Here is a 270,055-nt window from a genome sequence, read left to right on the forward strand (position 1 = left end):
TGGAGGGGGGGGGGGGGGGGGGCTAAACCCCCTTTGATGCTATGTGCCTAATGTTAGGTCTAACTTCGCAAAAAAGTCCCCCCTCGCGCCCCCCCCCCCCCCGTTTCGACGCCTATGCCTATAGTTTATGAGATAAAAGTATCATAACAAACAATTCGAGATAAATGTACATCGATTTACTACCGGGTAACAAAAAAAAAAAAAAAAGAAAATGTTAGTGACAGAATGGCAAAATAGAAGAAATTCTTAGAAAATATCTCCAACTAAATTCAAACGCTTTGTCCCACTGGCGTCGGAAGCAAATTGAAAGTGAGGGGGGCTAGACTAATCCTCAGAAGTCCTAAAAAACCTATTTCCCAAAATCATGAAATTCCTAATCCCCTGGGGGGGGGGGGGTTGGCCTATTACTCTTTCTCAATCTTTCAAGGTTAATTTAGGAACAACTATATTTCCGGCGATAAAAAGATGGGGGGCTAAACCCTCTATGATGCTATGTGCCTAATGGTTAGGTCTACATTTGCAAAAAAAGCACCCCCCCCCCCCCCCGGTTCCGACGCCTATGTGTCCTATAATGGAATTTAAACGTTGCACTTTCGCTCCTTCGCCTTCGTGAAAGAAATGAAACCATAAAAATTCTTATGGCACCCTGGATCAACTATTGGTGCTCTTTGATTTGATAGTATATGCCCAGCAGGCATACAACGTTGTACCAACGTTGAAAATACGTTGATTATGGTTGACGACGTTGAACAACCAAAAAACAACGTTACAAGACGTTGAAAAAAAGACGTTGAAAACCTAACTAATTTTCAACGTCAGTATGCCGTCTTGTACTCTGAGTTATATCGACTAAAACATGACATAAAAAATATTATCTGATTGTATCGTTTTTGTTATAAATATAAGCATTTTTCTAGTTTAAGACTGTACACGCGATAATTGACCATTGTACAGGGGTGCGTACGTATATATATTGCTTTCATACTTTTATCACAAATCGTAAAATACCGGTATTTTTTCTTGAGGGGGAAAAATTAACCAATAGATATCTATTTATACTTATAGTATGACACTTATGTTCATTGGCTTGGGGTTTATTGATTTATTCTAACAATGAAATGCCAACTTCGGCGTCTTATGCGTGTATGTTGCAGAAACAAATGCGGGTAATGTATGAACGCTACCTTCATAGCCCGAATGAAACACAAAAGAAATCATTTCCAGTTATATTTCTTCAATAAACCATTTAAAGTATTTGAAAAAAACGTAAACCAACGGGGTTATTTTTCCCGATCAACACGTTGATCAACCAATTATTTCAGATACACGTATGTAAAGGTTACCATAGTTACTACAACTAGTTAGAGGCCTGAGGTCAGCTTGTGCAAGTCCGTAGAGTTTTTGCTCGTACTGTATCTAAAGTTTCGATCGATCAAAAAAAGTTATACACATTTTTAGCGTAAATTAAAAACAAACGTTGCAATATTCGCTTTTTTTCGATTTACAACATATAAAGTTTTAGTTGTATTCGTTAATGTTCCTATACGTATTTAGTAAATTTGTGTTGTATATAATAAGATCTAACCAATGATACCATTCGTAATTAAAGAAAAATAAACAATTCTTAAGACACAATACAAATGAGTTAATCAATACAAATAGAATTTTCAACTTATGAATAAAAATTACTATTCCCTTCAAACGAAAAATTATACAATACAAATGAAAAATTAAACAGTGTCTAAAGAAAATTACGAAATTACAAATGACAATTATTAAATACAAATAAAACATTTTAAATACAAACGGTAAAGATCAAATATTGCAACAATGAATGAATGGTTTTTTTTCTCTCAAACCATGTCAATGGTACATGAGGTACAAAAAACAAAAATATTTACAAATGTACAAATGCAGGGTCAAGTTAGGAAGAGTACAGAGTTGTATGAAACGAGCTAATATTTTTTTTAACAAATTTGGACAATTTTTTAATGAATCAATGTCATTGGTATTCATAAGGTTCCCAAATTTATAAGTGTTAACATTTTTGGAATATTTTTCTTCAATTAATTTGTTGCGGAGTAAAGAAAATGCCTGGCATTCCATAACATAGTTACGAAAGCCGAATAGGGCCACATAAAAAAATATTTTTATCTCGTAATTACGAGAAAAGATCTCGTTATTACGAGTTAGTTATCTCGTTATTACAAGAAAAGATCTCGTAATTACGAGAAAAGATCTCGTTATTACGAGATAATTTTCTCGTTATTACGAGAAAAGATCTCGTTATTACGAGATAATTTTCTCGTTATTACGAGAAAAGATCTCGTTATTACGAGAAAAGATCTATATTAAATGGTGCGTTTCTGAAAAAGAATTCGACTGGATCACGCTTTAAGTCTATCTTTTTTATTCCAGAAACGTTGATTCAATTTTGATCAATATTTAAAAATAACAACGATCATTATTCATTAATTTCTACACATCAAAATGATTGGTTTCGACATTTTATCTGGTATTAATTAAAGGAAAGAACTTTATGTAATTTTTCTATTCAACTTATATATATTATAATCCCACTCCGAAGTAAATACCAGGTAGTCCTATAGTCGTAAAAACACAGTTTTATTAGTTACAGATAACTTTAATGACTATATAGTTTTAGTCATGGATATGGATACAAAGGATTTACCCGAATTTGTGTTTTATATGTTCATACACAACCAACATGTATATTGAAAATAATTGATTTTATATAAACATTTTGGAGTCTGAAGAAAAATAACACGTATCCTTCTTAATTATTGACATATAGTTCAATGAATTTTTTAATCAATTTGCTTTGCTAATTCTTCTGAAATTTCTTTAAAACTGCTTGGTACGATTTTATATCAAATTATGCGTTTAAACGATGATCATGCTAAGTAAGTGTATATTAATAGCCATTGCAGTAGTTCATACACCATTTCAAAAATAGATCTTTTCTCGTAATTACGAGATAATTAACTCGTAATAACGAGATCTTTTCTCGTAATAACGAGATCTTTTCTCGTAATTACGAGATCTTTTCTCGTAATTACGAGATAATTAACTCATAATAACGAGATCTTTTCTCGTAATTACGAGATCTTTTCTCGTAATAACGAGATAATTAACTCGTAATAACAAGATCTTTTCTCGTTATTACGAGATAAAAATATTTTTTTTTAGTGGCCCTATTCGTCTTTCGTACATAGTGGTATTCGTCATCCAAAGTGTTTTTATTACATAATGAACAAATTCTCTGACATCTTTCTAGGTTATTCCATCTTCCAGTTTCAATAGGTAATTTATTATTACAGGTTCTAAATTTTCTAAATATGAATCTTAAATCATTTGGAAGTTTTTTAAGATAAGTTTCCTGTCCAAAGCTTTTCTTAAAGATTCTGCAATTCAAGCATTTGGGTGCATTTTCGACATTCCTGAACCAGTCTTGTAAAAACTTATTTATGAGCGTCTCTTTAACAATAGATTTTAGCCAGTTGATACTAGAAATGAGATTAGATTCTCTAATATGAATATTCTTCAAGAAAAGCGAAGTGTAAAGGTTTCAATGGGATCAAAACGCCCGAGCGAAAAAAAGTTGATTTTAAAAAATGGTGAATTATACTATCTTTTTTGGGGGATGGGGGTGAGTCATTCCCTCGATAACGCTAAAAAAAAAAATTATTGTTCAACGTCATTTTTTTTCACTTGTTGAAACTGATATGATGTGTACACGTGTGCAATATGATCACAGTTATAAACACACCTGCATCTTATTCATCTTTCAAATAACGAATATGGAGGAATCACGTTCCTACGCATAGGTTTTAACTGAACATAAAAGGTCATAATTTACGTTATTACACAATGATAATTAAAAGAATGCTCACATACATGTGCATGCATTTTTGATAACGGTAATTGATATCATTAGAAAAGAGGACGGGGAATTATTGTCGTGTTGTGAATTTTGAATTTACTGGATGGTGTAAAATGACAACTTGCCTGCAAAAATCTTACAATAGTGCTCTTTTTTAGAACTTTGAAAAAGGTTTTTTTTTAATTATATAGAGAGGGTCTGTACTAAAGACAAATAGGGCCACAAAAATATTTTTATCTTGTATAATTACGAGAAAAGATCTCTTTATTACGAGAGATATTACATTATTTTAAAAGTAGACTTAAAAAAAATTAAAAAAAATTAAATTGTATTTTACGAATATAACAATGGATATTGGCGCCATCTTATTTACCCATCCTCTTTGAGCTTATATTTATGCTAATGGCTATTGATTTAATAAAGTTTGAAGTCCGTCAGAAGTGAAGCTTTATTGTCATTTAGGAAGGAGGCAAGCTGCAATGATGTCTCCATTTATTTTAACGACGGGGGTGGGGTGGGGGGGGGGGGTGGGGGGGGGGCAGGAGGACTACATAACTGTAGTTATAGATTAAGAGTTGACGGTTTCACAACAATTATTCAGAATTGCGGGGAAATAGTATACAACAAGTAAATATATGATGTATCGTTCTTCGACAAAATAAAATAATGAATAAATTGGAAATAGACATCGAGGAGCAAGTCTTCTCTCCAGTCTAACTTATCTTACTATTTATCATTATTCTTCACGTACTAAACACCAAACTCTGTATCGTGACACCTGCAGATCATCGACTTTTTCAAACACCTTTATTTTTTTTCTTCACTTATGCCTATTGGCACTTGCATGGGTGTCGGAACAGCCCCCCCCCCCCCCCCCCCACCACACACACTTTTTCTCGCAGCAAAGATAATTGTACCTAAATCTACCTTGAAAAGATCGAAATATTGAGAAGTTGGAGTCATAGGTATACAAGCCCCCCCCCCCCCTCCCCCCCCCCCAGCACGGATTAAGAATGTCATGATTTTGGGGGGGGGGGGGAAATTTGGTTAGGTAAGACTTTTTTGGGGGAACTATTGGTATACTCCCCCTCCCCCCCCCCCCTCCCCCACGTGCACTGATTAGGATTTTCATGATTTTGGGAATTAGGTTGTTTTTTTTTTGACAAGATTTCTGAGGATTAGTCTAGCCCCCCCCCCCCCTTTCAATTTGCTTCCGACGCCAGTGCACTTGTATAATTATGCTTGAAACGAAAGTCGGAATCAAAATCATATTCCCTTCTCATACTAGAGTACTACTTCCTGTTTCTAGATCCCCAAGTATCACGTGACTTAGGGTATATAAGGAGAGTTTCTGAGCTCTCAGTCGAACTTCTGAACAGACAGCCGAGGTGAGAAGAAGCTGTAAAGGAAGCAGTAATTAGGGTGAAACCTAGAACACAAATAAATACCTTACGTGCCTGCATAAGGCTTTCGAGGTTTTATTGTATGTGTTGTGTCGGCTGATAACAGAATAAGTTCTGTTGAGGAAGCGCGTGCGCTCTAGTAGAAAGTGAATTGTATATATTACTGATTTAAAGCTTTGATTGAGAAATTTGATTTGTATTATAATTGCTCAGGCAGAGCAACCGAATCTTCGAACCCGGAAAACGTTACATAAATTTGGTGGCAGCGTCGGGATTCGGTTATAGATAATCATTTATTTATTTCTTTATAATCAGCTGTGATCAATTAATATGGATGAGATGATAGATGAAGAAATATCATTTTTAGAGCAGAGCTGCGATCGATTGCGCAAAGAAATAGAGTGGTTTTCTACACCTAGGGAAAGAAGAACGCAAGCGCGTGATTCTGGAATCGCTACACTGAATGGAGCGAGCGGAGGTCAGTATTACGACCCTGAGAATACAGTTGTATTGCAGGCTAATGAAGAAAGGGATGGTATTGATGATATTGAGCGCACAAGCCATGTTACAGTGCGCCGGGCAAAGGCACACAGTGAAGGTAATACTAGTGAGGCTTTGCTTGCGGATGTGCTGGGTGATCACATATTAGGCACTGAAACAGCGAGCGCGCCGCCAGCCGCGGGAGCGCGAATACTGTCGAGTGCGACATTGACGCGTGCGCCATTAGAGCGTAGAAATGCTGATGCGATGAGGAGAAATAGAATCAATTACGCACCAATTCGTGAGCTACAAACTGAAAGTAGACAGTTAGCGGTTCCGAGAGGAGATATTGAAGCATGCACAGATCCAGGAAGTAAGGGCACTAGATGCAACATCAAACCAGCAACATTTGATGGCTCTCATTCATGGCTGGACTACATATCTCATTTTGACGCCTGCGCTGCCCTTAACAATTGGTCAGAAAAGGAGAAAGGATTATACTTAGCTGTTTCGCTGCGTGGGGCAGCTCAAGGTATACTTGGGAATGTTTCTAATGAAATGGGACAACGGTATGATGTGCTGGTAAAAGCTCTAGAGGAACGTTTTGCGCCGCCAAACCAGACGGAACTCTATCGAGCGCAATTAAAGGAAAGAAGACAGAAAGCGTCTGAGACCCTGTCGGAATTAGGTCAGGCTATTCATAGGTTGACTTGTTTAGCTTATCCGACGGCACCGTCTGAGGTTAGGGAGACGCTAGGTAAAGATGCGTTTATCGATGCATTAGTCAACTCGGATATGAGACTGCGCATCAAACAGAGCAGACCTGGAAATCTAAATGACGCAATTCGCCTTGCTGTGGAGCTAGATGCGTATTTCAAAACAGAAAAGCGAGGAGACTTGCGCATGATTGAGAGTGATGAAAGCGCACAACCTCAGACAACGCAGCTAATGGATTTAATGAAGGCAATGCAGACTAAATTAGATGAATTAGAAAAACAGGTTCAAAATGGGGCACGACAAAGACGACCTATACAGACTTCAGGCGGAAACCTCAGCAATGGCGTGGTTTGCTACTACTGTAAGGAAAAGGGCCATATTCGGAGAAATTGTCCCAGTTTGAAGAGTAGAGGGGCGGATAAGAAAAGTGAGCCTTCTAGAAAAAGTCCGGGTGAGGGGAAAACTCGACGAATTCGTAGCAATCGCAGGAAAAACAAGTGTATGAACGCAAACATAGGCGCAAACACTTCAAACCATGAAGCTGGTATCTTTCTACAAACTAAGGTCAATGAAGTCCAAGCAAAGATGTTGATCGACACAGGCGCTTCGTTGACATTAATATCAAAGAAGATATACGATTTGATGCCACAACACACGCGGCCGATTCTAGAAGTAAGTTCGCAAAGAGTATTAAATGCAAGCGGAGATGCGCTCCCTCAGTATGGAAGAGCAATATTTGGTATCGCGGTTTGTCAATCTGAAACACATATTCCAGCTATAGTGACGGATATCACTGTCGATGGAATACTCGGCCTTGATTTCCTAAAAATGGGAAATGGTATTATAAATCTCGGAACTAATACTTTGCGGCTAAATGATGAGGAATGCACAGTCTCTTGTGAAGGAGCTATGGGCTGTTATCGTATCACTGCTGCCGACGATGTTCATATTCCTCCACGAAGTGAATTAGTCATAAAGGGTAAAATTTCTGGAGAAAATAAATGCGGTACCATAGATTACATTGTCGAGCCAGAAGAAAAGTTTCTGGAAAGGGGTCGTGCGCTAGTTGGGCGAACGTTAGTTAAAGGTGGAGAGAATATACCTGTTCGACTTATGAATATTACAGATGTACTGCAAACGATATATAAGGACACAACCATAGCTAAGATGACGGCTATTGATGCAGAGAAGAGCACGGCTAGATTTGAAAAGCAGTCATCTGGCGAGCTGCGAGAGGATTTGCGCGATCTCCTAGATCGAGGTAAAGATAACCTTACGCACTCCCAAGCCAAAGACGCTGAAAAATTCTTACGCAAATATCAACATCTGTTTGCAAGTTCAAATTTTGACCTTGGACGAACAGCAGTAGTTAAGCATAAGATAAATACTGGAACAGTTGAGAAACCAATTAAGCAAGGCGTGCGCCGGATTCCTTTGCATTTGTCACATGAAGTCGACAAACAAGTCAATGAAATGCTAGAAAGAGATGTTATAGAACCTTCCAATAGCCCTTGGGCATCGCCTGTTGTTCTAGTGCGCAAAAAGGACGGGACAATGCGATTCTGTATTGATTATCGCCGCTTGAATGAAGTAACTATCAAAGATGCATATCCCCTCCCAAATATTGACGAAGCATTTGACCATCTCTCGGGTCATGCTATGTTCTCCACATTAGACCTTAACAGTGGGTATTGGCAGGTTGGCATGGAAGAAAAGGATAAAGCTAAGACAGCGTTTGTAACGCGGAAAGGCTTATTTCAATTTAAGGTTATGCCTTTTGGTCTAACCTGTGCGCCTGCGACGTTTGAACGTCTGATGGAGACTGTTCTGGCGGGTCTCCAGTGGGACATTTGCCTAGTGTATCTTGACGACATAATAGTTATCGGAAATTCCTTTGAGAACATACTAGACAACTTGGGAAAGGTATTTGATAGACTTCAGCAAGCTGGACTGAAATTAAAGGCAAAGAAGTGCAACCTTTTTGCAACTAAAGTGAAATACCTGGGACACATAATATCTCACGAGGGCATTGCTACAGACCCGGAAAAGATTGCAGCAGTTGCCCAGTGGCCAACTCCTTCCAATGTGTCTGACATTCGCTCATTTTTAGGGTTGTGTAGTTATTATAGACGCTTTATTCGAGATTTTGCCTCGGAGGCAAAACCATTGCATCGTCTTACAGAAAAGGGGCGAAAGTTTCAGTGGACGCAAGAAGCACAGAGCGCTTTTGAAAATCTTCGAAACAGGTTAATATCTGCACCAATACTGGCGTTACCTGATGTGTCCAAACGATTCATTCTTGATACAGACGCAAGTAACTGCTCAATAGGCGCTGTGCTTTCGCAGGAAATCAACGGAAACGAGCGGGTGATAGCGTATGCCAGTCGTGCACTATCTAAAACAGAGAGAAGGTATTGTGTGACGAGAAAAGAATTGCTCGCTGTTGTCCATTTCATAAAGCACTTTAGGCACTATCTTTATGGAAAGCAATTTTTGTTAAGGACAGACCATGGGTCACTGAAATGGCTTCTTAGGTTCAAAAACCCGGAAGGACAATTAGCGCGATGGCTAGAAGTCATCAGCACTTATGATATGGAGATAGAGCATCGCCCGGGCAGAAAACACGGGAACGCGGATGCTCTTAGTAGAATTCCATGCACTCAGTGTGGATTTGATTCAAATTGGGAGACAAAAGATTCAAAACCTTTAGTAAGGGTATTGCACTCATCTACTGAGGTCGAGGAGAACAAAAATGAGTTGGTGAGCGCTAGTCTAAGAGGATCTCAAGATGAGAGCAAAGACATTCAATTAGTTCGCAAATGGATTGACCACGGTAAAAGACCCTCATTTTCTGATGTTTCGCAGCATGGGTACGTGATCAAATCGTTGTGGAACCAATTTGAAAGACTAAGCATCCAGGATGGTTTGCTTGTGCGTCGATGGGTATTGCTTCCGTCAAATCGAGAGATTTATCAAGCGATAGTGCCAGACTGTGAGAGGAGAAATGTCTTGGAGATGTGTCACGACAATAAGACGTCAGGTCACCTAGGAGTGACAAAGACGCTGGCAAAAATAAGACAACGATACTATTGGCCAGGTCTACAGAGAGATGTACATCAGTACATAGCGGGATGTGTCACGTGTACTAAGCGGAAAAATCCTATTCCGAAACGCCGCGCTCCTATGCAAATCACAACATCTGGTGTGCCTATGGAGAGAATAGCAACTGACATTTTGTGTGAGTTGCCCGAGACGGACCGAGGAAATCGTCACATTCTCGTCGTTTCGGACTACTTTACAAAATGGACAGAGGCATTTGCTCTTCCAGATATGGAAGCGGAGACCATTGCTCGAACCATTATGGAACAAGTTATCGTTAGGTTTGGTGTTCCATCCATCATTCATTCTGATCAAGGCCGACAGTATGAGAGTAAGCTGTTCACAGAAATGTGCAAATTGCTGGGCATTACAAAAACACGGACAACGCCCTACCATCCTAAATCCGATGGAATGGTTGAGCGATTCAACCGCACCTTGCTTTCAATGCTGAGCGCCTATGTCAGAGACAACCAACGGGATTGGGACTTGTGTCTTCCTTATATCCTCATGGCTTATCGATCAACGATGCATGAGACAACGAATTTCTCTCCTAATATGCTTATGTTAGGTCGAGAGGCAACGACGCCTTTAGATATAATGTACGAGATGCCGACAGAAATTAAAGAAATACCAGCTCATCAATGGGTTTGGATATTGCGCGAACGTTTGGAGAAGGCGCATGCCATTGTCAGAGACAATGTAAAGGGAGAGATGCTTCGTCAGAAGAAGTACCATGATGTTAAAGTATCTTGGTCGTCATTTAAACCAGGCGATATGGTATATGTATACTTCCCAGTAAGGAAAAGCGGATGCTCTCCCAAGCTAACTTCATTTTGGAGGGGTCCTTATAAAGTAGAGAATAAGCTGTCAGATGTATTGTACACAGTTGCATGTGGTTTTCGAGAAAAGAGCACTGTCATTCATTGTGACCGAATGAGAAAGAGCCATGCTCAGACATTAAGGGGAGAGGACAATTCTGACCACGAGCCTGAAAACAAAGGTGACTTACAGATAGGCGACAGTTCACCTCATGACGATGTTCACATTGAAGAAACGGAGCCATTCAGTTCCGTTGCGGAAACTGGCGCGAGCGGAAACTGCCGACCGAGACGCGATAGAAATGCGCCAAAGTGGTTACAAGACTATGAAGTCGACTATAGCGGCTAGATACTAAACTTGAATATTTGTTCAGAGTGCAAGCGATATCTTGACTTTTGTTTGTACGGGAACAGGTTAGATATAGTTGACCTGTTGTAAATCATAGCCGATTTATGGTCGCAGCTAGGAGGAAGACCACTGGCACATCGCGTGAAGACGAGAGTTGGTTTTAGATAAATTTAAGTTGATGTGTTTTTCTTTGATTAAGGCAGATTCCTTATTGGCTAATTTTTCATTATTTGTAAGGCATGCGGACTGCTCCTAGATCATTTGCTGATTGCATATTTTTACTCATACTAATAGATCTTTTCACTGATTTTTGTAATGAGCGCACTGTCTTTGAATTATTTTTGTTGATCATGACCCTCTATTGAATCAAGTTGTTTTATTGTTAGTTTTATATGTTCCACGCGCATTACCAGATCATATTGTTATTTTAAATGCGGGACGCATTCCTGGAGGCGTGGGTAATGAAACGAAAGTCGGAATCAAAATCATATTCCCTTCTCATACTAGAGTACTACTTCCTGTTTCTAGATCCCCAAGTATCACGTGACTTAGGGTATATAAGGAGAGTTTCTGAGCTCTCAGTCGAACTTCTGAACAGACAGCCGAGGTGAGAAGAAGCTGTAAAGGAAGCAGTAATTAGGGTGAAACCTAGAACACAAATAAATACCTTACGTGCCTGCATAAGGCTTTCGAGGTTTTATTGTATGTGTTGTGTCGGCTGATAACAGAATAAGTTCTGTTGAGGAAGCGCGTGCGCTCTAGTAGAAAGTGAATTGTATATATTACTGATTTAAAGCTTTGATTGAGAAATTTGATTTGTATTATAATTGCTCAGGCAGAGCAACCGAATCTTCGAACCCGGAAAACGTTACATGCTGTATTATCATATCATGTGCACCATTGTATTTACATGGTTGAGCAGACATGTCATGTTTACAAAAGTGTAATCTTATCGATCAAATTCCCAGCGATTTATCACAAACATTACTGGACATGCACATATATAATCATATTTACTTATAAATCATTCTGTATATTTTACTTTAAAATTCAGACAAGATTTTCCCATTTTTTTTATCGAACTAACGTTACTGTTTTGATCAGAAGGCGGAAAACAATTAGGAAATTCCGTCGCTTACATAAAATGAGTCCCCGTGTTTCTTTCACGTGTTTTCGTCATCAAAGTAACCCCACAAAGGCTATACGCTCTTCTTCGCAGCCATATTCTTTATTTATGGAGCCCGGCGGTTGGTGTTACATGTGTGAAACAGTTTATATAAACAAGTTATATAAATCTAAATTAGTTTTTGGAGATGACAAACTGTTTGAATCAGAGAGGTATAAAGAAAAATTAGTTATAGGTGCATGGTGAAAATGCTGTGGCGGATCAAAGTCAGTGGTACTTTGTATCAAAATATACTTGAAATTAATTATTAGTTCATTCCATTATTAATTTAATAATGAATGACTACATGTATGTAAAGAATGAATACTTTCACCGAGAATTGATAAAGGGAATAGAAGACACGAATTGGGTCATTTTATTTATTCAACATAGAAATTTAAATTTGACAAATGTTGAAAAAATGAAATGAGACAATTCATTTCTTGAATTTTGATAAAAAGAATTTTCCAGGACGGATACATTTTCATTACCACCGACAGATTGATAGTGACCCTTTATACACACATACATACATACATACACACATACATACATACATACATACATACATACATACATACATACATACATACATACATACATACATACATACATACATACATACATACATACACACATACATACATACATACATACATACATACATGCATACATACATACATACATACATACATACATACATACATACATACATACATACATGTAACTATTAATTTGTGAACCAAGAACAGGTTGTGTTGACAAACTTTATGTCTTTATGCAAAATACCGGAACGTTGCATCAAAGGGGGGGGGGGTGCTAAAGCCCTCTCTTACCCGTCAAATAATATTACATATATAGAAACTTATTTGGGTAAAAAAAATACGAGCGAAGTTTGACATTACAAACAACATTTCTAAAAGATATCCGTCGCACCCCCCTTTTCCGTTTTGAAAAATCCTCATGATTGTGTACATTTTTGTGTATACAATTGCGGGTTGACATTTTATACAAATATATGTTGAAAAATGATATTTTTCTAGATGCAGCAATAAAACAGAACAAACGGCCGAAAGCCGAAGACTGCGAATTTATTATAATATCCACAAAACTAATTTTTTTAATATCTAAAACATTGTATATTTAACATAACATCGGTTTTCAACCCATAAAAATGTTCCACACTTTGAAAATGTTGATTTAAACTGGCCTTTGCGTACCAAAATCTCCAAATAGTTTCAATTTTAGCTCACCTGAGCTGAAAGCTAAAGTGGGCTTTTCTTATCACATTTTGTCTGTCGTCTGTCCGTCTGTTTGTTAACTTTTCAGCATCTTCTACAAAACCACTGGGCAAAATTCAACCAAACTTTGCACAAAACACCCTTAAGCACCCTTAGGCAAAGGGGATTCAAAGTGGTGAAAATTAAGGACCCCACACCCTTTTCTGTATAGTTAATCAGGAATTATTGAATTTGAAAAAAAAAAAACAACTTTAACAAATCTTCTTTCCAAGAATCATTTGGCCAAATAATTTGAAGCTTGATTGGAAGCATCCTCAAGTAGTGTAGATTTAAAGTTGTGAAAACCATGACCCCGGGGGTAGGGGGATCCACAATGGGAGGGGGGGGTCGAAGTATAGGAAAACAAATCTTTTTCTCAGAATGAAATCAGCCAGGAAAGCTGAAACTTGTTAGGAAGCATCCTAAGGTATTGCAGATTCAAAGCTTTAAAGATCTTCTTCCTAAAATCTAACCAGCCATGAAAACTGAAACTTGATGAAGAATTCTCAGATAGTGTAGATTTAAAATTGTGAAAATCATGCCCCAAGGGGTAGGGTGGGGCAACAACGGGGGCTGATTTTTTACATAGGAATATAAGAGTAAATCTTTAAAAATCTGTTCATCATAAACCAATAAGCCAGGAAAGCTGAAACTTGTGTGTAATTTACAGCAAACTACATTGAAGCGTTTAATTTACTCCAGAAAAGTTGTTACGTAATGTTTTGACTGACCTTTGTCCAATCAGATCGTAGAAGGCGGAGTTGAGACAATAACGCTCGTGACTTAATTTGAGAGAAAAAGAGAGAGAGTGTTAACTGGTTAATGGAGTAATAGCGGACGCAGATGAGCGAACTATCTATCAACAAAAGTTATCCTAAAAAGTGACAAATCACGGTCTAGGATATCTTATAAATTTATGAAAATTTGAAGTGTTTTTAAATTCTTTAACCAGGGAACAACGATGTCTATATATAGATCAGCAATAGGATGAAGTAATGTCGAACATCGAAGACTGTACGAATATATAAGAAACTGTTTTTATTACAAGTGTTACCGTTAATATTCAAATCAAAGTTTGCCGAATCTTTCTGGAATTAAACATAGGTTGTAAATTTACTTTGTATAAAAACTTTCTTCATGGTTACTCAGTGTGAAACATTCTCTACCTTAGGACGAATTTGTCCGCCATTGTTTTACTTTTCCACTAAGCATCCACCTGCGTTGCCTTTCCTTTACACTACATCTAAATTCATCATGTTCATAAGTGATCATTCATTCGCATTTCAAAATATTTAATGTCCGTATTCTCGGACTCCATGCTAGGAAATTTAGTTGGTTAGCTACGTCATTTTATCCATGTACATGTTGTCGACGGCGCGCAGCCAAAGAAATATTCACAATCGTTCTTTAAAACGCTTTAAAGTTATACCAATATAGGATATACATGTACATGTAATTTTTTATGTACAGACCTTATCTAATTTGTTTGTAAGTTTATAACTAATGATTATTCTTTCATCGGCACCACTCAATTCACTTTCTCGCTCTCTCTCTCTTCTCTCTCTCTCATTCAAGTCACGAGCGGCAATGTCTTATCTCCGCCCAGTTACGATCTGATTGGACAGAGGTAAGTTAAAACATTACGTAGAAACTTTTCTGGAGTAAACCCCTATTAAACGCTTCAACGTACTTCGCTGTATCTAATTTATCATGTCTATTGTTCTCAGGAGAGCGATGTGGCCCATGGGCCTCCTGTTAGAACACTCACTTTTATTTATGGAGTGGTTCTTTGCTTTAGTCATAGTCAAAATTAGGTATAACGGAAAACAACCCGATTTTAATCAACAAAAGCATTTGAGATGACCCACTATTCATGTACATTAAAAATATAATTTCGTATCCCAACAATTTGACGTTTTAGAAAAATGATACAAGTCCGTAAATTCGTGGCCAAAGTCACATACATATTTAACAACACACATTTGTTTTGAATGAAATGGCTCGGTGGTTATACATGTACATGTAGTACGTACATAGCCTTTTTAGGTTGTGGGTTCGACACCAACACTATTTAAGACAATAATATTTTTCTTATCGTTTGTTTGAATATCTAAAACTGAATATCGTTAGAAAATATGCATTTATAAACCTGTATTGTAGATAACATTTTCAAATAAATAGATCTAGTTGAAACAAAACTTGACATACGACTGAAATGGGCAAATGTGCTACTTACCCCCCCCCCCCCCCATCTTTTTGCAAGTTGTAATTTTTCCTTTCAGCTGCAACATAAAGGAATTTAGGCCACACACGTGTATAACCAATAATTCAGTTTAGTTTTCATTCATGCCCGCTCTTCTATCGGGCAAGATGCTTTTTGATTTCAGTTTTTAAAAATTCGGACACAGTATAAAAAATTAAGCTGCAGAACTGTAGCTCCACGGGAGATTCGGGTTGACGTCGTTGAGATATTGAATGACTTGGAATAGAATATTCCTCTACCGAAGGCACTTTCTTAAACATAAATTTCTGTACACGCGTATTTGTATCTAAAAATGTTGATGTTAGGTAAACAAAAAAATGCTTTCTTTGGTGATTCATGCGAGATATGAAAAATGCAAAGCTTGCGTGAGCAGGTCCTGTGTAATGATCGGATCTCCTGCAATGGTAGTGGCTTTCGACACCTTTACACGTGTTATGTTTTCCATTTACATGCGTAGTTGATTCGCATCTTTCACCAAAAACGAATTCGATAAGATTAAGAACGTTCCATTTATCCAGCTTAAAGTTTTTTTAATGTCATTTTTGTCCAGAAATACTTTCCGTGGAGGGGGCGACGAGGGATAATTTTATTTTCCGAAGGGGGGGGGGGGGGGGGGGGTTACGGCTTATTTTCGGGGATTTTACCATTTTAATAAATTTGAATTTTCAGGGAGGAGGTGCGGAACTCCCTCATCCAATCTAGATCCGCGCATGCAGTCAACTAGATAGAATGTTCTATCGTTAAAATGACAGATGCCCTACGGACCTGATAGTAGCCTGGTAACGGTAAGATTATTCTTTCTAGCAGTCAACTGCAATAGATGAATGGTATAGAGGTATAGATACGGAAATCAAATACTTGGTATCGGATGTGAATGTTTTCAGTCAGTCTTTTAGATAGGTGTTTGTAAAAAAGAGGGTTTTAAATGCATCTTAAAATATATCTAGTCTCGATGTGATGTAAAAAAATTGTTGATCATATTGTTACCATATTACACAATGGCTGCTTTTTTGTTTCAATAACAATAATTAAAGGTAACATTTGTAAAGTATGTTCAAACTTTAGAGTGACATTTGAATATTACAATACTTATTAGGTTTGTTACTGACTGTTTACAGAAATTGGTGGGGTCGGTAAAGTCCATAGAAGGCGAGGCGGAGTTGAGCCTTCTATGGACTTTATCGACACCACTAATTTCTGTAAACAGTCAGTAACAAACCTAATAAGTGTTTTGTTTTGTCGAGGACCTACAGTTTGATATAAAACAAACAAAAGATAATATATAACAATTAAATTCATAGCTTAATTCTAAATTATTTTACCTTCCTCGTCAGTCGTTTGTGCAAACATGGATGCTATTGTAGGATCATAATATTACGTCACGGGCAAAGGGGGTCACTCTAAATATTTTGGGGCTTAAAAATTGGTATTGTTGAACGTTTGTTTAAAAAATCAGCTCAAATAACGAACAAATGAACCATATGCACACAATATATAAATAGTGCCTGTTTGGGAGGGTAACAGTTGAAATTGACACCCTGAGAAAACCATTGTCAACCGACGCAAAGCGGAGGTTGACAATGGTTTTCGAGGGGTGTCAATTTCAACTGTTATCCTCCCAAACAGGCACTATTTATTTTCTTATTCTGAATGTCTTAATTTTAAAGAAACTTTACTGCTTTTATATAGGAATAACGTGAATTCTACAGCGAACCGTACGCGCATAATTTTCGCGCATGTAACAATTTGTAATGTTACCCGTTGCTAAGTACGTTGCTAAAGCTGAGGGTAATAGAACGGATTATGAACTGCGTCTTAACCAATCAGATTTCAGTATTTAACATGAAAGTATAACAATCTTATATAATGTATATATAGGTTTTATATTACAGTAAAAACAAACATGATTAAATAATATTTTTATTAATGTCATCAATACCATTAACACTTAGAACTTGAAGTTCTTCATTACATCATATCGATTTTCTCGACAAATGACAAGTACGCTATATGTCTAGCAGTTTTAGCAGATAACCAAAAGAAAAAAAAAAACAACAAATAAGTAACATTTATTTACATTATGATGGAATAAGGGTTAAAGTTTCCCCTCACGTCAATGCAGTAATACTGAAAAAAAAACCCCAAAGGGGCCACTCAAATATTAAAAAAAACAAGACTCTAAAACAACATGTATTATGGCTAAGTCTCCCCACGACCTAATATATAAGGCACTTGTATAATTAAATAAAGCAGCTAAAGAAAATAAGGCTCTTTTTAAAAAACGGTCTTGTCATAAAATTGACATATAACGGAAGATACTAGTAAACAATGCCGGGCGATGAATAGTGTATAACGGTCTCCATGAAAACCAACGCCACATTTCGTGCTTGTCACGGTATGTGTTAAGTAACCTGTACGTAATCAGAATGAAGTTGGTCTCAGTTACAGATCTGATGTCGGCCACTGTATACTTGTACTTATTTTTCATAAATGGTAATCAAGCGTAATAGGTGTTTTCAATTTTTAGGATGGGTTTTGTTGATTTGCTCTAGTTGTTTTTTAAATGGGAGTTGGGAAAATCCAAATCCTAGCAAAAACAATCTATTGGATAACTATATTCTTTACACTATATTTTTCTAATTACCCAAACAAACGCGTGCAAGAACCTATAGACGGTCTTGACTTACAAGACATCAAAATACTCCAACCAGGTGAAAAATAGTAAGATCATTGCTCTTAGCAAACTTCAGAACATAAATATATTCTGCGTTTCCAAGTAAAACTAAACAAAACAACCGAAAATCGATGCTAACGTTTGGCAATGTATAGAACTCTTCATCTATCAACCAATTTTACTCAAAAGCAAACTTTTGTCAATGGTTAAAAATTTTTGGGAGTAAAATTATCGAAAATACAAATGCATAATTTTTTTTTTTAGACTTTCAGATGAAACACTTGGCATTATTTCAATCTCGCACCACCATTAGCTGATCCATTAGTCCACTCGATGGTGGGGTATACTGGACGGCCAATCGGGATGCATTAGGAAGTCTCCACGTGACGGCTTGGCAACGTACCGCGTTCTTTGCACGGCCTCGATGTCGTCACGACGTCGCATTTCCGTGGATCCAATGCCGTTTCTGGAATAGCGCATCATGTTTGGCATTTGCCCTCTGTTTCTAATGGCTTCCAGTGCTCGGTGTAGTTCCATGTTTTCTGTAATTAGAAAAACAGAACTTGTTTATATCGAAAGTAAACATTATACGTAACTCTACAGCAATGAAATCTCATTTTAATGTGTATTAGTACGAGCCACAAGAATACAGTTAATTATACATTACATGCACCCGAGCATTTTCTGCTTTATTTATTAGAACCATTATAACAAGACCTTGGACTTTCGGTTGGACGTAGCTGTCTATTTCTTGCGTCAAAACAAGTTAAAAATGACGCGGTATTAAGCGAAATATGCACGGTATGCGTAGTCTTGGCTCAAAAGCCAGACAAATCTTGGTGATTTCAAAGAGATAGGCTGAGTGGCCAGCAATGAAAATGACAGGCCTACGTCACATTGCTGTTTGACACAACTACCCAAAGTCCAAGCTCTTCTTAAAATAGTTCTTACATAAACCAAATAATAATCAAATAGTTAGTAACACAGCTGAATCCCGATCTAACCAGTTTAAAATAAATTTCTCGTGATGCTTAGATTTTTAAAAGAATGTATGGAATATTTGTATTGTGTATTGTAACATACATTTACTTTCTTCCGAATAAACTAAACTAGAACTACAGTTTTTTGTTTTGTTTATTTATTATTTACATGTTTTTTTTTCTTTTACTGCTCATGATCTACTTGCCATTTGGTCGAAACCGGCAAGGGCTTTTATCTTATAACTAATTTTATTTTGTTTGTCTTTCTTGAAATTATAAAAACTGCAATTAGAACATGGCCATATACAACGTACTGTACAATTTAAACGTTTTCAAAACGTTTGGTTACATTGATATATCAAATTTTCAAACACCACCTTAAACATGTCTTCAAACAGACGTGTTCAGTTCATACTGTGCTAAACTAGTTCTTTTATTCAAATACCTATCATAAATAATGTAAAATTCTGTATGTGTTCATTGTGCTTTATGAATGTTTGTACGATCTTCCTGTTGCTTCTTGAGGACCCTTTGTCAATAAAAAAAATTGTTCAATGCATGGTGTCTTATTCTATACATTTAAGCCCGCACGTCGACCTACGCCAAGAATCTTCAGTAAACTTCCTTCTTTTGTGTTTTCAAACTGATTTTGAAGGTAGCGTTGATTGCAGAGAAAAAATGTTTTCAATCTGCAATGCTCGCTACATTTGTAATACCCTCATTAACCTCCTAAAGAATTTTATCCTTTGAATAAATTTTGTGAATAAATCAAGTAAGCATTGGTTATCTGTTTGAAGGCACTGAGTTTGACGTTGGCAAATTTATTGGAATTGGTTAGATTGGTGTTCGGTTGTCAATAGGTGTAAGGTAATTTATCGAGAAATACCGAAATAAAAAACCTCAGTTGATGTGAATATTTTATACATGTATATAACTTCGCAACACAATATATATTATGACGTTAACGTTAGGAAATGACAAATCGCTTGTATAAAATGTAATTAAATTGTGTTTACAGGTGTTTATAGAAATATACAGCAATTTAAATATTTTAATGGGATATGAACTTGGTTGGTCACGTGATCAAATCCTTTGGAGCCTGAATGGCTTCTCAGAAGATTTGATCACGTACCAACCAAGTTCATATCCCGGTAAACTTTTTAACATTGTTTTTTACTTATATTTATATTTGAGAGTGGCAAATTGTTCATAATCATTGATATAATTGTGGTTTTAAGTTTACATTATTGCAACCGGCAAGCGATATGCGTGTGGTTATCATTAATTAGCAAGTCACGAAAAAGTTCACACAGAATTAAACTTTTTCGCTATTCTATAGGTTCATAAAATGAAGCATATTTGCAAATGTGAATATATTAAATTTAAATTAATTCGCTCGAAAAAAAAAATGAGTTGTGGTGTTTTGCATACCAGAAGCCCCTGCGTATTTCATCCATCGGTAAGTTGAAGCCATTGCTGTTTTGGGCCTCTGTGGTTCTTGCAAGGGTATCCCATGCTAAAATGAAATACACAAAAGTTCAAAATCTGGACAGTGTCTCTAATTTTGGTAAACTGTATTAATTAATATATGTGCTCTGTAACCGCTATATCATTGCCAGGGGTGGGTGGATGGTTTTTCTAAATCAGAACTTACCTCAACGTTGGGTTCAGTGATGTGTTTCCCTTTCTGTTCATCGAAGACGTTTGGCAGTTGGTAGAGATCTGGAACAAATTTTTTGGAAGGATAAATAAATACTAGCTATTTTCACATCGAATATATTGATCATTTGAAAAAGTGGACATCATAAAAAATGACTTGAACCTTTGTCGTCTGCTAGTTTGGTCCATGCCTCTGCAGCTTGTGCTTCTACGGGGTCAAAATACTCTCGATATCCCTATAAGGTGAAATGTTATATACAATTATAACCCTTTAATGAGGTCAGTATGTTCGGGTGACCTGAAGAAAGTATGAGGTCGATACACCAGCTCTTATCAGGTCTACTGATTAATACACACATTGACAATATCGGAAAGACTTACCACAATAGAATACCTGGAGAAAATTAATCAAATTATAATCAATGTTTTGGATCCAAAACTTTAATTTAAAATAACTTGGGTGAAAAGAAACAACAATATTGAACAAGAATTTTGTGCTTAAATTAGTTGTGTTTTTTTTTAAATAACTGGTAAATACATGTAAATACATAAAGGGCATACATTAATACACGTATTTAAAAAGGTCCAATACTGCCCCCATTTTATAAACATAATCCAATCATACAGACATCTTAAAAATTTACACTACAAAATATTTCTACCCAGTAATTTAGATATGATTAAATATTGCTCAATACTTACTTATCTATCATGATAGCAATTAAATCAATCATTTTTCCCAAATTTGCAAAATCAAAGAAGAATTTTCTCTTCCTATTTTGCATTAGAAATAATTGTTTGCTCTGCTCCCACATTCACATATATTGTGTAAATCATTTTAAACATTTTAATTTTAAAAATGTGTTGACCATATGTTTTCCACAAAATAATTTAAATCATTTTTATGAGAAATACCTGCTTCCAAAACATTTGTTTTTTTTTTAAATTTCATCATGATTATACATGTATTCTATTTTCAGGAATAACAATTACCTACTTATTTGTACAAACTAAAACTTAAGTTGAACTTGATTTTACTATTTTCTATCATATTTCAATGTTCTACTCATAGAAATACATGTACATGAAATCTTTTTTATCTTTCTACAAATGAATCATCATGTTCACTCATATGCAAAAAATTGTTTTATCAGTTGGCATTGGACTTACATATTTATCAGTATATTGGTTGATGGCTTTTGCACTGGGTTTCCCAATATATTTATCCCTCAATGCCCATCTCTGTGCTTGCTCTTCATATGGAACACTAGCATCAACTTAGTGAAAAAACAATTCATCTTAAACACATGTAATATGCATAATTGCAAGAACAGCATCATGCATATCTGTCTGAGGTATACATTTCCAACCATGCAATGGATACACATACAATTTATCAAAAATAAGTCATCTTAAACACATGTAATATGCATATGCATCATGCATATCTGTCTGAGGAATATATTTTCAACCATGCGATGGATACACATACAAACATAATAAATTTGACTACAAAGTGTGACAACTTTGATGCATTGTAAAAGACCATATGCTGATTATATCTTATCCTTATGATGCATGTAATTCCACATAATGTACTACATGTTGTATGCAGACCCAGTGGATATCTGAATCATTATTTAAGAAGTTTTAATTGATGTTGCATATACATGCAGCTATATGGATGGATTTACCTAATAAGTAAGTGTTGTTTACCTTGGTAGACTGGTCTGTTGATAGTTGTATCAGCATTGTGATATCCAGGCACATAATGAAGGCGATTAGTTAGGAAGACTCTGCAAAGACAACAATGAAACACTTAATGAATGAACAAGTAAATGTTTGACAGTGTGTATGTATATATATATATACCGTGTGTGTATATATATATATATATATATATATATATATATATATATATATATATATATATATATATATATATATATATATATATATATATATATATATATATATATATATATATATAATAAATTTGTACTTCCATATACAGTTGACCTGTTCATGCATACATGATTTTTCACTGTTCGATTACATCTGTGTTTTATCTGCTGAGAAAATACACACACACTTACAGCGGTGGATGGGGTTTGTTTTTTCTGGTTGGAGAGGTAGGTCTCGACTGAGTTGGTTGATCTAGATTTCTGTACTTAAACTGGAAATCGTAAGTAGTTGCTGCTCTATCTAAGCCCAACCATTGGTCCCTGGCCTGACTTTTTATGCGAAGTAGTTCGTTTCTCTCGGGGGCGGGGACATTTTGCGCTGCGTATTCTTTAATCTTAGACTTGTCTAATGGATAGGCTGACTTGGCTCTTCTGAGATAAGTCACGGGCTGCCCATACCCGGGAAGTACATGACCCGTTGGCATATTTCAAGAGTTCTGTCTATATACTTGCCATAGTATGTCACTTCAGTGAAAGATAATTGTAAACAAAGATGGACAAGCACCTGTTCTCCTTTTTGTTTACGTGCGCTAAGCAACAGTCTCCGACCGGAAGTAAGGTGCTCTGTAAAACTGAAAATACATTTCAAAACGAGGCCTTTAAATTTCCGGTGGTAAGTTTCCTCCTACCCTATTTAAGAAATCAAAATAATTAGGAAGTTGTCGTTAATCTATTTATTAAGGATGTATTTCCAATTATGTATTATTTTAAACTTTTCAAATAAAGAAATATTTTGTGCATGCGACTCACAAGTATTCTTTGTATTGGAACTTTTATCATGTGATAACAGAGAATATTCGAACGACCCTTTTAATTTTATGCTACTGTCATCAACTGTGACAACAGTATGCATAAGGCTATCTTTTTGTGGCTGATAATTAGTACTTCAATGATTATTATACATATATTCATTTAATGATATATCTGTCCATTCTCTAAAGAGAATTACAGGCCTCTTAATTTCTATCATAATATTAACTAATAAGCCCTGAACTTGACTGAGTCTAATTATTTCTTCTCTAGATATTTGCGGGACGTATATACTTAGTATATACGCTTAGTATATACGTCCCTGATATTTGAATGATAGTTGAATGCTAGGTCAATCATTTTAAGATCCAAATATGATTTATTTATCACCCCAATTTCTTAGGGGATCGTCTCTACCTCATGGTTTATAATATCAAAGTTGATTAAAAAAAAGCCATATTGTTGGGGTAGATTGGTTTATAAAAATTAATTATTAATGAAATTACACTTTTCAAATGCTAAATGTTTCTCCTAATGCTTTTAATGTCAATAATTTTTTTTTTTTAAATTCATTTCCACCTTGAATGAAAAGCTAATAATACTTTTTTATTTGGCTTTATGCAAAGTTTGAAATATCTGGAAACAATGACACATAAGCGCTGTTTTAGCATTTTATCAAATCAAATTCACATTACCATAACTTTTCAACAAATATACATTTAAGGAAAGTTAAAACTTTGTACTTTTGGCTGCATGAAAATAAAAAGATGCGCACAGTCATGTGCTTTTGAACCGTACCCGGTGTCGTTAAATGTATGGGAGAGAGATTGACCCTATCCTATCCTAACCTAGCTATATATAAATACACCTGATGTATTTATATAAACATGTATCTAGAGTATATGTAATCTTTCTTCTCATACAGTTTACGGCTTATTGATAGAAATTAATCTGTTTGGATGCTTTCAATCTTATCTATGTGTTAATGTACCGGACTGATATGAAAATATCATGTTTATAAGCATTTCAATCCACTATTGATGCTATCAAATAGAGTACACTAACTAATCCCCTAGTGCAATTTGTTTTAAAATTATACTTTAGTCTTCCTAAGGTTATAAAACTTTTTAGAATTTCACATTTAGATATGAATTTCATCATATGAAAAATATTTATTGCAAAAGTTAAAAATTCTTGATCTTTATACATTGATGATCCTGGCAATATTTGGTTCTTTGGGCAATCCCAGTCATGACCCATTGTATGGCATATATTTTTATATAATAGAGAGATGATACATGTAGTAAGATTGGAAAAAAATTGCTATGAATGTATGATGATATTGTGTTTTATATCTGGTGTCAAAGTCTGAGATTATGGAATCAGCAGAGAATGGATACAGTCAAACTTAATTGTATAAACAGAAAAGATTCCCTATGATTTTTATTTTGCAGCAATTAAATGCCAGAAGGTTCGGCTAGTCATGGTAATTTGAAAAATACCTAGAGATTCTCCAGGTGCAAGTGGGAGTAGTGGCACTAAACCATGACTGCCATTAAACATACCCTTAACAGAGATGTATTTCTACCGAATGATGAACGCTTGATTGGATTTGTTCATGTTACAAAAGTTGGACGAAAGAAGAAAACTAGCTTTCTCTGTGCAGCATGTAAGTTTTTTTTTCTATTAAAAAGTCAAAGTTTTGAATTTAATATTTAGAACAAACAATTCAAATTTGAAATGGAATTGATACAAAAAATACATAAAAATAGAAAATTATTTTAGTAAGTACAGAGACTCCAGTGCAAGCGCGCGTTTACCAGGTTAAAAAGGCTGACAAAACAGAGGCCTACAAAAAGAAAGTAACATGGCTGCTGAGAGAATTGAAAGTAGTGGATGGAAAAAGTTCCAGTAAGGTAGGCTAGAGAATATTCAATGTGTATCTTTTTATACATCAGTTTTTTTTTATTATTTAAGTTTTTTTAAACTTTTTTGATTACAATGAGTTGATATTTTTGAGGGTGGGTAGGATGGAGGGGATGGCAGCTAGTGAAGAGGGAATGGAATTATAGACATCCAGTGTGAAAAATTGTTCTTAATAATCTCTGATCCTTAGCAATGTTTGATAACTCTGAATTATCCAGATTTTTTTATTCATACCATAAATCTGCCTTTTAAATAGACCAATTTAATAAGTCTTGTAGTGTTAATATTACACTCAGCTATTCAACAAACTGCTTAACTTTGTGGCTCTATGGAGACCTGCTCCCTAAAAGTAAAGAGGTCTAAGCCGCCATTGCACCAGTACAACCTTTTTTTTCTAATTTGATCTCAACTTGTATGTGTCGTTTATTCCATTATATCCATCGTGGCCAAAATTTCAATAACTTCGTTAAATACATGGATACTATCAAAGTTTTCTTTTTATTTTATTTCATTTTATATAAAGTTTGAAGAATAAATACCATTTTTACAATGAACAAAATGCTTTGAGGCTGAGGATTGGAGAACCTTAATTGCTTCTCTGATTTTATCAAACTATTTGTGCAAAGATAGTTAAAAGGAAAAAACATTCTATCTTTTCATAAAATACAACCAAAGGTTTATGTATATGGCTATTTTTATGTGTACATAGTACTATTACAGAACACATCTGGGTTGTGTTTTTATAGCACTAGAAATCTAATTACTTCCCTCTCCACACATAAATTCAGTCCATAAAACCTCCCAAATGTGTGAAGGGAAGCAGAAGGAATTATTTCATGCTCGGAGAATCGCCAAATATTGATTTTATTTCTTCTACATGTATTTGAGATTCTGAAAAGTAGTCTTCTTCTATTTTTGTACAGGAAACAGCAGAATTTGATCTCCATTTTGAAAAAGTCTACAAATGGGTAGCTAGCAGTGTACATGATAAAGAGACATTTATTTCATGTCTCTGGAAGGTATGATTTGTTTTATATTGCAAAAAGTAACTTATTCTCTAATGTATAATGCAGCTAAAAAAATTCATTATTAATAAGTCATAGATTATTAATTACAGTATATGATATAAATTATGGTAACAGATTTAGATATAATTAAATTTAGAGGTATGCATCTCACAGGCAAGTAGAGAAACACTGGATTTAAAAAAATTGCTTTCTTTGGTGATTCATTCAGGATGTCAAGGTAGCGACATTGCAGAAAAAATACATAACCCGCGTTAGCGTGTAAATTTCAGTCTGGCTGTTTCTATAGAGATATGAATTAACTATAAGTTTCCGTAAGAAATAGAGGGAATAATACTTGGTAGATGTAAATATTTTCTTTTTAATACACTTAGCTAATTCATGCACCATGAGCACAAATATATATGTTGTCACAAATTTGAGTTTACTTATTATTGTAAGATTAAATGGAACATTCAAACTTACATAACTAATTTAATATGTACTAATGGAAAAGAATCGTTAAATCTATTTGTTAACAAAAAAGATTTTTTTGACAAAGTTTTTGGCACAATATTCTTAGTCGTGAAAGCTAACTAAATAACATGTTAATTTGGCTGTTCCATATATGTTTCATACCCTTGACTAAGAGCATATATAATGGCTTTACAGTAATGATACACATATATTTCATACAAATAGACATCAGTATTAATATAAATATAAGCATTGAATGCTTATTTTTGGATGTCGACAGTCCTTTAACACACCAAGCGGTGCAGACAAATTATTATACTGCGCTAATGCATGGTATTCAATTTGTCTGCACCACTTGGTGTGTTATAGGACTGACGACATCCAAAAATAAGCTTTCAATGTTTAATTATCTTGTTTGTTAACAGTTTAGAATGAACTGTTTTGTAGCTAAGCCAGAGATACCTGATCCAAAAGCCAGATTTCCTAAATGTTCCCAGACATTTGTTGGAAGGTATGATTCTGACATCTACTCAAAAGATATTTAACAAATTTTCCTTTGTATGAAATTTTGAGGGAGGGCGTAGAATTTTAAGTCTGCTGCAGATGGTGTTAAGAGTAAATTTTAACCTGAATTTCATTGTAGTTAGAATTATACAAATTCTTGTAAGGTCAGCAAATGATGTAAATTATGAATGGGGGAATGGCTTTGACAGCTCTCCCCGCTCACTTTCGCACCTTATCACTAAAATCGTAGGACTTAGTAAATTTTGTTCCAATTAAATTTTAGATTATAAACGAGGCTAGGCAATTTCAAATAACTCTTGTTTTGACTTTTAATTACCTCCATTCCGTCCATGAAAATACCGTATATGGGGTAATTTTCGTGATGATCTAATTTTCGCTTTTTTCGCAATGTCTTTTAAATTGCAAATTTTTTAATACGCAGAAATTATATTCTGATTTATTTTCTTTAAGAAACTTTTTAAATGGCAAAAAATGACTGGCGTAAATTAAAAATGCTACACGTTTCCCCCATTTTCACAAATTTTGTGACACATGAAAAAACCCGGATATACGGTATGACATTTTATTTCTGTTTAAAAGATATTGTATGAGAAAAGATCTATTGTGAAGTTTTTTTGTTATTTTCTATCGTACATATTTGTAAATTTTTTGAATGTGCATTTTGAACCTATCATATTGCTCTTGCAATTTTATTATTAATCTTTAAAGTTGGGTAATACAGCATTCTCTTAATAAAATGGTTTATTTCTGCATAGTTTTTGGCCTAGATATCCTTCTGGACCTCCAAAAAATCTCAGATATTTTGATTAATTTTGTTCAAAGGAATAAATTAAGATAGAATTTTTTTAGGGGTTGAATTTTGCAAAAAAACGACAAAAATTTCAGAAACTGATTTATATAATAGTGGTCTCTATTTACATCACTATGAGTAACTTCTGGATAGCTCAGTAGGTTAAACCGCTGGCTATGTTACACAGGATGTTTTTTGTGCCCAGATTTGATTCCATATGTAGGCATACTTTTGTATAAACACAGGATCGTGTATTTTGTATTTTACTCAGATTTCTTCTTTTAATGCACGTTTGCAGAAATTTATGACAAAGTATGTACTGAACTGAAAGCACTCAACCGTAACTATACCTTAGGGTAAGCAAGCTTGAGGACAAGAATCATTCACTCTGTGTTACTCGAAACAGTTGCCACTTAAAAAAATCATGCCCATCAAAGATTTTGCGTTTGCCTTTCCAGAAAGAACATCTATAGGAAATGATAGAATTGTGGGAGAAGTACTGCAAAGTACATGTAGATGCAGTTCGTTCATTGCAAAGAATGTGTGCATTGGTGACATCTTATGCCAAAATGCAGTAGGAAGGTTTATAGATTAGAAAAAAATGTGGATTGGGCAGTTAGACAATTGACAACAAGCATTGCTAATTTTTTAATAATTAACTGACAATATTCTATAATCTGATCCTGTTTAAACTGTAGGGCTACATTTCAGTATTGACACAACTTCTTAAATTTCTTTTTTTTTTTATAATTTGCATTTCTTACACCAATGACATTTTTCGAAATAAAATGTATCATCTTCAAAGAAATTAGTTGTAAAAGGATGTAGGTACCGTACACTAACGGGGTTAGCTTCTTCTTTTCTGCCATGTTTACATTTTAACTTTTAAAAAATATCATGCTTGTTTTGAAAATTTTGCCTTATCCTCCCACGTTAAGGACCACGTCGCGTAAAGCATCCGTACCAACCAGAGACATTAAAATAAGAACTTACTTCTCAGTTGTTGTGGAACAAATAAGTTCAAATACAAAAAAATCTTGTAAAAACATTGCTACGGATTAAAGCAAATTAATGTGTTCTTCTTGCTGATACGGATCTGTTTCATAAATATTGAATTATCATGTTCAAAACTGAATGATATTTATGGAAAATATATACCTTATTTTACTGTCATTGTGGACACGAAATATGTTAGAATAATGTCATCGTAATTATGATCCTACACAGGAATGAAGTAAAAAAAATGTTCTTTATTTTTTAAAGGATATTTTGTTAATGTTTCAATAGAATAAGAAAAAATTGATGCATAAAACAATCTTTAAAATCGCGTCACGTGAGACTTTCGATAGTTGCTAATATGTCCCTGGTTGTAAATAAAAGCATATAGAGTACATATATGGCTAGCTGGATTATAGAAAGTAAACTGAAAATAAAATATAAAGATAATAAAGTAAAAAAAGCGTTCATTTCTCATACTGCTCAGACAACGACTGTGAAACTTTTTTTTGATCACTAGACATTGCTGGTATATACATACTGTGTACGGCCTAAAATCAAGAAGAGGAACGGAAATCGTTATGCTTTTTGTAAAAACAAAAACCAATATCAGCCCTATAGGTCATTTCAGTTGTAATAAACAATTGATCCTTTAGTCAGTCTTTGTTCAACCTTGCGTTGATACACTCATGGAATAAACTGGCATGAAATCATTAGATTGTGTTCATTTTTTGCGTGTTACAGCTGGCAACACATACATGTATTTAAAAAATTCAATAAATTGATGTTATTTTGTGTTTGCCCTGTAGAGGTGAGCAGACCGACAGGATCTGTACAGACCACTCAACAGGAGGATGATATTGTCACCATGGAGGACGATTACCAGGCCTTGACCTCCAAGGAAGAGACTGACCTTGACCAGCTGATGTCCGAGTGTAAGATCGCCATCAGTAATGCAGAGTTGTTCGCCGAGCAGCTCTCCAAACAGCTCTCTGTTCTGGATGGGGTGGGTTTAGTTTCTGAAAATCTGTTTCCTTATTGTATAGTATGATTTAGAGTTGAGTTTTCAAGTAAATGAATATTTATTTTTGCAAATGTCTTTCCTTATATGAACCGTCAAAAGAGCAAAAAAGTTTATTTCTGTGTGAACTGTTTCATGTGTCAAGAGGTCATACAATATTGGTATTTAGAATGTCAACAATAATTATCTCACTAGGGTAATTGTTTGACTATTGCATTATGAACTCAAAAACATGGTTAAAACATGGTTTTGTATATAATTCTAAATGGCTTGACTTTCTCAAATGTAAATGTAAGGAATGATAAAATATGGTAGATTAGCTTGACTTGTAAATGATCAAGTCTTTTGAGAAATAAGCCCTTTGGGTGGCACAGAATTTGATTGCCTGACCAACCAAGTTTGTATTCCTTTGAACTTATTCATTGTCCAGCTTTAGTAACCCATTGAAGTTTTTATTCTTTGTATTATAGACATACATATATCCCTATAAAGACTTGTATGTTGATATAGTACTGCACTAGGGTGCTAGTGAGCATAAACAATAATACTAGGTATTTATTTTGGTATTTTCAGGCCAATATTCATTCCATTATGGGATCTGAGGATCAAGTTCTGAACCTTATGAGACTTTTGGATGATGGGATTCGATCTGCAGAGACAATTGAGGATAAACTAGACTTTTATGATAGCATTTTGCAGGTATGCAATATTTTTACAGATCATTTCTTTTAGAGCCTATTTTTGTTGACAAGTTTTTCCTGTCTTAAGCAATTTTGAGAATTTTTGACACAAATTCTCAAATAAGTTATGGGAATCTAATCCTATTGAAGTGTCAGAACCTATGGGTTTTTTTCATTCTTTTCCAAAAGATCTACAATTTTACACCTAATGTTAAGCGCTCATCTAAGATTGTTAACAAAGGAAACTGTTTACTCTGTATTGTAGAATGTCAAAGATCAGATGGAGGTGATGAAAGAGAAGGACGCTCTGATTAACACCAGGAACAAGAATCACCAGCTTCTGCTGGAGGAACTGGACAACTTAGTGGTCAGTATCAATCAACAGTAACAGTCAACTTAGTGGTCAGTATCAGCCAACAGTAACAGTCAACTTAGTGGTCAGTATCAACCAACAGTAACAGTCAATTCAACCGAAAGTAACGGTTGATTCATACAGGTATATAACAGAGTGACCACCAGGTATAGACAGACATGGAATGAGTGGAGACGGAAAAGATCAACAAGCTTTTTAAAAAATAAAAATCTTTATTGGATATCACAGACATCAACATGATTTAAGTACAGATACTGCACTGTGTGCTTATGTGGAGTTGTGTATTTAATCAAATTTATTTGTAAATTGATGTAGCATGTCATTTTAATAGAGTGCAAGTAAGGGGAGAGAAGTTTTCATACTGACCTGATAACTTTAACATGCGGGCTTGGAACACAAATATTTTTGCCTCTTATAGATAGTTTTTGATAAACCCAATATAATATGGGGTAATTTTCCATTGCCTGCTATGTTAGAGGTCAAGATGCCTAGATTCTTTCATTTTTTAACAAATTTTAACAAGATATGCTGGTAATTTTTATATGTAATGGATATATGCTGAAAACAGTTTTGTAAGAAAAAATATCGGACAGTTTCAATGTCGTTAGGGCCGAAAACTGGTTTTTTTTTTATACAGAAGTGTTTGAGGCATATATAGTACTTAAAACACAGCCATTGAATTTCATTGCTGATTTACTTGAGACAGTCTGATTTTCAAGGATATTAGTACTTTAACCATTGGTTACGGTCTGATATTAAAAACAGTCACAGGTAAATATTTAGACTGCTGGAACAAAGGAATGACATCACAGCAGTGTTTTAAGTGATTTTCTCACAAATATTTTCCCAAACTCTTTTTAAAATAAAATTAAATATTTTCAGCTTGATTAATCAGGAAAATTCACTTGCCTCAAGACGGAATTAAAGGGAAATAACTTTTATGGGGAAATACATCATTCATAAACAAATTTGCTTTTTCAAATCTTTTCAATTTTAAAATTATGATGATAAAACTAGATTTTATTTCTTGGAGTAGAAATACTTGCTTGTTCAATGAGTGAGGGATAAAAAAAAGTGATATGTGACCAAATGTTATGGGCAGATTTCTGTTGATGTGACATTTTTACAATTGTTTACAGAAACAGCTGGATATAGACACAAGGCACCTGAAGGCCCTAACAGACGGGGATCTGTCCACCCCTGGGGGGATCTGTGAGTGTACTACAGCGGCCCATATCTTACAGCGTTGTCTTAACGCGGATATTCATCCAGGTTAGCTCTATTCTTTATTTACTATGTTAGGAGTTGGTATTTACTAAATGATTGTTTTGATACTTAATACTGTGTACAAGGAAATATTTGCCCCCATTTTATTTTCTCCTTTTTTTGCCCTGGTTGTCATCTGGCGAATTTAAAACTGAGCGAATTCCAATGCCTTCAATTATTCTTTTTAAACACAGCTGTGTCTGGGCGAATTCAATATGGGGCGAAACTGTTTTCAAGTGAATAAGGGCAAAAATTACATGGGGCGAAAATAACCCTGTATACAGAAGTTAAACATATTAAGCAACTTTTTTTCATTAATGACACATGGTGATAAAATAATATTGGAGCAACCTTGATTTTGGAATAGTTTGTTCATTTGTGTATGTTTTACTGTTTCCTTCATTCTGCTTTTAGCACTGAATCAAATGGCTGCTGTTGAGGAACAACAGAGAAAATTCACAAGGTTCTCGGATAAATTCGGCAAGAGATTAGCCTATCACTTAAATAATCTTTTCATTCAGCAGGTAATCTAGATAGAATATTCATTTGTGTATTCAGATCAATTTATATCTGCATGTACTTAATAAGAATACATACATGTAAGCATAAAAAACATTGCTTTAATTCCATTGATTGTTCATACATACAATTCTCTAGATATACAAGCTGTATTAGAATCTTAACTTTTCCAGGGTAATGTGCTAGGGGAAACTCTCAGTCGTCAGGTACCAGAATTCAAACTTCCACCGCACCACTCGGCACACCGCGACCTGACGCCGTATGCTGACCTTATGCTTTGGCTAAAGAACTCGGACTTTGATTGCTTCACTCAGCTCTCAAAGGTAAAAAAATTTTCATTGAATATTGCTTATTGCTGAAAATTTTATGCAGATGTCATGCAATTCTTTATGATGAAAAAAAAAATGAATTTCTGGTAAAAGGGCTGGATGCTGACATTTTAGACTTTTCAAATAAGAATTTTAAAGTCAGGACTTTTGATTTAAACAAAATTAGTTTATGAATAGAAAAACAATATTCAAAGAACTATATATGATAAGAGTTAAATTGTGCCCCCATAATTCGCCATTTTTTAAGTGTTTCGGGTACAATAAAATGTTATCTAATTTTTAGAAGAGTTGAAATAAGATATATTTTTCATCTATTTATTTGATTTATTTGCACTCACTGGCAGTATATAGAAGTGACGCCATTTCTATAATTCAATCAAACTCAGTCAAAAATTGACATTTTTCTTATCTATTTACGAATGGGAAATATAGAGTGCATGCTTGAACAAGGACAATTTTTTTCTCACTTATTAGTCTTGGCTAGATACATCTCTGATTAAAATATTTTATTTGTTCAAGAATGCGCTCTATGTTTTCAGAAGGAAAAACTGCTTGAAAACAAGCTTTTTTACGCTAAAAATGCAAAAATGGCGAGAAAAGGTTGTCTTTACAATGTCATATTTCTAAATTGTGGGCACTTGAACCAAAATGAATATTATGTAAACACATCACATACATATCTGTACTAAGAAAACAAAGAATGATAGTAAATTGATGATGTTCATTTTAGGGGGCCATTTTAGGCCCTTATCATATATAGTCCTTTGTTGATGAATCTGATGTGTAATATGATGACTTCTCAGTTGTCTTACATTATAATGGCTATCTCTCAGTGTCCTATAGCTGGTGGACTTAATATTCTCAAGTATCTCAAGAATCTCAAGTATACAGTTGTATTTAGAGATAAATTCATAACATGCATGTGCAATAATTAAATCTTGGATCTTTAAATGGATTTTGACAGGTTTATACCCAGAATTTAAGTAAGCTCTACAATAAAGAAATACAAGATTTTTTGGAGATGGCCAAGCAGAAATTAGGAACCAAACCGGACAAGAATAAATTAGGTAGGATGCTGGATGTGTACTTCCCTTAGTTAACCATAGAACAGCAAACTGTTATTCAAGTTTTAATCACAGTGCCTTGATTTTGCATTTATTAAGTTATATTAGACTTGGTCTTGGCAACTATTATTTGCAGCCAATTCTTTTTTGTTATTGTCAAACAATTTCAGGATACATTAATTTTCTCACACAGAAATAAAAGTTTCTCTACAGCATTTAATAATCCTAATAGTTCTTAAAGAGTATGTGTAAATTCTACCTCTGATCCATCATTTCATTGTCCAGGTGTTGGACTGAGTGCACAGGCTCGAGCTCTTTCTGGCTCTTCCTCCAGTCTGAACCGGAAAATGTCAGGCTCGGTTCAGAGTTTGAATTCGGACAGTATCTCGATGCATGGATCCAGCCATGATCTTGCCATGAGACATCTATTTGACCAGGTAAACATTACTTTAAATCATAAGAATTTGTTGTGGCTCAATTTTCATGCATTTTGTGGGAACCTCTTACCCATGAATTGACGTTTCCAAAATATTTTAAAATCTCAGTCTTTATTCTATTAACATACAAGTAAATCACATCTGCCACATCTTTAAAAATCTAACGATCAGTGAAAATTAACCCCCAAAATTTAAATGATTCCATAGTGTTTGTATTTTGTTTGTTTGATTTTATGCTGGGTATGGTTCAGTTACATGTTTCTTGAATAAATCATTACAAATTTGAAGAAAACGCTAACTGAAATGCATAGATAATTAGTAATTGGAAAATATAAGTATTGCAAAATATTTCATATTTAATGTCATTGAACTTGAGGGATCTATTCATCGTATGCTTTGTGTTTACAGATCATTGATAAAATCCTCAGTGAACTTGAGCCTGTTTGTCTGGCAGAACAGGATTTCTGTGTCCGATTCTTCCATCTGGCAGGGGACATCTCTGTTAACAAGGAGGCTAAACAGGTCAAGTTGTAAACATTAATTCGAAATTGTGTTTTTTTTCCCAGTATTAAAGTCAGTTTTTTTACGACTTTTTGGTAATATTTGAATGGCATGATTAGATGTATATGTACTAATTATGGTTGTGTGAAATTTCTTTCTATATGAAGTGACACAATGACTACTCTATATAGTCTAAATATGTTTATGTTTATATTTTTACCTCTCAGAAAATTATCTTTTGATGCCAATTTTGATTCCTTGTAATTTGATTGGTCGGTGATTAACTCTAACACTGGAATGTTCTACCTCAAACTACTAGACAATAAATATAAACAAATTTAGTAAATTTATACTGGCAGCTTACGTTATATATTAAATAATTGACGAAGAGGCTCGCAAAATAAATTAATTCCAAATGAGTTTTAATAAAAAATTCCACCGGATGTGATAATTTGAAATCAATCCAAGATGGTGGCAATGGGTATCTTGATTATTATAAGGAGAGGGTATATATTTTTTATGATGAGAAAAATGTAAAATGTCAGGTGCTTGTGTACATGTATTATAAATCACCAATCCATGAGGTGACGTAAGTTAGGTAACTCTTTCATCAGACTTCTGTCATGGACATAATAAAAGAGTTATACCTCTTTTAGCAATTGAATAAGTATCTGCCTCAATAAATTTTCAAAATACATTGCCATGATGTTGCAACTGTAATGCAAAATAAAATTAAAATAATGTTATTATATATCAGTGTCCAAAAGCCTCTAAAATAAATAGTTTCACATATTGGGTAAAAACATGATGAAACAGACAGATAGATATTGTGGGGGTGGGGATGGAGTAGAGTAGAGGGGGGCCACAATGGGGATGGGGGTAAAATTTTAGGTAAGAAATCTTTAAAAATCTTCTACTCAAATACCTTTGGCTTATTATTTTTTTTACTTTGGAATTTGTAAGAGTAATTTTTCTTCTCAAAAAACCATTTGGTAAGAAAAGTTGAAACCTACCGTTGGTGTAATCATATTCAGGTATTCAAGATTCAAGTTTGTTCAAATCGTGATCCTTGGTGGTAGGGTTACGCCACAATGGGAGGGGGTGGTGTCAAATCTTTACATCAAAACATGTTAAATTTTTAAAAATCTTCTTCTCAAATACCTTTGACTAGTAAAGTTGGGTTTTATAAGGAAACTTCCCCTGGGTGTAGGGTGGGGCCACAATGGGGGGGGGGGGGTGTCAAATACATATGAATACCAGAAATGTTATATTTTAAAAATTGTCTCAAAAACCATTTGGCTAGTAATTTGAATTTTATATGGAAACTTCCACAGGTATTGAAGGGGGTAGAGTCTGCCACAATTGAGAGGGAGATGTAGGATATCTAATTTTTGCATAGAAACATATTTTTTAAAATCTTCTCAAAAACCATTTTGCCAATTTTAAAACATGTGGAAGTATCCCCTGATAGTGTAGATTCATGTTTATTCAAATCATGATCCCTAAGGTATGGTGGGGCCACAATAGGGGGAAGGGGCAAATATTAGCGTAGGAATATTGGGGGAAAATCTTTAAAAATCTCCATTCTTTATCTGGGGCTCAATGTTAAAAAATGTGCCAAAAATTAAAATTAAAAAAAATGCAAAATTGTAAAGACATTTTTATATTATTTTGATATACTGGTATATGAAAGCTGTAATTTTGGTCTTGTTGCACACATATCAAATTATTTTTTTGACCCTCATTCTAAATCACTAATTATTTTATTGAGAAGCTTCATTTTCTGCTCATGATTTACAGGAGGAAGAATCTGATGATGTATGGAAGCCACTTCAACCTTCTGCACCTGAAGTTGTGTAAGTATTCAGAGTACAAGATAAATGTAGTAAAGCAGAAAGAAGGGATGTTGAAATTAGATGGATATGGTATTTTTCAGAAAGAATTAATACACATTTTAATATTTTCTTGTGAATTCATTAAAGATGCAATCTTTTTCATTTTCTGTAGAGGTTTCTTATGTTTCCAAGAACAAGGATATATTTTTCTACCTTTATTGGTATACATACACATGTGTTTGTAGGGCCTTGTTCTTAAAGATATTGATTCTGTCAACGTTTCTATGGCTACTGACTATTTTAGGGAGTTCTATGAGGAGAATTTAGGTGGTGGTCTTAAGATTCAGAGGCGTCGTACCAAGTCCAAGCTGTAAGTGGGCCCAACCCAGCCCTGCCCTGCCTGCCTCTCCGCTTCATATCACCCACACACCACTGTACTGATTTATGCTGCCTTGCCTTGTCTTAAGTTTGTTGATGTTTTTTTAAATTTAAGCAGGATTGCAGAATTTAGTGATTGTCTCAACAGAGCATGTACCACCAAAAGTTTCTTATGTTTCAGATGATTACAAATTATGAAGAATCACAATTGGAATGTAATTTTTCAGTGTTGAGACAATTTCATTTGAGCATCTCCATGTTGTTGCCATGACGATATGAGTTTATTTATGTTGTTTATTGGAGAATGCCCAGTTCTATGAAATACTCATTATACTTGCAATAAGTAGTGTATATTGTTGTCATGTCAACACGCAGGCATTGATTGGAAGCTTGATTTTTGAGATGGAAAATTCTCTACCAATGCAATCATTTGAAATTGTGTTATGAACAATAGCGGTTTTTGATAATGATTATCTATGACAGAACTTGAATGCCTTTCAGGAGAATTGACACATTTGATTTGTGTTGTAAATTAGAGGATTTTGTTCATTTAGGCTTTGATCCTCTATTTTGAGGCACAATTTGCTTGTTACTACAGTATTAAGGATGTTGTAACTGTACCACATTTAAGATGTATGAGGCATGCAAGTTTACTAAAATATAAATTCAAATGGTTGATGTGACTAACAAGAAAAGGTTATTGTGAAAATTAATACAATTAAATTAATTATGAAAATAATATATCTACCGTACATATGTTTATGCAAGTTGCATCACTGATGATGTTATGTGCAAATATATTATGACAATGTTAGTTGAGGGTAGTAATCGGCAAGATCAGAAAATGATCCATTAAATGATATCTACATTGTACTAGGTAATTTGAATCAGACATAACTTACACAATACAATGCTTTCTTTGGGTATAAAGGTAGCAAACATTATAGAAAATGCATAAGCCGATCACGTGTTATATAATTTTTTCTGCAATGATGGGTACTTTCAGAGCCAGCATGAAACAACAAAGGAAGCATTTCACCGTTAACATTTAGTATATGTATATCAATTAAACAAATTTTTGTTTTATACATATAAAGTTTGCAGAAGTACATATATCAGTAGCAGAGGTTTTCTGAATGATAAATTATTAGAGCAAACTTGTTGGTCTGATGTCTTTGCAGTCTCTATACTAGCTACCATTGAAGGGAAAGTTTTGATCATGATCATGAAATAACTCTAGTATAGGTAATTACCTAATTTAAAGTCATTATGTTTAAAAAATTCAAAGAATCCATATGTTTATATAAAAAGAATTGTTTAAACTTCCCAATTAGGGGTTTCTCATTGTCTACGGTATAATTAAGATCAGATTTCTTTTAAAAGATACAAGGGCGAATTTACTCAGTAGAGGTAAAATTATATCAACAAACCTACCATGCACATATGAACAATACACATGTATATTATTTATCCCTCAACAAACCCTTCCTTGTCCTAAAAAATCAATCTCTATTTTATCCAATTTTTGGAATGAATTTACCATTAGCTAGATGTTTACCATTACTGGTCCTATTTAAGAACCAACCAGTCAAGTATAACAATAGTTCTATAGGTTAAACCAAATCTTTGACTGCATGACACAAATACTATAAAAGCAAACATGTCTAAAAATATACTATTAGCAATTTTTTGCAATTTTTTGAAGTTACGTTTTACAAAAAAGATCTACTAAAGATTTAAAAATTAAGGTGTACATTTACAAACAATGAAAAAATGTCCCCAAAATATTTCTTTTTCTCATACTTAATAATAGCAATTTAAAAAGAAATTGGTTTGATTGAATGTTTAAACCATAAAGGAAAGGTTACCGGTAATAAGGTAATGCTGGAATGGGGTAGCATTGAGAAGGGGGGAGGGTTCATTAGGTCTCTATGATATTCTACTATATATTTTATTACATGAACAACTAAGAGAAGCATCAAAGAGAAAACAAATGCCTTATATCTGACGATGTGGGCTGAAAAAACAAACATAATTTAACATTAATTATGTTTCATTCTTCTATGTTTAAGCATCAGCTTATATTACTCATGATTAAATAAAGAAAAAAAAAGTTTGAATAAATATTTATTTAACTTTTGAACTCTGATTTTTGGTAGGAGACATATGAATGAGGAAGTCAGAAGGATGATGGGAGAATTGTTTCCAAATCTGGAATCAGAGCTTGAAGCATTTGTGTCATATGCAGATAGATTGGATGGTTTGTAAGTAAATACAAGTTGTAATTAACAATTGGTTAATATTATACATTTTTTAATTTTAATTTTGATAAAAGCAGGCCTTTTGTAGTATATTTTCAGAAGGAGAAATAACTCTGACTAGCAAATAATCAGCATGCTTGTACAGATATGGAGACCTGTACTATGGTTTTTGATTCATAAAATTATCCAGAGAAATATTTTGCTATTCAATTTCAGGATCAAACATTGAGAATTGATGGTGTTTAGATATTGAAACATGAGGGAATTTAACAAATGTTAACTTTTTACTCTCAAGGAACGGCAGAAATTCTGAGTATGAAAGATACTGGCAGCAAGATAACAATATGTAATGACACAATGGATGAGAACTTTTATATTAAGGGCATAATTTATATAATGTTGTGTCATGTATATAAGCTAAAATTTGTAATGACCTTCCCACCCCAAATCTCTCACTCTGTCTCTATACTTTATATATACATCTTATATCATATCTTTTTTAGTCAAAATTACTATTTAACAGTGTTGAATTACTTACAGAGGTTAATGATGGATGCTGTATGAATGTTAAAAAAAAGTTATGACATGATTTCCTTGTAGCTCTGGCTTGATTGTAAAATGTAATATATCCCCCTTCTGTTATAAGACTGTTAAAATTCATATGAGGTTGAACAACCCCAGATTAACAATCAGTTAATACTGCACTAAACAATAGACTCAATGTTTATGATACATACAGTAAAACATGGTTACAGCAAACTCCCTTTTTCAGACAGTTTTGAGCTATATGAAATCAAAACAAAAAATTTGTGCTCGCGATTTTATATTTTCGAGATTTGATGCAAAACAGTGGAATTGTGGAATTAAGTACTAGCGTACAATAAGGAATTTACATTAAAATTTCAGATTGACTTGTCCCTGGCAATTTGCTATACTCATGTTTTACTGTTTTCCAATGTTACACTACATAACACAACAAATATACTGTCAGTGTACATTATGAATATCAATTATCACTAGATACATGTAGTACCTATCTATGTAAAAAAAGAAAGCTAGTAAACGGTAGAAGTGACCATGAAGTAAAAGGATTTTGTTTTATATCTTTGAAATAAAACAAATTTGATGTTAAAGTTAAAACTCATACTTTCATATTGAAATATTACACATCTTACAAATTATTCAAAAATTTAATCATTGAGCAATGTAATTTGAGAACTGTAACACCTGTGTCCATGTTGTGTTCTATAACTTTGGTACTGAGGTTCTACTGTATGTTGATTGTGACATGCCGCCTTTCTGTCTGCAGTAACTCCATGTACATGTTGGTACGGATGAGTCAGCATGTGAACAATGCCCAGGACACCGGTTCCTTCCTCAGCCTTATGTTTGCCAGCTGCCTCGTCAAAATCAAACGCAACTTTGACAAGTTCATCGTAAGTAAAAGATACACCTCGTCAAAATCAAGCGCAACTTTGACAAGTTCATCGTAAGTAAACAATACACCTCGTCAAAATCAAATGCAACTTTGACAAGTTCATCGTAAGTAAACAATACACCTCGTCAAAATCAAACGCAACTTTGACAAGTTTATTGTAAGTAAACGATACACCTCGTCAAAATCAAATGCAACTTTGACATGTTCATCGTAAGTAAACGATACACCTCATCAAAATCAAGCGCAACTTTGACAAGTTCATCATAAGTAAACGATACACCTCGTCAAAATCAAACGCAACTTTGACAAATTCATTGTAAGTAAACGATACACCTCGTCAAAATCAAACGCAACTTTGACAAGTTCATTGTAAGTAAACGATACACCTCATCAAAATCAAATGCAACTTTGACAAGTTCATCGTAAGTAAACGATACACCTCGTCAAAATCAAACGCAACTTTGACAAGTTCATCGTCAGTAAACGATACACCTCATCAAAATCAAACGCAACTTTGACAAGTTCATTGTAAGTAAATGATACACCTCGTCAAAATCAAACGCAACTTTGACAAGTTCATTGTAAGTAAATGATACACCTCGTCAAAATCAAATGCACTTTGACAAGTTCATTGTAAGTAAACGATACACCTCGTCAAAATCAAACACATTTCTGACAACTTTACTCTGAGTATACCTTAATCAGGCGCATGCTTTGACAAGTTCATTGTAAGTTAACGATACACCTCGTTAAAATCAAACGCAACTTTGACAAGTTCATCGTAAGTAAACGATACACCTCGTCAAAATCAAATGCAACTTTGACAATTTCATGGTAAGTAAACGATACACCTCGTCAAAATCAAACACATTTCTGACAACTTTACTCTGAGTATACTCAAATCAGATGCATCTTTGACAAGTTCATTGTGAGTATACCAAACATCTCATTAAAATTTAACACGTCAACTTTGATTCTTATTGCTTTTAATTTAGAATAAAAGATTAAACAGTTTCTGTCCTTTTTCCAAAAATTTGCTACTTTTAAAATACCCTTTCCTCGGAAAAAAATTGTTTTGTGCATACATTGTATTTCATCTATGATGTATCTTTCAAAGACTTGATACCCTATTGAAAAATTTTGCTTTTTTAAAGCTACAATGTTTAATGAATACTTAGAGCCAAAATATTGTATTAAATTGTTGATTGTTCATGTACTGAAAGAAAATATGTTGTGTAGGCATTGTATAATATATTTAAGATTTTGTACAAAGTCCTGTTTAAAGAATAAGAAATTTTCTGTGATTTTAGGCAAACCAGATAAAAGCCATTCAAGATTTTAAAGTTTCCAAGAAGAGTCGATGTGGAATTATAGCCTTTGTCCATAACTTTGAGGTAATTGGTCAGAACACGATTTACTCTGATTGTTAGGATAGAATGTAACCCTCTTAGAAGTAAAAGCTGAACACCATTCGTAAATAGGCATTGTCAACCAGACCAGGTACCGGTATACAAAGCCCTTTGATTTCATTACACCCAATTGCACACCTGAAACTCGTGGCTGACGTGTAGTATTCCTTTCGTGGTCTTTGGATTTTATGCATTTATTTCTTATTCACGTGCATATTCTGTTTGTAAATAATGCATTGACCAATTTGTTTGATGTTAGTATTCTCCTGGTTTGAAAAAAGTGCATGAATTTCATAATTTCATTGCGACCGAGTAGCGCGGCGAGGCCAAGTATTTTGAACTGTTTAGAGGTCTGCACCTTATATACGGGTTGTAGGGACAGCAATGATGAAAGAGAAATATGGCAGACATTGCATATTTACGAGCAATGCAGTGTCACAATGTTATTTAACCAGTACCAGCTTGTTAAGCTATGAATGAAACCTTTTTATTGAAGATTATTTTCAAATCTGTAACAGGAATTTGCCAACCAAGCAGAGAGTATATTTAAGGGCTCAGACAGACACACACATCTGGATAAGTCCTACAAAGCTTTGGTGGTGGTCATCTATGAACAAATTGTCCGTGTAGCCAGCGAGAGCCAGAAGACACCAAAAGATGTTGTCATGATGGGTATTTACCTACTTATTCACCTTCCCCCTCCCCTGTGTAATATGTTTGTGTGTAAGTTATCTTACTTCCAAACAATAATCAGCCACACAAAATAACACTTGGATAAGATTCATTTAATGTTGAATCATTTTAATTCATGGGGCCATGCTAGCTAGGTTTCATTTATTGCTTTTTCATAAGAAAATTTTATGGATTTGTATGAAAATTCAATGAAAAAAGATTGTTTCATCGATAGTTTGTTGGGAACTGAATGTACTGTATATATATGAGATGTACCACAAAAACCAACAAAGACAAAGCTACAATGAATTCTGTAAATCTACTGTATAATCTTGTTAACATTCTCTAATATCTTACCACATTTTCCTTTTTCAGAGAATTTCCACCATATGTATTGTAAGTAAACTATTCTAATGACTATCAAAAAATCAATACATGCATGGTTTCAAATTCTACCTTAAATTGACAAATTCCATTAACATTCCCCCCAGATTTTCAGATTTAAATTCTAAAGTATCAAATAGAAAACAAAGAGAATAGAAAATTTAAAGAATATAGGAAAGTCTTTTTTGTCATTAATTTCCCTAATGGATTCTTTTGAAACTGCACCTGTAATTGAACACATGATTAATTCAGTGTTTTTAATATTAAAAGCAATGAGTGCTTGCATGATTTTGCTCTCTCTCTCTCTCTCTCTCTCTCTCTCTCTCGAGATCTCAGCAAATTATATTTCATTGTACATACCTCTAAGAATTAATTTTATGAATCTTTTGAGAAAGTTGTGTGCTATTATAAAAAAAATTTACTCCCTCTAGCAACATTGTCCACTCTGAAAATTCCATGTCTGGAGTCTGACCGGAAAGAGGCTAAACAGATCTATCAGGACAATCTTAACAGTTACACCCTGAATCTTTTGGGAAGGCCTCTGGAAAAATTACATGTAAGCCCATTGTCAGAAAGCTTTAAAGTGGAATAAGCATAACATGTGAATGGGATTAGTCATGTTATTAGGTATGCTTAAGGCTTTAGAGCTGACATGTACCTGTGTCTTGTTACAGGTGTTTTTTGAGGGCGTACAGAATCGTGTGGCTACAGGTGTCAAACCAGAGGAGGTCGGATTTCAGTTGGCCTTCAGTAAACAAGAACTAAGGAAAGTCATCAAAGAGTATCCAGTGAAAGAGGTAAGGACAATAAAGAATCCAGTTTAAAAGGTAAGGTCAAGTTCATCAAGAGTATGCAATAAACAAGGTAATGGATGGAAGGTCAAAGGTCAGTAAAGATGCAAGTATAGATAATAAGTTCAAAAGGTCATCAAAGAGTATGTAAAGTCTCTTAATGTCAATAAAGATGCAAGTATAAGAGTTGTAGTACATAATGTATAATTAAATACATTTATATTTGTTATACTTTCATGTTAAATACTGAAATCTGATTGGTTAAGACGCAGTTAATAATATTTACTATTACCCTCAGCGTTAGCAACGCACTTGGCAACGGGTAACATTAAAAAATGTTACATGCGCGAAAATTATGCGCGTACGGTTCGCTGTAGAATTCACGTTATTCCTATATAAAAGCAGTAAAATTTTCTTAAAAATTTTAAAAAAGACATTCAGTATAACAAAATAAATAGTGCCTGTTTGGGAGGATAACAGTTGAAATTGACACAAAGTTGAGTCAAAAAGATAAAAGTTTAGGATATTAGTGAGTAGGAGTCTAATTGATGGAGATTAATGACCGTCATTGTCATCATTGAATAACCAACCAATCGGGTTAAGGTCATCCATGAGTTTCCAGAGTGAATGGTAACCATTAATTACTAAGTTATATACATTCAAAGGGGTAAATAGTAAAGGTTTATAATGATGAGATTCTATTTAAAAAGTGGAAAACAATTGGGATCCCAGTTGAAAGGATACAGGGTCAATGTCATCAAAAGTGTCTCTAGGTAAAAGAGGTAAATAATAAAGCTCATCAATGACAATCAATTTCAAGGGTTAATGTAATAGTCATTAATGGGAATACAGTCAATTTGGAAAAAAATTTTCAAGTAAGTGAGAAGGATACGTCAAGGAGCTCAAAGGTCAAATTCTTAATAGTGAATCATATTAAGGATACACGAGACGTTCATCAATTTTGTATAATTTTCCTTGATATTTTATTCCTTATTAATTAACATTTAAACCTGTTAATTCCCAAAAATTCAGGGTACATTACCAGACTCGTTTCGGAGCTAGAATATTTCGAATTTTCCTTAAAATAGCATGCAAAATGCATTTGAATGCTTATAAATAAAGTCATACAATACATTTTCAATTGAACACTTTATATCTAAATTTAAAAAAAAACATATACCGGTAACACAAAAAATATAATTATAAAATTACTAAGTGGAAATCTTCACATTGTAGAGATACGAAAATATAGAAAATGGAAAATAGGTCGCGTCTGACCTTAAAGAGGTTAGGGATAATATTCATCAATTAGAAACTTAAGCAAATTTATTAATGAAAGTTTAAGGTTATCAATGAGAATCAAGTTGATGGGATGGGATGTCAAAATCATCTATTAGTACCAATATTCAATAAATGAAATAAAAGGTCAATAAAATTGATGAGAATCCAGTTTGATAATAAGGGTCTAAAGTTATGAATGGTTCTCTAATTAGATAGGTTAACAATATTAGTGAGGTTTCAGTTAAGAGTTAAAGGGTAAAGGTAAAGAATCAAGGAAAAATTTAAGAGGCAAAGGTGAAGGTTATCAATGATGATATATACCTTTAAAGGTCAAAGGTAAACCATATTAGGGTTTATCTGGTTATTAATTAAGGTCATCTTAGAACATCACTCAAATAATCACTGGTGTTAAGCCGATATGCGTACCATTTGGTACGCATATCATAAGATGGCGATGACCTCTGCAGGTTCTTAAGTTTACACAACTCTTCTTATTTATTCAGATCGTATTTCAGCGGGTAAAACATCAGTGTTTGAAGGGTAGCGAGTCTCCACATGTAGCAACCTATAGAATATTCCAAAACTGCATATTAATTGATATTTTCTTCATTAATGAAAATCCCGATGATATGCGTACCTACAAAAACAGATATACGTACCATAAAACAAATAAGAATTTCTGGATATGCGTACCATCGGTAAGATATACGTACCACTTATATACAAACTGATTTGTTTTTTTTTTTCTGAAGGGAATTGTATATTTATAACCTATTTAACTGTATTTCGTACAAAAAAATTAAAACGACTTGTTAAATGAAAACTATAAATGAAAAAAAAAATTATCTAAGAAAGAAGTACAGGTGATTTAGATTGCCTGATATATAATCATCAGATTACCAAAATCTCACTTTAAGTCCAAATTCAACATTCAAGTCCGAATGATACAGATATTTAGAGTCCCTCAATTTCTTTATCAAAAAAAATATTCTAAGTATAAAAAATTATTTTGTTTATAAACACAGTCAAACTTCGTTATCTCCAACTAGATAGGACTGTTTATAACTTCGCGATATCCGAGTATTCGAGATTTTGAGGGTACGATACTTCAAATCAAAGTACTGAAGTACTGACGGGAGTTGATTTTATCGATTATTATTTATTTTAAAATCAACGATATGTAATTTTACATGCATGGCAAGTAAATTCCTATAAGTATTTGAATAACGAACATTTTTTAAACATGAATTTCCTTACGGGAAATTCGTGAAAATCCAATATCAATGAAATATCCAATATCAATCATGTTGTGCAATATTCAAAGAATTAGTCCATCAAACTGCGTATCAGTAATCTAAATAGTTATAAGAAATTGTTTGGATCCAAGCAAAATTGAACTCTAGTCTCGTTCAAATAGAGGCTCAGCTGTATCTGTTAATCTCCGACAAGCAAGAGAGACTCTCTGCTTGTCAGAGATTTACGGAGACAGCCGGGCGTCTGGTTAAACGAGACTATATTGAACTCTGGCGTAGGAATACATAAAATGTACGACTTCAAAAAATATCTAAATTGTTCGTACCATTTAAAATCTGACTATTTACAATGTATTTATAAATTATTTTCCTTGAAAAACAATACTTAAGAACTCATTACATCGAATTTATTGATTAGAACTAAATGTTGTCAGCGGTGATGATTTGTGCTTAGGTCCAAACAATGTTTCACTTTCGGTTTGCCTGAGTAACTGCATAGTTGATTAAAATCAACTCCCAAAATGAATGGTTGTTAATTACAAATCACTTCGACATATCCATTGTATTCGAGATATGGGTGTTCAATATATCGAAGTTTAGCTGTATAAAATTACGAACGAATGAAACAATAGACAAATAAAAGACTATTTTGTTCAAAAATTAACCATTTAATGTTGAATTCTGTTTAATTGATAAAGCATGGAACAATTACTACTCGGCATATTTATTATTTTAAAACAATTGACATTAAACAGATAGGATAATTTCTTGACAACTTTTTAAATATTATCTTCTTACATGGGATTCATCAATTATTGTTCCTGAATTCTCTACTAAAAAAAAAAAAGTATTGCCAGAATCGATGTTCAGTATTGAGCGTAAATCAAAACCGATTGAACCGACCGACCGAAAACAAGAGATCAATTATAGTATGATATATTGAAAATTTGAATGTTTATTTCCCGCCACTATGAAGTAATGATATATGTCCATATGTCCAAGTTCTCAACATACTGACGCTCTGGGGATAACGATAATAAAACAATATAATACAAATGCATTCAACGTCTCTAAACCGCACAGTTCAGTGAAAATCAGAAAACACAAGATATAATAGAAAAGTAGATGGTACCCATATCATCAAAATATGGTACGTATATCCAAAAACATAAACATGCCGTAGGTACGCATATCATAGGGATTTTCATTAACGAAGAAAATATCAATTAATATGCAGTTTTGGATTATTTTATAGGATGCTACTTGTGAAGACTCGGTAGCCCTTCAAACACTGATGTTTTACCCGCTGAAATACGATCTGAATAAATAAAAAGAGTTGTGTAAACTTACGAACCTGCAGAGGTCGTCGCCATCTTATGATATGCGTACCAAATGGTACGCATATCGGCTTAACACCAGTGAATAATATGAATATTCTACATGAAACTTATGAAGGAAAATTAATTGTGTAAAGATTTTAATCACAGGAAAGTCTGTTAAAGAATAAACAATTGTTATAGGTGAAGAAAGGGCTGGATGGAATTTACAAGAAAACCCTTAAAGATTTGTGTGAGGAGGAAAATTTGCTCCAAGTGGTGTGGTTCTCCATGCAAGATGAATTCATCAAACAAATCAAACATTACGAAGATCTGATCAACCAGTGTTACCCAGATTCTGGGATAACCTTGGAATTTAAAGTGGACGACGTTCTTTCCTTCTTTTCAGAGATAGCACAGAATCACTAAGTGGTTGTTGAGGATGACTTGTCACCATTACACAGTGAATTTTTGACTAAAATCAATTTGAAACAGCAGTGCTTTTATTTTCTGCTTATTGTGCTTTCATGTTGTATGCAAGTAACATTGAAAGTGAACACACATTAAGGAGTCATTGTATTTTCTGCTAAAGGAACTGCATTACAGGTGGAACAATGTTAAGATTGCCAAGAAAATTTGTTAAGAAAACCTGTCGCTAATGTTTCAGAATCAGTGGAGTTAAACTTTTACATTATTAATCTCCATTTTTCATACCTTTTCACCTCCAGAAACAATTTATTAGAGCATATTTTCATTAAAGCTGAAAAAAATTGGTACTTGGTTGTTACCTAGAAGAATTACCGGTATATAGGCATTATACAATTTTATCAAGAGCATGTGTATTGTATAAACAGTATATAGTTTTTATGAAAAACCAATAGATGGTAAAATGTTCCATGCTTTTGCAAATTGTCAACTGATTGATTTTCAGAAACAATTTTATCATAAAGCGAGTACATGTATGATGCTGAAAATCTGAATTGTTAATTTTATGTTGTCCATGAAGAAATGATTTCTGTTACGGTGGTATGCCCTGTATGTGCAATAATCAAGTATACTGTTCTTGTTATGAATGTACTGAATAATTTATATACATGATTAATTCATGAATCAGACTTGTTCTTTATTGAGTTTTTAAGTAAGATGGCTTTTCTCAGTGTCAAGTAACAATCTGTGTGATACAACTTCTTCGTTTTGTAAATTTGTGTCTGGCAATATGCCATTAAATAATTTAACATGTCATAACAATTATCAACTCCTGGTAGGAATTCCCCTTCAACGCCCCAAAACATTATTGGATTGGTGGGCATTGTAGGCTATTTTATCGTGTAAATAAATTGCAATAAGATTTGATTATGGGCAATGACAAAACAAGACCAGACTGCAAAGATGATAAGGGTATAATTGGTATGTTGCATCACAGAGCATTAAGTAGTGCAATCTTTTGTATAAAAAAGATCTGTTTGCAATTGTCTTCTCTCTTTTATTATTTGGGATACAGAGACTGAAGATGTTTTTTCTCTATCAGATATTATAACTTTCTTTCTTTCTGGGGCTGTAAGGGTAATGGTATCTTATAAAATCTTAGTCTTTTGTGTCTATATGCTAAGACAGGTATTCGATTGGAGATTGTTTGGAGAACAGATAATAATAAGTTTAGAATGGACCACAAGGAAAATGCTGGAGCAACACAGACAGATGAAAGGGAATATGATACAGTTAGTGTTAAGGTTAATGGCATTTGATATTGAATATGAATATGATACAGTTAGTGTTAAGGTTAATGGCATTTGATATTGAATATGAATATGATACAGTTAGTGTTAAGGTTAATGGCATTTGATATTGAATATGAATATGATACAGTTAGTGTCAAGGTTAATGGCATTTGATATTGAATATGAATATGATACAGTTAGTGTCAAGGTTAATGGCATTTGATATTGAATATGAATATGATACAGTTAGTGTCAAGGTTAATGGCATTTGATATTGAATATGAATATGATACAGTTAGTGTTAAGGTTAATGGCATTTGATATTGAATATGAATATGATACAGTTAGTGTTAAGGTCAATGGCATTTGATATTGAATATGAATATGATACAGTTAGTGTTAAGGTCAATGGCATTTGATATTGAATATGAATATGATACAGTTAGTGTTAAGGTTAATGGCATTTGATATTGAATATGAATATGATACAGTTAGTGTTAAGGTTAATGGCATTTGATATTGAATATGAATATGATACAGTTAGTGTTAAGGTTATTGGCATTTGATATTGAATATGAATATGATACAGTTAGTGTTAAGGTTAATGGCATTTGATATTGAATATGAATATGATACAGTTAGTGTTAAGGTTAATGGCATTTGATATTGAATATGAATATGATACAGTTAGTGTTAAGGTTAATGGCATTTGATATTGAATATGAATATGATACAGTTAGTGTTAAGGTCAATGGCATTTGATATTGAATATGAATATGATACAGTTAGTGTTAAGGTTAATGGCATTTGATATTGAATATGAATATGATACAGTTAGTGTTAAGGTTAATGACATTTGATATTGAATATGAATATGATACAGTTAGTGTTAAGGCTAATAGCATATGAAAAGAAATGGTGTAAAATGCAAAATCAAGTATTGTTTTGATTCTTAATTTTTGAAACAACACAAGGGCCGGAAAGGGGCTTTATGCTTATCAAGAAATATCTGGAACAAATGTTAAAAAAAATCTGTTTAAACAAAACCATATATTTTACATTAGAGTTCATAAAACTAAGTTATATCCATTGTTGCTCAGGTGGGCGATGTGGCTCTTGGGCCTCTTGTATTTCTATCGCTTTATTCATGAATCAGATTTACTGATATTAAAATTTTTCAGTGCGTTATCCGTCCCTGTATAGGCATTTTACACGCCTTATCCACCCATCTTCTGGCCAAATCTTATTTTACCATGTTTTCACTGCTTTGGTAATGCAATTCTTACGATCAACTAAAATTACAGTGATAAGCAAGATAAAGAGCTGACAATTCTTTATAATGTAAACAAAACGCGTGCCTTGTTTTGTTTACATTGGTTCAATATACCGGTAAAAGTTCTTTTCCAAGCTGATTTTCTATCTGCTGATTGGTTTTGAACATAAATAAACAGTTTATAGCGTTTGTCACATTCATTTTAGGTCTAAACCTGGAAATTTCTTTTTTCCAGTCAAATGTAAACAAAAACATTTATTTTTATTTACGTAAGGAAGAATTGGGATCTCTGTATCTTGCTTATAACTCGAAAACTGATTTTCGGTTGAGTATTAGATATGTCTTACTGAAGCAATGTAAACATTTAATAGAAACGGAAAAATGAATTATGACCAAAATTTAAACTTCCTAACTTCCTCCAAGTTTTGCGAGTTACTCGGGTGAGCGATGGAAGTCTTTTTTCCCCTTATTTGCAGAATAGAAATGATACAACGCTATATGTGACACAATTTCAAACTGCCAGCAATGAGGTAAATAATAAAGGTCATTTATTATTCCCTTTTTTATATCTCAATATATAACACACGCGTTCTAATAATTCTCACACTTTTCTTAACCAAAATACTCATACGTAAAATGTGTCTATAGAACTAACTTTTTACGTTTAAATATTTTCTCTAATAGTTTGTTGTAAATGTGCCAAAAATTATTTTTTTTTAAGAAGATGGGGGATAAGATAGCGCAAATGCCCATTCAGTTTAGTCGTAAAATACAATTTTGAAATTATTTTTTTTCCAATTGAATCTATTCAAATATATTAATTTTAATTCAAGTTTGCAAAAGCACAATTTCGCGCCTTAAATTTCTGTGGTATCGAACCCATAATATAAAAACCCTAGATGTATAAGGTTAGGTTATGACGGGTGCTCTAACCACTGAGCCGTTTCAGACACAACAAAGTAGCGTGTTTAGATACTATGTGCCACTTTGGGCTCGAATTTACGGACTTGTATTATTTTTTCAAAACGTTCAATTGTTGGGATACAATATGATATTTAATGTATAGTAGGTTACCTCTCCACGTTTTTGTTGATTGAAATTGGTTTGTTTTCCTTTAGACCTTATTTAGGCTATGAGAAAAATATGGAGCACAGACCCACTCTTTATAAGAAAATGTCTTGAAGTTCTAAAAAATGACACCATTTGCAGGTTTTGATACGTATACGCCTGTTTGAGTCAACATATTCCCGGTATTGCACATATTTATAGGTTAAAAATCAATGATATGTTAAATATATATTGTTTTAAATGATATTTTAAGAAATATTAGATTGATTTGATATTTTGATTTTTCAGTATCTTGTTCGACCGTGCATGGGCATTTTACACGCCTTATCCACCCATCTTCTTTGCTATAAAATATTTAAGTAATTAAAAATGTGAGTATGTCTTCATCTATGTACGTAAGATTAATTATATCTATTGAAGATAGAAATGTTGTATATTTTATTTGCTGTAATAAATTATACCAGGAAGGACATTTGAGAACAAAGATAATTAATACTAACGTATAAAGTGTTAAAATCAATAATAAATCATCATAATAGCACATTCGAGATAAAGTTACTTTCATCCTAGCTGTAGTTGTAATGTTCCAGTGTATTTAATTACGACGACCTGCAAAGAGCCATTGTTCGCTGGAATGCAAAATACAAATTGCATCAAATGATGCAGATTCCAAAAGAGCGCATGCGATCAATAGTCTGGAAGTGTAAGGGATTTCTGTAGGTATGAGTACCTACTAATCAAGTGCCCTCATCTCGCCCGCCTGTTTTGCTCTTCGTGACACGGTATAAATTAGCCCTCACCATGAATTGGTGCTAAAGATTAAATCTCGACAAATAATTGGCAATTTTTATTGATACCAAACTCTAATTTGTCGCCTAGTGATGCAAAAATGATAGGTTTTATGCGTTCAAAACGCAACATTCATCAACTTTATTAACAGTAGGTTTATGATTTCTAGTAAGTATCGTCTAAATTTGCACAATGTTATGAGTTGTTTTCTCATCAGCTAAATTCATTTGGGATTAAGTTTTATCAGATGCTATTAAGTTTGCTGCGTACATGAGAATAATGGATTTTTTTTAACCCGACCACTGTAACGGACTACAGGTATCCGGAAACTTCAGTTCTGTGTTGTCATGTTATGATAATACACGTTTTGCGCCCCCCTTCACCCCTCCCTCCCTCACACTTTCCTAATTACCACCTTCCTTTTCCGAGGACCACGGTTTGGATCCGATTCTATAGGCGCGTGACATTAGTACGGTAATAGAAATAGTCTTTAAACCTTATGAATCACAGGGATTCCGGCCAATTACTCTGCAGAACAATATATTTAAACAATAAAAATGCTTTTTATTGGGTGAATCATGCGGGATATGAGGAAAACGACATTGCAGGAAAAATAAATACCGCGTTATTTTTGGAATTTTTATTTTTGAAAGGTAAATATTTCACATGATAAGTGAGATACAATAATAGCAAAGATGGTTATAAACTCATTAAGCAATGGTTTATCTAATGACACATTTGAAATTTTCTATTAATGCAGCTCAGACGGGTGCAAACATGCCACCTTGACACTGGCATAATTATCCGGCACAGTGTTATGTATTTCATGCATAGTCTAGAAGTTCTTTTCATGCATTAATAGATAAATTGTAATGAAGAATGCACCCACATTTTTAATGCAAAATATTTGAATTGAATTACATCTACCAAACGAGACTTTAAAATAGAATTCTTCACCTGAATTACGTTTAGTTTCATGATTCTTCATTCAAGAAATTATGTCTAGTGCTGGGGATATCGGCTAGATATTGTAAGTCTTTCACTCTGACAACAGCAATATTAGCAAGTGTTAATCCTCCTTTAAATTGTCTTTTCTGACTCACAATATTTTCATTTTCATATAAAATTCATGACTTCTTTTGCTGGTTTTGATTAAGAAATTGAAACCACGAATTCTTTTCTCAATTTACACTTCACTTGCCCACACACTTCATCAATAAAATGATTGGTTGTCTCACACGCCGGGAACCCTACACTTGACTTTAGAAAGCAAACTTATTGAAACCAGCTTCGTTAAATGAGGGAAATGTAGAACCATATCTTAATTAACAACTGAAGAGCTTGACTTTAGGTCGTTGTATTTAACAGCAATGCACGACGTAGGCTTGTCTATTTCATTGCCAGCCACACAGACATGGATCTTTGAAATCAACACGAATTTTCTGGCTTTTAAGCAAAGACTACGCAATCGGTGTGTATTTCGCTTGAAACCGTGTCATTTTTAAACTTGTTTTTACGCAACGTCCTACCTAAGGAAGGAGTTCTAAATGATTCTATCAGTTGAATCAAATGACTTCCTTGTTTTCGCATAAAAGTCAGGTCAAGGTCACTACCTTTTTTCCTTAAGAGAGGAAAAAATAAATGTAGTTTTTTTTTGCAGTTATCTAATTAAAATATGAAGATGTTTTTCTTTAATGAAATGATAGAACATCAGAATGTCTACCAACTTACACTACTAAACTGAAATGATTATTTAAACTGGAATTGATTTTGCTTAGCCCGCATTTCCTCTAATTTTCTTAAATTTTGAAGATATTTCGATTATTTTTTCATGCTTCCAATATTAAAATATTTTTGATTTTTACAAGTTATAAAGACTTTACATAAAGATATTAATTGACAGAAAATCTAATATATTGACCATTTGATAAGGGAAAACAAATGATTTTAGTAATTTTTTCACACAAATCAATGTATAGAATGGACGCTTAAAAAAGCTTATAAAAATGTAATTTGAGAGGTAAATCATATTTTAAAAACATATTCTGAAACTCAAGTATCATATTAATAGTTCACAGTAGTTAAAAATCCAACATTTATGTTATTGTTTTTAAAAAGTGCTAAAACAGACTCATTAATCTACAGCAATTCTGAAATGCGAAACATGTGATATTTTCCTACGCCAATATTCCGCCAAAAATATAGTCCATGTTAGATTCTAAACATTGATAACTATTTCTATGCCAAGTTGTATGATAGTAAAAAAGAAAGAAAAATATACTATTTTAATTTCCTTCCATCTTCATTTAATGAACAATTAATCAAATTTACGTTTGACGAGTCGAAACCAGAAAAGACTCCTTCCTTAAGGTCTAAAGTCTTGTTAAAATGTTTCTATATTCCAAGATTTTAATAAATTTAATTGCCAAAATATAGACTCCATTATTCTTTAGATGCCAATTGTTGTTAAGGGGCAAATAGGCATTTAAGCTTGCTCAGAAATCGTCAAAATTATCTATGCAATTATAACTGAAGCTGTGGCAATCGATGAAAGATAAAATGCTATTAATTGGTAACAATTTACCTCCAGTTAACAGTTGAACAACATGGAACTGCTATTACCTCGGTAGGCAAGAAAATGCCATTTAGGTTACAGAGCTCGTCCTTGTCAATGTTGGGCTCCACCGTGGCTGCCACTAATCCTTGCCCAAGCCCATTTTCTGAGCCAGCTCTATAGATACCTTCAATCTCTAACCAATCTCCTTATATTTATCTATAGATGTTTTACAATAATTTTACCCTTTTTCAAAATTAAGAACATCATAAACATATACGTGTATAATGATGTTAATGGCGAAATTATCTGGAGCCTTTCACCACATATATCTTTGATGTAAACGTCTCGATTACCTATCCCACCATACTTGTCCCGGAAACAATTAGATAAATACCTTGGACACTTATTGTTGTCTTTGTGCTTGATATAGTTAATTAGTTTTCAATCATTATTGCCCCTTTGTATGAAACGTAACAGGGTTACATGAGTCCAAATAAAGATTTCAGACAAGATCGAATACGAATACTTTTACGCTTACTCCACGATTTTTAGATAATTTTTATGATTTTTTTATCTTCTGGAGAATATGATATTTGCACAAGTACAATGTATGCTTTAGTTTCAATATGTCATTATATGAAACTCTCATTTCTTATAGGTATTTATTTTTCGTGTTCAAAAATTGTAACAATACTGAACTTTATTTAACGTACGTGTTCTTCTGTGTTTATATAATTTTTAAAGCGCTAAGCATAGCTCAGCGCTTTATTGTCGTTAGACTTCTATTTCCGGTGCAAGGAATAACTGCCCTCTATGAGCAGAAATATACATCATTTAAACTGGTAAGAGGTATAGGGAACCAGTTATCTGGGTGACGGAAATGGCCGAGTAGATACGATTGGTTTGCGGGGCTTACGTACATCAGCACGGGATGCTACGCAGTGATGAAAAAATATAGTGCGTATTCAGAAGCTAAAATATAGAAAACTAAAATGTGATAAATTACTGTTCAAAAGGTATAATTCGTGATTTTAACATATTGTTTTTCAGGCAAGTATCCATATACAAGTCGTGTTCAGCTTTAATTCACATCATCTTAAGAAAGTAACATATATTTAAAGAAATCTGGCCTTCGATACTTTAAATTGATATTCATTAAACATAAACCAAAATTTCAATAAGGCTCATTTCCGTCTACGCTTGCACACAGTAAATTTTCTTAGAACTAAGCTAGGTTAGCGCTTTTCAGTACTTTCAGTACTTTGATTATATTTGAAGTCAATTGCTTAAAAATATCGTTTTCTCGATATATATTTCCTACTCGGGTTAATATTTGACAAAAATGAGAGATTTTGAATTGTATATGCACGTGTTTATGTCAATTGCTGTTTCTTTCCCCGCTTATGTCCAGTGTTGTTAATAACGCCATGACTCGTTTAATAAACAAGAAAAACCCAGATAAACTCAGTATGTGTCGATGCACCTAGAACTTCTATGGTAGGTGTGTGTTTGGGTCAACACTCGGTAGGAAGTCTAAGTCTGATACTTACCTTATACATATACGTATTTGGCATTTCTACACTTATTTGTGTTCAATTGTGGAACATTAGCTACATTAAAGGAGTAGAATTACTCCCAATGTATATATATAATTAATGACTAGCTGGGTCCATGTACGAGATTACATACCAGGAACCTGATCTGAACACACCGTCTTCCGAATGTTCACTTTGATTAGACCATCTAAATTATGGTATTGGAATGAAACCCGAGTCAAAGGAATCATATTGGTACACATTTTCAGGCAATTTATGTAGGGTGTAATCATTCCTACTTCACTGGAATCATACTAATGAAGAAAGCGACAGTCATGTTAGATGTACACTTTGTGTCAAACAGAAAGGCTACTTATCAGTTCAGGCAGGCCTTTATCATTTTAACAGTGTATCGATCAATTAATAGATAATTATAAAACACAGTAATAGTTTATATACTTCAATTAGAAATGTCATATTCTTGTAAACATTGGTTCAAACGGTTATCAAAATCTAAATTATGTATGGGGGGGGGGGGGGGATTTGGAGGTGAAAGCGGTTATCACATTCAAAATCTAAATGAATTCGATTGTTTGGAGTATTCAAAAGAAGGAGGGGTACGGGTAAAAAAAAAATATGCTATTGGGAGGGAGAAGTGAAGGTCATTTATTACTCCACAAAGACGAGTGGATTATACATTCCGGGTTTGTTTTCCAATCACCGGTGATCATTGATTGGCGTTGTTTTAAATTCGCCCTTATACACAGTAAACTGTTGTGATTAAAGAAAAGATTTGTTTGGGCCAAAATAAAACGGGTAAAAGTTATCATTCATGCATATGTTCACTGTTTTCAAAAGTAATACAATAATGAAATGCATTCCTATTTCAATTTGTTCAAAGGCGATAACCTATTCAGTATTTTTAAAAATTATTCTATTAGCAAAAATTGCACAGGGTTGCATGTTACCATGATATAAGTGACATGTAGAAACAAAATATATTTGCATTTATTCACGAACATCAAAAATAAACAAACATGAAAAATAGATTGTGATAAGATAGAGAGCTGTTTTGGTAGACAAATAGGAGAATTTTCATATCAGTAAACATTTGATACAGTTCAAATTTATTTTTGGTCTGAAGTATGTTGTACAATTATGCTAAAACAACGTAAAACATCAGCTTTAAAGGTCATATAATGATTAAACAACAACAAACGCAGGAAATTGTCTATTTCCGTGAATATGCACGTTTTACAGAATGAAAATAGAATCAAAAAATACATACGTAATTGTATAAAACACTTTAAAAAAAACTAATCTTAGATCTAAAAACGACATCAGAGCCATTTTTTGATGTTATGGAGAGAACAAAAACAAAAAGAAATCTTTGAAGGCAGAAAACCACAATCTAGCGAATAATGAATATTTACTATTGATTGATTTTGCATTTCATTCTGTCTAGTAGAATAGCTCGGAAATCGGGGCTCAGATAAATATACACGAAAATGTTTACACTACTGTTGATTAAGGTACATAAGTCAAGCAAATCACCGACGCCTGAGAACAGAAGAAAGTAAAAAAGATGTCCGTCATCGCCATGGAAACCAGAAATAAAAGACATGATGCCAATAGGGAGTTCTGTAAAGACGTAAATGAAGGCAATGACGGTGAGCATTTTGGTCGTCTGGTTGTATGCGTCCCCAGATGAGACACCTCCCGTGATATCTTGGACTCGTCTTTTGGCCTTCTGAATGAAGCAAATTATCAGCGTACAAAGGACGACGATCGTCAAGATGGGGATGATTTTCACTACCACGCCATAAATCCACAGCAAAATAGTCGGATATTCGGGATGGGATTTTGTAAACTCCGTTGGTTCAAGAAAATAACTCGAAGCGTTTGTAACATTGTTCGAAATTTTCTGAACTTTGTAGAAAGGGTAGTTTGCAGACGATGCGAAGAATACAGAAACAGTGACGATTGCAATACTTATCTTTGCCCTTTTAATTGTGCATGCCTTGGACGCAAGTGTAGGTTTCACAATCTTAATGTATCTGAAAATCATCATTGTGATCGTCAACCACGTGGAAAGCATGTGGAATGCAATGAACAGATGGAAGCTAATCATCACAATATACATGCCTACTTCTGTGTAAGTTTCCTCGTCGTTTGGTGACATCACCATAAAGAAACAAATGACGTAGATTTGGAACATCAACAGACAGAGAGAATCTGCAATGGCCAGGGAGGAAAGTATGACGTAGGTGGGCTTCTGAGACTTCTTCAGATTCCAGACAATCAAACTTACAAGGTTACCCACAATTCCAGTCACACAAATAATGGTGCTGACATAACCATGGTAACGTCTGTAAACAAGTGTCGGATCAGCCATTCTATGGTGGAAAACGAGAAATACATAGCCAGATTAAATAGAATTCATTGTCATTGATTTTAGATTGTGCTGCATTGTTTGTTAGAAAACCAGTAAATGAAAGGTTCCTTACAGTAAAAATAACTATTAAATTGCTAACGAGCAATGCCTGATATTTTTATCCTAAAGTTCAGACAAATTTTTCTTACAATTCTGGTTACAGAAGTAATTTTAACAATGTGACAGTTCATTAACAACAATTTTAAAAGACGTGCTTAAAATATTGACCAAGGGATGAATATACCAAGTGCTATCGTCTTCTTAAAAAACCAAACGAGAAACAATGGATTCTTCAGTATAGCATTACAGTGAATCTCCTATAGCGCCAACACGTTCAGAATCCGATAAATCAAACCATTTTGGTATTCAGCGTGATTGAAACAAATAAACCTTTAAAAAGTCGTGTAATATTGTGTATAATTCACAACCAATAACACTTTTCCAAAGAAGGTTTGAAACTGTTTAGATTAAAGACAGTCAGATCAACAAGAATGTATATACACTGTACATGTATAGTTCCGACAAGCTATAGAATACAAAAATGAGCCAGTCGAGTAAGAGTTTTTCTTGATTTATTGTTCTATCTACATTTATTTCTTTTTCATTTACAATGTATGAATTGTGGATGTAGTAAATTTTAAAAAAAATACATGAGAAAGAAAATGTACTATGAGTACAACGCGCATTTCTAGAAAGATTTGATAAACCTCGTATTTCCTGACGCTGTGCGACATGTGTACACGTGTGTTATCAATTGTACACATTTTCATTTATATTTGACAATTTTTGTATTTCTATTGGTGTTTATTGATGAAATTTGTCAAAAAATTTCATACGAATTAAAGAAATACGGTGCGCCTTTTTATCCCAATGAACCCCAATGATACCCCAATGAACCCAAATGATACCCAATGAACCCCAATGATACCCTATGATACCTAATGATACCCCCTAAAAATATATCATTCTTAGAACAATTATTTCATCAGCAGTTTGTTTTAAAATTAAATGTAAAAAGGTTGTAAATAACATCTTTTGCAAAATACTAGACAACTATGAAAATCCTGTTGTGAAAGTGGTTTTAATAAGTTAATAACACCAAAACTTTTTCTGACTGTATTGTAAGACATGTACAATTTGACGGCGAACCTCTTTGGTTTTCAAAAATCTGTGAATAGTTTTTGGCGTTTTGGCGACTTTAGTTGATATTACATTGTAGTAAGTAATTATACTGATTCGGACCACGATCAATCACGACCTATAATTGGGTAACTTTACTGTTAAAACTGGGAGTGGCATTTTCTTTCTACGGCAATTGAACAATCATACTGATTTAGGCACTTTGGAATCATCTCGTGCACTGTGTAAATTGTTTCGTTCCAACTTCCGTAAGAGCCTCTACAGTAAATTAAGGTTGTATAAAACATACAGTGCAACAGCTTAAGGTTTGTCTCTGATTCATGTATTTTGGATCAAAACGAACTTGCTTTATTTTATTTACGATCTTACTGCAGAAGACGTCAACGAAAAAAATTGTAACGCCCAGATGGTTGGGTGTAATAAGATGACATAGCAACAGAATGACGATTCTTCATCGAGTTGTACTATATCGTTTGCAAAACATATATAAATAAATATAAAGCGTGAATATATATAACAATTCAAAATATGCTTCAGCATATGCGTTATAAAGATGCTCAATTTTGCTATCTAAATCATGTTTAAACCACATATATGTAAATAAGGCAAAATTAGGTGTAAAGCAAACGATTTCTCTTCATATTGCTCTGATCAATATAAACATACAAGTGATAAACTAAAAATCATGTAAATTAAAGTTCAGATACAATCTCCTTTACGGTGAATCTACAAAAGTTACGAAACAAATTATGGGAAAACTACGAAAAGTATCAATTCAACGGTCCTTCATTCAATTGTTAGAATATGATAGATGATTGAAATCTGTTTTCTTTATAGTTTAGTTTCAAATCAAAGTTAAATTGGGAAAGTGTACAAATGCAAAAATGCCCCCCTCCCGCCCCCTCCCCGATGCTACATGTACGTGCCTACAAAGTACAAATTAATAGATAAGGTTAACTGTATATAATATACATAACATCTGAACCATAAGCGAGTAAACTGTCATTGAGTTTACATACATTGATTTTGTTACGGAATTTTTTAGCCTTTGTACATAGTTCAGTATGAAATTAAATTACATTTTTGCAATTGTCTTGTTCTCTTGGTATCAATTAAAATTTAAAGAAAACTCATAAAAAAGTATATTACAACACTCAATTACAAACCAAGAGACGCTAATATATAGCATTAGCACATATAGAAATACCACCTGTAATATTTGTATCTTTGTAGAGGTTTGACAGATATAGAGGTCAAATAGACCAATAACACAGCGGTATTGATTTAAATAATTGTAGTGTTAATTGATGTAACGTGTCAGATAACATGGAAGGAATCTCCGAGATATCCGAAGTGGAATGCATACATTTGACACTGACCTGAGCTGAATGCTAGACATCGTATAATTACTAGTAGTTGCCGAACCCAGATGCTAGAATAAAGTGGATTAATGAACAGGTATACAAATACTATAGAAATATAGAAATATCACATTTGTGTCATTACCATAAATAAATAATTCTCACTTTTTTGTTATCGGCATTGGGTGTGAAGATATTGTAGTAAGTAACCCAAGTTTCATTCTCCAACCCTTGCTTTTAACTATTTAGTTAATGAACTTGTCATTATCTGAATGCATCATTTAAGTTCAAATTAGTTCAAAAATGGTGTATAAATATATATGAATGGACTTTATTTTCTATTATTTTTCCAGGCAGTTAAATAAAGTTAAAGAAATTCTTCAATACGCAAACAAGCAGAACTACATTGAAATAAATCAAATTGATGGGTAACAAAAAAAAAACCCTTCACAATAACAACGAAAAAAGAAAAGAAAAAAGAAAAAACCCAAACAGATAAAACAACAGGAAAAAAAAAACCAAAACCAAACCAAAACAAAAAATAGAAGAGCGCACATTTATATTCATTTTTGTTAAGGATATTTATCTATTCCACATATATTTTGAAAAGCTTTAAAGTTTCAGAATGCATCATTTTAATGTTAATCTTTTTACCGATTATATCATCGCAAACAACACTTTCAGACGTTAGAATTTTTTTTTATGAACAAATAAGAAATTGGCTAAAAAATTAGGTTTAATAAAATTACATATAGAAATACACATGAACAAATAAGAAATTGTCGGAAAAATAATGTTAAATATACATGTAAAAATACTATACTATACCTACCTTTATGATAAATGTTTTAGCGCAATGTCCATTTAGGAAAGCGTAAAGAATACGGAATACCAAGCAAGTTGTTGGAAATTCACTTCATTGTTAACTTAACGGAATTTATGCATACTTTGATCGAGGTGGCTATAATTTTTTTTATTGACTACCCCCTATGGAATAAATCAATATGTTGGAACTAAAATCTATGTCTGCTTTTTATCTTCATAAAAACCCAAATGAAATGCACGCAATTATTGCCATTTCAAAGTGATGCAAATTTAACAAAATGATAGCAAAAAGTCTAATTACAATCGTCTCCTTGAATAATGCAGAATACAAATAGGATTCGAAAGCTTTTCTCCTATTTTTTCTATAAAGAACTAATATATCTAAGGTTCTTAACAAACTTCAGCACGCATATACTAGTGATTGACTTTGATCAGGTATTTTACATTTACATGTAGCTATAGCATTCTGTTTAATACAAATAACTGCATTTATGTGAAAGTAAAAAAACAATGCATTATTTTTTTTCTCCATCTAATTGTCTGCAATGCACTAAACAACTGAAGATAAAACTGTCTATTTGTTTAGAGGTGTTGGAAACTACTAGTAAATTACAATTCGATAAATTATATTCAGTAAGGACTTACCGTGTTGGTCAAATAAAGCCAATAAGAACTTATGCCAGTACTTCCTACACAGATAGACTTTATAGTAAGTAAAATCGATACGCGGTGATAATGTAATGCGTTTAGTTTTGCGTAAATCGTTTTTGATAAAATACTAATATACATGTATACAATTTTCTATCCTTGCATCAACAAACACAATAAAATCCATCAACAACGCAGTATAATTACTAGACAAAACACTCACTTTAATTGTATAATTAATGTATCACAAGAATAACACAAAAGTTTAATTACAAGTATGAAATATCAACATAATTTAATATGATAAAGTTAAAATATTACTTTAATTTATTGATGACTGCTTTAATCATTAATACGTGAAAATTATTTTTTATTAAGCCTTGTACAAATATTTTTTCAAACAAATATTTTTTTACCGTAAGCAGAGGGAAAACAACTTTTTGATTTAAAGATTTTACGTTTTTAACCGGGTTTTCCAACGGAAAAATCCGGTTATTAAAATGGTGAAAATGGCGGGCGGGCGGGCGGGCGGCTGCCAAAAGGGTACCCTCATTGTACGGATAACTCCTCCTACAGTTTTCAAGATAGGAAGTTGTTCTTTTGCAGATTAATTGTACATATATCAGAGGTGTGCATATTGCTAGGATTTTGATTTCCGATAATTAATCGAAAAAATACCAGCTTTTGAACTTAGTCATTTTTGGGCAAAATGTTGCATATAGGGTACCCTCATTGTACGGATAACTCCTCCTACAGTTCTCAAGATAGGAAGTTGTTCTTTTGCAGATCAATTGTACATATATCAGAGGTGTGCATATTGCTAGGATTTTGATTTCCGATAATTTATCGAAAAAATACCAGCTTTTGAACTTAGTCATTTTTTGGCAAAATGTTGCATATAGGGTACCCTCATTGTACGGATAACTCCTCCTACAGTTCCAAAGATAGGAAGTTGTTCTTTTGCAGATCAATTGTACATATATCAGAGGTGTGCATATTGCTAGGATTTTGATTTCTGATAATTTATGAAAAAATACCAGCTTTTGAACTTAGTCATTTTTTGGCAAAATATTGCATATAGGGTACCCTCATTGTACGGATAACTCCTCCTACAGTTCTCAAGATAGGAAGTTGTTCTTTTGCAGATTAATTGTACATATATCAGAGGTGTGCATATTGCTAGGATTTTGATTTCCAATAATTTATGAAAAAATACCAGCTTTTGAACTTAGTCATTTTTTGGCAAAATATTGCATATAGGGTACCTTCATTGTACGGATTACTCCTCCTACAGTTCTCAAGATAGGAAGTTGTTCTTTTGCAGATCAATTGTACATATATCAGAGGTGTGCATATTGCTAGGATTTTGATTTCCGATAATTTATGAAAAAAATACTAGCTTTTGAACTTAGTCATTTTTTGGCAAAATGTTGCATAAACATGTAGGGTACTCCATTTCACTGGATAAGGGTTGACATGGATTATGGATACAGTTTACATAAAAGAAAACCCGGTTTGCTGTCACATTGACAGCTTTTCACTTGTTTAAAAAGAGTTATGTACCGTTTTTATAGAAAAATATGTTTCTAATTTTCAGTAGGAATCCTTAGTTCAAATGAACTGACCAAGATTTCAATATATGGCATTATTTAGAACTGATCATACTGTGTATCATTTTAAGTATCTATATGGTAAAAAAAAAATTATGATACTTTAATGTATCTGATCCATAATAGCCTCAGATTCAATGAACCTTGGTACATAACATATATGTATAGGCTTAATACTCAGTAAACTTGGACATTATTTTCCTTTTTAAGTATTAATATGTAAAATTGGAATGTGTCCTAATTAACGACATTTCCTTTTTTGAAGAGTTGTCCCCCTTTGCTTTTATTCTATAAAAAATAATTTAAAAAAAATATACACGGTATAAAATTCATTTTCATTAGTTTTTGTATTACAAATGATAAAATACATCTTTCCACCAAAGCATTTTTTGATATTCCTTGTAATTACTTTTTTCTTAAAAATGTGCTTGTTTCCATAGACCTTAATGCAATCTTCATGAATTAATTACTGCTTAGTTAATAATATTTTTGAAAATTTCTCTCTGTAATTTTTTCTATTCTTAAATGCTTAATATAGATATCAAAGTATTAAATACATGATGAATATTCAAGGTTGGAAAAATTTGGTCCTAATATGGATGGGATACCTTAAGCCATAAATTGTCATTTAGTTAAGAAAACACGTACATGTATTCTAAATATTACAGCTTGGAAATTTGAATATTTTCTTTTAGCTTTATATAGAATTCTTTTCCAAAGGAGGTTAATGTAGTCTTAAAATTGCTACGACCATTGAATGAACCCTTTTGCAGGATTCGTTTCTCAATTTTTCGACGAAGTTATCGATGAGAATGAAATATTTTTCTTTGTCGTCGTTTTAACTACGGACTTTAATATTCTTAAAAAGCAATAAGAGAACAGATATTTGATATTCATTTAACATGCATTGAGCTTTATTTTCTTCCGTTTCTGATAAGAGTTTCCATTGAATTACAAGAATTTTTTTTCCTTGAACGATCAAAAAGCATCACATGCAACTGCTGTTTAATGTTGTTATGAACTGTTTCTTTTTCTTTCTTTTTTTAAATTCTCCCCAGAAACACAAAGATACTTCTAACTGCCTCCTAGGGGCGGTATGTACATGTAGTTTCAGTATATGCAAGCTTTCAAATATTTCGTATTCCATACATTGTCTTGCGTCCTGCGTTGTTTTTTTTTTTTTGTTCCTTTGTAAACAATTTTTGAAAAATTTGCCCAAAAATGCATCTGCAAACAGCATGAAATATATATTAAAAAAACCCAAAAGATATTTTATTCATGTTAATTAAAATTCTTATCAGAGCGTCGGTATGCTTATCTCTGATGCTGTTTAAATAGAATGGAGTACTGCACATAGAATGACATAATGATTTCTCTTTTAAAATGCATACGACCAAAAACATCATTTGTCAGTGAATCGAAGAGAAAAAATACTTAAATTAGGGAAAAAGGATGGCCTTGGATGGATTTGGTATGATGTATCCTCAAAAATGAAATATAATCGTATAGTGTTTAACACCCTTTTTAACTCTGCGCTGGTGTTCGTGATTTACAAGACGTTTCATTATTGTTTATTATCTGTCTTTCTTTGTGGATTGAACACGAAGACACAAATACCAATCCAATTATCACATCAGAATACTCCACTGCTGTTGAAATGTTGTTAAATTTCTTTATGTAGTGTCTTTTATCACATGTTTATCTCAATGTGCGGTGAATATCACTCATAGGATAAGTTTTTGATATTCCACTGTGTGTTCTTGCGCCGGTGACGTCATAATTTAACATTACGTAGTTTCAATCGGATGATTGACGTAGATGAAAAAGTATCGAAACCATTCAGTTGAAAAGTGTAGAATTTTAAATGTAAAGCACTTATGCTGTTCTAAATTTTTTTCCCATGATTTGATAATAGCATGCTCGAAAAGTCTCTAAGGAATTTTTTTTTCGTGCGTAACAATGTTTACGTCTTGTTGTTAATGTGTTGGGCGGCTTACGATTTAATTTTTATAGAAAAATTGAGGCTTAACAAAAAAAAAAAAAAAACGTGGTAAAACATGTCATAAAAATAATTTCTCATGATTTGCGATGGTATATGATTTTTATCCAACTCGTTGTGTACTTTCTAACCCCTCGCCATCGCTCGGGAATAGAAAACACACAACTCGTTGGGTAAAATCATATACCATCGCAAATCATAAGAGATCCTATATTAATTATTCCAAATGTGTTTTTTTTTCGTTTCCTCAATTAGCAAAGAGGGAATCCTCGCACAAATCATCATAAGTCATTATATTTCTTTCTTTTGTCCTCAACTTAACACTTTACAGAAGCCACAAAAGGGGGGGGGGTCGGATTTTTAAAAAGGTTTATAAAGGACTAAAAATCTTCTTCTCAGCAGCCAATTCACCAGGAAAGCTGAAACTTGTGTGAAAGCATGCTCAGGTAGTGTAGATTTAAAGTTGTGAAAATCATGACCTCCGAGGGTAGGGTGGGGCCACAATGGCGGATGTATAGACATAAATAATCTTTAAAAATCCTCTATTCAGAAACCAATTCGCCAGGAAAGCTGATACTTATGTGGAAGCATCTTCAGGTAACGTACATTCAAAATTGTGAAAATCATGACCCCTGGGGGTAGGGTGGGACCTCAATGGGGGTTGATTTTTACATGGGATTATATAGAGTAAATCTTGAAAATCTTCTCAGAAACTTATCAGACGGATGATTCTTTTAAATTGTGTATACTTTGGCTCCTTGACAATTCTTGGGCGTCACAAAGGGTTCAGAGTTTGATGTAGGTTTATATCCCATATACATATACAACTGTTTAGGATCTTTTTCAGAAATGCAATGCTTAACATGTGTTATAAATATAAAATTATCCTGTTAGAAAAGGGACTAATAATAATAATAATAATATTAAAAATATCCAAAGAGAAAATGGATTTTTATTTATACAGGATCTACATGTATAATACATCATTGTCCAGATAGTTTGTGTTATGATTTTATCATACCTACTGACCCCAGGTGAGCGATGTGACCCATGGACCTCTTATTGATAATTTAAGGACATACCTCACGTTCGCAATTTCCTTTTAATGAACATCCGAACTCTAATAAAAAACTACAGAATCTCCATATATATAAAATAATACATGTACTCTTTAATCTAACTCCTAAAGAATTATTACGTCAAATAGCCTTAGTATTATTCTATACTTGAAACCATGATCAGTTTGAAGGTTCTTCTTAAAGTATGAATTAAAAATTTCAACAAATCTTATCGAGTTTGCAATAATATACGGGATCATCACCTGTGTAAGCTTTTTGAGGGTACCCGATTCTTAAAACGGGTGTCAAAAACCATCAATTCAAATATTTTGTCTGTGTCTATGGGAGTACATTGAAGTTTAAATATATATTTTTTATTTATGATAATTATTTTTTGGACTCCTACCCTACTTCCTAAGAGAATTAAATTTTAGGTGTTATGAGACATCTGTCGATACTAAGATGGAATAAAGTACATTATGATTAAAATACTTTCACCGGTTTTGAATTTTCAAACTTTACGATATTTAACAAAGAAATATCTTTAAAATTATTTGGAGAAGTAAAAATTGTAAAACCCCAGCAGGATTCGAACTCATGATCATGACTTTTAGATTCATAGTGAACCTTTATCTTTTCAGAATACTTTCTTATCGCCTAACATACGACATACAAGTGGCACATGAACACAATCATGTGGTGTAAATTTCGGCAGTTAGTAGACTTCCAATCTACTTAGAATACCTGTGAAAAGCTTTAAACAATATGACTCGCTGAAACACCCTTTTACGTATGTTGTCGGAATTAAAGTCATACTTGCTAAAGAGCACACAGGTCTAAGCAAGTTGTTGCTTTTAAAGCATTAAAAAGTGCTTTCTTAAACTTAATGCTTTCATTAACTTCTGCACAAAAGACTGCAACCAGGTCTCGCCCTCTGCTTCTATCATGGTTCTAGATATGGTTCTGGTGATGTTGTTCTGTTCATACCTTGCTGTCTTTATCTCTGTTTCAATAGTTCTCCTCCAAGTGCCCTTTGGTCCAGTCCAGCCACTCCATAGGTCATTTTGTTTTCCTTTCTCTATCTGACTTTTAGCTCATGATCTAACTATATTTCTAGCGTCTCCTCCCGGTTTCGACATTTATGTCAACAAGCTCCTTGTTGCTTTTCTCCGATCTTTCAATTGTATTTCATACGCCGTATGCATCTTCCATTACACCCACGACGTTTCCATATTCTTGGTTTAAAAAAAAAAAAAAAACCCCGAATCAATGGTTTCATACTTATTTTTCTTTTAACTTATGTTAACATGCAACATAATTTTTGTTGTCATTTCATATACTGCAAATAATCGCATTTAGACATTTATAAGACTCGTGTTTACATTATTATCTTGCACTTAGACATAACTATCTTGCATGTCAACATACTTTTCTTGCATGTTGACATAAGTTATCTTGCATGCAAGATGCAGGAGTAAGCAACCATTGTTCCGGTATTGACTCTGGCCTGAAAGATCATTTTTATTACCAGTTGTCCAATAACATACTACGTTAAATAGCAAAAGTTATGCAAGATACAATTATCTTCAACACTGTGCGGATAATGATGCCAGTGTCAAGGTGACATTTTTGCGCCCGTCTAAACTGCATACATCGGAAAATTCAAATATGCCATATAATAGACCATGGGTAAAGAGTTTACAACCCTCTTTGATATCATTGTATCTCACTTGCAAGGTGAGATATTTACCTTTCAAATATAAATTCCTACAGGAAAATAATATCTATCATAGGAAAAGCAAACTTTCTATAGGAAATTTGAAATTTCCTATCGGAATACAAGAACTTTTTAGAGAATCCTTTAGGATTGTCAATATTTCCTGTCGAAGAATCATTTCTTCTATGGGAATTATCAATTTTCTATGGGATATTAATTTTTAGAGGTAAATATCTCACCTGTCAGTTGAGACACACTAAAACAAAAGTGGTTATACCCTTTCTACATAATGGGCTATAATTTGGTATAAATATTTTTGAATGCCACCTTGGGACTGGCATAATTATCCGGCAGTGTTATCTACAAATGAAATTGTTTTGGTAACTTAAACAGGCATTTGAATCCACAATATGGAATATCCCACTGTAATGACTGTTATTTTCAATTTGGTTTCTGATGTCTGATGTCTTAGTGAGTCATAAAATAAGAATTAAATGAGCAACTTAAATAGATATCACTGTGATCTAAACGAGCATTTTTCTTTAATTACGATAACTACAAAATTCCACTTTGGGTCGATCTGGCTTTCTTTCTTTTTTTTATAAACGAACCAAGTCATTGATGATTCTGTTTTGTTTTGGGGCCATCGATCATAACCTTTAAAAAAATTGAAGCTTTTCTCCTGCAATTTTTTTTTTATTAAAAATACAGAGTCAACATTCAAAAATAAAACTTATCCTTTGATAGTTGCAAGTAATAAAAACAAATACTCGTATATGTATGAATGATAATCTTATATAGAAAATATTGCGTGCCCTTTTCCATATCACACCCTGTAACAACCAAATACACCAATATCAGCCGATATTGCCGAAGAGAAAGAGAAAATACTTTGAGTTCGTTAATTATCAAAGGGCTTTTGACAAAATTTTCAGAAATTTTATGTGCTCTTTAACTTAGCGAGAGAAAACTCTAGATGATGAAATGATGGTGTTTAATTGTATTTGCCCACATAATACATGTATAAGACTTTGACATTCCCTTATGATAAAACAATTGAACCAATGATGTATCCAAAACATAAAGTGTTAATCAATCCTTTTGCATAACACAAACTTGTGTTATATAAAAGGATTGATTAGCAATACTTCGTTGTATTTTTTGTTATATAAAACGGTTGATTAACACGTTATGTTTTGGATACACCATGCCTTTGTTCAATCGGTTTATCATAAGGAAATGCCAAAGTCTAACACATGCATGCTCACATTTTAGGGCAAATATATAACATATATATTATACAAGTTGCTGTCCTTTAAAAAAGGACTACAATACGTGGACCATTTGCATGTGTTTCCAACGAAAACATGAAGGCCTTAAGATTATCAGAGATTCCACCGACTCTAGCCCTCTGCTTTTAACCACTTTTGTACGTTGTTACGTACTTACGTATACATGTATGTATAGCCCTGACTTTTTATCTCAGAATTTAAAGGGTTCATACTTCTAAAATAATTATCTATCTATGAATGAAGTTTGCATGTATAGTATCAGGCATTCGGTGAATTCTACTATTTGCGCACACATTACGATTTGCACTACTTTGTCAACTATGCAGTGACAGCTTTGTGTAAATTGAAAATTTCATATTTTGATGCATTTTTCTTGAGGATTTGATATAGTGACAAAATTATTCAATCATACTAAAATGCTTAAAAAATTTTAATCGGGAAGTACTCTAGCTTCGCCTACTATAAAAGTAAAGTTAAGTTACATGTGTATTCGGAAAACAACAAAACATTGCAAATTATGCTATTTGATGCATGTTGTAGCTTCGGCATAACATTTACTTATTTCATAATACTGATAGTTCATATCACATGCCAATCATTTCTTTAAAAGGAATACTTTGTTTCTGTACTGTTTACCGAACAACTTTACAATTACAGCGCCTTTGAACTTATGTGTGCGTATGGCACGGAATCCCGATCCCGATTCAGATAAACGTATGCTAGCCTGGTTCCCTGAGCTGCCCATTACGCACAGGAACCAGGCTAGCTCATGCGCAGGCTGAATTTTCCCCATAGCATCCGGTTTAACCTCGCTTATATATTTTCTGCGTGGACCTCAGGGTCCACGCAATAAAAATAATTTTTTAAATAAATACATATTACCTACGATACAATGTTTATCGACTATCCTTCACAATTTATGAAATATAAATCAACACATTGAAAACACATGACAAGATTTTAAATATACATCTAAAAGATATTGAAAAAACATCACAAGATATTAACGCTGTGTCAGTTAATCATGCCAGTGACAAGATGGCATTTTTGCACCCACACAAGATGCAGTTTCGGGAAAACTTCATATATTCCAAATGATAGACCATGGTCTAGAGAGTATATTTCCTTTTTTGTTTTTAGTGTGTTTCACCTGACAGGTGAGATGTTTACCTCTAAAAATTAATATCCCGCAGGAAAATGATAATTTCTATGGGAGAAATGATTCTCCTAAAGGAAACATGACAATTAAATGGTATTTCTTATAGTTTTAGGAGAAAGGTATTTCCTGTAGGGAATTGATTCAGACAGGTAGGTTTCCTGTAGGAAACAGAGATTTCCTAGCGGATTTTACCAAATCCAACCGGAATTTAAATTCCTTTAGGAAGTTCTTGTATTTCGGTAGTAATTTTTTTAAATTTTCTACAGGAAAATCGTTTTTCCTATGGAAAAAATTATTTTCCTGTAGGATTTTATTTTTGAAAGGTAAACATCTCGTCTGACAGTTGAGATACAATGATAGCAAAGGTGGGTATTCACTCTTTGAGCAATGGTCTATTTTATGGCACATTTGAATTTTTCTATTCATGCAGCTCAGGCGGGTGCAAAAATGTCACCTTCACTCTGGCATAATTATCCGGTGTAATGAAGAAAAATGACCCCCGTAGAATAATGACCGGGGTCATTTTTCAACGTAGAATAATGACCCCCCCCCCTGCAGTAGAATAATTGGACTTTTTTTAAAAGAAAAAAGACCCAGGAGTCATTCTTCTTCATGTTTAACGTGAAGAAATCGCTGTATATAGTTTTTCATATCCGTAGCAAACACACACACACAAACACACTTACATTGCCACAAATTGATTGTTTACAGTTGCGTCTCTTCTCTGGTCGACATATGGTGGGAAATAACGCTGCACTTGTGTAGAAATCTGCTGACCTATACTTGATTCTTCAGCTTGCTTAACTTTATATATCGCGGTTTTACAATTGCATAGGCAACAATTTGTCAGGTCTGCTCGTGTGTGTTTAGAAATCTGAGCAGGTGGTGCTCCTGTTGCAAAGCCATTCCGTAATTAAAAAAGAAAACAAATGAAAACAAATTTATATACATTGAGGAGTTAAATTGTGTGATTAATAACGAACAACAATCATGAAAGAATATTTGTTGTAATGAAATAAGCAATATTCATTGATGAATGAATGGTCAAACAAAGAATGATATATACATTTTCGTGCTGGGGAAAGGGATTTTTAAGGTTGAATGTCCCTGTGATAAGAGGGATAACTTCTGTAGAGACTTTGTTCTGATAACTCATAATTAGTAAGGCAACAAGGACAACAAGCAACAAGGGAGGCGGTACGTAATAGGTCCCATTTTAGCTGGAAGGCGACATTTATTTTAATTCAAATATTAAAAGATTAAATTTGAACAGAACGAACTGAATCCCAACTTTTCGGGGGGGGGGGCAGAAAATTTTGATATGTTTTACCAAACATTCCAAGAAATTTAAACTAATCATATTGATAAAGTTTTGTGAGGTAATATCCATAACCCCCCTTCTCCCATCCTCCAATGCATTGCTGTTGCTTTCCCCCCAAAATATTCATTTATTATATGTACTTGTACAGTCTATCAACAATACGTGTTTGATGGTTAAGGCCAAGGGAATCTTTGGATGGAAGATTTTTATTTCTCTCTTAATCACTCGTTCACAAACTAGGTAAATGAATTAGAATTAAGGAAAAACATGCTAAGACAATTGCGGACTCTAGACTTAGTCGTCATTATTTGAAACTTATAACATTTCAAATGTTTAAAACTGGTTCAGGGTTTACTATTTTAAAAGATCAGATATGGGGAGACAAATTTAAAAAAAGAAAAGAATAATATCCAATTTTATTCAAGATAATATATATCCCTATATTGAGATTATACCAATTACTAGAAGATCATTCATTTGATCCCCTTGATGTGTTATATATAACAAAAAGCTCTGGTTTGATTTGTTTTTCATTCTAAAACATATGGATCCATTTACTATTATCTTATCCAAATTTAAAAAACAGAAAGCCTTTTTATGAAAAATTAAAAACTATTGTAATTCATCATATACAGTATGTAAAATCTGTATGTAAAACCTTCAAAAGTTAATTATAAAGAAAGATAACTCATGCTGTTTGAAGCAGTTTTTGTTACAAACCTTAACAACAAAGTGTTCCTCAGAACTAAAAAGCAGCACTTCACTATGTTTTGTAAGATGATTTGACATTGTATATAACTATATATTATTTTCATATGCATTTATTATTCTTTTATTTTATGCTGCGATAATAAAGTTTTGATTTTTAATCACTTTGTCTAATTTTCTTCATATCATGATTACAAACATTGTCAATTTTGGAGAAATCTAGCAGCGCTTTTATTTAAAATCTCTTTAACTATGTTTCATTGGAATCCCTTGGTATTGACTTTGATGAAAATCAAAACTAATTAAAAAAAATTATATGATAAAATTACATGTAATAGCGGAGGGATATTACACCTTAAAAAGACTCATTTTACGTTAGTTTTGTTTTCTTCTACGAACATATACAATGTACAGCTGTACATGTAATAAATAGACATCAATATTCTAAACATTTGTTATAATGTTGTATTTGTGATCATGAAAATACTTTTCAGAGCAAATGTGTGAAGAGTACCTGACTATAGTAAATCTTAAATAGATAATAAACATTGATCGAATATAATAAGTGATTATTTCTATAAGCGTTGATAATGGGTTAAGGGCTCATTTTGAAGGTTTATATCTCCCTTGATTTTGATCATATGAACCTAGAAATCCACGCGTGAAGTAAAGGAAGTTTCTGAATAATGATAACAAGGGTCTGAGGGCTTCTATCATATCTAAATGTGTCCATTTAGCTCACTAGAACTTTGTCTTTTTTAACTCTTCAATACGATATTGTGGTGAATTGTGGGCCGTTATCTCCATTTTCTTTTTAGTGTACATCAAACAAATTACAGGGCATTGCAGGTGATCTATAGGGCTATTATTTCCTGGTCCAAAATTTGGGCTGTACGGGTACCACCAGGTAATTCCGAGGAGTTTATATCTCCCTTGATCTTGATCACAAGATCTTTACTGCTTTCGAAGTTGTCAATGCTCTCACAAACTATTGCTGTATTAATCACATTGATGTTAATTAAAGTATGCCGATGATAAAGTAAAATATATTTTCTGTTCGAGTTCTCTCAGTACTTTGACGATTTCCCTTATTGAATGGCTGCTGTAAGTGGCTGCTAACTTCAGCATAGTTATAATGCCTAACAATGGAGTAAACTTTTCATAATTTTGTTTCATCATTAATTCTGGGTGATGCACTTGCATACCCAGTAGTTTATATTAGGGGAAAATCGTCAATGCAAGTATAATTCATGAACTATATCGAGTCTACTCTTTTATTGCTAATAAACAGAATTTTGTTTTATAGTGTCTTGTATATACACATGAGATATACAGGTAAATGTAATTCGTTTTAAAAGATAACAACCATACCCCTGTGCAATACGTCAGTATCTTGTTATGATGGAAGGACTTTTATTTTCTAAGATATACCCCTTCTTTCACTTTAAGTTTATTTGAACATAAAATATAATTTTTGTTACTTTCTGTAAACTGCAGTTAAAATTACAATATTGTAAAGATTATTTCACAACTGATAAAAAATTATACTGAAAAACTTTAATCTATAAGGGGGTCATTATTCTTCAGGGGTCACTTTTCTTCATGTAGAGTGTGTTCATTTTTATGAAAATGACACTTATTCTTCAGACAAAAGGGTCATTTTTTTACGATTTTTTTTTCTGCGTAGAATAATGACCGGGGGATCATTTTTCTACGTCAAAAAATGACCCCCGGTCTTTTTTCTACGGGGGTCATTATTCTTCCTTACACCGGCAAAGTGTTGTATATAAAATATACATTACAAGTACAGAATACATGTTACAAAATTACATGATTATCAAAATACATCAAACAATTATAGAATAATTACCACAGGAGTTTTAAATTACATCTGAACATATCAAAATACATTTTTATGATATCGTTAACATTCATCACAAGGTATTGAACAAACATCCTTAGAATTTAAAAAATTCATCACAATGTTATCAAGTAACGATTTTTACTGTATATTTTAATACTCAGCTTTAATTGTATAGTAGGACTTTCTTCGTTGTTGACTTCGGCTTCTTAAATGCGCCTTAAAACTGGGTTAATGAGAAAAAACCTCCTTTGTCTCAATAAAAAAAACATGCCTTATTCCGATAAGACCCTTAATATTTTGAGAAGGATAAATTGCCAATCGTGATTATATTGTAATTAGCTACATTTTTCATTATTTCTTGTTATGACGTTTTCAAATCTTGAGCGTAAAAGGGATCTGATAATTAATTTTTCGATTGAGAATGGAAGATGTTTATGAAAAAAGGGAAAGTTCAATGAGTTGGCTCATAATCAGCAAGCATATGCGAGATGTGCCATCGGTTTTTGATGTCGTGACTTTTGAAGCAAAGTCAATGTATAAAAGTGTTGTTACGAAGGGATGGTTTAACAAACCCAGAAAATATCTTTGTCCTTGCTGAATTCAAACTGGAATATGTGAATCAGTAATCCGATGCTATTTTTATTACTCAATTATGTTGAAATTGCAAAAGCGGGTCAGATTCGATCAAATATTGATATAAGTATTAAATAATTTTGAAGCATATTAGTACACGTATTGCCCCCCCCCCTAAAAAAAACAGTTGTGCGAAATATTTTAATCAACATTTCCCTTTAATTAAATAGTTTTTTCAGAGTAAAACCATAAGAATGAAAAAAAAAATCATATGATTACTTTTTTGCATTTAAAATAGTGGAAAAGGTGAGCAAATGGACGGCTTAAAGTAACAAGAGGAGTAAATCCATTAGAATAAAAAGAGAAAAATAGACTCTTTATCTAAATCTTTATACATGTAAGTGTTCTTTGCTTAACTATTGAAAGTGTTGAGTTTAAAACCTAGAACTGGAAAACGATCTTTTCTTTCATTAAAACTTTACATTGAACACGAAATAAAGGCAATTTTAGGAAAGGAAACTCTGTGAAGTCTTTTTCCTAAAGGTAGCATCTGTCTTGAAAAAAAAAAATCGGAAATCATTTTTAGATTATTAAAATTCTTAACGGTTATTACACTCGAAATTTATGTGTACATGTATTTGTCATTGTTTACACCATATGCATGAAATGTATAAATAGGGTGTGGAAAAATTATCAAAAGACAAATTATTGAACATATATGTAACAACGCAATCAATATTCAGTAAGCGTATGCGAGACTGGCCGTGGGTTTCCGACGATGTCCTAGTCCTACAGATATCAATCTACTTTTTAAAGTGCATGAAAATATTTAAGATAAAATCCCAACATTTTATAAACATGTCATGCCATGAAATGAAACTAATTCAAAATTTCCACGAAATATTGAAAAGATATTTATACACATCACGGTGTTCGTCAGATTAAGTCCCTTTGAAAATTTTCACCTGCCTCAAAATTTTCAGCGAAATCTACATAAATTGTGGTTTTAGCAGATAATTTCTCGCAAAACCAATAGTCAGACAGTGTTTGTATTAAACAAAACTTTACGTAATCGGATGTCTTATATTCATTAAGTTCACGATTTAACTTACATAATAATACAAACTTTCTCCATTTTGACGCTTTGTGGTGAGTAGAAATATTATTACTTCAATTAGTAATAGTCTTGTAACAAGTGTCAGGTGTTAAAGTATTTATGTAATCTTATTGTAAATTGAAAAACACAAAACACAAAACATATCTTTTACTATTTCCCCCTAAAGATTGCTGTATACTTTTTTATTTATATCACACAATCGCTTTTTCAACTTATTCTGTTCTGTTTCAAAATATGTCCATCTTTTCGTATCATTTCAAAAATTAAAAAATAGACTCATAACCTTTATTTACCGTAGAAATTTTTTTTACCAAATGATACACAAACTTCTTTCTTGAACACCAGAATTCAAGGATAACAAAAAATAATTATAATAATCAACCATTATTTTTGTTTACTGTGTACAATCGTCTCATCACATGCACGTACAAATACAACTGCATAAATATATGTCGATAACCAAATGTAAAAACGAAAATAGTAGATATAATTTTTATCACATAGTGTAATATCTCAATATTAAAAAGATATTACAAAAATGCATGTCTATGAACAATTTGACAAAATTTAGCAAGGTTTAGGGGCCATTTGTGTTTAGCAAGCATATTTTGTATAATTTAAGAAATCAACTATCGCTCAGTCAAATCGTTCATCAAATAAAATTATATCCGTTAATCGTCAAATTGAAAAATCTCATTTCTGACTTTTGATACATCTTTGTTTGTGCGAGCATAAATCATACAAGGTTAAAGGGGCACTGACACCATTATAACAGAAAATTTTATTGTATTACAATGTTTCCACAAGGTTTTTCTGATGATTAACCCAAATCATATATATATATATAGATTTATAAAAGATATGTACAGCTCACAACTCTAGTGTATGTAAATTTCATCTAGTAATAAATTTCACTTTGCAATCTAATTTTCAACAAAAGCATGGTACCATTGTCGGGTATTGGAGGCTCTGTATCCTGTATCTCGTTTCAAACGGACACTGACATATTGGTTGATCATTGAATAAATATTGTATCAACTGTAATAAAGTAAATAATCTTGATCAAGTAAAACTTTTGCTGACGACCCTCTACCTTTTTCTCGCATTTTTTGTCCCAACGTATAACATGTAACTCATAAGTTATTGTCTATTCCAGTCACCAAAGAGAAATTCTTGTCTATCGGTATATACATCTCTTTTGGTTTTTTTAAGGGGAGGGGTGAATCAAATGGCTCAACGAAACCCTCTGAATAACTGAAAATGAGATTCGACTAGAACTGTCATCCACTTTTGGAGAATTATGTAAATACCATGTATGTAGTCCTTATTCAATACAGTAGACCGATATCAATCACTGTCCTGCAATGAACCAAGACTCAACCCCTCTCCTGGCAAAACGGATTGCAAAGAATCATGTGATGCTATGTTTTCCACGCATTCCGCATGGGTATGTCGTTTTTGTTGATTGGGTATTGGGATGTTGGTCTCCGATGGTGGTCCATACGAGTCAGGAATGTTAGAAAACGAAAACATTGTACAACAAACTTCTTTAGGACTCGGGCGATTTTCGCATTCGATCGGAGCGCCTCTGCTCCTATAGACGTCACTGTTGCTCGGCTTTTGACTCGCCATGCTGCTAATAGATGGGAGGTCTGGAAAAGACGCCTCCGTAGGAATTTCTCTTGCAACTGGACGATTGTTACATGTAGGTGAGCACTGTTTCATCTCATTCGAAGCAACGTCATTCAAACTACCCGATAACGGCCTATCATTTAATGTGGCTTCGCGTCTAAGAGAAAAGTCTTCAACTTGAGTGCTTGATCTATTTTGAAAGCTTTGATAGCTGTTATGTTTGCCTTCAAAAGACACCGGTAAGTGCCAAGGCGTTTGGCTGCTGCCTCTTGAGTCCCGTATTTGTGGTCCTAATTCATCGACAACCTCCGGAGACCCAATACTTTCTCCTTTCTTTAAAGGATTACCATGAAATTCATTCTGGTATTGTTGTGACATGGAGGGCTCCTTCTCGTCACGTGAATATTTATTCATTGTGATATTGCCACCGTCTCCAATAATGGTAAACTTAGACTTTAGTATAATCGTTGGTTCATTTGTGAATGTTACGGGTGCATCAGTCTCTATACTGTCCAGAAAAGCCTGTTCCTTTTTCTTATGTTCCCTCTCCTTTTCTTTTCGGATTTTTGCGTGTTTCTTTAGAAACTCTTTAATAGCGGGCGCCCAATCTGACGTCTGTTGTTTATAGAACCTCAGAGGACAGGAAACAGTAGCGGACATTGGGAGATCCAAGTCTCCCTCGGGTTCTGTTAACACTGGTATGAATTTTTCCTCGTACAAAAGATCTCCTAGATGACCATGTTTTGTTACCTCGAGATAGTACTTCACAGATTTCTTCCCTGTGAATAAATACATAAAAGCAGAACATCTTTTATAGTCCGGAAGTCCATCTGCATGGTTCACCCATACCTGTTTGTCTAAATAACCAGCAACAATGTAATTATGATCCTTCATTTTGTTTCGGGTTTCAGTAAGGAATGATTGTGCAAGTTTTTCATCTTCTTGCGAATAAATAAGTAAGACATCAGGATAGAAATTGTTCTGAAGTTCATCAGGAAGAACGGAACGATCTACAGACGATGGGTATCTATGAGCTAGAATAATACAATAAAATTGTTATTATTAATCTCTACCGATGCGTGACTTCATTAAAACTAAATTTAAAAAAAAAACCCACTTACAACTCTTTTTAGGTCTTGCTCCCCCGGAGGACATGATGTAGGTCTTTGGATAACAGCGATTAGATGCACATGTACATTTGTATACGCATCTAAAAAATATGATTGGACAAAATACAAAATTCGTTTATCGAACTGAATAGCAAAAGAAATTGTCTGTATCGAGACTACTTTGCTTATGGATCAAAATCTAAAAGGCTCTCTTAATGTTACAAGACCGTAGTTTAAAGAATATTGGGGGCTAGCTGAAAAATAAACACTCTTATACAGTGTAACTTGTACTACTTCCAATTCGTATATTGCTCATTCGTGTGTAGCATTTCATTTGCCCTGTGGTAATTTCTTACTTCCATCAATAAATATGCCAATGAATTTCGGAAATTGTTAAAATGGCAAATCTAGACTCAGATATACTTATATCGGAGGCAAGTAGTATCGTTTTACAATTCTTTGTTTATGAAAAAAGGAGCTAGTGTCATACCTACCCAAAAACAACCTGATAAAAATTGAAACACTTTAAACATTCAGTCTGCTATTGCTCCCGTCCTTCCGTTGTTGCATGCTTACATCGTTTACAATTTGTAAAACCTTTCTTCTAGGTAGTTTTACAATTTGGTAAAAAATGCCAAAACAATACTATATGATTCATCAATTGATTGTGCTAAATACATTATGAACTACATGTAATGACATGGTTAATTCACTAATGAATTAGAAATGTAAAGAAGATATATCCAATGAGCTAACCTTTAGATTGTTTAGTCCAAAGGATTCAAATTAAACGAATTATGGCATTCATTGTGCTAACTTCAAATCAAATAATATAACTGATATTTTATCCATAAATCATTTTTGATTCTTTATCATTTCCTACCGACCAGGAAGAGTTCAGAAATAACTTGCAGGCAGGAACACTATTAATGTAGAATGAAACTCTCGGCAAAAAAATTCAGCTCTTGTATTCTTATAGAAAGAAAAAAGAAAATCTAATTTTAGAGCTATTCCTAGCTCCACATTTTATCCATATTTAGGGAAATACTGTTAAACTTAGTTGTTATATTAAAATAAATATACTTATGTTACAGCAATTTAACGCTTGTATCCGATTTCCGCTTTCTTGACGAGCACCTCGGGATCGTGAAATATATGCATGCGGAAATTACACAATAGAGATCTAAAAAGGGAAGACTCAAAGATTGCTAAATTCACACTTTTTACGACACGATTTTGAAACATGATCATCGGATAAACACGTGGCATGAAATAAATTCTTTGAAGCAAAATGGCCTGTATATTAAAAGAATATGTCCAATGTACCCATAAAGAAGTACAACAGAAGCAAATGATTTTTTAAATCCAGCGCCGATCCCTTGACCCCCCCCCCCCCCCTTCGACCCGTTTGATTTTTTTTTTTGGCTTAATTTCGTATACCTTTTCGTTATTTTTGTAAAAATCTAGAAAATGCAGGAGCTCTCGGGACCTTTTTTTTTGTTTGCTTTTAAGCGCCATCTGAAAAAATTTTGCCCCCTCCCCCCTTTCGAAAATTTCTGGTGGATCCGCCCTTGAAAAGCACGTGCATGGGCTTTATTCAAAACAAACATATTTCTAAATAAAACAATTATAGAGATGCATGTAAAATGTAAAATTGAGTCTAATTCGCCGAAAGTTCAAATGCACGTTACTCAATTTGTATGCACACACAGCTGCAGTTATGATATTACTTTTTAAAAATGTATGATTCAATGCAATACAAGCAAAAATGTGTGAAATGTAAAAATACAGAATTGAACGTTTTCGCTATTCGATGGATTCATATAAGGAAGCATATTTGCAAAATTAATTAAGTATACAGAAATACCTAAAAGTTTAACACAATTTCAATCACGTTTGTCTTCGGGAACAAATAATAAAGAACTGCACTATCTGTCAACCGAGCCCCTGTGATCAATCATTTAAATCGAAAGTACATGAAACGTTTCACAACCAGGTGTAAATAAAATTATCGAGTCAGCATTAGAATATAATCTTAGCAAAGTACATCTCAATTTGAAAACATTTTTGTTAAAAGAAAATCGTAACATAATATTTTGTTAAAATTTTCTTTAAACATGCAAACTTATAATAATATGAACACGTAATTTGGATATTTTTTAAAAATTCAAAACAAAAACAAAACATACAAAATGACATTAAAATATCTTAATAAACTGTCTAAATCAAAGCATTTTTTAAATTATCATTGGATACCTACTAATGATTATTAGGGAAGAAAGATTAATCTTCTTTCTTGCTCAACTTCATCCTTGAAAATTTACATTCAAAATAGAATGGGAATTCCCTGGGCTTAAATTAGAACTGATGACGACGCTCATGGGCCATATTGCCCAACTGAATAAAAACTCAACTGTGAACCATTTTATGCAAACACCAATGTTCCTGGTACAATGGTACAAGCTGTAGTAATATAGACAAAATAGGACATGCACACATTTTGAAAATATAGTTTCTCAACCAAGCAAGGTACATGGCTAACTGAAGGTCAATTACTCATTGCTTTCATAATTCAGTTCTGAATATTTCATTTGCAAAAATATTTTCAAAATTATACTTCTTAAGGCGTATTATTGTTAATGAATGCGTAAAATTTAGGCATTTGAGTACTTATGTTTGAATACCGTTGGTCCTATCATTTACACATTAAGGCTGTTCAAACAAATTGAATACTGAGCGTTAGCGCGATATGATAATTTGTCTGCGCAGCCTTGGTGTGTTATAGCACCGATGACATCCAGATATTCATATTGATATTTATTTGTATAAAGTATTTGTGTATAAAAATATAGTGCCAGAGACTTTGTAGAGAAAAATCTTTCTTTTTACGAATAGATATGATTTAATGACTTTTTTTCAATAAGTGCATATCTAATTGGTTATGTACATATGTAAATTTCATTCAATCTTACAATAAATAATATATTCAAAACGCGTAATGACGTTTATATTTGTGCTAATGCATCGTGAATAGGGCTGAGTATTTTTACAGGAAATAGAATGTCGCAGATTTCCAATGCAATCATAAGGGGAACTATACACTGAATGTAAAAATAGATAAATTAAAACAGGCTGAAAGTCCTTCTTAGCAACAATATGAAAGTTAAAAATAGTTCAACTTTTTTTTGTACTTTTGTATTTCCTTAATACTTAGGTGTGATGTTTAAAAAAAAATTGAATTTTGAAAAAAAAGTAACAAAACATTCTGCCAATTAACTTTTATTACATTGTCAGCCTACCACGGATGAAAACGACATAGTGTCTTTCTTTGTGTAAACGCAGAAGTGCAGCCTGATGTGTCCAGTGCCGTCCTCGTATGGGTGGTCTCCAGACATATGATTGTGGTTGTCGTTATCCTCCGTATCCCATTGGATGGTTTCCTCTCTCACGTCCATGTCGTGCACGACCTGACAGCCTCTCCGATGACGTAGAAGGATAAATGGCCTCTCATTGGGCAAAGCGATCGCCTCGTAAGGTAATGCGTCAGCCCTTACATAAGTAAAGCCATATTTTTTTAGCATGAGCATACCTTCGAGAGGGATATCAATAATGGATAGTTTTTAATAGCTTAAACGATTTTTCTTAAATCAAGAACCTGCCAATTAGGTAGAATTGTAATCAACGAAAGGGTAAAATATGAAACAAAAAAGATTTTTTTCATTGACACTTTAGCTTTTTTTGTACCAGGAAAAACTCACAGAAACGTAAAAATATTCTTACGGAGATTTGCAATGGGAAATGTTGACATCTTAAACCATTTGAAAGTCATGCATTTCTTTACGATATCATAAGGGTAATTTCATTCTGTTGCAATGCCTAATCTTCGCTGACTTTTTATATTTAGGCGTGTATTGAAACCTGACAAGCTAGAGGGAGCGTTTCAATTGAGAAGTCTTAAATTTGTATTTATAAAACTAACCATTTCATTCAAAAATTTGATTTTAAATTGTAGAGCGACCTTTCATAGCAATATATATTTGACGTTAATCATTAAAAACCTCCAAATATGTTCAACGTTTATAAAGCGATGTGTCATGGTTCTCCATGAAAAGTAACTTTAAGATAAAAAAAAAACTAACTAACATATTTTCCTCCTTAAATAGATAATAGTGTATACAAAGATGTTCATTAACATAAAAGACAACAACTGTTTTTTAAAGGCACTTTATCGTATGTACCTTTTATGGTCTCAGAAAATTAAAGCCACAAGCTAAAGATTCCACAGATTTTTGAGTTATCTCAGCTTTAGTTGAAGCAATATTATTTTGAAAAAAATCCGTTTTCTCGTATTTCAAAGAACTATTTGACACAGCTACCAACCTGCAGCAGTATTCGACCTCAGTATTTGTCCCAAAGTAACCATCAGGCAGAGTTCCACTCCTATGGTTTCTGTCCCCTGGGTCTTCATCGTCCCAGTATATAGAACCACGGTGAAAGCCTGCGAAAGGATCGGCATCGTTAAACTACATTGTTAATTTCCCTCATCGCCCTTACACTGAAAACAAGTTGTAATCACCATCTCTCTCTAAAAGAGTTTTACAAAGGTAAACAATCAGCGAAGCACTAGTGACAAGCTTGAGGATATCAAATTCTTTCTTTTTGAACTCTCAATTTCAATGAAGCAAGTTTGACGCATGCGAATGATCGACAATTAATATTACAGAAACAAATCGCCAACCAAACGTAGATTAAGAATACACGTTTTAGTAGGTAGTATAATGCTGCTAAATGTTCGTATTCGTCAATTCGCAATTGAGTACGTATACTATAGTATGCACTCACTGTCTGGTTACTTCTTAAAATCAAATGACGGTTTGACGAGTCCAGGCCAACATAAATATGATGTCAGTCACTTTTTTGTAAAATACTAGTATTCGTTCTTTGATTTCATCATGATCTTCGTAATCTATTTTCATCATTTAACTTACCATCAGGACACTGATTTCCGTATTTCAGAATGCAGTAGTCTCCCTTTGGCCAATCCATATCATAGTTCGACACCTGGGTAACGCCTTTTATACAAAACCCAGTCTGAATTCTTTTGTCGTCTTTCACACCTATATAACAAAAATACACCAGATGTACGAACAGAAAAAAGACATGAAATTTTAGAACTTTAGTGAACAAGTATAGTTTTTTCATTCATTTTTTTTTCACTACATGTAATACCTAACAATACTGATCTGAGAGACAAGAAGGCGACTTCTGGTGTTTTTGTTGTTACAGTTGTTATAAGGACCGGATTGGTCATAGACAAAAACACACGCACCGTAGACATGAGAAGGCGTTGTCCATGCGTTTTTGTTGTGCCTGTCTTCTGTGTCCTGGATTACGTAACCTTGGTGCCACGTGAAGGATTCATGGGATGGGCACCCGTATATCGTCATCATCAGTCCGTAAGTACCCTTCGGCCACACGAGCGGAATTTTCAAATCGGGATCTAGGTAAACAAAAAATGTTGTTTAAAATATGTACTTAAGATTTATACTGTTGCCCTGTTTCCTAATGATCTTGGTTGGACAGTATATTTGTAGACAGCTTTTGGGAAATTACATGTAATATGAAAATCAAATGTATCATATACTTTGTATAGCCAACCTGATTAAAATAATTGATTTGCAGACGAGACAGTGCTAAAGGCAACAAATGTTATTCTAAATAAATTTTCTACCAATAATTACAAAACTGAAGACGAATTGAATTGTGTTCGAAAATGATGTGCTTTTGAATTTTAAATTCCCATTGGCATAGCGGCTTATTAGAAAAATGAGATATTCATGTTCACGAGAAAGACAGGCGACAAACACGTGAAAAATGACATGTTGACAGGACACTCACTTGCATTTTGGGAAGAAAGCAAAATCATATAGGATTCTAACAGTAGTATTTGTAGTTTTGAGGGTCAAAACTTAGTCATTTTATTCTGATTGCCCCAGAATTCCTTAATTCATAAATTAAAAGATATAGATTTATTGAAAAACGCCCAAATATCTGAGAGCATTATACGCCCTTTTTGACCTTGGGTTGACCATAAAGGGAAAACTCGAATTCACTTTTTTGAAATGTGTGAATTGGACTAAAACGAATCACGATTAATTTGTTTTTTACCAGAGGGAGTTGGCGCCATCTTATAAGCTGCGTATTCAGTGAGCGCTCGTTCAAGGTTCGACTTTCGTGTCTGCAAGTGCTGTTGGTCATCCGATGCACAAATCCCAGAAGCAACCAGCTCATCGTACCTCTGCCAGTAGATTGGATCCAAAGCCAGATCGATGGTCTCCAGTTTCAGGCTGATTGGTTCCGGAAGAGACTCAGACCCCGATTGTAATGTATATTGATGACTCCCATAATTTTGACGAAAAGTGTCGCTTTGTTTGAATTTATCAAAGTCCATTCCAACGGAGGCGGAAAATCCGGCGTACGAGCCACCAACTTCCATTCCGAAACCGCCCTGAAGCATTATTATTCTTCATTATGATGGTAATCATGTGTTTGTATGCCCAGTATCAGTTAATACGATCGGTTCCTTTATCTAAATTTTTTACCAGTTCAATTGTATCTTTAAATGATCGTTCTTCGTTAATTTGAAGGAAAAAAAATGATATGATATTGAAGGTCGTTGTAAGACCATAATCTAATGTTCATATGTCAACAGTTTGTTTGTAAACCCATTGCTTTTTGATCAGATAACTGTCATCCCAATCATAATCTGTCATCGGTATCTAATTGAGTCGAAAACAAAATATAATTATATACATTGTCAGGATTGTCTTGATTTCATATCAAATATTCGATCTCACAAAGTAAAGACTAACAACTCACTGAGTGCATCACTTGGTTCATGAACTTGGTGAGCGAGGTTCGAGACCGACTGATGCGTTTCACACCTAATTCTACCTCCGTAGTCACATGCTGAAAAACGAGCTACCTTCGTTAGGCAAGGAATTCTACGAGTACTTTTATGTACATAAATTTAAATAAATCACATGGTAGAAGAGACTAAATGTGTCAAATTTTAATGTTTTTTACTTTCATTTCATATCAAGTAAACGAGGATACTGGTAGCTTAATATAGCATCAAAATTAACCGGTGCTATGAATTAGATCATTGCAAGCTACTGCATGTGTTCAAGTATAGAATGCAGCCATCAAAAATCGTCAATTATCCTCACCATAGTCATCATCATTTGAACTTACTAATGGGCGTAAATCACTTATGGAATAAAACAGAGCTACATTTACTGATACACGTACTTTAAGTACATGTGAACGGTACTTTAAGTACGTGGAAACGAGCCTCAGTCTCACATGGAACAACGCTTGGAATAGTTTAGTATCGTTTTTTAAATTATATCTACTTTATACCTTCAACAGATTTTCTGATCACACACGAAATAATATTTTTAAAAGGATAATCCATATTTTATGAACACATATAATTAAAGGTTGTAAATGTAATTGTCTGTATCTTGAAAAAAAAACCCAGACCGTTCCCCAGTGATCCAAGAAATCCATGTATTCTGATTGGTTGTAGGTTACAGGAAGTGAACAGACAGTGGCAGCAAAGCTGGGCGTGATGGGAAATTTTTGTGCTCTGGCCAGTTCTGACATGTATCGCACACGACCCAAATTACACACAGACTGCTGATCCTGGATCACATTCCGCTCGACATTAGTTTGATTGTGAGCTTCTTGATACCCTACAAAAACATTTTTGTCAGAAAATAAAAAAAGCTTTATAATATCAATGACTGTGATTAGTTTTAAAACAAAATTTTCGTTAAAGATATTAAATTACACTCACTCGCACTTAAGGTAAATGAAAATGATGCCAGCCCAAAATTTCCACCCCCTGAAAAGAGACAGTTCTCATACTTAATGCTTTTTAAAATCTTGTATATTTAAGCACCATTTTTATATCTGAATTATTCATGTATCCGAGTGAAGAGTTTGGTGGATTGTAACCAATCGACAGACTTGGAATTTCTTTTTACATCGGTATTGTATAGAGTTAAACAGCTGACAAAAAGCATCAAAAATGAAGTTTGTACGTTACTTGTAGTATCGAACATTGATAGAAGTAGATGCAATGTTATGTTATATATCATAGATTAGCGGATTTATGTGGTTCGTGCTAAAAACAAAGGCACTATGTTTTTATTGTGTCAGAGAACCAGAAACGTAATCCGTTTGGTAAAACAAGGTTATTTTCAAACCTGAAGATTTAAAGTTCATTTTTAATTTGTCTTGATACGATTTTGTCCCAAAATACATGGAGGTAGTATTCTGCTGGGCACAGCTGTGGCGGTGTTCGATTTGAACTCTCATCGGCGAGTCATGCCCGGTAACTTCCAGAATTTTCCGAGTGTACAGCAGACCTGGATCGACTCCTCCGTTTGTCACCAAGCTACCGTCTGGATTTCCGGTCAACATATTGTATCCAACACCAATATAATGAAGGTCTTCTTGTTGCGATCGAGCAATACCCAGCCATGTTGCAAGGAACAGTCCTGATAGCAACTTCAACATTCTGACTATGCACCATGTTAAAAATATCATTATTTGTAGCTACAAATCAATAATATAGGACAAAACAACCAGCTGTTATTATTTGAATTTATCTAATCAAGTTTGACAACTTTGATTTTTTAAAAAAAATTTGGATATGATAATATAAAACATTGATAATGTACATGGATGATAAGCTTACCGGAATACGCTGACTTATTGAACAACTGATCTTTTATCTCGACCCAATCACACTGATAGCAGACGAACCTAATGTTACATGTATATGTACATCTCTATTGTAGGGCAAATTAGATAAACTATCTCACTTCTATAGATAATTTACAGTTGTGTTATCATTCTCAAAAATTCTCCAACAAATTCCTTTTTCATTACAGATCCGTCCACGATTCCCATACAATGGATTGTTAGGATACTAAATGGTGAAAATTCTTCAAATTTTGAAGCCTTCGATTTTCCCCTTGATAAGACTGTATGATAACAAAAAATTAAGATTATACTATCTTGGATCTTTGTAAGATTATAAGGTTTTTTTTCAAAGTCGAATTTAATGTTTTTCAGATTGAACTGTCGCAAAATAAAATTATATTAGTTGAAAGATTTGAATAAAAGCTCACTTAATATCCAAACTGTAGAAAGTCATTTTAAGTCTAAGAAAATTTCTTACAGAAAATGGGGTATTGCACAATTTTAAGCAATTTAGGAATACTAGTCATATCAAAGTTTTAAAATATATCTTTTCAAAGTTTTTGCAATGATTATTCTTACATATTCGATTCATAAATGTTAAATTTTTCTTAAATTCAAAAACACTTTTAATAACATTACCCCTTTATGTCTTACATTGGCATTTTTCATTTAATTTAAAATATATTTCGTTTTCAATAAAAATCATAGTATTTAAGATATTAAACTTGTATGATAACGTTTTTTTAACATAAAAAAAAAACCAGAATAAAAAATAAAATCTGAACCAAATTGACAAATTTTACAACAAATCAATTGTTAAAGAAAACCTTGAATTTTTTTTAATTAAATGACCAAAATAGCCTCATTTTCAAAAGTATTTATAAATAGAATAGACATAAGTATATACAGTCATTTCTGCAAGATTTCATTCTGTCAGCTTTTTAGTACGGTCGAATGCCGCGATAAGGGGCCATCCTCGACCTGGAGGATCCGAATCTGGTCGGCCGCACTCCGCTGTCAAACAGGTAATTAATGCCGTCCCCGATCCGGTAAAAAGGAATCACAAATTGAGGCCGACTCCCGGGTCTGCGCCAGTTAAACACAGACCGGCGGTTAATCGTCATCAGGTTGTCTCGGTTAAATGGTACTGATTCTGCGTGAATCCAGTCTGCTTCCGGGTCAGTTGGTACAAAGTTCCTTTTGTCTTCCAGAAGGAGGTCGACATCGTCTAAATCCGTGAAGTCCGCGGGATAAGAAGCTGAAGAAAGATCAAACCAGTTGGATTTCTCTCTCTCTCTCTCTCTGTCTTTCTATCTCTCTATTCTTTAATTCGATATGAATGTCTACAACCTTCGACAATCATTTTAAATCATAACAGCAATTTTCATCCAGTATATATAGTAGATACACGTAGCGGACTTGTTGTTAATCAGACATGTTTTATTTTCTTTACTGAACGATATATAATAAATGTCGTTGGTCGTAAATAGTGTTTTTTTTTAATTGAGGTTTTTTGTCATTGTAAAAGGTGGTGTCTAGTGATAAAGTTCTCTAATGAAAATAAATATATTTTTGCAAAAACAAAGAACTAGACACGATTTGGGTTGAAAATTTTATTTTTAATTTATATGTATAAAATTATTTACTTGTGTATTTTGAATGATTGACCAAAATTTGAATGTTAGAAGTCCACAAGCGAGATATAAAGGAAAGAAGTCGTTGTGTAAAAAAAGCTCGAGTTTTGATTTGATTACAAATTACCATTTCTTTGACAAAATAACTTGTGACAAACAAGATAAACTGATTCAATGTGTTCATAGATAATTTAATCAACAACAAAAAGCAACATTAGATTGAAACTTATACCAATACAACACATATGTAAACAATAACAGGACTTGAACATTGTTTACGGCACGTTAAATTCTTTCCTTGGTAACTTGCTTGAAACTCGATATTTAACTTTCAAATTTTGTCAAAGCATTAATAACATTCATACTGACCATTCTGAATATTAAAATTGTAAAAATAAATTTTTTAAAATTTGAGCTGAAATCGTGTTTAAGTCCTTCTAAAGAAAACTTAAAATGTCGTTAATCGAGAGTGCTTTATGACTAATGTTTCATTTGTTCAAAGAAAAAATACAAGAATTCTGTTGTAATTTTTACAATTACCATTTAAGATTTTTTTTTCAATTTGAAACTATCATTATCTTATCAGAAACAAAATGTTATAATTCAGTTACTTTAACTTGATTGCCAAACCGCTTACACATAAGAAATAGAAATAAATTCTTACTTGCAAATTCACACACAGCGACAAGAAAAACCAGTATCAGAAAATACGAATAGATTCCCATCCTGATCTGTAGAAGATGAAAAAAACTAAAATGAATTCCTCCAGATAATATTCTGCAAAATGCAAAAACGTGATTGTCATTTACATCAATGGAAGATAAGGAGAATCGGATCTACCATCATCAATTCCATCTATTTGCGAGGTCGTTTATTGAGCTTGTGAGCAATTTGTCGCAGAGCCGATAGTATTTGTATTGCTGCACTGTTTGATAGTGTGAGGAGCTTACAAATAAGGGAGGTAGTCACCAGTATAGGTGACTTGGGCGTATTTTAGATTCGAAATCCAAGATTTTGCGTATCACATAGATTTATTTACGAGTTCAGCTTAATGAAATTAGGTATGAGAGTGAAAGGAAAATATTACGATCATTAATTCATGTTATGTGATCCATCTATCTCCATGTAGAAAATCTAACCTTTATATCGATTTTAAAACCTATGATATTTACTGCATCAATCATGTGATCGTAATTAATTAAAAAAAAACCGGCCAAAAGTTGACTTAACTTCACTTGGTAGTAATTATAATCCATCTTTTGTTTTCAAAATACAGGACACAGACAAAATCTAATTACAATATGAGAGATCACCTCCAGTCGAAACACATCCGAGTTGGAAAAAATTTCATTTTAAAATTTAATTTGAGATTATTTTTTACGAACCTTTTACATACACAGAGCCGGATGACAATATCAATCCCAAGGTTTTTGCACCCGCCGTTTTCTTTCAAGCTACACATGTCATAGGACAGACTTAGAAAGTATGATATCACATTTTGTTTTTAATGTGTTTCACCTAACAGGTGCTATATATAAGTAATACATTTCATTTTTACTGTTGTTTCATACATATTAAGTATACAGAAATATTCTAAAAAGTAATAACTTACATCACAACAACCCGAGGACAATCAGTACTGTAGAAAGAAAGTGACAGAGAAGACCTTTTTCTAAAATATTTTTCTAAGTAAAAAGATTATTCAAATGGTTCTTTCGTTGAATAAATGAGAGAACTTTAAACTTGTACGTAACCCTTGCATTAAAAAAAGTCGATATTGGACTTGTAATGTAGGGTCCAATGATATTCATTGCAATGTTTAAAACTAGCTCTCTTTTCGCCAACATAACGGTACTCTATAAAAAATTGTTTGTAAAATGAATATCACTTGGAAGCAAACTGCCAGCTTGATATAGTTTTTAAAAAATACAGTTGGTATTTATCAATAACTTGAGGTCATTTAATGATCACATTTTAGATTAAATGTCTTTGAAACAGGCAATCAACCTTACAGAGCAAGTTGTCATATTTATGTAGTATTTTTTTCATAGGAAATTCAATTTTTCTACCGAAACTTATTTGCTTTCTCAAGAAAACCGATCCCGTGTTCTATAGCCATAATATTCCATACTTTTTGAAATCATTTATTACACTTTTTAATTTACATATATTTAGTTTTATTACAAAAGATAATTTTTAAATATCCTACGTAATGTAAAATCACATGTATTCATCGTAAAGTACTAAATAATCGATATCAGATAACTTAAGCTTGTTATTCTCTCCCAAAAAATTATTAATTTAATCTTTTTTAACCATACATTAATCTCAACTGTTATCAAATACCAGGGTTAAAGGGGCATGGTCACGATTTTGGCCAAAAATCCTTTTTTCGATTTTAATGTTTACAATGCTTCAGTAAGGCATTTTTAATAGGCAACCAAAATTTGAGTGTCATTTGATGAGTTATAAGCGAGTTACAGAGCTTACAATTCTACACTATGTAAACAAAGCGTTTGTTAACATTTTGAATGTTGGAGTGAAAATTCCAGTTTTAGACCTAAAATGAATGTGTTAATCGTAAGGAACTGTTTATTTATGCTTAAAATGAATAATAAGATAGACAAAGCAGCTTTAGACCTAAAATGAATGTGTTAATCGTAAGGAACTGTTTATTTATGCTTAAAATGAATAATAAGATAGACAAAGCAGCTTTAAAAGATTTTTAATGGTATATTGAACCTATGTAAACAAAAACAGGGCACGAGCCTTGTTTACACGACGAAGAATTGTAAGCCGATTATGAAATTTAAAAAAGTCAGCAAAGAAAATACCATTGACAAAATCAGTGCCGAAAACTTCCCTTTCCTGGCGATAACCAATTGTCAAAGAACACAATTGCATTACTATCGATTATTATGATATTTGTAGGAAGCAATTTAGGTCCATGCTGTCATTATTGTGTCTAGATGGGCACCAATCTCGCTTTTTTATTGGTCTTGATGACCATTACGTTACTCAAACTTCATAATCATAGCTCACAAAACGCCAGCAGCAGTCGCCCAAGTCTCCTCTCCAGAATACATTATTTCTAACGAAAATGAATAGATGATTAATAATTTTCTTCATTTATATTGAGAAGTTTCTGTAGGTGTATTAATTAAATACTAGTATACATGTACAATGAGTCACAGAATATATCGTTGACTGGATTTGTTCACTGGTTAAGCTTACGAAATATACATATAACGGTCTCTGTTTTAATCTCCAAATAGAAATACTCTTCATCCCGCGTACCAAAGTACAATTTTCTGTATAATCAGCCAAACAACGTAAAAAATATGGTAACATCGAATGTTTTAGAATGGCTGAACATACATACTTCATTACATCGTCAATGAACCAAACAAAACAACACATTCGCTTCTAAGCATGTAATGAAGTTTAATGTCAACAAACGGATATTAATGCATATCTTCACTGGGTATTTTTGCTCACTAATACGTTTCATGTGATGTCATCATTTCTAAGGGAGAGTTTTCGTCTTTCCACTTCCCTAAGCTGTTTTTCTTCCATTTTTGTTTTCCTGTGGGTTCGTATACAAACAAAAATGAAGCCAATGATTCCTGGTATGAAGATAACCAAACTGTACACTGCGCTGTTTACTGCGTTATCAATTCCAATGTTGTCATCTTTCTGAACCTTTCTATGACGACGAGAAGAATTTGACTTTCCTAGAAAAGAATTTGGAAGTTTAAATTGTCAAGAAATTTAACCATCCAATAACAATTTTACCCATTCATATTTCCCAAAAGCAAGAACGGCTATGTTTTTTTTTCTAATTTGGTTCAATGTACGATATTTCAGTACCTGTACAGTCCAATCCTGAACAAATTCGGAATTCAGTATATACAGTAGTGCAATTTTCATTGGTTTCTATGTCAACACATGCACGTGACCTCGTCTGATGACCCTTACCACAAGTGGTATTACATTTATTCCAACTCTCCAAGGTCGTCCGTGGGGCATCTGTAATATGCACACACAACGAACTGAAACCTTTAAAAGTCTTGAAGTAGGGAGAGTCAAAGTGCAATCAAATCATTATTTTTTCAATTCACAGTTAAGAAACTGGCTTTTCATCATGATTTAAAAAATGCAATAGCTTGAATATTAACGATAAAATACAAATAAAATACTTCGTACATTCCGTGTTGTGTGCAATAAATGTAGTAGAAATAACATAGAGGTTTGCATATCATTAACAAAATGGTTTGTTATGGCAGAAGTTAATCAAGAATGACGTACCTGTCTTATTATCAGGTGTTGCAAAATCAAGATAAGTTAAAAGTAAAAGCCATATTAATTGGTTTCCTTTCATCAAAGAAGACATAAAGTTCGAGGAACAATGGGCGGCTTCTTTGTCCTCGTGGGTGACCGAAATTTAATCTCGAACATTCTCGCGTGAATAATTTTGACAATTGGCATGCATCTTATCTTGTTGTATTTAGTCACACTTGATGAATAAGCGACACACGAACTTTAATTTGAAGGAGGAATTCATTTTTAATAACCACAGCATACAATAAAGTACTAATCAGAAATATATCTACAGATTGTTATATTAACGACAGGGGGAAAAGTTTGTTTTTCTCAAGAAAAAGATTTTTCATTTTATTTAGTTTTTCTCATAAATAAGCCGTTACGGTAAATAAAATATTTTTTTAATTTTGAAAAATTTTATTCTTTGTTATATTCAATATAATTTTTATTATTTTAAATTTCTCCAGATACAAGATCGTACATAGAATATCATTATTTGTATTAACTTTATCTTAAGAATATAATTCAAATTTACTTTTAATTAACAAAGATTGAATTCATATAGTACTACATTTTATGCTGGCTGTGTAATAGGTGGGACGTAACATGTCCTCGTTTTTGAAAGTATCTAGTTCATTAATCATTAAGATGATAATCTGAACTTTTTGAACCGCCTGGCTATTTAATTTGAATTTTGGGGACTGGTAAGGACCAGATAAATGTTAATTGAATCAACAGACATTTTTTAAATCATTGAAACCTGCAAGTAACATTATATAAGAATAAAACGAAATTAATATCGTTTTAGAACTTTAATCTTGGATACTTTGACACCCTATCATACAACATTTCCAAATCTTGCACCAAAGACAGAACTCCGCTTACTTTCACAAAAATGGTAGAATTTTCTACCTCTGTAAAAAAAAAAATAAAGTTAATGATAAAACTTGTGCAAAAATCATAGACACTTCAATTATTTTTTGTCTGGATATTGACCTTTTCCACCCTTCAGGTTTTTTTAATTGCTGGTAAAGCAAAATCATCATCGATATCCATTGAGTGCAGAATTCTTTCAATATTTTGAAATAAATAGAGAGAGGAAGCTTCATTTGTCATCGATGTTGGACACTGGGCCAAAGAACATTTGCGTCTTAATTCAAACAGTTGACCGTACTTTATCATATTAACGTAGTCATCGTCATTCGTATTGGACAACTCAGTAAGGCTTTCTTCGTCTTCATCAAAAATGGTTCGGGGTCTAAAAGAATGTAAGTTAAACATTCCCACAAAGAAAATCACTCCCATGGATCGTATTTTGAGAGAGAGAGAGAGAGAGAGAGAGAGAGAGAGAGAGAGAGAGAGAGAGAGAGAATTAGAAACGAGGCCTTAGAAAATAGACTTACACCTACTGTCGCCTTCCGACTGTCCCCACGTCTGGGCTGCTGTGGGCTGATTTTTATTGACATAATTCACTAATTCTCGATCTAAGCTTAGATTATCAATTTTGTGACTGCTTACCATAAATGAAAATTCATCGTCGTCCGCGTGACCGATTTCATTGGTACAATGTTATTTTTGTCTCTTTTTATTATTTTTCTTCAGTTTATCAGGCCTTTTTTTCGACTTCTTGACTTTTTTGCCTACTCTTCCAAACTCTTTCGCCTTCCCCGTCGTTTTATCATCCCTTTTAATATAATCTTTTTCTCTGTCAATTTGAAGTTAGCGTTTCCTTATGACAATAGTAATAGTTTCTGAAGGTCCCTGCTCATAATCACAGAGATTGTTATGGGAATTAGATACTGATGCCTGATTATGATCCGATTTATTCCCACCGAAACCCTCTCGTAATTTGTCATTATTTGATTTCTCTTAATCCAAACGTTTTGTAGATTTCAGCATTATACTGAAAGTCTCAGAAAAAGTTCATAATTGAATTTAGAGTTTCTATAATTCTTTTTGGCTTTAAGACGGGTTTTCTGGGATCTTCCGGGACTATTCTCTGGGGGCTCGTTAATAACTTGTCCATTAGTACAATGAAAAGGATTTTGTAATACGCCTATTTGTTTTTTTTAAATCAACTTTTTTTTACGTGTTCAAGTTCTGTAATGCTTTGAATTCCAGATTCTCTTCTGTGGATGGTACCTTAAATATTTGTGTTGTTTTTAAATTGACAAGATTTTCATCACTACAATGCTATGGTTATTGGTTTAAAGCGAATGGTTTTATCACTAGACCCCGTTTCCACCTGTTTATTGTTGGAGAAACTTGAAACAGTGCCTCACTTTAGCAGAGACTGTGAACCTGAGAGCATTTCATTTTCACTTGGCTTTGCACGTTACCGTGATTAACGTTTTCAGTGGTTCTTGATTCCATTGTCTTACTCTGTACCTTTCAATGCAGCAATATCACTAACGCTATAAACTTTCCATTTCCTTCCAAAAGTAAGATCTTTCCCCAACGATGTAGCTCTTCGCCATCCTCTAATTTTCTAGTACCTTTCACTACGTTACCTTGGTCTTGTATTGTGTCTGTCTGTTGCATCTACATTTGGTCTGTTTCTTCTCTGGGTTCCATCTTTTCACTTTTTTCTTGCTTTCCATATTCAGAAAATGGCAGCTTTGACGACGATTGTTCCATTTTATTAAATCATTTCTTTAGTAGCTACAAATATATGTACTAGTAAACAAGTCATGCAACTGTTGTAAATTGAAAAAAAAATCATATTTTGGTTTTGATTGTGATATTTTGGGTCCCTTTGACTACACGTAGAGTATACATATTTTAGTTTCAATATTTCATCTTGATCAATTCTATTTTTTGAACTCGATGATGTATCTGAACGTAAATTTCATAGTTGTATTTAAATAAAGTATAGATTATATTAACTTACATAAAATTGTTATTCGTCATTGAAGTGATAAGCTGGTAGATTGTCTGTTGAATAAAATGTATAATTATAGTTAAATGATTTCTAATTATTTCTAGTCATTTGTCTTAAACCTAAACTTTATATATGATCTCTCATGGATTGTGATGGTATATGATTTTTATCCGATGACTATGAGTTGTGTGTTTTCGATCCCCGAACCTTGGCGATGAATGATACCCACCTTATATTGAGATAAACATGTGATAAAACGAATACATATATATCATTTATTGAGAAATGTAAGAACGTACTGTTTGTAGTTGTGTTATTTGATGTATACGAGTTTAAAGCTCCTGAACTGATAAGCTCCGTGAAATTATCATTCTTAAAGACAATTGGTTATTTTAGTGTTCTTCATTATCTGTCTCTTTGGACATTGTCGTTTGATGTCCACAAAATTATTTTCTCTTTATTGTCTTTTTACAGCAACAGCAGACGACAATGACGTTAAGAGTGGCGAGCGTTATGACGTTACTGACGACAACTGCTGCAGCCAACACTACATCAATACCGCTGAGTGAAAGCTAAGACGGTTACCAAATATGACTTGTAATTAATCACCGAGAAGATTTTAGGGGGATAAGTTTAAAGAAAAGCAACCCGATATTTGTGACGTTACGTGTTAGATCAATAGGGGATTATATGCTTTAGATATTTATATTTTAAGCTGTAAGAAGAATTCATTGTATCTATTATTTAGTCTTGATAGATATCGATAAAAAAACGTTGCAAAAATTAAATAATTATTATCATTTGCCTTTTATAGTTATAATAATTGTCAACACTTCCGTCAGGAGTCTGAAAAGAAGAATAAAAAATCAAAATGAATTTGATACGTCAGCATGAGATTGAAACTGGATATATAACAAATAACGACATTATCAGTATCAGATGAGATATCGTAAGATATAGCGAGCTGTATTTACCAAAATAAGTCATCTACAGAACAGCGTTTCCATCACCGTCTTTTTAAAATCGCGACTGGGTTCTCATGCAGCTACCCTCTGTGTCGCTTCCGTACTGTAGATGTAGGGGCCACTTTCCTGAAGAACCTGATTTCAGTAAATTCATACAGGAATCACACAGTTTCATGTGGGCTGGAATTATCTGTCGAGTTATGTAATTGAATATTATAATTAGATCTAAATAGTGTTCTAATGAAGGTTTAACGACCAAACAAACGCACCTTTAAAAAATAATGATAATGAAATCTTACATTTATTTCCGGTCACATGAAATTGGATACTAGTTGATCTAAACGTCATTGACAGTTTTCTGAAAAACTACAGTATCGGAATATGATGGCCGAACTAAACTAAGTTTAAAACTTGATCTTTGAAGATTAATATCCAGGCTATCATAGTAATCAGCCAAGTTTGAATATGTTCAATATAAGTATCTTGTATGATAATTTCTCATTACATTAAAATCAAAATATGATTTGATCCAAGGCATTATAAAATGAAACGTGACACTCAAAGTGTTTGAATGAAAGAATCTATATACCTAGCTGTAAAACTCGTGAGAGAAAAGTTAAAGTTACACACAAAGCATGTGACTTTGAAAGTCATTGTACAATTTACTGACTCGGGATTGATGGTACAATGAACTGAACACTGTCGACTGTTTCCGAGTGGACACAATAATGCAATCCATTGGCTGAAAAACAAATAACACTGACAGATATCGACAAATCATGACATCTTTTCAAACTTTGCTAACATGGCTCTTATTTGTATTTAATATCAATAGCTCGGTGAATTTTCATGTGCAAAATTTAAAAAATAAAGTTGGTGAGAGAGGATTGTGTAGTTCGTGCCAACACGACACATCATGTTGTAAGATTGTACATCTCTCATTCACTTTCTCTAAAAATCTACCACAGTCTTAGAGTCTTAAGATTTATCCGATGTATAGTGGGAAATACTAAATAAAAATTTCATAACAGTATATCAATTATGTAGTCATATTGACATCAAACAGCTCTCACGACCAGTACGTTAATTATCCCCATACCTAAAATTATTAGATTTAATAATGAAACAACTCACCTCGAGTATCGTCCGGACTTTCACATAGAGAGTCTCCATGCCAATAACGACCAGGGTTATATTGATATTATTATTAATTCTTAATGAAATCACGCAAGTTTATTTGTCTAATCGTACGCTAATGGCTAACAATATAGCTAACAATATAGCATAGGTTCATGTACTGTTCACATGTATTAGGAATTAGTTGTATGGATGTATAAGGTAGTTTTGTCAATTTTTTTTTAAAAAAGGATGTCTGAATATGGTTTTGGGAGAACTTATAACTTATAAATAAATAATAATTAATATAATCTATAAGTTTGTTAAGTTGCAGATGTAGCAGAGATATGATGTTTAAGTAGCGTACTAGGGAATCTGACTGATGAGTTGCACGTCGTGAAATCACAAAATGACGCTATTTGGTTTCTGTTGTAACATCCGTCCGTGGAGCCATTGGCAGGGTCACACTACACAATGACTCCGTTGTCATGGATATATGTTAAGTTGTGTAGAAAAAGCGAAGGACAGTTCTGTTGCGCGGATGATTCACGGTCTAAAATAACATCCAACATCATAAAATGTTAAGTGATTGTATTTTTTATAATGTTTCAATTGCTCTTGCATTAAGTTTATTAGATTACAGATTCTGCAAGGGACAACTTTGATCAATTTGTTAAAACATGCCTCTTTTTCAGAGAGTGTTTTACTATTAAAAACATCAAAACCAATTGTAGCAATGCAATATATGGTGAAATCCTTGTCTTGTCAGCCGTTTTATTTTTTGCATTACGTTAGTGCAAAAGTCATTATGCGAGCCAGCTGAATCGGTCGAGTTTCTATAAATAGTGATTTATAAAAGGGAGAGTATATAAATATAATACCCGCTTTAACGAGGGTGTGGAATTCCGGTGTAAAACAGAATAATGACTCCCGTGGAATAATGACCGGGGGTAATTTTTCGACGTAGAATAATGCCCCCCCCCCCGTCATAATTCTACGCATAAAAATGACACCGGTCAATATTTTACGTAGAAAAATAACCCTTTTCCTGAAGAATAAGTGTCATTTTCATAAAAATGAGCACTCTACATGAAGAAAAGTGACCCCTGTAGAATAATGACCCCCCCCTTATAGATTAAAGTTTTTCAGTATAATTTTTTTTATTTGTGAAATAGTATTTACAATATTGTAACTTTTACTGCAGTTCACAGAAAGTAACAAAAATTATAATTCATATTTGAATAAACTTAAAGTGAAAGAAAGGGTATATCTTAGAAAATAAAAATCCTTCGGTTACAACATGATACTGACGTATTGTATCGGGGTATGGTTGTCATCGTAACGAGTTACATTTACATGTATTTAATGTTTTTAAAAGTGACAACACATTGAAATTATTTCGAGATACAAGACACTATAAAACGATGATGTAGACACTGTTCATGAATTATACCTGCATTGACGATTTTCCCCTACAACAAACTACTGGATGTGCAAGTGCTTCGACCAGAATTAATGATGAAACCAAAATTATGAACAGTTTACTCCTTTGCTGGGCATGATAACCACGCTGAAGTTAGGAGCCACTAACAGCAGACAGCTAACGACCAGTAAGAAAAATAGTAAGACAAAGTACTGAGAGTACTCGAACAGAAAATATATATTGCGTCATCATTGGCATACTTTAATTAATATCAAGACGATTAATGCATAAATAGTTTGTAGGAGCATTGAAAACTTTGGAGGCAGTAAATATCGTGTTATCAAAATCAAGGGAGATATAAACCACTCGGAACCACCTGGTGGTACCCGTACAAATTTGAGACCTGGACATGATAGCCCTCTAGGTCTCCTGCACTGCCCTGTAATTCGTTTGATGTACACTTTAAAGAAAAGGGAGGAGTTTAAAAAATGACAAAGTTCTAGTGAGCTAAATGGGTTCATTGAGATATGATAGAAGCCCTTAGACCCTTGTTATAAATATTAAGAAACTTCCTAGCTATACCTAACGCGTGTGTTTCTAAGATCGTGTGATCAAAATTAAGGGGGGTATAAACCCTTCGGGCTTTATGGGATTTGATCACGTGGCCAACCCGTATTTATATCCCGATATACATCCAAATATGATACCTTATTTCTTAAATAAAACTTTATTAAGAATTATTCATGGTAAAGTTTCAAGTATATTAAGAATTATTCATGGTAAAGTTTCAAGTATAGTTCAGCAGATTTCTACACAAGTGCAGCGTCATTTCCCGCCATATGTCGTCGAGAAAAGAGAGACATAACTGTTACTAATCAATTTGTGGCAATGTAAGTGTGTTTGTGTGTGTTTGCTACGGATATAAAAACTATATTCAGCGATTTCTTTACAAGTTCGGTGTTCATAACTTCAAAATCAACTGAACAGAGTGAAGATATCGTAGATACGGGGATACCAAATTCTATTCTTGTTTACAACGGGGGTCATTTTTCTACGGGGGTCATTTCTCTTCATGTTTAACATGAAGAAAAGGGTCATTTTCTACGGGGGTCATTTCTCTTCATGTTTAACATGAAGAAAAGGGTCATTTTTCTTCAGAAAAATCCAATTTTTGTATAGCAAGAGGGGTCATTATTCTACGTCGAAAAATGACCACCTGTCATTATTCTACGGAGGTCATTATTCTTCTTTACACCTAATCCAACTTCTGAAATGGTGAACCTGAAAAACGTTTAGTTCCTGGTAAAAACCTTTTAAAATCCATTATCAACTACTCTGTTAGAACCATTGCCGAAATAAAGAGATGCCGAGGCCATTATTCTCCAACATACCATGAACGTCATCAGTAAATTATCAGATCATATTTTCTCCGCTTTGATCATGACAGTGAAACGTTTTTTAACAATGTCAATTTCACGTCTTAGTTCCAGTCAAAACGATGAGTATTGCCTTAAATGAGCTCCAATGCGGCTGTTCCAAGGACTTCCCTAGCATATTCATTTTAACTGAGTGTTCTTATATAACATAAATCAAGAACAGTATTAATAATCGTATTAAATCAACATCAAATGTTAAAGAAATATAATTCAAAGATATGTTAAAAATAAGAGAACGGTAATTAATATCCAACAAAATATACTATGTCATATCAGATCGACTGCCCATCCCTGTGTGACCATACGCATACTAGCAATGTCTTTGGAGTTACACGGAACAGCAGTCTAAATGACCTAGATAGTGACAGCGCTGCATTGCATTTACTTGCATTTCCCGATACATACTATTATATAAGGAATAAGGAATCATTTTTTGAGTGTTATGAGGTGATAATTTTGGTCGGGGCGTGATCAAATCCAATAAAGTCCTTCGGGCTTTATGATAGATTTGATCACGCCCCGACCGAAATTATCACCTCATAATATTCAAAGAATGATTCCTTATTACTTATGTTTATTTTAAGCCATCGTACAATTAAATATTTAAATATAAATAATCAGACCCCGCTGGCGCCTCAATTTGGCGTCATTTGTATGATGGGTTATATAGTACAAAATCGATACGTAGTGTTATCACAGGCAAAGGCACTGGAAAATGTAAATATACTATATTACTTTACCCGTAACTTAAAATACTGTGACGACATTTACTTACAAAGTACACTGTGTAGAGTCACTAAATACGAATAACACATTAATTTTACTACTCAAAATTAGGCAGCCCTATATTGATAACATATTGCAAACTTGTAGCTTTAGCCAAAACATCGCTGACTCTATAATCAGGCAGATCGATTAAGGATGTCCAGATTGGATACAATAGGATGCAGAGAAACAAGTGTATTCTGGGAAATATGCATCTTCCATCAGTTACAGCCGAGAAGAAATTTAAATTTTCAGATCCCTGTCTGATATCTCAAAACTGTCACGAAATCGTCATTTTCCATCTCTGATATCAACTTCACCGCAGTTAATATCAATGACGGAACGGTAGTATAAGGTAGATAACACTAAATTTGGTTCGATAATTTTTCACAACACCTGCAATAGCTTTGACTTCCAATGGCAATACACGTACAAAGTCAAGAAATTGTCAAAACAATGTGGCCTCTATTGCTCAATTTAATCCCTCTTCTGGCTACGGGTTACTCCGACCTTCGTTTGAATCCAATTTTGAATGCGAGTGCAGTTGCTTTCGGTAAGGAAAACGGAGTGTCCGAAAATGAACTAAATGAAACACACAGGATATGTACAAAGCCGGACGTCGTGTACCAGTCCGCGGGTCCCGTCAATATCTATCTCAATGGTGGACTAGTACAGCAAGGTTGGTCTTAACAATAAATTTACAGGACGTACTTTTTTGGTTTTTCATTTTCAATGTGCTTTCTCATTAAACGAAAACGTATAACGATGAAGTACGATTCTCCAAGAGGGGTTTATAATTTGCCTTAATTAGTCTGACCAATTGAATTTTTTCCAAGGCATTACTAATGAGCTATCAGGATGTATATGTATATGATTCTATTATTAGTACTACATGTAGTAGCCAAAACCATACCATAGTGAACCCCGTCTAAGTAAAAACTGGTATTTCGACATATATCAGTATATCTTTGATATTTACAGGCGGTAAAGAAAGTGTGATAAACTTCACAGCAGATAACACAAAATGCAGCAATTGTCCTCAAGGACCACCTGGACCAAAAGGCGACAGGGGACCTCAAGGTCCCCAGGGACCTAGAGGTGACCCCGGACCTCGCGGGGGCCGAGACAATGGGACTCGCGTAACGGACATGTTTGTGGCTTTCTCTGTGGTTATGGAGGCGAGGCCTTTTGGTCCGTACAGTTATTATAAGGTAGTGCAATTGATATGATATCCTCTGCATATTTTGTTTTACGAAGTTGTAGATAAGACAAAGTTATTGATGATTCTGAAATTTGCTCTTGTTTCACAGAAATCGTTTTTTTATATATATAATTTCGCCATAACTTTACATCAAGAGCAAAAAAGAGTAAAATTGCTACAATAAAATAGATTTTGAAACCTCAGTTAAGAAGCTTCATTTTTTGAATAGTCAAAAATATTGAAAAATATGAATCTTGTCCATAAACAATCGAAATATTACCGTGATTTTATTGTTTCATCAAGGTATCTTTAATGACATTTCCACAAACCAAAATGAAATTTTCTAAAGGCTTATGAGTGGTTTATTCACAACTTAAAATTAGGTTTCAAACTTTTGCGTGAATTTGATGACGGTGATATTAGAAACGGTCCATTCTCTGCAATTTGTTATGAATAATTGACAGGCTCAAAGGAAATAAAATGCAATTGTCAGACAACCATTAGCAAAGCGCTCACTATTACGTCTTTATTTGAGATGAAGAATGTCGGTATAATGCTATCTTTTGCAAAACTTTCCCCCAAATTCAATGCTTTTTTTATGGGCGCCACACAGTTGGGCAATAAAAACTTTTGAGCTTTCTTTTTAATGATTTCATGTATTACGAAACCGTTCTCAATTTGATTTACTTATCCTGGATATTCCACAATGCCTAGTAATGATGAAAAATGTACGTTGACAAAATCGCTTGTTCATTTTGAACAAAAACTATTTGTATATCGAAATATCAAAAATGCACGTATTTTTGCATAGTTGATTTTCTCTCATAATTTTGAGGATGAGCTCCCACGAGTTCTTTCGATTGATTTAATTGAGTCGTTGAATATCATTCACAATTTGTGGTGTGACTCTGTCCCCGAGAGTGTTAGGAATTTGTGGCTACTTTACCGCCTTGGCAAAGTACGTATAATTGTGAGGAACTTGCGTCGGCGCATCATGCTACTGTAATATGCCAGCTCAGCAATTTCAGTTTTTAAGGCAATAACTATTAACAGCTTATGTTTCCATTCTAAAATTTCAGTCAAACATTTTAAATTTTTGACGGGAACAATTAAATGCTTTTCCAAATTAACGAATGAACCTGCATCTCGCGATTGAATTATTTACAGTTAATGTTTTCTTTTCCACATTATCTATTTTAACTTTTCTAAATATAGAAAGGAGCAATATTTAGCGTTTCTGAAGTTATAAATGAACATGTATCCCCTTGTTGATACAGAGCGAGAGTACTGTTCTATACAAAAATAATACCATATTTACAAAGAAACTTTATTGCTTTGACATAATTTTAGTTGTGGTTTAGATCATACAGTTTGACAACGTGATCAGTAATATCGGATCTGGGTACAACGAGGACAAGGGAGTGTTCACGGCACGTATCCCCGGATATTACCAGTTTACCGTGCACGCTCACACAGTGGTCAACAAGCAGGCGGAGGTCAGGGTCATGGTAAATGTCAAGGTCAACTGGGTTTGACTTCAGTTAAAAGCTTCAGCTAGACCTTGTAGTCAATTCTTTAGTGGGTCCATTTAATGGAAAAATTCGTTTTGATTTTAAAACCACTACGCAGAAACAATTTCAATTCTTTTGTGCACACCAATATTCTCAAAATCTGAGACGTTGGAATCAGAAAACATAGCGCAGAAATTTACCTGCTAAGCAACAATTATACCTTAGCAAAATGAGACTTTAGTCTTTGGCGTTTTATTCGAAAATGACATCCAAACATGACAACTTACGTATACACGTCCCGAGTAAAATGCAAAAGCTATTATAATCTACGATATCTTTTCAGTTTAACAGTGAGCGAGTGGTGTCCGTTTGGGCTGACGGAACGATAGGTCACCGGGAAGAAAACACTGCTCAGAAGGCACCCATGAGTCCGTTCATGTCCGCCCCTACACCCAAGTCCACCCCAAAGCAAGTGCACGAGATGGGATCCTCCAACAGCTTCATTATTAAAATGAGCCGGGGTCAAAAGGTCTACTGTCTCCTGCCAGCCAATCAGGTGTTGGCTGGGCTCGGGTTCTCGTCATTTTCCGGACATTTACTGAGAGTAACAAGTGATTAAGACCGGAGGTAGAGAATCAGAGCAATGAAATGGTTGAAACTGATCACCGATAAATTCATCAATGCATTATCTGATGTATTCAGGAAACATAACTTGATATTTCAACGTGGTTTTGTTTTTATGTGTGTTATCAAGAAAATGCATAAACAGTCCTAATACAAATAATAAACATAACTAAGGCACTTAAATAAAAAAAAACTTGCCTATGTTAAACAAGTTACTTTTTATGATGCAAACATAAACTATTGATTCCAGTTAAACATTAAAAATATCTGCATATTAAATCTGTTTTACTATTTTTTCATTAGTCTTATACAATTCAATTAATGTACATTGTTTTTCTTATTAAAAAAAAAGGGTTACTAGTATAATACTAACACGAATACCCTGAAATTTGCTGTAAATTTTATTTTGAATGTTTTAAAGTATTTCATAACATCTGACAACAGGTATTTGCAGTATATGATGACATACACACACTCTATAATAAGTCTAAAAAGGCTTGAATGTCAATACATCATTGAGATGAAAATATGGCAAATCCTGTCAAATACACAGGAATTGTAGCCATGTAAAGTGTCTATAGGAACAAATGATAATACAAATGTACATTGTACATGAAGTTGAGAGACCCTGGCTCTGTCACCGCTGACTGAATGGGGACGCCTCAAGGTTCATCTCCATTAACTGGATGTCCTGTGCATCTTCTTTAATGATATTCACTAAGTGCGTAAGTCCTTCTTGTTGTTGTTTCAAGAGCTGAAAATAAAACCCATGGAAACAAATAGTTTAGCTGATTATAAATGTGCTACAAGCACAAAATCTCTTCATTATTAAATACAACACGGGTTTAATAAAGAGCCATCCTGCATGCAAAGTATATTAAGTTACTTATTTGTTTAATGATAACATCTCCAACATTTCATGGTTACTTCCAGACCACACCAACAGAATTATTCCACATGCTCTGATCATGAACAGGGAGGATCTAGACTCACATGTTTGATTTCCTGCTGCAGGCTTGGATCCATCTGGTAGCTGACGTCTGCTCTCGTTCCCGCCAAATGATTCTGCATGCGGATCTGGGACATCAGCTCATTTAACCGCCCCTGTCATAAATATGATGAAATTGAGACATTAATTCTTTTAACTTCCAAGTAAAAAAAAAAACAAATTTATTCCGCCTCCTTTCTAGAGCTTAGAATGTGAGAAAACAACAGTCATAACTTGAGCTAATGCTGTGACCTCAGTAAAATGACCTCAAGCTGAGGGGATCAAAAACCTAGACAAGCTTATATTTTATCTAGTCTCATTTAAACAGCACGGGATTAAAACAACAAAACAATTTCAGTAGTTCATAAGCAGTTTGTACCTTAAACTGTGTTGGGTGGTTGAGTTCGAGTTGAATTTTTTCCAACTGCACTCGAAGTTGTTCTTCTTCTGCTTGAATGGAATATCCCATTTTTCTAGAAATCTCTTGTTTCACAACAACCTGAAAAAATTAGTTTAGATATAATTCATAGGCATAGAAATGTGTAACACAAAATTAAAACCCATTCATACTTCCCTCCAACGGACTATATTGTGAGAGATTTAAGTTGCTGAGCTCTGAAAGCATTGAGCTCAATAGAATCATTCATTATTACTAGTGTGGGCTGGTAAAATTCCGCTAAGGGGACAAGATTCACAATCTAGGATGTGGCTCTAATCTCGGGGGTGGAATTTAACTATTAAACACAAGTTCATAATGAATGATTATTTTTCTTGAAATATTTTATGTAAAGAAACAATGTTCAAAAACTTTCCGTTACGACATTCATAAGTTTATACCTTTGGTTTATCCCTCTGCGTGCCACAAATAGTGCAAGTCTAGAAGAGAGCAAGCGACAATTTGTTCAATGAAAATATGATAAATTGTAATTAATTTAGCCCCCCAAAAAATGACTTTTTGATTAGCTCATTCCATCATTTATCATTTCCTTACAGCATACAATGTTTATTTACATTTCATAGCAGCATAGTAATACACAGTGTCAGAAAGCAAAATCTCACATTGCTGTTTTACACTCAGTGTACAAAAAAAACCATACCGGTGATACTGTGAGAAATATTAGTTACCTGTGAGATCCTGTGTATCAGCTACTCGTATGAACCTGTGTATCAGTTACCTGTAAGAGCCTGTTTAGCAGTTACCTGTAAGAATCTGTGAATCAGCTACCTGTAAGAGCCTATGTATCTGTTACCTGTAAGAGCCTGTGTATCAGTTACCTGTAAGAGCCTGTTTATCAGCTATCTGTAAGAGCCTGTGTATCAGTTACCTGTTAGAGAATTGTGTCAGTTACCTGTAAGAGCTGTATCAGCTACCTGTAAGAGCCTGTGTAACAGCTACCTGTAAGAGCCTATGTATCTGTTACCTGTAAGAGCCTGTGTATCTGCTACCTGTAAGAGCCTGTGTATCAGTTACCTGTTAGAGCATTGTGGCAGTTACCTGTAAGAGCTGTATCAGCTACCTGTAAGAGCTGTATCAGCTACCTGTAAGAGCCTTTGTATCAGTTACCTGTAAGAGCTGTATCAGCTACCTTTAAGAGCCTGTGTATCAGTTACCTGTAACAGCCTGTGTATCTGTTACCTGTAAGAGCCTGTGTATCAGTTACCTGTAAGAGTCTGTGGCTGAGCTGTATGTGCTTCCTTTTGTACTCCTCTAACTTTGCCAACATGTTCACCTGCTTCTGTTGAAGTGACTCTAAATCCTCAGCAATCAACTGCATGTAAGAAAACAATTGACCAAATGTATAACCAATATTGCTATTCTAAAGAGAAAAATTTCTGAAGATTTCCTCCATATTATAAACTTAACATCTCCCATGAGGCTAAATTTTGGACCTGGGTGTCATAGTTTCAACAATTTCAAAGAACACATATCTGAAAAATATCTATACATGATGACAACTAGGGTTTAATATAAACACAACAGTAGTTTTTGTAAATTCAAGTATCAATTTGTGGTATTGGTTTCAGCTCTACAGTGAGATACCTGTAACCACCATTTCCCCATATATATATGTACACATTCATATTCATTCATAAAGTACACCAGTGCTACAGATCAAGTGTCTACAGATCTAGTGTCTTACATCGAGGCGTTGCTGATGAGCCTGGGTCTGCTGCTCTTGATGCTTCAGTCGCTGGTGCAGGGCCTTAAACCCAATCATTGGAACAGGGACCAAGCTGTCTGGATCAGGGTTGTCTAACTTGGCTTGTTCCCACAAAAAGGGATGAATACCTGTATCAAAAAAAAAATGTTCATGCACATTTGTTTATATGAATCAATTTTATAAATTTACTAGTAATTAAAAAAGTTTGAAAATATCTTCAAGATATTCTTAATAAAGGTATGCACAACAGTAAATAAAGCCTAAAAAACTATACATACATGTATTTGAGCATACAAGGCTATCAGGTGTAAAGAATTTTAAACATTTAAACGACTTTTTTAAAGCTGCTTGGTCCGATTTTATATCAAATTTTATGCACCCCTTTAAACGATGGCTATGCTTAGTATATGTATAATAATAGACATTGCAGTAGTTTTACCCGTCAATTATGCCAAATTTCAATGAAGAAAAATGCGTACAAAATTTGCTAACAAAACAAACGACATTAAAAGGTACCGCGTTATTTCGCCTCATGTTAAATTTCACCCCTGACGACGAGACGTACGGGTATGATTGTATTACGACTTTGACATCGCTTTAAATAAAGGTCGAAATCATCAGACAAATTACAAATAAACATGATTGTGTATGTTTTGTTCGCTAATATTTCCAAAGTCTGCTTTCTTTACAATCGATACATAGCATGCGGGTTGAATAACCCTAATCATTCGGGGGACGAAACCAAGCGGTTTCCTTTTCTAAACATTCCCGTGATGCATTTTGGTTTGTTTTTTCGTTTGCCCAAAGAGAAATTATTTTTATTTATTTTGAATATTTCTAACTTTGAAAGAAGACTCATTCTGCTGGTGTAAATAGAAGAAAGTCCATAACTTTCTAAGATAAATGATTTGTATGGAAAAAATTTTGATACTGTAATTACAAAAAAATCGGACCAAGCAGCTTTAATACATTTAACAGTACTTAAAACCAACATATTCTATCCACTGGAGTACCTTCTTGTGGGGTGTCCAGGTACTCTTTTAGTGCCTGCTCCGTAAAGCCCATCTTGGGGACAATGTTCTCCACCACCAGCTTACTCTTCAGCTGAATCAGTTGTCCATTAAGGAAGTTAGTGGTCTCGTTTGAAGGAATTCTTCTTGCAGGTCCTGAAGCAGGTCTTTCAAGGATGTAAATCACAAATTCTGTCCTGTAGAAAATATCATTTCACATTTTAGTTCTGACAAGATTAATCTACGAAAATTAATTTTCTCTATCAATTGATATCAAGCAAAAAATTTAACATGTACTACTTTTTAAACGATTTACTTAACTCTAGGATCAGTTTTAATATAGATGCAGTTCTCTGGAATACATGCATAACTTAATGCCCTGAAGTATTGATGTTGCATCTTGATGTCAAGAGTTTTGAATTTAAATGTGAGCATACATATATGCAAAAACTGAAGCAAAATAGAAAACATCAGACACTTCTAAAGCAACACAATGTTCCCTCTTAGTGTAAATAACATCATGGATAAAACTCCATTTTCATTAAACATAAAACTATACTAAAATGAGCCATAATGCAGGTTTTCCTTTTCAACTAAAAAATTTTGTCAATATATCTCGTAGAAAGTTCTTACAGGTTATCTGGGAGCTTCTTAATGCCTTCCACACACACAGAGAGTTGAGGCTTGCTTCCAAAAATCACAAAGAGCGTGTCCACAATCTGCTGTTGGTTAGCTCTCACCTCTGCTTCAGGTTTCTTTATGAACAGAGAAACCAACCCATCTTCATTCTTTGTCTTTGGCAGGCGATTATACCCCACAGCCTAACAAAATCAGACAGAGATTATACATGTACCGGTAATACACCCAAAAGGATAGCAGGATTAGACAGAGAAATGAAGTCTCAAACCGGTATTAGCATATATCAAGTTTTAAAACTCTGCAAGAAAAATTATGAAATACTGTGTTAAAAATTAAAGAGATTCCAGCCTTTTTGTTAGAAGTAACAAAACAAAGTTTTATATCTGAAAGTCTAAGATTGCTAATGAGAAACATAAAGACTTAATAACAACGCAGTCAAGAACTTAAAATAGTTGTGCTGATTATTTTCAATTGACACAGGTTCAAAAACACGTACAATTTAACACTCATTATATTATTGATTCTTAAATCATGCTTATTCCAATTGAATATTAAAAATAACAAATAAAATTGATATGAAATGATTGACATTGTTTGTTTAATCAATAATTTTCTAATCTTACTTTGAATCTACAGTAGGGATTATCTGGAGTGAATTCAACACTTCCTCGTGGATTGTATATTCCTTTCCCTGTGCCCCATGCAGCCTGTAGCTGATTCCATTTGGCTATTATGGCATCCCTTTCATCTCCATATATCTGTGGCAGAGTCACAGCCGATGCAATGTTCTCCAAGTTGGATGTAGCCTGCTGTGGCTGCTGGGCTTGAAGGGGATTTGTCTGTTGGGCTTTTAATTCATAAAAAAAATGCAATAATTAAAAAAAAAAATTTCCGATTCTTTTACTTACCGTAATCTATAAATATAAACCAAAGAAAGGAAAAAAAATCAGCTCTGTTTTTAAAACTTAAACTTACCCCCACCAAAACCAAATGCAGACGTGGAAGTGCTTGTTCCTCCAAGGCCTGTTCCAAAACTCTAGAAAAGGGAAAGTTTAGGACAGCATTTTTTTATTTTTAGGTTTACAAACCCGCCGCTCGGTTTTCTGAGTTTTTAGAAAAAAAATAAAATTACAAAAAAGATCTTTTTTTTCTCCCCGACAGCAAATTTTTTCTAGTAGGAAAAGTGTATCGTCATTGTTATCACAGAGGCATAAAATCTGCTCTTTTTGTGTCACGATAGCCTAAAAATTTCGTACGCATCTTTTTCTCGTGCTACATTCTTCAGAGAAGCTTCTACAAACACTCTGCTGTAAGTTTCATACTTTGAAGTTTTACCGACAGTGTTGACCAGTGGCTAGACGAGATAGTCACACCTCACTGAACATGGCTTCGATAGTTACCTGTGCAGCTGTTTTCAAGTACATTACTGTAAAATAATTCCCTTTCTTTTTGTGTTGAATTGGCATATGTATTCATTGGCTTTTTTAAAAATTTATTTTACAGAGAGAGAGAGAGAGAGAGAGAGAGAGAGAGAGAGAGAGAGAAAGAGAGAGAGAGAGAGAGATGTATTAGAGATATTCTGCAGTAACTATTCTTATGAACACATTTTAAAGTGACCTGCCTAGTGAATTAAAAAAAAAAATCATATTATTGTTTGTGCATTTTCCGTTATTTTCAATTTAAATTTACCATTACATAATTAATTGCATAGTTGTACTTTGTACATGGAAATTCAACAGGATAAAATACATGCACACATATAGTTGCAGTGATTTTATTGAGTCTGTTCACATTCACAATGTTATGTTTGAGTTTTTTGCACATATAAACACCCAAACCAATATTGTAAAAAAAATGTGAGAGATCAATGAAGTTGAATATTTCTTAACTGCAGAAAACATGAAAGTAATAAATATTTTGTATATTAATAATTAAATACTAGTATCATACAGGAGAAAACATTATTACTTTATGTACATAAAATTTAGGTTGTTTTTTTAAATGAAATGTTGACATGTCCGACAATAGTTTGACTGGTAACTTTGAATTTTGGGCTAGTAACTTTGTGGCCAAATTTTGTAATTGCACACCCCTGACATTGCTATATGTACATGTAATATCAAAGCTGTATGTCTAATATTCTATTGTACTATTTCAGAGATATGTTACACAGATGACATACTTTTCACATGCTACACTTAATGCAGTTACACACCACTATCAAGAAGTTGTCATTCATTATATTAATATTAGAATAAAGATGATGTCATAAAAGTTTTTTTTTTCTCCTACAGAACTTTACAATTTTGTGGTTCGTGAACCTAAAAGTAAAGGTTCGTGAACCTAAAAGTAAAAAAATTTTAGGTCAAGAGATTTTTATTTTTTTTTTTATTTCCTCCTCCTACGGAACTTTATCATTTTGTGGTTCGTAAACCTAAAAATAAAAAAATGCTGGCCTTAACCAGATTAAGAAAATTTTTACCACATTGAAATTTTGTGTTCAGTATCATTCAACACTTATACATTTTAACACTTTTCTTCTTTTACAAAACAATTTTATTTCATGACACATGTCATCAATATTGAAGAGAATATTAAACAAAATAATAAAGTGAGTATCTGATTTGAATATTCAAGACAGGGTTTAAATTAAGCTCTTTTAATTCAGGTAGATTTGTACAAATGAATCTTACTGGAAAAGCTGAACCTCCTGCAAATGCTGATGTGCCAGTATTTGCACCTCCAAATGAGAATCCTGTTGTAGCAGTTGAAGCAGGTGCTCCACCAAATGAGAACCCTGTAGAGGCACTGGAGGCTGGGGCACCACCAAAGGAAAATCCTGATGCTGTAGTGGCAGCAGGTGCTCCAAATGAAAAACCTGTGGCTGCTGTTGTTTTTGCTTGGGTACCAAAACCACCTGTAAATATGTATATTGATACTGTCATACTATTTTTTAACTAATAAATTTAGGAAGAAGAATGAGTTCAAAGAGAAAGAGTTTTAGTGTTACATACAAAATATGTTCATATCAGTACAATGCAAATTGCTGTTTCATGACTGCATGATTGCATACATTGTAAATTACCAGGCCTAAGCCTAATTTACCAAATGAAAATCCCGAAGAGGTTGTTGTAGTGGGCTGTGTTCCAAACCCAAATCCTGGTGAAAAAAAAAATTCAAGAATCCATGCATTAAAATATTAGAACTAAATATAGAAAAGGGAAATCCCATTTGTATTATATCTGACAGAATAAAATATTTGCATAAAAATTAAAAACAGTAAACAAGTTAATTGATATTAGTGCTCTACAATATGTAACTATTAATTATAAAGTTACAAATCAACGTAAACAACGACAGTCTTATTTACTGTTAGGTAGTTTGAAGTTCTGGATCGAAACAGTGGTATACCTGTAGATGGTGTGGAGGTCCCGAATCCAAAGGAGGGCGTTGATGTGGTACCAGTAGCACCGAACGGTGTTGTTCCAACTCCAAGACTAAATGCCATATTTCTTAGGTAGTTTGGCTTGTCAGACTAGATTTCATGTCCTTTTAATGAACTACATTCTATCTTCTACGAGCTTAATATCATGCCATTTTGCTTTCCCGCTCGTCTCTTTTTATCTTCACCACAAAAGATTTGGTCAAGGGCCATAACTGAATCTTTTTTTTTTCATTCCGGTTAGCAGTCATCCTGCCAAGTGAATCGTTTTATTATCTGTAGGAATTTTAAAATAAAGAAAGCCTTGGTAAAAATAGTGGATATTTTTGACAGATTTTTAGTCACTACAGCATGTAAAGTGGGTCATTGGCCTAGTTATGGGAAAAACAGTACTATATACAATACAGAAGGACACAATGTACAACAAATGATAGATCTATATATTATTGTAGTTTTTCCTTCATAATGGATATTTTTTGCACCCCTGAGTAAATGTAATGAGAAAGACATTTTTCTAATGAAGTTGAATAGGAATATATCCTTTTTTTGCTGTATTCATTATACTGCAGTATTGATATAACAATTTATATTCATCTTCAACTTTAGAATTTGAAGGAAAAAAATTAAGATCTCTCTCAAGGATTACGTTTACTCAGGGGCACGCCATGCAAATTCACAAAAAATGAGCTAAACTTATGGTTTTATATATGATATCCTATTTGTTTATTGACTGTAAACTATGGTTTACGAACCGTTAACCATTCGTTACTTAGATATCTAAGTTCTTTATAGTTTCCATATGAAAAAAAACACATCTGGTTAGGGTTAGGCCAAAATATTCAGCTTCGGATAATGAACAAAAACGTTTTTGGTTACTCAAAATTGAAAGTGAAGACAAGGAAATTCTTAATCTTGTGGTCAAATTTATAAATGATAACATGACACATTATGATATATTAATTATACTTCCTCACTCACTTACTTATTTACTTACTTTTAAAGTTTACTTACTTACTATTGGTAATCGAATATCTGATTGATCCCTTTTTAAAGGGGGGGGGGGGGAGGTCGGGTGGATGCGGACCCGGCTCCACCCCCTTTAGAAATCATTTTTTAAATTAACATTGTAAAATTCACCCCCCCCCCCCGGGCAAAGTCAAATATCCATCGGACCCCCTCCTCCCTCCGGAAAATTTGGATCCGTGCATGTCCTATTTATTTGCACAGCGTCCCTTCAGTAACCGATCGGCCTTCACCTCATGAGTTGGGCATGTTTAAATTACATCTATTTAAAAGCAAACCCCGTACAGCGGTTAGACCTTATCAGACACACAGGTGACAGATCTCAGAAAACTGAAAATGTCGAAGCCGTTCGTTTTCGTTTCACGTGTTCCCCCTCCCCGGGGTATGGAGCTGATCGAGGAATTCTGCACGGTGAAAGCGATGAGGGACGATCGATTTATAACCAGACAGGAAATGTTGGAGGGTGTGGTCGGTGTGGAGGGAATACTGTGCCACCCTCCAGATAAAGTCGACAAAGAGGTGCTGGACATCGCTGGTATGTAGGTTATTGGGGGAAACCCCTCAACTATTTTTATTACAAAGTACGTCATTCGAAGCATCGACCGAGGTTTGCCGAATGATCCTGGCTCGACGTGATAAATGCCATTCGGATCACGCTCGCCCTTTTCCGTAATCGATGACGGAAATGGCCGAGTAGTTACGATTGGATAAGGTTAGAGAGGGGGGGGGGGGGGGGGGGGGTAATTGAATTTGCCGGGGAGTGGGGTCCGAGGCATATTTGTAATATATAACTTCAGTATAAATACTAGCAATTTGAATTTTCAAGGGTACCCCGACCCTCCCATCTCCTGCAGATCTCTAAAGTCCACGGTCTGGAGTCCGCATACATGTAGCTCTCTCCCCCAGAGAGGATGTTCGATATAGCAGTTCCAAACGTTCTTGTTTAACAAAAAAGCCCTACCGGATATCGTTTTTTCGAACTGCCTGACTTGGTTAAGTAATAGACTACCTACATATTGGTTTGCGACGAATATACCGTTGATTAGTTTTTAGATATGAAAAATGTTCATTTACAGTGTAAGTCCCTGCAGTTAACTGAGGTTTGAGTCAATTTCTTGGTTTCTAATATAAACCTTGATAAGGTAAACGAGGAATGATTATACATCAATACATCATCATATCATACCAGCAAACATAGATTATATCAAATTAAATCATGCGAAAATTAGACCCTACGAGGGTTATCCCAAAATAGCGTAGACAAGTGGCGTTTTTCAGTTAATCGAAGACAAAGGAAGATGAAATCCGGGCCACAAAGGGTTCAAGAAATTTGAATTCAAAGAATGTCTTAAATTCAAATATTGTTTGAGATTAGATTAGTGAAATGAAAGCATGTTAGATCAAAAATTCGACATGCGGCGCAATGTCAAAAACAAAATGTTAAAATCAACATAGTGAAAAGAAAATTGCGAGGAAAAGTACTTTTCGAATAAAAAAAATTCAAATAAAACATACATTGATATTTGATAATAATTCTATTATTTACCCAGAAAATGTTTCGGCTATAACAAAACTTTTAAATATTTTATAGCGCGTTTTGTGACAAGTCGAAAAGTTAACTCGTAATAAAATGACGATGTCAGCGTTTAAGGCGGCACTGCAGTAACTGATAAAATTTTGTAACGACCATGAAATAAATCCTAAGCGGCTTTGGAAATAAATGAAATTAACAAAATCAATTAGAAATGCGTTTTGTGAATAAGTAGTTAAACAAAATTGAAAAAATTTGTACAAGTATAATGACAATAAGTGGAAAAAAGAAACCCCGAACGATATCAATGGACGTCAAAATGCTGAACGACACATTTCGGCAAGACGTACGTTAGACAACAAGTAATACAGGGCAAGTTTTGAGCCGACAGATCGTTTGTACTTAGAAATATTTAGAAAAAAAAAAACTAGAAATATACGTTGAATGTGCACTCAGGGTACATGTTCAAAGATAATATTTTTTCTAAGACATTTTCGGAAATAAAACGTAAATGTTATCGTAAACGATGTGGAGGGTTTAGCAACAACGTAAAACTGGAAATTTTCGACGTCGCACATTGCGCCGCCTGACAAAACTTGTTGTTACTAATTATTCATTATTTCTCGAGAAATAAATAAAGTACAGATTTGAATTTTTCAGTATTGTTTGCCAAAGGGTCATTGAAAAAAACATAGAAGTCTAATGAAATTGCAGTGAACAGATTATAAATTATGTGCCCTGTCTACATTATTTTGGGACAACCCTCGTATATCACATAAATATATATAGCCGTGTTAATAAATAGGCTTCGGATATATTAGTTTTTATTTTTGCACAGGAAAATCGTTGAAAAGTGTGAGTACCATGTCCGTCGGTTTGGAGCATATAGATTTAACTGAGTGCAAAGCCCGAGGCATAAGTGTCGGTTACACACCCGGGGTACTGACGGATGCTACAGCGGAGACCACCGTCTCCCTACTACTGGCCACTTCACGCCGACTGAAAGAAGGTAGGTGTCACCGATACAGGTAATGCTCTTGCCATCGATAGTCGTCGTCAATTATCTTTTTTTTATCATCTTTACACTGTTGATTATTTGATACTTATAATGTCTTTGATAAGGTTGTGTATTGCACATGAACATTGAATTTATTAAGTTGTATTGTAATATAAACGCTTGAAGTTGCAACAGTATTTGGATTTGTGTCTTCAATAATGAATAAGAAACAATAAAATTCTTTGGTAGAATACCTCCCCCTTTTCTTTTAAAGTGAAAAATATTTCATAATTGGTTGAATCTGATAATAACATTAACAGTTGATCGCAGAAGAAGCTTTAAGTTTTAGATAAAACTTGAAAAAACAATGCACGCTCTAGCAGATATACTGTCTAGCTACACGGTAATGATGAGCAACGAAGCTTCAACCCCCCCCCCCCCCCCCCCAAAAAAAAAGTAATTCCTAATCCCTGAGAATCAAATAGTAATATGTTAGTCTTAAGTTTATGAGACCTAATAATTATAAAATTCATCTTTTTTAGGTGATTGAACGTATATTCAGAGTTATCTTTCTTTTATTAAGGTCTTCCGTTTCCAACGGAAGACCTTGTACTGATTCTGTTGGAAATTCTTCATTATTATTTTTCTTCTTCTTTTTCTTCTAGACGTTTCTTTAAACTGTAATATCTCGCTTGTTTGTCATTAGATTTTATTCAAATTTTCAGGGTTTATTGTAAATGACAATAGCTTACTATAGCAAAAAATATGGTGAAATCGCTACTTCCGGTTTTGAGTTATTCCCCTTTGAATATTTTTTTAGTGGGTCTCGTGTACCTGCAAAGGCTCCGAGTTGATCCGTAGCAAGTAGTTTTAATTTACAAATCTTTAATGTAGACATCTTGAACGTTGTCCTCCTAGTTTTACATGTTTGATTAACACACGTATACTGCTTAAAAAATTACATCGAAATTTATGTTTCAAAAAATGTTAAATTTTGCCTATATCTTTGCTCAATAACTTTTTAGTTGTAATTTTTTTCTAGACACATGTAGAATAAAAGTTGTGCAGAATATTAAGAGCTTTCATTTGATACCTTAAAAAAGGGGCTAGCCCCTAAAATGAGGGGTCTAGATCCCTTAAAAGTCTTTGCTTCATAACTCTTAAACGGTAAATTTTTCGATATGGGCGTCGCTGCAAAAAATGTTGTTTGTGACTTTATTGATCTCATAAAACTGTTTTTGTGTTCTCGTATTGCATAATATGAGGGTAAAAAGTAATACGTGTTGACCAGTACTCGCGGCAATTTGGCCAAGTTAACGAAACTCTCCCTCGCCCGCGGCTGAGAAAATCGGTCACCGTGGTCGCGGCTGGGCTACCTAGCGGTGAGCGGTTATCTAATACACGAGAGTTGCGTCTCTCATAAATGAGTTTTTTTAGACGCGAACTCAAAAATTGTTTTAGTTTTGATTACACATAAAAGTTTATGGACTAAAAGATTTGGTGTCAATTAAGAAATCGTTCAGTTAATTAATAAAAGCAATGTCATTCTCAATCTAAAGCAATATCAGACATAGATCAATTGTGGGTTTTAAGTTTAAAATAAAGAATTTCTATTTGATAGAATATGGTCATTATACTGCAAACTTTTCAAATCTTCCTGGGTTTTGAGCTGTGCCTGTCTGTGCGTTGTACCTTTACGTAATCTATCTTTCGTCTACGGCCGAGAAGATCAGCCACGGCTGCACTACTAGCGGTAAGCGATTATCTAATACACGGGATTCGCACACCGCGACGCACACTTAGATGAAGATGAATGTGTTTGAGTTTATATAGCCGTAAATACAAGAACTGTTTTAATTTTATATTATAAAAGTTTGTCCATCTTGTATTTATTTAATTAAACATTTGAGTGTAACTGAATATTAATGAACGATATTACTCCAAATCGGAAACATAGTCAGACATAAATTAATGGTTGGTTTGTATATCTAATAAAATTTAACCCCCCACCCCCCCCCCCCCCCCCCAAATATGAAATGATGATCATCCCTCGCACATGGCCGAGGAGATCCAGCACGATCCAGTTCTTCTACATGTACCTTATCACGCGTTCATGTTTCATATTTTGCACGTTATTACGTTTTCAACTATTATATAGATTTATGACGAAAATAAATGAATTTATTTTACTTGTACAGTTGATTAAGCATTGATTTAAATAAAGGATAGCGTACAAGGTAGTTTAAAAATCAAATCAAATTATAATCAAAGTTCCATGTTACATGTTTGCGGTAGGTGCTAGCACGATAAAAGAATGTCCTGAATTGTCCTGAATTGAGGCATTTGATGATTATTTAAAAGAATATTATAGATTAGATTCTATCAGTCACATATTAATCACTCTGTAGATTTTCTACATGGTTGTTCGTTTCAGTGTGGAAGCGAACTCAGTCCTGCGTTCCCCCTCCTCCCGCCCCTCTGACAAGTGCTCGCGCTGGATTTTTTTTTAAATTGGCGAAAAGATATCCATATCTGTCGAAAATAATTGTTGGTGACTTCTTGTTATGTGTAACATTTTCTCCTCAACGTGTTTCATTTTCCCACCCGTGTGTTTATTCGGTCAGTCTGTGTTAATTCAATCGCCACGTGCGACCGAAGATCTTGTGTCGCTCCAGCGCACACAACTCAGAACATATGTAATTGAGTAACAGTTGGAAGGGTGCTTTTATAAACAATAAGACTATTATTCGAAGTCAATCATCTTCACATTAAAGATGTGAAATCGTAACCTAAGAATGTGGCTAATAAATTAACATGTTGAACACGCTAAACTTTTATAGTTATGAACATAATAATTCATAATATATTATAAATTAAAAGTTTGAAGACAAAGAAAATTTTGTTCTTCGGAAATACGACTACATTAAGCAATGCAGTCGATCACCATAGAAATCATCAAAGTACTGCAACTGTCGACTAATTTCTTATTTCTTTGAAAGACCATGATAATTCACTTGACTTGCAGACTATAATATAGCGACATATCTGCCTCCCAAAAATATATGCGCTTCTCAAAGTTACACTAAGTGAGATAGATGTGCGTTATTGGGAATTTTATTTATTGCTAATTGTATGGAAATTGATTAAAAAAAAAATTTTAATTGAAGTTGTGTATCATGAGGTTGTAATGCAACTTAATTTACTTACAAGGTTAGCTACAGCCAGTGGAATATATGTGGCTTTTATGTGAACAATGAATACCCAATGTATTAAAATACAAGATAAATAGTTTCCAAAACTATAATACAAATATGCTTGTGTATATGAAGGTTGCACCCTCATTTGTATGGCTGTAGGTGAGGAGGTATAGGTGTATCGATGTACATACAATGTATGACTGCACATACGGATTCCGGACCATGGCTACAGACGATACCAATGATAGTCTTTTAATACATCAATGCACAGTTTGATATAGAATTTCTCTAACACGGACTGTCTTATTCCTTCCCAGAATTCCAATTTACGCAAGCGCAATTGAATTTTTTTTTAAAATTTAATTAGTCAACCAACTGACATAAAAATAAGGATTTTGCATATTATTAAATCGTCGAGAGAAGTAATATTCATTTCTGTAAATAAGGTTATTTAATTCACATTACATAGCGGTGTCCCTATGAAACAGTACCATCTGGTGTAAAATTTAGATACTCGCTTTTGCATATATTCTCCCGCTCATCTTTTTTTAGCTGATTATATATTATTTTGAATGTCCAACTCTACTCGTATCATTAAATAATATCAGACGACACACATTTCCCTGTAGAAAATCTCAAAGATGTCATCAATTTTGACAAATTACTAAATTTTGTCAGCACGTAACAATTTTAAACTTGCAAATAGTCTTCAAAAATTTAGAAAGATTTAAATAAACAAGTTATCTTAGAGAAAAGGTTACGTGTTTTGTAGGCGGGTTAGGTTTAAAAAAAAACTACAATTCCTGACATGAATCATGAGTACATACTGTTTATAACAATGCTTGCTACCCTTTGAAAATTTAACTCGCCATTAAACATCTCACTTTTTATAGAATTTTTGAAACGATTACACAGATTGTGTTCGACAAATAGTTTTCCAAAAACTTTTTCTTCCTGTCTTGTTCAAAACACATTTTATATACAGGTTTTCAATGACGACACGTTTTTATAACAAAAGCGGAACTGAAAGTTTAGTCATTATAATCGTTTGACACCATATCACATATATTTTTAACCCGCAGCAACAACGGAAGACCTACTCGTGGCTTTGCCACGAGCTCTGCTCTAGTTTGTCAATATATTCTCATTTGAAAAAAAAGATCCACTAAAAGAAGAGTGTTGACGAAAGTAAAACAAGTCAATTTGCTAATATAACTTTCATTTCTTCTTGATGCTTTCAGCATTTTCTGCTGTTGTTGATGGCGGTTGGGGAACTTGGGAAAATGGACTGTATTTGTGCGGGAAAACATTGTTAGAATCAACCGTAGGAATAGTGGGATTAGGCAGAATAGGATTGGCTGTTGCTAAGCGACTGCAGCCGTTTGGAGTCCAAAAATTTCTGTATAGCGGAAATACCAAAAAAGAATGGGCTTCGGAAATTAATGCTGAGTTTGTGAGCTTTGAACGTCTGCTAGGAGAATCAGACTTTGTAATAGCTTGCTGTTCTATGAACAAGGATAACGTGGGTTTATTTAATAAAAGTGCATTCAGTAAAATGAAGAACAACGCTATTTTCATCAACACGAGCCGTGGTGTCCTGGTTAATCAAGAGGATTTATATGATGCATTGAAGTCGGGGACTATTTTGGCTGCAGGATTAGACGTGACCAGCCCGGAACCCCTTCCGCGCGAACATCCTCTACACACCTTGAAGAACTGCGTGATTACCCCTCATATTGGAAGCGCCACGGTGTATGCACGTAACGCGATGGCGGAGCTAGCCGCTAAAAATCTGATCGCAGGCCTGAAAGGAAAAAGGCTGCCATCGCCAGTACCACAATGAAGTGGTTGTTGGACGAATATTGGGGAATGCAGAATATATATAAAATTTGTGTTCAATATATTGTATAATTAGAGGGTAAAGCAAATATACCCAATAAAACAGAATGCCACTTAGTACAGGTACACTGTAATTATTGCATTAGGTTTAAAAAATGTATATTCATTTCAACATTTAAATATAATCTGCTTTGCTTTGTACAGAGAATTAATAATAGTTTATATAAAATTTTCACTAACACAGAGTCCTTGGTCCCTGTTTGATTTCATTTAATATATTTACGCAGTGATAAAAACTGATAGGTAGATACGATATTTTAAATTTTTATTTTAAAATGCAATATAAATAAATAAATAGTTGAAATTCACATGAAATGTAAATATAGACATATATTACGAAAAACAAGTGTTACAAATATTCTGTTAACCGTGAAATCAACGCCATTAAAATATATAATAAGATGATTAAATTAAATGAACTAATAACAACCACTTTTCCATAATTGATCTGTGTTGGAAAGTCCAGAAATTTCTTTTAAAAGTTCCATAAACTAGTAGGAAAGATGATGGTCGGAAAACAAAACAATAATACTGAAAAGGTACATGTCATCGCGCCAAAACAGCATATGATCATTGAGCAGGAATCATTAAGCACCACACCAATACTCCTGAAAACACCACAAAGCGTAGATTTATCCTGAAGCAAAGCAGAAAGTAGAGACGTATGTGGTAGCCATCTTGTTTTGACGAGTGATGGACTAGAAACTGTTCACCCAAAGCAAAAGTCTGCTTAAGGCACTACACCGTTAGCGTGGTGTCGGCTGCACGGGGCGGATTTTGCATGTCGATTTCACTACTCCATTATCCTTCCACATACACTTCTTGCAATCGGCATAGAGATTCATCTTGGCCCAGGCGTGGCGTCCGTTGTCCATGAATGTGTTTTCGAGCTTCCAGGACTGACTGAGTTTGGCCTTTGAAGCCTGTGTGGGCCTTCCTACCCTCTTGGTGATTTGGTCCACGTCGCCCTCAGTCATAGTACTGGGGGATCGGGTCTGAGCGGCGTTGGCCAACTGTGGCGGAAGCTGGGGATTCCTTTGATAAAACCAGGGCGATGTTAGTGCAGGCATTTTGCACGACTCTTCCGTGCGGCTATATAACGGGTGTCTGCGGCTCTTGATTTAGAAAGTGAAAAAAAGAGTTCGATCACTCAATATTGTAAACAACGGCAAAGTAATCCCTGATAAAGTTCGATCACTTGCTTCTAAGAGACGCGGGTTCACTGAAAACTTTCGCCGCTCTAGACAATGACTGACTCAATGTTTGGTATTAAACAGCTAATCCTATACGCCTTGGTTCATCGATTCAGTAATAAGCAAATTTTGGTACGAGTTCAAATACCCGATATGCATTAAAGCTATAATCTTTCAGTATCCAATATATATGAACAATAATCTGAACTGTTTGAACAAAGGCAAATACGGAATTAAGATCACCTGAAGAGAAGCTATTGATAATGTCAAAATCTCTTCAATCCGTTTAAAAATCACCTTGTATTAGTGCCCTTCAGGTTAAATATACACACAGACCGGCTTACTCCACGAGATTTAATGTGATGTAATGAAATATTCAACTCTTTGCAGTTTAAAAAACCCAATCACGTGATTTTTGTATGACGTCGCTGTCTGTCAATTTCCTAAGATAAAGAAATTCAGTCCAGATAAAATTATTGTTATCTTGTCAGGGGAAAGAAAAAAAGCATTGATGTTGTCCAAAAGTGTTGGCATTGTGCATTTAAATCTTAACAGTCTTGGGACCAGATGGTTCGTGCACACTTCCAAATACAAATGCCGATTGTCAAGGTACTTTAGACTGTCTATGAATAAAGTATTTGCATTTAATGCAGAGTTTTAAAAAAATCAATAGATCCAAACTTAATGGTTCCAGTATAAAGGGCGTTTTGATAAAACAGTGAACAAGAACCATGGTTCCGTAATGTAATTTCTTTTGATTCCCACGACGAAAGTTCCCCCGCCGAGACCAGTCGGGGAAAAATGAATTAATAATTAAAAGACAAAAGACATGCGTAAAGTACACCGTCAACTCTGTCGAATCAATTAACAATTCTCACAAACGCTTTAACGATAAGACCAAGACTTGTAAAGTGATAACATTAAAATTCGAATGTCAACAAGTTTGCTTAACACTTTTAAATGTGAAAGGATGAGGTCAATTCCATTACATGCTTTTTGTGTCGGTGGGTGTTGGTGTCGATCAGCAATATGAACAATCTGAGCCCTTAACAACATTTCATGTATAATGTAGTACCAGACGAAAGCTTCATAAACGAGGGTTGCCCCAATATTACGTAGACAAAACTTAAAATCCTCACGCTGCAATTTTGATCTACAACTATGTTTTGTTCGATGACACTTTATCAAACAATACCCCCCACCCCCTCCCCCCCCAAAAAAAAATAAATCAAAACCCTGCTTTACTTATATTTTTAGAAAAAAAGAAAAAATAGAAATGATAAGTTTTGCTAGGAAGCGCTATGCGAAAATTTCCAGTCGTTACTTCGTTCATTTAAACACTTATCATTTACTATGACATATACGTTTTATTTCCAAAAATGCCTTGGAAAATGATATTTTCTTTAAACATGTATCCTAATGCACACTCACTTTGCATTTTGAGTTTTATTTCTAAAATATTCCCAAAGAGCCAACGATCTGGCGACTCCAGTCATGCTACTCTGTCTATGTTCAATCGCAGTTTATTTGGCTTTTCTGGCAGAGCTCGGAAAAACACTCTAGCTGTTTCTTCGAGCTGCGGGAAAGGCGCATGAAATTGCAATTGGTATACTATGTATGTCTGCTATTGTTTAACGTCTGTCCTCCCAAAATGTGTCGTTCAGCATTTTGTGGTCTATTGCTTTCACTTCATGTCATTATACTCGTCCGAATATTTTCGATGTTGCTAGACAAATAATTCACAGAGTGCAGTTCTGAGCAATTTTGTTAATTTAATCATTGTTTTAGATTTTTAAGTAATAAAATATCAGAGAGGGGCTGTTTTTAAACAAAAGATAAAAAAAAACCCCCAAAAAACCAAAACAAAACAAACCCGAACAAACAAAATATAAACCCTGTTTTTTGTGCTTTAACGGTAAAGACCGTAAAGCACCATTTTGATAAGAAAAATGTTATTATTTCTATTGTAATTTACTTGCATTCACACAAAGTGGGTGGAAGTATGTAAAATATCTTAATGGTTGTGATCGATTATTTTATAGTAGAATTCATAGATGATGTACACGAATAAAGTTTTAATTTTGAATACTTAAATATTCGATTAACTTATTTCGCCAAAATTTCAAGAATGACAACTTCTTTTTTTTTTTACAATAGCGTTAAATCTGTCTTATTGGATGTATCCACTCTTACCTGTTACAAAACCTGGATGGAATAAACTAAGTCATTAACACCATTAAGTCAAAGTGATGTCATAATGACAGAAACAAGCCCCTCTCAAAATTAAACTTTTGCTCATTGATTTTCGATTTACAATACCCATAACTGGAAGCATCTACTCACAATCCTACTATTTAAGATTCTAATCAACTTATATCCCTTTAACTGTGACCGATAAATACAATTCAACTAGATCAATTGAACTTATTTTGATGAAAATTTTATTTTGTACATATTACATCATTATTATGATGCATTATTGCAGATTTAAAAAATACACGACAAATGCACACCCTAACCATGTAAAGGTGGTAAGCTTGAAGGTAAGATACATTAAATGCAAGTCCTACATATACTGAGCAAGAACAAATACTTTAGAAAATGCATTGTGAAGTAAATATCACGAATAACGAGCTGAAAAGGTCAATTATGCATTCAAACTATTTATCATGCAACAGGAGGACAACCTAAGATGCTTGCAGAAGGATTCCAGAAAAGGTCGATTGATAATTATTCCCAATAGCAGTTGAACTGCCGTAGACATGCTCCGAGGACCCATATATCTGTATCCACACATGATCTTCTTTGTTGACGCTGATGATGACCATTGCTGAACTAGAATCTGCTCCACCAGGGTGAGGAACTAGGTTCGAAGCCCGCACGGATCCTGCCACTATCAGCTGAGTGGAGAACGAAGACCCTCCAGTGGCAATGGTCCAGTGGAACATATAGACCCCTGTGACGGGGGCAATGAAGATACCGTCCTCTGTGTGGTAGTGATTACCTGGGTTTATGTAGGTTCGTTCAAACCTGATGATTGCTCTTGTGCTGATGCTACTTTCGCTGGACCATTTATACGCAGAAAACAAAATTGGGGCAGACTTTGCACTTAATATACCTGAAGAGATTTTTGAAATTAAATCAAAAAGACAAGATGATAAAGATTTTAACAATACTTTTATCAAATAAAAACGATTTTCTTTTTGACATTACTTTTTATTAATTAAGGTAGCTCGCGGGTTTACTGCTTGTGAGAAAACATACCCTGAAATTGTGTCTTTGTGATTGATAGGTTTCAGAGTTTTGTTTCTAAAATTTATTTGGAATTCGTCTGAGTGGTAATAATGTTATCGTGATTCAAACACAGTGTCGCTGAATTTTTCAATGAAATATATTGTAAATTGCATATCTTAGTCGAAAACCGCATTTCAAAACTATGCTCCAAACTTTTAAACGATCTATACGAACTTAATATTACTCAATACAATAACAGAAGAGATAATTTTGAATTAATTTATAAAAAAAAAAAATAATCATTTTGTGTTCTCGGCCAATTTTTTGCAAAACAACTTTAAAGATTTAAAAGATTTTACAAAAACCTATATTTACATCACAATGTTAGCCCAACGTCATCAATTTCTTACGTCCGAGAACCAAAAATGAAAATGCGCTGGTTGATAAGACTAGCTGAATGATACATATTGGAACATGCAAATCTAGTTGACATTTTTGGGAGTTGATTTTAATCAACCCTTCTATGCAGTTACTCTGGCAAACCGAAACTGAAACAGTGTTTGGACCTAAGCACAAATCATCATCGCCGATAAGAATTACTTCTTGAAATAATCGATAATTTCGATGTAATGTACGCTGAAGCATTTTTTTTTATAGGAAACTTATTTATAAAGACCTTGGAAATAGTCAGATTGTAAATAGTACGAACAATTTAGAAGTGTTTTGCAGTCGTATGTATTCCTACGCCAGAGTTCAATATAGTCTCGTTCAACCATCGGCTGTCTACGTACATTCCCGACAAGCAGAGAGTCAGTCTATATTTAGAGGTCGCATCATCAAGCTATCACGTGACCTATTATCTCTTACTTGTCGGAGATTAACGGAGACAGCCGAACATCCGATTGAACGAGACTACATGTAGAGTTCATTATTGGTTGGATCCATACAATTTTTGAAATATTTCGAATAGCGATACATAATTTGATGAAATCCATTCTAATTTTAAATACTACACAACATGATTCATAAGAGGTTTTCGAAATTCGTGTTGGAAAAGTCCGAGAATTCATGTTATAAAAATGTGCGTTAATCAAATACAGATTATAAACTACTTGCCAAACAAAATAACATATCGTTGATTTTAAGATTATTATATTTATAATCGATAAAATCAACTCCCGTCAGTACTTCAGTACTTTGATTATGAATGTTTTCGAATGCATAAATGCAATTAATGTAAGGTTGTGAAGAGAAGAAACTTGGCTACTTTTCTTTTCATGAAACTCAATTAGTCAATCTTTCAATGCAAAATAATTATCATACAACTATTGACATATTAATAAGTTTGTAATCGTAACTATACGATAACTAGCTAAAGCTAAAATAATTTTAATAGTAGATCGGTATTTGAAAACACAGAATTTACAATTGTAAAACGAGCGAAGTTAATGCATATGGTTCAATTTATTTACAATATACTTGTCTAAACATGATTTTGGATGAAAGAATTCCAACGCACACTCATACCCTATAGAACTAAATGCGACAATGTATGTCAAGTCTCTAAATTTTTAGCACCTGATAATTATAAATGTTTGCATAAACTGCAATTTAGCTTTTTGAAATATTTCATAATTTATGCATGAGTTTGCTATGACGGACATCTCTTTACGTCGAATCCTATTATGACGTCAGCAAACCCGCGAGCTACGTCAATTGAAAGAGATGCTTTTACATTTCACATGTTCTTCTTTTGGAGTATTTGCAAACGAAGTTGCAAAACAGGATGTGATATAAAACTTACCAGATCTAAAAGCCAAGACATCAATGTCTTCTAAGTTATCGTTGTCTTTTCCGGTCAGCAGTTGTCCTAGCACGCGCTCCGTTACGTTCAAACGACGTTCTATCGTCTGCTCCAGATTTGCCAAGCGTTCTTCTAGACTGATTAGATTCTTATCCTATAGGAGGGTCGTTAATTTAGATGAGGAAATAGGGAGGTATACGTAGAAGAGAAGGGCCAAGAACATTGACATCTTTTTACAATTCTTGGCCAGGACCCCGGGTAACATTTAGTAGGACGTACTGAATGTATATGCAGCATATAACTGTTAGTACAGAACTTATAAATACAATTAAATAGACTGGTAACCTTTCCACAAAATCAGACATAATGACAAAGTGTTGACAGAGTCAATGTCCATGCTATGTTTTTCATGTAAACTGGTAATCAGCCGTATATGTATAATAGTCCTACACATGTTTAGCGAATCATTCTGAGTCTGGGAAGGAGTTGTTCCCTATGCTTGTTGTTGGTAGTCAATGGGTAATGGTAAGCTCTTATGAAATGAGTTTAAAACACTTCATAACGATCACATTGGAGATGAATAAGATTCTATTCTCCTAATTTCAAACTCTAAATTGCATTTCATAATATCTAAGGTTTAAATAAAAGGATTTGTCTTTTATCTGAAACCATTTGAATGTTTACATCTGTGTTGCATATGGCATTCTTAAATTTTCTCAAACGTTATGCTATTATGCATTATATTTGATTGCCTTTACATAAATGTTTTCACGTCAACGGAGAATTTGTTATTCAGACCACCCAAACGGAGCTACTCCCTTGTTTGTTGTATCACGTAAACCCTGAAAATATTTGCACGCATCAAGCATTAAGTACAAATTGTAACTGTTATAGAAACAAGAAAATTAGGCAAGTCAACTTAAGAGTCGTTGTTATAAACTCTATATGTACCAGTTTGTACATGTGTGGGTATATTCACATTTGAACATTATGGTGCTATGAAGCATGATTTCAATGTAAACGTTTTTAGACTTCCTTATTGGTCTACTAATAATAAAGTTCATTGTAAAAGTAATTATTTTGGCACTTTGACCAGTGCATAAATAAACTAAACGACACTATGTAGCTGCATCAATCATACTGGATATAAAATTTTGTTTTCCCTTGGACTGAAATGTCACATTTTCATTGGTTTAAACATAGCACGTGTTTGCCTCATGTTCTGTGAGAAATAATATTAGGCAATATGGCCGTCATTGGTCGACGCTTCGCTTACTCATTTCGACATTTCATAGTATTTTATACATAAACTGCATGCCGTAAGTTCTTAAAGTATTTGGAGTAGTTGCCCTTTGAAATTCTTTAAAATTAGAGTAGTTGCCCCTAGAATATTGAAGTCACATTGTTTTGTCTGGAGCAGAACAAAATGGCAGCGTCGAAATTTGCTCAAATCTCTGCAGAGGAAAGGGAGAAAACATTTAAGATTGAATAGCAACAAAACATTGTAAGTAAACATGGGTGAAACAAAGATTTTTAAAGAGTATTTGAAAGGTGAGATTGAAAATTTTGAAGAGTTTAAATGAGTTAAATTGGACGAGATGTAAGGCATCTTGTACATGGCTTTGCGTAGATCATCGCTATTTGTGAATAAGTATGTCGCTTGAAAGTCCTCAAGAAAACAAAACACTTATTAGGTTAGTTACTGACTCACTACGGTAATATATTGGGTTGATCAATCTCATAGAAGGCTCGGCTTCGCCTCGCCATCTATGAGATTGATCAACCCAATATATTACCGTAGTGAGTCAGTAACTAACCTAATAAGTAATAGTATTGTAGCTTCATATTTCAAAATATTAACGGTAATCTAGGAATTCAGACGTAGACAATGGCTTGTATTTTTTTTTATCATAAATAGTAAAAACAAAATTATTCATTGGAGAAGTAAGCCCTTTGCCTTCCTCCAATCCATTGCTGTTGCCTTGTTCCTGTTACAAAGTGTGCTTTGCCGAAAGGTCCTAGACATTACCCATAAATAGAAGAACTCACTCACAACCTTACTTGTTGATTCTTAAAATATTGTATTCGTTTTCACTGTGTCAAAAACAGTTTTTAAAAAATGACTTTACTTTGATTGGACTCATTTTTTAAAAGATACTTTATACTTTTAATGGATTCATAAAATAAAAGACAAATGCACGATAAAAGCTAATCGCTGGTACACAGGTATGAGAAAGATATACAATATATAACAGATACAGGTTTTGCATTTACAAATACAAATATTTAAGGAGCAAATAAGATGCATTGGTTTGTTTTAACCATGAATAAACTGCCAAGAACATTAACCAGAAAGTGTGTATATAAATTCATTTATGCCACTCTTATGCAAAAGGACGACGCAGTCTAAGATGTTTGCAAAAGGATTCCAGAAAAGGTCGATTGGTAACTACCAAAACTATTCGACCCGCCATAGACATATTCCGAAGACCCATAGATCTGTATCCAGACATGGTCATCCATGTTTACTTCAATAATCGCCATTGCTGAACTAGAATCTATTCCACCTGGGTAAGGAACATACGCTGACGCTCTGGAGGTTCCGTCAACCATAAGCTGGGTAGTGAAATCTGAACTTCCGCTTACGATGGTCCATTGGAACATATAGACCCCTGAGACGGGAGCAATGAAGATACCATTTTCTGTGTGGTAGTGATTTCCAAGGTTGATGTAGGTTCCTTCGAACCTAATTGTTACCTTTGTACTAATTCCACTTTCACTTGATTGCTTATATGCAGAAAATATTACTGGTTTCAGCTGTGCGTCTAGTATGCCTAGGAAAATATCAAAGAAACATACAGGTGTACTCACTTATGTTTATTCGTTTTGTGGTAGTTTGAGGAATAGGTTTTATCAGTATGGGTTACCTTTTTATGGAAAAAAAATAAACGATTTTATCTTAACAGTAAACCAAAAGAAAATATTTATCGGCAAAATAACTACCAACAGTTAGTGCTAATAAATCAATCACGTACCAGCCCTTAGAGCGTGAACATCTAAACCAGCAAGATTTGTGTTATTTCGTCCTGTCAGATACTGTCCCAGCACGCGCTCCGTCGTGTTAAGTCGCCGATACACCTCCTGTTCCATGATGGTCAAACGCTCTTCAAAATTGGTTAAATCGTCTACATTGGCCTGTGTTGTCAACTTGGCCGCATAAAGACATGGCCAAAAGAGGAGCAGTATCAACAGAAGCATCTTCATGCATTCCATGGCGTTTAGTGTCAATGTGGCCGCAACCGCCTGCTTTATATACTGCAGGAGTCAATTAACTGTCATAAGTATCATTGTACTTAGTAAAAGAGGATTTTTTGAACCATCATGATCTTTTTTTCAAGCTCCATCATAATGAGAGAGAGAGAGAGAGAGAGAGAGAGAGAGAGAGGAGAAAGGGACTGTTTTAAAACATTTATTTAATTTTTATCCGGCAGACTGGAAAATAATATTTTAAATTTGTGAAAATATCAGCGTGTCTTAAAATTTATTACGCTGTCTCTGTGAAATATTAAGATCTTCTTTATTATTTATCCAGGAAGCATTTCCAATACCATAATGATATTTACATCAATTTTCAGATAAAAATGTGAACATCTCATTAATTCAATTACCAATATGTGATTGACAATTTAATTAGACTACATGAATATATTTTACATGTCTTACAGTCGTGACGTATATAAACGTTTATCCCCATGAAGTTTTTAACTTATTTGGTATCAATCAATAATAGAGTGAAAATAGACATATTCGAAAGTGCTCCCAATATTTTTTTGAAAAAAGTAATTTACATATTGCCTCGTTTAAAAAAGAGCACCGCGTGTGAGAAGACAGACGGTAAAATGTAAAGAGGAACCATTAAATGGCGGACGAGGTGGGATTTGTTCCTGTGATATAGTTTTTTGCATCCACAGTTTGACATATGGCAAAGAAATAAAACCCAGAAAGAAATCCAGCCCGAAATTTATGGACAACTCAAGCCCTAAAGAAATATTCTACAAGAGGTTCTCAGTTCTAATACTCTTTCTATAAGAAATGTTGTTGATAAGCACCTGTTTGTCCTCGATCAGAAGTGATTTTCTGAATTCATTCATAACGATGCTTTTGTGCGGCGTTTATCTCAAATTCGATATCAAGTCTGTAAGACTGATGCCTCAAATTTGGAGTGAAGCAGGTAGAAATGAATCGTTAGTCTTGATTTTTAAAAATAATTTATCGTTGTAAGAAAATGTATCAAATCTGTTGCAAGAAAATGAATCAAACTATTAGTAATCATATTTATGTTTGTGTGTTATATAACATTTACTTTGTTTGTAATTGGGCCTACAATCTTTTGCAATCAGCATTTTTTCATAAAAACTGTCCTTCTTAACATTTTTCAATAACTTTTCCAACTTCAGCATTTTCCGTTTTACATGCGGAAAACTCTTGTACTTAAAATATCACCTTAAGTTTCAGGATGTAACTCGATCTGTTGTGATTGGTAAAGCCTCGTAACTGTCGCCATAAGGCAAGTCTGTTCTTGTTAAAGTTTAGTGTGTTTCCTTTTCACAAACAAGTTTGTATTATTACTTAAAGTAGACATAATTTGATAATAGTTTTTAACAATTTGGAATAAATAAATGTTAATATATTCCTCTATTTTTTTTAGAAGTAATATACCCCCTACAAACGAAGTTTGGGGGGGGGGGGGTATATAGGAATCACACTGTCCGTCCGTCCGTCTGTCCGTGCAAAATTCGTATCCGGTCCATATCTTTCTTATAAAGAAACATTGGAAGTTCTTACTTCTCACAAAGGTTGCTTATGACCTAAGGATGTGTCTTGACCTTGACCCACTGCCATTTGGGCAAGGTCAAGGTTACTGGCAGAAAAAGTGCAAAATTCGTGTCCGGTTCATGTCTTTCTTATGGAGAAATATTGAAAGTTCTTACTTCACATAAAGATTGCTTATGACCAGGCTTGGGGTAATGCTAAATGTAATGGTAATGCATTGAAATGCATTACTTGTTTTCAAAGTAATGGTAGTAATGTGTAATGCCATAAATTTAGCATGACAAGTAATGGTAATGTAATGCATTACTTTCCAAAATCTAGTGTAATGCAAACATTACATGGCATTACTTTGCATTACTATGCTTATTTATGCATGTTCATTTTTGAAATTGTGATGAATTTAATGACTGGAATTGTATTTGATTAAAAATTATTTTAAAGAAAAATGAATTTAGTTGTATTATAAAAAAAATTAAAAAGTTCATTTTTAAATTGTCAATAATAGCTAAACAACAACACTTAATTAATAATAGTGTTGTTATTAAGAGTTTAAAATAATTTGAAAATTTAACTCCAATTAGCTGTGTATTTAATTAATTCTATACTGTGAATAATGTGTCAACAACACACAATGCCCTCAGTATTAAACAAAGTATCCAAACAGTCTATTGTTTTAAGAAGTGCTAAACACCCCAAATCCCCCTCTCTTGGCTGTGACCAAATAGAACAGAGGACAGACATGCACCAATGAACGCACTGTCGAACTATAATTTCCGGGAGCTTAAAATCACTTTCAATATTATAACCCATTTGAAATTGACCCCTCTCTCTCTCTCTCTCTCTCTCTCTCTCTCTCTCTCTCTCTCTCTCTCTCTCTCTCTCTCTCTCTCTCTTTCTCTCTCTCAATATGTGTGGTGTATAGTTTGGACTGATAGAAAATACATATAACATATACAAGATTCCTGTATTTTTTTAACATTGCCTGAACACTTAATATATCCTAAGATAAAGATTGCCAGACAGTGTCTTTCAGTCCAAGCCTCCGCTACTCCCATTAAACGTTTATTTAATACATGTATAACTGGTAGCTCAGGGAAGATTTTCAAACCCAATAGGATGCTGTTAAAAGATGAAACCTTTGAAACTCTGATGATCATCAATCTTGTATATTTAAGTCATTAAATTTAAACCTCATAGTAAACATAAACCTGTAGATATGTTAAATTGTGTTTTATATTTGAAACATTTGCAAAAGCTCCTTATTTAGCTTTACTTTTTTGATACCTTATTGTTAACTTTTAAAAGGATTGGTAATGGTAATGCATTACTTTACTCATGTTATGGTAATGTAATGCAAAACTTGTGTAATGTCAACAATAAACCATTTAATGTTCAAAGTAAAATCTAAAGTCTTGATAGGACTTAAAACCATAAAATAATATTAAACCTCAAATTAAGAATTGTCATGTTATTCTATGTTCCAAATAATGACGAGATACATAGTTTTGCTGAGGAGATATCAGTACGCAACGAAGCGTACAAACAGTGAGGATTTAATTCGGGAAAAAGCCAAGGCAAACTGCGAAAGATGCAAATTTTTTTCGCTTATAATACACTTATTAAGTAGACTACACACGCTATAAGCACGTAACTACAGAATGTAGTGTCTCAAGCACTGTCAAGATTTTTTGGATCCCCCCCCCCCCTTAAAAACGATGCTACGTGCATGTGACGCACTGGACTCGGGTATGGAGGGTAATCGTGTTCAAAAATCCAGACATGTAAACTTGTAGATCCGAATATGCATTCGTGTTGATGTGTGAGCCTGAGTATGAATATGTGTAATTCTGATCGTGTAACCTATAAAACTCGGGCATAAACACGTGTAAGATTTGACTCCGTTCCTTCGCATGATGCACATTTTGCAACTTTATTGTTTACAATTGGCACACTTTCAATCCGTAGTTTCTGCATTTGTAACTTCAGGCTCGGCAATAGCACATCTGACATGATACAAATTGACAAATGTAAAGTCTACAAGTTTGTCGAATTTTGACATGACCTTATATGGCAACTGCCTTGCCGCGGGAAAAGGCATGCCTTAATCGCCGGAATGGACGGGGAAAAACCCCCATAATATTCAGCTAAACTGTTGCAATAAGCTTTAAATGAAGACACCTTTTCTATAGAAAATACAGGTATTATTTTTAGAAATAAAAATTGTGGTATGATTGAAACTGGACCAAACAGGAAGAGGTTCGTTGCCGATGTGACGAATGCGCTAATTACTATTATTCTCATAGTATTTTAAAAGGAAATGCATAATATCTTATTTCTTTTAAAAAAGTTTGACATGTAATTTAAACTGGAATATAAGTTAATGCGTAATCTTTTATAGAAATGAGACGTATCAAGAAAGGGGGTAAATATATTTTGAGCGGCATGGGGTTCGAAGACCGCCGTGAGGTCCCATGTAACTCCATTGCTTCTGAATTCGAAGAACTTTGGGAGAGAATTTTTAACCGGGTAAAAATGGCGGGCGGGCGAGTGGCTGCCAAAAAGGTACCATTATTGTACCGATAAGTCCTCGAACAGTTTACACGATAGGAAGTTGTTCTTTTGCAGATCAATTATAAATATATCAGAGTTTTGCATATTGCTAGGATTTTGATTTCTGATAATTTATGAAAAATATCAGTTGTTAAATTTAGTCAATTTTGGGCTAAGACATTGCATATAGAGTACCCCATTTCTTTGGATAGGTAGTATTTATCAATTCAGGATTGACAGATGGATTATGGATACTGTTCACACAAAAGAAAACCGGTTTTCTGTCACATTGACAGCTTAACTCTTATTATTTTTTTCTGAATTAGTTAGAATAAACTACCTGCAAAGATTTGTTTATGTTACTTTACATGTATTTATACTTTATTTGTGCAATTGAAAGATATATAATAACACAATCTTCAATAATGATAAAAAAAAACTAGCGCATATTTTTGTAAATTGTAGTTTTTACTATGGGAGGCACTGTACCTGCCAGGTCGTCCATTTGAATTTCTTCAGACCGGGAGCTACAGACCTGCAGCTAGTTCACAAGTGGCTGTAAAGCTGTATTATAATAGCAACTAGTTGTCATGTACAAATTTTGATTCTAAATAATCTAAATTTTTGTAATGGACAGTAGGGATAAGGATGGTTTTGGAGATATTTTCTTAATTCAGCCGAGGCTTATACTTAAACAATTTGTTGCATGTTCTCTAATAAAAATGCGTATATATCTCATTTTTTAATTTTCCGAAAAATAATACTTTCTAAGAAATGTTGTTATCCAGAGATAATATGATTATAGGCCTATCTAATATTTTTTTTTATTTATTCCGTCCCTATTCCGGCGATTACGGCATGTCTTTACCTGCAGCTAGCCTTTTTCAATCAGTGACGTCACTGTTTCCATATATGGTCATGTCAAAATTCGACAAACATGTAGACTTTGTCAATTTGTAACATGTGATATTTCAGAAAACGGAAATACAAATGCAGGGATTACAGATGAAAAGTGTGTATTATAGTGGCGGGTTACAAGTAAATAACAAACAGCATTTTACAGCTGCAATTAAGCATCTGTAGGGAAAATTAGATTAAGGGCCTGTGGGGTCAACTCTAAAGTGTTTATCCCCGAGTTTTTAGGTTATACGATCAAAATTACACTCATTCATACTCAGGCTCACACATCAACACGATTGCATATTCGAATTTACAAGTTTACATGTCTGGATTTTTGAACACGATTACCCTCCATACTCGGGGCCCTTTCTGTGATTTAAAGGTTCTCTGCTTCACCTTTTTTTCGAGGTTTCAAAGAACACGCTTTGGATGCCAGTAAAACAGGGTTTATGATAAGGGTAATGAGTTCATACAAAAAACAAATATATAGTCAAAAGCAAAAACAAAACAGAACAAATTCATACATTTTGTTTTATAGTTCATACTTACCTAGAAGCAACAGGAAAATTAAATAAATTAGAAATTTTACTGTGTACAGTTTAACGACTGGGATAAATTCTACCAATTTTAATGATCAGCTTAGACCTTGTAATCATTTTAGATTATTTTAACCACGAACACCTTTTATTGTTTAACAAACTGAAACGCAATAGCACTAACAATTCTTTCCTATTAAGGAGGCCGACTTTAGTTTTCATTGCGCATGTTTTTGCGCGTTCTAGTATAATTCAGTTGATTTATACTTCTTATGAGATTTTGTTGATATCATTTATAAAATTGAACAAAAAATAAAATACAGATAAAATATTTATGATTTTTAAGGAATTTTTTTCATTTTTTAAACGATTTTTTCGTTGTGGGGTAGGGGAGCGTTGCCATTGCGCTTTTATGATGTTATGATAAAATGAAGCTTTATAGGACTTACGTTATAAGAAATAACATAAACGAAAAAGTAAATTTGTACGCCGTTGAAATTTATATACAGAATGATGCTATCCTTGAGGACATTTTCCTTATTTTTTGAATGAATCCATTTTACCAATCTTCATTTGTAATGATTCAAATATATAGAAAAATTTGGTGCATTTTAATATTTTGAGATGTCCCCCACTAAAAACCAGACGGTAGAATCTAGTATTTTTTTACATATAAGGTAAGAATGATTTTACTTATAATAAATATGAATTTGAGAAAAAAAGCTACTGTAGTATTTTTTAAATCTGCTTTGATGTGCGGAAAATTACAGTTTCCTATATATTCCTATATTAAATGTACCTCTACTTTGAGATGGTCCCTGAAAAGAACCAGACGGTCGATTTTCTTGAAACTTCGAAAATAAACTATAGTTTGTTTAAATTACATATGGATAAAAAATAAAGAGTTTTGCTTTTGTAGTTTTTCCGCAAAAAAAAACAACAACCCCAAATCGGCCTCCTTAAAAAAGTATCGGCTAGACAGTCTTGTCTGTCGCTTCTGTGGTATATTTTAGGTTATATCATTGACTTTAACGAAATCTAACTTACATCCCAACAGATCGTAAAATGTGTTGAATTTACATCAATTTTTATGAAAAGGGTGGTTGTCATGGACGCTTAGGTAATACATGTACATTTGAGGTGCGGAAGGGCCCGAGGAGTTGCGATTGGCGTCTATCCATCAAAACTAAAATCGCGCATTAAAGAAACGAATTGACTTATTTTGTTTATTCAACATTTGTCAATCTTAATTTCTATGTATACCATAAATAAGTTCTTTGTAATATATTCACTCGTTACGTAATCATTCATTATTATTTCATTGCCAGTACTAGTATATACTTTGATGCAAACTCACACTGACTTAGATCCGCCAAAGCGTGTCCACCACCTTAATCACATTTTTGCTATTTCGAGGTTTTTTATCGAAAATAAAAGTAGGTTTTTTGATTTTTATCTCAAAATTTTTTTATCAGGTAATATTCAATTATAGCTTACTGATATTGTATCACAATGTGTTGAAATACTAAAGGTATAAGCAGTTACTATGGTGCAGACTAAGCAATCAAAAGGGAACAGAAAAATATGTCGATGAAAGAGAAATTCTTGATATTCAACTGCATTATGTCTTTTGCAACAAAATCCCAGAAAACGTCGACTGATTATTGCCGTATGAAGTACTACCACCATACACGTGTTTTGAAGTCCCGTAGATCTGAATCCAGACGTGGTCATCTTTGTTGACGTTGATGATGACCATTGCTGAACTGGAGTCTACGCCGCCTGGATAAGGAACATAGCTCGAAGCCCGTGAGGATCCCGCCACCATCAGTTGGGTGGTGTAGCCAGTACTGGCGGTTGCAATGCTCCAGTGGAACATATAGACCCCTGTGACGGGAGCAATGAAGATACCATTCTCTGTGTGGTAGTGGTTCCTGGGTTGATGTAGGTTCCCTCAAATCTGATTTTTACGTTTGTGCTTATGCTACCTTCGCTGGAGGACTTGTAAGCAGAAAACAGAACTGGAGAAAAGGCTGTTCTGAGTATTTCTAAAATAAAATAGTAAGCCATTGAAAACTACCTTCATCTTGATATTATTTTTCAAATTAATGAGTAATGTTCATTAAGCAATTTCTGTTCGTCATATTAACACACGAATATTGTTAATATTTTTTTTATATTTGTGGGATTTTGTCCAGCAGTTTGCCCGAAAACGATTTTTTTTAGTTTCTTACTTGGTGAAAACCAATTAAATCATACAAACTTTATTCACATTGTTTTTGGTTGGGTTTTTTTTTGGGGGGGGGGTATTTCAAAAAAAAATTTATACTTCAGTTTCATAAAAATTTTAAAGCAGAAAAATAGGAGATTAGAAAAATAAGATGTTACCTGGAACAATACAGATATTTTAAAAATAATCTAAAAATAGAAGGTTATACTTTGGGGTCTATTTTGTTAAATACTAGGCCTGATATTGATAACAAAAGCATGCAACAAAAATCTCCTACACCGATTTGAAAAAGAGAACCACATTGAATTTATATACGTGTCAACTTTGCATCAATCTTTAAAACTCACTCAGGTATTAAAATAGTGCAGCGTTTAATTTTAGCTTCCAAGAATTTGAAGTCTTAAGATAACACTGTTCTCATTTACCTTACAACTTATATGAAATATACGAAGGTATAACATGAAAATATTGAAAATTAAATTCCGTTTTCCTCCATTGCATTGTATAGCTATATCCCTTTTATTGTTTTTATATAAATTATCAAAAAAAATTCAAAGCTACTCGAGCACGAACAACATCGGGGGAAGTCTACTTATTTCAGAATTATTTTCTTATTATAATCTTAAAACTTTATAGTTACCGTAAATGATTTTAAGAGACAAAATAATAACCTTCTCGTTTTTTTTGAAAATTTCTTTGGAAAAAATGTTTGAATTCTAAATATCAATGTTATTAAGATTTTAATCATAAAATTCATCGAATTTTTTTTATAAAATGTTTAATTTGCTTAACTAACAATATTACCGATTTTGGTTCAAACTCTTTAGTGAAAAGAAGAGTTAAAATTTAACATATCAGTCGATTTAAGTATATCTGTGGATGATTTAATTAACTACCAGAAACAATAGTATAAGTACACTCACGAGATCTCAGAAAAAGAACATTCAGAGTTTCCAAATTCGCGCCATTTCGTCCAGTCAGCAGTTGTCCTAGCAACACGTCTGTAACGTTCAGACGACGTTCTATCGTCTGCTCCAGATTTGTCAGGCGCTCTTCCAGACTGGTCAGATTTTTGTACCTCAGAAGAGTCGTTAATTTGGTCGAGGTAACAGGAAGGTAAAGACAATAGAGAGATACCAGAAGGAGCGCCTTGTTGCACGCCATGACTGGGAGTTGATGTAATAAGGGTAAAGCTGCTTTATATACTATTGTTAAGTGTATAATAAGGAAACCAGACCTACTTATTGTGCCAGGACGCAATTACCTCTTTCACGTTACAAAAACTGACGAATAAAACTACTATAAAGTGCATTAAACAAAATTATCCAAATTTCAAGACTACCCATATTCTCTTCGATACAAAGAAATAAATTTATTTACATTGATGTGATAAGTTGATAATGCAACTAATGTTGTTTACAACTTGTATGTGCATTGAAAGGTTGAAGACTTTAAATGTTTAATTTTCTTACATAATTTAGTAAGAGAACAAATAATACCATTAAAGGAGTTGCACTTCTTTTGTTTCATAGCTTAAGCTATTATGCGTTTTTGTCGGAATATGGATATTTAACATCTTTTAAATTTCGTTATTCTATGTTCAGTCACATACGTATATGTACCTACATGCGGCAAGGAAGGTGATTAGCATTGCAGAAAAATTACATAACCCACGTTAGCTAGCAACCTTCATAGCCCTTATGAAACTCCAAATAAAACATGTTGTTATATCAATACTATCTTTGAATCATTAAATCAATTCTTGCGAAAGTCCATTGAGCTCAATGTTCTCGAATAAACACGTCAGTTTTGCGATATTGCCCAAAACATTCGCGTTATATTGAAAAATGTTTGCACCTTGTTTACGGTACTGGTTACTATACTCGTATCTGTTCAATATACAATGATTTTTTGGGAGTTGATTTTAATCAACTCTCCTATGCAGTCACTCTGGCAAACCGAAAGTGAAACAGTGTTTGGACCTAAGCACAAATCATCACCGCTGACAAGTCTTAGTTCTTGAATATAATAGAAAAATTCGATGTAATGTATGCTGAAGCATTGTTTTTCAAGGAAACGTATCTATAATCACTTTGAAAATAGTAAGATTTTATATAATACGAACAATTTAGATATTTATGTAGTCTCATGTATTCCTACGCCAGAGTTTAGTACAGTCTCGTTCAACGGAAAGCTCGGCTGTCTCCGTAAATCTCCGACAAACAGAGGGGCTCTCTTGTCGGAGATTAACGGAGACAGCTGAGCGTCTGGTTGAACGAAACTGGAGTTCAATATCAATAGTGCTTGGATCCATACAATTTTTAGAATTGTTTCAATTACTAATACATAGTTAATTTGAAATCTATCTTTAAATATTACACAACATAATTCATATGGGGTTTCTCTAAATTCTTGTCTGAAAAGTCTAATTAAAATTCATATTATGAAAAAGTGCGTTATTTAAATACAGACTAGAAACTAATTACCACACAAGATAAATTGATTTTAAAATAAATGATAATCGATAAAATCAATTCCCGTCAGTACTTCAGTACTTTGATTTTTAATTGGCTATAATTAACACAACTTATGATATAAAGTCGCAGGTTTATTTCACTTCAAAGCTGCTTGGTCCGATTATTTTAGATTTTGTGTGCACTTTTTAACAACGGTTATGCTAAGTATGTGTATAATAAAAGACATTGCAGAAGTGTTCCCGGTCAATTAAGCCATATTTCAATGAAGAAATGATCTACAATTTTTTTTAACAAAACAAACGACATGAAATGGTGGATGGACGCATATAATTCGCCTCATATTATTTGCCCCTGACGTCGAGGCGGGGATTATTGTACTACGACTTTGGCATCGCTTTTAATAGAGTGTGGGAAGTGTACTGGCAAATCAAAATTAAACCTGTGTACATGTTGTTCACTGTCGTTTCTGAAGTTTGTTTTCTTAACAACCAATGCATAACATCTGGGTTGTATAAACGCAGACATATGAGGGACGAAATTAAACGGTCCCCTTTCCTTATCATCCCATGATGTATTTTAGCTTGTTTTATTTTGTATGCCCGTAAAGAAATTACTTTTATTTACTTTACTTTGAATATTTCTTACTTTGAAAGGTGATTGATTCTGCCGGTGTAAATGTGCGAAAATCTATGTAACCCAGGCAGTAGACAGAACACCAGAGAGGGGTCATACAATGTATATAATTATTCAATATATACGAAAAACCTGAAATATACAACCTTGACTCATTTGACAATTATCTCGGAACACGGTACAATTATTTCGATAAAGGTTATTTAATGTATAACATGGAATTGTTAAATTATAAACATAGAATATATTAATATGAATAAGTAATAAATTACGCAAGAATTACCTATCTCACGTAGAGACTAAATACAACGATCACAATGAATTTAAGTGAAATTTTATATACCCAATTTCAAACTTTTAAATTGCATATTATAATTTATAAGTTTAATCATAGCACTTCGGAAGGCCACGGGAACCAGGGTAGTTACTAGTATTCAGACCACCTAAAAAGCTTACACTGTGTTGACAAAACATATATCCAATTCTTGTATTCCATCTAAAATTTGAAGATGTTCAAGAGAGACTATTTCTTTGATCGGGGTTTTTTCTTGAACATGTTTACTACTCTGTTTGTCATATCATGTACACCCTGTAAATATTTAATTAAGCGTATCAATCATTTCATCATATACAAATTGTCACTGTTACAAACAAGAGTCGGTGTTATAACTCGGAATATATATATATATATATATATATATATATATATATATATATATATATATATATATATATATATATATATATATATATATATATATATATATATATCTATCTTAAACGTATTGATTCTGTGAAGCACGATAACAGTGTAAAAGTTCTTAGACTTCCAAATTAGTCAACTAACATAAAAGTTCACTGTAAAAGTCATTTTTTTGACACTGTGACCGGTGCATATATTGTTTACGACATATTACATTGCATATAAGATACTATTACAGCTTCGTATTTAAAGATATTAATTAATGATTATTTAGGATACATTGGTTCACCATATACATTGATACAAGGTGTATTCGTATTAGTGGCGATTGAAGAAGAGTCGACTTTAAAAAAAAACAAACAAACAAAAGAGGTGGAGATAATAGCTTTTATTATTGTTTTACTATAGCAAAACAATAATTTATTCAGTAAAGAAATCAGCCTTGCACCTGCCTCCACACCATTCCTGTTGCTTCGTTTCTGTAACGAATTCTGCTTTGGCGAAATAATGTAACTCCTGATCCTTAATAATAAGAGGGAGCCACACCAATCCTTATTTGTGACTCTTGAAAAAATAAAATTGTTCGTTTTTATTGTGTAAGTTTTCACAGTTTCAAAAAATCCAATTTACTTTGAAAAAATTCATAGTTACTTATTACATTCATGGATTTATTAAATACAATACAAATGCAAAAATCACTCTATGAGAAAGGTGCACCAGATATTGGTTCTACGGTTACATTGTACAAATAATAAAGAAAGAAAATGCATTATGTTTTAATCAACATCACAATGCCAAGAGCATTAAGCATGCAGAATGTACAATAAACTTATTGAACTACACTGTATTATGGTGCAAAAGGACGACACATTAAGATGTTTGCAGAAGGATTCCAGAAAACGTCGATTGGTAATAATTCCCAATACTAGTTGAACCGCCATAGACATACTCCGAGGACCCATAGATCTGTATCCAGACATGGTCATCCTTGTTAACCTCAATAATCGCCATTGCTGAACTAGAATCTACTCCACCTGGGTAAGGAACATATGCTGACGCTCTTGGGGTTCCATCAACCATCAGCTGGGTAGAGAAATCTGAACTTCCGCTTATTGTGGTCCAGTGGAACAAATATACTCCTGTGACGGGGGCAATGAAGATACCATTCTCTGTGTGGTAGTGGTTTCCAAGGTTAATATAGGTTCGTTCAAATCTTATTGTTACATGATTACTAATTCCACTTTCACTCGATTGCTTGTATGCAGAAAATATTACTGGTTTCAACTGTGCGTCTAGTATGCCTAAGAAAAAAGCAAATTGCAACATACAGGTGTACTCACATATATTTTTCCGTTTTGTGGTAGTTTGAGGCATAGGTTTTATCAGTTTAGGTTACTTTTTTAAGGGAAAAAAATAGATTTTATCTTAACAGTAAGCAAAACAAAATATTTATCGGCAAAATAACAATCAACAGGTGATGGTAATAAATCATTTACGTACCAGCTCTTAGAGCGTGAACATCTAAACCAGCAAGGCTTGTGTTATTTCGCCCGGTCAGAAACTGTCCAAGCACGCGCTCCGTCGTGTTCAGTCGCCGATACACCTCCTGTTCCATGACGGTCAAACGCTCTTCAAAATTGGTTAAATCGTCTACATTGGGCAGAGTTGTCAACTTGGCCGCATAAAGACATGACCAAAGGAGAGGCAGTATCAGCAGAAGCATCTTCATGCATTCCATGGCGTTTAGTGTTAATAAGGCCGCAACCGCCTGCTTTATATACTGCAGGAGTCAATTTAACTGTCTTAAGTATCAAAGTACTTAGTAAAAGAGGATTGTTTTTAACCATCGTGATTTTTTTAGCTCCATCATTATAAGAGAGAGAGAGAGAGAGAGAGAGAGAGAGAGAGAGAGACGCTGTTTTAAAACATTTATTTATTTTTTATCCGGCAGACTGGAAAGTAATATTTTAAATTTGTGAAAATATCACTGGTTTTAAATTAATAACGTTGCCTCTGTGAAATCTTTAGAGCTTCTTTATCATTTATCATAAGAAGCATTTCTTAACCATAATGACATTTACAACTGTTTCAGAAGAAACTGTGAACATCTGATTGCCAATTTAATTACACTTTATATTTTAACATGTCTTACGGTCGTGACGTATATAAACGTTTATCCCAATGAAGTTTTTTACTTATTTAGTAGCAATCAATAATAGAGTGAAAATAGACTTATTCGAAAGTGCTTCCAATGTTTTTTTTGAAAAAAAAGTAATTTACATATTGCCTCGTTTAAAAAAGAGCACTGCGTGTGAGAAGACAGACGGTGAAATGTAAAGAGCAGAAAATAACGGACGAGGTGGGATTTGTTCCTGTGATATAGTTTTTTGCATCCAAAGTTTGACATATGACACAGAAATAAAACCCAGAAAGAAATCCAGCCAGAAATTTATGGACAACTAAGCCCTCAAGAAAATTTCTAACAATAGGTTCTGAGTTCTGATACTATTTCTATAAGAAATGTTGTTTGATTAGATTCTTTTGTCATCAATGAGAAGTGAATTTCTACTTCTAAAAACAATAAAGAATTCATTAATAACGATGCTGTTTTGCGGCGATTATCTCAATTTCGATCTCAAGTCTATAAGACTGATGCTTCAAACATCAAATTTTGGCTTAAAACAGGTAGAAATGAATCGTAATTCTTGATTTTTTAATAATAATTTATCGTATCTTAGGTCTGTTGCGAGAAAATGTATCAAACATGTTGCATATATGAATCAAACTATTAGTAATCAATTTTTTGTACGTGTGTTAATTAAGATTTACTCTGTCAATAATTCAGCCGATAATCTTTCGCAATCAGCATTGTTTTGCAGTAGCTGTCCTTCTTAACATTTTTTCAACAAGTTTTCCAGATATAATACTTAAACTATACTTAATCATCTTCAGCATTTTCCATTTTACATGCGGAAAACTCTTAAATACTTACAAAGCCACCTTAAGTTTCAGGATGTAACTGTTGTGGTTGGTAAAACCTCGTAACTGTCGACATTAGGTAAGTCTGCTCTTTTAAAAGTTCAGAGTGTTTCCTTTTCACAAACAAGTATAGCTAAAGTACATATAAAATCTACATCGTATTTGTTTATGTCACTGTTCCTTCAAGTCAGTGCTTATTTAAAATTCAAAACTCGCGATCTAATAATTAAAATAAATTATAATTACTTATTCTATTTGCTTTTTAATGACCCTTTCTTTATCGTGTTATCCAAGAGAATGTTTCTGTTCATACAGCATTGTTTTCTATTAGCAAACTAAGCAAATTCTATAAACATTACAAAATGTTGTAAAAAAACAGTTTTTAATCTCATTAGGACTACATTTACTGAAGAAGCATTACACAGAAGAAACGGTCATTTTTTGTTTACATAAATATGAAGTTGCAGTGGTAACAACAACTCCTTTGAAGTTTGAGCTCAACAAGTTAAAATTGAACGCAACAACAAATAACGATGAGAAAGATACTTAACTAATGAACTTTCAAACCTCCGAACGATCAAATCGATCAAATACGAAATATTTTATTAATTAAGGATTTCACTTATTATTGAGTGAATCGCGTACTGTATATATTTTACGCTATATGGAAACATCACAGTACATGTCATTGGATTAAAAAAATAAATCGGTTTTGTTTATGTCTCTTTATCTTATTTAAGCCCCTGTCACACTGTCACGATTTTGAGTTACGATAGTGTACGAATTCAATAATTGCAATTATTCTGGGTTCATCGTACGGATAGTCGTAGGCTCTCTTCCTTCATCTCAGCAAAGCCAAATGCGGCGATTGTTTTGAGCATGTTCAAAACAATCGTGCCCACAGAACAATTTAAAAGTATTCGTAGACTTTTCTTTCGCACGACACTCGCATTGCACTCGTGCACATAGTCGCAAAAAATCTTCTACATTCGTAGGAAACTAGCGAAACTTCGTAGTACTTACGATGCTACGACTATCCTACTATCCAACTTTAATTTTAGTTTACTGAACTGAACACTTAAAAGATAGACAGTGACATCGTCTACATACTTTTTATTGACATTCGTACATACATATTAACTACTGTATTCATTTAGCAGTTATATATGTAGATTTTTATAATTGTTTGTAATAAATGACCTTTTGTTACGTTATTGATAGTTTCATTTTTCCCAAAATATGTAGATATACATATTACGTCGAAATCACACTGTTTGAAAAAACAAACAAAAACAAAACAAGGATGGTTCAATATTTTACTACAGAACAGATCTACTTTATGTAATATATTTAGTTATACCTAAAACAGTGAGTTCACTGTAATCTACAGACGTCGTCAGCCAGGTCCACCCGTCGTCGTCGTTTCGACTCCTATCCTGGAACGTCCTCGAGGTGGTGAGTCAGCAATGATTGGCCAAATCATTGTCCATCTTTAGATTGCATCCAGCTCTGCACTGCTCTTCTCCACCATAACCAGCATGATGACTTCTCTGCTATTGTTGACAGTGTCTGTATTCCTGCTTTTCTTTCCTTTCCCTTAATTCCCAGGGCTGTCATTGCTCTCCATGTAGACTGGGCTGGGAATCCTCTGCAGCCAATCTCCACTGGGGAAAATCCGTGCACTCCATCCTTTGCTGCGGATGTCGTTCGCTAGATCTTAATACATTAATTTCTTTCTCTGGTAGGCCTCCTCGCATCTTTCTTCCCATGGGATTGTAAGCTCCATCGTTATCTTTTTGCACCACAAATGACATTAAATACGATGTCAGGGAGGAGATTTGTGTGGATAACGTCTGGAAATACCAATCTGTTTTATCAGATTTTTTTAACTGTCATCCGTTTGCGCTGGTTTTGTTTGTTTTTGTTTTAATTATTATTTTTCTTTTGTTGTTTTTTTTTCTTGCCACCTGATGTAAGAAGCAAGTACTCCATGGCTTGTTCCTTTCCTCGACTCCTAATGATTTTAATTAGATTTCGATTCTAATTGATGACTTTAAATTTTAATTTGATTGCGCTCGCTGTACATTTGTGAAGCTTTGTGACAAAATTGCATCATTTAGCAACGATTCGGCATAAACGGTGGTCTTTAAATGCAACATTTTATAGCATTATCGGTTGTAATTGCAACGCTTATTGATATTTAAGCGGCGTTGCATCATTAGCGGTTGTTACAATGCTTTACGTATCTCTGCGTTGTACATATTATTACATAGGTGTACGTAAGCATGTAAACTGCGTAATGCTTTGTAATAAACAGAACAATAGTAATATAAATATGGTAATTTAAAAACAAATTCTTTAGTAGATTGAATTGACTGTACCATGGATGTGAAAATCATTGCGTCGGATTAAAGATTAAAGCTTTCTAAGTGTAAAAATGTCGAATAATCTAATAGTAGGAGTTCAATTGCAAACGTATCAGGTAAAATGTAGAATTGATACCAAATTTGTTGTGTCGATGTCGTGGGGCATCAGTTTCAATAAATATTATACAATGCATGATTCAAGACGCATATGTTTGCATTCATTCATAAAAATAAAACATATTTCCAAATTTATTATTTAAAAAGTCCATTAATACAAATCATCAATCCCTTAATCATTCAACTTTCAATTTACATGACATCAAACCGCAAACAGGATTTTCAAATGAATGTTTTTTTTATTTCTCTAGTCCATCTTCATCCATCTTAAAATATCATCTAGATTCTAGCATGTAAAAACGTAGCTCTATTTAAAAAAGATATACTTTAGAAATAATATCTCTTACAAAATTATAATATTGACCTAAATCATCACAGCACTAAAGAGCGAATGAAACTTAATAATTTGTTATTTTATGGATGCAAAAGATATTTTGATTTTTTTTATATCGCGCTATGCCTTTTGCAATAGAATTCCAGTGAATGTTGACTGATGGTTATTGTATGATGTTCCACCACCAAACACGTATACTGAGGACCCATAGATCTGGATCCAGACGTGATCATCCTTGTTGACACTGATGATGACCATTGCTGAACTGGAGTCTCTTCCGCCAGGAAAAGGAATTAGGTTTGAAGCCCGTGGGGTTCCTGCCACCATCAGCTGAGTGGTGAACGAAGACTTGTTATTCACAATGGTCCAGTGGAACATATAGACCCCTGTGACGGGAGCAATGAAGATACCATCCTCTGTGTGGTAGTGGTTTCCAATGTTGATGTAGGTTCCGTCAAATCTGATCGTCACCTTTGTACTAATATCGCTCTCACGAGAAGATTTGTAAGCAGAAAACATAACTGGAGAGAAAGCTGTGCTAAGTCTGCCTGAAAATACCAATCATGAGAAAATTCTACCGAAAATTCCGTTATGTTTGTAATTTTTGTGCAAATATCCTGCCATAATAACTATTTTTTAAAAAGAATTCTCTTACCAGATCTTAGAGCTAGAACATCCAAAGTTTCCAAATTTTCGTCAGCTTGTCCAGTCAGCAGTTGTCCTATGACGCGCTCCGTCACTGCCAGACGACGTTCTGTCGTCTGCTCTAGATTGGTCAACCGCTCTTCTATACTGGTCAGATTAAAGGCATTCGGGAGTGTCGTCAGTTTAAACGAGGAAACAGAGATGTGAACGCAAAAAAGAGGTATGAAATAAAAGAGCATCTTCATGCACTCCATTGTGAAAATGACAATTTCTTTGCATAGTTTATATGGATTAATCTGCGTTATATACTAGTACGCATGCAGTGTTCAAGTATCTACTAAAATTGATATTTCTAAGTGGGATTACACACACTGTGTTGGCGAAATTAGAACCCATTTTAAGGTAGTCAATATTAACATTTAAAGCATACAACTGAAGTAAATATATTGCAGAAGGTAATTTTGTATTATTTCAATTAACAAATAACTCTATCTATTATAATTATACTATATTCAATAGTTTAAAAAAGAAAAATGATTCTTTGTATTGCGAAATGTATTGGGATGCTCATAATTTTCTAGAAGAAAATGAAAAACATTCTATTCTTAAAAAACCTTAAGCAGTTGATTTGTCTGATTCCATTTCATAGTTTACGTATAAAACATTTTGTTGGTCCTGTTGAACATTCGAATTCCAATTTAAAATAGGAGATATTTGCAGATTTTCAGTCAAAACTGTCGGGAAATATTTTGATAGGTTAGAAAGATTTTAAGCGATTTTTATATGTATTTCCTTACCCATTTTTAAGACGCAATCCAAAAAATATCATTTTCAGTTTTTAAAAGAATCTTTCTTTAATCCAAAAACACATGAAAAATCCTTCTTCTTTTCTTGTCTTGCAAATTTTAGTGCTTTTTAAAGATACTTTTCATAGACTTATGATGAATTGCAGTTAACATTGAAACTTTTGAGATGGATCATCGTTTAAATTATTATTTTCAGTTTACGAAACAGAAAAAATACATGTATCTAGGAGCGATCTTTAAACTGGCAATGTTGGTATCAGCGACTTGTTTGCTTTTGTGGTCTAGCTAAGCCTGTATATACCTTTTAAACTATCTGTAAAATTTTGCGTTCGTTCAAGGGTTCTTGGATTTCGTATTTGTTGTTATATGATCTAAAACATATAAATATCCTCCAATGAATAATTTTTTTCTGTTACTTTATTCTACGGTAGAATGCGGCGTTGGTTTTAGGCGACTTTTGTTCTGAGATTCGGTGGAGATAAAACGCCACATAATTTTGGTATTATTTTAAACTATTTTCAATGTTTACAATTTAGTTTACAAATTTTACGACTTGATCACACGAAAATTTAAAGCAGATTCATATTCAATTTTTAAACAATTACATGACCGAAATGAAGAGGCGAATATATCCTTTTTCAAAACGGATTTTTCTCGTTGCAATCGTTATCGCATAGATCAAATTACTTTGCGATCTTTTTTCTATTGCCTTTCTCTTCTAGATTTTTAGGGGATTCCAATTTTTAAAAAAGACTTCTCTAAAAATAACTAAAAATCTTAATAGTTAGATTACAACATCATTGATCTTATATATCTCACTTATTTCAGCGACACTTCCTTGTGGTTGGCGTTCTATTAATTTTTTTAATTCGTCAGTTTAAACGATGGCTAAGTAAAGAGATTAAACAGAAGTAAAGTACGGGGTGTAATAACGTTTGAAACCAAAAAAAGTCAACGATTACTGAAATAATAAGTGCTTAATTTACTAATGCCAGTTTAGTATCTACGAAGAGCACACGGCGGGTGTAACCGGTAAGCAGAGGATCCTTACTCTTCTATGGCACCCGATTCTGCCTCTAATTTTTGCTCTGCTCCTGTTTTGTATTTTTCCTTTAGATTTTCCTACCCCACCTCAAAAACGATGCTACGTGCCTGGTGTCACAGTGTGCTCGGGACGCTTATTATGATCTTAAGTTTCTATGTTACACTATTTTAGAGGCTTTAAAGAATATGCTTTGGTTGCCAGTAAAAACAATGGTGATGATGCTAAACTTGAAAAGAGTAATGATTGCATGCAAATAACAAAAATAGTGTTTATAGTTCATACTTAACTAGATGCAACAAAAAGTATAAATCTATTCGAAATTTTTCTGTGTACTTAGGGTGCTTCCCATTTAACCGGCATCGCCGGATTTGCCGGTGTTGCCTTCGTTGCCGAATGCTGGAACACGCGTCGCCGGCGAGTGATTGTGGCAACGCATTTTATCATTGCCGATTAAGAAACAAAATGGCGTCTATGTTACCATATTTTACAAAACTGGATATCTGTAACTAAAGTTTGTCATTAAAACATTAAAACTGCTAATAGCCAAAATGTCTGGACCAACGTTTGAGATAAGTATCAGTTTTAAGCTGCAATCGTCCTCGTTGGAGCATTGTGACGTTGCTAACCGTTCCATTAACGCCACCGTTTTCCGAAAACGTCGCCGGCGTTAATGAAAAGCTCCCCATATATAATATAAAACTATATTATAGTTTAAAGAGGTCCGTTCATCTGTTTTGGGGCAGCTATTTTTGGTCACCTCTATTCTGGAAATTATGCATCATATATTTATTCTACTCATAAATTTATATTTTATAATGCCAATTAAACTTTATCAAATAAAATAGTAAAGGAAAAATTACATATTTACAGAGTTTAGTATGGGACTATACTTTGTGGCGGAAGGTTTTTAAGAAGAAAAAGAACATTTTGTCATAACTCAGTTGTATTAGAGTACCGTCACTTTAACTTTGCAGTTTTGCCTACAATTTATTTAGCTTATTTCATGTTGTATCTCAAATTTAACATTATAAACCCATACTTTTGCTTTTATTTTCTGAAATTTGAAGATTTTTCACACAAGTTTATCATAATTAAAAAAAAAAGTTTGAGACTTTTAAATAATTTCTTCACATGGTGAATCGTTAATGGATAAAAATAGCGTTTTATCAGTGCAAAAAGGTCAAAATATCAATAAGGTGAAGAAATTGTGACATTTTTCTCTATGATAATTTTAATTTTATTTATCTTAAATAGTATAAATTTGTATTTAATGCCATAACTCATTCCGATAATAAATATTAGAGGAAAAGGCGATTTATGTGCAATTTGCACTTTCAGTGCAGAAAGGTCATATTAAACACACCGTAGCGCCAAATGACACATATAGACCCCAGAATTTTGTTTTGAATTTTGGTTAAGCTATGTGTGTAAATTTTTAAAAAATACTTTAGAAAAAAACTTTAGCAGGATCCAACGTCCTTAACAACTGGGGAGCAGTCTAACATTTTAAATGGACATACATTGTAACTATTTTAGATTATTTAACCAGGAACAGCTTTTTGTTGTTTACCAAACTGCAACGCAATAGGACTAACAAGTGGGTACACTCATAAAACACTTTGTGAGTTTTTAAGGAAAGTGTTTTCCGCATGTGAAAATGTTGAATAAGAGGAGTTACAAGGAAACAAGGAAAACTTATGGAAATATTTTTGATTTGAGTAGTACCAAATGCCAGAGGCATTCTACTGACCCATCCATAATCACATAAAGCAAAGTGCTGAAGCTTTTTGTGTAAAATAAGATTGGTTTGATACCTTCCAATAGTTCTTAAACCATCACAATGGTAAACAAGTCGTTTTGTTAATAGACAGTGAAAAGTCATATAGATATAGGCTGGGGATGTGATCGAATGTATAACAATTGATACAATAAGAAGTTTGAATGATATTCGCTATTCACTGTTTAACTTTGAATAGCAAATATTATTCTGTTGTCGTGCACTGTACAAATAACCGTTGTTGTAAAGCAGATTTCCCCTCATAATAGCCCCCCCCCTCCCCCGGAAAACTGTCTATATAGAAGTCTTTCCCCACAACGGGGGTGGGGGCTACTATAAAGTAGACTTTCATCCATTGCAGGATTTCTCCCTTACGTTTTGGGTTCAGATTTTAAAAATATGTCTATGAAAAGCCAATCGGAAATCGAATAAATTAACATTAAATCAATATTTTTTACATCCCATGGTTGCATAAATGTATGTACACGTGCTTGGCGACAAATTATTTGATAATCGTAAAAAGTATGACATGTTAAGACTTTGCATGCAACGATAGTTTCTTACAAATTCTATATTCTATAATTATACATTACAAATGAATAATAACACAGTGCAAATTGAAAAATATTCAATACAAATGGAAATTATACGATACAAATGGAAAATTATACAATACAAATAGAAAATTATAGATTACAAATAGAAAATAATAGAATACAAAAAATATTATATAATACAAATTAAATTCATGAAATGCAATTGAAAAATCATACAGTACAAATAATAAAATCATACAATACAAATAGAAAATTATACAATACAAATGGAAAATTATAGTATGCAAATAGAAAATTATACAAATAGAAAAGTATACAATAAAAATGAATATTTATAAAATACAAACGGAAAAAATCGAATATTACAAAGTTTGACATGCCATAGTGTAATGATGTTTTAAATTCTTTTGTTTTCACTGTTTCAAGGACATTCAACAGTATGACTAAACAGCGCAGGGATATGAAATTTAAATTATTATGTATATAATCTCAAACAAAAAAAGTGTTCTAAAATGCTGAGCCATTTTTACAATAAGAGTATTTTCTGTTTGCTGAGGCATGATTTACGAAATAGAATGTTTTCAAATCACATTTCAAAATCAACGAAATAAAGCTCAAACTAGCATGCAGTGAATGAAGACAAAGATAAGGTTGGATATTAAAGGTCCCATTTTACAATTTTAAGATCATCTACTCATGACTATCATTATGACTACCACATGTATTTTTAGCAAAAACAAATCAAATCAAATATATTCTGCTTGTAAAATGGCCTTCTTCCCTTTGCTTAAATTGTTTATATTAAACATGGAAAACCTGGGTTTTTATCTGATTTGCTTTAAAAAAAACAACCATATCAATATTTTAAAACTTACTTTTAATTCGTTTTTATTACACAATCAACAGTACTCATTACCTTCGCTTTTAAACCGTTGCTCATCATATCCTTGCGAGGTATCAAGAATAAGAGAGCACATTTTTTCAGAGTTTACCGTATGCTCAAATTGAAAGGGGTTAAAAGCTAAACATTAAATACCTTTCATAATAAGTTATCAATGTCATTTTAGATATTGCGAAACATTGTCATTAAGATCCGCAATAAACTTAACCGGAATGCAAGTAGGGATAAAACTCTACTGAATAATAGGTTTTCCATGGAGGTAATCTGGTTATTATTAAATGATCCTGAGGCTTTCTTATTTTTCACATTTATTCATACAGATCGATTTTGAAAGACTTTTGTAGAGATAAATCATTTAACGTTTTGCCAGAAAAAAATGTACGTGTCGGTATTTTACACAATGTACCTTAAACCAGTAATTTTAATATATACATTTTTTAAAATAAATATACATCGGTGTCCAATAACAAAAATAAAAAAAATAAAACATCCCCCTCAAATCCAGATGACTGCTAATTTAAAATATGCATCAGGACAAAATTGGTTTACGAGCAAATAATTAGTTTAACAACACGTGTGCACTCTTTGAGTGTAACTTAACATTTGATAATCTTGTTATTCGAGTACAAGTAATACATAGGAAATAAGTTGTAATATATCTCGAAAATATATAAATACAGTTTATTCACCACTGTTTTTAAAGATGATTTTTTTTTCAGAATGAAGCGATAAAAATTAGGAATAATCACGCATGACTTATAGAAACCGATGGAAATTTAACTTTTAACCAGAAGCATTGGGAATTTGATGTTTTTCGGAATGCTAGAACTGTAGAAAATATTGCTTTATTGTACCGGTCATAAGAAACACCTTCATAACAGTTCCAATGTTCCCAAAAACGTGATTTTACCGCCTTAGAATGGTCTTAGGACAAGGTAAGTGATGTCCTAAAGTTAGAACACAGTTATGGCGGTTCCTTAAGTTAGGAGACCTTCGAGAAACAGACTTAAGACTAAGACGTATAGGACGCACCATAGCCCTAAGATAGCTTGGTGAACACGCCTGCAGTGATTTAATCAGAGCACTGTGTACATTGTATATGTAACAAAACCGGAATATATGGTGTCATGTCAACAAAATTTTGGGTTTTTAATGAAAAAGTTCCAAATCATGTCAGCCTTCAGTAAATACGGGTGTTTTTTTTTTTAACTTCAAACGTGCTTTAAAGCTTAATTATGTAGATTATTTTCAAAACAGCATGGCTGCACGTTATAATTTAAACTACTTTATTGATATAAATAAAATATTGTTGACATTTCTTCCCCCTTGATAATATCAAATACATTGTACCTATTACGCACTATAAAAGAAGTCAATAGAAGTATTCTTTTTATTTTTAAAAAGCAACACAATAACTGTACAGTTACAGTTAAAAAACATTACGTTTAACCTTGTTACGAGCGCGCGTAAAAAAGAAATAGTTTAGATCCATCAAAAGAAAAGGCGATTAGGACAGAGGTTCTTAATTTATTTCATTATGATTTGTGCAACAACATTCTAGTAAACGTTGATTGATAAATTCTGTATGAGCTACCAGCGCCATACACGTATTCCGAGGACCCAGAGAGCTGAATCCCCACATGCTCCTTGTTGGTGCTGAATATGACCATTGCTGAGCTGGAGTCTGCTCCGCCGGGACGAGGAAATAAGTTTGAAGCCCGCACGGATCCTGATACCATCAGCTGAGTGGTGAACGAAGACCCAGAGGTAGGAATGACCCAGTAACATATAGACCCCTGTGACGGGGGCAATGAAGATGCCATCCTCTGTGTGGTAATGGTTTCCTTGGGTGGTGTCGGTTTCGTCAAACCTTGTTGTGCATGTACTAGTACTGCTCTCACCGGAGGATTTGTAGGCAGAAAACGTAATTTGAGAGAAGAATGTGCTACGTATGCCTGATAATACCAATCATAAAAATATTTATTCCTGTATGTTGGTATTAGTGATTGGAGATTTTTAAACTCTCTTAGGAAAGCATATTAGTACCACACTGACACTTTTTTTTACAATTAAATGTGTAAAATTAATAAAACAGAAAATACAAAGTGATAATGTGGCACTAATACGCTTCCAGATCTTAAAGTTAAAACATCCAAAGTTCCCAAGTTTTCATCAGCCTGTCCGGTCAGCAGTTGTCCTATGACGCGCTCCGTCACAGCCAGACGACGTTCTATCGTCTGTTCTAGATTGGTCAACCGCTCTTCTAAACTGGTCAGATTGGAGGCAGATTATAAATAATCTGCTGACCTCTAAAACTATGAATGATCTCAGGAGATGTTAATAATTCATTCAATTTATTTTCGTACATATTACATCAGATATTTTATATATTTATGAAATATAAACCATATCCATATACACCAATAAATGCACATATACTAATATTTCAAGTTAGAAAGTTATAAAATACCTTCGCTGTGTTTTTAGTTAAGTAAATATTTTAAAAATAACCAGCAGAAAGTGTCAAAGAATCTATTGCGAGTAACAATTGAATTGACCTGTAGGACCGGTACAGGTTTCTTTCTTTACAAAAACATATCGATTTCCGTTCAACATCTTCCATACACGGTAAACTCTTAGGTTCTAGTTCTCATAATGTATAGTGATTGAAAAGAAAGTTTTACAGTCGATGTCCGAGCAGTATGAGTTATGGTCACCTTCTTTTTATTAATTATTTTTAAATTTTATTTAAATTTAACATTGTATAATGCTATACATGTTCTTCATATGCGTTTATTTACTACCATGGTATTATTAGCAACTATCAAAAGTCTCGACGCAATTTCAAAGGTCGCAAACCTTTGACTCTTTGCTACAAATAATGCACGTCGCCTTAGTTTTTTCAGCAGAAGTAACAGGAAGAATGATGTTTGTAGATGTAGAATGGTTTTCACGAGGCGTTTGAACTCTAACTGACCCACCACCATTTTATCTAATCTATAAACATTCCTTTTTGGCAAAAAAATGTCACCAATGCACACATTATTTGCAAAGAACGAACTGCATCTACTTTGAAGTACTTTTTTCACAATTGTACCATTTCCTATAAATGTTCTGAAAAACAAACGCAACAGTTTTTGCTCGGCATGATATAATCTCACGTAGCACCTGTTTTGAGTAACACAGAGTGGGTTGATTCTTGTCCTCAAACAAAGCGTGGTGCTCACATTAAGGTATAGTTCCGGTTGTTTGTTTTTACCTGTAGTTAAGTATATACTTTTTCCATCGATATCTTACATTCGAGCAAATTTGCATTTAAGGAAGAAGATCAAAATTAAATATACAAAATGCCTAATTCTGCATAAAAAAGAAAAGGTGTTCATAGATGCTGTTAATTCGAAAAAAGAAAAAGTATGCCTACAGTAGAATCGAACCAGGGCACAAAAATAACGTGTTACACAGCTAGTGGTTTAACTTCCTGAGCAACTCATGACTTACGCTGTTCGGTGTAAATATAGACCACTTTAATAGAAATCAGTTTTCGAAATTTTTCTTGGTTTTTGCAAAATTCGACCCCAGGGCAATGGTTTTCCCAAAATAACTTCTTTCTTAATTTATTTCTTTGAACAAAAACTATCAAAATATCATAGATTTTTTTAGGGGCAGGCCAGTCCTGAAGGATATCTAGGCCAAAAACCATGCATAAATATACCATTTTACTGAGAACATGTTGTCTTCGCCAACTTTGAAGATTGCTGATAAAATTGCAAGAGCAGTATGATATGTTCAAAATGCAAATTCGAAAAATTTAGACATGTGTACCATAGAAAATAACAAAAAAAACCTCTGATTTTCAAAAGTGATTTTTATTTCCCGGGAAATCCATCTCCCCTCGGGTATACATGTATGTCAATTCAATTGTTATTCGCAACAGATCCTTTACATTAAAACAACTATTCTGCAAAATGACAACTGTTTAAGAAGTTTGCAGAAGAATTCCCGAAAACGTCGATTGGTAATAATTCCCAATACTGTTTGACCCACCGTAGACATGCTCCGAGGACCCATAGAGCTGTATCCACACATGATCTTCTTTGTTGACGCTTATAATGACCATTGCTGAGCTAGAGTCTGCTCCACCAGGGTAAGGGACAAAGTTTGAAGCCCGCACGGATCCTGCCACCATCAGCTGAGTGGAGAACGCAGACCCTCCAGTGGCAATGGTCCAGTGGAACATATAGACCCCTGTGACGGGGGCAATGAAGATACCATTCTCAGTGTGGTAATGGTTTCCTGGGTTGATATAGGTTCCCTCAAATCCGATTTTTACGTTTGTACTTATGCTACCTTCGCTGGAGGACTTGTAAGCAGAAAACAGAACTGGGGAGAAAGCTGTTCTGAGTATACCTAAAGAAGTAAACCGTCAAAAGTTACCATCATTTTTAATCTCCTCTTTTCAGTTTTTTTAAAGAGGCATATTCTTGATTTTGGTCAAAATTTATTCCGTTTTTAATGTTTACAATGCTTTTAAAAGTGTGTGTCACTTAAAGCGACATGTAGAGCTCACAACTCTTGGCTATGTAAACAGTTCTTAAGCCCCTTTTAAAAAAATTTTTAATATAAAGTTATTCATTGATATGTGTTGCGCTTTACATCAATTTTAAAATTTCTACTATCGCAGATATTATTTGAAATTTAATATATGTCAGAAAGGACAGTACCTATACGTAATCAGGCAGATTGAAAGTTTAAAACGCTCAAGTTTAAGTATCATTGGTTAGCCAAAGTTGATTTCAAAAGTCAAAATATTAACTTTTTTGTTTCCTTGAAAATTTACAGACCTATAATTCTATGTGAGAAATTTATGCAAATACTATTTTTTTCAATAATACTTGTTTTATTAAGATTTAAATCATCAACAGATAATAAGCTGAGTTTTATTTATTAAAAGATACATTTGCTTAATTAGTATACAGTTTGGTACCAAATCTTTAGAAAAAGAAGACTTAAACGTTAATTTATTTAGTTTTTTGTGGATGATTTAACTACCATAAACAATAGTAGAAGTACACTCACTAGATCTCAGAGAAAGAACATTGAGAGTTTCCAAATTCGCGCCATTTCGTCCAGTCAGCAGTTGTCCTAGCAATACCTCTGTAACGTTCAAACGACGTTCTATCGTCTGCTCCAGATAGGTTAGGCGCTCTTCTAGACTGGTCAGATTCTTGTCCCTCAGAAGAGTCGTTAATTTGGTCGAGGTAACAGGAAGGTAAAGACAATAGAGGGATACGAAAAGGACCACCTTGTAGCACGCCATGACTGGGAGTTGATGTAATAAGGATGAAACTGATTTATATACTATTGTCAAGTGCATAATAAGGAAAAATGCATTCCTAAGTAAGTCTACTTATTGTGTAAGGACGCAATTACCACTTTCACGTTACAAAAACTGACGAACAAAACTTCTATAAAGTGCATGTATACAAAATTATCATGATTTCCGGGACTACCCATATCCTCTTCGATACAAAGAAATAAATTTCTTTACATTAATTTAATAAGTTGATAATTCAATATGCCAAGTTAACTAATGTTGTTGACAATTTGTATGTGAAAGGTTGGAAACTTAGCTTATATAGCCTATAGCTTATAAGCAGTTATGTGTTTTTTGTCGGAATATGGATATTTTAAACATCTCTTAAATTTCGTTACTCCGTGTTCAATCACATATATATATGTACCTACATGCGGCAAGGAAGGTAGCTAGCATTGCAGAAAAAGTACATAATCCACGTTAGCTCGCAATCTTCATAGCCCTTATGAAACCTAAAGAAAACAACGTCTGTTTGCACTTAGTAAGTAAGTAAGTAAGTAAATAGTTTATTATGGTGACATGTGTATATAATTAATTACAAAATTCATTTTACAAGTTAGTAAGTAGTATGTAAAGTAAGTATTTTTTTTTTTAAGTGTCACATGCCAAAATTACAAGTAATGTCATATAGTTACAATATATTATATAGATAGTGCCTGTTTGGGAGGGTAACTGTTGAAATTGACACCCCGAGAAAGCCATTGTCAACCGACGCGAAGCGGAGGTTGACAATGGTTTTCGAGGGGTGTCAATTTCAACAGTTACCCTCCCAAACAGGCACTATTTATTTTATTATACTGAATGTCTTAATTTTAGAGAAAATTTTACTGCTTTTATATAAAAATGACATGAATTCTACGGCGAACCGTACGCGCATAATTTACGCGCATGTAACAATTCGTTGTGTTACCCGTTCCCAAGTGCGTTGCTAACGCTGAGGGTGATAGAACGGATTATCAACTGCGTCTAAGCCAATCAGATCTCAGTATTTAACATGAAAGTATAATAAAATATATTGGCACTCTGCCTTTAAAAGACATACGAGACACTAAAAATAGGACAGGTTATGCCCCTTTGTATAAAAATACAACATACAGCAAAATTATCAAATATCAGCATGTTTCCTTCTTTTATTCATTAAAACAAGTGTTTTGGCTATAATGTCTTGTACATTTCAGCATTAAGAGTACAACATCCAGCAAAATTATAATATATCAGCATGTTTACAGATATAATGTGAATACACCCGGCCCAACGGACCTATGAGTCACTTTAAAACTATTCCAAAGTGAATAAAATTTTCGTGTTTTAAGAGTAAGATGGCTTTGTAAATTGTTTCTGTTGTATAATTCATAAATAAAATAAGCAGGTTACATATTAGATCAGTGAACAGAATACTATAATTGAAAATATATTTGACTCATAGTTTAATTATATCCAATTTGCATTAATGCGCTGATTTTGATCTTAGCCTCATTTATTTGGCCTAGAACACTTACATTTATGATCATGTATTATACAAGAATGGTTATTCGTTGCGTTTTGAGTTTTGGTCAATAATTTGCTTAAATACAAGTACAAATTAATTTTGCAAAACTTGTTGTTTATCATGCATTATATCTTTTTTATTAAGTTTTCAGGTAATAAAAATTAAAATTAGTATTTTGCATATTTCTTTTTATATTATATGGTGTTTTTTTTACCATTTCTCCACCCATACAGTTATCATCAAAACGTTTTTGATAATCAGGAACACTTCAAAAAGTGCTTGTATTTCTTAATTTAAAGGTTTCCGTCATTCGAATACTATCCGAGTAAAATTGACATACCTAAAAAATTTCTTTATATCTTCAAACATATCTCTTATTCTCAAAGGTTGATAATAAATTGATTAATAAACCGAACTAAACGGTGTGTATCTTTGAAACCCATATAAATAAGTTTGCAGTTAGTCATCTTTTTACACGGTTCTCGTCTATGATATCTATTATAAGTTGTAAATATCATATGCATCTATCTTATTTGAATTATTTTTAGGTAGAGCAACATTTATAAAATCACGTAAAAACTATAAAATCCATAAATTATTATGTCACGGATTTCTCATCAAATATTCATAAAATGTTCATTAATAATGGCTGGGAGAAGAAAACACGTCATTTGTGGGTATTCTCTTTATTGATACAAAATCTGCATAATAAATGTAATAGCTAGTGGTTAATTATGTCATATATCATCTCAATAAAACATTTAACTTATGTCTTTTGCAACAAAATCCCAGAAAACGTCGATTGATATTTGTTGTACGAAATACTACCACCGTACACATGTTTTGAAGACCCATAGATCTGGATCCAGACGTGGTCATCTTTGTTGACGGTGATGATGACCATTGCTGAACTAGAGTCTGATCCGCCAGGGTAAGGAACTAAGTTCGAAGCCCGCACGGATCCTGCCACCATCAGCTGAGTTGTGAAGCCAGTACCACCGGTTGCAATGGTCCAGTGGAACATATAGACCCCTGTGACGGGGGCAATGAAGATACCATCCTCTGTGTGGTAGTGGTCTCCAAGGTTGATATAAGTTTCATCGAACCTGATTGTTACTTTTGTACTAATGCCGCCTTCGTCGAACGATTTATACGCAGAAAACAAGATAGGAGAGAAAGCTGGAACAAGTACTCCTGAAAATGTACATAAAAAACTTTCATAACCATAACCTTTGTTTATTTTTGTTAGTATTTTTTTCTGCTTTCTAAAAATAAAAGTGAATAAGTGATTTTATTTTTTGTACCCAAGTGATTTTTAAACCCACACAAAACTAAATTTGCAGGTTAAATAAAATCAAGTTGCTAGATAAAAATGGAACCATAAGATTTTGTAAAATGCCAAAAGATAAATTCATGATAAACTCACCAGATCTCAGACTCAAAACATCCAAAGTCTCCAAGTTTTCATCAGCCTGCCCGGTCAGCAGTTGTCCTAAGACGCGCTCCGTCACAGCCAGACGACTTTCTATCGTCTGTTCTAGATTGGTCAACCGCTCTTCTAAACTGGTCAGATTGGCATCTTTCTGGAGGGTCGTCAGTTTAAATGAGATAACAGAAGGAGGGACGCAAAAGAGAGATATAAGAAGTAGAAGCATCGTTTCGCATCTCATTGCTAGAGTAACGAAGCAGTTTATCAATATGGTTTTACAAAATAGGCTGCTGCCTTTATATATATATATATATATATATATATATATATATATATATATATATATATATATATATATATATATATATATATATATATATATATATATATATTACAAGTATCTACTAAGGGAAAAACGCATTTCCGACAGTCGCGTAGGGGCGGAGTCCACCTATTTTAAACATGGTTTATTTAATACAATCACTTATGACCAAATAAATTGTTAACGATGATCCATTCTACTCACTTTTCTTAGGCAATGAAAAAACAAGATATATAAAGTTGGTTTTTTTTTTCATTTTTATATATTTATTTAAATATTTATTTATTTATTTATTTTTTATTTATCTATTTATTTATTTTGCTTGTTCTTTTTGGTTATTCGTCTGTCTGATCTGAATACAGCAAATATAGTAGGATGAGAACACAGCTTTCCCAATAACATGAAAGTTTATTTGTCTATAAATTGCATTATATTAATAGTGCCTGTTTGGGAGGGTAACTGTTGAAATTGACACCCCGAGAGAACCACTGTCAACCGACGCGAAGCGGAGGTTGACAATGGTTTTCGAGGGGTGTCAATTTCAACGGTTACCCTCCCAAACAGGCACTATTTATTTTATTATACTGAATGTCATTTTTAATGAAAATTTTACTGCTTTTATATAGAAATGAACTGAATTCTACGGCGAACCGTACGCGCATAATTTACGCGCATGTAACAATTCGTTGTGTTACCCGTTGTCAAGTGTGTTGCTAACGCTGAGGGTATTAAAACGGATTACCAACTGCGTCTAAACCAATCAGATTTCAGTATTTAACATGAAGGTATAATAATACATTATATTACATTGTGTGAAAGATTTATCACAGTATAGTTTTTACATAACTCAAGGTTCACAACAATACTGTTGTAATGAAGAAGCCCCCCCCCCCCCCCCCCACTTTTTTGCAAAGTTAAACGTAACCATTAGGCACATAGGAGAATAGAGGGTTCACCCCCCCCCCTTTTTTCGCCGGATATTGTTCCTTAATTTACCTTGAAAGATTGAGAAGATGGGGTCATAGGCAGACTACATGTAGCCCCCCCCCCCCACACACACACACACGGATAAGGAATTTCATGATTCGGGAGAAGAAATATTTTGCCCCCCCCCCCCCCCCAGGTAGAAGGATTTTCATGATTTGAGAAAAAAAAATTTGGTAGGTAAGATTTTTTGTTTTGAAAGTATAGGTATACTCCCCCCCCCCCCCCCCCCGGATTAGGATTTCGATGATTTTGGGAATTAGGTTTTTTCCTCAATATTTCTGAGGATTAGTCTAGCCCCCCCCCCCCCCCCCCTCTTTCAATTTGCTTCCGACGCCAGTGGAATATCATGTTATGAAGTATTATTGCTGCATAATGTCTTCTGCAACACAATTTCTCAACACATTGTTAGTCAAAATTAAGGCTATACAATGATACTAAAAACCCATAGATCTGGTTCCAAATATGATCATTTTTATTGATGCTGATACACGTAATGACAAGATTGCTGAACGAGAGTCCGTCTTATCTAGTTAGACGATAGGTTTCAAGCTCGGAGGAGGGGGTCCTCCAACCATAAGTAAAAACCGGCGTCAGCGTCAAAGGAGTCTCGCTCGAGGACTTGTAAACAGAAAACAAATTTGAACAAAAGTTGTCTTACAATAAACTGAAAAATGGATCTTCGTCAAAAAATAAAATTAATCAATAGTATATGTAAACGCTATATATAATTTCCAAAATTGACCAGGAACAGAAAGCGGGCTTATCTTAACTAAAGCTTATTCGAAAAAAAAAATCCTATTCATCATCTGACAATTAAGAAATATATTTTCTATTTAGGAAATACCGTTTTATTTTCCATGAGATGGCTGTAAATAACATCACCCCCTCCACCTCCCACCCTGTCCCCAATTTTAATAATAACCCTAATTGTCTATTCAAGGAGTCTACTTTGGGGGTGCGTAATTTAATTTAAACTACAATGGACAAAATCTCTAATTCTTAACCATGTTCAACATATATCAACTTAATCTCAGTCTAGTGTACCTACAAAGTTTAAAGTGAAAATCTATCATCTACTTAGTAGTTATTTTGAAGGACCATGATATCAAAATACATGCAACTCGGCGCCTTAAAATCAGATTTTTTTTCTTCCTCTAGAATAAATTGTCCCTCTTAAATTATGAACCGTTGTTGCGCGGATAACATAAAGGAACTGCAAACTATCACGTATATGCGCCTGAGTTATGCTTTTGTAAAAGTGTTTGTTTCGAATTTTTTTCAAAAGTAATTAAACCATCTCTCCTGCGACCTTGTGGTTTCCCCTAACAGTTATCAGTATGATGTGTTTGCCATATTTGACACTTTGTAATACGCAAACCCTTGAAAGTTTTCTTCCCTGATTGGCCTGAAGATACCCGTTTACAAGTATCTCTCGGGACACATTCTATCTTAAGTGTTATTTAGTTTATCTTTAAGAGGGATGTCCGCCATCTTGTACCTATGTGGACCAAAAATGTAAAAAAAAAAAAAAAAAAAAAAAAAAATTCTTGAATTGACGTGTTTATGCTGATCAAAAATGTTGTCAAAGATACACGAGTAATAAATATGATTTTTATTTTTCTCATATGAAAACAGAATAAAATTATACACACGTGTACAATACATCAATAAAACGCAAAGAACTATATATGATATGAGTTAAACTTGGCCCCCATAACTTGCCATTATTTAAAGTGTTTCGGGTACAATAAAATGTTTTATTATACCTTCATGTTAAATACTGAAATCTGATTGGTTAAGACACAGTTGATAATCCGTTTTATTACCCTCAGCGTTAGCAACACACTTAGCAACGTGTAACACAACGAATTGTTACATGCGCGTAAATTATGCGCGAACGTTTCGGCGTAGAATTCACGTCATTTCTATATAAAGCAGTAAAAAATCTCTTAAATTAAGACATTCAGTTTAATAAAATAAATAGAGCCTGTTTGGGAGGATAACAGTTGAAATTGACATCCCTCGAAAACCATTGTCAACCTCCGCTTCGCGTCGGTTGACAATGGTTTCCTCGGGGTGTCAATTTCAACTGTTACCCTCCCAAACAGGCACTATTAATACATGTATAATGTTATTGTTTAGATGAGTTGATATAAAATATATTTTTCACCTATTTATTTGATTTATTTGTACTCACTGGCAGTATATGACGTCAGAAGTGACGTCATTTCTATAATTAAGTTAAAATCAGTCAAAAATTGACATTTTTCTTATCTTTTTACAAATGGGAAATAAAGAGCGCATGCTTGAACAAGGAAAATTTTTCTATCACTTTTTAGTCTTGGCTAGATAGATCTCTGATTAAATTATTTTGTTTGTTCAAGGATGCGCTCTATGTTTTTTGAAAAAAAAAAAACTGCTTGAAAACAAGCTGTTTGATGCTAAAAATGCAAAAATGGCGGGAAAAGGTTGTCTTTACGATGTCATATTTCTAAATTGTGGGCACTTGAATAAAATGAAAATTATGTAGAAACATCACATATATATCTATACAAAGAAAACAAAGAATTGCAGTAAAATGATGATGTTCATTTTAGGGGGCCCATATCATATATAGTCCTTTGCTAATAATGATAAAAATCCTAATCCGCGTGAGTGTTTGGGGGCAGTACCTATAACTTCAATTTTACTGTTAATTTCGTTAATTACACCTCAATATTTTTACATGCCCCCCTCCCCCCCCCCCAAAAAAAAAAATTGGGGAACGGGGGGGGGGGGGAGGGGCAGCACCATCATAATTTAATTTTCTATACACACATGTTTTAAAGTGTTTGCTGCAAAAGAAAGTCACCAACCCCAAATGCTCTGTATGTATGTGCCTGAATTAAGAATTTCACTTGGATAGAATAGACTCTCTGTTTATTCTGACCATGCAAAGTTTGTCTGTTTATTATCAAGAATAGATAAAAACAAAACAAACCCCCTTATGTACTTTTTACATGATAAATATCACACCTTTTTACTGGAGCCCTTGATACAGGGGGTCTATAATGTTCTGATTTTTTTCTACGACATATGTGTAGGTTGAGATATGCTTTAAAACATTGCATTAGGTTTTTACGTATGATTTAAATTCCATAGAACGAGGGATGATAAATTTCACAATCTATGTAATTCTAAAGCTCCCCATAAAAAGGATAAAAAGCTTTTATTCGGTTATTTACTTTCAGGTATGTAGCATTGAGGGGGAAGGGGGCACTTTTTTTCACGCAGCAAACATTTTTTCTAAAATTTACATATAAAAAATTGAATAATCATGGAGTCCCCCCCCCCCCCCCACTTTTTTGGGAGTATGTACAAAATGGAAAAAAAATAAGGAAATAAGAGTGAAATTGATGATTCATGATTTGAGTCAACTTGAATTTACACCGCCTGAGGATGCTTCCAAACAAGTTAAAACTTCCACTCATGCCAAACGGTTTTTTGAGAAGAAGAGTTCTGAAAAATATCAACAAAATTTCAATTATTCCTATTATTTCCCTTTGAAAGAGGGCTTGCCCTTCATTTTAACAAAATTAAATCTCCGTCACCCAATGATGTTTTGTGCTAAGTTTTGTTGAATGTGGCCCACTTGTTCTGGTGAAAAGTCGAAAATGTAAAAAAGTTTACAGACAGATGGACAGACAAACAAAGGATAAATAGTGATCAAAAAATCTCATTTGACCTTTCAGCTCAGGTGAGCTAATAAAAAGATACATTTGAAAAAAGATCTATTGAGGTTGTTAGAGACTCACCAACTAACAAAGCCTATTCTACTACAGTTATTGCCGAGATCAAAGAGATGCCGCGGACATTATTCTCCAATATACCACGAACGTCATCAGTAAATTATCAGATCAGAAATACCTATTTGTCTCGCACTGATCATGGAAGTACCACTTCAAACCGTAAAAAGTTTTAAAACCATGTCAATTTCACGTGTTAGTGCCAGTCAAAACAATGTGTATTGCCTCAAATCTTTATTCTTAAGAGATCAATGCGGCTGTTCCTAGGACCTCCCTAGCACATTTTCACGGCGTGTTTTTACATAAAATATATAACGTGTTGTAGTAATAATCGTATTGAATTGTCTTTAAAATATTAGGAATGTGATTCAAAGATATTTAATAAATAAGTGAAGAGTATTAAAATCCTAAGAAAAAAGTATGTCGTCTGCATGTGATTCCTTTGATCGATACACATGTAAACATTACTAACAAAACCGTTGGGGTTACACGGAACAGCCGTCAAAATGACCTAGATCGTCTCTCTATAGGAGAAACGATCTGTAGAAATACTGGGCTGTTAGTAGAATAGAAATAAAGTTCTTGTTTTCGTGAATGTTGCAGGATAACCTCCTCGGTCTCGAAATGTTGTTTGAAATATAAAAGCCGAGGCGTTAGCCGAGGCTTTTATATTTCAAAACAACATTTCTCGACCTCGGAGGTTATTCTGCAACATTCACGAAAATTCGTACTTTATTTCTTAAATATTCATTGGCCTAATAATTGCAAAGTTATAGATTTGAATTTAGATAATACAAGAATGCTTGTCTAGTAATATCATGAAATGTAGCATTGTATTTCTTAAGGAAAATATTCTAAAAAAAAAAAAGTCCCCATGTATATCTACCGGTATATTAAACTTTGAATCCCTCTGGGACCTTATTTTTGGTCTGGGATCACAATTTGAACAACTTAGAATCATCACTATACAGAGAAACTTTGATAAGGACATTTGAATTTCTGGAGCAATGTTTCCTGTGAAGATTATTTTTATGACACACAATCCTGTTTTCATTATATCGCCTTTGAAACAGGTTTGCCCTTTATTTTATCGTTTTAGAATCTCTCTCTCATAAAAATGCTTTGTTTCAAGATTGGGCCAGTGGTTCTAGGGTAGAAGTAAAAACTATGAAAAGTTTACAGACGACTGACAAGAGGTGATCAGTAACGTTCGGTTCAGGTGAGCTAAAAATTAGCTCCTGTCATACTGACTACCAAATACGATTGACGCACATTCCGATATACATGTACACTGAAACCTGAATTTACACTAATATCCTCAAAAATAAATTTTAAAATGTCTAACTACAAAATAAGTAAATGCAAGTAAAGCAACATCGATGTATTTCTTTCACACACTCAAGAGAAAGCTATCCCGTTTAAAAACCTGGAATTGTATTGCAAATGTACTGCCTGGTCCAACTTTTTTTTTTATATGACTATAAACTAATGCTAAATCTTCTGTTTTCATCCATTTTATTATACATGTACTTAAACAGATTACAGAACGCTAAGAAAATCAGTTCCAATTTAATTTCTTATGACGTATTTGACATTAACGAAAATAATAAATCAACATAGTAAGTATTCTTTTCTATTCAAACTTTTCCATTTTCTCATCATCACAAAATGCAGTCTTCAGGGTCATAAACATAGATAAATTCATGAATGTAGCTTAGTATGGATTAACATGGCAACGTTCTAGAACTGTGAAATACATTAAGTCTGTTTCGGAGTAGTTTAATTTCCACAGGCACAGCCTCAAACTGTTCCCCATCTATAGAATACCACACTTTTTTCTCCTAAAAACAAAACAAACAAATGTTGATAAATGTGAGCAAATTAATTGTGAATGAATATACTGTAAACCAACTTTTATTCATGTGAAAAAAAATTTCGCAAGGTCATTGCAAATACTTCTCACATCAACCTAGTCCTTGTTATATGGTATAGAAAGGCTTGACACAAAAATTAGTTGTCGCAAACCAGTTAAATATCAGTAAATCACAAAATAAAGTTGTCTGGAATAAAATTGGTTTACAGTATCATAGCACAAGAAATTTATATGCCATTGTAGGCACTCTGCAACTTTCAAAATGTCCATGGCAATGTTTCTGACCTCTTCAGACACCAATAGATTGTGATAGGCTGAATTATCTTTAATGGGCATGGTCACAAATTTTTTCCAAACTTTACTTTTTAAATTTTAATATTTACCATGCTTAACTAAGTTATTTCCAATGGTCAGCCAAAATTTTAGCAACATTTATTAAGTTTTTAGGGAGAAACAAAGTTTTTTTAGATAAACAAAACTTTATTGATATATATTGAAAGAAATTGTTTTTTAAATGGCTTAATATTCTTTCATGTTATCATTAAAATCAATTACAAAAATTATCATAATTTCAAGCTGTAATTTCATTATATATTCAGTTTATGGCCTAAGGACCAATACTGAAATGGATGCAAGCCCAAGAAGTGCTAACAGTGGGTTTAATAAATCCCTAACCAATGGTCCACAGATTCTCCTTCAAGACTTCCAAAGGGAATTCATAAATGACCTCTTAACCTCTGGAAAAATTCACACAGATATGAATGTTTTTGCTGTTCAGTAAATACAAATAGGAAATGATATTTGCATTAGTAAATATGGCTTAATGTTAATTTAATCCTGGTTCAAATAGAACTCACAGCTCCTGTTAACTACATATACCCATCAACTTACGGTATCTTCTAGCAAGTCAGGGACAAACTTGATTCTCTTCACCAGTGAATGTCGACTGTCTGGGGAGCTATACACGCGTGTGGCCAGCTTCTCCCGCCTGAATCTGAAACAATACGTAGTCACTGATTATACTTCACGTGATTACTACACATTGTACAGTGATGTCGACCAAATAAAATTACTTTATAAACCATCTTTTAACAAAATAGGTTAATACATGTTTGGTGAAATACTACAAACAGCACAAAAGAAAGTAGTTTATAAGACTTATTTGAGTTAATTACAAGAATATGTATCAGTACATACATGAAACAGTGATAAGAATTATAAGTTAATTGTATCTATTGGCACAAGTATGATTACCCTTCACTTATGAAGTCTTTTCTGGCAATTTGACTTGGACCAATGTGTAGTTCAGGGGCCACAATTTTCTAAATAGAGAAACAAAAAAAATACTGTAAATCCATAAAATTGATACATAAATGAAATTGATAATAAGTAAAGGGCTGTCACCAAAACTTCTAAATGTATCTTCTTGTACAAAATTTCTCTTGTTAATAATAAAATAAGCATTATTATATAGAGCTCAAATTTAGTAAATAATGTATTATTTTTAAAACTATAATCAATCTCATGTGATCAAATGTATAAAATGAACACATCCCAACGAGTAATAAAACCAAAATACACATAATTTATTTAAATAACACTTCAAGTACTTTTTGACATTGACAGATAATGTCTAGGAAAAAACATGCCTCTTTCTAATTACGGTAAGTAGAAAAATAATCTCCTTAACTACCAACCCAAAGTTTAAACACTGAACTGAGAGAAGGAAAATGGTTTTTTAAAAGTAGCCTTAGAGCAGTAGATAAGAAAAACAACCATCAAAAGTGTCCTCCAATAGTTTTGTATGATATATTCTATGTAATAGAATATCAGCTGAAAAGATGGTACTTGGGAGACTTGACAATGGATAATGTCAGGGCTATCAATATAACTGACCTGTGTCTCATATACAGACCATTCTCGATTGAATGATAAAAAATTTCCATCGTAACAAGTCAAATAAGTCCAGTTTTCAACCTGATGATTAAATCTACATTCATTTTGAACTCAGTTTCATTTTTGCAAATGCACAGTGATTTTAAAGCACAGAAATTAATATATAAATTCTAAATACTATAATATCAAATATGATTTATTTTTCAATCATGAAGTACCATCTTATGTACCAGAAATACAAAAAAAAAATCTCCATCATCTTCTCAAATAAATTAACCTAAATTCGTATGTGTAGTGACAGCCTCATGTACCCTGAAATTCTCAGTTTATGATTTCCTACAAACCTGTTGTTGGTTTTGAACAATGGGAGCAATGACAGAGAATTCTACAGTTGTTACATCCTCTGAGGTGTATTCCTCCTCTTGACCATCCTCAGCCTCAACCTCCTCAAAAACCTCTGCAGTTAAGATAAAGCTAAACACTAATATCAATTAAGTTCAATAAAGTACATTTTTATACATTACTACAGCTTGAATAACTGTTTGGTTGACATATTGCCCACAACATTCCCATACCAGTAGGAACATTTACTGAAGTAAAGTTATATCAATAAAAACAATGTTAGACATCAGAACTGTAATAGAGAAAATAAATTAATGATATGGTCGAGTTTATAGTTTATTTTGAAAGAATACATCACAATATAATGGTGTTCCATAACTCCTTGAATATGAATGCTTACTTCATGAAAAAGGCAAGGCAAAACATCATACTATTGTCCAGCATGTCAGACCTGCTCATTTTTAATTCTTGATTTTTAATTCTCTCCATACAATACTAAACATGTACCTGAGATAACTGGTATCTTAATTTTCCATTTTAAAAAAAAAGGGAGAAAACTCTTTAATCTGAGCTATGTAAAATACCAGTTTCCATCTTAAAAAATAATAGTAAAGCCTTTACCTTGGGAATTTTGAGGTCTTGGCTTATAAAATAAATGGAGCACATTCCACCAACTACGTTTAACTTCTGGAAGAGGTTGCTTTATGACAATTTTTTGAAGTTTGGTGTTTTCCTCTGTAGCTGGTAAATAACTCAACTTCCCTGAGATGACTGAAGGCCACTGGGTTAGTGTTGATCGTATGTAGGTCCACTTAGACTTCAACGGGCCAAAATACCAGTACCTGCAGGCAAGGAAGAGGTTTTTTTAAACTGATTTTAAAGATTTTATAAAGAATCCACTTATTTTATCACTGAAACAAAACCAACTCAATTAATAATTCACGGTTTATAAAAATTTGAGATGCAATCTATGTCTCTAACAATTTATTCTACATTCAGTACTACATACATGTGCTGCAAACTAAACTCATAAGAATGATAAATGCGATAAAGATCATACAATTTTATAGACTCCCAATTACTTTGATAAAACTATATAAAATAAAACACAGAGTAAAAGCACAATAAACTTTACTGAAAATGAATGCACCTATAATAGATGAAGAAGATGTAAGCCTAGAAAAATTGTACAAACTTTTGTTTTTTCTTCTCTGCCTCACTGTATGCCCCTGCAGTCAGCCCGACCAATGAGTAGGTGTTTCTTCCATCCTCACTCTGTAGATATGCCAAAAAACTATCAAACATGTCAAGGACATAATGATAATAAAAAAGATTTCAATTCTCTCTACAGGAAAATCATTCTATAGAGCGCTTAAATATCACTGACAAGGGAAATGCCAGTACTTTATTTTGCAGAAAATACTATTGACAGGAAAATACTAGTAATTTGTTATATATTTCTAATTGAACAAAGTATATACTGGGTAACTAAAAAATTATCAAAGTATTTTCCATAAGAATTATGATGAAAGTTTATTCCAGTAAAACTAACTTTATATTCCACCACATCCATTTTCTTTGAAAATCCATCGACTACAGCAAGAGCAGAATCCAGTATGAATCTTAAAGGTAAAGATAAAACTGTAAGGAACTCAGACACCAGTGAGGCAGTAAAGAGAAATGGTAAAATCAGAATAGATACTTTCATTTGATTTCATTCTACAAATTAATCACGGACAAAATTAAGTTATTCTTTAAAAAATTAGTTCAATTATTTGTCATATTGAAGCAATATTGCAAAAAATGAATATATTTGGTTGTAAAATAAATACATAAAAAATCATGGAAAGGCCAGAAATGATCCATGAATAATATTTTTACCTCACTTGTTCTTTATCTGACCCAAAGAGTAATTTGGCAAACAAGTTAGTCTTTCCAAGGGGTATAACTCCTATTGGTATCTTTTTCTTGAAATCCTTCAAAATGAAGAAAATTGACTTTATGTTCTATGCCAGTATTTAATGGTGAACAAAGATTATCTTTCAAAGGAAAGTAAACACTAATTTTACAAATATCTTACCTTATCTTCTTTTTTCATGACACCAGTCACAGTCTGAATAAAATAGCATATTTACAGTTTACTCTAAGATCAAGTATATTGGACGAAATTAGAACACTGAAACATTTTTACCTGAAACGTCTACATAAATATATATCTGATTTTAATATTCATGTTAAAATTGTTTGAAGCTTCATCAAACAGGGATAACTCTAAAGGGATCATACACAAATAATTTCAGATATGTACAATTACAAGTACCAGGTAAATATATACCGTATGTATATGCATTTACTTTTGATGAAATTGATACTAGAATTAATATACTACTGGGAAGTCAAATTATTCTTGGTACTTGTCATGGAAACAAAAATCTATTATCTTGAATATTTTAGAATAGGTCACGATTTACCAAAATAATTCTTTAAAAGTTTTATACTGTTACCTTTTGCAGGCTGATTTTCAAGAAGCTTTTTATATACATGTGTTTGGGTGCATGATGATAATATTTCATTTTAACAAATACCGGTAATAAAATCTATAATATCTTTTATTTCACAGATTTTAGCCTCTGCATTCAGAGAATATTTTTTCTAGAATATTTTTTCTATGTTAATCTTTTATAAAACACTTCTTTAAGCCATAACCCAATTGTCTTTAATTATTGCTTATATTTTCTTCAAAAGAATTTATAATCTAGCATATAAAAGGAAACATACGTGTAAATGTTTTGATGTTACTGGCTTTTAGATTCTAGAGAAAATTTTACAAAACAACCCTCCTTATTTTATTTCTTCCTCATTTTCTCCTTTGAAAGAGGGCCTAGAAATTCTTTTAAACAAACTTATAAGCCCTTTGCCCAAGGGTGCTTTGAGACAAGTTTAGCCCAGTGGATCCAAAGAAGAAATGAAAATTGGGAAAATTATCACTATGAAGTTTGGTCAATCTTTATCTCAGGTGAATTAAGAATAACGGCTGGGTTAAAGGACTGACAAAACAAAAGCAATGTGCCTTCCATCCTCGGGGCACCACTGATCATGACTACCCCTGTAATGCTTCCACTGACCTCTAGGAGTGTTCCTCCTCCCCCAGCAGCTATGATTCCATCAGTTTCGTTCTTTTCCATGACTTCCATGAACTTTTTAACTTGCCCCTCATATTCTGTCTGCAAAACAAATTTTTTATCTCAAAGTCTACAGCATAAAAATTTGTAATCTTTTTGCAAATTTGAAAAAAATATTGAAAAATATGAGAATGTACTAAAACTGATTAACTGTACAATGATTTTAGTATTATATCTTATTCAAAAGGCAGTTCACTCCAACTTGAAAAGTGAATGTGAGCTTTTCAGTGTGTAACATTTTTATCTATTTTGGGGGAAATGGAGTTGTCCCCCTTAAAGTACTCTTTCAAAGAGAAATTCAAACTTACCTTAATGAGATTAACTTCAAGACCTGCCAAGTGAAGCAAAGGTGCTGCATTCTTCTCAAAAAGTTTTGAAGCTTTTCTACAGATAAAATGCCATAAAAATATGCATATGAATTTCAATTTCAGTCATACTAATACTTTAAGATTTTAATTCCCTAAGAGAATTTGTCTCCTCCATAACAGATATCAGAAGACACAATAACTATTGGAAATTTTCTTTTATATGCTCATAACTTCTATAAACATGTCTGTAAGAGGTGCTAAACTCAAAAAGAAAGTTCAATTTATTACTTTGCGCACACTGAACAGCTTTTGTGCACTCGTCTAGGTCAGGGATTCAGGATGATGTATAACATATGAATATTGCTGTAACAGTGTTCACCATGAGTTCACACTCGCTCTTGAGATTTTTAAAGGCCGAACTATTTCCAAATGAAATAAAAATATACCCAGAAGATGCTGCAGGATTCAAGAAGACAGTTATCTTTCTAGGTCTCTCCCCTATGTTTATCTTTACATCACCATATTTCTGTGGAGAAAAAACAAAAGATGAATTGATGATGAAATAATGATGAAAACCAGAAGATAATTTGGTCTTGCCTAATTAGATGAAACTTGCACACTTTCTTTTACCGAAACATGTAGAATTTCTCAAAGTACACACCTTTGCTTCTTTGCAATATTCCCTTCGTAAGAGATCTTCTCTGTAATTGCAAAACATGGATTATTTAACATATTTTACTGGTCTTGTGAACATATTTTACTGGTCTTTCATTTTTGGGGGGTTACTATATTTGTTCCAAAGATAAATGATAATAGTTTTGTGATGCTTTGTGATGCTGTATCTCGCCTAAATTTTCATATGATTGGTCTCAAATACTTACAATGTTGCTCTTTTATAATCCCATATTAGTAATATTACCACCTTAACTGTTTTTGCAACGAAATCACTGCCACTTTAAACATCACGTTTGAAAATTCGCTGTTTAGGGTCACCATGTTAATGATAAAATCCAAGGCATTCAGAGTGCAATTTCCGACAAAATGGTAGGCAAATTCAAATGTGTATTTTAACAAAATGCCTTGGTATGACTCATTAAATAGATATTTTGTGGAATAAACTACATATGCATGTTCAAAAAGGTTTGTAATGTATAAAAATGTGATTTTCCCATGCAGATTATTTTTAACAGACATAAAATCGACGCGAAGCTGATCTGCTTTGCGGCTGCTACATTGCAAGTATATGGGACAAATTCTTACTGTGACCTGAGCGTAGCCTGGTCATGGTAAGATTATTCTTTCTAACTCGGACCAGTAATGCCCTGTTTTTATCGGACCAACAGTTCCCTGTATATATGGTTTCCCATTTCACGCTCTCACCAGAACATGCAAGATAAAAATAATTCATGACCGTGTAAATTTTAAATATACTGCTGACACAACGTACACAGATATGCAACATCCAACCCTTTCATATACAATCGAGTGACATCACAATGGTTTTCAAAGAGCTAGTGGCTAACTTAACTCCTATGATCCAAGTGGTTAAAAGAGTACTTTTTACGCTTATAATACGTACTCATACTTCCTATTGACAAATTTCACTCCATATCCTGTTATTACAATGGCCAAAATTGATTTCTTCCAATTCTCTCTCACAGTTTTAAATATTTTAATTACTTTAGCCATTCTCAATGTCAACAATCATACTGAACAACCCACATGCTGAAAACGCATCAATGTTGATCATACTGTTCAATGTTTCATATGCAGATAAGGCCCATTAAAACATATGGATGATATAGGTGCTTTGATAAAATGGAAAATAAACGTATATACGTGAATATTCCGGAATGCTCTTTGACCAAATTTTTAAAAAAAGTTACACTTGAAAAAAAAAACCTCAACGATTTTGATGAATATACTTGTATGATAACTTTATTGACTAAAGAAGCTTTCTCTTTGTTCAGAATTTGCGAATTTACAATTTATAATTGTCAATCATTGCGCGAAACTAAAACGCCTACTGATCCGAGGCTGTGTAACATGACATGGCTGCGTCAGATGGTTCATATATCAATTATGCATATGTGCAATTGTATATTCTTATTTAAAAGGAATATTTTCTTTGAATAAGTTAAAAAGTGTTAGGCTAGTTAAATAAGTCTGTGTGTTATAACTGCCATATTTCTCGATAGTCAATCTTAAAAATGCCTTATGTTGCCACGGTGTTTAATCAAGTTTTCTAGCCTTGAAATTTCAGCACTTTATTTAAACTTATCAAACTACAAATGATGGATGGCTATATGAATGATACTAGCAATCAAATGTACATTATCTTAATTCGATCTTTCTGTAAACGTTCCTAAATGAAGACAAGTATAATGCGAAAATTGTCATGTCGAGGGAACTTTTCGAACAGGAAGATACGATTTTGAAAATCATTTTTTTTTAGGTGATACAGGAACTTAAATATGTTACATCATATGATATCCTTAAACATTATTGACCTGTTAAGAGATAACATCAGAGTTGGTCAAGATCAAAGATTTCTAATTATCAGCTGTGAAATAAGTTGTTAGAGGTGTATGCTTAATTCAGTGATTTATGTGTTGGTCCTTCCCTCTAGACATGTACTTCAAAGGAAGGGAAGCCTAGGTACAAGTTTCTAATAATATTGTGATTAACCAGTGTTAACTTTTATTGCCTTTAAATTAAAGATGATTATTATCTTAATTCCTAACAAAACTTTTTCTTTCTTATAAATTAGATTTACAATACGTAATAAAATATCTGTGTAAATCTTTAACAATTTGCAGAGAGCCTTTTGAAAAAGAATTCCTTTATCAAAGTCCTTTTTGATAATTAGTGGAACTTACTGTAGTATATTCAGAAATTAAAAAATAAATTGTATTAACACTTGGATCATTATTTGTTGTAGGACTTTAAATTAAGATTTGTAAACATGTGTTGCTTAAAACCAACACTAGAAAATCTATTATCCACACATCCCTGTGTAAACTTCCCATCTGTTGACCCTTTGATCTTTAACAATGTTAATTATAAACAGTCAGGTAGATAGAGGATTACCCTGCCTCAGCCCAGAGAGTGTGAAATTTTAATCATCCCTGCCACATGCGGGCATGTGCTGCTCTTTTTAATTGAATTATTGATGTCTTTTTAAACAGATAATTATTGTTGTCATTGTCTGACAATATCAACTCAGGGAGGGGGTCATTGAATCTTTTAATTGGTGATTAAAAACAATTTAGCTACTTATCTACCTTGGAAGTTTCAGAAATCAAAACACATTAGCACTTTGACTGTCATAATAGACCTACCTATTGCATATTAAGGTTCTCAAACCAGACTGCCTTTGAAGTTTAAAAATTTAATTTGGAGACTTTAATGATGAGACGCTGAACTTATATGAGCCAGCGTTGGAAATAGAATTCACTCTTACCTTTCCTTGGGATTTGTAAGTAAAAACTATGTCTCTGCTGATCACAGGTAGGCAATTTAATTAAGTTTTGTTTATCTCCATACCATGGCATTCCTGAAAGCAGACTTGCAAGGTATTTTTTGACAGGGGTTTTCTTGATGCTTAACTATCTAAGTGTTATAGATATCTGCTTCAAATTCCAAATCAAAAGTATTCATTTTGTAAATGTCATGTATCTATTAGAGTCATTATAACTTCATATATCATAATATTTAAACTTTTCAAAATCTGAATTAAAAATTTTTGATCCTCATTTTATAAGTCAAGAAAATCCCTGAATGTGAGTTTTTGTATATGCATGTAAAATCTGCTGATTTAATATTGGGTTGCTAAAAAAATTTATGTCACACTAGTACATTTTGTATAAGAGTAGTTACAGAGAATGAATGAAATCTATAAACTGTGCTTCATTGGTATTTACTAAAAAATTAATTTGTAAACATTTTAATGTTAGGGAAATGTGCATGCACATGTTGAATTTGTAAGATCGTTCTTTTGTTGAGGTATGAAAATATCTGGAATTTGAATTTATGCCAAAATTGGTCTGCACAAATGATTTAGAAATAGTAGCTTATGACAGCTTGGTTGTACCGTAGTCTCTTTATAAAAATGATTGACTATATAAGGGTAAGGTGTGGATACTCAGCTTACTCACACATTTGAATTGAATTCTCATATTGCTTCATTGAGAAATAGCTGTGAATTCTCACACAAGAGTGGTGAATAATGGTTTAATAAAATTTGGATCAAATGAAAATTCAAACTGAGTTTGTAACAATTACCAGTTTAAAAAATTAATGTCACATATTTATGGTTTACCCTTATTTTTTTCTCTCTCTCTTTCATTAGATAGACAGAATAAACTGTCACTTATCATATTAATTTAATGTATTCAAACTATACAATTTAGCTTTTCTGCAGGGGACACAAACATTTTGAAATTTAGGAGTTTTATTCAGAAAAATTCCTTACCAGGTGAATATAGCTGGTGTTTATCAGTGCTTTAAGTGGGTTTTCCTGTGAAAGATTTATCTCATTCTTCAAACCAATAGATAAAACCATAGATAAAACCAAGATTTTTTTCCATCATGATAAAATTATGCTCATCAGTTTCATTGTATGAACTCATAAATCTTTTGGGTCATGGTCGGTCATTAATTTCATTCATCATAATTTTTAATGCATCAGTATCTGGAACTACATTGTAATATGAACATATTTGTTGTATGGTTGGTTTAATTTATTAAGTTATGCCAATTATTCAAAGCATTGAATCAAATGTTATTTGAAACTTTTGTTGAATATTCATAATTATAAAAAAACAAAATCAAAGACAAACTGCCAAATTACTCAATTTGATTTATTCAGTCTGACAAAGTTATCTGTACAAATCAAAGTAAACTCATGCGCTCAGAAATGTATATTTGTTTATTATAAGATTTCAAAGTGACATATAGGTCCAATTTTATTTAAACAATATTTTATTATGTAAAAAATATTACATAATAGGATTGGGCAGCAGGCAATCTGCCTATTTGAGCCCTCTCCTTTAACAGTCAATTTGACAAACATTGATGGTACAATGTAACAATAGAATATAGTAGAGAAAAATAAAGGAAAAAATAAGTGGAATCAAAATGCTTGGTACCGGGTATTATTTATGTACAAAATAAAAATTAGTTGTAGAAAGCTAGCAGTTAAGCTGTTTGAGTGACACTGTGAATAATGCATTAAAACTTAAATCTTTTGGTAGCTAATATATAATCATGTACAATCTTAAATATAGGTCCAATTGGACGGGTGTAATTCGATAATGTATAATATTGTATTGTACTATACTCATGACATACACATGTCACTATAATAAAATATTTTCTTACTTTATAAAAAAAAGACATTTTTTAAGCAGATATGCAAATATTGATCATATTTTAAGTTTTCTACTTTAATTTAGTTTGCTCTCTCTCTCTCTCTCTCTCCACTTTTTAATAAGGTAGCATTGAACAATACTTTAAAGGCTTTATAGGATTATAGGCAAATTCAGCCCAGCTAAAATCCAGATTGAAACTTTAAAGAATCTTTACAAAATGGGAAATTGAAATATAATGGCAGTTTGACCACTTTGACTGCTTGTCTAGATCAAACATTTGCTTTCATACTGAACACATTTTGACTTCCTGGCTGTAATTTTATTTCTTGGAAGTTTTTGGTATCCTGTAATTAGTGCAAGGAAAGAATTAAGACGGTTGTAAATGATCAATAAAAATTTTGAGTGTCCCATAAATGACAAAAATGTAATTTCATTCAAATGAAAATAAACTTCCAGATTTTTTCTTCCTCAGGGAAGTGAAAAACAAATTATAGAAAGCTGGGCTGGTCATAAAACCTTGTCCCCAAGTTATGTAACTCAAGATAATCTACCCACTGCAATTTTTTAAACATAAAATGGAAATAAAACAATCTGTTCTACAGATTGGCTTCTCCCTAAAATAAAGATTTTAATGAAGTTTTATTTGAATGTCAGAAATTTTGATAAAAAGTGAAAGATTTATAGGTCAACATGACAGAATTGTTGTTTGACATGGTGTTTATGGATGTAAGCTTGTTGATTGTGTAATTTAGTTGTTTACAGAAATATTACTTTAAAAAATATGATATACTTAAAACCAAAATTATAATTTTGTTATGGTAAAAATTATATTTAAAAAAACAAGAGTTTACACAAAATATAAAATGTGATTAAAATTCTGCACAAATTATGTTTAGTCATAAACATTATTATAAAAAGTATTCATATTTCGCTTCTGTTTTTCAATAATCTAGATATTTTGTAAGTTAGAAAGCCGGGCTGTCCCACTGAGTATAATATATATATATATATATATATATATATATATATATATATATATATATATATATATATATATATATATATATATATATATATATATATATATATATATATATATATATACTCAGTGGGACAGCCCGGCTTTTTATATATATATATATATATATATATATATATATATATATATATATATATATATATATATATATATATATATATATATATATATATATATATATATATATATATATATAATGTTAGTATTTTGAACAATAAACAAAGTGATCTAGTTAAACTATAAAAAAAATCTTATTCAAATGGTAAAAATTTAAAGCTTAATTGGCTCTTACCATATTACAATTACTGTACATGAATACATTAAAAAATCCAGAATATTTGTGTAAAGAAAATAATGTAATTAACACATATACTGAAAATGTAAACAAAATTATGCATATACCTTTATTTATATATATATGCTGTAACCTTATTGACAAAACTTGATAATTCTGTTCTACTTTTGTTATAAACGGTTTTGTCAATTTTATCTTTTTTTCCCCTCTTTTTTTTCTTTTGTTTACTTTGCTACACAAAAAAATCATGTATTCTTAATTGTATCATTTAACTCCACAATTCTTGTATTTTAAACATATGACTACCTTGTACCTAGTGGAGAAGGCTTAAATAGGCTTTGCCTGCTGCCCAATCCTATTATGTAAATATTATTTTGCATAATAAAATATGTTCAAAACGAAAAATTACAATTACTGTCTGTGCATTGTTTTAAAAATTAACAGTACAGTACATAGATATATATATAAGTGTGTGATATATGATAATGATTGATTAATAATTGTTTTGGTTCTTAGTAGTAATATACTGCATAATAAACAGCCACGGTAAAATATTTTTCTTAAAAAAAGAGTACATAATGTCGAAACATGTTATAGTATTTCATTACTAAAGATGAAGTTTATATTTTATAAAGCACATCATGATGATATAAAAAATACCTTAAAACTGATTAAATAAGTCTTGAATTAAATTATTTATGGAATATTTTTTAAAGTTTATTAACAGAATAGGATATTGAAAAAAAATTACAGAAAAATGAAAATAAATTTAAGGCTAATGAAGGTGGAAAAAATATATAGATACAGAAATTAGACTAATTTAAAGTTGCTAAAAGTCCCTTTATCTGCACAAACATCTGCCTTCCGATGGCTGACAAAATTGTTCAGCACTAAAACTTTTATTTCAAGAATTATTGATTTTTGTGGATAGCGGGGTATTGTTAACATCAAATTCTATTTTCCCCCATACTGCTTTTCTGAAATCACTCATGCGTGGAACACCTTAACAAGCCAGGTGATAGTCATGTGACCTTGACTTGCTATAAACAATGCTTCCTCAAATCCAATTGTAATCCCTATCTGATAGTAGTAGGTGGAGATAACTTGAGCTGTCAGCACAGAAAACAGTAATTTAGCAGATTAACAAATCAGTTAATCACTTTTAATACTAAGAGGAGTCTAGACATTGCTTGTGATTTCAAGAAGTGACAATTCAGAGTAGAACTACAAATCTGGAAACCGAACTTTGTGGGGTATCAGTGGTCATTTGGAACTAATTTACTGCAGAAGATCCTCTAGAGGCGTGAAATTAACACGAAACTGTGATGCTGATAAGTATCCAATTAAACTGTAGCATCTGAAAACAAGCTGGCCATGTAGTTAATCAAAGTGAATTATCTATGTGGTAATTACTGACTGAATTATCAGAGATTCTCCCTGACCAAGCATCAGTACCCTCGTGACTTTATAAAGGTGATGCTGGCTGATCATTGAGTGATTGTTCAGAGCAATGTTGATTGCAAACACTAATGCTACCATGGATGCAAAAGAAAATAATCAAATCCGTAAGTTTTTTCTTGTTTTTTAAAAGTAAGAATGAGGGGGTGAGTACTTCATTGTTTTATTTCTATTTTGATATTCTAAAGGTAGCAGTCTTAGATTCTAAATTGTATATCATTGGAGAACTTAATGGAGTGATATTTTATTTCTGAAGGGTAGAAATTTGACGGAGTTAGTTAGTAGTGTCTCTGCAATTTAAAACAAAAAAAATGTACAAATATATGAATATCATATCCAGTTTGTTAGGTATCTGAAATTATGAATTTTATTGTATTTGCTAAAAGATCTGTTTAAAAGTGTTAAGGACACATGAATTATTACGCCTAGATATATCCCATGTATTTAGGAGTCAGTGTAAATAGGTGATGCAAAAGATGAACTGGTAGTAATCTAGCATCACAACTTTAAACACACCTGTCAATGTCAATATAATGAAGTAAATATAAAAAATGTGCACAAAATGTTCACACTAGTCACCTATATAACAGTTCCTTACAGTAGACTCTCAAGAGGGCACCTATCATTTGATCTAACAGTATGCAGTGGTATCGTTAATTAAAACACTCAATAGGGGTTCATCAAGGAGAAGTTCTCAGTACTTGATTATGTATGGGTCTTGCTGGTTGAGTAAACTATGCATTCTTATACAAGTTAAACAATACTTCTATATAATGTAAGCCAGTGAATAATATTACTGTTTGCAAAACATGTATATTTTTATTTCAAAATGATAAATTGGAAGAAATTTCAGATTTTGCTCTTTGAAATGTGATTCAATAAGATTTTACTCATCTAACTTTCACTTTCCTGTCATATGGCATCAATTTCAATTTTATATTGGAAATAGAGTAATTTTTATAATGAACTAAAAAAGCCATTACCATCAATAACCTAACTGTCATGTTTTGCAAACAGTTACACAATCAATCAAAATATGTTTGTAGGCCTTAAGTCACCATTTGCTCCAATACAAATCACAAAAATGAAGAAATTTATTGAAAGCATACAATCCTGTGATTTTGATTTAGCTACTGTGTATGTCTTAAATCAGCAGTTGTTGACAGGTTTTACAATTTTAGACACTCTAGAAGTCAATAGAATGTTTAAACAAGATAACAGCCCTCTTATTGACTCCCTGATGGCAGTTTGTTTTTGACAGCTTTCACAATGAGTAAAGTTTTGACTTGTTTATGGAGCAATCTGGTCTATATATTGGTATATATATATTGATTTTTATTTTCTTGTATGAACCCCATTTGTTATCTTTGAAATTAAGGAGATCAAATGGTCTACTAAAATACCCATGTTTATTTACTCTAACAGAAAAAAAGCCATAAACAAACAATGATAAAAAAGAAACTGCTTTATAAGTTTTAACAATATACAGATAATTGAATAAGATTTATACCAGGAAAAATATATTAATTTTTATGACCGTAAATTACTTAATTGAAAATATTTGTTTTAGATTATCACTTACTATAATTTCTGCATGACCTAAAGGCGTTTTCATTAGATTTTCATGTTTTTCTCACTTAACATGTGAAATGTAACAAGTTAACCTGCAGGAAAAAACTCCCAATCAAAGGGAGAATACTCTGTGTAAGATGAAAGATATAAAGATGTTATCAGATGATCACAGGGAGATGATCTGTTTGTATTTTTAGAGGATTAAAAGATTATCTATTGTATTGTTAGAGGATTATTGGGGCTTAATTGTAATTATTATGGCTGCTATTAACTGATGCTGCAATCACTTATGTTTCATATTAAATATAATAATCTCATTTTTAAGTAAAGATAAACTTTTAAATCGATGATTCTAAAAAATGTCAGTGACATATTACCAGGTATATAGATATACTTCAAATGTTGATTATTATTATTATCATAATATATTATTTACACTAACAAAGTATGAGTACATGTATAAATAATAGATCTACGCATCCTTTATCAAATATTCTTTTATGATATTTTGGTATAAATTATAATCAATAATTTACTTGTATTTTAATCAATGCATAAACATTTAAATGCATAAATATCTTTTTAAAATATTAATATTTAGATAAAGAATGTAAAAAGAACTGTATAAGGTGGTATTATTCATATTTCTAAAAAATGTTAATGAATATAAAGCACTGCCCTTGGTTTCCAAACTAGATTTTTTTAGACCTTTATGTTTGAATAAGGAGATTTAGCACATTACTGACACTAAACCTAAAGCAGGGGTACAATACAGTCAATTCTTCAAAAACCTGTGAATCAAGTTCTCAGGTGAGGAACTTCTCACCTGAACCACTGGCACAAGATGACAGGTCAATCTGCCACAAATAGGCAGCAGGACATTTCTTGTTAGACACTTTTTTTAATCCTGTAAATAAGGCTAATAAAGCTAATAAGGGTTGGTTATGTTCTTTTAAGGAAAACTTCATTGTTGTAGAAAGAAAAAAGTATGTCACTTGTCAGATTTTCTTGTGCCAATTCTAACAGAAAATGTCTATTCAACTATTTTTAGCTTAACAAAAATTAGAGACTAGCCTTATCATTTGAATAATCTTGCAAGATTTTACACATGTGTTTTTCATTGACAGTGGTATATATTTTGTAGTTGGTTGAAAGTGAAAACATAAATTGGCTTTTGATTTTAAAAATATGAACTTTATTGTGTGCAGTAACAGTACGGGTACATGTAATGTGTACCGTGTACCTGGCTATAGAGAGAGAGTGACACTGTAGGCTGACACAATTTATTAATGAAGCAATCAAAAAGTATGAGCCCCGGGTCATCCACAAGATCTGATATTGAAAATAAGCACATTAAATTGAAAATAATTAATTGCATATGGCCGTCTTCTAATTGAATGTTATACTTATCTGATTTCACTACCTGGCTATAGTACTTATAATATACTGCGTCTGAATGATGAAGTTGCTAGTGGTCCCTGCTTGCTCTGATTTAACCTTTTCAAAAAGATTTTATTTGTAAATTTTTGAAAGACCCACCGTGATGGAATACCATAAATCTGAACCAGAAATAATTATGATAAATGTTGAGAGCTATAACTATGGATGGAGGGGTTTGTAATAGTCATCTGTCCCCATGTCAGGGAATTCTAACTTTGGTTTGGCTGAGACAATTAAAGCACTGATTTATGCAGCTGCAGTGTCATTTTCACCTGCCCCCTTGTGTCACAGGCATGCTTCCACAGAAGCCTCAGTAGATAACTTCTGATAATTATCTTGATAAGGACAATAAGCATGGCATCCATTTAATCACGACAAAATGAGGGAGTACAAAAGGGGGGAGACATGTGACGAAATTAGGGGAGACTGTGATTTGTCATCAGCACCTCTTACCCTCGCTGAGACAGTAATGAGAGAAATTAATCAGGGAGTTATCAAGTTTTTATAGGGCTTAATGCACATTCCTTCTCACTCTCTATGATAACTGTAGCATGATATCAAACGGCAGGAATATTTCCAATTCCACTCTTATTTTCAGTTTTAAATGACTTTGTCTTCTTTATTCTTCCTTCTGTGGTGATCCATTACCTGCGGAAAAAAAATTCCGTCCATACACCTGATATTGATACCTGAGCTTAGAGTAATTAGTCATGTAGCGCGAGTTTGTGATGGCTTCCACGCGACCCATGATGGATCAACAAAACTTCATGCTTTAGTTGTTTAACTTTATTCTATTTCTTTGTGCTCTAGACTTATTGATTTTTGAGTAATTTTAATATAAATATCGGGTTTTAAAATCAGATCCACTTTCAGTTGAACAAAGACTTGAAAACTGAGGGGTTTAACAATACAAAAAGAAGTTATTTTGTATAAAGCTCTCAACAAGCTATTTGAATAATTGAAATGAGGCAAAACCGAACATCAATGGGCCAAAAATTTCATGCCAGAAAAAATGAAGAAATAAACCTGCCCCTCTTCATAACTTCACAGTATTGTGAAATCTATTGATAAAAAGGAAACAATGAAGTTACTGCATCAGTTAGATCCCTCATGATAGAGTTGATATTGGAAGGAGCAGATGGTGAATGGGGGTTGGACAATAGTTTCAGCCCAGCCTCTGTTTGTCTTTCTGTACAATGTTATCAAAAATAGATCCCCCCTGATACAGCTATGTTACTGCTCCCCCCTCCTTATGTATTACATCAAGTTCAAGATACTGTGAAAGTGGATTAAAATGTGGAAGATAAATTGACTTTGAAGAGTACCTCTTAATTACAGGGATTTACCTCAACCTGTTGTTGGGTAAGGTTTAGATAACTGGATCTAAGTGTGGAAGAACATGTTCAAATCCACCTTATGCCTCAAAGATGATATCACAAAGTGTTGGGATTTATGTTAACTATAGGGCTTAGTGAAATTTGATAATCAGGATAAGTGATCTATATACTTACTATTTCTTTTAGCTGCAGGCTTTGCATGATGAATAGGGTAATTGTAGCTTTTCATTGTTGTATACTTTTTAATGGCTGATAGGGGTTTAGATAAGGTTTTTTATGGTCTGGAGGAACCTGCTTTGATGTTTGGTGGGTGATGCATCTTTTTACCACAATCACTGACCACTTCAGACTGGGCAGTGATAGTGATGGCCTGAATTTTGACATGGGCAGACTTTGATGGATCTTTTTACTAGAAAAGTCAAATAATTTTTATCTTTAATGTTCATATAATGATATTATCTTGTGATCAATCCACAAGTTATGATACCAAGATCTCAAATATGCAGAGTAAAATTTTGAACAAACATTTGAAATGGATGCCCGTACATTCTCTTGTCAAAATGGACGAATCAATTTTCTTCAAAGTGGACTCGAGGGGTAAGAAATTCAACTTAGTTCTTAGGGAAGTTAAACAACAATGATATTTCACATCACCAGGTGATTATTTAAAGTAATTGTAACAAACAAATGAAATTATAACACTTCTTGTAACATAACAAGGATGCCTGCTGGAATAATTTACAGAAATGTGAGCTTTTGAAAAGAAAACCAAACTAAGAAATTAAAGCAAATTTGCAAATTATCATTCTTCTAAGGTGAAACTTTTTGTTGCTTTGAATTACTGTGAATCCCTTTACCCAAGTAATGGTGGTCACCCATTGGGATAATTGTTGAGATGGTCAAAATTAGCCCTATGTCTAATTTTCTTTAATTTCAAATCTTTACAAATTGTGTTTTTCTGTGTGTCCTATTGCAAACAAGCTCAGCCGGTGGTCAAATCACCCCATAGGGAGCAACCCTTAAAGGAGAGGGACCCTTACAAGACCTCACAAAAGGGTTTCCTTATTTTTCACCTTAAGAAACTGTACCCTAAGTCTGTTAACAATTTAACATGTTTTATAATGAAGATGTGTGGACAACATAAATATTGAGATTTTGGAAGTTTTGCATTTTCTTTGTTGACTACGTGCGAATTTGACAGGAAGTGTGAATTAAAGGAGGTCCTGTGAATGCCACCGAAGGAAAAACAAACCCCAGGAGCTAACTATGGGTTTATTGAAAACTTGGTAAGGTGTGGAGGTGCTTATTCAAGGAGCCAGGAAACTGACTCAGAGCAAATGTTTTGTCTACCTTAAAACTTAGGGGATTTTAACTTGTGTAACAATAGATATAGGGTTAAAGTTTTTCCTCTCTTTGAAATCTATTCAACTCTAAATGCTGATCGACCCATTTTAAAATTTTACTTCCTCAGAGGTTTAAAAATTCATTAAGAAATTTCATCAATCAACGGTGATTGAATGCCATTGGAGAGAGAGGCAATAATGACCTAATGATGGTTATGGGGGATCCTTGGGTTCATCAATTTAATCTCTGGAAAGTGGGGTCCCTCCCGCAATCCTGCTTCAGTGTTGTTCTTATTCCCCTCCTGCTGGTTTCAAAATACTCCTAATCTACAAATCCTCCGTGTATCTGTTATATCTGACAGCTAATGTTTCCCTTACCATGAAAAATGACCATTTCATGCTTTTAAAGTTCCAAAGAATTGTTATGAGGGGCATTACGTTACTGGGGCATTCTGTTTATTCTTGAAATCCTTTAATGAGGTCCACTTTGAAGGCTGGTCTTATGAGTCATTAACTGCCCCTTATGCTGTGTTTTTTCTTGTCCTTTGAACCATTACAGTTGGATAATAGGTCAACAATCCAAACTTTTAATCAAGTGATACAGTAATCAACCAGACTTTTGGAAGATAAAGAATAGCTAAATTACATCATGTGACAATACTTGGCCGCTCTTCGACATGTGTTTTGAGGCTTTAAGTTCACGAAAATTTTACAATTACATTTTAATGCAACACAAGTCCATAGAATAGGAATTGTTCGTGCTTAAAGCTATTTAACATCTTTTTATCCATATTTCACTTAGATTTTTATATTTAAGTTAACTACACTTGTAAATGGAAAAAAATGATTTATTGATAATGTTTGAATCTCCCAGCTGTTGTGTGGAGTGCTATCTGATGAACTGTCTGTCTGAAAAATGCATGAGGATTTTAAGCTTATAAGCCTTGGTTCTTATTAATACCTGATGACTTGTCAAGACTTGGTTGTGGGAAGAGATATTTTTTTCAGTACAAAAAACTATATCGGTAGGAGAATAATTTTAATTAAGCATTTCAGCAGGTTTGTAAGTTTTTAACAGTGTATCATAAAATTCTGTGATTACGTTTTTATAGTTTCTGTCTTAGTGTTAGAATCTAAATGAAAGTCATTTTAGCTACAGTTATTAGTTCTGTACTGTTTTGTAATTTGGGTTGTAGCTACACATATAATAGTACATGTATTAATAGAAAATAGGTACAAATTGCTGCGCTGCTTATCCCTATTTTTAGGCATTTTATAATAGATTAACATTTAATACTATATTTATGTAGGGAGAAATGTTACATTTCTGATTGTGTATGCATATGCCAATAATTTTCCTTTTTGCATTTTTGTTTAAAAATTGTGATAATGACAAACTATTTTGTTTATGCATTGTATTTTTTCCTTGCAACAAAGTTGAAACTCATCATGTGAGCTTGTGGCTGAATGAATGCTGAAAAAAAACTACGAAGTGGTTAGGGGATGAGAGCATGCATGTACTTAATTTAAGTAATTCATCATTGTTCTGTCACAGAGAATTGTACTGTAGTTACTCCTTGTTAGCAGATCAATCAATTTTGCACCTCATTTGACATCCTTCTGTCAGCTCTATGAGAGGGGCCCTCAGGTGGAGATTTAATGTTCCCTTTTTTCTTGTTTTACATCATCATTTAATGTTAAAAGAGGAGAAATACAGTTCAAATGAATATTTATAACAATGTGTCAGTTGTCAGTTAAAAACTTTATGACAAAAACAGTTAGATCAAGCTCTTCTATGAATTACAATACCAATTGATATATTATTGTGGTTTAATACCCAAAGTCAAAATTAAGCAAATTTCTTGATGAAAATTAATGGACAATGTTCACTAAATTAACTACATTGAAATTTTTTTCTGATACAATTAGGAAAAAAATTAAATTGAGGTTGTTCTTGGCAGCTATCATATCCGTGCCTGAACAAATCTATAATGATAACAATATCCTATTTCTTTTCCATCTGGACCCCATTTCAGTTTGACACTTAGTTGAGAAATGATGAGGTATTTATATTTTCTAGTAAATACATAAACAAAAGCTGCACCCCATCATTAATATTGCTGTAACAGTTATAATGACCAATGGCTACAATCTAAGAGAGCAGCCATGTTTCTAACAGACCAAGGAAATGGGCAATTAAAGGGGATCTCAGAGGGGGCAGATTGCACTAATTAATCCAACTTTTTCCTCAAATACATGTATTAATTTTGTCAAAATGATAAAAAAATCTGTTAATAGTAAAATTCTATCTTGAAAATGTTAACCTCCTTTTCTGCCCAATTCAATTAATTTAACCCTTTTGGGATTATGCTGTCAAATAAATTTGTAATCCATGCCATCCACTTTCCAATAACCAAACAAGTTCTATTCAGAGTCAAACTAGTTTCCAGATACCAGAACTCAATAAAGCAATGATATAATTATGTCCCAAAGACACAAGCGATTGAGTTCTAGGGATTTAAGAAGGATCTTCTCTATGGTAACTGTCCGTTATCTGGTTACATAGCTCCCCCTGGGCCTCATGTCCTTAACTCATGGTCACTTTCATTAGAGAGGCATTATTCGGTTTGCATCTTGTTCTGTGCAGAAGTGTGTATCGGCCCAAACTGAGGAGCTGTTTAGCTTTGTAAAAGAAACTGTTTTCTATTTAACACAACACTGATTTTACGGACATAAGTGGACCTTTAAAGGAAGAGAGGTGTTTTGATCTCAAGTGATAAAAGGGCGGGAATGAATCCAAGTGGAACAAGTTTTATGACTGCATTTTGAATGTGGATGATGACTTTGTGTTGATGAATATCAGATATGAGTGTTGGAGACAGATTTTAGTGTGTTGATCTCTGCAGGACTTTAGAATTTGTCTTCAGAAGACATCTTGGCTTGATCAGTTTTATAGGTACTTTGTAAGCTGTCTTTCCAAGGGCTGCATCTCCTCCCATTAATTTGATGAGAGCTTTTAAAGCTTGTGAATGTTTGTGACATTATTGGAGCACTGCTGGAATTTTGATCAAACATTGATGGGTCCTGATGGATCTCAATTACCTGTAATAGAGAAAACACTGACCCGGTCAGCATAACTTTATAGGAATGTATGCAACCCAAAGTCAATATGCAGGAATTAGGTGAGTTAATATTTCTATGAAAAACAAAAAATATGAAAAAGACAAACGTTAAGTTAATTTTTTTTAAAAATGGAAATTTGTTTGAATGGCTTTATATCCTCAAGAGAACACACTTTAATTGTTGGCTTAAAATGTAATTAAGGTTAAAAAAACATGGCTGAGTCAGGTTGAACAGGGTCTGTAGATATTTGATGGTCTGTGATGACAGGTTTATAGACTTGTCTTGGTGACTTGCAGGTATATGAGTATTTGGGTACAGACGTGTTAACTGTGATAGGGCCTTCAGATAACTGTTTACTTTTATCTTTTACCTCTGGGTACGAAATGAAATGAAATGGTTACAATGTAATACCTACATATTAGGAAACATCTTTCTTTACTGCTCCTTTTAATACTTTTAATTCAATATCATTTGTTGAAAGAACAGAATTGATTTTTTTTATAGTTTTTGGTGTAAAATATATTTTCTTGAATAATTACAGAAACTCTTTATAGAATTTATTAAATTTGGTTATTTTTTAAAAAGTTTTAATTTCTGGGAAAATCTCTTACTTATCTACGTACCATTTGAATTATATCATACAAAGAAATTGAATTTCACATTCCTTAAACTAAACATTTTTGTCAAAACAATCCAGCTATTAGTCAAAACAATGTCAAAATTTTTGAATAGAAATGTAAATGGTTTAACTGATGATCGGGACTACAGAATGATTTGTACTATAATACAAGTTTTTAGAAAAAAAATGGATTAATCAATAATCCTGAAGGATAATCATAAGTTAAGAAAACTGTACCTGGCAGGTAGATAGTTTTAACACTGAGGGTCCACATATCTGTGGTAGTGGACACGGCGGGAGACCATGGTTCCTCCCTGCTGGAACCTCTCTATGTCACAGCTTCCTAATCTATGTCAATCCCGAGGGGGAGGGATAGAGGTGGGACCCCGGGGAGAGGGTCTATTGGCCGTATTATAGTGATAGCTTTCCTACTGCCCTGTTGTATTCAATGTGATATAAGATTGTGTTTGACCTAGAAGATAAATTTAGGAAACTTTTTTTATGAAGAAAGAAATGGGAGTCTATGAACATATTGGGAGATACTTTCAATATTGCATAAAATGGAGAGGTAAAAGAATCTTTTTTCGTTTTAGTTATATTTTATTGTAATCGGTTAAAAAAACATTTAGATGCATGAAAATGACGGAAGATCCATTCTTTCAATGTTGCAAAAATTAGGTAAAAAACAAATCTTCTCTTATGTAAGCTTAAAGTTTATTGGAGTCAGATATCAAAAACACACTTGGATGTAAATCCAAATGTTTTTAAACAACAAATATAGTCCATCCTATCTTGTTTGCATAGTAATTTCATAGAGAGGTGAAAAAATAACAACCCCTGATACTGTGTCAATAAGGGGGGTAGCTTATGTGTCCAAATCTGATTTCCTTTGGTGTGTGTAACCCACTAAGCCTTTGTCGCAATCTTGTTTAACTTTTATTGCCATTCAAACAATTTTACGAGGTTGTTTGCTTATGTCTCTAGACATGTTGACATTTTCGTTATCTGATGTAACAATCTGATATACTATTGAGTGATCTAGAGACCCTCAAGTGCTTTTACATCTTAGGGGGGATATTTAATGCCTTTGGTGTTCAAGAACTCTCAGTTTTTATGATGCTAATTTGAAGGAATTACATGAAGTAGGGATAAGGATATGAAATTATTTGACTTATTTGAAATTATAAGGATTAAACATTAAAAAGGTAAAATGTAAAAGAATCATAGTTGTACAAAGTAATCATATAAGGGAATGTATCGATAAGGCAACCAAAAGCTGATATTTCTTGTTGTAAATATAAGACATTTGGGTATCATTAGAACAAAATGACTTGCACATGATCAGAAGATAAAGTTTCACTTCTGACACCTCTACAAGCAATCTTAGCAAAATCTTGCAATTTTCCACATATCAGTGTTAATTATTACTCAGGCTAATTAGATCAACATCCCCCTGATTAGCTGTACTGAGGCACTTCAGAGGAACTTGTGAAATCTCTTCCTTCACTGCAAAGCTCTACATAACATCTGTATCTTCTTACAGTATAACTGGATTAATTAATAAATGAAAACATATTTTTATTGCCTCAATATTTGAAGAAAAAAAAATATTTTCAACATATAATTATATTTAGTGTTTTATTAATAATCAGCATTTACAAGCTGGAGAGAACAAAAGTTGAGATTAGTTGATTATTGTTGACACAGTGATTAGAATGAAGACACAACATCAACTAGGGTGTGATTGTAATCATTTTAACCAATAATGCAGTCACATCTTAGGCATGATTCTTAAATCTTCTTATCTGTCTAAATCAACATTTCATTATTTTTGTTGGTTTTGCCATTATTATGTTAAAAAACAAAACAAATAAACTGGTGTTTATCTATATGATAATACTTGCCCTTATAAAAAGACACATTTCCCTGTATCAATCACTTCTGCTGAATATTCCTAAAAAGAAGTAAAATGTTCTATACAAGAATGGATAATTGTCTTCAAGGTAACTATAAACTTCATATCATAGAAGCAGTGCATGGTGGTAAATAGGTTAATTGGAATTTAGGAGAAAACAAATTTTAAATGAAAGGGTAAAATTATTTCTGAAATTTTAAGAGGATAAATATCACCCTCAAAATGTATTGTAATTAGAAGTAGAAATTTAGCTGTACCTCTCTCTGTGGATTGTCCATGTAATCACTCACTGAGTGGTGTCCCTTTGTTCACTGGGCCCCGACCACATCAAAGGGCTCTCTGTGTACAACCTGTGTATTCTGTGTTAATTGGGAGGTTTTTTGTCTTCACACCTTCTTTTGTTCTAGTCCAGACTTGTAGCTTCTGAGGTGGCTAATGAAATCATTCAGTGCACACTTCTCAGAGCTACTGGTCAGTTTCATCATAGGTATTGGCATTTTTTGTGACATCCCTTGAGTTGAGAAAGGAGTTTTGACAGATATTGAATACCATTCAGCAGCAGTTTCCCCAACCTTGGCATTGGTGAGGAAACACTCTTTATAAGTGTTAATGATAATAAATCAGTGATAATTAATCAGTCTCTGACACTGACATATTCATTAGACCAAAGGTTTTCACAATCTCATTTTAACTATGTCTGGGGGAGTTAGCGGTTCTATTTTGCATGGGTTTGAATTCAAGAAGGTTGAAGTATTATGGAAATGTCTATGTAAGATTTTATTTAAAGTATTAACAAATATGTTCAAAACTGGTCAACCAACTTATACAATTGCCATCTGGAAAATTTTTAGAATATATAAATTGAAGGTAAAATTGTTCATAATTTTAACACAAAATGGTGTGAAAACATTGCTTTAAGGTTGAAAACATGTGAAAATTTTCTAGCTCTTTGGATTTAGACTCTTGTTTCTGAAATTCTGTTAAGTTGTTATAATTTATGGAACCCAAGGCTATGTTTTATAATTTATTGCTTGAACAGATGAAATGAACAATATTTGGTAGCCAAATCATTAAACAAATGAAAGTCAAAATGAAAGGTGGGTTTTTTAAGTTAACTTTCTTAATATCTGAATAGCTAAAAAGCTTAATTGAAAAATTCTTATTGTAATCAGATTCTATGGTTTGTTGATAGGGGGTAAAATTACTTGTCACAAAATAGAATAAAATCATGTTCTTTCTCATGCCCTAATTAATTTGTATAAAAATTACCAATTAAAACTGTCTCTCCTCATGTTCCCACACTAATTAGTGATTTAATATTGGTTTAATAAGAAATAATAGGTGGTAATGTGAACTCAAATCTCCTTAGCTCCCCAGGTACCACGACTTTCCCAGTGGGAGGGGGTATTGGGAATAAAGTTCTAATTTTTTATTTAAAATAAAACCATTAAAGCCAAGAAATTTAGAACAGGTAGAATAGCTTTTCCTTTCTTTCGAATTTTTCTTATCCAACATTTAAAATCATGGTCATTTAGGAAAAAAATTTTTAACTTGAAATTTTTAGAATGAAAAAATTGAAATAGACACATTTGGAGTACATAATGAATTGTGAAAAGTAATTTTAAGGATTTTATAATCTTAATTGTGATAAAATCAAAAGAACATCTGCTGGTGTTGGTCACTAGTGAAAATTGTAATAGATTTTAATCTGTTAAAAGATTTTAGGGAATAGGTGATGTAAAGTCTTTTACAACTTTTATAAGAAGGAAATAGGGTCTTAGACAAAGAACCCATCTGCTGAACAGAAATGTTGACAGTACTTGTTTACATAGGTGAAAAGACTCTAAAATGTTGATTTCATTCAAGTGTGATGTCAGTCAAATCCTGGCTATTGTTTAGGTGTGTTCGTACATTTTTATTTAACACCAGAGAGTGAAATACAACCTTGAAGATGTCAAGGTTGTAGAACATCTTAATTGAACTGTCACTTTCCACAATTACAATTTTACTACCTTTGTTAACATATTCAGTAGTGTAACATGCCCTCAAGACAGGAATTGCAAATCCAATCAAGTGTTGCATGTTTTTCACCAATGTGTAAATATGGTGGGAAATTTTACCTAGGGGGAGAAATCGGCTTAGTCCTAGTATAAACTTTTTTGGTCAGCCAGTAACATATGATATTCTTAGCAGAGAGGATGTTTTTTCTCACACCTCATGTACTTAAGGAAATTGCTAGACAAACTCTCGCTCACTTTGAACTTGTACATCTCTGAGCTTGGCCAAGGCAGGTGGTCCATTGCACAGAAAAGAAATGGGTAAAAATTTATTTGGAATATGAAACAGGTGGTGATTAATCCACTCAGCAACCAGTGTGTGGATTGTTTCACTAGTCTGGGAAAGTTTGGGAAATTTCAAAAAATATTAATGAATGTGTTAAACATGTGACCGAGTGACTTATTTAAAAGGGATTCTTCAATCTTAGACAATTATTATCATTTTTTTGCTCTGTGTGATCATACCGTGGAAATATGATTGAGAAATCAATTCTTTTAAAATGTATGTATCATGTCTGTCTTATTTAGTTTTATTTCAGTCAGGTTTTATTTTTAGCTACAGTTGCAACTTAACAATTTTTTGCAGTTATTCCCCTTTTTGCAGCACAGAATTATCATTGGACTTAGTATATTTTTAATTAGCCATTCTAATATGTGCCTATTTTTTCTTGTAGATTGGATCGAGTCTGGAATGGAATCAGATGTTGCACCAGACGAAATGTACCTTATGCTACAAGCAGATATGGTGAGTAGATATTTAGATGTGTATATTTTTATTCCTGTTGAGAGCTGTCTCAAAATGAATTAAATGTTAACAATAAATTGATTTTATATAGAAAACAATTTAAACTATAGACATTTGTTAATACCGGTAAGTCAATCAAAGATTGAAATCTAAAGTTTATGTAAATCTAAGAACAGAAACTGAAAAATATCTTCATATCAACTAAACAATATGAATTACATGTACCGGGTATATTATAATTATGATTAATAACCATGAAAGTGTAAATAGACACCAAATATTTATTTTGATTTTTCTAAATTGTAGATGAGCATCAAGAAGCAGGAACGAGCTCTTCAGAGTGAGATTGCTGAAATTCAGTCCAAGTTCTTCAACCTGGTGGAGAACTGTGGGATCCAGCGCTCCGACTTCCCAGTCCGGGACAACTCCAAAGTCGTGTCTCCGTCCTTCCTTCAGAGCAACTCGACCTCCAGCCTCCGGCGCGTGCTTCCCCAAGAGGAGGATGAGGAGTTCCTTCTTCAGCAGCTTCTTCAGGGATCTGTGTGTTCCAGTAGTAGTGACAGTCTGTATGAGGACTCCGAGATGACTCTCATCATCGACAACAACTCCAACTACAAGCCTTCCCCATTCCGTCAGCCGGAAAACACCGTTGTCAGCTTCACCAGCATGCTTGTGCCAAACCTGACGGAACCTATCTCATCATCAGACATCAGCAATGGCTCCAGCAGGATGACGTCTTCTTCAGATGGTTATCCCAAATCCACAGAAACCTCATCAGATGTTGACAACCAGTGTGTCCCTTGTCTGGACTTTGAGGAGGAGCTGGCATCTCGAACCAAGTACTACTCCGACTTCACCATCGATCGCCAGCGCAAGATCAACAACATGTCACCCCCTCTCTCCTATGGCAATGAGTCTTCCAAGGACAGTGACAACAGTGACAATGCATGTGAGGAGCTGTTCACAAGGGAAGTGGAGGGATGTGAAGCCAAGGACCTACCTGCATTCCGTGCTGCTCCTCTCGGTGTTTCCAATGTGAATGACTCTAGGATGATTGCTTACTCACGTTCCAGCTCCCATTCATCAGGAACAGACAGCTCATCTGTGTCTTCCAGATCTGGTCATCGCATCAGCAGATCCAGTCGCTCCAGTGCCAGCAACAGATCTTCATCCTCATCATCCAGTCGGAAGAGCACCACCAACCCACAGGCATCATCCACCATGATCGAGGATCTGTCCCCTCAGTCATCTCACAGCAGTGGTAGCAGCAGACACAAGTCATCCACCTCCAATCCCCAGGCTTCATCCACCATGATTGAGGATTTCCCTTCTTCGAAAGGCAGCAGCCGGTGTTCCAGCAATGAGGACTTTGTTAGTGTGTACACCTGGTCCATTCACGACACCTCCGAGGAAGTCAACTTGGAGGACTCGTACCTCAGGAACATCGGACACAAGGTGGCAGCCCGCTCAACCAGATCCAGCCGAAGCAGTAGTGCTAGCAGCACCACATCCAGGAAATCAACCAAGCGTGACAGAGACTCCAACCGCATCCAGCATGTGCTTACAGAGCCTGACTCACAACTGGGAAATTCCTTGTCTGTGATTGAACAAGCCAGTGACATTCGTGAAGCCTTCCTTGGAGCTGATTCTCTGTACGAGGACGAGGACATCCACTACAAAGCCAGCACCTTACCTCGCACCAGCACACGCCTATACCTCGTGGGACAGAAGACCAGTGCTAGCTCATCCCTCGAGGCTCGTCGCTCTTCTATGCCTGATATCCTTAGTGTCTGCACGCCTAGTGACTTTCATAGTGTTCCCACTTCTGACGATGAAGAGGACAACAATAGTGCTGATGACTCCTCACCTCTCCAAGAGCGCATTGAAGTCCCGGGGAAGTCCAGTTCCAGTGCCTGCACTTCAAGTCCACTCGAGAACTCGACCAAATCTGATGTTGCTGCACCAAACAACACAGAGGCCCTCATTGACTCCATCCTCACTGACAGTCCAGTCAGTGCTTGCAGTAGTGGAATAGCCGCCCCCTACAACTCCTACAACTCAGCAGCGGAGAGCCATCCAGCCTCCCGTGCCAGCCAGTCCACAAACAGTGACAACAAGTCGGAATCCTCCATCGGACAACCTAGTGCTCCTCCATCCTCAGTCAAATCCTCACCCGCTGTGCCTGCCAAAGCTCCAGTGTTGGACTTTGTCTTCAAGAAACCTCTGAACACCCAGCCACTGAGGAAGCTGTTCAAGTTCAAGAAGAGCAAGGGGAAGAGTGTGGAGAAGATTCCGACCACGTCCACTCCCAGCCACGCCTACCCGTCCTCTGTCCGCAGTGACCCACTTTCCAGGAGGAAGCTTTTCTCCGGCAGTGACCAGAAGATGCAAGAGGTTCAGCTGATGGACAAGAAAGCTGTCATGAAGAAGTTCCGTAGATTCAGCGAGAGTTTCCACAAGCGCAACAGTACTGGCCTTCCCAGGATCCAAACCCTTGCCAACCTTTAAAGTGTGACACTTCGTGTTCAAAGACACCATCTTGTGTTCAGATTTCACAGTCATTGCCAAAGACATTTATTTGTTTTTCATTTGTTGTAAATATACTTTTTTATTTTATGTTTGAGCATTATTTTGAAAATATGTGTGTTACTGCATGAATGTAGCAGGTTGAGTGAAAAATTCAGTTATTCACATGAGTACAAAACGAGTTGAATGCTGTAAAACAGTTTTGTTAATGTTATGTTTGGGAGATTTTATGGCATTTTAGAATTGTGTTTCATTAGAGTCAGTATTGTAACTGTGCAATATGATGTGGTTGAGATTTAGAACTTCCTTAAGTTTCTTGCCAAGACTAAGACTTGTATTACGAAACTTGCAAACACTGTACATAGTTGTACATTTTGTAAGAAATCCTAATTTATTTTGTTTTGTAACTTATCATGCAGTGCTAAATAATGTAAATAAATAAACATAAAAAATTGAATCTATTTTTTTTTCTTCTTCTTTCCTAGCAGAACAGGCACAATGGAATAAGAATTTGAAAATTGTGTAAGATTAATGCAACAAAGTGTCAGTTGATTATTAACTGAATTTTACAGTATTGCAATGAAATATTAAAAGTTGCATTCATCTTAGACAGTAACCAGCAGACGTAAAACCACAAGTAAAATTACTGATGCTGTGGTTATCTTGAAAATGCTAAAATGTCAATCATGTACCAGTGGTAAAATTTCCATTGAAAAAAAAAAGTGAGACAAATATGTTTCTATGAGATTTTAATTTAACAAATGTTTTATTATGCATATAAGTACATAATAGGATCGGACATCAGGCTGCGCCTATGTAAGTCCTCCTCCCAATTAAGGATCAAAGTTACAACTGATACCAATAATTTAATTACATTTGAATTATATAAATATGATATATATGTAATGTAATAAGTTCCTAATATAGCATGAAACATGTTATTGCATCATTAAAGGAGTTGGAATTCATGTAGGATTAACCCGAAAATAATGGTCATATAAACAATTGAAAATAAGAATTTTAATGAAAGTGAATATTACTTATGAAATATGTAATAAAGTTGAGAGGTATAAGATATTGAGTGCATGTATAGATATGCATGTACTAACATAGGTATTTAATTAGAATCTTTTTGTTTTATATGAGATTACATGGTATTTACCATGAATGTGTCAAGAAAGAAGTATTTTGTTAGGCAGTAATAGTTCAATTACATTTTGCACTTTTTACAAGATTAGAATGCAAAATTTGCTAGAAAATGACTGATTTAAAATGTCACCTCAGAAGTAAATCAATGTCATATATTTCAAAAATCCATTTAAGCTGCAATATTTTCATGTCAGGCACGTAGCGTAGCATGGGGGGGGGGGGGGCATTTTTCCCCTTAAATTTACATACAAAAAATTGAATTAACATGGAGTTGCGCCCCCCCCCCCCCAATTTTCTGTGACCATGTAAAAATTGAATTGGAAAGGAAATAAACAGTGAATTGAAAAGAAAAGTATACCTGCCTTCCGGTCTGGACTACTGGTATTTGATACATAAATAACGGAGTAGACCCGTGTGTTATTGGTTCTGTACCTATCATCTTAAAGTCATTTTGACAGATCTAAATTCTCTTTGGTCAAATGAAAAAAGTAGAATGTAAACAACAGGCATATAGCAACAATAGACTGGGGGGAAAACGCCCCCCCCCCTCCCCCCCCCACCATTTTGTCAACCATTATTTTCTTATATTTACATGTAAAGAAGTTCAAATTGCGCCCCAACTTTTTCGCATATTGTAAAAGAATGATGCTGAAAGTGTACATAAATATAAGAAAAAAAATTCTTACGGTCTGAATACCTTGCCGCAAGATTATTTGACCCCCCCCCCTTCAAAGATAATGGGGGTAGTTCTGACCCTCTCCCAAGTTTAAAAAAAACGACGAGCATTACATATCTAAAGTAGGTAAATGATTTATTATAGTAACATGTGATTCATAAACAATTACAAGACATGTATATTATATAATAAATTAAAAAATAAACACCTGACTCGTCGGACCTCTAAGTCTCTTTATATACTTGAAATAAAAAACAAAATATCATAAAACGCATTGCTTTTTATCATAAAATTAGATTGTCTGCATATACACTGATTATTAAAATTTTGCAGTTAGTCAGGGACTGTTAAATCTAAAAGAAAACTAGTACAATCCGAGTCTGACATGTTAAGCAATAGAGGGTCGTAGCGAATACTTGTATAAGTTTTAAATAAGATGCACAGTGCAGTAAACATATTGTCATCTAGTACATACCCTCCCCCGTTTCTATTCTAAAAGGAAGAACAACACACCTAAATTGAGCAAGTGTAGAGTCTCTGAGTTTTGCATGAGACACTCTAGTCCATTGTGGCGGTCATTCACTTCTCTTGTAGTTTGTTCTCGGCTAACTTCAGGTTAGACTTCACGATTTACAAAACATGCGGACATATCAAGTGATTAGAATAGAAATGGTGTATTTGATTTTTCCAAATCCCACAGGAAAACTGTCATCACTCATAGTAACAATTCAACAATCATATCGCTTTAAGTTGATGACGATGGAATGAAGGTAACCTGCCACTGTGAATAGCTGAAACGGAGTAAACCGATGTACCCCCCCCCCCCCCCGAAAAAAAGTATTGCAACGCCCGGAGCTGTACAGATTCGATGTACCGTACACTCCACTGCAGTAGTCTATAAATGGCACACCTCTGCCTAGAAACATGAAAATATATGGGAAATGCGGGACATTTTGGTGTTTCCTGATATCCAGTGGATTATGCAACATCAAACGAACATTGTTAAATGTAACCAAATTTTCAATTTGCAAAATGGATTTTGTTTTTGGTTGAAATAAATTATGCTTGATTTGAGAGTTCATCCGAATCAACGTCAATCTTTAGAATTTTGCGTCGGTCAGCACCACAATATCCTTCATAAAGCAAGGGAACGATTGGACGTAAAGTACTTTTTAAAAATATTATCCATTTTTTTTTTATTAAAAATAGAATACCAACTTCTCTGTGCCTTACACTCTGAAAATGAATGAAATTTACTGCACTTCTATTGATTATTGGATTTAACTAATATTGGAAAGAATTTTAAAAGAAACTTTAGAAAATGTATACTTCATATTGAATACATATAAAGAAATTTTATAGGATAAAAAAAGCTAGAGCAATGTCAATTTCTCCATTTACTCGTAGAGGACTGGAAAACATATGGAGAAATTGGCTTTAAACAGACTGCAGTTTAAAAGCAATGCGAATCAATTAAATGGATGTTAGTATAGTGTACTAAAACAACAACAGACACCATACGGTACCTTGGACCCGAATGCCTAGTAAAAACAAAATCACCAATCAATTAAAACAAGGATTAATTAAAACGTTAATTACCGAGTGGGGCATATGGAGTTATCACTCAATTTGTAATTATACTTTTGGAGAATTAGATACACCATTTTGGCTCTTTTTGCCTTGACATTGAGACCGGAGAGCCTCGGCTCCTCGTGGAATGAAGTGGTGAGATGTTAATTTATCTACCTAGTATAAATACAGGAAGCTACTGGTCAGAACTCATCAACCGATATCACAACTCTCAAAGCAAAACAGAGCAAGCTACTACTGAAACCCATAAAAAGCTTTGGAAATATTCACTCTTTGACTGAGATCCTTCAACAACTCACTGAATTAATAGAAAATGGAGTTTGTTAACCAGTCCTTGCAGTTCTCCGACAGCTACCCCAGCCAGTACGACGAGCACGGCGACATCTTGGAGCGAGTGGTGGAGGGCTGCGAGAGCGAGATGTCCGACAGCCAGCCCGACTCCCGGTACTTCCGGGAACCCATAGCATCATCCACCGCCATCCACGGATCTCTACAGAGTCGGAGCCGCAGCGTGGACCCTCTGGCCTCATCCACCATGATAGAAGTATCAGACGACAGCAGTGATGACGAGGATTCCGGGTGCGGATCCAGCGTTTGTACCTTCTCCATCTCCAGCGACCTGGAAGATTCCCTAGTGGACGAGGACTATCTTCGCAGTCTGCAGATGATGTCCGGCCGAGGAATTCTTGATAGACAACCTCACAGGCTGACCAGTACCAGGACCGACCTACTTAGGGCACCGAGGACGACAGCTAGTGACAACACCACCCAGACTCCGTGCTGTACGAAGATCCGCTTCAAGAACCCAGTGAAAGCCATCAGGAAGATATTCAGGACGAAAAAGACCAAGGAGATCAAGCTGTGAACATTGACTCTAGTGCTGTCCAACCAAGTGCCATTTGACATTAGTGCTGCACCAGCATGAACAAGTGCTTGTACCTGTATATATAAATTGTTGATTTGATATAATAAATGTATTGAATATTTAAAATCTACTTTTATTCTTATTCAAACAAGGAGAGAAAATGATGTGGTTAAGAAAATAGAAAACATCGCTATTTAAAATGAAAAGGTCAATATTGAGTAACAATTGATATAATTAGAAAAATTAATAACACTTTAACGATACACAAAATGTTCTTTTATAAACAAAGGACCTTACATGTATTAAAAATTGAAACAACTTGTATTTAAGTATTGTTCTTGGTTTTAAAAGTCTTCGTCTTGTTGAAATTCTACAACGCAATTAAATTAAAGTAAATGTTTAAATAAACTATCGGTAATTCTTTCTTTCGATTCGTATGTTTTAGGGTCCCAAAGACTAGTAACATTTAATAGTTTTTACCAAATTTCCAAACATAATCCCGAGGTATATAACAAACTTTGTTACGGAAGTGAACTTTACATATATAGCTTAAATTGCTTCCCTATAATTTTTCGGACACATACCTTAATTGTGATATGGCATGCCGAAAATGCACGTTTCACAAGTACAAAATAAAATCTTTGAAGACAAATGTTTTTATTGAGTAATCAATGATCAGACTTCGTATAGTCCTGATTGTAGAAAGGTTACTTGATCCCAAATATCGTTCTTCTACAATCTATGCATTTACACTTCCCTACACTAATAGCCACCCGGCCACAAAACAAATAGGAAATGCGTTGATCATTTTTTCAAGCTTTATTGATTTTGCATGTAATGAAGTTGTTAAAAATAAATAAAAGCACTAAAAAGGACACAGAATAGCACTAATAGCACAAAATCACAAAGTTATTAAATCATCGCAAGAGTCTGCACATTGCTCCTGTCACTTGTGACGTCATTGAATTGCCTCATCTTCTTTAAGATGTTTCTTTTATTGAACGCGGTAGCGTTTCCATCAGGGCCAGAATCCTTGGACTTTTTCATACGCAAGAGATTTTTCAGAATTGTAATTGGTTTCTTTGAGGCGTCCTTTTTCTCTTTCGGTTCCTTCGTATGACAACAGTTATTCGGAACTTCTTGGGCATTGACATTGACGGGAGACAATTTAGCTTTCGTACTTGTTCTCTGGAATTTAGATGGGTGTGACTCTGGTGCCTCGTCTTCGTACATATGAAGTTCGATATCCTTCATGTAGGAATCCTCAAGAATGTAGTCTTCCTCATCCTCGTTTATGGTCCATGTGTACACGCTCTCACAGGAACACCCAGATTCTTGATGCTCAGAGACTGTTTCGATCATGGTGGACGAAGCCAAGGGTGTCGCTACAGGCAATCTCAATCCACGGCTACATTGGTCCTTACTAGCACTGCTGGCTCTGGACCGGAGTTCCACATGATCATGCTTGTCTTCACACCCCTCTACGATCCGTTCCAATATTTCGCCATCCAATTCCAGAGATGGAACACATTGGTCGGAAATCTTAGACGCCCTTTCGGACCTTCCGTGCTTTCCTAAAAGAAAACGAAATAATAAAATATCTTTACATATATATAACAAATATGGTTTTATTTCTTAAGAATTTCTAAATTTTGGATGAATGTACAGGGATCAATTGATATTAATTGATTATACTGATTTTAGAACGAAAATAGGTTACTACATACCTGTCATTGTTGCATACATCGTGTTTTTGTTTTTTTTTTTAAATAAGGTATATGGAAGAATTGTTATCAGTCAAGAAATCTCAGATCAAATAATGATAAGATAAATTTCACAGATTGTTTTATATATAGCAATACTACTCATTTTCCTTTCCCGAAAGTGTTAATTGATTATTTTAATTTTTGCGAAAATCGTCAACTTTTGATTGGTTGGCTCTCTGATGTAGTAGCCTGAGGAAAAATCAGATAATTTTTGTGTTGATGGGTCGACACCTCTCCCCATCTTGGTATGTTTTGGTAAGCAGAATTGGTGTTAATGAAGTCTAATTAGGACCATGTGTTAATGTAATTAACTGCATGCAGTATACACATCTGCGCACAACCTACCAAAAATAACATATGTTGTTCAGTGTGTAAATTTGGGCAGTAAGACTCAGTGTTGACAGTTAAAGTTTATAGCAAAATGATAAAATGAAGAAAAAATCCACAGGAAAAAAAAAAACCCAAAACAAAACAAAAAACACCAACACAAAAAAATTCCCTTAAAATTGAGGCTACGAAACAAAGTTACTGGAATGATATTAAATAGTATTTATAACCTTAATGTTGCATATCTCTAAAAAAAATAAATAAAAAATTCAAACTTTTTCAATGGAAAAGTAAACACTTTCGATATAAATTCATAAAACGCATGCACTTAGGAGAAAAAACGTCTTCACCACTAGCATCATCATTATCAATGTTGAAATAATAAACACTGGTCAATTTAACAAGGTTCTCACACAATATTTGAGTTCTGAAAGTAAAATCTCGACTTATTTCTTGCAATTTCACTTTATTGTGGTTTTATTGTTATTTTTTTGGTTATTTATACCATAAATGTTATTTATGTCTCTGGGATAAGACAGCAGGCACGGTCTATTTTAGCCCTCTCCCTACTTTATCTTTCAAGAACATATGGTGGCATTTGACATTCAGAAGCTTATCTACCACCAGAAGTAAACAAAAATCTAGAGTATCGACTGCGTTAAAAAAAGTTGTGTATACTGTATATAACAATGTAATCTTACACTAGAAACAAGTCGATATAAGGTTGTTAAGTAATTTTAATTTTAAAACATTGAAAGAAACTTTTTTGAAAATCTATTTTCTATTCATCTCTTGTTTTATATACAGGTTTGTATTGTTTATTTATTCTTTAAGCCAAATGGCTCATCAGATACAAAGAATACCTACACAATATAAGAAATAATATGTAGCAATACATGTACTAAATACATCAAAGTTTTATCTATTTATCTATTACAAACAAATTTCTGCTCTCTGTAAATATTTTCCTAGATTACTTAACTTTACAGGTACACGTATATTAAAATGATTACACGAAGACAATTAAAATCTTGTTTAAAAATTTGTTTCAGAAAAAGTCACAAAAATATATATTTTTGAATTAAGAAATTAATTTACATGCACTGTGTTTCAATAAATAAAATCATAAATCAATTACCGAAAATGTTATATAATTATAATCATAAGATTTTTAATTGAAACATTAACATATTCTGAAAAGTGGAAACTTTTAACTAGATAATGGTTTTAAAACACCAATCTTGACACATATATATCTGTAAATTCAATAATTAAGATGTTGGTCAACACCTAACACATCAAAAATTGCAATCAATATCCCCAGGGGTGTTAAATTTTATTAGATACCAGAAAGTGTTAAATAAATTAACACAAAATAACTGACTAAATGGGCATTTAGTGCACTTCATTAAACATATAATTATGGCTTTATTTTGTATATATATGGATGAAATATGTTGCAACGTAAACATTCTTTGATAAGTAATCAAACAGACTAACATTCATCTCAAGTAAAATCTACGAGCATGGAGAGTACAATACTTTTTGATGGTAGGATATTTTTTTCTTGTTTACTTAGTTCCATTTCTTCCTACTACGCTTTTAACAATTTTCAAAAAATAAGTGTACAAATACTCAACTCGTTAAGTAACGGTACATTTATACGCAGTGTATATACAAGCGGACGAACCTAGCATGCATGTGTGTTTATTAATAGTTCATCATTAGGATGTCAGATTTTAATTAAGAGACACGCGTTCTATTTGGTAAAATTATATTTATATAAATTGAGTACTCTGTCGTCAATTAATGGAAAAATATAAAAACTTATTTTACCATCACTTAAACATCAAAATAAAATTAACGACTTACAATTCATGACGATATATATACAGAATAGTAAAGAAATTTGTAATTCAAGTTTAACGAAATCAAGGTAAATGGTTTTATTTCATAGTGTCTGCAATCCACGGTAAAACATAATTCTAGATCACTTCCATAGCTAACCACCCCTTGTGTTTATTTTTAGATAGCAGAGAGATGACTGAGCTGTACAAGTCTTGTCTAGAACCAAGGGAACAGTTCCATGTCCTCAAAGCTGACTTGGTGAGTGAATTTTGCTGATAACTTCTTTTAAAGCATGAAATATTTGAAACTTCATCAACATAAACATTTGCAATAAAATTAATGTATAATTATTGCTATCTCTTACAGCTGAAGTTAAAACGAGATGAAATGGAATTTCAAAACGAATATGAAAATATCGAGAGGAGGTTTCTGTCAATGATTGAACACTGTGGGATCAACAAAGACGACTACCCTATTCCGACCCCAGCCCGGGGAATCGTAGGGACACCCTCTTTCTTCTTCTCTACCCCTGGGTCACTCACAAGAGTAACTGGAATATCAAATCTGGCCGAGGAAGACACATTCAGCTACAGTAATCAGAATGGAAACGATCGAAGTCTTTGTGACGATTCAATGGTCACTGTTCTGGCAGAGGATACCAACGATACTACCTTCTTCTCCGAGCCCGAGGAGGAGATGAAAGAGAAATCCTGGGATCATGGGGACGCCGAGACAAGCCAGTGCGTTCCGTCCATCGACTTTGGGGGAGAAAAAATTTACAGAGTTGTTGAGGGCTGTGAAAGTGGACCAAGAAACGACCCTCCTCCAAAGACATCAAGGAAAAGTTTTCATCCTAGAGGATCGTCTACCATGATAAATCACGTGACTCCCGAAAAACCAATTAAAACATCGAAGTTGTTGCGGAAGAAAAACAGTCACCCACGTGCTTGTTCCACTTTTATCGGAAAAGACGCCATGGTTGAGGAAACAAAAGATGCTGACTGCAACAGTTTTTGGTCGTCAGACGAGAGCTCTAGCACTTTATGTGTTGGTGACAGTTTGATGGAAAAGAGTGAGTCCTTATTTCCTCAAACCATTTATGACAACAGAGCGAGAATACCTCGCACAAGTACCAGAATTCACCTCAATAACCAAATAGTTCCTGACATTAATATATCAGCTATCTCTAGAAACATCACCGACTCCCTCTCTCAACAATTGACAAAGAAGAGACACAGCAGACGCCATCTTGCTATGCGGGATTCCGGTGTCTCCAGCTGCTCAACTCTTGGTTCAATGGGCGATAACTCGGTCTTTGAAAAACCTCAAGAGGAACCACCAAAGAAAAACGTAGTAAAAAAGACTGGATTGCTTAGAAGACAGACATGCAAATCGAAATTGCTGGATAAGAAAGCTCTCGCAAAGAAAATTCAGCGTTTTAACAACAGTTTGAAGAGCCAGGAATTCAGAGATGCCCATACTCTGTTGGTGATTTGACTTAGGGTCTATCTGGACGCAGATATAATTATGATATAGTGCTACTATTGTGAATACCTGTAAATAATATTTTATTTATTGAGTCTGTAAAGAAGTGCTATGCTCTTAAAAATAAACAAATCCAAGTCTTTTTTCCGTTTGTTTCCCTACCTTTAGAAAAAGTTGACTTAAATATGTAGATTTGTTTTATCAAGGCTTATATAAATCCAACTGATATCATATAGACATGATATAATACCGCTTAAATTAACGTACATGATAAACGTGAATAAACATGCACCCGGTCACTCTAAATAAAAGTTAAAACACTCGAGAATAGAACCAAAAAAAATTAAATCATTTTCCTAGGTCACAGTTTATGTTTTTGAAAATGACATGTCAGGACCAGTGATTTGATGCTGAGCGTTAATTCATAAACGCTGGGCGTCCAACCGCCGATTACTGGTCCCACACCGAATACTATTCAACAATAGAAACCACTGAACAGGGATTTAGATCGGCTGAAATACGGGATCTCCGAATTATTTCAAGGATGATATTCAAACAGACCAGTTCACTGGGCCAAGCCCGTTTTAACATTAATTTCAATGTAACCATAAATAAAGATGGTTATTGACATTAATGTTAAAACGGGCTTGGTCCCTGTGGACCACTTATTACTGCAGTCGTTTAGATGAAGAGAAACATCACCAAACTCTCTCTGTTACACATGTATCTTATCTATTTACTGTATAGGTAAATGATAGTTTTTATGAAAACACAAGTACAGAGACAAAAACATTATAATATCTATATATACAGGTGAAAAATAATAAAGAACCATGAGGTAATGAATTAATTTATTTCTGCTATAGAATTCAACCGTTTGTATTTGCACTATTTTATCATCAAAAAGAATCATAAATTGTCGACTATCATATACACCTGAACATGATAGACCACTTTTAACATATCAAGTAGATTGTTCGTACAATTTGTACGTATAGACAAATGCACAGAGAGAGAGAGAGAGAGAAAAAACATTAAAATTATATTCAAAATATTTCATCATCCGAGAAATAGTCACTTTCCGGGCTCTCTGATCCGAAATAGTCATCCGAATCCTCGCCCATCTCGTCATCATCGTCGTCCGACGAATCGCTGTCGGGTATTGCTCCGCTACCTAGAGGACAAACAGGCGCGAGATTCCGAAGTCTGAATGTGAAAACACACTCCGAATTGAAATTACAACGTTGTTTGAGTTTCTGTCGCACTTTGTCCACAAACTCCTGTCCTCTTCTTTCTAAGAGGAACGGGCAGCTTGGATGCCAGTAGGCGTGGTCTTCCCATGGATCAAAATCAAACTTTTTCAACTGTAAAACCCCGCCACATTTGAAACACTGCGCTAGTTTGTAGTCAGTAGTGAGGAAGTAGCCAGCCTCTGCCAGCTGTAGAGAAAACGCGTCAATACTGGCGTCAAAACTTTGCTGCAGTCTTTTGCAAGACTCCAGGCGGCGCTGCATGTCTTCATATTCGGACCTCCCTAAACGAACACCCCTGTCGTTAAAAACCTGACGAATAAAGAAGTATTTTAGAATGCCTGTTAAGTACACATCTCCTTTAACATAGCACATAAACTGTTCACCAACGGAAGGTAGTGGAACGAGTTTTCGAACAAGAGTAGAAAACGCTTGCATACGAATCTGTCCATCCTTGGTTTCGAAGTCATGACCAACAGCATGCTCCTCCACTACAACGGACACTTTGACCACGTCTATCTTCTGCTTGGTCAGCCTCCGACATCTAAACACATCTGCGTGATGATACGTGTCACACAGGTAAGGCTCGAAGGTTTTCCAAGACAGATTGACAACATTGTTTTCAACCAACACCCCGCACACGTTCTGATAAATGGAGAAAAAATGAAGAACTCCCAAATCTGCAATATAATGTAGCAAGGCATCCTTGTTGTACATCCAACTGAAAAAAGTGTGTCTTTGCAACGATCGCCTACTTTCGTTTTGTTTTTCCCACTGGAATGTTTGAAGAAAAATCCAGCTCCCATTGCCTAACGGAAGTAATCCTTTCTCCTCGTTTTTTACGCCACTAATGCTAGATTTTCTGTCTCTGTCGTTATCTTGAGTGGAATCACTTTTAAATCTATCCCTTTCTTTCCACGTTTTGAAGTTTTTGCTGATTTCATCAAAGGAAATGATTTGTGAAATGATAGTCCACATTCTGTAAAAAGAAAACACAAGGAAGTATTACCTAATTGATTCACATACCAATTTATGATCTCTTTTGAGTTTCATGTCTATCCGAGAGATGTAAAGGTCATTTTGAGGGTTTTGGGGTGCAATATGACATTAATACCATTATGCATGATGGCGATCATTGAATTCCGATTCTAATTTAGTGTTAAATACTAAGACACAGCCGCAGTAGAGAACTAATCCGGCTGACATTAAATTGAGCCTTGAACGTTGAGATTGTTAAAGGTAAAACTCCTTTTAAAATTGAGAGATTGGTCATTGATCGACCATTTACTAACATACAAAATATTTTAACGTAGTGTCAAGTTCAAGTCATATGACAGTAACAGAATTTAAATATATAGGTTTGTAAAGGCCTATATATCCTTCAATCAAGCCTGAAGGAAGGTAAAGTTGAAAAGTATTATAATAAATGTACAGTAAGCTTATCAAACGGCTGTTAAACTGACATTTTAATTGTAACAGTTAGAGCTATCGGTGAATATAAAATATGCAAAGTAACAGATGCAATAAACCGCTCCTCTACTATACGCTATACAGCTATCAGGCGGATAAACCTGTTACTTAACAAGTATAAGAACAGATGCCATGTCGCTTTTTTTCACAAGAATACATACCTGACTGTGTGCAACTGTGTAAGATCAAATGGAGATTAAAAGACTACCTGCAAGAAATTTCATCACAGTATTTTTATAAATAAAACTGACAAATTGCACAACCGGAAGTAAACAAAACGAATAACTGCTTTGACTTTTTAGAGTTATCCCGCTTTAGCCTCTACATAAGGTGACACTACAGGCCAAAATTGCGAAACTTTAAATACAGATTAAAAATTCAAAACGAACTTCTGGGAAAAATCCTCTTGACATCTTTTTAAGCAACGCTTCATTTACAATTTTCTAGCAAAATACACACGTGCATCTAGCAAGCCACAATTTGGAAATACTGCTATGACACCATGACAGAAGTATCACCGGTACAGATTAATTCATATATAATTAAATGACACATCAATTGAACAATAACAATCCTCAAACTGCAGGAAAATCAAATGAGACTGGACTGAGATAAATATGAACACCCACTTCCTCTTTGGTACACTAAAAATAATTTTAAAAGCGGCTCATGTTACACCTACTGTTAAAGACTTATATTTACACCTATCGAGTATCATTCCCTCTATTTCTTAATTAAGGAAACTTATAGTTAGATCTAATTCATAGCTCTATAAAAACAGCCAGACTGAAATCTACGCGCCCCGTTTATCGATTGACGATTGGTCGAAACCTACAGCGACCTAACAAAAATCACTGACTGCACAAACTAATCTAAATCATGATAATATCATCTAATCGAATTCCCATATGAGACGATTTGGCTGTTTCTTTTAGCTAACGGACTAATGTACATTAACAGTTATTTTTTACTCTGTCCCAAGTTTTTGCTTCCACCATTTTTTGCTTGCTATTTCGATAATCATAAATACCTAAGTTGTGCTCAAACTAAGTTCATCCACTAATATGAAAAATGTCCAGATTACTAGTATCTGTTTTGAAACGCCCCCTCGACCGCTTCAGGTTTCAATACACATCCCAAACTAGAAAGTCTACAGATTTTGCATTGCATCAGCCATTAAAATCCCGGATGGTAACGTTGAAAAATTGCGCGAGTTATCCCGAATACTTCCGAATGGAGAAAAGATGTAAACATTTCCCATTATAAATCTCCGTAAGAATTTTTTTTCGTTCCTGTGAACTTTTATGAGTAAAAAATGATAAATGTTCAATGAAAATATCTTGGATATATTCCCTTTTATCGATTTCAACTGTATTTCTTTCACAGGAATGTGTATTTTTATTAAAAATCATCAAAAAGTGATGGAAGCAATAACTTGAGACTACTAGTATAGTGAATTTTACTTACTTTTTACAATCGATTTATTAATTTGTTAAAAGAAAGGTGTAAATGTAAACAATAAAATGTTTGTATGTAGCGATCATTGCAGAAAAAATTAACACAATTTCTGCAATTTTGCAACCTTCATAACCCGCATGAACTTAAAGAAATTATTTTTTTGTTTAAATATAAAGAGCAAATTTCTCACCTTCTCCTGGATAGTTACACTACCCATCTCATACTATCTATCTACGCCCGTAAATAACCACATTTGTTTGCTCAGGGCAAATCTCTAATTTAGACCCAAGAAGTCTGTTGGATATCCTATATATCTGTTGGTCGTAAATGACGAGAGAGAGAGAGAGAGAGAGAGAGAGAGAGAGAGAGAGAGAGAGAGAGAGAGTATTTTGTAAACTTTTGTCTGTATATGGAGAGGGATCTAAAATGGTAGTACTAAGCTCCCGTGAAAAGCAACATAACTAAACCTTTCATTTTCTCAAGGCATTAAAAGCGAGGATCTACACGTATTTTAAACATTTTGAAACATGATATATAGTGTCATTTTAGTGCAACTTAGCCTTCTATTATTGAATAATGTGAGTTATAATTAAGGTATCAGACTTTATGTATAATGGATTTCAAGGTCATAACTTAAAGGCATGGTCACGATTTCGGTCAAAAATTATTTTTCTGATTGTAATGTTTACAATGAAAATTATTTTTCTGATTGTAATGTTTACAATGCTTCAGTAAGGCATTATTGATAGGCAACCAAAATTTGAGTGTCATTCGTTGAGTTATAAGCGAGTTACAGGGTTTACAATTCTTTGTAATATAAACAAACCTTTTATTTACATTTTGAATGCTGAAGCTGACATGAATTAATATTTTCCGCGGTACGGAGATTAGCGGAAAATAATTGTCTTGTTGATTCGAGTAGAAAATTGTATCCAATAAAATTCATAGTTACGAGTCACGTGTTGAGTGTATGATTGGTGTTCGATTAGCACGAGAAATCAGTTCTAGCCCGTCATCTTACAAAGACGCATCAAATTTTCATCAATAATTTTTTTTATTTTTTATTATACTATAATTTAGAAGCTTAAAATTTTCATATTTTTGTTGCAAAGTCCCTGCACTACCCTCGAGACGGCGCGCATTTGCGACTTTGACATGGTTTGGGACACAGGTTTCCAGAGATTTTTCTATTTAATAGTTTTTTATTTCTGTTTTTTTCTGGCTGGTCACGTCGTCGATGAAAGGTTCAAATAGTTGTTAAAAAAGGGTGAGGCAGTGATTTTTTATATTACATTATATGTACATGATACAATTTTGTATTGTTCAGCTTAAAATAAACTTCCGGCTCCCTCGTATGCATTCTGGGCTAGTCGGCAAATATATATTTGCTTGTCATTTTTGTAAGAATAGATAAGACTTCATAAATACGCAATATTTCCATTTTATCTCCGACTACCGCCACATCAGCTGTCGATTTCTATTGCTCTATCCATCGCTACACACCCCCTGCCCTATATAAGGCCGATAGCACTATTCATGCTTCACCGCAGTCAAGTATTTTATTCACCCGAACACGTTACATCGGCCGAAAAGACTTGTAGAAACGCATTTTGAACAAAAATAATATGGAAACCACTGTACTAATAAGGAATATCCAATGAACGACGAAACAAGACAGACTGAAATCCAGGCACGCATATTTTAAAAACCCTCGATAATTATCGGACGTTTTCCTGTGTGTGTTATAGCAGCGCACATGCGCAAACCATACACCGTTGCAGATTGGACAATGTCAATGATTGCATGGATTTTAGAAACGGAGTGTTTCTGTATAAACCGATGGAAACGATGTGACATTGCTACTTTCTTGGGTTTAATATCATTTATCTACTGTGTTGGATGTAGTACCACAGGGGTTTCCAAAATGATGCAGACGTTATGCACTCTATATTAACGACACGCGTGTTCGATGTGCATGCAAAGTAAAGCAGCACTGTGTAAAATAATACGGATACCTTGGAAATTTTCTTGATCAATATATATACCCCAGTGGCAGTTCATGAGTTGAGAAGTTATCGAAACTGATTTGGCGACCAAACGTTTTTATGAATTCATGTCAGCTTTAAAGTAACAGTTTAAGACCTAAAATGAATGTGTTGTAAAATAAAAACTGTTTATTTAAGACGAATCAGCTTGAAAAAAAAGACTTTTTTACTGGTATATTGAATCATGTAAACAAAAACAGGACACGAGTCTTGTTTACATGACAGAGAATTGTGAGCCCTGCATCTTGCTTTTTACTCTACGACTGACTCTCAGATTTCATTTGATCATTAGAAGCCCATTCAAAAGGCAAGTACATACTGCCAAAGCATTGTTCTGTATGAATTGCATCATTAAAAATATTGTTTTAAAAATCTTTAAACGTCTAAATAAATGCATCGCGTGTTACCATTAATTAATTGTGCGTTAAGTTTTCTTTCAAACTGAACGTGCACCATATGTTCCTCCAGATACAAAGAAACCATCGCCTGACTCCGATTCTTTCACAGTTTGTATTCCTCGTGTTTGGAAGACAAAAACGCATTTAAAGTCAATCGTCTTTGTCTACAATACAAAGAAATGTTCATTGGAATTTGAAATCAATTTTTATTTTAAAAATTCCTATACAAAAGAGCTTTAGTACTTAATAACTTAATAAAATCAACTTATATAAACTACACAATGAGAACAAAATTATAAAAGACCACAAGAACTATTCCTTCAACCAAAGATTTACGCCAAGGTTGCACCCCAATTTAGATTAAATTAATTGATTTAAAACTGGTAAACGGGATTTTTATGACGAGGAAATCTGCGTATCAGGGTGCGCCAACAAATCATTACATCTCCGTGGCCCGTCGCCTCACGACAGACCTTCAGAACGACCAGAATTGTTTAAAGCCCGCTACCAGGGAAAGTTTGAATAGCGCTGTTTGTATTTGTTTCACTTTAAATTCAATACCTATCTTGTAGATTACCAGTTTAAACGAACGCTTATTTTTCTTGGCTCGGGAGCTGGTTTTCTAGTGTTTTATAAAAATTGACAGGAGGTTTTGGGTTTCTATCAAGAGGGGTTGGGTTTTTTTCCCTCCGCGTTATAAGGCTGCATTGACTTTGATAGGGACAGAAACCAAAAAATGACGCTAACAAGTGTCTCTGCAGTAATTAAGACTAATGTCCCACGACAGTCCATTAAAAAGGACTTCTTGAGCAAATTAACGGAACACTTATGCCAGATCTACAACACGGAAGCAAAGGTAGGTAGAAACAGGTGGACAATTGACCGATTTGTTGTACTAAATCACAATGTTCCCATTTTTAGTCTTAACTGATTTTAAACATTAGTAACTAGCAAAAAATCGATTTGAATTCCAGTGCTCATAAAGGTGCTATTTTTTTTTACCTGCAGGAAGACAAAAAAAAAAGCAATCAAAGAGAAAGTTATCGGGGTGGATAGGCTAAGTAAACCCGTATAACTTCTAAACATTACGGTTTCTTATTAAATTAAGCCATTAAATTATCTTAACAAAGGAATGCAGCTCTATGTTGCATTTTACCATAATGACGAGAATTTCTTTACTGTGTGAGAGTTCGGGGTTCCTGTCACCTCTGTTAACATGACGATTGTGTCCAGTACATCACCTGCACCTGCCTTTTCTTAATGAAAACAAGGTATCCTCACTAGTGATACCCCCACTATGGTGTGAATATACAAAATATGCAAAGTCGACATTTATCGAGATCATGCTTGGGGTAATGCTTAATGTAATGCATTACATGTTTTCGAAGTAATGCTAGAAATGCAAAATTTAGCTTTTCAAATGATGGTAATGTAATGCATTACTTTGCAAATGTTAGTGTAATGCTGGCATTACATGGCATTACTTTGTACTATTATGCTTATCTATGCATGTTCATGTTCATTTATAGAATTGTGATGAATTTAACAATTAAAAGTTGAATGACGAGATATTTACATAGAATTTGTTTAAAAATTAACCCCACCATATGGCATTCTTAAACAAAGTGTGTGCTAAAATTGATTGATAAAGTTGATTAGAAATCTTTGACGAAACTTTCAATAATAATACAAATACCTAAACTAAGAATGGGTTAAAATTTCAAGCATTTGGGTTAAAATTTCAAGCATCTGCGATGAATAGAAGCTGAAAAAAATCTTTGACAAAATGTTTTTCGAATTTTGGGCTAAAAATAAACAAATTCGACATTAAGCAACTTTGGTGAATAGTTGCAGAGAAATATGCGACAAAAATTGTTACAGACCGACAGACGGACACACAAGGGCCATGCACACAAACACCTGACGTAATAAATTTTTGTCATGATAAAAATAAATACAATGTACCTTGTGTATTATTAGGTATAGGGTATTTATTTTTATTATGACAAAAAATTATAACGTCAGGTGCCCGTGGCAAAACAGTATCCCCCTCTCCTTCAAAGCGAAGTCCACGATACGCGAAATCCTGTGTCCCGATGTTCACATTTTTCAGCGCTGAATATTTTTAGTAATTTGCTACCACTTCTCAATATGAAAAATATCAGTTATCAACTTATTTAAATCAATGAAATAGAGTTTATTTAACCTGCTTGTCGTTGTTTAAAATTAATACATAACAACGCCACGCACACTTGCTCAACTCATTATGACGTCATATTTCAGAGAGTGATTGTGGAAATCCATCCGGACACCCCGATGATGAGGGGTGGTCTGACGGCTCCCATGATGAACATTGAGTTTTACCACAACACTGACGTCATATCACAAACCACCAAACACAAGCACGCAACGGGAATGGCCAAGTTTATGGCAGACGAACTACGTATACCGGTTGACAGGTAGCGTGACGTCGTACAGCCGAATTTCGTCGGTCTTTGTAGTGTGCTGTGGCATCGGAAGCAAATTAAAAGTGTAGGGGTGGTAGACTTATTCAAAAACTTGACAATTGACAAGCCAAAAAAAAAAATATTTTGGTTACAGTTATTTATAACTTTGCTCCCCCCCCGGTTTCGACGCCTATGTAAGTCTGTCAAAACATATTTATGCAGCACATTTGGACGGCTTTTGATAAAAATGCACATACCTGTGAAAGAAATCGATACATGCATGTGTATTAAAAAAAATCAAATTTATACAAATACATAAGTACACACCTTTAGTTTACGTAAATTTTAAGCATCATGCAAAGCTTATACTTCTCATTGTATGATTTAATGACCCTGACAACCAGCACTTGGTTTACTTAGATTCAGATAATCCAATAAACGATCGTGTTTTTTAAAAAACATTTAATAAGTAAACAAGTTGTACCAATCCCCATTTTGTAATTTTCATGAATGCTGGAATGTTGCACTTGTACTATTTCTACATAACAAAAGAAGGATAATGTCACGATAATTCAAAGGAAATGCATAATATGTGGTATGAACACCCGGATATATTACCATGTCAAGCATTGTGGTTCTATTAAATATGACCTCGAGTGAAATCTACCATAACATGCAAAATAATTGATGTGTTAAAAGATCTAGAATAAAAAGTGATTTAATAGGATAATTCAAAGTAATACACATGTGATAGAAACACCAAAACATATTAATTGTCGAACATGAAGTTATGGTTTTATTGAATATGTCCTCGAGTGTAACACACCAAAACAGGTAGAATATAATTATTGCTAAGTTAAAAGGTTTAGAATAAAACGTGATATACTAGTACTCAGACATCGCCACCTTTTTAACAATATTTAAATACCATAAAGGAGTCGATGTAAGGAAGGATGGTTCTGCTGCTCCTCAGTGGTTCTATTGATAATCTGGAGGTTTTGGGATCTAATCACAACCATCCTTAGTGGAATAAAGATTCGTTTGTGAAAATAGTGAACCCTGTCCAAACACAAACCTGTTATGATCAAACTCTTAAGGTGGTAAGGGACACATGTCAATATTAATGTGAATTAAAGTACATTACAATTAAAAGAGTTTCACCGGTTTGCAATTTTCAAACTTTACAATATTTAACCAAAAAAATACGTTAAAAAATTTGTTGAAAATGTAAAAATTTTAAAATCCCCAGCGCGGGATTCGAACTCGAAAGTTCTTTCCCACAGCGCTAAGCTATTAGGTGACTTTTTGGGGAAAGAAACTATTCATGAAATGACACTTAATTCTTCTGTTTATTTCGGTAAATAGTGCGTCACAACGTACCTAAAATATTCTTGCATATTCAAGATTCTTACAAACATGTTCAAACATGTTACAAGCAAAAGAGAAATAAACAAACAAAAAAACATTCGTTGACTTTTTTTTTGTTATTTTCAGAGTCCTGGTTTTGTTTTTCGACACTAGAAAATGCACATGATGTACATATCTAAAGAGACTCAAGATGTTGGCTTCCTATCAAGTGACTGAATTGATGATGACACACTTTTTGCTCTTTGTTGACAAGTATTAGACATCTGAATTTTTTATAACCTAGATGTTGATATATCAAGCAATTGTCAATAAAAGTAATAAAAAACAAAAATTTATTTTAATTACACTTAATGGTATTTTTATCTTATACCCTGGATTATGAAGGGTTAGAAGCGAGAGACGGATGGAATATATCGCTTGTTCCGTTCTCCAATAGTTCTCGTGTATTGAATTATGTTCATTCAATATTATGATTTTAACGCTTAGTCTTGGTCCGTAGCAACGAAAGGAGGTGCAGCAATAATGTTGGCCTCCTTCGCTCTTTTTGACATTCTATCTTTTTTTTATATCTATAGATATAGAATAAAAAACGTAAAGCCAACTGTCCCTCCCCCTAACGTCGGAGCTTACCTATTTCAAAACGTCACCTGCTTATGGATAGAAAACACCACACTACCCCTATTCGTCTGCATCCCCACACAGATTGGTACCTGTATGTAGAAGTTTGTATATATAAAACCATATCTTTTCGATGATGAATGCCTCCCTATTATAAAAAATGAAATAATTGATTAAAGCTTCGATCACCCCCACCCCAACTGAATTCCATAAATAAAAACTCCTTTTAAAATATAAGTTACAGGAACTGTAGGGTAACATAATACTTCTTTTTTTTTAGAAAAACATGCACCGTTGGTATGTGCGCCCTAACAGGATGTTCAACCAACCGTCACATTTAGTTCCACCCTATTTTCTATTTTTTATTTTTCATTGTGTGTTTTGTTGCTTTCTATTTGTCACTCGAAAAAGTAAGCCTTCAATGTCTTTATGGATGAGAAAATGTCAGTCAAGAAGAGTCGTCTGCGTGGAGGTACGATATGGACGTACACATGTATATATACTGGATACTTGGTCTGTTTGGAATTTTACTGAATTATTTTTCAGGTAATGAAAGTAACTTTTACATTTATTGTTAGATTAACATAGTACTTTATTGATGGCATTGGCTAAATACTGTGCGTGAAAGGTTTGTCGGCGAACATAGTACTTTATTACGAAAGACGAATAGGGCCACATAAAAAAATATTTTTATCTCGTAATTACGAGAAATGATCTCGTTATTACGAGTTAATTATCTCGTTTTAACGAGAAAAGATCTTGTTATTACGAGTAAATTATCTCGTAATTACGAGAAAAGATCTCGTTATTACGAGTTAATTATCTCGTAATTACGAGAAAAGATCTCGTAATAACGAGAAAAGATCTCGTAATAACGAGAAAATATCTCGTTATTACGAGTTAATTATCTCGTTATTACGAGAAAAGATCTCGTTATTACAATTAATTATCTCGTTATTACGAGAAAAGATCTCGTTATTACGAAAAAGGATTTATATAAATGGTGCATTTCTGAAAACACCTCCAAGTCGACTGGTTCACTCCTTTTCCTTCCATAAACGTTAATTCAATTCTGATTAATGATTAAATAACACCGGACATTATTCATTAATTTTTAAATAAAAATATCGGATTTGACATTTCACTTATATGAATAAGTGGAAAGATCTTCATGTAATTCTCATTTCATCTTATATATTATAATCCCACTCCGAAGTAAATACCAGGTAGCCCTTGTCGTAAAAACACAATTCTATTGTTACAGTTGACTTTAATGACTATGTAGTTTCAATCATTTATATACAGGAATTACCTGAATTGTGTTCATACACAACCTATATGTATATTGAAAATAATTGATTTTGTATATCAACATTTGGGAGTCTGAAAACAAATTACATGTATCCTTCTAATCAATATATAGTTCAATCAATTCATCAATCAACCTGCTTTGCTCCTTCTTCTGAAATTTCGTTAAAACTGATTGGTCCGATTTTATATCAAATTCTGTTTATGCTACTAAGCGATGATAATGCTAAGTATGTGTAAAATTAAAGACATTGCAGTATTTCATACACTTGACATAAAGAGAATAGAATAATGAAACGCGCCATTTTGAAAAGATCTTTTCTCGTAATAACGAGATCTTTTCTCGTAATTACGAGATAATTAACTCGTAATAACGAAATCTTTTCTCGTAATTAGGGGAAAATTAACTCGTAATAACGAGTTCTTTTCTCGTAATAACGAGATAATTAACTCATTATAACGAGATTTTTTCGCGTTATAACGAGATAATTAAGTCGTAATATTAACGAGATCTTTTCTCGTAATTACGAGAAAATTAACTCTTAATAACGAGATTTTTTTCTCGTAATTACGAGATAATTTACTCGTAATAACGAGATCTTTTCTCGTAATTACGAGAAAATTAACTCGTAATAACGAGATCTTTTCTCGTTATAACGAGATAAAAATATTTTTTTATGTGGCCCTATTCGTCTTTCGTACTTTATTGATGGCATTGGCTAAATACTGTGCGTGAAAAGTTTTGTCGGCGAACTAAACTGACCCGAAGAAAATTGATACAAGAATTGAATGAAGTATGAAAAGGATCAGTCAGAAACTAGAAAATACTCAAGTGATGTGTTTTTAAATTTAGAAAGATTTCACGAGGTTTTTAAAGGCTCGTTCGAGATAATCGACGAATGTTACAATGTAATGGAAAACATTGTTACAGAATGTGCACATTTAGAGAGATAATATTTTTGTTCTACCAAAACAACCCCAGCTGTTCAATTTTTTAGCTCACCTGAGCTGAAAGCTCAAGTGAGCTTTTCTGATAAAAGTTTGTCCGTTGTCTGTCGGCGTTGGCGGCGTTGTTGTTGTTGTTGTAAAGTTTTCAACCAAACTTGGCACAAAGCATCACTAGGTGAAGGGGATTCAAATTTGTTCAAATGAAGGGCCAACCCTCTCTCAAGGGACGATAATTTAGAATTATTGAAAATTTGTTGGTATTTTTCAAAAATCTTCTTCTCAAAAACTATTAGGCAAGAAAAGCTGGAACTTGTATTGAAGCATCCTCAGGTAGTGTAGATTCAAATTTGTTCAAATCATGGTTCCCAGGGGTAGGATGGGGCCACAATGGGGGGGGGGGTGGATTTTTACATAAGAATGTAAAGTGAAAATCTTAAAAAATCTTCTTCTCAAAAACTATTAGGCCAGAACAGTTCAAATTTGAGTGGAAGTATCCTCAGATAGTGTAGATTCAAGTTTGTTCAAATCATGGTCCCCGGGGGTAGGGTGGGGCCACAATGGGGGGGGGGATCAAATAAATTTTTACATAGGAATATATAGAGAAAATCTTTAAAAATCTTCTTCTAAAAATCTATAAGGCCAGAAAAGCTCGAATTGGAATGGAAGCATGCTCAGAAGCTGTAGATTCTAGTTTGTTCAAATTAATATGGTCCCCGGGGGTAGGGTGGGACCACAATGGGGGGATGAATTTTTACATAGGAATATTTAGAGAAAATCTTTAGAAACATTCTGGGAAAGATTTTAGTCCAAAAAGCAGTAAATTGTGTGTGCAGATTAAACTTTGATCAAACCATGATTCCCTAGAGAAAAGTGGGGCCACAAAGTGAGGGTGCGGGGGGGGGGGGGGGTTATAGGAATAGAAAAAAATCTTCTTACAGGTACAACAACCAAAGGGGCTTGGTATTTACCATAGATATTTGTGGATAAAAATCGTCAATTTTTTTAGTAAGATCTACTGTACTTAGTTGTCAAGATATTTTGATACAGTAATGCTAATTTAATCAGTTATGGATAGTGTTGCTCAGGTGAGCGATGTGGCCCATGGGCCTCTGTTGTTGTAATATGAAACGATCATAAATACTTTGTTTGAATACAGATGCAATGGGTCAGTGTGTTAGAAGCGGATTGGATGTACCTGTACCAAACTATGGCATGAGCGTGTTATCTTACCCTGACGATTCATCTCCAAATTATGGCCAGTGAGTGCAATATGGGAGGTTTAATTGTTGGTTAGCCACAAAAGAGGGTGGTGCATCTCAAAATTAAAATCAAAAGTGCATTAACATTTTTTTAGAATGTAGGATTGGTTCTTAAAATTCAGAAAGGTAAAAAAAAATCAAGTAAATAATACAGATCTCTCTCTCTCTCTCTCTCTCTCTCTCTCTCTCTCTCTCTCTCTCTCTCATGCCATTACATTCTACATGTAGGATTGACATTCGTTTATTCGTTTACTCGTCTTGTGTATACCATGTCTGGCTCTCGCGCTGGGACCCAGGTCCTCCATCCGAATTTGTTCAGACCGGGAGCTACAAACCTGCGGCTAGCCTAGCACACCATATATAGTGTACTCTTCATATCTTGAAATTCTTGTTATTCTCTAAGGGACTAACCCCTAGACAGTTCCGTTACAATAAGAAGACGATGGCGCGTTGTTGTTGTTTTGGTACCAGTATTCTAATGTCTCGAGAATTTACCATGGATATTTAAAAACCTTTGTATATGAGGCCATAGAGGAAAATACTTCCGTTGCAAATATAATTTGAAAATCAATTTCTTTTAAAAAATGAATTAAAATAAGATACGATTTGAGCCCAAACAATTAAAGTATTATTTTTTCCAATTTTATTTCTATAAAATGGTAAATTGATGCTTTAAATGCTTTACCAAACTTTTGAAAGTCAAGTTACTCACGAAATGCAAAGCTTAAAATTCTGCTATGTAGAAAAACTGAAGTCTGGACCCCCCCCCCCCTCCTGGAAAAATCAAATTTCTTAAATTTGCATCGTGAAATTACCGAATACATAACCCCCCCCCCCCCCTCCCCCAACACCACCCAACCCCTTGTAAATCTAAATATCCCTCGGACCCCCCTCCCCCCCCCCCCCTTTTCTCTTGTTGCAGTTCCTAGAAAAAAAATCTGGATCCGCGCATGTTAACGTTCCTTATAATTCAAAGGTACCTTTATTCTAGGGTACGATTTCTCCTGATACCGCTTGGCACGGCATCTACCGTTTATTCAGTGCATGACCAGTGATTACTATTGCTTTTTTTAGTTGGTGATCGTTTAATTGTTTTGAACCGGTGTCTGTTGATTTTGAAAAGAAGCTGATGATTTGTTTTAGGCTGGTCTGTTTGGTATTTTAGCATGTTTTTTAAAATAACTTGTTCGTTTTGCATTAACGTATTTTTTACCCTTTCCGCCGCCCATACTCGGGACGACCGTGCAATTAACTTTTGTTCGCCATGTCTATTAGCAAAATTATCAAAAGAAACTACTGTCGAATAAATTTTCTACTCTTGAAAATTGAAAGAAACGAAAAAAAAATATCATCATGTTATTTAAATCTCTGATACGAATTAAAAATTTATTCGTACGTAATTCTGACTAATTCATTTGACTGGCAATGCCTGTCTGATATGCGCGATATGCACGCTGTTATTCATGTGTTTTTTGTTGTTTTTTTTTTCATTTATTTTAACGGTCGCTTTTTTTATCATAGAACAAATATGTAAATACTATAATTTACTAGATCATCGAAAAAACTCTGTTGAGAGCATTTTAACATCCGTGTATATTGACATACATTTACATCTACGAAGTATTATTCCCTCTATTTCTTAAGGAAACCTATAGTTAATTCATAGCTCTATAGAAACTGCCAGACTGAAATCTACACGCCCCGTTTATCGATTGGTCGAAATATACAGCTGCTGAAACTGATAAGAAACTGACAGGACAGATATAGACACGCCCTGTTTATCAATTGGTCCAAACCTACAGCGACCTAGAAAAAATCACGGACTGCACGAAATAATCATGACGATGTCTTACAGGAGACGATTTGTTATGAAGGTAGCGATCAATGCAGAAAAAAAATTACATAACCCGCGTTAATTTGAACTTTCTCTTTGATCAAGAATCGTTCAAAACATTCTGTGGGTGCGTTAAGAGTACTGCCGTTGGCAGACAAAAGAAAGTGGGCGCTTAAGATGTACATTCGGCAGGAATCTGGGCGCACAATGAGAGTGAAAATTTTATCAACTAATTTTGAATATTTTTCGATTTATAACCGTTATTTGGTTTCTGTTGGATGTGGAATGAGTGGGAAAATATTTGAAATGCAAGAGGTTTTATCATAATATGGGTCTAAATATAGCAACACGATGCAATTCGTGCAAAATCCTACTTATTTACAACTGTTTTTAAATGATTTTGTTGTCTCTGGGTCTTCTCTCCACAAATTTGAAACGTGTAAAGATAACATATTTCAACATTAAAAATGTCGCTTTTTAAAAAAAGATGGAGAGATGACCCAGAGATGACAAATTATGTACTTTTTCAAATTATTTTTTGAAGGATAAAAAACAAAGTCTATTGATATGACAATGTTGTTTCAAACAGTACTTTATAGAGCATATTGACAAGTCTCGCATGGCTCAGTGGTTTCGTCCTGGATTAGTGAATACAAACATTCAGTGTTTTGGGTTCAAATCCCACTGGTGGTCTTTAAAAAAAAATTAAACTTTTTTGTTTTAAATGTTTGTTATTATAACATGATGTTGAATTATAATATGCCGGTATATTTTAATTTGTTGATCTGCTGAATGAACACTATTTCTTTTCTTATTACTAGCTTTTTTAGGATATACACAATATAACTTCATTAAAATATGTTTGCATTCATATTTCCAACTAGTTATCGGTTTACCTCTCATTGCCATTTTTTGAAAGCTTGTGAGTTTTTTAATAACCGGAACAGCCATGTACTTCGACTCTCAACATAATATATTTTTGTTGAAACCTGTACATAGCCTTTCGAGGTTATAGACATTTAAATCCCAATTGATTCGTGTCGAGGATTCCTGCAAACTTGTGCGCTCACTTTCTTTACCACTGGTAATTTTTTTAACCATTGGTATGCCAACGGTACCAATGTTTTCCGATAAAATTAACCTTAGGTAGACATTTCTGCAGACGATCTAGAGCTCTGTTAGCGATGATAACTTTTTTCATGACGTCACAAAAAGGCGGATATTGTGTATGCATTGAAGGCAACAGATTAATTTCACAGCTTTTTCCACCTTAAATATTGTTGCAGCTGAACCATTCCTTATAAGCACTGAAACATACAAAAAGTAAAACTAATAAAAAAAATTTCTGTATATGTAGGCATGTTGCAGGTGTTTGGGGACATTGGTTGGAATATGACTGTCATGCATCTAAAGCACCAAAAACATTTTGAAAATGAAAGTTTTCTCCAATTTTTTGCTTGTGATGTGTGATATCTATTCGGCCTTAATATTTTAAGGAGGAGAATATACTTTATAAAAGACTTGTTACAGATGTTCTGAAGCCGATCAGCCATACATCGAAAGCTCTCAAACGTGGTTTCCACAAAACACCAACAGTTCCTTTTCAACATTACGGGTAGGGGTCTTGCTAAAACGCGGAACGGAAAACGGAACGGAACGGAAAACGGAAAATATCACATCACGTTTATCGCATTGAAAGGGTATAAACTGGCCAGAAACGATTTAGCTATAAATTTTTACTTTTTTTTTCTTATATGGTATTGCTGGCATATCAGCGTAACGTACGCAGTTAGTGAAAGCGTTTCATGTGTTTTTATGAGTATTTTTATATTTCAAATATGATGTATATACTTACATCAACATTGAATTTTCGGTGTTCTGTACGATCTTAAATCATACAGACGACACAGTATCCTTGAGATGAAAAAAAATAACCCGTACGACTGCCGGCATTTAAATTTAAAGTACATTAAACACTAAAATACCCAGTACTTAGTGAAACTAGTATTTTAAGTAATGCAATTTTGTTAACGTTTGCATTTCTTGGCAATTGTTCATTCTTGCAGCTATATACATATGATCCAAATAGAGAGCTCTGGACGTTGCCTGGTTACATTTTCCGATTATAAATTGTGACCATAGTCTGCCATACACATAGCTGTAAAAGATGCAATTGAAATATATGAAACGGGAAATATCCGACAAAATTTCATTGACACATCATTTTTAATCGGAAAGATTCACAGGATCGAAAACAGATTTCTTTCAGGGATTTATAATGGAAAATGTTGACATCTTTTCTCTATTTGGAAATCATTAAGAAGACCTTGCACAATTTTTTCAACGTTATCATTTGGGTCTGTTGAAATGCAAAACCCCGTAGACTTCTTTATTTTTAGCTGTGTATTGAAACCAGCTGATGAGCTAGAGAGGACGTTTTAAAGACGGAATAATAAGAATTTTTCATACTTCTGTACTTCTGAAAGAAAATCGCTTGAACCCTGAGGTATATATAAATATCGAGTTATTCAGCAAAATGCGAATCGAAGGTATTTTGGGACAGATTATAGTGTCATAGCATGTTATGTAATCATGAGCAAATAATTATTCTTGAATAAATAATCTTATATTGCTAATCTTTCGGGAAAAAAATAGAAATTACTTAAAGTGTATCGTTTTTAGCATGATTAACAAATCTATCAAGTAAATAACATTAGATAAGATTTCCGCTTTCCGTTCCGTTCCGCTTTGAGTTCCGTTTTCCGTTCCGCGTTTTAGCAACACCCTAGGGGTAGGGCCCTTTGGATTGTTGTTGGCATTAACCATAGCATTGACTTTCAAATGTGTCCCTGAACAAACGGTATCAAAATCATCGGGTGTAAATATGGTGGTATTATAGTAATCGCATAGTAATGACTCACTCTAGCCATGTTCTTCAAAGATCTAAGCACATTTTACAGAAGAAGAAAAAATGTAAGAATAAAAACAAAACACTTAACTGTACAAAAATTATATTTCTGAATGTATCCTTTTGGTGTAAAATGATCAACAAGGCAAAAATATTGCATCTTGGTTTGACATTTTCCGCTAAATAATCGACCAGTGTTAACAATGGTAAACCAAAGGTACCATTGTTAACATTGGTAATTAAAATTCCCCACTATTTTACCCCAAAAATTGTTCAGAGTAAATATGGATCCAATGGCACAAATTGTTTCCATTGGCAAACAGGTATTGGTACCACTGGAAATACTATGAACGCACCCTGTGACTAACTTTTTTCAACAAAAGGGGCGCTCTTCAATGCTGAATTTGTTGCTAGACAAAAACACACTTTCCGGATAGTATAGAACGCCATAACTGCCTTAAGGTCAATTTCATAGTATATAAATTGGTATATGTTTTATATGCAATAGTAATATCATTATATGAAGTGGTAACATCATTGTATGCAGTGCTGAGATCATTATATACTGTAATTTCACCATTTTATCCAGGGGTAAAATCTTTATATGAAGTGGTAACATCATTACGTTATGTCGTAAGATCATTATGTGCAGTGGTTTATTCATTATATGCTATGAATAAATCTTTATATGATATGATAAACTCATTTCATACAGAGCTAAACTCATAATGAACTATTGTTCAATCGTTATGTTATGTGGTTCACTCTTCATGTGCAGTTGCAAAATCCTTTAATGCAGTGCAACTTCTTGACATTAGGTGATAAGTTCATTATATGCAGTACTAACGTCATTACTGTTATAGCTAGCTGCAGAACTGTAGCTCTCCGGGGAAAAAAATATTGACAGACCGGAGAGCTACAGGGCCACCCATTGAAAAAATTGTATATTTATTGCACAGAAAAACGTGCGCTAGTTTTCGACTAATTTACCTTATTTATAAGCAAATCTGTGAAAACAATTAGTACCATTAAATTCTTCATGCAATTTACTACTGATATCGCCTCTTTATTTGCCTCAGACTTTCTTCGAAACACGCTACTGACCTCGGAAAATCAAGTATGTTGAATTTACATGGAGATCGAGAGTCGCCATTTTTACATGTAAACAAAGTGCACCACATGAATTTACGAGACTGGTGATGGTGTTTAAAAGACTATCCGAGGCAAGTGAAGAGACGATATCAGCAGTAAATTGCATGAAAAATTTAATGGTACTAATTGTTTTCACGGGAAAGCTACAGTTCTGCAGCTATGTTATGGCGTGTTAAAATCATTATGTACATTTGTATGGTGGTAAAACCTTGATGCATTGTGGTGAAAGCTTGACATGCAATGGTAAATCTTTTATATGATGCAACCAGTACAAATAATTCGGAGCTTAATTAATAAATCTACTGGAATTACGAGCAATCTTTAGACAAGTGTCCTTCTGACATATTTTAATTTCAAAGATAAAAACATGCATTATGACTAAAAATAAAAATTCTTCAGAAGGACACTAGAGTGATGTATAGAACATTTTTATCCTTTTCATATGTTTCAATATTTATATTGTTTCCAGAGCTTTAAACTGTAAGTGGTTGTTTCGATCAGCTGACACAACGTTGAAGTTAATATTTCTTGTAACTGAGCAGGTCCAATGTGGAGATGTTTTGTTGGCATATGATGGTAGGGAACATTTATCTTGGATCATTTTTACATAAGACTTAAACATTAATAAATTAAACTAATGAATAACATATCAATTATTCAAATATAATAATAATAATTATAATAATAATAATAATGATGTAGAACCTGCGATATCGTGCATACAGAAACCCACCTAAATCCCAATCTTTTTCAAGGTACAACAATGGGCGATCGTAGGATAGATGATGCTTTTTGCTCTCCCCAAACTGCACCCTCTGTATCACGTTTCTACGTCACGTCGTCCAATCAGATGTTACTTAGCTTTATCACGGACTCTACCACACACGCGCAGCTTGAAAAAGGCTTTAAGGTGGAAATACTCTCTGCCAGACCAGTAGGTGGGCAATACATATCAATAAGACACATTGTGAAATATTGATATATACACATTCACATAAACAGATTCATTAATTCTACCTGTTTGCTGTATCATTCCAGCATATGAAGCAGAGGCTTGCAACTCAAATATCAAAACTTTGGTAGCAACCAAGGACGAAGAAGTTTTAACATCCCCATCTTTCCCGGAAAATTACAAAAGGTACTAAGACATCTTGAGTATGCTATTCTAAATTTTTGTAAATGGACAGCGGAAATGACAAACAATATATATATATATATATATATATATATATATATATATATATATATATATATATATATATATATATATATATATATATATATATATATATATATATATATATATATATATATATATATATATACACACACATTTTTCTAAAATGCAAAACGGATTAATTCAAACAAAATTATCAACCAACGAAGAACACGTTGTGCCCAATAAATGATCTTACATGTATAACAACCAGTATTTATTGCCAAGTAATTGAGAATTAAATCAAAATCAACGGTTTCGCACAAGAAAATCATACATACATTGGCGTGAAATGAACAGATATTAAATCCCAAAACGAAGGACGTGTTAGCGCAAACAGTCGTCAGGTGGCGTTTTTTAGATTTTTCCGTTACAATTTTTCGACATTAGATTATATATACGTCTCTGATCAAATCGCTGCTTGGTTTACCTTCAACATGATGTTCATTTGCAACAAGGGTTTGATACCCGATTGAATTTGCCAAACTATGTGTAGCAGTTCTATAAAATTCAACAATTGCAGACAAATCTACTTTCTCTATACTGTTCTGATTTAACCCAATTTTAGAAATATCAAAAACGAACACTGTGAATGAAATGTAAAGCTTTGTCTCTAAATAACAAGTGAACAAACTGTAACTACATGTATATACTAGTGAATATATGTGCTACATGCAATAATGAAGTTTTCTGTCAAAGTTTTTCCTTTTGCGCGTCGATATAACAAGGATTGTTGAATTCATCCTTAAATTTACCTTTGTCGAAAACACGCGATCTGTCTTGCATACTCGTAGTGTCCGTACTGTGTTTTCCGTCTCATGAACAAATCATACTATTTTTCCAGTTTTACATATAAAAAAAATCAGTCAACCCAGGCTTAATTATAAATGCAGTAGTTCTCAATTAAAATTGTTTGGAATCTTTTTTGGATCCTCGATTTAAAAAAAAAATAATTTAGGATCTGTAATGTTTTTATTGTTCTCGGAATATCCATTGAATTTGATTTAAGCGCACTCACGAAATCTAGATTACTATCCATACATTTACTTATATGTTAAACATTTACTTTTACGACAATTCTTATTTTAAAAAAATAGAATGTTCAAAGGAATTCCTTTTTATTGATAATATGCATGCAGTTTATATTTAATTTTCAAATGATTACAATAAAACAAAGATTCTACCTTTGTCAATTATACGCAAAGCAGCAATGGTAGTTTTTATATTTATATGGATTGATTTTTTATTAAATATGAATTTACATTTATCATGGTTCTTATATTGAAATGAATAAAGGAATATAAAAATTATAGAAAATTTGCTTATATGAAATATAGTCACAGCCCCCCTTCGCCACAAGATCAACAGCCCCCTTCGTCACATCGGATTTTCGATCAAATACTCCTCATTTCATACATGTGAAATGGTTTTCTTTTTTGAATGTAGATTTTCAATTCACAATGACATGGAATAATTTTGGACGCAAAAAAATTGGGAGTTCTTCTGTAGGATTCGACATTTTTAATGAAATACCTGAAGATAATACGTTGCGCCCACTCCACCTGTATATTGTCGAAGTGTTTGGGCTTTTCCAAAGATATCTAAACTCCCATGTTACTAGAGGTAGTTTATCAATAATCACTGTCTTCCGTGCGATACTTTTGGTTATTAAAATCGATTTTAATTAAACATAATAAGTCTTTGAATACTCGATGGCCTAGCTACTTACACCGCTTCAAAATCAGGGCCCCCGTGTTACACCGATCACGACCCCCTCATGTGTGATTCTAGACAGCTAGTGAATTGTACATGATCTTAATCTCTTGAAAAACGGGTCGAACGGGGTGGGGCTAGCTCCAACAGACCTATTCAAACAATACATGTACCCACCCATCTTATTTGTTGTCTGGCACAGAATGGGTTTGGAGTTTCCTCCATAGAAAATTCAAACATTTTACATTGTAAAATTACTAGTACCAAAACTATAGTTTGGGCCCGCGACTGACAATTTTTTTATTATTTCTCGCACCCCCTTCTAGGAAAAGATATGGATCCGTAGTTGCAATTTTCTTTACTTAAAATTTAAACATAGGTATGGATGGCAAAACACGAAAATTCAGATTGAAAAACGATGGAATACTTAAACAGTACACTATGTGTAGGCAAATGTCGGTTTTTCCAATTTGCGATTTGATCTAGTACCAACTACATGTAATTGTGACGTGAAAACAAATAAATGGTTTGACATTCATTAACAGTACTCCAGCAAAGGACACTTCATCTTTTTTTGATTAGTGTCCATTTAGTAATAATTATTTTGATTAACCTAAATACTTTGAATTCTATGGACGGCACATGCCTTATAAAGACATAGTAAAAAGTAATTTACAATTTTTAAAACTCTTTGTTAATATATTAATAACCTCTCTCTTTTCTTTTATATATGAAATGAAACAAACCATTTATACAGCGGATATTTTAACAAAATGAATTAATTTTTTCATCTTTTCATCAAGGGAAGATACCTCTTTGAGAACGGGTATGGTGCAAAATAGCGCCATTCATTGATTATTTGCGTCAATATATATACGTTCGTTTAGATTTTGTCTGTTTCTTTCGCGCCTGTGTTAAACTATGTTGATTTCAATGTGTTTGTATTGTGCAAAACCGTTGAATTTTAGCCTCTTTTATATGTCAGTGAGCACTGTTGTTCAATTAGTGCACGGCATTACGTTAAATATTTTTTCTCATAATTAAAAATAAATACCCTACATGTATTATTAGATAACGGGTTTTTTTTCATTATGAAATAAATAAATAACGTCAGGTGCCTGTGCTGTTGTCTTTTCTGATGTTCAATATATGTATAGTACTAGAAAATAACAATGCATGCATGCTGTATCTTCATTTATTTACTTATCACCTGTGTGTTAACTTTGAACAGTAATACAAATTGCTTTTGGAACATAACATCTCCGACGGAAGACGGGACTATCAGAATCAATGTGCTGTTTCTGGATACAGATGCAGAAGATGGCGTTTGTTACGATAACATAACCACCTTTGACGGTAAATCTGTACAATTCAAGTTTCTTATTTTTACATGAGTATGCTTCCTATTAGCTGCAATAATATAGCTCTCTACCGATTTTTTTAAAGGGGGGGGGGGGGGGGAGACGTCTTCAACACCATAGGATCTCCGTAATCCTTGATAGTGCAAGTGCGGGAATGATTCACTCCCGCAACAAAATTTCGGCTCAAATCGGATATAAATGACAATAACATTTGCATTTCTTAACTGAACTCAAACATTGTAGTTGTGTATGGCATAAATTAATCCAAAAATATCAAGTATAGTCCATATATCGGTTATTTTACGTGTTTGTCAAGAACTCAAGTTGAATTTGTCTGCCATGTTTACGGACCTTGATAGGTTTTAATTATTTTGGGACAGCCAATGAGAATTCAGGAGAGGATCTTGAACCGAATATAGGAATTCCCCTATTTTAAACATGATTAACGCGGTAAATATGAATTTTCCATTATATACCATTTCCTTTAAGGAAGGAGTCTTTTCATTATCAAACATACTTCTTATAATAAGAAATGCATGAAATTTTGACACAGTCAAACGGATCATATTACTTAATGATTCTATCAGTTTAATTAAATTTGACCTTTTTGTTTTTGGATAAAGGTCAGGTCAAGGTCACTACCTTTTTCCTCAACGTAAAGATTGATAAAAATAGGTGTAGCTCTTTATAGTTCTGTAGACATTTGTTTAAGATTTGAAGATTCAAATCTTCAATGAAATCATAGACCATGAGAGTGTCTATCAGCTTATACTACTAAATTGGAATAAATATTTATACTAAAATTGATATTGCTTAGCCCGCATTTCCTCTAATTTTCTTAAATTTTGAAGAAATTTTGATTATTTTTTTATGCTTCCAATAATAAAATATTTCTAATTTTTATGTATTATGAAGACTTTATATAAAGATATAAATTGACAGAAAAGCTAATATATTGACCGTTTCATAAGAGAGAAAAACTGATTTTAGTGATTTTTTCACAAAAATCAATGTATAGAAATGGCGCTTTAAAAAGCTTATAAAATGTTATTTGATAGGCAAATCATATTTTAAAAACATTATCTGAAACCCAAGTATCATATTATTAGTTCACATTAGTAAAAAAAAATCAAACATTATTGTTATTGTTTTTAAAATGCTAAAACAGACTCATTATATATATATAATTTGCAGCAATTCTGAATTGCGCAACATGTGATATTTTCCTACGCCAATATTACGCCAAAAATATAGTCCTTGTTCCATTCTAAACATTGATTACATTTTTCTATGCCAAGTTGTATGATAGTAAAAAAGAAAGAAAAATACACTATTTTAATTTCCTTTCATCTTGATTTAATGAACAATTAATCAAATTTACGTTTGACAAGTCGAAAACCAGAAAAGACTCCTTCCTTAATGATGTTTAGTGATAGAACAAGGTAAGATCGCTTATTTACACTGACATTCACGTTATCAAGCTCATCAAAGCTCAAGGCGTACATCCCATAAAATCACGCTAGAACTGTCATGGCTGCTGAAAAAGACGACAGGTAAACATGCTGATGTATTTTATCTGGTTTTGATTAGTATAGTTTTTTGGTTCAACCTGAATTAAAAAATCATGCTGTTTTAAGGAAGTCAAATATAAAAACGATCTTTTCAGACCGAAATCAGCCGCATGAAAATTAATTTTGCACCATTACGGAGATCCTGTGGAATTATAGCCCTCTCCAGTAAACATCAGATATAAAAATTCGTAGAGGGCTACAGTATTGCAGCTGGATTCCTATAAGCATATTTGGAACAGTTAATATAATTTATGAAATGAAACGCGTTACAAAGAGCTGTTAAAAGCTACCTTTTACTTGTAAAGTATGCCAGAGTACTCTTGCAACATAAGAGATATATTTGTCGAATATTTTGGACTCAGTTACACTTTATTAATTAAAATGAGGCTGATATTAACATAAAACGTGATTTTATATTCAGGAGAAGAAAGGAAAGTGTTGTGCGACACGAAAAGTTTGAAACCGAAATCATTGTTGTTCAACTCCTCGTTTGTTCAGATAATATTTTATTCAGACGATCAAATAGAAAATAGAGGATTCCTGTTGATGTACAGTTTCTTAGGTCAGTAACAGACCAACCAAATTGATTAAAAGCAATAAAAAATTGAATTTATCACTTATCGTCTATACCGTAATTTTTTCTATGCAGGGGAAGCAGCAACTTCTGAATCATCTACATCTGCCACAAAAATAACAACAGAAATAAGTACAACCGAAGCTACACCAATAACGTCAAATGCAGAGACAACAACAATGTCAATTTCAGAAACAACTATTTCAACATCAGAGACAACAACGATGTCAACTGCAAAATCAACAACAAAGTCAACATCAGGGAAAACAGCGATATCAACTGCAGAATCAACAACAAAGTCAACTGCAGAATTAACAACAACAATGTCAACTTCAGAAACAACTATGTCAACATCAGAGACAACACCGATGTCAACATCAGAATCAACAATAGGAACCATTACAACTGAAACAACAATATTAGAGACAACACATTCCATAACTCTATCCAGTGGTTATCCAACAGCAGGGACAACACAAAATCGAACTCTGTTATTAACCACTGAAGCTGTAATATCTCTGGTCGTGTTGTTAATTGTTACGCTGGTTTTCGTTATCATAGCATGCATAGTGTTTTGTTTTGCCAAGAACAAAAACCGGAAACGTTCAACCGATTTTTCTTGTTCCTTTGCCCCTCCACTCTGGAGACGCCATTTCATTGAAGTTGATTATTTACGGAATAAAAGTGACCGTAATAAACCAAAAATAAGGCACGACAAATGAACACGACTTTCGTGAATTTTTATTGTCTAACTTGGTTTTATGTTGGAGAGAGAAAGAAAGAGAGAGAGAGAGAGAGAGCGTTTGGTGAAAAAATCCTTTGACAATGATTGTCTCTCTGTTGCAAAACATTAACGACCCAGCAATGTTCGATAACTCTAAATTTTATTCGTCCCATAAATCTGCCTTTTACATAGACAAATTTAATTAGTCTTGAAGTGTTAATATTACGCAAAATGGTTCAACTGCTTGGCCTAGTGGTTTCACGGAGACCTACTACCCCCGGCACGTAGCACCAGGGGGGGGGGGGGGGGCTGCCCCCCCCCCACTTTTCTCGCAGCAACTCATTTTTTAAAATTTACACATAAAAAATTGAATTATCATGGAGTTGCCACCCCCCCCCCCCACTTTTTATGGAGGATGTAAAAAAAATGATATGAAAATAAGGAAATTAGGATTGAAATTGAAGTTATATACTACTCCAGCCCCCCCCCCCCCCCCCCCCCCCCGGATTAGGATTTTGAAGATTTTGGAAAAGTCTTATTTCCTTTTTTTTCTGCTTGTCAAGATCTTTTTGATGAGTCTGCCCCCCCCCCCCACTTTCAAAAACGATGCTACGTGCCTGTACCCAGAGGTACAAAGGTTCGAGCCACCGATGCACCGGTACAACATGCATTTTTTTCTAATTTGATCTTAACTTGCATACACTATTTATTCCATTATATTCATCGTCACAAAACTTGCAATAACTTCGTAAAATGCATGGATACCATGAAAAATTCTTTTTATTTTATTTCAATTATAAAGTTTGAAGGATGAATTACATTTTTAGGATGAAAATAAAATACTTGAGGCTGAGGATCGGAGAATTTTAATGCATTGACACTGTAAACATTTGGAATAAAATATATACTAGTAATCTACAATGTATGCAAATTAAGTTTTTTGAACTCAAGACAAGATAAATATCTGAAAACTTTTAAATTAAAATATTTCCAATTTTACTTCAATTTTTAATATTTTGCTGGTTATGAATGGTACAGACCCCGATGCCAAAATCTAGATACTAATATTAGTATACTAGTATTCTATATGTACATGTATATATTTAAACAATATTTTCAAGGTAAAAAAAAAAATTTTTTTCTTTATTCGTATATGGGGTTCCTCGACTCTTTAACAAATCTTATATTATTCACAGTTAATTTAATGTCTTCTTATTTAAACAATAAAATGCTTTCTTTGGGGATTCATTCGGGATATGAATATGATGTAAATATATATGCATAATTATTAAGCTAAATGCTTTTAATTTGCATTTCTGGTTAATCACTATAAGAATCTATTTAAAACAAAACACTTGTAATAGTCGGTAAAGATCATGGATCAAGGTTACGCGGAGTGTACAGAGTCATTCCAGAGGATAACTAAAGATGACAAATGGGTTTTTTCCATGAAACTACCAATGTTTTTAACTTAGTAAAACATGCTAAAGAAAATCAGTGACGTAGCTACATTGAGGCACTGTAGGCACGTGCTTACCGATCCAATGTCTATTCAATCTAATCTAATACATTTTACCATATCAAAATTACTGCCGTCTTAATTAAATATTGTGCTATGTTGGATTATATATTGGGGGGGGGGGGGGGGGCTGCTGTTTCCCAGATCCCCTTCTTACAAATATTTTGTCCCTAGCTACGCCACTGAAAATGATTTGGTTCAATTTGTTCCGTACAAACTATGTTATTTTTTTTTCAATTGAGAATCATTACACGGACAAGATTGAAAACTATCATCACATAATACGTAGGTCGTAAAATATTTCAGTGATAAAACCCCTGCGCATATCAGTGTTCACTGACGAAAATATGTACGGAAAACATTATTTAGTGGCAATGATTTTCAGCTGTTGCCTGGCCTTCTTCTTCCGGATATATTCGCTCCACGTTCGCTGGCTTTGGTTCCGGTTCCGGTGTCTCAGGGTTCTCGGTTTCATTTGACTGTATCAAAGGTTTGTTCGGAAATATGGGAGGGAGCTTTGGAGTCAGGTCGCTTGTCTTTTTAGATTGATCCTCTTCTTTGGATGTTGTTGGGCCTAATAGAAAAAGATTTAGTTTACCGATAATAGGAGAAGCGCTCTTTGTTTACAAGAAAGTTTCAATTAACCTTTGTACAACATTTATTCTGAAGCTTAATCTTGTCGATAGAAAATGACTAAATCAAAATCAGATTAAAATTAACTTACGACTCTTTGATTCTTTCGTATACACATCCAGTTCCCTGAATGAAGAAATAATGAGCATGCGTAATTATTGCAAAACACCCGTCAAACTTACCGCCAGAGTCAAGTTACATGGTTTCAAGTTTTAATGTTTATTGACTTATCAGGGCACTTACATCATTCTGATTTTATTCTTGTATTTCATGTACAAAACCACACCCAAGAACACCGCTCCGGCGACCAGAAGAATGCCCAGGACAATCAGAAAGTAGTAGAAACCACTCTGCCCTCCCGTTTTGTTAATCACTGAAAGAACAAGGAACACGAGAACATTCAGATTTCACTGACAATATCTATTTCTGACAAAATGCACGAAATTTGACGCTTTAAGAAATTGACGATAATTTTTTTCTTAAAATTGTTTTATACATGCGTAAACGGTTTTCCTAAAGCTGAGCAACTTGAAGCAGTCTTACCACAAGTTTGTGACTGTGATGACATCGTGTACTTAATTCCTGGACTCATCACCGAGGAACCCGTTTGGTTCGAATATCTGCAAAATTCAGGGTACTCGGTCGCATACAATACAGAACCTGAGGTCTGGGTAGCCTACAAAATAACGAAAGGTTCAAAACAAGAAATCAAGCGACACGATTTTTGATGCCAATGTATAATATTTCCTAAAAGATAAAAATAAGAAACGTTAATTATATATATCATTGTATATCTTTTAACTTGAAGCAAACCTTATTTGGTACAAAATTGCAAATATCGATCATAGCTGGCTAATAGTGGTTATCTCTACAAACAACAAATATTCATTCAGTCATACGATTGGTTGACCATATGAATGGGAGTAGCCACTTCTTACTAAGCAGGTTGACCTGAAGGTGGTGCCGGAGACGGTGGTGTCGTTGTTCCACACAATGGTGTAAGTGACGTCACCAATGATCTCTGAGTGGAGGCAATAGAAGTCCCCGGAACCTATGAAAAATATCAAATATCAACTTAGCATCGGAAACAGCACTTAGCATACAGAATATCTAAATTAAACAGAAAACAGTGTGAAGTGCATGTGCAAAATATCAACTTAGCATAGAATCAGTACGAAGAGTACCATAGGAATCAGTGGGCACTGGGGCCTGATCCTTTGCTTTATTTGCATTGGAATAGTATATATGGTTTTGCAATGCTATAGGTGTTCGTAAAAAACGCATCGTGAAGGCCCAAACACCCATATCACCTTCGTGTTTTTTTTGTTTTTTTTGTTGTATGATGGGTATTTGACAATCAAAATAATTCTTTCATGTACTTTATTGCAAACCCGATACATGTAAAATTATCTTATTCAAATCATAGTAAAAATCTGGGCCCATGCAGGGGTAGATCATCTGTTTAAAATAACTATATTAATTAAGTAAAAAAAAAAGTACGTCTTTCATTGTTTCCTTTCAGACATGTACTTTAGACCATTGTTCGACAAGCTCACACGTGTTTACAAGAAGACATTAGGAAGTCCAGACTTGTATGTGTACCGGTATATAATCATAACTGTCTCACCTGAAAACACCAAACTTGTGGCACATGCTTGGTAGGTGGACTTGAAGCTAAGCTTCTGGGAGCACCCATCATAAGAATTTCCAGAACAAGTAGTGGTATCATCCGAGTTCTTTATCACGACAGTGGAGTACACGGCTCTAAGGTCAGAGGGGCAGGATGCCTGGGCAGAACCTGTGTATATTTCACCTGTAATGAAGGAGTGTGGAATTTAAAGCAATATATACTATAGCTGAAGCTGCATTTTTCAAAATTTTATTCTGTTGCAAAAAATGTGCTAATGTGATAATTCTGAAGGTACCTTAATCTATTAAAACACTAGATAAGATTTAAACAATTACCCGGTAGTAAATTTCATCAGAATTTTTTTTACAAATGTATATAACAAACTATTTTTTTTGGTAAAAGACGAAATGCAGTAATGTAAGTTTGCTTCAATATAAACCTCTAAAGATACTTTCCCCCACAAAAATCAACTCGCAAATTTTTAAAGTTTATGAAGCATTACTTTTTTGTCATTTTAAAGGAAAGATAAGATTCTGCAATAAAAAATAAAAATTTTGACACAAAAATGCATTTGGCTTTAGATCTCCAACATTGGTACAATATGAACAACATGCAGTGAAAAAAAACCAACAGACCATTAACGAAGGTTTTGTATTACGTCTTTACGATATAAACGCCTTTTAGGCAATATACATGTAAATGCTTTCTTTGATGCTTCATGCAGATATGAAGGTAGCTTAATTAAAAACGTATATAAATAAAAATACCCAACCTGCGTCAGTAGATTCAACATTTTATTTTTTCTGCAATGTTTGCTACCCTCATAGTACGTATGACACAAAAGATAATATTTACATTTACATATATTTCTGAATTATTTAATCAATTATCCATTAAAAGATCAATTTAGGTATATGGATTATGGTTATTGTCGATTAGAAAGTTACACAACAGGAACAGCCAATTTTTCATATCTATGCGAAATCGTCATCGTTATTACTTTAAGACTGGGCTCAGTCCGTTCAAGTCCGTAGAGTTCAGTTTCTCAATCTTGCTCTAGTTTTGGTCGACCAAGGAATAATCCACGCAAAGTCAACTAGAGATGTACAAGACATCATTGATCGATGTTAAAATGTTAATTTTAGCTACTTGCTGACATTTACTTAATTTTTTTTTAAGTCACAGTTTACTTATACAAAAACAGGTCTTTTTACTTTATTGCGTAGTTTCTTGCTTGTCAGTTTAGAACTGTATAAACAACATTCGATTCTCTTAAATATTAAGAGGAAATACCTAGATGTTGTAAATGCATGTATTATACAGTCATTGACTGGGTATGGGGCAACATGAAGACATAAAGACACATGCCGAAGGTCTGAAGGTCCAAAAAATTGTTTATTGTTCAAATCCCGTCAACAACTGTTTTGTTATAGCGTTCACTAGCATACTATAGCAAGTATAATTTTAAGTGGCAATTAGTTTGTTCGACTATGTAAACAAAAACTATATAACAAAATATTTATAAAGGTTTAACAATCTGAATTAACTTTTATCGCACTATATGTGGCAGTCTTGAGAAAGCCCTTGAATAATTCACGGACAAGGACACGCCTTTTAAGTGTCACTCACCGTCTTTGACCAATGTGATGAAAGTGTTAGCAGCATAGGGCGTGGCTCTATTGCAGGCGTCGCTCATAGAGATGTTAGTTTGTGTCATTACGCCTTTCACATAGTCGTTGATGCTGGAGTCTACCGTAGTGCCAATGAAGTACTTGTACTTTGTGGCGGACACTCGGTAGAGGTCTAAACAGATGTATGCATCAATCAGCTGACCAAATGCAATAACAGCCGTGGTTGATCTGAGAAGAAAGAGTAATGCAATAGAAATTAAATGGATATGATTTAAAAGTTCATTTTAGAGCTAAAGTTTCCAGCAATTAAGTAACCCTTAACCATTTTTTATCATTCGTCTTTATCTAAAATATTTTATAAGAACTTGAAAGAAATTGAACAACCAACACGAGCTCAATAAATTAAGTTCCTCGCGGGTATTGAAAAATGATTCAATGTGAGGCATATACTCTTTGATACTATTTTTAATATTTAAAATTCTTTGCTGATTTATACAAATATGGGATAAACTTTAGCAACAATTTTTAATCAAATTTAAAAAAACGGCTAAAAAAATCATCCTCCACCACCAGACCAGAACCATAACCAAGGGGCCATGCATGTAAAGCCTTTGATAGAAGCCTACATGTTCATCCTAACCATGTGTTTAGATTTCCTCTTGAATATCAAGCAGTTAAAAAGACCATTCAATCATTGCACATTTATCATATCTCGCGTAAAGTTTTAAATATTCCACAACTCACTTTATGAGGTATGTTCTTCCACTGCTCTCGTGGCAGTTAAAATCCAGGGCGGACACCACAGCTGACATTTGAATGGGGTACTCTGTGATCAGAGAATCGTTGAAGCTCAGTGCTCCTTTATGGGAACTAACCCAGGTCCCACGGAGCTCGTCTGGAAAAGTGCATGCTGCACCTGAAAGATGTTACAGAATGATTTGTTCGTAAGCTCAACGTTAAAAAACATCATTCAGAATAAACAGAATAGAACTATTTTAAACTGTAAACGCAGTTATGTACATTTTTAAACATTGTTGGCATCACCTTTTGTTGTCGGTTATGTAGGTTCTATGAAGTAACGATTAACATTCCAAAGGATTGGCGTTAAAGTTCTTAATCCTTCACTTGATTTCTTGCAACCAACATTTGTGTCATAATATATGAAATCTAAATTTTATGAAGAAAAAATAGAAATTTCTTCCTCCATTAATAAATCATTTGACCCTATAATTATGTCAACACTTCTGATTAATGTATGAAAGTACATGTATATATGTATTATGTTGTATCTCTTGTGCCAATTTTTAAATAGTATGAGAAATTAAACTGAATTGAATTGACCTGAAAAGTTAAAAGGTGTAAGAACGTTTGACAAAGGGTACATATAATTATCTTATCACGTGTATCCAGCACGTCATTTGTTGTTCTCCCAAGTACTTTATGTAGTACTACGTACATAAGACTTTATCCCATAAAAATATATTACTATATAATATATTAGAGCATTTGAATATACTTGTTACACAATGATCATTTTCTTTTTGAAAAAAAAAAACAACATATTTTTATATTTACTTTGTCTTCTTATATTAATAGAAAATCGGAAAAATTTTGAATGCTTGGGGTTTGAGGTAATTTTATAAACATGAAAAATGTAAAAGATATCAAAGTAGAAAAATCTTACCGATTTTGCGTATTAACACCGTGGTTGTCAGAAGACTTAAAAAGATGTTGATATCCATCTTCCTTTTATATGGCACTTGAAATTGATGCTGAAAAACTCACATATTCTCTTCAATCATGAAAAGTAAGATTCTATAGTTCACGTCATTGCAACCTTTGGTAGGCTGTTGTCAATGGTGCAGAGATTTGGCGCGAGTTTTTCTACCCTTTAATCGTCTGCGACCTCAGATTTATCCCTAGAATTAAGAAGATTAAACAAACACTAAAAATCTTCTCTGGTGACGGACTTTATTTTATACTTTAAATCATTCTCCAAAAAATACTGTCTTGTTGGTCTTGCATGAATCCGTTTATAACTTAAAAAGTTGTACAATATCGGTTGTGGAAGGGTTTTCACCTAATTATTCCACAGTCAAGGTCATATTATTTAGCGGATTATAAGTATACAATCATGGTGTAAGGTACTTCTGTTCATAACCCAGTCGTTACATGTAAGAAAAATTTAACCCCCCCCCCTTCCCCCACATTCCGGAGTCGATCGACTTTTCTGCATTGAGTGTACAATTACAAAAAAAGAACGTATTCCTGTGGCAATCCAAGGCTATTTTAAATCCAGTTAAAGTATTAGTGGTTTATGCTCTTGTTCGAACCGTTTCACCTTGTATTATAGCTTTCTATGTGTGAATGATCCCTTCCTACATTTCCCTTCTTTTACGGGGATTATTTTTCAATGTCTATCCCATATTTCGACTGATGCCTTCATTTACACCTTTTCGAGGACAAAGTGATTGACCCATTCCTGGATAATAATTATAAAAGAACAATTAAAAGCGTACAATACCTTTTAGACCCCCCGCATTCAGAATCAAAGAATGATGTTGCAGCGTTACATAGTATGTTCCTCTCTTGCGTCAAAGATACTTATACATGTATGATCTTAATGTTCTCCTTCTTTACTTTTCAATTCTTTTTTTTTTGCTACACAGTACAGCATATTTAATATGATCTCAGTGCCAAAGATGGTAACTTTTGACATTACGGGTTTTAAACATCTATCGGTATTTTGGTCATAATCTCTCGGATTTAAACTATTTTTCAAAACAATGTTTAGAATCGTTTTAACAAGACTTTGGATGGGATGTTACTATCTAGTTTGCTCATCAAAACAAGCTGTCATATATTGACCCCCTTTCTTCCAGTTCGCCAAGAGAAGCTCATTAATATTGATAGACTGTCAAAATCGGAAAGGACGGCTCCATTATTAGTCCGAAATATCTTAAGTTTTCCTGGCTTTTTTAACGATTTTGATATTTTACTTGCTAGGAAAACCTGTCAAGTAAAGTATCAAAATCGTTAAAAAAGGCCAGGAAAATATTTCGTACTGCTCCATCATGTGAAATCGACGCTGATTCAACTGAAATATACAGCCCTGGATGAAGATGGACAATAATCTCAGCGAGATTCGTAGAGACTGAAAATTTTGACGAGCGTCTTTTCCGTAAAAAATTTTCAGTCTCGACGATTCTTGCTGAGATTAGTCGGACAAGTGGTATTGCTTTCAATGTATTCATATCTATTAACCAATGAATGGACAGTTAAGCATGAGCAGACCCCGCCTTCATCATATCGAAGTTTGTCACGTACTGCCAAAAGTCCAAGCTCTTGTTAAGAAGGTTCGCAAAAAAAAAATTGCAAGTAATGTTTTAAAAAGAAAAACACCTCGTCGGATTCGAACATCCTCTCATCCATGATAAGTAAATATCCTCCACTTCACAAATAAATGAATTGCACTAAAAATACCCAATTTTGACTCAATTTTTTAAAATCAAGAATAAAAAATTGTTTAAAAATCATTATTTTAATTTTGAAAACTTTATTAGTCATAGTTTAAAAATTAATTTGCAGCATAAAATTTATATTTTAAACAGCTTGCCATTGAAAAAGGCGTATTTCTAAGCTTTCGTCTTCTTTTCTTGAAACGGGGTTACATAACGCCAAGATTTGCAAAGAGGAATGACTCAATTTTTATTATATAATCTAATAATCTGACCTATTCGGTGGTGCCCGAAAACCGATATATTTAATTTGTCTCTGTTCGTCTTTTTTTTTTTGGGGGGGGGGACTTTTCTGTCATTTTACACCATGAAAGCATGTTGATGATTTCCAAAAAAAAAAAAAAAAAAGCATCAGACATAGTAAAATTTATTCATCATTTTTGTAAGTTGTAACCAGAGAGAAAAATTACACATCTCATTGTTAATTAAGAATGATACACAGTGTTTATTTTTTCTCCTCATTCAGACCGGCATAATAAGCCTCATACTCTGGCAAGTTCTTCTTTCTGTGACCTTGCTCCACTGACCAGAAACAGTACTCTGCCCACTTGTAGTAACCAATGAAAGCTGAATGAAAAAAAAATTTGCATATCAATTCATAAAATAGCAATGACAATATGATGGAATAGATTCAACTAGACTAGAAACTGTTTGTCCTATTTGTCAACGGGTTAAAGTAAGAATAAATAACTCTACCGTAGAACACATAGACAAAGCAAATTACATCTCAAATAAACTACAGTTCTTATGTTAAAGGGGCATGGTCACGATTTTGGTCAAATTCTATTTTTATGTTTTTAGTATTTACAATGCTTTAGAAATGCATTTCTGATGATCAAATAAAATTTGAGAGTCATTCGTAGAGTTATAAGCAAGATACGGAGCTCACAGTTCTCTGTCATGTAAACAAGGCTCGTGCCCTGTTTTTGTTTACATAGTTTCAATATGCCAGTAAAAAATCTTTTTCCAGCTTATTTGTCTATCTTTTTATTAATTTTAAGCATAGATAAGCAATTCCTAACGTTTAACACATTCGTTTTTGGTTTTAAACTGGAATTTTTACTTCAACGTTCAAAATGTAAACAAACGCTTTGTTTACAAGGCGAAGAATTTCAAGCTCTGTAACTCGCTTATTACTCAACATATGACACTCAAATTTCGGTTGCCTATTAAAAATGCCTTTCTGAAGCATTGTTAATATTAAAATTAGAAAAATAATTTTTGACCAAAATCGTGACCATGCCCTTTAAAGGGTTTACAAACAAAAGGGATGTTGACAAATAGTCAACTTTTGAACTAGTATTAAGTATTTGTGATGTAAAATGAACTGACATCCATTATCAAGACGGTACATGCTGTGATTTGTGACTAGGTAATAACATAGTGTGAAAAAAATTTTAAGTAACAGGCGATTATCTGATTACTGTTAACCAACTTTTATTGTCGCAAAAATAAGTCGCTGCGAACCAGTTCATCTCAGGTAAATCGCAAAATAAAGTTGCAGCGAATAATAGATGGATTACAGTATTCAACAATCATTTGAATAATTTATTTATCTATTCCAACAAATAAAAAAATATTAATTTTGACATCCATATAACGCAGATATGCCTCATGAATTTACAGTTATACTGCACTTCAGATCATTAACACGAGAAAAGCTGTCAATGTGACAGCAAACCGGGTTTTCTTTTATGTGAAACTGTATCCATAATCCATGTCAACACGTATCCAGTGAAATGGAGTACCCTATATGCAACATTTTGAAAAAAAATGACCAAGTTCAAAAGCTATTATTTTTTTCATAAATTATCAGAAATCAAAATCCTAGCAATATGCACACCTCTGATATATGTACAATTGATCTGCAAAAGAACAACATCCTATCTTCAAAACTGTAGGAGGAGTTATCCGTACAATGAGGGTACCCTATATGCAATATTTTCCCAAAAAATGACTAAGTTCAAAATCTAGTATTTTTTTCATAAATTATCAGAAATCAAAATCCTAGCAATATGCACACCTCTGATATATGTACAATTGATCTGCAAAAGAACAACTTCCTATCTTCAAAACTGTAGGAGGAGTTATCCGTACAATGAGGGTACCCTATATGCAATATTTTCCCAAAAAATGACTAAGTTCAAAACCTGGTATTTTTTAAATAAATGATCAGAAATCAAAATCCTAGCAATATGCACACCTCTGATATATGTACAATTGATCTGCACAAGAACAACTTCCTATCTTCAAAACTGTAGGAAGAGTTATCCGTACAATGAGGGTACCCTATATGCAATATTTTCCCAAAAAATGACTAAGTTCAAAACCTGGTATTTTTTTAATAAATTATCAGAAATCAAAATCCTAGCAATATGCACACCTCTGATATATGTACAATTGATCTGCAAAAGAACAACTTCCTATCTTCAAAACTGTAGGAGGAGTTATCCGTACAATGAGGGTACCCTATATGCAATATTTTCCCAAAAAATGACTAAGTTCAAAACCTGGTATTTTTTCGATAAATTATCAGAAATCAAAACCCTTGCAATATGCCCACTTCTGATATATGTACAATTGATCTGCAAAAGAACAACTTCCTATCTTGAATACTGTAGGAGGACTTATCCGTACAATGAGGGTACCCTTTTGGCAGCCGCCCGCCCGCCATTTTCACTATTTTAATAACCGGATTTTTCCGTTGGAAAACCCGGTTAAAAATTAATTTAACCAGTTTAATTCATAACATTTAGAAAGACAAAGTTTATGTTAAAAACTTAATCTTAAAGCCATACCAGAAAATGTTAGCTTCTCTTTAGATGCTATTTTGCATACATTTTAAATTAAGCATGCCCCTAGGGTAGATGGCCATTGATTGGTGAATAAAACAATACAATATATCATGATATTTACACATTCTCTTTATTTTATATACAAGAGTAAAAATTATCTTAACATGTTAATAGCCTACCATAGCAATATAAACTTAGATATTATATAAATAGTACCTGTTTGGGTGGGTAACAGTTGAAATTGACACCCCGAGGAAACCACTGTCAACCGACGCGAAGCGGAGGTTGACAATGGTTTTCGAGGGGTGTCAATATCAACTGTTATCCTCCCAAACAGGCACTATTTATTTTATTATACTGAATGTCTTAATTTTAGAGAATATTTTTACTGCTTTTATATAGAAATGATGTGAATTCTACGGCGAACCGTACGCGCATAATAACAATTCGTTGTGTTACCCGTTGCTAAGTGTGTTGCTAACGCTGGGGGTAATAGAACGGATTATCAACTGCATCTAAACCAATCAGATTTCAGTATTTAACATGAAAGTATTATAAACTTTTATGTTGCACAGACATGCTTCCTTGCTCTAAATTGTTTCCTTATCAATGACTTTTCAATGCTCCTATTAAGATAGCAAACTGTAATCGAAACTCCCCAGAGATTCCTTACATAATATAAATGAAGTTTAAACAGCTTTTAATCTACATGTATAACAAGGGTCAATCCAAAAATACGAAGAGTTTGCCATAGGTATGTTACTTAACGTCATATTAATTTAAAATTTAGTAGACATAATTTACAATAGTTTCAAACAATTTGAAATCTAAAAAATTAATATATTCCTATATTTCTAAAAATTACCGGTATTTAGAATCTAATCCTGCAAAAATGAGGTCAGAGGAAGCGTTCAAAGAAGATGGATGAATAAAGTGTGCAAAATGCCCATATGAGGAATGATTAGATACTGCAAAATTAAAATATCATTAAATCTGATAATTTTATTTAAAGATAATCAAAAACAGTGTATATCTAACATGACATCGGTTTGTAACCCTTAAATATTTTAAATACTTGTAATAGGTTGATTTAAACTGACGTATGCATGTCAAAACCTCTAAATAGTGTCATTTTTATAACTTCAATGCCTTTTCTTTTATAGAGTGGGTCTGAGCTCCATATTTTTGTCATAGTCTAAATCACGGTGGCGGACCACGTGATACGCGTATGATCAATTCCACGAAAAAATGGCGATTTGAAGTTCCACCTGAGGGAAAATTTAAACGGTAAGAAACACTTTCCTTTACGTTTTTAATCATTTTACCTTCACCAAAGTGTAATGATTTCAGCAATAGATACTTTGCTATTCTCAAAATATCGTAGTTTTGCGCGTACTGCTAGAACATTCGTGCACAATCCCCGGCTCGATCAACATTTCACGGGATAGTATCCACGATCATAACCTGATTGACAATTTATTTCCAGTTCAATCGTATTCAAGGTGTTTAATAACGTGAAAAGTACAAATACTTTACCCTATTTGTAGTGGGGATGCTCAATATATTAAGATTTTGAATGCATGATATGGAAAACACGTACAAAGTTCAGTTTGTTGAATATGATCAGTAACCACGATACGAAATAGTAAAGATCAGTTCCACGGTCGATTTATAATATATATGTAAGAATTGTGCGTGTAAGCACGACAGAGTAAGTTTTACATTATTTTATATATATATTTTGAAGGTTACAATGGATAATAAACTCTGCAAGTATTGTGGAAAAGAATTCAAGAGTAGGTCTGCTGTATATGATCATGAGAAGGGACACGTAGGGAAGGCACCATATATGTGTTGCTCCAAGAGATTTTACAGCAAAGCTAATCTTAAAAGACATAGGTAAGAATATATTGTGCCGATATGTGACTCGAACATTAAAATCTTAATGTGTACAACTATGTAAATCTAATTTTTATTATGAAGTAAAGTGTTCTGCGTTTTGTCAGAGTCATCAGTTTGTTCTCTTACTTATGAGAGAGAGAGAGAGAGAGAGAGAGAGAGAGAGAGAGAATACTAATTAAGTTCTAGCGAGAGAGATTAAGTGAGGGCACAGCGCTGGCGTTGCTACCTTAGTTAATGTCATTTGAGGCATTTCATAATAATTTATGGATGAATATTAAACGTGTATACATGTATCTATCATTTTCTATAGTAATGTGTGTTTTCTTTTAAACTTCACAGATGTGCAGTGCATGATGAAGAAAAAACATTTGCATGTGATCACTGTGGGAAAAAGTTTGCTATAAAAGCAGATTTGAACCGACACATGAAAAGCCATGGAGACCCCCAGTTTACATGTGAAATTTGTGGGCTGTCGTCAAGAAAGAAACAGGTGCATAAGGATCACATGACAACTCATACTGGTGAAAAAATTCATAGATGTCCTTGTGGTAGATCGTTTAGGCATCAAACAAACCTATATCGCCATAAACGAACGTGCAAATCAATATGAAACTGACATTTTGTCCATTCATGCTCTGGAATATAAACTCTTCATTAAAGTAAATGGAGATGTAAACTTTCGTTATTACTATTTGATAAGTTTATATTATTAATTTTGTTTATTTACATACAGATTTTACCAGATCTGTTAGAAATTTTCAATGATATTCTATAATAAAGTTTGTAGTAATTTATTATAGACTCATATTTTACATGAACTTGTGCATTTTTATACATGCAACATGAAATTACAATAATCCCATTTTAACAGTTGGTAAGATTTTTGATTGATCACAACGTGCTTTTTCCCAGCGAACACCCAGAGATCCCTTCTGTAACGAATTTCGCTCTGTCAGGACCGTTCCCTCTTTACGTTTTCCACAAACGCGTTTCCGCAGTTGTGTATCAAAATGATGATCTCTGAAATTAAATTGAAACTATCTTGAAGAAAATGGTCTCACTATCAAATTGATTATTGCAATGAAAGTTTGATTTTAAGAATCTGTGATAATTGAGAGACCTACCTGAATGTGATATTTGTTGGTATTTCATCCAAACTGTTTCTACTGTGGTCTTGAATGCTTTCCATCTGATCTACAGAGTCAGTATCGTCAACCAAATTGTAGACTGTAGCCCTCTTAGTACGATAAGAGAATGTCCTGAAAGGTATGTTATATAGATTATCAAAAAGATAAAAACAAGAGCGTTATGTGTGACCGAGAAATAAATTGTTACTATAATAGATAATCGATTTTTCAAGCTCACCTTTCTGGATCTAATCGAATTTGAACTTGTTCTATTGTATTTCCGATGAATTGGCCAAACTCTTGACAAGAAACTGTTCCCTGTCCTCTCCTATCATTCATGGTCAGTTCAGAGAAAAATGTCTCCCCTATCATACTGCTAAATGCTCTAACATTGTAAGTACCTCCATGACAAAAATAATACAGCCATGCTTTTGCATCTATACTGGAAATAATTGCTTCCCACAACTGACATGGCCACCCCCAAATGTACATAGTGGGTGGAGGAAATTCGTTGAATTTTACATGGTTTAAGAGCCGCGTTCTCAAGACCATTCTCATATTGTGCCTTTCTGCTGAGCTGATTCCTGGTTCATCCTCTGCCTGCCACCACATGCGTACGTCACGGCAAAGATCAGCGCTGGCGTTATCTCTATTTAATCTCATAACTGATTCTACTTGTTCTGAAAAATGAGTTATAGCCATTGACGCTGACATTGGGTCCACAATTTCTTGAATCATTACTGGGGTCAAGAGAGTCTTCCCTGAACGAGCAACTTTCATCCAACCATTGTTGTTCAAGTTCTCTAGTCCTCCTTTACAACTCTTGGTCCTCGTTCTAGTCAGCAGATGTGTAGAGTCAATACATCGCACCTCATACTGATTTCTGGAAGGGCTGAACTCCGGTTTATAGAACCAATTGTATTTATTACCTTCAACTGTGACATTCTCTACATCAATTGCCCAGCTTTTCATTTTTTCAGGCCATACCATCTCTGCATAGATAATGTTTAGGAAGAATTTCGGTATTTTTGAAACAGTAGAAGCAGAGAGCTCAGAAAGAGTTTTGACTTTCTTCGCACGCATGTTGCCCTTTGAATTTTTCAAGACGTTGGGTGAACTTTGGGATGTCTCTAAACCAAGAAGAAAGGCAATGTCTTGTATTTTCATTGATTTTGCAACTGATTCCTTTAATTTACATGATTTTGATTTCTTAAGATACCGTATTACAGCGCGCAGCTCAACATCAAGAAAACAAATTAGCTTCTCAGTCGATGAAAAGTATTCAAGAAGTTCAGCTGGGGTGACGCTGTTCCACTTTTCTTTTTTATTGCAGTCTTTGGTTGTTTTGAAAATGTTAAGCATACATTCCATATCTTGAATATCCAAATGAAGGTTTTCCGTTACTGTTTTTTGTGGTTCTGACCGAGGACATATTTCGCTCCGAGTTTCTTCTTCATTTTCGTTCAAAAGGGTATGATCAGTGTTTTCAAGTGAATCATCATGACACCTTTCTAGTTCTGATGCCCACTCTTCTGCAGGTATATTACTCGCAAAAACCTCCATCTCTAAACCCTCACTTATCGATGTCATAGCTAAGACACTGTCACCAATGTTGTGCACTTCCTTAACTGCGTCGGGAATTACATCAGCAAGAGTTGAAAGTGTTGACTTCGTTGATTCCTTTTCTTTCCTTTTAAAGTTGTATTGCATCTTGTTTGCTGGATTTCTTGGGAGTCTTATATCGCCATTGGAAAGTTCAATTACCTTCCTGCCAATATCCATGTCATTCTGAGCACTGAATTCCACGTTGCATTTAACATCTTTGTTCATTTGCTTAAAGTAGGCAATGATTTCATTTTTCTTTTTCTGTTCTGCTTCTTTCCACACATCTTTTTGCAATTGCAAGATGGTCAATGGGCAACCGTCCTTTGTTCTTGTTACGAGCCCATGCCATTGTCCGTCGAAAGACTGACATGGAATATGAATTCCGTGAACGTGGCATTTTTTATGTACCTCTTCTACAATCAAGCGCATGTTTTCGGTGCTTAAACTATACCCTTTTGGAAACCAGCACACCGGTGCACTTCTGATCTGGTTCTTTTCCCAGCTTCTATCAAGTCCCGCAACCAAAAAGACCATAGCTTCACTTGCTCGCTCTCGTTTGAGTTCGTATTGATTTTTAGTGAGGTTATTGATATCCTTCAATAGTTTCCTAACTGTTCTCAGTTCTATCGAATTTTCTTTGCTGTTGTTACTTTCACTGTCAGTGGCAAATGTCGACGTAAATCTCGCAACAAGGGGAATTTCTTTGCTTTTGTTTGCGATCTCTAATTTTAATAGCCTTTGGTCATCGCTCAATTTTGTTGGTTTCTTTTTGTTTTCACAATACATTTGCTTAGATATCATTAACGCTTTCTCATAAAGGCTTTCATCTCGCCGCACCATGAATACATTTGTTTCTTGAGGTGTCCAACTTACGAAAACTAAGTTTTCTACTTCTAATGCCTGAATTTCACAAAGACATTGTAACAGATATCGTGGTGGAAATTGAGAGTGTACTTTGTTGACAGGGCATTTTATCTCCACTGCTATTTTGGTAGAACTAAGGGAGGTTCCCTGTCTCAAACTACCATCTGGTGAAACTACCATGATGGGCTTCTCACTTTCTTTGATCACAACACAACCCTCTTCGTAAAATGTCAGCGTTGGAAAAAATACAGGCATCACTTTGCCAACAATAGTTGCAACTGCATTTTCCTCATTCTCAGTGCCATGTCTCATAGCCTGTTTTACAAAATCTGACGGTTCTTTCTGCTTTACTCCACAAATAACACTATCATAGTGATCCTGGAGTCTACATAGCCCGTCACATCCTACTGCAGTATAAATAGTGCTTCCCGTAACTTTCACTGTTTTTCTAATCTGAAACCATTCATCTGATCGTTGTTTAACAAATCTTGTGTTTTCTGTTGTTCTTGCCGTGTCAACGCACTTGTACTTGTCATTCTCTGTTAAATTAACTTTAGTTCCTTCAGCAAAGTCGCTATTGTTGATGTACGCCACAGTCAAAGCAATTCTACCTGTGATGTCCGAGGCAATATCCAAGTAATTATCAATGTCGTGAATAAACGCAATTATAGCGCTTATTGCGTATACGTACTTTCCTTTTCTCCAATCAGACTCTCCTCCTCTCTCAATAAGCTTTGCCTTTGCGTATTCTTTCTTCTGTTTTATTTCCTTTATTTGAAAGATATCATTCGATGTAGAAGACAATTCCATAATCAAAACTCTTCTCAAATTTAATGTAATTGTCTCATTAAGATATTTCAAATTCCCTTCATGTTGTCTGAGTTCTTCTAAAACGTTATCGATTTCTTTCAATCGCTTCAGTAATCTTTCCTTTTTGTCCCTCAGGGTCTCGTTCATTTCAAATCCAAGTAAGTCCACATCACCCGATTCTTCGAGTAAACCTTGTTTTATTTTCTTTCCATCAAAAGTTAAACATGCAGACTTATGAAAGAGGTTATTTTTCATGACGGCTATTATGTCTTCAAATATGCCAGGTTTTCGTTCCCCTTGAACTTTATAGGGGTCAAAGTTTCTCAATATATTAAGGTCTGGAACAGCAAAATTTATTTCAGAGGAATCAGGTGTATGACTGGTTGAAAGGTTCTGTAGCAATGCTCCTTCATTTTTATACCCACTCATAAAATGAATAAATTTGGCACCAAACAATCTCCAGCCAAGCTTCCAGAATTTCTTCGACTCTTCAGAGTAACGCATGCTACATGTTTTGCTACACGAAAACCATTTCACAACTTCAGTCCAGAGATGAAGTGAAATATTGTCTAAAGGAAATTTTTGCTCTGCCACAAGCCTAAAGAAACTTAGCATTATATGGTCCATGTTTCCACTTATGGAAAGATTTTCCATAACTGTAGGGGCTAGTTTAATGAGCTCTTGTGTAAGTGACTGCTTTTCCTCGTTTCCCATGATATCGATCATTCCACCCAAAGGCAAGAACTCGTCTTCTTCAGTTACTGTGCTTTTGTCTTGCGCTGCGTTTTCAAACAAAACACGGGCTGCATCTCCTTTACCTCGCTTTGCCAGAGGTGAGGATAAATATTTTGCTCTGGACAATGCAAATTTGGGAGTAAAAGGAGATTTCGTTAGTTTACGTTTTTTACTATTTCTACATGTACGTGGTGATTGACAGTTTTGAATGCCGTATGAGGTAACTGTTGGACTAACAAGCGGTGGTTTTAAAGAAGAGAGATAAATTTTTCTTTCTTTTGCGTATGTCCGCCATTGTCTTTTAGGTCTATTTAATGATAGGTTTGACTTTTTTCTCATTTCGTGGTCTGAAAAAGAAAACGTTCAATTTTTTATAAATCGACCGTGGAACTGATCTTCACTATTTCATATCGTGATTACTGATCATATTCAACAAACTAACTTTGTACGTGTTTTCCATATCATGCATTCAAAATCTAAATATATTGAGCATCCCCACTACAAAGAGGGTAAAGTATTTTTACTTTTCACGTTATTAAACACCTTGAATACGATTGAACTGGAAATAAATTGTCAATCAGGTTATGATCGTGGATACTATCCCGTGAAATGTTGATCGAGCCGGGGATTGTGCACGAATGTTCTAGCAGTACGCGCAAAACTACGATATTTTGAGAATAGCAAAGTATCTATTGCTGAAATCCTTACACTTTGGTGAAGGTAAAATGATTAAAAACGTAAAGGAAAGTGTTTCTTACCGTTTAAATTTTCCCTCAGGTGGAACTTCAAATCGCCATTTTTTCGTGGAATTGATCATACGCGTATCACGTGGTCCGCCACCGTGGAATTTAAACCGATTTTAATCAACAAAAACGTGGAGAGATGACCCACCATACTTCAAAAATGTCATTTTGTAGCCCAACAATTGAACGTTTTATAAAAAAAAAATACAAGCCCGTAAATTCGTAGCCATAGTCTCATATAGTATTTAAACAACGCACTTTGTTGTAAATGAAATGGCTCAGTGGTTAGGGCACCAGACATAGGTAACTTTATAGAACATTGGTTTTTAGGTTGTGGGTTCGATACCACCAAAACTTAAGGATTTTTTTTTTCTTATCGTTTTTTGAAATATTTCACACTGAATATAGTTAGAAACTACCCTTTTGTAAACTTGTATTATAACATATCAAGTATATTTAAATGAAAAAAATGTTAAATTTGAAATTGTATTTTACGACTAAACCAAATGGGCAGTTGCGCCATCTTATTCCCCTATCTTCTTTGTATTATGTTAACAATAAACCATATTTTGTTGAAAGTAATATCTCTATAAATTGGGCGTAAAACCAAATAATACTGAAACCTCCAATTAAAAATTGTCATGATATTTAATGTATTCAATAAGGTTGGAATATATAGTTTTGTTGAACAGATATCAGTAACTAAAGATGGATAGTCCTCTTTTTAACTGACTAAAGATATTGACATCGCCGACGTCACGGCGTAACGAAAAGTATAAGAGTAAGGATTTAGCTCAGGGAAAAGCCTATACAAACTTTGAAAATGCTCAATGGTGGAAAATATAAGTCAACAAATTATCTTCATGTTTGTGTTTAATTAAGGTCTTCCGTTTCCAACGGAAGACCTTTCTATTATTGTGCGGGAAAAATTATTTTTTTTTTTTTTTTTTTTCTTCCTAGACGCGAACTTTGAGGCTTCATATCTTGCTTATTTCTGAACGGTTTTTGCTCAAATTTTCAGGGCTAATGTACTTTACAAAACACTATCTTAAGCAATTCATAAAATTTAGAATTCCCCTTCCGTTAAAGAGTTATTCCCCTTTTAAAAATTTTTAGGGCCTTTTGTTTCCAGACAAAGGCTCTGAGACTATGATAGCAGGGAATGGGAATCCAACGAATTTGAATAACAGAGACATTGTAGTTGTGCACATCTGTTTTTGTTTTAAGATTACGTTTTTTATTTAGGAAAAGGTAGGGGATCAAAAAACAGGATTCAAAAAAGTGCGAAAATTTAGACATATTTTCCTTTATATCTTTTAAACGAAAAATATTTTGTCAAGACATGTAGAATAAAAGTTGTGCAAAATATAGAGGGCTTTCATTTGACATCAATAAAAAAGGGCTGGCCCCTTAAATTAAGGGCCAATGGCCCCTAAAAAATTTTGCTTAATAACTCAAAAACGGTTAGGATTTTGATATAGCTGTCGCTGGAAAAGTTGTTTGTTGGGATCTCATAAAGGTCGTTACAATGTTATTTTGTATGTGATTTGTGTAGTATGAGTGTAAAAAGCTTTACATGTTGACATGTACATGTTTTCATTTGACAAGTTAACGAAAGTCTTTGTGCGTACAACTGGCATAAAGTTGCCGCAGAAAGTATGCTGGTTTATACAGGAGGCATTAATTCATAAGAATTTTTGTTGTTGTTGGAGTATACGCTTTTCCTTTAGGAGTTAAAATTATTGTTGTTAAGTTCTTGTAGTGCACAATCATTAAAAACGGCAATTGTAAAACAAAACATTCTTTTTCTTTTCTAGTAAACCACAAAATATGGAATTAAAAAACTCTATGCATTACATTTTAGTTATTAACTCCATGCATTTAAAATCTACCTTGAATCAGAGCTGCATGTGTGTACACCATTACGTAAGCTCTCCCTTGCCCGCGGCCGAGAAAATCGGTTACCATGCTCGCGGCTGGACTACCTAGCGGTCAGCGGTTATCTAATACACGAGAGTTGCGTCTCTCATATATGAGTTTATGTAGCCGCGAACTCAAGAATTGTTTTAGTTTTGATTACACAAAATCTTTTGTGGATTAAACGATTGGATGTCAAGTAAGAAATAGTTCAGTTAATTAATAAAAGCAATGTCATTCTCTAAAGCAATAATAGACATAGATCAATTGTGGGGTTTAAGTTTAAAATATATAACTTCTATTTGATAGAGTAAGGTCATTATACTGCAAACTTTTCAAATCTTCCTTGGTTCTGAGCTGTGCGATTCTGTGCTTTGTACCTTTACGTAATCTATTCTTCGCCCACGGCCGAGGAGATCAGCCACGGATGCATTACCTAGCGGTAAGCGGTTATTTAATACACAAGATTCGCACACCGCGACTTACACTTACATGCATATGAACGTGTTTGAGTTAATATAGCCGTATATACAAGAACTGTTTTAATTTTATGTTATAAAAGTTTGTCCTACTTGTATATATATTTAATTAAATATTTGAGTGTAAATGAATATTAATGAATGATATTACTCCAAATCGGAAAAATCGTTAGAATAAACTAATGTTTCGTTTGTTTAAGTAAAGTACTTTAAAAACTGTACAATTAATGTTTTAAATCAACACCACCCCCCCCCCCCCCCCTCAAATATTAAACCTTTAAATGATGATCATCCCTCGCACATGGCTGAGGAGATCCGGCGCGAGTGGATAAGTGATCCGCCGTCGGTTCGTGTTCTTCTACATGTACCTTATGACGCGTTTATGTTTCATATTTTGCACGGACACAACTATATTTTATTATGTTTTCAACTATTATATTGGTTTAAGATGAAAAGATAAATTTATTTTACTTGTACAGTTGATTAAGCATTGGTGTATACGATAGCGTACAAGGTAGTTTAAAAATCAAACAAATTATAATCAAAGTTCCATGTTACATGTTTGCGGTAGGTGCTAGCACGATAAAAGAATGTCCTGAGTTGAGGCATTCGATGATTATTTTAAAGAATATTCACATGAGTTTTAAACAACTTTAGATTAGATTCTATCGGTCACATATTAATCACTTCTGTAGTTTTTCTACATGTTCGTTTCATTATGGAAGCGAACTCATTGCTGCCCCCCCCCCCCCCCCGCCCCCTCCTCCCGCCCCGCTGACAGGAGCTCGCGCTAGATCTGTCGAAAATCATTTTTGGTGGCTTCTTCTTATGTGTAACATTTTGTTTCACTTTCCCAACCGTTTGTTTATTCGGTCAGTCTGTGTTAATTCAATCGCCACGTGCGACCGAGAATCTTGTGTCGCTTCAGCGCACACAGCTCAGAACATATATAGCCCCGGGTCATCAATTGTTATGTAATTGAGTAACAGTTGGAATGGTGCTTTTACTACATAAAATATAAATAAAAAATCATCCAGAAAAAATGTTACCGTAACTCAATAGTCAATACCAAAAATAAAAATCCGTATGATTACAAACTGAAATCGGTTTTTCAGTATTCGGCGGGATTTGATTTTTCTTCTAACATTAGTATTTTTATTGGTTTCAGAGAATACGATGAAAAAATACAAACAGGAAATAAATCTGATATTATTTACATTGATAATGTTGAAAAATATATAAAATTAAATTAGTCACATTCGTTAGAAAACAATGTTATACAAACATCCGATAATTTTTTTCCTATGTCGTATCATTCGCGTAAATAAATACGTTCTGTACATATCCATGTACCTCAGAAAAAATTCAAATGATTAAACAAAAAAGAAAGTTGTAATTACTATTTCGGATTTTTTTCAAAGTAATTTAACATTGTATTGAAAAGAACAAGAAATAAAAATGATTTAAATTTTTGACTCAATCTTCGTATATATTACCGGCGCTCCTTACATGTATAACGGCGTACAGTGTATATAGATTATCATGATCTATTTGAATTAAGTTCCATTCGTAAAGATTCCCATAATAATTAATTGCATGACTGTGTACATTGTAGGCAAATCCCTGTGCGTTTATTACGTCTTGTTTTCCGTTAACAGTGGTTTAAGTAATTAAAATAATTACTTGTAAAAATATCTGTAATCGGGATTCCAAAGAACTTACTTCCCGCAATTCATAGAAATGATCAGTATGTTTTCTTTCTATGTTTAAATTTAATTTTGTTCAAATAATTAATAAATTTTCTATCATTTAAATTGTGTGCTTCATCAAATACTGATTCCAATTACCTTGAAGTCATTAATTTTTCCATTGGCTATTGACAAAAAAGGAGACGCTTGACCATCCAATGAAAACAAATACACAGAGTTTGATTGACAGGTTCAGCCAGGTGCAGGTCTCACCCGATGTCCGAGGTTATGTGTGTCGCGAGTGGTCTCAATAAGAGTTATCGATGTAAATAAATTAAAAAAGATACATGCTTATCAAAACATGCTCGTGTAAGTTAAAGTTGATTAAGGCTTGTTCCAACAGAAATCATATTTTGCTAACTGTATTTAATATTTTTTATGTATAGCGAATTTTAATATTGTACAGTCATTTTACCGGTAACGAATCAGTATGCGGTTTCTCGTGCATGCAACTATTATTATCGGAATTCCAAATGTTTTTATTTTTTGTTTAAATCGCGTTTCTTTGTCCTTCTAAACTGTATCAAACCCGAAAAAATAAAGGATGAATTACGGAGACAGTAATTTCAACACCCCCTCCAGTTTCCTAGTTTTGAATTCGTTTCCCAGTATCGAATTAAGCGCCCTTTATCACTTCTGACCGAATATTTTGAGGCGAATTAATTTCAAAAATATACTAGAGGTACATGTTAATGGACTTATAAATGAACAAGGAAAAACAATTGTGGGAATATGTCATTTAAACAAATTATATGATCGTTATTTTTATCATACCGTTTTCCGGTCAAATTGAAACTGGACTTGAACAGTTTTCATTTCCGTTACTTTATAATATTGAATTTTCATACAAACACTTTATAGTAGTAATTGATGATAAGTAGTTGCCATTTTCCTTTGTTTTTCCCGTATATCTATCAATTTTTGCAGCCAAATAATACTTCTGTCGCAATGAACCGTAACTAGGAAAACTACACGTGGTCCTATTTGAAGTCGTAATTTCATTCAAAGCTCCATTATTATTTGATATGATGTATTATCTTTTTAAATGAATTATATTGACTAATTATTCACTAAATAGGGATCAATAACAAACTTATTTTCATAGTTAGGCTTAATTGTTTTCACACTTTCGTTTTTTCTGCTTTGAACATCCGGCAGCCCATATCTGGGGCACATTTTTAATTTGTAAACAATTCGGTAAATAATCGTGCAAATGGCAAACACTGATATAATATTTATTTCTATGTTATAATCACCTAGCTAGAATTTTTTAAAACCTCAACTTTGTCTTCCACCAATAATTTTTCTAAAAATTATTCGATACTGGCAAATATTCGTTACCGGTAAAACTGTACCAGTACTGAAACATCGTATAAAACGTTATATATACATGTACTCTGTAACAAGTCGTCTTTTAATACATATACCTTTCTTTTGTTTGTTAAAAATAAATTCAATTTTGTAAAAAGATAAGTATATCATTTCTTCTAGATTTTTTTTTCATGAAAATACCTACAAGAGAGTTTTGCCAATCACAAACAGTTTAAAGTACATGTAATGTAAAACACGGGCTCCATTTTGAAACAAATTGTCAGAGAGTTCCGAATGAAATCTGATAAACGTTTCACATGGTTCTCGCACGCTTTGCTCGAAACGATTTAAACGCATTGTCCGAAATTCTGCACGCTTTGTCCCAAACGCTAAACGGTTTACACGAAACGCTTCACGATTCACACGAAACGCTAAACGGTTAATACGAAACGTTTTTCGCACGTTAGTCGCACGCTTTTTTTTGTTGTAGTAGTACGTTTCAGGGTCTGTAAATTTCTAAATTGCACATTGTCTTCAAAAATTTACAAATATTTAAATAAAGAAGTTATCTTAGAGAAAAGGTTACGTGTTTTGTAAACGGGTTCGGTTTAAAATAAAAAAAAAACCACAATTCCTGACATGCCACATGAGTACATACTGTTTATTACAATGCTTGCTACCCTCTGAAAATTTAACTCGCCATTAAATATCTCATTTTTTAAATAATGTTTGTTACGATTACATAAACTGTATGCGACAAATAGTTTTCCTAAAACATTTTCTTATTCTTTTTCAAAACACGTTTTATATGCAGGCTTTCAATCACAACACGTTTTTATAACAAAAGCAGAACTGAAAGTTTAGTAATTATAATCGTTTGACACCATATCACATATATTTTCAACTCGCAGCAACAACGGAAGACCTACTCGTGGCTTTGCCACGAGCTCTGCTCTAGTTGTATTACATTTTTGGGGGTGGTGGTATTCATATTTTAAACATCAAAAGTACAAATGAGAGCAGAATACCTGTAAATATTTGGTCAAAAGAATAAACAACATCACCTGACTTCAGGGCTTTTTTTTACAGTAAAGGAAGAGACATGCAGTAAAAAAAATTAAAAACTTCAAGGAACTAACTTATGATTCTCGAACTAGTGTGAACAAATTAGATTTAGATGTCAAGTGAAATAGTGCCAATTTCAATTGTATGGTGAAAAGCATTACAGACTAAGGGTGATATAAAGATTGGGTATTTCTATCAACTGTACGTGTGTCTTCTTAACATTATTTTTTCAACCTTGCCGTGTGCCATGGTGACAAAACATGTTCTTTTTAAAATCGGGTAAGAAAAATACCTTTTCAACAAATGGAATGAAACTTCGTATATCAATAAAATGTTTGGTGTATAAATTAATTTGTAAGTTATGACTATTATGAAAAACATATGATAGACAGAGACATTGTCTTCGTATTTTTTGATTGACCCTCGTATTTACATTTTATATCCTAACTCTTTCATGTACTTTACAGAGTAATGATATTTCCTCATATTTTAATTAGCCTAGGACATAAAATTGATAAGTTAACAGGTAACATACCATTTATAAATCCAAAGGAGTTTCAAGTTCAATACCTGTGCATTAATTTCTTGCAATTTATGGCTATAAAATACCAGTACACTTGTATATGCTTATCAAACCAACCTCTAAGGTAACACTTTTGTCTATCAGATATACACTAACTCATAATATGAATCTATTAAAATAAAACATATATTTGCCAAAAAAGTCACTTACGAAGAACCATCCAAATATTTTTGCCATGTCTGATGGCTGCATTTCCAAATGATTTCATCGAAAACAAACCACCAAAGGCTCTCTGTTCAAAAGGCGAGAGATTATATTCCACAAACCCAACAGCATTGGTTTTCATATTATGAAACTGACGACCCATCTGAAAATTAATAAAAACAGAAACGTTAGTATCAATCAAATGTTTGGTTTAAAATAGTCCTAATGGGGTATAAAAGTATTTACGTATCTGCATAAACATACATCAAATATAACAACTTTGGTTAGGAAGTTTTTCTGTGAACCTACAGTTTATGATATTGATCTACAAGATGTTTAGGATCTACCAAAACAGTAGTGTTTATTAATAAGAATTTTTAAAATTTTATAGTGGGATAAACCAAATTTTTGTCAAAAACAGTTTTTCACTGTGTTTATAAATCTCATTTGGGATAGTACATACTGTGGTTTCATCAATATCCACGAAAATTGATACCCTTGAATATTAATGAAACCACAGTATATATTACACCCCAAAAGGGCTATTATAGCCGGTTTTAGGAAATTACATGTAGTCCCACCCTCACAAAAGGAAATGTTGTGATTAGACTCTGATTACATTTATTACATTTGATGTAATTTTGTGGAAGTGTCGGTTTTCAGTTTCAGTAAAAAAAAGATCTCTTTCAAAATATGTTTTCGTGGAGGATTTAAATTTGTGGGAAAGGGATATCCACTAATACCAAGAAAATTGAGCCATCACGAATTCTAATGATTCCACAGTATATTTATAAATCATGATTGTTAAATAGCTATCCTAATCATGATTGTTAAAAAGTTATTCATAGTCTGTCCAAAGATATTTATGCCGCACATTTTCTTAAATTGATTTATAAATATCACTGGGGTTAAAACAATATTCATTCAATTGTATGAAAAATTCCCAAGATTTTGACTTAGAAACGCCACCTCTAACTTGTCAGGTTTAAATACACAGATTAAAATATATAGTCTACAGGGATTGAGCTAGGTATTCTGAGTGACTTCTGAATGGAGAGAAGAAGTAATCATTCCCCATTATAGCAAGCAGAGCTTGACAGCAGTTAGAGAAGTGAGCTCCAAGAACCAGTGCCCGTAGGAAAAAGAACGAGCTAAACCTACAGATTCTGCAAAGAAAATGAATGGAAACTGTACATAAATAGAATTTTTTCCAAGTCCAAGAGGCATAATTCTGTCTAAAATTGCTCGATCGTACCCAAAATCGAACTTGGCCTAGATATTATTATGACTTATCAGTATACAAATTTCATTTCAATACGTGCAACCTCTGCAAAGGAAATATTATAAACAGAAACAGCAAATAACTGGAATTTTTCTGACTGTCAAAAATTGCTCAATCTTACCCAACATCAAACTTGACCTAGATATTATCATGATAAACCTGTATACCAAATTTCATTTCAATATGTTCATCCTCTGTGAAGAAAACGAACGGAAACTGTTGGTGGACGACTGACCTACCTAAAGACCGACAGACAGACAGCAGCAAAGCAATATATGCCCTCCCTTCTTCGAAGGGGGGCATAAAAATATGAACTAGGAAAAAAAAAAGTCAGATAACAACAAGGTATAAAAGAAAAATAATACTGTATTTATCGTTTACACTTTTTATCAACTTTAACACAAATTACATTTTACAGACTGATTCTCTCCAAAAATAAAGATCGTTTTGGGGGAAGCAAGTCTATGTATATTGTAAGAATACTTTTAACCTAGAAATATTATATAAATCATGTAATATTCTCTTTCTTTCTCTCTCTCTGTGTTCTCTCTCTGTCTGTCTCTCTCTCAAAAATTATTTGATATTAGTTACATGTAATAACTATTGAAATATCATTTAGTTGATGCAAGGTATGTGTAATTCTCACTGCGCTGAGTGACCTACAATGATGTAGACATTAGACAGGCCTACATGTACATCACATTGCTGTTTGACACAACTACCCGAAGTCCAACCTCTTGTTAAAATGGTTCTAATGTGTCAATGAAGATATCTTGGAAAGTTTTCTATCCATTGATTTCAATTGCACTTACCTTACAGGTATGTTTATTTTTATCAGTGATGGGAATCGGCGAGATTTTCATTATCGATAATCGGTTTCCCGCAACTAACTAATTATCAATTATAATTTAGAGTTTTTTATATGTACAGTTTAGTGCTAAATAAAATGTAAATAAACAAGATACAACTGACTTGTTCCTAGGTCTTTCTATTTTAATTTTCAGAGTATTAATTTCTTGCCATAAAAATTTTGTATACAAAAGAATTTTTTTAGTAGGCAGTCCAACAATAATTTTCTTGAAACTTAAATATGTCCAAACCCGAGAATGTGCTTTATTTCCAGGGTAAGGATATGGAGCTTGTCTGACATGTCAGCCATTTTTAGACTGTATGCTTTCTCCCTGAAAGTTTACATAGTTCGCTTTTAGAATATTCTGTTTATGTTCTGGGTTTGGAAAAAAAACCTCAACCATTTAATCGTAATGAAGCCTTTTTATGATTGAGTGCTTAGAATGCGCTAACAATTATAACTGATTTTCGTTCATAATTGATTTGAACATCACTAATTTTTATTCAAAAATCGTAAAAAATGCAGCATAAATATTTTAGGACAGACTATACTGGCGTGCGACCAGCTCTTGCCGAGTACCAGTTCTCGGCAGTATATTGTGACGTCATTTTTCATACTTAATTTTATGTGTTGATAAAATGACGTCACAATGCACTGGCGAGAAATGGTACTCGACGAGAACTGGTCGCACGCCAGTATGGTTTCCAGTTTCTGACAGTCTGTGGCATTCATAAACAATAACTGTTGGTTGGTCCCCCTTTAAAAAATCCTATCATTAGTTATAAAAACATGTCATCTTTTGATTGAAAAATTTTAATTTTCAAAGTAACTGCAATGCTTCTTTATAGTATGAAAAAAAAAAAATTATGCAATCGAGAAAATTCAAACTAAATTGCGTTTTTTTTTTC

The 270,055-nt window shown here is 33.7% G+C and overlaps 20 protein-coding genes and 3 pseudogenes across 35 annotated transcripts; 7 read left to right on the forward strand and 16 right to left on the reverse strand.

Annotated features, from left to right (window-relative positions):
• Window positions 1–17,385: 17,385 nt before the first annotated feature.
• LOC128192768 (uncharacterized) lies at window positions 17,386–23,319 on the reverse strand. The gene is made up of 7 exons (XM_052865727.1): window positions 22,888–23,319; window positions 22,508–22,587; window positions 21,962–22,068; window positions 20,955–21,027; window positions 20,787–20,854; window positions 20,564–20,648; window positions 17,386–18,694 (listed from the first exon to the last, which is right to left on the reverse strand). The coding sequence occupies exons 1-7, from the start codon at window positions 23,178–23,180 to the stop codon at window positions 18,474–18,476; spliced, it is 927 nt and encodes a 308-aa protein (XP_052721687.1). The 5' UTR covers window positions 23,181–23,319; the 3' UTR covers window positions 17,386–18,473.
• Window positions 23,320–23,346: 27 nt separating this feature from the next.
• Window positions 23,347–49,541, forward strand: LOC128192767 (exocyst complex component 1-like). Of its 4 annotated transcripts, XM_052865723.1 has the most exons (25): window positions 23,347–23,368; window positions 24,960–25,174; window positions 25,291–25,421; window positions 26,355–26,450; window positions 27,360–27,423; window positions 30,033–30,229; window positions 30,818–30,943; window positions 31,190–31,291; window positions 32,437–32,569; window positions 32,978–33,087; window positions 33,256–33,405; window positions 34,376–34,478; window positions 34,761–34,912; window positions 35,321–35,434; window positions 37,214–37,269; window positions 37,553–37,618; window positions 39,786–39,890; window positions 40,183–40,233; window positions 41,197–41,323; window positions 42,636–42,719; window positions 43,253–43,406; window positions 43,782–43,802; window positions 44,222–44,346; window positions 44,465–44,587; window positions 48,636–49,541. In XM_052865723.1, exons 2-25 carry the CDS (start codon window positions 25,051–25,053, stop codon window positions 48,858–48,860), a joined length of 2,739 nt encoding a protein of 912 aa, XP_052721683.1. In that variant the 5' UTR covers window positions 23,347–23,368; window positions 24,960–25,050; the 3' UTR covers window positions 48,861–49,541. The 4 variants fall into 4 exon arrangements, with proteins under 4 accessions (XP_052721683.1, XP_052721685.1, XP_052721684.1 ...); XM_052865725.1 differs by lacking the exon at window positions 37,553–37,618 and having other exon boundaries at window positions 23,348–23,368; XM_052865724.1 differs by lacking the exon at window positions 40,183–40,233 and having other exon boundaries at window positions 23,349–23,368.
• Window positions 49,542–58,361: 8,820 nt separating this feature from the next.
• On the reverse strand, window positions 58,362–63,820 carry LOC128156385 (G-protein coupled receptor dmsr-1-like). Its single transcript, XM_052818498.1, has 2 exons — window positions 63,777–63,820; window positions 58,362–59,767 (listed from the first exon to the last, which is right to left on the reverse strand). Exon 2 carries the CDS (start codon window positions 59,764–59,766, stop codon window positions 58,804–58,806), a length of 963 nt encoding a protein of 320 aa, XP_052674458.1. The 5' UTR covers window position 59,767; window positions 63,777–63,820; the 3' UTR covers window positions 58,362–58,803.
• Window positions 63,821–78,576: 14,756 nt separating this feature from the next.
• LOC128155458 (uncharacterized) lies at window positions 78,577–83,322 on the reverse strand. 3 transcript variants are annotated; one of them, XM_052817164.1, is made up of 3 exons: window positions 83,199–83,322; window positions 80,951–81,039; window positions 78,577–80,863 (listed from the first exon to the last, which is right to left on the reverse strand). In XM_052817164.1, exons 2-3 carry the CDS (start codon window positions 80,982–80,984, stop codon window positions 79,545–79,547), a joined length of 1,353 nt encoding a protein of 450 aa, XP_052673124.1. In that variant the 5' UTR covers window positions 80,985–81,039; window positions 83,199–83,322; the 3' UTR covers window positions 78,577–79,544. The 3 variants fall into 3 exon arrangements, with proteins under 3 accessions (XP_052673124.1, XP_052673126.1, XP_052673125.1); XM_052817166.1 differs by lacking the exon at window positions 83,199–83,322 and adding an exon at window positions 82,022–82,288; XM_052817165.1 differs by lacking the exon at window positions 83,199–83,322 and adding an exon at window positions 81,695–81,996.
• An 879-nt stretch (window positions 83,323–84,201) lies between these two features.
• Window positions 84,202–90,264, reverse strand: LOC128155457 (uncharacterized). Of its 2 annotated transcripts, none has more exons than XM_052817163.1 (10): window positions 89,706–90,264; window positions 89,212–89,525; window positions 88,800–88,847; window positions 88,484–88,695; window positions 87,818–87,907; window positions 87,107–87,446; window positions 86,268–86,438; window positions 85,927–86,055; window positions 85,319–85,436; window positions 84,202–84,487 (listed from the first exon to the last, which is right to left on the reverse strand). In XM_052817163.1, the coding sequence occupies exons 2-10, from the start codon at window positions 89,522–89,524 to the stop codon at window positions 84,229–84,231; spliced, it is 1,680 nt and encodes a 559-aa protein (XP_052673123.1). In that variant the 5' UTR covers window position 89,525; window positions 89,706–90,264; the 3' UTR covers window positions 84,202–84,228. The 2 variants fall into 2 exon arrangements, with proteins under 2 accessions (XP_052673123.1, XP_052673122.1); XM_052817162.1 differs by having other exon boundaries at window positions 89,212–89,529; window positions 89,706–90,263.
• A 254-nt stretch (window positions 90,265–90,518) lies between these two features.
• LOC128155460 (uncharacterized) lies at window positions 90,519–95,795 on the reverse strand. 2 transcript variants are annotated; one of them, XR_008239602.1, is made up of 5 exons: window positions 95,656–95,795; window positions 95,218–95,376; window positions 92,960–95,081; window positions 92,012–92,078; window positions 90,900–90,971 (listed from the first exon to the last, which is right to left on the reverse strand). XR_008239602.1 is itself a non-coding variant. In XM_052817167.1 (3 exons), exons 1-3 carry the CDS (start codon window positions 92,200–92,202, stop codon window positions 90,655–90,657), a joined length of 399 nt encoding a protein of 132 aa, XP_052673127.1. In that variant the 5' UTR covers window positions 92,203–92,326; the 3' UTR covers window positions 90,519–90,654. The 2 variants fall into 2 exon arrangements, 1 of the variants encoding a protein (XP_052673127.1); XM_052817167.1 differs by lacking the exons at window positions 92,960–95,081; window positions 95,218–95,376; window positions 95,656–95,795 and adding an exon at window positions 92,188–92,326 and having other exon boundaries at window positions 90,519–90,971.
• Window positions 95,796–104,394: 8,599 nt separating this feature from the next.
• Window positions 104,395–107,832, forward strand: LOC128156101 (C1q-related factor-like). Of its 2 annotated transcripts, none has more exons than XM_052818108.1 (4): window positions 104,395–104,935; window positions 105,238–105,467; window positions 106,819–106,953; window positions 107,312–107,832. In XM_052818108.1, the coding sequence occupies exons 1-4, from the start codon at window positions 104,674–104,676 to the stop codon at window positions 107,585–107,587; spliced, it is 903 nt and encodes a 300-aa protein (XP_052674068.1). In that variant the 5' UTR covers window positions 104,395–104,673; the 3' UTR covers window positions 107,588–107,832. The 2 variants fall into 2 exon arrangements, with proteins under 2 accessions (XP_052674068.1, XP_052674067.1); XM_052818107.1 differs by having other exon boundaries at window positions 104,412–104,935; window positions 106,819–106,965.
• Window positions 107,833–107,975: 143 nt separating this feature from the next.
• LOC128156100 (nucleoporin p54-like) lies at window positions 107,976–116,031 on the reverse strand. 2 transcript variants are annotated; one of them, XM_052818105.1, is made up of 12 exons: window positions 115,803–116,031; window positions 115,497–115,550; window positions 115,085–115,308; window positions 113,367–113,427; window positions 113,015–113,238; window positions 112,386–112,573; window positions 111,756–111,949; window positions 110,722–110,870; window positions 110,242–110,349; window positions 108,960–109,079; window positions 108,586–108,696; window positions 107,976–108,346 (listed from the first exon to the last, which is right to left on the reverse strand). In XM_052818105.1, the coding sequence occupies exons 1-12, from the start codon at window positions 115,897–115,899 to the stop codon at window positions 108,230–108,232; spliced, it is 1,647 nt and encodes a 548-aa protein (XP_052674065.1). In that variant the 5' UTR covers window positions 115,900–116,031; the 3' UTR covers window positions 107,976–108,229. The 2 variants fall into 2 exon arrangements, with proteins under 2 accessions (XP_052674065.1, XP_052674066.1); XM_052818106.1 differs by lacking the exon at window positions 115,497–115,550.
• A 1,038-nt stretch (window positions 116,032–117,069) lies between these two features.
• Window positions 117,070–124,540, forward strand: LOC128193209 (glyoxylate reductase/hydroxypyruvate reductase-like). Its single transcript, XM_052866542.1, has 3 exons — window positions 117,070–117,391; window positions 119,226–119,396; window positions 123,823–124,540. The coding sequence occupies exons 1-3, from the start codon at window positions 117,193–117,195 to the stop codon at window positions 124,422–124,424; spliced, it is 972 nt and encodes a 323-aa protein (XP_052722502.1). The 5' UTR covers window positions 117,070–117,192; the 3' UTR covers window positions 124,425–124,540.
• Window positions 124,541–124,728: 188 nt separating this feature from the next.
• On the reverse strand, window positions 124,729–126,041 carry LOC128193210 (uncharacterized). Its single transcript, XM_052866543.1, has one exon. The coding sequence runs from the start codon at window positions 125,548–125,550 to the stop codon at window positions 125,227–125,229; it is 324 nt and encodes a 107-aa protein (XP_052722503.1). The 5' UTR covers window positions 125,551–126,041; the 3' UTR covers window positions 124,729–125,226.
• Window positions 126,042–128,126: 2,085 nt separating this feature from the next.
• On the reverse strand, window positions 128,127–134,001 carry LOC128193213 (uncharacterized; annotated as a pseudogene).
• A 6,741-nt stretch (window positions 134,002–140,742) lies between these two features.
• On the reverse strand, window positions 140,743–142,927 carry LOC128193212 (complement C1q and tumor necrosis factor-related protein 9B-like; annotated as a pseudogene).
• Window positions 142,928–145,944: 3,017 nt separating this feature from the next.
• LOC128193211 (cerebellin-1-like) lies at window positions 145,945–147,346 on the reverse strand. The gene is made up of 2 exons (XM_052866544.1): window positions 147,074–147,346; window positions 145,945–146,874 (listed from the first exon to the last, which is right to left on the reverse strand). The coding sequence occupies exons 1-2, from the start codon at window positions 147,309–147,311 to the stop codon at window positions 146,444–146,446; spliced, it is 669 nt and encodes a 222-aa protein (XP_052722504.1). The 5' UTR covers window positions 147,312–147,346; the 3' UTR covers window positions 145,945–146,443.
• Window positions 147,347–151,154: 3,808 nt separating this feature from the next.
• On the reverse strand, window positions 151,155–152,303 carry LOC128156760 (cerebellin-1-like). The gene is made up of 2 exons (XM_052819048.1): window positions 152,025–152,303; window positions 151,155–151,917 (listed from the first exon to the last, which is right to left on the reverse strand). The coding sequence occupies exons 1-2, from the start codon at window positions 152,266–152,268 to the stop codon at window positions 151,490–151,492; spliced, it is 672 nt and encodes a 223-aa protein (XP_052675008.1). The 5' UTR covers window positions 152,269–152,303; the 3' UTR covers window positions 151,155–151,489.
• An 8,764-nt stretch (window positions 152,304–161,067) lies between these two features.
• Window positions 161,068–165,672, reverse strand: LOC128156761 (uncharacterized; annotated as a pseudogene).
• Window positions 165,673–171,984: 6,312 nt separating this feature from the next.
• Window positions 171,985–179,830, reverse strand: LOC128157310 (acylglycerol kinase, mitochondrial-like). Of its 2 annotated transcripts, none has more exons than XM_052819803.1 (14): window positions 179,667–179,830; window positions 178,749–178,788; window positions 178,534–178,613; window positions 178,088–178,163; window positions 177,723–177,821; window positions 176,678–176,710; window positions 176,479–176,573; window positions 176,150–176,219; window positions 175,793–175,872; window positions 175,219–175,439; window positions 174,600–174,712; window positions 173,614–173,681; window positions 173,251–173,353; window positions 171,985–172,327 (listed from the first exon to the last, which is right to left on the reverse strand). In XM_052819803.1, the coding sequence occupies exons 1-14, from the start codon at window positions 179,774–179,776 to the stop codon at window positions 172,211–172,213; spliced, it is 1,305 nt and encodes a 434-aa protein (XP_052675763.1). In that variant the 5' UTR covers window positions 179,777–179,830; the 3' UTR covers window positions 171,985–172,210. The 2 variants fall into 2 exon arrangements, with proteins under 2 accessions (XP_052675763.1, XP_052675764.1); XM_052819804.1 differs by having other exon boundaries at window positions 171,985–172,324; window positions 173,247–173,353.
• A 740-nt stretch (window positions 179,831–180,570) lies between these two features.
• LOC128156178 (uncharacterized) lies at window positions 180,571–203,384 on the forward strand. Of its 5 annotated transcripts, XM_052818219.1 has the most exons (4): window positions 180,571–180,745; window positions 181,444–181,565; window positions 200,332–200,402; window positions 200,709–203,384. In XM_052818219.1, the coding sequence occupies exons 3-4, from the start codon at window positions 200,349–200,351 to the stop codon at window positions 202,908–202,910; spliced, it is 2,256 nt and encodes a 751-aa protein (XP_052674179.1). In that variant the 5' UTR covers window positions 180,571–180,745; window positions 181,444–181,565; window positions 200,332–200,348; the 3' UTR covers window positions 202,911–203,384. The 5 variants fall into 5 exon arrangements, with proteins under 5 accessions (XP_052674179.1, XP_052674176.1, XP_052674180.1 ...); XM_052818216.1 differs by lacking the exons at window positions 180,571–180,745; window positions 181,444–181,565 and adding an exon at window positions 185,853–186,358; XM_052818220.1 differs by lacking the exons at window positions 180,571–180,745; window positions 181,444–181,565 and adding an exon at window positions 190,473–190,625.
• Window positions 203,385–210,553: 7,169 nt separating this feature from the next.
• On the forward strand, window positions 210,554–212,765 carry LOC128156688 (uncharacterized). Its single transcript, XM_052818917.1, has 2 exons — window positions 210,554–211,407; window positions 211,516–212,765. Exons 1-2 carry the CDS (start codon window positions 211,342–211,344, stop codon window positions 212,644–212,646), a joined length of 1,197 nt encoding a protein of 398 aa, XP_052674877.1. The 5' UTR covers window positions 210,554–211,341; the 3' UTR covers window positions 212,647–212,765.
• A 701-nt stretch (window positions 212,766–213,466) lies between these two features.
• Window positions 213,467–215,637, reverse strand: LOC128193208 (uncharacterized). Its single transcript, XM_052866540.1, has 2 exons — window positions 215,516–215,637; window positions 213,467–214,863 (listed from the first exon to the last, which is right to left on the reverse strand). The coding sequence occupies exon 2, from the start codon at window positions 214,860–214,862 to the stop codon at window positions 213,681–213,683; it is 1,182 nt and encodes a 393-aa protein (XP_052722500.1). The 5' UTR covers window position 214,863; window positions 215,516–215,637; the 3' UTR covers window positions 213,467–213,680.
• Window positions 215,638–219,802: 4,165 nt separating this feature from the next.
• Window positions 219,803–223,405, forward strand: LOC128155687 (macrophage migration inhibitory factor-like). Its single transcript, XM_052817521.1, has 3 exons — window positions 219,803–220,111; window positions 221,539–221,714; window positions 223,197–223,405. Exons 1-3 carry the CDS (start codon window positions 219,992–219,994, stop codon window positions 223,234–223,236), a joined length of 336 nt encoding a protein of 111 aa, XP_052673481.1. The 5' UTR covers window positions 219,803–219,991; the 3' UTR covers window positions 223,237–223,405.
• A 659-nt stretch (window positions 223,406–224,064) lies between these two features.
• LOC128155688 (uncharacterized) lies at window positions 224,065–240,332 on the forward strand. 2 transcript variants are annotated; one of them, XM_052817522.1, is made up of 8 exons: window positions 224,065–224,234; window positions 227,101–227,203; window positions 233,567–233,673; window positions 233,853–234,035; window positions 234,136–234,235; window positions 237,258–237,382; window positions 239,380–239,520; window positions 239,608–240,332. In XM_052817522.1, the coding sequence occupies exons 1-8, from the start codon at window positions 224,168–224,170 to the stop codon at window positions 240,252–240,254; spliced, it is 1,473 nt and encodes a 490-aa protein (XP_052673482.1). In that variant the 5' UTR covers window positions 224,065–224,167; the 3' UTR covers window positions 240,255–240,332. The 2 variants fall into 2 exon arrangements, with proteins under 2 accessions (XP_052673482.1, XP_052673483.1); XM_052817523.1 differs by having other exon boundaries at window positions 224,090–224,160.
• Window positions 240,333–241,014: 682 nt separating this feature from the next.
• On the reverse strand, window positions 241,015–247,706 carry LOC128155689 (uncharacterized). Its single transcript, XM_052817524.1, has 9 exons — window positions 247,354–247,706; window positions 246,414–246,585; window positions 245,668–245,897; window positions 244,036–244,221; window positions 243,347–243,459; window positions 242,952–243,084; window positions 242,652–242,781; window positions 242,500–242,534; window positions 241,015–242,349 (listed from the first exon to the last, which is right to left on the reverse strand). Exons 1-9 carry the CDS (start codon window positions 247,409–247,411, stop codon window positions 242,141–242,143), a joined length of 1,266 nt encoding a protein of 421 aa, XP_052673484.1. The 5' UTR covers window positions 247,412–247,706; the 3' UTR covers window positions 241,015–242,140.
• A 6,963-nt stretch (window positions 247,707–254,669) lies between these two features.
• On the reverse strand, window positions 254,670–255,708 carry LOC128157134 (uncharacterized). The gene is made up of 3 exons (XM_052819544.1): window positions 255,250–255,708; window positions 255,009–255,143; window positions 254,670–254,904 (listed from the first exon to the last, which is right to left on the reverse strand). Exons 1-3 carry the CDS (start codon window positions 255,672–255,674, stop codon window positions 254,733–254,735), a joined length of 732 nt encoding a protein of 243 aa, XP_052675504.1. The 5' UTR covers window positions 255,675–255,708; the 3' UTR covers window positions 254,670–254,732.
• Between the last annotated feature and the right edge of the window lie 14,347 nt (window positions 255,709–270,055).

Source organism: Crassostrea angulata, chromosome 7 (genome assembly GCF_025612915.1).
Source record: "Crassostrea angulata isolate pt1a10 chromosome 7, ASM2561291v2, whole genome shotgun sequence".
Lineage (NCBI taxonomy): Eukaryota > Metazoa > Mollusca > Bivalvia > Ostreida > Ostreidae > Magallana > Magallana angulata.

What these genes read in the sequence shown, in the direction of transcription:
- LOC128156688 (XM_052818917.1), top strand. Translation starts at nt 211,342, where the DNA reads ATGACTGAGCTGTACAAGTCTTGTCTAGAACCAAGGGAACAGTTCCAT. An exon ending in ATGTCCTCAAAGCTGACTTG is followed by an intron (nt 211,408 to 211,515) that starts GTGAGTGAATTT and finishes TATCTCTTACAG; the next exon opens with CTGAAGTTAAAACGAGATGA.
- LOC128155460 (XM_052817167.1), bottom strand. An exon ending in CGCTGTGTGTGAATTTGCAA is followed by an intron (nt 90,972 to 92,011) that starts GTAAGAATTTAT and finishes ATCTTTCTTCAG; the next exon opens with CTTCTTATCCCGCGGACTTC.
- LOC128155687 (XM_052817521.1), top strand. Translation starts at nt 219,992, where the DNA reads ATGACGCTAACAAGTGTCTCTGCAGTAATTAAGACTAATGTCCCACGA. An exon ending in TCTACAACACGGAAGCAAAG is followed by an intron (nt 220,112 to 221,538) that starts GTAGGTAGAAAC and finishes GTCATATTTCAG; the next exon opens with AGAGTGATTGTGGAAATCCA. An exon ending in CTACGTATACCGGTTGACAG is followed by an intron (nt 221,715 to 223,196) that starts GTAGCGTGACGT and finishes TGTTATTTTCAG; the next exon opens with AGTCCTGGTTTTGTTTTTCG.
- LOC128157134 (XM_052819544.1), bottom strand. Translation starts at nt 255,674, where the DNA reads ATGAGATTAAATAGAGATAACGCCAGCGCTGATCTTTGCCGTGACGTA. An exon ending in ATTCGATTAGATCCAGAAAG is followed by an intron (nt 255,144 to 255,249) that starts GTGAGCTTGAAA and finishes CATACCTTTCAG; the next exon opens with GACATTCTCTTATCGTACTA. An exon ending in CCAACAAATATCACATTCAG is followed by an intron (nt 254,905 to 255,008) that starts GTAGGTCTCTCA and finishes ATTTAATTTCAG; the next exon opens with AGATCATCATTTTGATACAC.
- LOC128155457 (XM_052817163.1), bottom strand. Translation starts at nt 89,524, where the DNA reads ATGTTGAAGTTGCTATCAGGACTGTTCCTTGCAACATGGCTGGGTATT. An exon ending in TCTTGGATCACTGGGGAACG is followed by an intron (nt 87,908 to 88,483) that starts GTCTGGGTTTTT and finishes CTCGTTTTTCAG; the next exon opens with CATGTGACTACGGAGGTAGA. An exon ending in TGAACCAAGTGATGCACTCA is followed by an intron (nt 87,447 to 87,817) that starts GTGAGTTGTTAG and finishes ATAATGCTTCAG; the next exon opens with GGCGGTTTCGGAATGGAAGT.
- LOC128193211 (XM_052866544.1), bottom strand. Translation starts at nt 147,311, where the DNA reads ATGGAATGCATGAAGATGCTTCTGCTGATACTGCCTCTCCTTTGGTCA. An exon ending in TGTTCACGCTCTAAGAGCTG is followed by an intron (nt 146,875 to 147,073) that starts GTACGTAAATGA and finishes CTTTTTTCTTAG; the next exon opens with GCATACTAGACGCACAGTTG.
- LOC128193209 (XM_052866542.1), top strand. Translation starts at nt 117,193, where the DNA reads ATGTCGAAGCCGTTCGTTTTCGTTTCACGTGTTCCCCCTCCCCGGGGT. An exon ending in AGAGGTGCTGGACATCGCTG is followed by an intron (nt 117,392 to 119,225) that starts GTATGTAGGTTA and finishes ATTTTTGCACAG; the next exon opens with GAAAATCGTTGAAAAGTGTG. An exon ending in TTCACGCCGACTGAAAGAAG is followed by an intron (nt 119,397 to 123,822) that starts GTAGGTGTCACC and finishes TGATGCTTTCAG; the next exon opens with CATTTTCTGCTGTTGTTGAT.
- LOC128156385 (XM_052818498.1), bottom strand. Translation starts at nt 59,766, where the DNA reads ATGGCTGATCCGACACTTGTTTACAGACGTTACCATGGTTATGTCAGC.
- LOC128155688 (XM_052817522.1), top strand. Translation starts at nt 224,168, where the DNA reads ATGGACGTACACATGTATATATACTGGATACTTGGTCTGTTTGGAATT. An exon ending in TCATCTCCAAATTATGGCCA is followed by an intron (nt 227,204 to 233,566) that starts GTGAGTGCAATA and finishes TATTGTTTCCAG; the next exon opens with AGCTTTAAACTGTAAGTGGT. An exon ending in TAACATAACCACCTTTGACG is followed by an intron (nt 237,383 to 239,379) that starts GTAAATCTGTAC and finishes TTTTATATTCAG; the next exon opens with GAGAAGAAAGGAAAGTGTTG.
- LOC128156101 (XM_052818107.1), top strand. Translation starts at nt 104,674, where the DNA reads ATGGCAATACACGTACAAAGTCAAGAAATTGTCAAAACAATGTGGCCT. An exon ending in TGGTGGACTAGTACAGCAAG is followed by an intron (nt 104,936 to 105,237) that starts GTTGGTCTTAAC and finishes TGATATTTACAG; the next exon opens with GCGGTAAAGAAAGTGTGATA. An exon ending in GTCCGTACAGTTATTATAAG is followed by an intron (nt 105,468 to 106,818) that starts GTAGTGCAATTG and finishes GTTGTGGTTTAG; the next exon opens with ATCATACAGTTTGACAACGT.
- LOC128156178 (XM_052818215.1), top strand. Translation starts at nt 191,050, where the DNA reads ATGATATTATCTTGTGATCAATCCACAAGTTATGATACCAAGATCTCA. An exon ending in CTTCAAAGTGGACTCGAGGG is followed by an intron (nt 191,198 to 200,331) that starts GTAAGAAATTCA and finishes TTTTTCTTGTAG; the next exon opens with ATTGGATCGAGTCTGGAATG. An exon ending in TTATGCTACAAGCAGATATG is followed by an intron (nt 200,403 to 200,708) that starts GTGAGTAGATAT and finishes TCTAAATTGTAG; the next exon opens with ATGAGCATCAAGAAGCAGGA.
- LOC128155458 (XM_052817164.1), bottom strand. Translation starts at nt 80,984, where the DNA reads ATGTCCTCCGGGGGAGCAAGACCTAAAAAGAGTT. An exon ending in AGCAAGACCTAAAAAGAGTT is followed by an intron (nt 80,864 to 80,950) that starts GTAAGTGGGTTT and finishes GTATTATTCTAG; the next exon opens with CTCATAGATACCCATCGTCT.
- LOC128155689 (XM_052817524.1), bottom strand. Translation starts at nt 247,411, where the DNA reads ATGGATATCAACATCTTTTTAAGTCTTCTGACAACCACGGTGTTAATA. An exon ending in CCTTCAGGTCAACCTGCTTA is followed by an intron (nt 243,085 to 243,346) that starts GTAAGAAGTGGC and finishes GTTATTTTGTAG; the next exon opens with GCTACCCAGACCTCAGGTTC. An exon ending in ATCACAGTCACAAACTTGTG is followed by an intron (nt 242,782 to 242,951) that starts GTAAGACTGCTT and finishes TTGTTCTTTCAG; the next exon opens with TGATTAACAAAACGGGAGGG.
- LOC128156100 (XM_052818105.1), bottom strand. Translation starts at nt 115,899, where the DNA reads ATGGCATTTAGTCTTGGAGTTGGAACAACACCGTTCGGTGCTACTGGT. An exon ending in CTCTTCGGGATTTTCATTTG is followed by an intron (nt 115,309 to 115,496) that starts GTAAATTAGGCT and finishes ACATATTTACAG; the next exon opens with GTGGTTTTGGTACCCAAGCA. An exon ending in TGCAGCAGGAAATCAAACAT is followed by an intron (nt 108,347 to 108,585) that starts GTGAGTCTAGAT and finishes TTTTATTTTCAG; the next exon opens with CTCTTGAAACAACAACAAGA.
- LOC128192768 (XM_052865727.1), bottom strand. Translation starts at nt 23,180, where the DNA reads ATGCCAACGGGTCATGTACTTCCCGGGTATGGGCAGCCCGTGACTTAT. An exon ending in AACAAACCCCATCCACCGCT is followed by an intron (nt 22,588 to 22,887) that starts GTAAGTGTGTGT and finishes TTGTCTTTGCAG; the next exon opens with AGTCTTCCTAACTAATCGCC. An exon ending in ACCAATATACTGATAAATAT is followed by an intron (nt 21,028 to 21,961) that starts GTAAGTCCAATG and finishes TTCACCTTATAG; the next exon opens with GGATATCGAGAGTATTTTGA.
- LOC128192767 (XM_052865723.1), top strand. Translation starts at nt 25,051, where the DNA reads ATGACTGCCATTAAACATACCCTTAACAGAGATGTATTTCTACCGAAT. An exon ending in AGCTCTCTGTTCTGGATGGG is followed by an intron (nt 30,230 to 30,817) that starts GTGGGTTTAGTT and finishes TGGTATTTTCAG; the next exon opens with GCCAATATTCATTCCATTAT. An exon ending in TGAGACATCTATTTGACCAG is followed by an intron (nt 34,913 to 35,320) that starts GTAAACATTACT and finishes TTGTGTTTACAG; the next exon opens with ATCATTGATAAAATCCTCAG.
- LOC128157310 (XM_052819803.1), bottom strand. Translation starts at nt 179,776, where the DNA reads ATGGCTAAAGTAATTAAAATATTTAAAACTGTGAGAGAGAATTGGAAG. An exon ending in TGGATGTGGTGGAATATAAA is followed by an intron (nt 175,873 to 176,149) that starts GTTAGTTTTACT and finishes GCATATCTACAG; the next exon opens with AGTGAGGATGGAAGAAACAC. An exon ending in CTGACTTGCTAGAAGATACC is followed by an intron (nt 172,328 to 173,250) that starts GTAAGTTGATGG and finishes TTTTGTTTTTAG; the next exon opens with GAGAAAAAAGTGTGGTATTC.
- LOC128193210 (XM_052866543.1), bottom strand. Translation starts at nt 125,550, where the DNA reads ATGCCTGCACTAACATCGCCCTGGTTTTATCAAAGGAATCCCCAGCTT.
- LOC128193208 (XM_052866540.1), bottom strand. Translation starts at nt 214,862, where the DNA reads ATGTGGACTATCATTTCACAAATCATTTCCTTTGATGAAATCAGCAAA.
- LOC128156760 (XM_052819048.1), bottom strand. Translation starts at nt 152,268, where the DNA reads ATGGAGTGCATGAAGATGCTCTTTTATTTCATACCTCTTTTTTGCGTT. An exon ending in TGTTCTAGCTCTAAGATCTG is followed by an intron (nt 151,918 to 152,024) that starts GTAAGAGAATTC and finishes TGGTATTTTCAG; the next exon opens with GCAGACTTAGCACAGCTTTC.